Raw genomic sequence first — 286,160 nt, 5'->3', positions numbered from 1 at the left:
GCCAGCTGCAGGTCCCTAACTGTCCCAGAATGGGCTGCCCTCAGGCGCCTCCAGATCCCAGGAGTGGGCTCCTTCCTGTCCCACCAGGCAAGGGCTGGCCAGCCAGTCCCAGGCCTGCTGCTGCAGTAACCCAGCTTTGGGTGGGCTCCTTCCTTTAGAAGCTGACCGCCTCCTGGACCCGTCTGTGGAGGGGAACAACCCCAAACCTCTGCAGGTTTTAAGGCTGAGCCTCAAGGGGAAGAGAACTTCCCCGAGTTGGAGGCCTCGGGTGCTGGGCCTCCCGCGCCTCCTGGCGGAAGGAACAGAGCTGTGCACGGGCCTGTACTGCCGCATAAATCCAACCTTCCCTCTCCTCTGCTGCCCTCTGTCCTCTCTCCTCCTGCCTCTAACTCATTCACTGACTGCACGGCCACTGGGTACCAAGCACGTGCCATGAGATGGGGACACAGAATGTGTCCTGTGACTATGACACTGTCCCTGCCCTAAGGTGCTCCCCACCCCACTCATTCATACAACTCACTCAACAAAATATTTAGGGAGCTCCTACTCTCTGCCAGGCTTTCTTCTAGGCTCCGGGGACACCATCCCTGCCCTTGGGAAGTTTGCAGTCTATCAGGACATCCACCCTGGTTCAGAAGGCAGTTACCATATAGCGGGGAGAGTCCAGGGGCTAGAGACGAGTTCAGTGGGCTGGAGACGAGTCCAGCGGACTGGTGGGACGGCACCACACTGATGCTGAGGGGCATGTGTACAGGGATGGGGATGGCAGGAGATCAGTGTGCAGGAAGACTGCTGAGTGGCATCTGGGCGAGGCTTGAATGGCTGTGTAGGATCTCTCTGGGTGTAAGAAATGGGGCGTGGAGTGGGGTGGGGCAGGGAGAAAAGAATGTCCTACACAGAGAGGACAGAATGAGCAAGCACATACCCAGCCAGCGTGTTTAGGGAGTTGCAAATAGTCTTCTGTGGTTGGAGTGTGTGGTGAGCGGGAAGAAAGCAGCAGGAGAGTGGAAAGGGCCTTGCAAGCTTTGGAAGGGGTTTGGGTCTTTTCCTGAAGCCTGTGAGGAGCCTCTGAAGATTTTAAGAAGCAGAGTGACAGGATTTCCGTTTGCATTTTATTAAAGGACCATAAGACTAGACCACTCTCTCAACGGAGCATGGAGGAAGAGCCGGAAGGGCAGGTGGCCAGAGATGGAATGGTGTTCGTATTCCAGCTGTGGGACACTGGGCAGGATGCTTCACCTCTCTGAGCCACGGAGGCCCCGTCCATTAAATGGGGGTGTTGATACCTAGTCTGCAGAGTTGTTGAGAGAACTGAACGTGAAGCTAGTGCCTTCTACAGTGCCTGACACGTAACAGATACTCAGGGAACTATTACTTTTTTTAAGCCGGGAAACCTACTAAGAAGTCTGTTGTATTGCCTTTGCAAAAGATGGGACAAGTCCTTACTGTAGATGGAGAGGAGAAGACACCAAGTGCTCTTTCGGACAGTTGACTTTCGGGATGGGGTCGAGTGTGGATTTTGTTTTTCTCAAATCCTCTTGAAGCTCACCTCTACTGTCCATCCTCAGGCTCTGCCCTGTGGCTCCCTCACTCCTCACTCACAGTTTCACTGCCTGCTTTGCAGGGCGTCCCCTCATTCACAGCTTGTCCCTCTTCCATGCGTGCGGTGGGTCTCAGACAGAGGCTACTGGGAGCGGAGGCACAATGCCCAGCACAGCTGCGCACGCAGATAAGAGCTTAACTGCAGTTTCTGACAACAGCCAGGTGTGGATCTGGTTGGCCACGAGGTTTGTCCCTGAGGCTGGCACAGGCGGGGAGAGAGGCAGTGCTGGCGGAGGTTGATGAGGAAGACTGGCTGACTCCTGCTCAGGTTCCACCCAATACTCACTGAGGAGTTCAAATCCAGCACGCCCACCCTTGGCTTCCCCAGTTCCCCAGCCTAGGCAACTTCCTCCCACACCTGGCCTGCGGGTGTCAGCTCCCCACACAGTTCCCATTCAGGAGGTCCAGAACTTCCAGGCGGGGGTGCCCAGGGGTGACAAGTCCTGCAGGGGTGGAAGCCGCACGGGGTATATCACGTGTGTATAGCGGACACACAGGTTTGACTCACCGTGCGTTTTCCTCGGAGGTTGTCAGCGGCGGAGGGGCTCTTGGCATTTACTAAGGCCCAAGGCCCCCACAGCCATCACGAGGGCCCTGGGAACAGTTGTTACCAGTGTTCAGGGACCAGGAATTTGTCTCCTCAGCCTGTAAGTCCCCCTACAAGAGAATCTGGTTCTGGTGTTTGTTTTAAGACATTAGCTTGTGTTTTGGTTTTCCCTGTATGACAGTCCTGCCTTCCAAAGAGATAATGGTCCTTTGGGTTTCTTTGATGTCTGTGGGGTAGAAATTGTTCTTAAAGGATTGTTTTAAGCAAATGCCCTCTACTGTCTTTATTCAAGGGCTCAGCTAACTGGAGAGATGACACCAGGTGTTCTTGAAGTGCCACTGAGGAGAGGGGGAACCATGGGGACAGCAGGGAGAGATGCGGGAAAGGGAGCCTGCTGGAGGGTCTGTGAGGATTTGAGACCCGGGCCCTGGCATCGCCATAGGGAACGGCTGCACTATGCCTCAGTCCTGCTGGTCCCTGGGCACCAGCTCTACCAGCTCAGGCAAAGACACCTGGGCCCCAGGGAAGCAGTCACATCCCCCAAACCAGAGGCCTGTGGTACACTGTACGAGGATGAGAGAGCGTGACATGGTGGTGGCCTGCTTCCTGGGCTCAAAGAAGCAAGTGCCGACTCTTTCACATACCTTAACTTCAAGCAAGCTCACTTGTGTGTGGAATAAAGGGAGCAGAATGAAGACCCACCAAAAGGGAGAAGAATGAAGCACTCCCAGCTCTATACCCTCAGCCTCTGTGTCAGTGCAGAGGGAGGCTGCCAGAGTCCCAAACGCTCCCCTGTACGGTCCTGGCCCAGGGTCGGGGAGGGGTTCGGAGCGGAGCAGAGCGGGTCCCCTGCCTCACCCTCTCTCTTGGGGCCTCTCCTGCTCTCGGCATGGGCAACCAGGGCTACCTAGAGCACATGGAGACATGGAAGAGGCTGGGCATGCGGGGATCCCCAGCTGGCCCTGCTCTGCCCTGGCCCACCCGGAGCGCCCCAGTGAGCTCATGTCTGCTCATGTAACCTCACGGCTCATAACCAGGATGGTGAGACAAAGCTGGAAGGCAGGCAAAGGTGAGAAGTGATGGGTGTCTCCTCAGGAATGTGCTGCCCAATTAAAACCGCCTCCCGGATGGCACGGGCGGATGCTGGGATTACTCCCTCAGGCTGTGCCAGTCAGCCTTCAGGCTGAGCCATTCTGCAAACATTTACTGACGGCCTACTATGCAGGTGTTGAGCTGGGTGCTGGGGAGACAAGGAGATACGAGAGCCACAATGGAGAGCATAGTCTATCTGTACCAGACCCACTTTGGAAACTGACTGTGAGAAAGTCTCAGGGGTTCTGCTGATTAAGTCCCCAGGGTCCCTTCACAGCCCCTACCCACCCAAAGTCCTTTCTACCCTCACCACAGGCCCAAGTGCTTGGCCCATTCCCTTCTCCTTTTGAAGCATCCCACAGCCCTCCATCTTCCTCTGGTCTCCTCCTCTTAAGCTGGTGTAAATCAGGCTGCTGCCTCTTCAGTGTCCCTGCTCCTGGGACAGCCGGGACCTTCTGTAATGTCCATCTGTAGTGTGGACATCAGTCCTTGGCAGGGTTCCAACAGAGGCCTCAAGGTGAGGCAACACCAGGTGACAAGAGGGTGGGCTCATTCCCCAGATTCCCCAGGTAAATTCCCTAACAGAAGTGGGTCCTCAGACAAGAAAGCTGAACTTGGAAGAAAGGCCTCACACAGGAAAGAGGCCTCCCTCCTACTAAGGGCAGGTGTTAGAAGAGGATAGAAACTTAAGCATGGCCTCTGTAGTGTGTGATTAAAGCCATCACAGGCTTTACCCTTAGCTAGGTCTGTATCTTTATCTTTTTTAAATTTTTTTTCAAGACTTTATTTATTTATTTGACAGAGAGAGATCACAAGTAGGCAAAGAGGCAGACAGAGAGGAGGAAGCAGGATCCCCGCCGGGCAGAAAGCCTGACATGGGGCTCGATCCCAGGACCCTGGGATCATGACCTAAGCCAAAGGCAGAGGCTTTAACCCACTGAGCCACCCAGGCGCCCCTGTGTCTGTATCTTTTAAGATTAAATCCTACAGTGAGAGACATACCACAAAACACAATTTTGGTGGGGAGTGGTTATCTTTCTCATGTAATAAGAAGTCATAAGATAGGTAGTCCAGGGCCTGAATATGGCTCCAAATGCCACAGGGACCGAGGCTCCTTGTATGCTCCTACTCAGCCTCCTGTAACATGCATTTCTTGCCTGTGGTCATAAGACGGCTGCCCTCTCTCCAATATTAAGTCCAAATTACAGACAGGAAGAGGACGGTTGAAGGACCAGTTGAGTCTCTGCCCCTTTTAAGGAGCTTTCCAGGGAGCGCCACACAACCTCTGCTTATATCTCATTGGCTCAAACTGAATCACATGGCAAGAAAGGCAGAGAGATGTATTTTTAACTGAGCATATTGTTGTCCCAAACAAAACAAGATTTGTATAAATAAAGAATACAAGTTAGTATAGAGCTTGCAAAGAGAGAGGTGAAGACCAGATTTCAGGAAAGAGAAGGTACAGACTGGGAGGTAGAAAAAGAGGAACAATGGCTCCTTGTTGCTTCTGATAAACATTCTTTGCTTGACCAAACTTTAGTCAGGTTCCTAAAACTTCTCATAGGCCCATCTATGTGCTTATTGCAGAATCCAGTTTTAGCAAGAACTCCCAACTCTGGATACCTGATCATTCCACCATCCCCCAGGTGATGTCTGATCACTCTGGCCTGTCTTCAGCAAGAATCCTCTCAGGTCAGTTTAGCCAGAATTCTTCTTCTTTTTTTTTTTTTTTTTTTAAAGATTTTATTTATTTATTTCACAGAGAGAGATCACAAGTAGGCAGAGAGGCAGGCAGAGAGAGAGAGAGAGAGAGAGAGAGGAGGAAGCAGGCTCTCCGCTGAGCAGAGAGCCCGATGTGGGACTCGATCCCAGGACCCTGAGATCATGACCTGAGCCGAAGGCAGTGGCTTAACCCACTGAGCCACCCAGGCGCCCTAGCCAGAATTCTTCTTACCCTTGAAGTTTCCCCTTAGTAATTTTCCATTTCCCCACTCTGCTCCTTGGCTCTGAATTCCTACTTGCCCATGTTGTAGTCAGAGCTGTGCCCAATCCCTTCCCCCCACAGCAAGTCCGAATTGCGTCTGTCCTTATACCCATTGCCATGGCCCCCTTTAGAAAAGTCGGCCTTATGGTCTTTCACAAGTGTCATTCCCTATGTCTTTTTCAGCTCTTCTTACTCTAAAGGCTCAGTGGACCGACTGTGACCAGCAGTTGGGCAGGGGGCTAGACAACAGGAGCACACAGCCTTCCCCACATAATGAGGAAAGAGATACAGAGGTGGCAGACCTCGGAGGTGGCCAGCTTCACTCCCCATTGCCTCTCAGTTCAGAATCTCTCCTCTCTCCAGCATCATCTTAAGCAATGTCACCTGCTTAATGTCTACCCTCTGCTGCAGGCTAAGCTTAACCTGGTAGTCCGTACAAAGAAACCCACCCTTTTATTTTTAAAAAGATTTTATTTATTTGACAAAGAGAGAGAGAAAGAGAGCACAAGCAGGGGGGAAACCCACCCTTTTAAAAGTGTTCTTTAACCCCTTCCGTGCACGCCTTCGTGTGTGTGGACGACTAGCAAAGGCGACGCCTAAAAGCAGAAGCAGGGCAGTTTCCATGTCTTCTAAGCATCTTTACACCCTCAGCATCCACACTGCCCCTGTGCTCAAACGGCAGTTGAGAATAGCTTTGGCAGCTGCAGGCTCCTTCCTTGTCCCCAGGCAGAGGCAACGCGCCTCCGGACACTTGACTCAGGCACCTCCCAGCCTTTCTGAGGAAGCGGAGCGTCGGCCTCTCTCCCAGTCCCCCGTCTCTCCCCCAGTCTGCTCCGGGAGCCGCTCTCCACCGCCCTCTGCCAGCTGGGTTCCGAAGAGCGCATGCGCGAGCGTAAGCCGGCGCTCCCCCCCCCCACCCCCCCTCTTCCCGGCGCGGCTGGTCTTCCGGCGCGTGCGCAGCGAGTGAGGGCTGCTGCGAGGACTGAAGAGGCAAGTAAACCTGCTGGAGCGGGCAGGTAGCTGCGGGTCCGGCCCGGAGAGGAGCTGCCAGGAGTCGGCGCCCTGCAGGTCTGGGGACGTCGGCGTTCGCTCACGCCTAGGCGACTCTGGTGGGCCCGGAGCGTCACTCTCTCAGGGGGTGTGACCTGAGCCCGCCTCCCGGGGCTGGGAGTGGAGGGGGATGGGGAGCTCCAAGGCCTGTTGTTGATTTGAGGCTTGTTGTTTGTCCGGGAAGGTTTTCTTGAGGAGAGAGCACAGAGTTTGCAAATAGTGGACGGGAAGGGGCGAGGCTGCGACCTGGTGGGAGCTGGGGTGCGCCGAGTCCCGGGCTGTGGGGAGCTGGGCAGGTTGGCGGAGGGGCTGCTGTTCCTCAGGCTTTATGTAGCAGGTGGGAGGGAGGTGGGGAGCATTGCTACAAAATGATAATCCTGGTAGAAAACGCGCAGGTGTTTAAAATCACGGACGGCAGTTTGGTCATTTTTGTGTTTTCACTTTTCTCAGACAAAGCAGTTTGCTCCCTCCTGGCTCGATGGGGCCACTAACCTGCATTCGCTTGCCTCTCTGTGTCCTAGGACATGACACAAGTGGCACATCCCGGCCATGGGGTCCCAGCATTCCACCTCTGCTCGCCCCTCTTACTGCAAGCGAAAGAAAGAGAACAGGGAGGATCTGCTGGCCAACAGGGAGCAGGAAGAAGCCATTGCTCAGTTCCCATATGTGGAGTTCACCGGTCGAGATAGCATCACCTGTCTCACGTGCCAGGGGACCGGCTACATTCCCACAGGTGAGAGGCTTTGGTAATCATGGAAAGGATTCCCAAGGTACGCACAGGGCTTCTTCCATCTCCCAGGCAGAGCTTTGCTTCTAGGCAGTACTGTCATAGTCAGAGACAGTACCCTGGACAGGAGCCAACTGAGCTGACTTGATAAATTTGGGTAGGTTCCACAACTTCTGTTGGCCTCCTTATATCTGAAAGCCCTTCTTCACTTCCACTCTTTTGTTCTTTGTTTCCTTGCTTTGGAACATTCAGTTTGCTTTACGCTGTGGGATCTGTTGACAGTCCCATCTCTTTATTGCTCTCACTCATAAGGCCTGGCACAGCTTTGTAGGGGAACCATCTTGGAAGCTTCTTTTCAAGGAAGCAGGTAGTAAATCATTAACAGCCTAAGGTCTGGAAATATTTCAAGCGGGGAGAGAAAAACAGATGCTCAGGAGTGGCGCCTCCACTAAGGACAAGATCATCTGTCACTAAGTTGCCCCTCAGAAAGCCTTAACACTTTAGATGGAGAGTCACAGGTGTTTGCAGCTGGTAAGAACCCTAGAAACTATCCACTTCATAGGACATGCCTTCCTGTGACACGTGAGGAGACAGTGGCCTAGGGAGGGTACGACTACTTCCCCAAGGCCATTCGGCAGCTCCGGGCCATGGGGTAATACTAGAATAGGAACCTGGATTGCTCAACCTCCATGTCACTGTCCTGGTAGGATTAATGTTTTGCAATTTATGGCACACTCTCTAGATTTGTTTCTTGTTCCTTAGGCCCAAAATGTGAAACCTGTATCACAGAAATGTCTAATTCCAGGCAAGCATGTGTGGCGGCAGGTTGATGTGCGACATAAAGGAGAACGGAGTCAGCGCGTGGGATTTATTTTTATACCAAAATAATTGTTCGGTTCTTTCCTAGAACAAGTAAATGAGTTGGTGGCTTTGATCCCACACAGTGATCAGAGACTGCGCCCTCAGAGAACGTGAGTTTCATGCCTCTCACCTTTCAATACTTACTTCTGTCCTTCTTTCCCTAGTCCCGTATATTTATGAGCACCAGCTAACTTTTTGAAAACTTTTATTATCTATTCTTGTAAATTCTCCATTTCCTTTAATACTATGTGCTCAAGCAAGAGATCTCTGCCCCATCACAGTCTGGGGTTATGGAAACTACTAGAAACATTCCAAGAGCCAAGTGAAAGAGTTGACCGTGGAAGGTTTTGGAGAACAGGGGTATCATGGGAGGTGAGGAAATGTTTCTGTCCCCAGAGCTCCTCTCTTCAGCTTCTCTCCCCAGATGACAGACAGCATTCAAATGGGTTTTCAAAGGCTTCTCCCCACTCCACTCATTCCTCCCTGGTTTGTGGTTCCTGGCTCTTTGTACTTTCCCCTTCCCCTCATTCCTGGTTTTGCATTTTATCTTAACTAACTGGACCTTGATATCTGACTGCCCATCTGGTTATGTGCTGTGTCATTCCAGCAAGCAGTACGTCCTCCTGTCTGTCCTGCTCTGTCTCCTGGCATCTGGTTTGGTGGTTTTCTTCCTGTTTCCACATTCGGTCCTTGTGGATGATGACGGCATCAAAGTGGTGAAAGTCACATTTAATAAGCAGGACTCCCTTGTCATCCTTGCTATCACGGTAAGATGGAGGGCCTTGCTTCCCAGATCATGCACCTGCAAGTTTCGGACCCGGAACACTCATCCTTGTTTTCTCACTTGCCCTGATGCAGGCCACCCTGAAAATCAGGAACTCCAACTTCTACTCAGTGGCAGTGACCAGCCTGTCCAGCCAGGTTCAGTACATGAACACAGTGGTTGGCACATATGTGACCACTAACGTCTCCTTCATTCCACCTCGGAGCGAGCAACTGGTATGCTGTTCTCTTAGGGTCCTTGCTCCATGGGCTTCAGGGAGGAGGAGTAGGGGACTCTGGGATGCTGTAGCCTCATGACTTTGCTTTCCATTTCATTTGCATTGGTAGGAACTGTTTGGTGAGGAAGATCTGACATGCCCTGTAATTATGAGAAAGTAGGAGAAAAATCAGCATTTAAGTGTTAGGGGAACAAAAGAATTTTTGAGCAGACAATTCACTACAAATCAAGAAGAGGAGGTATAATCTGAGGTCTGTTGGCCCCTCAGAAGGGAAGGGGTTGCAGACATTGTTAGAGGGACACAGTCTGTGTCAGGGACCATCTTGGGGAAGTATTTTATATGTGATAGAAGAATGCTCCCAGGTCTGTGGATTGCTGATAATAGTACTGTTCTGGGTCAGGCAGGCCTGCCTGGCCACAGACTGATGCTGGTGTCTTATTTTCAGGTGAATTTTACTGCGAAAGCTGAGATGGGTGGACCATTTTCTTATGTATAGTAAGGACAGTGTTTGTTCTCTATATGTGTGCTCTCTGCTGGATGAAGGGGATTCAGAGTGTACTCGTTTATTGGGGCCAGTCCTCCCTTAAGTCCCAGGCTTTGGCCTGTGGGTTCCGTAAGCTTTGGCCATCTTGAGGTTTATTTGGAAGATGTGTTGTTGGATAAACAACTGAGGTGCTGGAATTTCTAAGAGAATGGTAAGCCACCAGAAGCATCTATCTCCAAGCTCCAGCATTTCTGTGGTGGGTCTGAAAAAAAAAACAACAAAGTATTATGACGTGGAAGGGTGCATGGACACTGTGGGGACTCCGAGCTAGTGAGCCTTGGTAGCACTTAGGTCAGAAGGGAAGGGGAGGGCAGGGGCCCCAGGTAGGGCTGACCATTAACTCAGCACTCTCCTGATGATTCTTTTTTTCCTCTTTTCCTTTTTTTTTTTTTTTTTTTTAAACCAAACTGTCTCCCTGTTTGCTGTTCGGTAGCTTCTTCTGCACATTGCCCGATATCCTGGTACACAATATAGTGATCTTCCTGCGGTACGTGGCTCTTCTCCCTGTCCCCTTGGCCTTTGTGTTTGCGTCCGGACCATCAGGCTGTGTGACCTCACCACCTCTGCTCGGGAGGTGCTGTGTGAACCACAAGGCAGATTTCACCTAACCAAAGAGGGGGCACCCAGTGCCTTACAGGCACAGATAGAGTAGACCCTTGGGTATCCCCTTGATGCAGGGTGCAAATCACAGGTCTCCAGATTTGGAATTGGCAGCTAGAGAGTTTTCTCCATGAAGTTGGATCTAGTTTTGTGATCCCTTTAGAATCCTAATGAGACTAGTAAAGAATTGAAAAGCTTCTCAAGGTGTAAGGACTGAGCGTTTGGCCAGCTTGCTTTCTGGCCACACAAATTACCCTGTGTCATGGGTCTGCAGGGTCTGGCTTAGAATCTTGACCTCGGAATCTACAGATGAGAAGCACCTGCTGTGGGTGTGTGAAGTGTGAGGGTCTAGAGCAGGGTTTCTCAGCCTCAGCAAAGGATTTACAGCCCTTTGTTGTCAGGAACTGTCCTTTGCACAGCAAGACATTTTACAGCATCCCGGGCCTCTGCTTGCTAAGTGCCAGGAACAGTCACTGCTTCCCCTCGCCCTCAGTTGTAACACCCCAGAATGGCTCCAGACAATGCCAGAAGTTTCCTGTGGGGCAAAATTGTCCTGAGTGTAGAATCGCTTCTTGAGGAAGTCACCTCGTGACATAGTCTTTCTGTGAATGTACGAAATTCTGGTCTCCTGGTTACATAACCATGAAGATAACGCATCTGGGGCCCATGGATTTTGTTGCCTGAGTTTGCAAGAAGTTATTTAGGCAATTTTTCTTACTTTGTCTCAAAAATCGAATTTATTCTTCTTGGTTTGTTTGTTTGTTTTTTTTTTTTTTTTTTTTTTTTTTTTTTTCCACCCCCTAGAACTTCAGTGAAGATTTCATACATTGGCCACATGACCCAGAGCTCCTTGGAGACACATCACTATGTGGATTGTGGAGCAAATTCCACGGCTGTTTAGAAACTGCTATTGGTTTTTCCATGGCAGCACCTGCCAGAAGAGACAACATCTGTTCCCAGGGCCTGAGTTTCATACCTACCCCAGGTGGTAGAAGTAGAGGAGAAGTTGTTTCTCTCAATCCCCAGCAGACATCCTCCTGCCACTTGCAGGGAGAACTCTCTGTGGCGCCACCTGTGTTTCTCAGAACCAGCAGAATCACTGCCCAGTGCCTAGCCTGTGCCCAGCAAATAGTAGGCACTCAGAGCAAGTTTGAAGAATTGAATTCCAGTCTTTTCAGCTGTTCTGGGGCATTACGCACTGAAACCCTGCGGTGGTTTTAGGTTAGCAGACCATGGAGTGACGTGAAGTTTGGACTGTTTGGGCAGCCGCAGAATGGTCTCACTCGTCTGCACAGAAGAGGCAGCAGGGTGAGAACGTTTGAATACCTAAGAAAGCACAGACCGTTTAATAGGGGAAATTTTTGCACCTGTTCACAAATGCCTAGGAACTTCAAAACAAAACCCACAACGTTTTCCTGTAGAAAGTTACAATTGTTTTTACCAAGAGTCTATGTGAGGCTTGATTACCCTTCATCCATTGGCTGGAACATGGATTAAGGATTTGGTAGAAAAATAAACCCGGCTTTTGATTCATCTGCGTCTCCTCTGATTACCTGGGTGTCTTAGGAGCCACCTTGGGGGGACTAGAATAGTTGCCTGCTAAGTGGGTCAGCACAGGATGGGAGGGAGGAAGAGGAGCCTGACTGCCCTGTCCCCGTGAGCTCCCCTCGGCCACAGCAGCCTTGCTTCTCTCTCCACCTGGCCCCCATGGTGACAGGCTGCCCCCCTGCTCTCCCAGGACAGAACGCTTCACTCTGTAGGTGGGGCAGCCGCCTGCCCAGTGAAGCTTGCTTTCCTGCGGAGGAATAACTTCCCCCACCAATGGGCTGTAGTGCTAAGAGGACATGGTCTGAGGCTGAAAGCTCCTTAATGGGTGGCCACCCTCTTGGCACCCAGAGAGTGGGCGGCAGCCCCATGACGGCAGCGAATCCGGTTGAGTAGCTTGAGCAGTTAGGTTTCAGAACTCGGCTGAGCTGGGCTCCTTAACAAGCAACAGATGAAGGAAGGGAGTCTGTATTAGTTTTTGTTCCCATTCCTGTTACTCAATATTTGCCTCATGATTTTTGCACTCTGAATCTTCTGACGATTGTTAAAGTTTATGACTGTTTGGCTGATGTTGACCGTAACTGAGTAACCCAAAAACTGAGGGTTGAAAGCGGAGCTTCAGCACTCTCGCAGATCCTTCAGCGGTGTGTTTGGACCGGATAGTGACGTCTGTCGGGTGCAGCGGAGCAGGAGTGCGTCGCCGGTCCTGAGAGCACTGTCCCAGACAGAGCGTGCCCTGAACGCACAAAGATGTTCACAGATGTCTTCTCTTTCGTTTTCCCATTTCCCAGATGGCCGCTAGCCCATTTTTCGTGTAATTTTGAAAAGTTTACTCTGTTCTGAGTCACATTTTATGGCCGTGTGCCTCAGTAACATTTCTACTACATAGTGCCTTGGAATTCAGCTACAATATTCAAATGAGAGCACTTAGAATTTTTAAACACATCTGACTGCATAATGCTGTATGAATTCTCGTGCCTATTTATATCCCTGGCATCCCAAATGACACTTTGGGATGTTCTGCCCAATTTTATTATGCTATCTGTCAATTACTGAGTAAATGCATATAATTTGCTGTCAGCAGCCCCAAAATGGAAGGGCAAGTGGTTGGCTTGGGCGTCATTGCTGTCTCTGTTGTTTTTCTAGTGCACTGAGATTTGGAGAGAGTATGTTTCTTAGAGGTAAGACTTTACTAGCGATCTCTGTAGTTTCTGGCTTGGCCTGTATTCTAATCTTTCTTGTTCTAAACTACTTCTGTGTCACCTGGTGGAAATCTCCATTTGTTCATTTACTCAAGCCAGAAAACTGTTTACTGAGCACCTGCTGTATGCCAAGGATGGCGTTTTGTCTGATGCATTTCATCAAGAATCATAGCTGGAAGTTTAACTATCACAAGCTTTTGATATTTACCAGGCCCCATATAGGCCACAGTTTACCTCACCAGTCTATCCTGCAACCCCAGTTTTCCCAGAGCAGAATCCCCGAGATCCCTGGATCAGCTCTTCTAGGAACTCTAGCCTCGGGTGTGAACCAAATTATTTTAAAAGCTCTGTCCGTTCGGTGGGACCCTGGCTGGCTCAGTCGGTAGAGCATGTGACTCTTGATCTCAGAGTCATGAGTTCAAGTCCCACATGGGGTGTAGAGCCTACTTTAAGAAAATAAATAATAATGAAAATAAAAGACTGAGCCTGTTTACAAAAGCTCTACATGAATCTAAAGGGTCCCGAATACTTCCTCTCGGCAAAGTAGTTCTTACTCTTTGCCTTTGTCAGTAAGATTCTGTGTTTTAATTTCAGCATAGTGAACATAGAGTGTTCTATTCGTTGTAGGTGTATATTAGTAGTGACTTAACCCTTCTGTACCTCGCTGAGTGCTTACACTGAGTGTACTCCTCACTTGCTTCACCTGTTTCCCCCGTCCCCACACCCATCTCCCCTCTGGCAACCAACAGTTTGTTCTCTACAGGTCTCTGTTTCTTGCTTTCTCTCTTTTCCTTTGCTTATTTGTTTTATGTCCTCAAATCCACAGAAGAGGTATTTATCTTTCTCTTTATCTCTTTATCTTTTCACATGGTATTTATCTTTCTCTGACTTATTTCACTTTGCATTATTTTAGCTCCATCCACGTTATTGCAGACGGTAAGATTTCATTCTTTTCTGTGGCTGAATAATATTCCATTGTGTATATAGACCGCATGTTCTTTATCCATTCATCAGTCAGTGGACACTTGGGCTGCCTCCATAATTTGACTTTTGTAAATAATGCTGCAATCAATGTAGGGGTGCAAGTATCCCTTTAAATTAGTATTTTTGTACTTTGGGGTAAGTACCCACTCATGTGATTACTGGATCATATGTAGTTCCATTTTTAATTTTTGAGGAACCCTCATACTGTCTTTCACCATGGCTGCCACAGTTTGCATTCCCACCAACAGTGCAAGAGGGTTCCTTTTTCTCCACATCCTTGCCAACACATGTTGTTTCTTAGGTTTTTGATATTAGCCGTGCTGACAGGTGTGAAGTAATACCTCACTGTAGTTTGGATTTGCATTACCCTGATGATGTGTGATGTTGAGCATCTCATGTGTCTGTTGGCCATTGGGACGTATCCTTTGGGGAAATGTCTACTCATGTCTTCTGCCCATTTTTTTTTTTTTTTTTAAAGATTTTATTTATTTATCTGACAGAGAGAGATCACAAGCAGGCAGAGAGGCAGACAGAGAGAGAGGAGGAAGCAGGCTCCCTGCTGAGCAGAGAGCCCGATGCGGGGCTCGATCCCAGGATCCTGAGATCATGACCTGAGCCGAAGGCAGCGGCTTAACCCACTGAGCCACCCAGGCGCCCCGATCTGCCCATTTTTTAATTGGATTATTTGTTTTCTGGATGTTGAGTTGTATCAGTTCTTATATATTTTGGATATTACCCCTTTATCAGAGACGTTATTTACAAATATCTTCTCCCATTCTGTAGGTCGCCTTTTAGTTTTGTTGATTATTTTCTTCACTGTGCAGAAGCTTTTTATTTTAATATAGTACCTATAGTTTTCTTTTGCTTCTGTTTGTCTTGCCTCAGGAGACCTATCTAGAGAAATGTTGCTGTGGGTGGTGTCAGAGAAATTACTGCTTATGCTCTCTTCCAGGATGATTATGGTTTCAGGTCTCACATTTAGGTCTTTAATCCATTTTGAGTTTATTTTTGTGTATGGTGTAAGAAAATGGCCCAGTTTCATTCTTTTGCATGTAGCTGACCAGCTTTACCAACACTGTTTGTTGAAGAGACTTTTTCCCATTAGATATTCCTTCCCCTTTTGTCAAAGATTAATTGACCATATGTTTGTGGGCTTATTTCTGGGTTTTCTATTCTGTTCCATTGATCTTTTTGTCTGATATTGTGCCCATACTATACTGATTTGATTACTACAAGTTTTATGAGTTGAAGTCTGGAATTGTGATACCTCCAGCTTGGCTTGGCTTTGTCAGAATTACTTTGTCTATTTAGGATCTTTTGTGGTTCCATATAAATTTTAGGATTGTTTGTTCTTTGAAAAATGCTGTTGGTATTTTAATGGAGATTGCATTAAATCTGTAGATTGCTTTGGGTAGTACAGACATTGTAACAATATCTGTGCTTCCAATCTATGCATGGCATATCTTTCCATTTCTTTGTGTTCTCTTCAATTTCTTTTGTCAGTGCTTTATAGTTTTCAGAGTATAGCTCTTTTACCTCTTTGGTTAAGTTTATTGCTAGATATTTTATTTTTTCGGTGTGATTGTAAATGGGATTGTTTTCTTAATTTCACTTTCTGTTGCTTCATTATTAGTGTATAGAAATGCAATGGCAGGGTGCCTGGGTGGCTCAGTCGGTTTAGCATCTGCCTTCAGCTCAGGTCATGATCCCAAGGTCCTGGGATCAAGTCCCACATCAGGCTCCCTGCTCAGCAGGGAGTCTGCACCTCCCTGTCCCTCTGCCTCCCTCCCAGTTTATACTCTCTCTCTCACTCGCTCACTCTCTCCCTCAGATAAATAAATAAAATCTTTAAAAAAAAAAAAAAGAAATGTAATGGATGTCTGTACATTGATTTTGTATCCGGTGATTTACCTGAATTCATTTATCAGTTCTAGTAATTTTTTGGTGGGGTGTTTAGTTTTCTGTATATAGTATCATGTCATCTGCAAATAGTGACAGTCGAATTTCTTCCTTACCAATATGGATGCCTCATTTCTTTTAAAATTATTTTTCCAACATAGAATGTATTATTTGCCCTAGGGGTACAGGTCTGTGAATCATCAGGCTTACACATTTCACAGCACTCACCATAGCACATACCCTCCCCAATGTCCATAACCCAACCACCCTATCCCTACCCCACCAACCCCCAGCAACCCTCAATTTGTTTTGTGAGATTAAGAGTCTCTTATGGTTTGTCACCCTCCCAATCCCATTTTGTTTCATTTTTCCTTCCCTACCCTGCATACCCCCCACTTTGCCTCTCAACTTCCTTATATCAGGGAGATCATATGATAATTGTCTTCCTCTGAGTGACTTATTTCGCTCAGCATAATACCCTCTAGTTCCATCCATGACATTGCAAATGGCAAGATTTCATTTCTTTTGATGGCTGCATAGTATTCCATTGCATATATATACCACTTCTTTATCCATTCCTCTGTTGATGCGTCTAGGTTCTTTCCATAGTTTGGCTATTGTGGACATTGCTGCTATAAACATTTCGGTGCACGTGCCCCTTTGGATCACTATATTTGTATCTTTGGAGTAAATACCCAGTAGTGCAATTGCTGGGTCATAGGGTAGTTCTATTTTCAACTTTTCGAGGAAACTCTGTACTGTTTTCCAGAGTGGCTGCACCAGCTTGCATTCCCACCAACAGTGTAGGACGGTTCTCCTTTCTCCGCATCCTCGCCAGCATCTGTCATTTCCTGACTTGTTAATTTTAGCTATTCTGACTGGTGTGAGGTGGTGTCTTTCTGTGGTTTTGATTTGTATTTCCCTGATGGTGAGTGATGTGGAGCACTTTTTCATGTGTCTGTTGGCCATCTGGGATGTCTTCTTTGCAGAAATACCTGATCATGTCCTCGGCCCATTTCTTGATCAGATTATTTGTTCTTTGGGTGTTGAGTTTGATAAGTTCTTTATAGATTTTGGATACTAGCCCTTTATCTGATAAGACATTTGCAAATATCTTCTCCCATTCTGTCAGTTGTCTTTTGGTTTTATTAACTGTTTCCTTTGCTGTGCAAAAGCTTTTGATCTTGATGAAGTCCCAATAGTTCATTTTTGCCCTTGCTTCCCTTGCCTTTGGCAATGTTTCTAGGAAGAAGTTGCTGCAGCTGAGGTGGAAGAGGTTGCTGCCTGTGTTCTCCTCAAGGATTTGGATGGATTCCTTTCTCACATTGTGGTCCTTCATCCATTTGGAGTCTATTTTTGTGTGCGGTGTAAGGAAATGGTCCAGTTCCATTTTTCTGCATGTGGCTGTCCAATTTTTCCAGCACCATTTGTTGAAGAGACTGTCTTTTTTCCATTGGACATTCTTTTCTGCTTTGTCACAGATTAGTTGACCATAGAGTTGAGGGTCTATTTCTGGGCTCTCTATTCTGTACCATTGATCTGTGTGTCTGTTTTTGTGCCAGTACCATACTGTCTTGATGATGACAGTTTTGTAATAGAGCTTGAAGTTTGGAATTGTGATGCCACCAACTTTGGGTTTCTTTTCCAACATTTCTCTGGCTATTCGGGGTCTTTCCTAGTTCCATATAAGTTTTAGGATTATTTGTTCCATTTCTTTGGAAAAAAAAAAAAAGGATGGTATTTTGATAGGGATTGCATTAAATGTGTAGATTGCTTTAGGTAGCATAGAGATTTTCACAACAAATTGTTCTTACAATCCATGAGCTTGGAACATTTTTCCATTTCTTTGTGTCTTCCTCCATTTCTTTCATGAGTACTTTATAGTTTTCTGAGTACAGATTCTTTGCTTCTTTGGTTAGGTTTATTCCTAGGTGTCTTATGGTTTTGGGTGCAATTGTAAATGAGATCAACTCCTTAATTTCTCTTTCTTCTGTCTTGCTGTTGGTGTATAGAAATGCAACTGATTTCTGTGTATTGATATCCTGACACTTTACTGAATTCCTGTATGAGTTCTAGCAGTTTTGGAGTTGAGTCTTTTGAGTTTCCCACATAAAGTATATCATCTGAAAAGAGTGAGAGTATGGTTTCTTCTTTGCTGATTCGGATACCTTTAATTTCTTTTTGTTGTCTGATTTCCAAGGCTAGGACTTCTAGGACTATGTTGAATAGCAGTGGTGATAGTGGACATCCCTGGTGTGCTCCTGACACCTTAGGGGAAAAGCTCTCAGTTTTTCCCCATTGAGAATGATATTTGCTGTGGGTTCTTCATAGATGGCTTTGATGATATTGAGGTACGACCCTCTATCACTACACGTTGAAGTGTTTTGATCAAGAAAGGATGCTGTACTTTGTCAAATGCTTTTTCAGCATCTATGGAGAGTATCATATGGTTCTTATTCTTTCTTTTATTAATGTATTCTATCACATTGATTGATTTGTGGATGTTGAAACAACCTGGCAGCCCAGGAATAAATCCTACTTGGTCATGCCGAATAATCCTTTTAACGTACTGTTGGATCCTATTGGCTAGTATTTTGGTGAGAATTTTTGCATCCATGTTCAAGGATATTGGTCTGTAATTTTCCTTTTTGATGGAGTCTTTGTCTGGTTTTAGGATCAAGGTCATGCTGGCCTAATAAAATTAGTTTGGAAGTTTTCCTTCCATTTCAATTTTTTGGAACAGTTTCAGGAGAATAGGTATTCTTTCTTCTTTAAATGTTTGGTAGAATTCCCCTGGGCAGGCTTCTGGCCCTGGGCTCTTGTTTATTGGGTGATTTTTGATGGCTGCTTCAATCTCCTTACTGGTTATGGGTCTGTTCATGTTTTCTATTTCTTCCTGGTTTAGTTTTGGTAGTTTATATGAATGCATCTATTTCATCCAGATTGTCAGATTTGCTGGCATATAGTTACTCATAATATGTTCTTATAATTGTTTCTATTTCTTTGGTGTTGCTTGTGATCTCTCCTCTTTCATTCATGATTTTATTTATTTGGGTCCTTTCTATTTTCTTTTTGATAAGCCTGGCCAGGGGTTTATCAATCTTATTAATTCTTTCAAAGAACCAGCCCCTAGTTTCGTTGATTTGTTCTGTTTTGTTTTTTTTTTTTTTGTTTGTTTGTTTGTTTCTATTTCATTGATTTCTGCTCTGATCTTTATTATTTCTCTTCTCCCACTGGGTTTAAGCTTTCTTTGCTGTTCTTTCTCCAGCTGCTTTAGGTGTAGGGTTAGGTTGTGTATTTGAGACCTTTCTTGTTTTTTGAGAAAGGCTTGTATCACTATATATTTTCCTCTTAGAACTGCCTTTGCTGTGTCCTACATATTTTGGAAGGCAGCTATGCTCACCACTATACCACCAATGCCTACATATTTTGAACAATTGTGTTTTCATTATCATTTGTTTCCATGAATTTTTTCCCTTCTTCTTTAATTTCCTGGTTGACCCATTCATTCTTTAGTAGGATGCTCTTTAGCCTCCATGTATTTGACTTCTTTCCAATTTTCCTTTTGTGATTGAGTTCTAGCTTCAGAGCATTGTGGTCTGAAAATATGCAGGGAATGATCCCACTCTTTTGGTACCAGTTGAGACCTGATTTGTGACCCAGGCTATGATCTATTCTGGAGAATGTTCTATGTGCACTAGAGAAGAGTGTGTATTCTGTTGCTTTGGGATGGAATGTTCTGAATATATCTGTGATGTCCATCTGGTCCAGTGTGTCATTTAAAGCCCTTATTTCCTTGTTGATCTTTTGCTTAGATGATCTGTCCATTTCAGTGAGGGGGGCGTTAAAGTCCTTTACTATTATTGTATTAATGTCAATGTGCTTCTTTGATTTTGTTATTAATTGGTTTATATAATTGGCTGCTCCCGTGTTAGGGGCATGGATATTTAAAATTGTTAGATCTTGGGGCACCTGGGTGGCTCAGTGTGTTAAAGCCTCTGCCTTCGGCTCAGGTAATGATCCCAGGGTCTTGGGATCGAGCCCTGCATCAGGCTCTCTGCTCAGTGGGGAGCCTGCTTCCTCCTCTCTCTCTCTGCCTGCCTCTCTGCCTACTTGTGATCTATGTCTGTCAAATAAATAAATAAAATCTTTTTAAAAAATAAAATAAAATGAGTTTCTTGCAGACAGCATATCGATGGGTCTTGTTTTTTTATCCATTCTGATACCCTGGGTCTTTTGATTGGCACATTTAGCCCATTTACATTCAGAGTAACTATTGAAAGATATGAGTTTAGTGCCATTGTATTGCCTGTAAGGTGACTGTTACTGTATATTGTCTCTGTTCCTTTCTGATCTATTACTTTTAGGCTCTCTGTTTGCTTAGAGGACCCTTTTCAATATTTCCTATAGGGCTGGTTTGGTGTTTGCAAATTCTTTTAATTTTTGTTTGTCCTGGAAGCTTTTTATCTGTCCTGTTTTCAGTGACAGCCTAGCTGGATTTAGTATTCTTGCCTGCATATTTTTCTCATTTAGTGCTCTGAATATATCATGCCAGTCCTTTCTAGCCTGCCAGGTCTCTGTGGATAAGTCTGCTGCCAATCTAATATTTCTATGTTACAGACTTCTTGTCCTGAGCTGCTTTCAGGATTTTCTCTTTGTCACTAAGACTTGTAAGTTTTACTATTAGATGATGGGATGTGGACCTATTTTTATTGATTTTTGAAGGGGCTGCTCTGTGCCTCCTGGATTTTGATGCTTGTTCCCTTTGCTATATTAGGGAAATTCTGTACTATAATTTGCTCCAATATACCTTCTGCCCCTTTCTTTCTTCTTCTTCTGGGATCCCAGTTATTCTAATATTGTTTCATCTTATGGTATCACTTATCTCATGAATTCTCCTCTCATGATCCAGTAGTTGTTTGTCTCTCTTTTGCTCAGCTTCTTTATTCTCTATCATTTGGTCTTCTATATCTCTACTTCTCTCTTCTGCCTCTTTTATCCTAGCAGTAAGAACCTCCATTCTTTTTTTTTTTTAAGATTTTATTTATTTATTTGACAGAGATCACAGGTAGGTAGAGAGGCAGCCAGAGAGAGAGGAAGGGAAGCAGGCTCCCTGCTGAGCAGAGAGCCCTATGCGGGGCTCGATCCCAGGACCCTGGGATCATGACCTGAGCCGAAGGCAGAGGCTTTAACCCACTGAGCCACCCAGGCACCCCAAGAACCTCCATTCTTGATTACACCTCATTAATAGCTTTTTTTATTTCAACTTGGTTAGATTTTAATTCTTTTATTTCTCCAAAAAGGGATTTTATTTCTCCAGAAAGGGATTCTCTAATAACTTCCATGCCTTTTTTGAGCCCAGCTAGCACCTTGATAATCATCATTCTGAACTCTAGTTCTGACATATTACTGATGTCCATGTTGATTAAGTCTCTAGCTGTCAGTACTGCCTCTTGTTCTTTTTTTTTTTTTGTGGTGAGTTTTTCCGCCTTGTCATTTTATCCAGATAAGAATATTTGAAAGAGAGAATAAAATACTAAAAGGGTGGCAAAGACCCCAGAAAAATATATGCTAACCAAATCAGAAGAGACACAAAACTGGGGGGAGAATAAAGGGGGAAACATTAAAAAATTTTAAAAAAGTATATATATTAGACTGGTGAATAGAACAGAGCCACCCACTTGATTTTGGGTATATTCTGGTCTCTTAGGAGAAACTACCTCCCCAAATTTTAAAGACAGAAAAACATATATATATATATATATATATATATATATATATATATATATATATATATATATATATATACAAAAATAAGGGTAAACACGATGAAGGTACGGAATATGACTGTAAAGATGAAAATTTTAAAAAGATTCTAAAAAAGGGATTGATAAGTTGGTTGGAAAAAGAAAAAAAGAATGTGATCAGTCTGGAGACTAGAACAAAGCCATGTACCAGATTTAGGGTATATTTTGATCTATTAGAAAAAAACTGTATCCCAAAATTTTAAAGAAAAAAAACCTATATGTATACAGAAAGTAAGGTTGGGGCACCTGGGTGCCTTAGTTGTTAAGCCTCTGCCTTCAGCTCAGGTCATAATCCCAGGGTCCTGGGATCAAGCCCCGCATCTGGCTCCCTGCTCCTCGGGAAGCCTGCTTCTCCTTCTCCCACTCCCCCTGCTCGTATTCCCTCTCTCACTGTCTCTCTCTCAGTCAAATAAAAAATTAAGAACAACAACAAAAAATATTAAAAAAAATAAGTTAAATACAGTAAAGGGATAAAATATGACTATAACGGGACGCCTGGGTGGCTCAGTTGGTTGAGCAGCTCCCTTCGGCTCGGGTCATGATCCCGGCGTCCTGGGATCGAGTCCCACATCGGGCTCCTTGCTCAGCAGGGAGCCTGCTTCTCCCTCTGCCTCTGCCTGCCACTCTGTCTGCCTGAGCTCGCTCTCTCTCCCTCTCTCTCTCTGACAAATAAATAAAGTCTTTAAAAAAAATGACTATAACCATAAAATTTAAAAAGACTTTTTTATAAAGGTATTGATAAGATAAAATAGTTATAAAAAACGTTAAAAGAGGAAAGAGGAAAAGTTAGAAAAAATAAAATAAAAATAATTTAACTTTGTAAGATTAAAGGATCATGGGCGAAAGCCATGAATTCTGTGTGTTGCTTTCCCCTGGCTCTGGAGTTCTGCTATTGTCCTTGATCAGTGAGCTTGGTCTTGGCTGGATGTTCTTGCTGATATTCTGGGGGAGGGGCCCTGTTGCAGTGATTCTCAAATGTCTTTGCCGGAGGTGGAATTGCACCAGTGGAATTGCACTGCTCTTGCCAGGGGCCAGGCTAAGTAATCTGCTTGTGTTTGCTCTCAGCTTTTGTTCCCTGAATGTTTTCCATAGAGCTCTGGAGGACGGGAATGGAAATGGTGGCCTCCCAATCTCTGACCCAGAGGAGCCAAGAGCTCAGGGCCCCACCCCTCAATGTGCCCTCAGAGAAAAGCAGTCAATCCCTCCCATCTCCCTGGTTTCCAGCTGCACTCCGTGCTCACCCAGCCTATGACTGAGTGTTTCTTTTTCTGGTACACAGCCCCATTTGGAGTCTTTAAACCCAGCAGATTCCTGCCACATGCTCCTGCGCCGCTCCTCCCAGAGGAGAATGGGGGGGTGTCTCCCTGGATCTGCCACTTGTGGGGTCCCTGCCTAAAGAGGAGTGGTTCGACTGTGCCTTGGATCATGGTTTAAGCTAACCCTGAGCTGAAAGCCCACTGGTGAGCTCCATCTCTGTAGCCCACTTTCCTGCTCAGATACCTGGGAGCTCTGCCATGCTCAGATACCCCTGGTCTTTCTGTGACCCCATGGGTCCTGAGACCACACTGTCCCCATGAGGGCTCCACCCCCACTTAGCCTCTGGAGCAACGTCCCTCAGTGGAGCAGACTTCTAAAAGTTCTGATTTTGTGCTCTGCTGCTCCACTGCTTGCTGGGAGCCGGCCCCTCCCCCCACGGTCTATCTTCCCATCCCTTTGGATTCACTTCTCCTCATGTCCTACCTTTCAGAAAGTGGTCGATTTTCTGTTCCTAGAATTGCTGCTCTTCTTTTCTTTTATCTCCTGTTGAGTTTGTAGGTGTTCGGAATGGTTTGATAACTATCTAGCTGAACTCCTGGGACCTAATGATATTTCAGTCTCCTACTCCTCTGCCATCTTGCTTCCTCCTTCTTTTCTTTTTCTTGTCTGATTGCTGTGGCTAGGACTTTCAGTACTATCTTTTTTTTTTTTAAAGATATTTATTTATTTGACAGAAAGAAAGCACAAGTAGGCAGAGAAGCAGGCAGAGAGAGGGAGAAGCAGGCTCCCTGCTGAGCAGAGAGCCCAATGCGGGGCTCAATCCCAGGACCCTGAGATCATGACCTGAGCCAAAGGCAGAGGCTTTAACCCACTGAGCCACAGGCACCCCCTTTCAGTACTATCTTGAGTAAAAGTGGTGAGAGTGGATATCCTTGTCTTGTTCCTGACCTTAGGGGAAAAGTTCTCAGTTTTTCCCCATTATGATATTGACTATGATATATGACTATGATTTTTCATATATGGCCTTTATTATGCTGAGATATGTTCCCTGTAGCCCTACTTTGTGGAGGATTTTTATTGTGAATCATTGTTATACTTTGTCATATGCTTTTTCTGCATCTATTGAAATGATCATATGGTTTTTATCCTTTCTCTTATTGATGTGATGTATCATCTTGATTGATTTGAATATTGAAATACACTCACACCCTGGGAATAAATCCCACTTGATCGTGGTATATGGTTTTTTTAATGTATTGTTGGATCTGGTTTGTTAATATTTTGTTGAGGACTTTTGCATCTAAATTCATGAGAGATAATGGCCTGTATTTCTCATTTTTTCTGGTGTCTGTATTTGGGTTTAGTATTGGGGTAATACTAGCCTCATAGAATGAATTTAGAAGATTTCTGGAATAGTTTGAAAATAGGTATTAACTCGTCTTTAAATGTTTGATAGACTTCACCCATGAAGTTGTCTGGTCCTGGATTTTTGTTTGTTGGGAGTTTTTGGATTACTGATTCAATTCACTGCTAGTAATTGCCTATTCAAATTTTCTACTTGCTGCTTCAGTTTTGGGACATTATTGCATATAGGAACTTATCCATTTCTTAATGTTGTCCAATTTTTGGCATACAAGTTTTCATAATATTGTTAATATTGTTTGTGTTTCTGTGTTGTTGGTCATTATTTCTCCTCTTTCATTAGTGATTTTATTTAGGTTGCCTGCCTCTCTCTGTCTCTCTTCCCCCCTTGTTCCTTCTCTCCCTCCTTTCTCCCTTTTTCCCTCCCTCCCTTCTTCCCTCCCTCTTTTTTTGATGAGTCTAAGTAAAGGTTTATCAATTTTGTTGATCTTTTCAAAGAATCAGCTTCTGAATTCACTGATATGTTCTGGGTTTTTTGTTTGTTTTCGTTTTTATTTTAGTTTCTATATCATTTATTTCTGTTCTAATCTTTATTATTTCCTCCCTTTTGCTGGCTTGTTTTTTTTTTTTTGTTGTTGTTGTTGTTGTTTTTGTTTTTCTTTTTCTAGCTCCTTTAGGTGCAAAGTTAGGTTGTTTATTTGAGATTTTTCTTGCTTCTTGAGGTAGGCCTGTATTGCTATAAACTTCCCACTTAAAACAGCTTTTGCTGGGATGCCTGGGTGGCTCAGTTGCTTAAGTGTCGCCTTTGGCTCAGGTCATGATCCCAGGGTCCTGGGATCGAGTCCCACATTAGGTTCCTTATTCACCAGGAGCCTGCTTCTCCCTCTGCCTGCTCTTCCTGCCACTCCTCCTGCTTATTCTCTGTCTCTCTCTCTGACAATAAAATCTTAAAAATAAATAAATAAAAGAACAGATTTTGCTGCATCCCAAAGATTTTGGACCATTGTGTTTTATTTCCTTTTTGAATTCTTGGTTGACCCTTCACTGTTTAGTAGCATGTTATTTAAGCTCCACATATTTGTGTTCTTTCCAGATATTTTTCTTGTAGTTGATTTCTAGTTTCATAGCATTGTATTCAGAAAAGATGTATGGCATGACTTTGATCTTGAATATGATCTTGAATATGGGTTTATGGCCTAATGTGTGATCTGTTCTGGAGAATGTTCCATGTGTACTTGAAAAGAATATGTATTCTGCTGTTTCAGGATGGTGTGTTAGACCCATCTGATCCAATATGTCATTTAGAGCTGTTTCTTTATTGATATCCTATTTGAATGTCCATTCATGTAAGTGAGTTGTTAAAGTCCTCTACTATTATTGTATTACTCTTTATTATTTCCTTTATATTTATTAGTAGCTACTTTATATATTTGGGTGCTCTAATGTTGGGTGCATAAATAATTACAGTTGTTATATCTTCTTGTTGAATTATTCCTTTATGATTATGTAGTGCCTTCTTTGTATCTTGTTACAGTCCCTTCATAAGTCTATTTTGTCTGATATAAGTATTGTTACTCTGACTTTCTTTTCACTTCCATTTGGCTGATAAATGCTTTTCTAACCCTCTACTTTCAATCTGTATGTGTTGTTATGTCCAAACTTCTTCTCCTATAGGCAGCAAATAAATGGGTCTTCTCTTTTATCTATTCCATCACTCCGTATCTTTTGATTGGAGCATTTAATTCATTTACAATCAAAGTAATTATTGATAAGCAAATACTTTTTGCCATTTTGTTACTTGTTTTATATATTTTTTGTAGTTCTTCTCTGTTCCTTTCCTCTCTTGCTCTTTTTCACAGTTTGCTTTCATTCTTTAATAATATACTTGCATTCCTTTCTCTTTATTCCTTGCTTATCTATCAGTGTTTTTTTTAAATTTGTGGTTACCATTAGGTTTGTCTGTAATGTATTAGGCATATAGGAGTCTATATTAAGTTGATGGTTGCTTAAGTTTGAACCCATTCTTTACTCCTCTCCCTTGACCCCCATGTTTTAGGTCTATGATGTCATATTTTATATCCTTTCATTTTGTGAATCACTTTACTGATTTTCACAGATATACCACTTTTTACTGCTTTTGTGCTTCCTACTTTTCTTATTCCTACTTATTGTCTTTCTTTTCCACTCAAAGGGTTCCCTTTAATATTTCTTATAGGGCTCTTAATGGTCATGAACTCGTTTAACTTTTGGATATTTGGTTGTTGTTTTTTTGTTTGGTTTTGTTTTAAGATTTATTTATTTGGGTTTTTTTTTTTTTGTTTTTTTTTGTTTTTTTTGTTTTTTTTTTTTTTTGAGAAAGAGAGTGGCGTAAGAGGGAGAGGGAGAGAGAGAATCATAAGCAGACTCACCGCTGAGCACAGAGCCCAGGATGGGCCTCAGTCTCACAACCCTGAGATCATGACCTGAGCCAAAACCAAGAGTTGGACACTCAACTGACCAAGCTACCCAGGTGCCCCTAACTTTTGTTTTCTTGAGAAAGTCTTTATCTCTCTTTCTATTCTGAATGATAGCCTTGCTGGGTAGAATATTGCAGGGATTTTTCTTCCAACACTTTGAGTATATCATGCTGCTCCCTTCTGGCATACAAAGGTTCTGCCGAAATGTCCCCTGATAGCCTTATGTGGCTTCTCTTGTATATAACTTTTCTTCTGCTGCTTTAAAAATTATTACTACTTTTTGCCAGTTTAATTACTATTTCCCTTGCTGTGGACCTTCTTGGGTTGATTTTGTTGGGAGCTCTCTTTGCTGGATCTAGATTTCTGTTTCCTTCCCTCAGATTCAGAATGTTTTCAGCTAGTATTTCTTCAAATTTTCTGCACTCTTTCCTCTGTCTTCTGAGATGCCTATAATGTGAATGTTATTGTGCTTGATGGAGTCACTGAGTTCCCTAAGTCTGTCTCACATTCCCCTCTAGGCTGAGTGGGGACAAGGGAGCAGTGGTAGGGAGCCCAGCACTGGCAACCAAAGATGTACATTTCGCTGTGACCACAGAGGAAGCCAAGGGAGGCTTTCAGTGTGAGTTCATGGAGGGTAGTTCCAGGGTAGAGCACAGCTCCCCAGTTCAGCTCTACCTTTGTCGATGGAGTCCTCAAAGCGGCCATATGCCCCACTGCTCTCCTCTGGCCCACATTAGCTCTCTTGGCAGATGGAAGGGTTACTTTTAAATTATGCAATAGCTTTTCCAGTTAGGTATTTTTACTTATGTTTTCATCTTACTCTTTTAGTTTGTCATGAATTAGCCCTGCTAAGCTACTTTACTGAACAAATTTTACACTGTACGTTGAATAGTAACACAAACAAGTCCAACAAAAATGTCTTAGGTATTTTTACTTTTGTTGTTTCTTCAATAGGAAAGCCATCTACCTTCATCTGGAGGAAGTGGGAGGCAGGGACGGAAGACAGGGGCAGAGAAAGGGATGGTCCTCAGGTTTAATCAGCAGTGCTAGGTATCTTTTGAAATGTATCTTATAAATTACTACTGTTGTTGATTTTGATTGGTTTTCCTGTCTCCCACCCACTGCACACATCACCACCACCATGCCCTCTAGTGGGAAAGGTGGCCGTTTCCTCATTGGGCCACACAGGAGTTGTTGGAAAGCAAGGGACTCCTGATGGTAGGGAGAATTGGGAGGTTATCCATTCATAGGGCTGGTGTTGGGAGGAAGTCCATGGAAGCTTTAAGTGCAGGCCCAGGAAGCAGAGATAGGAGGACCAGAGGAGGGGGCAAGAAAATGGAATAAAGGGTAGGGACAATCATGTAACACTTCCACCTCTCCTTGACCTAGAGTCTTAGAAGAAGACACAGACAAATAGATCACCAAGACTGGCTGATTGTGTGCACTGGTTCCTGTGGACTTGCTCCCTGCCCCTCTTTCCCAACTTCTCCACCCTCCCTTGGGAGCATCTCTGATCTCCCTTATCCAGCACACTTTCCCATCCACATGCCCTAGAGGTGTGTTTTGTGTTTACTCAAGAACAAGTCATGCCTATATTTTCTGCCCCCCCCCCCCCCCCCCAAATCTTGGCCTCTGGTCTCAGTTCCTTCCTGGGTTCCACGTAGTGTGAAGGTTACAAAAGGAGGCAAGTTATGTGTTTGTGTGAGGTTACTAAACCAGGCAGTGTGACTCTAGTGACCTCCCTCCTGGCTGAAATGTCTACAGAAGAAGGCCTTAGGATGGCCATTTGGTCACATCTACAGAATCAAAGACTAACGGAAAATAAAGAACAAAGCACAGGTCAAAATGTACTTTCCAATAATTTTTTGTTTTTAATATCAATTGATGTTTTAAAAAATACAGAGGTGTTTGACACAGAATAGCACCATTGTGTAGGACACACTCAGTTCCTGCGCCCGGCACCTGAAGGGGGCTCTTCTTGCCTGGGCTGGGGACAGTCACTCAGGGGGGCGTTAGACTCACACCAGTTAGTTTCCTGCCTCTGCCTCGACCCAAAGGTCTTACAGGAAGACAATAAATAAATAGAACACCGAGATTTTATTTTGCAGTCTGCCCAGTTCAGGTCTCTTAGAAAGAGAGGGGAGAAAAGTCCACACTGTGAGTGGGTGGGGTGAATGGACATCAGGTCAGGTCAGCCATTCAGTGCAGAGCCCTAGAGTGACTGCAACTGGAAAGTACTTGGGTCCTTTGGGTTGGCAATGGATTGTGGTGTTTGTGGGTTCGAGTTTTTACAAGAAGCAGACAGGCCCTATGTCCACACCAAATTCCTGCTCGGGCCCTCCTATGTCCATGGGCGCAATGTCAATGATGGGGAGACGTGAGGTCTTCTGTGACCGGTACTCGATCAGAGTCTTGCCCCACTTACCGGTGTGTTTCTAGGGGAGAAAGAAAGGAGACACTGTCCAGTGCCAGCTGTCCAGGACCCCAAATCTGAGCCTCATAGAGCACAAAGCACAAAACATGCTCTGGGGCTCCCCTGACCTCCCCTTGGCTTGCCAGAGCCCTCTCCACCTCAACTCCTGTTCCTGCCAGCAAGACCCCCTCCATGCTCCCCTTCTGTCCTGGCTTCCTCCCTACAGTGACCCTCTCTTCGCTCCATCCTGTGGGCTGACCCACAGACCCACAGTCCTACAGGGGTAACTGGACGTGCTGGGTTGGGCTTCTTTTCCCTGAGCCAAGAGAGGGAAGAAGATAGAACAGCACCCCTCCTTTACCTGTGCCTCTGCCCGTCTTCTCTGCCTAACCACTCAAGCTCACACCTCTGAGGAACCCATCATTTTAGGCCTACACCAGCTGTGGGCCCGCCCTCGGCCTCAGGTGGCCCATCTCCCTGGAGGCTCCAGCCAGCCTGACTCACCGTGCAGCCATCCTTCAGGACAGTGTATGTGAAGCGGCTGTTGCCCTCAGCCCGGATCTCCACGTCATTGGAGCCCTGGATGAGCAGGGCCTTCTTGAGGTTGCCGGCTGCCTCATCCAGGTAGGCGATGCTGTTCTTGCAGTGGTAGGTGATGTTCTGGGAGCCCTCGGTGGACAGCAGGCGTAGGAACGTCATCTGGACGTTGGCAGTGTTGGGAGGCAGGTTGTCGTCACCATAGCTGAACTGTTCGGGCAGAGAAGAGTGGTGTGAGGCCCAGGGACCAGCATCCCATGGGATCATGGTTAAAGCTACTGTCCCTCCCTTCCTCCTAAGCCCCAGAGAAAATGGGTGAGAGTGGGTGCCAACAACTCGGATGCAGGAAGAACACAGTCTGGAGGCACCATCTCTGGCCCAGAGCAGTCAGGTACTCACATGGAAGCCGCCATTGATGGTTTCTCCAAACCAGATGTGTTTCTTGTCCTTGCCCTTGCTGCTCCACCAGTTCTTCTTGGGAACGTTCGCTGGGTTGGGGTAGACGCAGGTCTCGCCAGTCTCCATATTGCAGAAAACCTTCATGGCGTCCAAGGTGCAGCCCTGGTTGGGGTCAATCCAGTAGTCTCCTGCGAGGGGGGAGGGGACATCCTTTCAGGGCTTAGACAGGCAGACCCTCCCAAGAGAGCCAGGCCTGCCTGGGAGAGACAGAAAGGCTTCTGGGGACACAAGGGACAGAGGCGCTGGTGGTGAGGGCCACGAGTGGGCTAAGGGAGGGCAGATGCAGGGATCCAGGAGCAAGGAGACCTAGGTGGGAAAGTCTGGTGTTAAACAGGGGTGCAAGCCAAAGGGCAGGAGCAGGGCCTGCCTGGTGGACAGAGCTCCCACCGATGTCCCATCTGCCACATGGCCATGGCAGGACAGGGCCCGGGCTGCATCTTCTCTGCTGTGGGATGGAGGCTCAGCCATCTGCCAGAACCTTCCAGGCCCGGCTCTGCCATGTGCCCAGGGATGCCTCTTCCCTTGTTCTGCAGGGACCCCGCCAGGCAGGCTGACTTCCTCCTCTCTGGGGCCAGGGCTTCTGCCTCACAGGCTCACCGCTCTTCCATTCAGGGTGACAGAGTTTCAGGTCCCGGCAGGTGCGAGCAGGGTTCTTGCGTGAGCCCTCGGGGCTGCGCAGGCTCTCGATCTGGTTGTTGAGGGACTTGAGCGTGGCGTCCACCTCAGCGTCGTGCTGTCTCAGGTCACCAGCTGGCTGGTCGGCCCGCATGTACTGCAGGGGGTCGGGGCCCTTCTCTCTCTGGCCGAGGCCAGCAAAGGCAGACATGTCGATGCCGGGGCCGGGGGGACCTGGAGGACCAGGGGGCCCAGGGGTTCCAGGAGGACCCTGCAGCAGGAAACAACGGTCAGCTGGGGATCGTTGGGACAGGCCCCTCCTGGGTACATCTCCCCCTGCTAGAATATACTAGAGGGTCTTCTTCCAGTCCCATGGGTGCGGGAGGGCTATGGAAGGCCAGGACCAAGAAAATCCTAGCACCTTCCTCACTTCTGCATCAGCCCCTCTCTTCTGTGGCCCAGTACCAAGCATGGATCCTTTGAATGTCCCAGGATGACCCAGCATAAAGGATGCTATCATCATTAGCTGCAGGCTGATGCCCTCAAAGAGACTCTTGGCCCCAGAGCACACAAGCTCCCTGGACACCAGGGACAGCCCAGACTACGAGGAAGGGGTCGGGACACTTACAGCGGGGCCAGTTTCGCCTGACCGTCCACGGGGGCCAGGGGGCCCGATGGGGCCGGGGATTCCATTAGCACCATCTTTGCCAGAGGGACCAACAGGGCCAGGAGGACCCTGCACACCAGGAGAGAAGAGCAATCAACGAAGGGACAGTGGGAGGGTGGGGCGCCACTCGGGGGGCCATCCTTCTTCACGCTTCTCCGTCACAGAGCCCAGCCAGGTCTCCACTCGTCCAAGAAAGAGCAGGGTGGCCTCGCGGCTCTCCTACCAGCCTAAGCTCCTCTTTGTCAGATCCCATTCCCAGGGGGCCCATCTGACAGCTGGAGTTGTTGTCACATTCACCCAGCCTGTGGACTCAGGGGCTTTTCTGGCTCCGGTCACCCCAAGCCAGTCCTACCTCCACTGGAGTGAGGCCCTCTGAGCCCGAGGCCTCCCTTTTGCCCACATGCCTGGCCAGTGCCTGCCCCCCAGCCTCCCAAGGAAGGGCTCACTCCATCTCACTTACTCTAGGACCAGAAGGACCAGCAGGACCAGAAGCACCTTGGTCTCCAGAAGGACCCTATGCAGAAGGAAGAGGCAAAGGTCAGAGGTCAACACAGACAGGGCCCCATCTTCCAGGGTGGGAGGCTGTCTTGAACATACTTAGGACATGTTCTACTCCCATTCCCTTTCTACTTTCTTGGGGTTAGAGGGAGGAGCGAGTCCTGGAAATTTCCTGGGGCGATCCCAAGTTGACTGAGCAGCCTGGGACCCTCGAGTGGGCTCTGATCTGTGGGAGGCACTGGGGAGCCATGCATAGGCAACAACACTCACGGGGGGGCCAGGCAGACCCTGCAGACCGGTGAAGCCACGGTGTCCCTTCAGTCCCCTCTCGCCAGCCTCTCCAGCTTCTCCTTTGTCACCTCGGGGACCTTGAGGACCCTGGGAACAAGACAGACACAGGTTGGGTCAGGTCAGCCAGGCAGAAGCATACTGCTGGCCTCACCTGAGCCAAGGAGTCCTGGGATCCCCAGGGTCCCCACTGCCCTCCAAACCTGGCCTCGTCAGGAACCCAAGAGAGGACACGCAGATACTCACTGGGATTCCTCGGGCTCCAGCTGGTCCTGCGGGACCCATGGGGCCTTGTGCACCCTGTGAGGGAGAGTGTGGAAACAGTGTCAGAGCAAGGGTGGAACAGGGAGGGCCCTCCCTGGCATCTTCCCATGGCTGGGCACCGAGGTTGCAGCTCCTGTGGCCCAGAGACCTCCCGGACCCAGGGCCTAGGGATCAGGCACATGGGGGGTGAGCTTCCAGCTCACTTGGCCACCCCCCTCCACTTCCAGCTTTTACTGAAGTAGGGATACTTACAGCTTCTCCCCGGTCTCCCTGCTTTCCAGTTGGGCCAGCAGGGCCAGGAGAGCCAGGGGGCCCGGGAGCTCCAGGGGCACCCACTGCACCGGCCTCACCACGATCACCCTGTCAGGAGAGAGGTCTCAGGCTTAGAGAAGAATATTCCAGAACAGACATGGAGAAAATGTCCTTCCAAACAAAGAGAAGACTAACCCTACCCTGCCACCCCAGGCAGAGCTGTTAGACCTCCCTGTCCCACTGCACAGAGACACCCAGACACTCACCTTGACTCCAGCTGCGCCATCTCTGCCAGGGGGGCCGTCAGCACCAGGGCTTCCCTGGGCAAGGGAGACAAGATGCCATTAGAGCTGCCCCTGCCCTGCCCCCATCTGCTTGCCCACCCTAAGGGAGCCCCAGGCTTGTGCCCTTCCATCCAGCTGCAGCTTCGGAAGCTCCCCAAGCTTCCTTCTGCCTTCGTCCCTGGGCACCAGTTCTGAGTCCCTGTGCCCTCTCTCCCCCATCACAACCTTCCCATCACAGCCATGCACTTGGGCCTATCAGCGCGTCCTGCTGTGCCCTCCTCCAGGGCACCAAGACTGGGCTGGCCCCCTCTCCCTGTGAACAGCCACCCACCACGCATCCCAAGGCTCACCTCTCGTCCAGGTTCACCGGCAGGACCGGTCAAGCCAGGAGGACCCACGGGGCCAGGGGGACCTCGGTCACCAGATGCACCAGGAGCTCCCTGCTTGCCAGGCTCACCCTGGAGGGACAGCGACAGGGACAATGAGTGTGTACTCGAAAGAATCCCGGTGCAGGACCTGCTGAGCCTTCCCAAAGAACGGGCTGACAGAGGGAGAGCTTGGAGGGTGCAGAGTGAGCGGGAGCCTCAGAGGATGGTGGTGTTTCTGCAGCGCAGTGTGCGAAGCCGGACCGGGCCCCAACTCCCCAGAGGAAGGGGCATCCCTCACTCACCGATGGCCCAGGCAAGCCTGGGAATCCTCTCTCACCACGCTGCCCAGGTAGACCAACGATACCCCTCTGACCAGCCAGACCTTGGGGACCTGGAGGACCATCAGGACCCTAAGAGAGAGGAGATGGGAGTGAGAACGTGAGCTGAGACCTCGAGTGACCCAGCCATCCACAGGCACCGGCCCTCTTCCCACCCCAGCAGCGGCCCCTCCCCGGCAGCCCCTTCCACTGTGGGCTCTGTGATCTCCAGAGACTCCCCAGCCCCGGCCTGTGAGGGACTTACAGAGGGACCGTCATCTCCGGGCTCTCCCTTCTCGCCAGGGGGTCCAGCAGGACCTTGGAGACCAGGGTCACCGGCACGGCCAGGGGGGCCACTGTCTCCTCGAGCACCTTTGGGACCATCTTTTCCAGAAGGACCAGGGGGACCAGGGGGCCCAGGGTTTCCCTAGAAGAGCCATGCAAGAAAGGAGAACTCCTCGCACCCTGCTCCATCCAGGCTGCCAAAGCCCAGGGGTGGCCATCTCCCCCCCGAGGCTCCCTCCTCATGAAGGACAGCCTGACCCCCACCCAGTGCATCTCTTCCATCCTCTCTCCCCCATGAGTGCTGTGAGCAGCCAGCCCAGGCTTCTTCAGCCCTTGCAGTTGCCTTTTCTGCTCTACTTGGACTTCCTTCTGCCTGCTGCCTCTTGGCCTCAATTGCACTGCTCCTCCCGGAACAGCTGGAGCCTGGCCCCTCCTAAGCCTAGGTATGCACTCCCCCTTCGAGGGGTGGTGGTGAGCTTGGGGACGTCCCTGCCTCACCTCCCTGGCAAGTTCCGGAGGGGCAAGACGCAGAGTTTGTAGAGGCTGGGAGTGCAGAGCCTGCTCTAGAAATGTGCCAAGGCGACTGTGCCTGCCTGTCCTGCCCCCCGAGCCAGAAGTCTGAGGGTCCAGCCCAAGTCAGCAGGGAGGGTTGTCCTCGGCCAGCAAGAGGGTCACAGCCCCTGCTCCCAGCCCGTTATGAAGAGAACAGGTCCCCACGATCAGTTAACTAACTACTTGTCCCTGGAGTGGGAACAGGTACGAAGTGAGGGAAGCCAGCCTAGGCTCTTTGGGTCCCTGCTGCGGGGCTGTACTGGCCTCTTCAAGCCCCTTCTGAGTCTCTCATGCCAGGAGGAAGGCAGAAACCAGCCAGGAGCGTCACTTACATTGGAGCCTGGGGGTCCGACGCGGCCAGCAGCTCCGGGGAATCCGGTGGCTCCCTGTATGAGGGGAAGAGAGGCCGTGAATCCCGCAGGCCCTCTGGAAGCCCAAGACTCAGGTGGCGGTGGGTCTCAGAGGCTGTTGTGCCAAGGGGCAAGGAGAGCCAGCGAGGGGAAAAGGGCCCGTGGGGTCTGGCCCTGGGTCAGGAAGCTGCAGCTTCCCTGCCTCCAGCTCCTACAGGGGGCTGCCTAGGACCAGAGACCTCTGAGGACCACCGCACACCAGCGGCGAGGGGCCCTCTCCCCCAGCTGTGGGATGGGCTCAGGCTGGGGGCAAAAGCAATACGGAGAAAGGAGAAGGTGGGTCAGTCCCAGAACAGCAGCGCGGCCACCTCCGCCTAGGCCTTCTGCGTGAGATGGGCCAGAGTGGAGATGGGCCAGCCTTTGCACAGCCACCCCCGAGAGAGGACCCCCAATGTAGCCTCCAGGAAGCCCTGTCCTAAAGACAAGGTACGCAAGTCAGAAAGCCTGTCCCCACCTGGTGGGAAGGGGGACATGACTCACCGGGGGACCTTGAGCACCTCGGGCTCCTTTAGGACCAGTCACACCAGTAGGACCCTGGGAAGGAAGGAGGGAGGAACAGAGTGAGGACCGGTCGCCCAGAGGAGGGCTATGAGCTTCTGGGCATACGGCCTGATGCCCCCAACAATGGACACCTGAGAGCTAGGTTTTCAAAGGTGTAGCCTTTTTGGCTGGAGAAGCCATCATGGAGGGGCCTGCTACCCCTGCCAAGACAGACTCACGTACTAGAAGACCTCAGGGAAGAAGGGCCCATCTGGCACCTGCAGAGGTGGGCCAATGCCTGTGCCATCCCTCCCCATAGCCTGGCTGCTGTGTCCCAAGCTCTCTGTCCTCAGCCTGTCCCCCAGACAATGAAAGTCAATTTAGCTACTTTTAAACCTTTATCCCTGAGCAGAGATTCTTCCCACAATCTCTCCCTGCTGTGGCTGGGGCAGCGTCTACCAGGCCGAGAGGCTGAGACTCGGCGGGGGTGGGGGGCGGTTACACCTAGGCCTCCTGGCTATTCTCTGCCTGTCTGCACCCCTCCCCCGTACCCGGACACCCCTGCCCCGTGGGAACACTTCCTGGGGGAGCTCACTGCTACTCACCTGAGGCCCAGGAGCTCCAGAGGGGCCCTGAGGACCCGGGGCACCAGCATCACCTTTCTGGCCGGCCTCTCCTTGCTCGCCCTTGGCCCCTGGCTGGCCATCAGCACCCTGTCCCAAGGAGAAGGAAGTGGGGAAATGAGAGGCAAGCCAGATACTAGAGGTTCTTCCGAAAGGGCCAGAGGCGCTGGGTGAGTGGGTGGGTGGGTAGGAGGGTTGGTGAGCGGGTGAATGAGTGAAGATGTGTCCGCCCTGGCCTGAAGGCTGCTCTAAGGTGGGATTATGAGGTCAGTGTAGAGGTGCAAGGAGAGAGGGAAGAGGCCACTTCCATCTCCTTTAAATTCTGTTCCTCCTGCCCCCACAGGAAGGTGCCTTCAGGTTTCGAGCTGGCCTGAGCAGAGGGCTTGGAAGGAGGGAAGACACTCACAGGAGGACCTGCGAATCCAGCGGGCCCGGGGGGTCCAGTCTCTCCACGTTCACCCTGTGAGAGAAGGGGCCCATTAGTGGTAAGGCCCCAGCCCGCCTGCTTCGGTCCCCTCCTGTAAGCCAGAGCCCTCCGGCCCCACCCAGCCTTTGCACAGCCACCCCCGAGAGAGGACCCCCAATGTAGCCTCCAGGAAGCCCTGTCCTAAAGACAAGGTACGCAAGTCAGAAAGCCTCTCTTGGTCAGAGGATCTGGCAACCTGAGGCCCTCCACGCTGACCACACCATGGAGAGGTCTTTCACATCTCTCCTCCCACCCTGAGACCCAAAGGGCCATGCTGCAAGGCAGAGCCGCTTCTCTGCTCCCGGCCCTGGGGACAGGACCGGCTTCCAGGGCAGATACTCACCGGGGCACCGCGAGCACCAGCGGTTCCTGCTGGACCGGGAGGGCCAACTTCTCCCTAAGGTGGGGAGGGGGGGACAAGAGCCATGCATAAGGGATGGGGGCCTAGGGGACGCCTTCAAAAGCAAAGTGCATCCAAGTGGCCTCACGAGGGATGGTCTGTTTTCTCCTTGTTGCTTCCAGCCCACCTTCCTGGGGCCTCTGCTGGATGCAGGCCTGCCTCCGACCCCACTCCCCGCAGTGCCTCCGCGGAACAGGGCACACAGCCAGAGATTCTGCTCTTAAGAAAGACTCCCACCCCTCGCTGCTTGTAGCCCCCACTAGGCAGGAGGGGGCTAGCTGTGAGTGTGGAGGAGAGACAGCCATCTTCGGCAGGAGGTGGAGAGGTGTGACGAGGAGGCGAGCCAGGGGGAAGAACTCACCTTCTCACCATTGGCACCAGCGGGGCCAGGGGGGCCAATGGGACCAGTCAGGCCCTGGGGAGAAAGGAGACAAATGTGAGGGAGACAGAAGAGTTGACCAGGGATGTGGAGCCCAGTAGGGAGTCTAGGACCTCACACCTGCTGGGCCTTGGTGAACCTTCCCACGCCCCTACAACTCCCAGTATTGTTGGGAGAGTCCCCAGAGCTGCCCAGTCTGCACGACTGAGAGAAGCAGGGGCTGCACGCACATGCCACCCTCCTGTCCCCGGAGTGCAGGGCTGGAGACCCATGGGGTCCCCAGGGCGCCCACAACCAGCATTCACTTACTCGTCCACCGTCCTTCCCGGGGGCTCCCTCAGGGCCTTTCTCACCAACGTCACCCTGTGGGATAGAGAAGAAGGGCCACCTCAGGGGGGTACTCCAGCCCAGTCTCTCCCTCACTGAGGCTCTGGGCAGAGCTCAGCCCCCAGCCCAACAGGATTTGCTGTGGGTTCAGGGTGAGAGGAGGGAGACAGGGGCGTGGGGAGGGTGTCACTAAGAGGCAAACAGAAGCCCGGAGGGGTTTCCAAGATCCTCAAGATGTTTAACTAGGGATCTCCCCACCCAGGTGCTGTGGGGAGAGGGGGAGGGGTGAGTGTGGGGCAGCGAAGCGCGGCTTTGGGGGAGACACGGTCACCCTGGTACTCACCCTGTCTCCCTTGGGCCCAGCGATGCCAGCTGCTCCCCTCTCACCGGGCATCCCTTGCAGACCTGGAGGGCCCTGAGCCCCAGGGGGGCCAGCCGGGCCAGATGCACCCTGTGGGGTGGGGGGAGGGAGTCCGTGTTGGGCAGCACCTGTGCAGGATCCCAGCACCCAAGCCTCCTTTCCTTCTCTTCCTCCTCTGCCAACCCCCTTTCTGTCTTGTCTTCCATCTGCCCTCCTCCTATATTCTTTTCTCCTGAGTACTTCCCACTCTTCCTTCTCCCCCAGCAGGGCCTCCCGGGCTGGCCCACACAACCCCAATAGCCCCACTTACTTTGGGACCATCTGTGCCAGGAGTGCCGGGGAGGCCACGGGGGCCCTGGAGGCCCTGGGCCCCGGGAGAGCCACGTTCGCCTGGGAAACCTCTTTCGCCCTGTGGTAGAGACACCATGGAGCAATCACATAAGAGAGGGGGCAGAGGCCCAGGGAAAAGCTGGAGTGGCAGGCCGAGCACTACAGGTGCACTGACAGAACGGCACAGGGAGAAGACAGGCCAGAGGGGACTACCAGAAATGGCCAACACTCACCCTGGGACCCACGAGGCCTGGGGCTCCAGCTTCACCGGGAACACCCTGGGGAACAAAGGAGGATGTGAGAGAGAGCAAAAGATTTTCTGTCCGCCATCCAGGGCAGAGCAGCCCTCGCACCAGAGGCTGAGCTCGGACTGTCCTCTGTGGAGGCTTCACGGGGCCCCTGGAATCCTCCTGCCCTTGCCTCCTGGGCATCTAAGTGGTTTGCAGGTTCAAAGAGCCCCATACTCACCTGGTCACCTGGTTTTCCACCTTCACCTGGGGGACCAGGAGGGCCAGGAAGTCCCTAGAAGGCAAAGTGACATGCATTAGCAAAGGAGTGAGTTTACTGCCCCAGCCCTCCAGGGAGCCCCAGCACCAGACAGAAGCCAGGATGGTAGGAAATCCTCATCCCCCCATCCCCCTGAGGAGGGATGCCTGCTGCTACCCACAGAGTCCCGGACACAGGAAGAACAGAAGAGAGGGCCCAGTCCAGCCACCTACCTGGAACCCAGATGGCCCAGGAGCACCCTGCTCGCCTCGTTCACCAGCAGGTCCCTACAGAGGGAAACAAAGGTGGCCTGAGCCAGGACTGCAGAATTGGACAGCCTTGGCCAGAGGGGACTGCAGGGGCAGTAGGAGGGCTGCCCACAGAAGCTGTGCATGTGTGCGACCCTCATTCTTCTCCCACTGATGACTTGCACCCCTGAAACGGTGGTGGGATGCACACTGCCTCGGCTGAGGGCGGGTCTGGTGCCTCGGGGGAGTCCAGATCCTCATCACACCAGGTGGGCCTGAGTTCCCTGGCCTCCGTGCCACCACCCCCATGCCAACTAGGCCTCCCACAGAGGCGAGGCAGGGACTTACGGCGGGTCCGGGGGGTCCTGCAGCACCTGTCTCGCCATCTTTGCCGGGAAGACCCTAGAGAGAAGAGAAAGGGGTAATGGCATGACCCACGTCCTTCAGTTCTGCAGACCCCAGTGCTGAGCAGGTACGCTTGGTAGCCCAGAGACTCCAGACCTCCATGATCCCCCAACCCAAATTCCATTTCTACCCTTTTCTTTCCCTGGGCCCCTCCATTTCCCAGACTTTCTCAGTGTGGGTGTCTTCCTCCTGTCCCTGGGCTTCTGACCAAGAGCAGCCAGAAGTCTCTTTGTGTGGACTCCCAAAGGGCCCAGAGCTGTAGGGGCGCTGCCACGGGAATCCCCCTGCTGATGAAGACCTGGGAGCAGGCCAGGGGCTGCAGCTCCCTCTGCGCATGTCCAGCTGGCACCAGCACGGGGATGGGGAGGCAGGCTACTTACTCTCAGACCAGGAGCGCCGGGCAGTCCCTTCTCACCAGCCTTGCCAGGCTCACCCTGGAGGAGAAAGGGCAGGACCATGGAGGGAGGGTTGTGGTGGGAGAGGTGGGTAGAGCGGGCTGGGGAGCCTGGGGCTTGGGGCCATATCCTGCAGGACAGCAAAGGCTCAAGCCAAGGGTCCGCACCCCCTCTTCTGCTTGGGAGTGTGACAGCACTGCCCTGTGGACCTAGGTCACAGCTGAGGGGCTCTGAAGCTCTCAGGAGCCCCGGGTTCCCCAGATCGCACGCACTCCTGCAGGACACAGAGGCCCAGGCTGCCCAGGGCACCGGGGCTGCCACTCATAACCGTCCATGGGTAACTATTCAGGAGCCGCTCCTTTCTCCAGGGGGCGAGGAGGGAGGTCACACCGTGCGGAAGGAAACGGAAGGGCAGGTTGTGACTTACGTTGGCACCTTTGGGGCCAGGGAAACCCATGACACCAGGCTGCCCACGAGCGCCCTGAGGACCTGGAGGACCAGGGCGACCATCTTCACCAGGGGCTCCCTGAAAGAGAGGACAGCATGGTCAGAACGTGGACACTCTGACCACCTATGTCCCTCCGGCATCTACCAAGTGCCCACCACGTTGGCAGCATGGGGCTCGCGGCGCTGACCACAGTTTTGGCCAGCAGCCCACACCACACGCAGACACTGCCAGCAACAAGGCAGGCTTCAGTGAGGAGCAGCGCCCCTAGAAGAGCACACCAGGCTTTGTCTTCCTCCAAGGAAAGGCCCAAATGCACAAGAAGGTAGCTTTTTCAGAGCTCCACACCTGGCCTGATGCCTGCCATCAGCCCCTCTCCCCCATTCTCATAATTCACAAGCTGCCCCCACCCAAAATCCTGTCTCTCATACTACCTGTCTCCCCACAAATATCCCTCCTCCAACTCCTCCCAACAGTCCCAGATGGGGAGACTTACAGAAGGACCAACTTTGCCTTGAGGACCAGCATCACCAGGGCGACCAGTGAGACCTTTGTTCAGGAGAGAGAGAGAGAGGATGGGTGTCAGGGAAGATCCCAGGCCCTCCCAATCCCAGCCGCACAGGGTTGGAGAGAGCAGGTGGGGAAGGGCACGGGGATTTGGCTCAGAGCTGGAAGTCAAGAGCAAAAGCAGCTCGGCTACTCACCCGGGCTCCAGGAAGGCCGGGCTCTCCAGGACGGCCAGGGTCACCATTGGCTCCTTTGGGACCAGCAAGGCCACTGGGCCCTCGCTCTCCAGGGGCTCCCTACACAAAGGGAGTCAGGGAGTCAGCAGGAGGCCGTCTCACCAGCACTGCAGGAACCCCAGCCCCTTGTCCCCCACTCACCTTTGGACCTGCCAGACCATCCTGACCTGGGAAACCACGGTTACCAGGAGCACCCTAGAAGGAAGTGGGAGGACAGGTAGTGAATTAGAATGGCCCTTGATCCAATCGCACCAAGCGACTCACCTGGCTTCAGGAGAGCAATCCCACCAACCCACAAACCACCATTTCTACGGCGGGCAAGATTCTGAGAGATTAACTTCTCAGGCCTGTCCTGGGGAACAGCTCAAACTGCTTCATGCCATCCTGGTGGGGCGGGGGGTGGCGCAAATAAGCACCTGTCTCCATGGCAGTGAGCCAAGAAGAGGGGAATCTGATACTCAGGCCACAGGACTTGGCCAGAACACAGAGCCACAAAGACAACTTCCCCATCCAGAACACAGCCCACGGAAAATGGGGACTCCCAGCCCACTTACTCTCTCTCCAGGGGGACCGACGGGCCCAGCACCACCAGGCTCTCCACGGGCTCCTCGTTTGCCTTCTTCACCAGCAGGACCAGGGGCTCCTTGGGGGCCAGCAGGGCCCTGAGAATCACACAAAAGAGAAACGGGGTGAGTTTTCATGGGGTGCCGGGTGGTCACTGGCCTGGCAGGTGGGGGGGAGCAGCCTTGGCTATTGTTTCAAGGCTGGGGGGACGGGGAAGGGGGCCGTAAAGGATCGGCTCAGGGAGAGCAGAAGTGGTTCAATGGGAGAGTGAGGGTGGAAAGTTGAAACTGTTCCAATTGGTCAAACCAAAGAAGAGAGCTTAAGCTGCATCAGCTTCTCAACCTGTACCTCCCCTCCTCCCAACACAACCTGAGAGGTCCCAGATTAGGGGATGGGGCTACAGAGGAGCAGGGCTGGGGGCTGGCTGTGGGCCGAGACCAGTGGGCAGATACTCACAGGTTCTCCCTTGGGGCCTTGTTCACCCTTGAAGCCGGCAATACCAGGCTCGCCCTTGGGGAAAAAGAGAGGCAGGTTATCGCAAGGGGTTCCCTCCACGGACCCACCCCCACCTCCCAAGGATGCCGGCATGAGCGCAGGAAGGAGGGATGGCGGGGTTTGACTCCAGGGGTATTGGTGGGACTTGAGGTTCATGCTGGGCCTTACCGTCTGACCTTTCGGGCCCAGAGGACCAGTCGCACCTTGAGGACCAGGTGGCCCACGGGGCCCAGGGAAGCCAGGGGCACCAGCAATGCCAGGAGCACCCTGTTGGTGTGAGTAGTAGAGAGGGGCGTCAGGAGAGGGGCAAGGAGGCACTGACCCTACCTGCAGGAGACAAGTCCCAGGGCCACACTCACAGCAGATCCTTTGGCTCCAGGAATTCCATCCGTTCCAGGGTTACCCTGAGAAAGGAGGCGGTGTTGTTACAAAGTAAGCAGCAGAGAGTACGCCCCGGCCACCTCCCTGCCCTCCCAGGCTGCAGATCCAAAGACTGTCCAGTGAAGACAGGGTCCTGCTGTGTGTCTCAAGGGGAGGACAGGGTGGAGGGAGACATGTCCCTAGAGTTCAGGATGCAAATGCTGGGCCAAAATGAAGGTTTGGTGGGTGGGGCTCTAATGGGGCCCCAGTTCTCTCAGAGGTAAACAGAGTCAAGGCCTCTGGGCCACAGACCCCAGGTACTTCAGGCCAGAGGAAAGCTGCACTTACGGAGGCACCAGCCGGCCCGGGGGACCCAGGAGTACCAGGTTCACCTCGGGACCTTGAGCACCTTCAGGACCGCGAGCACCTGTGGGGCCAGCTTCACCCTGGGCAGAGACAGAGGGCAGGAATGAGGAGAGGGCAGGGGGCACAGACCTCTCATGGGCCAGCCACAGGCACATACCGGCAAGCCAAGTCCATGCACTGTGCGCACTGTGCATGTGTGCAGGCGTGTTCCCACATGTTCCTACCTGTTCCCACAGGGCCCCCTGCCCCGAGAGAGCTTGCCAACCTGACGACCTCGCCCCCTCTGCCTCCTGCCCTCTCCGTGTCCCCTCCATACCATGACCCCCTGCGGCAGGTGCATGAGTCCGTGCTGCCCAGCGGGCACTGTGCGGCCCAGTCAGCGCCCTTCAGCAAGGCCCTGCCGGGGTCCCGCCCACCCGGGCAGTGCCGTGGGCTCATGGATGGGCAAACCGTGGTGGGCAGCCTTTCCTCCACCACCCCCCTCCATGCCCCCATGCTTGTCCGGAGGAAAGGGAAGCCCTTGGACAGCTCGGCTCAGGGACCCTCCACTCGGATCAGGGTGTGGCCGGGCCAGCTTGCAGCAAGCCAGGCAGCCTGGGCAAGAGCCAGCTGGGCCGAGCACCCTGCTCCCCCAGTCCGAGGCAGCCCCCCAAATGATCTCTACTTCTACTTTCCCTTTCTTTCCTAAAAGGCACGAGTGGCCAGCCTCCAGGCTGTGTGGCCTGCAGGGGGCCTTGCGGAGGGCTGTTGACCTGGAGGCAAGGCACACCCCCCTCAGGTTTCTCCTCGGGACGCTCTTGCTTCACTTTTGTAATTATTATTTCTAAAGGTCAGGCCCCCTCACCTTCCGCTGTCCCTCTTCACAAATGGGTCTCCTTCACCCAGCTCCAGGGCCTCAGACACTGTCTGGTTGCCATGGAAACCCGGGGAGGGGAAAGGCAACCTGATGCCAGTGACCGCGGGGAGGCTCCTTATTCATCTCCAGAGAGAATTCCCAGGGAATGCGCACACCGTGTGCGCCAGGGTCCCGCTAGGGCCATAGGGGCCTTTCCCTGAACCCGCCCAGCCTCTCACCACCCCCATCAATCTCGGAAGCACTCTGCTAGCCCTGCTGGGCTGGCCGAGCCCCCAGCCTAAGCAGGAGCCCTCTCCTGAACCCCGCCACCCCTCCGGCCCCATCCTCCAGCTCCCTCTGGGGTGTAGGGTTTGCTGAGCCTTGCTTTCTTCCCTTCGGGTCCTGGTCTTCTGTCCCTCCCAGATCTCCAGCGTCTCGCCATCGTTTCCTCCTGCCTTCCCCAGTCTTGGGCTGGACCTATCCGTCCAGCTCTGTATCCTGCCTGCTTACTATCCCTTCCAGCTGGGGGCTGGGAGATGCAAGGTCCTTCCTTGCCTCCAGGAGAGCAGCAGTGGGTGGGGTGGGAGACATCCCTGAGAAGGGAAGGAGGGACTGTCCAGGGGGCGGTCCACAAGAACATGGGAAAGCGGGGTAGGGCACATACCTTGGCCCCGGGAGCACCAGGGAAGCCAGGACCACCAGCAGGACCCACGGGACCCTGGAGGAAGGAAGGAGGAGGAAGGTGAATGCCATTTCTGGGTAGTATTTCTCCAGCTTCCAAAGTGAGCCACCCCCACACCTCACATTCCTTTGCTCTGCACCCCTTGTGGCTCAAAGTCCCTGGATGAAAAGTATCCCCATGGCCAGTGTCCCTGAGCCTGGCTTCCCAAGGCAAAGCATCTAACTATACACTCAGGGAGACACAGATGATTCTCTGACCTCCCGATCTAGCCCTCCGCAAAACAATGCCAAAAGCGTGGCTAAGACAAATGAACCATGGCTTCAAAGCTTGTTATCCGCACATGAGGTAATAGGGGAGAAAGCGCTCCAGCTCCTCCATCTTAGAAGGCCCACCCGCCTGCTCCGACCTGGCTGAAAGGCACTTACCGGTGGCCTGCAGGGCCTGGTTGGCCTCGTTGCCTCGGGCACCCTGTGAGCAGGGAGAAGGAAGCAGGCACGGTAAGAAGCCCCATAGGGCTGAGCCTTCCTCTCCACAGCCCACCCCACCAGAAACCTCCGGCAGCGCTGGGGCCTGGGGCCCCAGGGAGGAGGGGGAGGCTGGCCGGGCCCAAGTGTGGGAGCAGCTAGGAACCCCTCTGTCGTGGCTGCAAGAACATGGGCTGTGGAGCAGCAGTGGGCAAAGCCTGGGTGATTTCCTCGCTAGTCCATCATTTCTGAAACTTTCATTTAGAGCCCAAATATCCCCAATGTCAAGGCCAAGTCATCATTTAAAGACTCAGTGAATTGAGCCAAAGAAAAATGAAAGAGCCAAGCAGCAAACCTAACTCAATTCTTCCCACCTGCTTGTAGTGGGAGACACTTTCGGGGGGCTTGGTTAACCTCCTTAGTTAAGGCTTGGTTAAGGCCTCCCTGGGTTAACACCAGGATACCTCTGGGCTCTACCCACTTGCCACCTCCACCAAACCACCTGTTCCTAAGGAAACACAGATGTCCGCAGGACATCTGGCTCTGGTGGGAAACAGCCCTGTTGAGGGGGCAGGGCACTGGGCCCAGCCTGAGGACCACATCAGAGTTCATGCCTGAGAGTCCATGACCCTGTTAAGACAAGGCTGCCAGTTCTTTCTCTCGTGGACAAGTTTTTTGTGTCTTTTTGGTAAAGATTTATTTATTTATTTATTTGAGAGAGACCCCACATGCTAGTGGGGGGGGGTCTTCAAGCAGACTCAGCGCTCACCAATGAGCTTGGCATGGGGCTCAATCTCATGACCCATGAGATCATGACCTGAGCCAAAACCAAGAGTCAGATGCTTAGCCGAACCACCCAGGTACCCATAGGACCAGTTTTGAGGGTTTCTTTTCCACAGGTTTAGGGTGAGCACTCCCCAGTTTCTCTCTCAAAGCTGCTCAGGACCTCAGGAACCTTTACCCATTAGGCTGGACAGGAACCATTAGGCCAGACAGAGCTATGTCTGGGCCCTGGTCCTTGGCAGGGGACCAGAGCAGGCCGGAAGGCTACCTTTCCCAAGGCAAGGCCCACCTGCCTGCCCCTGCCTCTGCCAGTGTGCTAAAGGAAAAGAATGCTTTAGGGGGAGCTCCTGTTTTAGAAAAGGCTCAAATCTTCTTCCTGGCTATGGTCCATTTGTCCTGACGGAGAATCTCCAAATTGGCATTAAATAGGAAAACAAGAGGAGACTGGACAGAAAAAAATGTCAGAGGGCACATGAAGCCTCAGCATTGGCCAGAGCCCCTTCTGGGCCAGGCTGGCTGCTTCGGGAAACTCTAGAGCACCCTCCCCTCCAGGGTTTGGCCAGAGGAGAGGCCTGGGGCCCAGCATGAGCAAGGGGAAGCTGAGCGCTGCTCCAGGAGGCCTGCGTGGGGCCAGCCTCCATGGCTCTGCCTACAGCATGGCTGGGAGAAGGCACCGTCTGGCCCAAGGGGGGCACGTGACCACAGCAGAGGCCAACCCAGCCCAGTCCCGGGCCCAGCCTTGACACCAGGCCTGCACTTGGAACTATGTGACGTTGTCAACTTTTTATGCCAAATCCTGTGCCCGGCCTGCCAGACAGACTACTGTGGGGCCGGGAGGCAGCAAGGCGGAGCAAGGAGGAGGAAGGACAGACATGCAGCTTATCTTTGCCCCTCATGGGGTGCAACCACGGTGGCAGCAGGCCTGGCCAAAGAACCACAAGCCAGGTCCCCATAATCTGCAGAAATCGCAGTGTTTCTTGGCAGCCCCAGCACTCTCTGATCCGTTCATGCAAAGTGACTCCTGGATAAGGCACCTGGGCAGGCTGACAAATGGGGGTCCAGGCTGCCTATTATTTCCCTGATCTGCTTTTGAGGGACATTTCTGCCAAACACATGCATTACATGGAAAGCAGCCAAGGGAGTAAAGCTGGTTTACTTGGGCCAGCCTGGCAAGGGCCTGTGAGGCAGGGCCTCGGAGCTTGGGTGGCTGGTGTATGAGCTCAACAGAAAGCACGGTGTTTCTTGAACATGGCTTTCATCACATTCCTCACCTGACCAAGCACCCAGAAGGGCTCTCTACTGCTGAGGGAGCAGAGCTAAACTCCCACAGCTCCTTTCTCCTCAGGCTGAAAATCTCCTGCAGATGCCCTTCCCCTTCCACATCAACAAGAAGCCACCAGAGTCTGAGGCTGCCAAGCACTGCCTGAAGCGATTTAACCTTTCTGGGCCTCAGTTTCTTCTTCTCTCAAACGGGGAGACTAGGGGCGCCTGGGTGGCTCAGTCAGTTAAGCGTCTGCCTTCAGCTCAGGTCATGGTCTCAGGGTCCTGGGATCCAGGCCCTGCCTGCAGTGGGGTTGGGAGTCCCCGCTCAGCAGGGAGGCTGCCCCTCCCTCTCTCACTCCGTGCCTCCCCCTCCCCAAGCCCCTGCTCGCTCTCTCAAATAAGGATATAAAAATCTAAAAAATAAATAAATAAAATGGGGAGAATGGTAGAATCTACCACACAGGATTTGAGGGAAGATTAGCTGAGACGGAGCACATGAGGTATTGATCCCAGGAAGCGCCTGAGCCACCAGGGCCAAAGTGTCGCAGCCCCATGAGTTGACATGGGATGGTCAACACTTTTCTAGAGCATCATCTCTCAACAACCGGAAAGAACAAAAAGTAGCTCAGCACCGTAGCCAGTTGAAGTCTATCCATAACTTCAAACTGGACGGACAGGGAGCATGTCGGGGTTGAGAAGGGGACGACCCGAATAATCCCGACTGCTCAGGGGGAGTCCTGCCCCCACCAACCAACCCTTCCACAGCCCAGCCCTGTCCTTTGTCCTTCAGCTGTGCAGACTGAGGCCTGGGAACTCGTGCCAGGCACACTCAGAATCCATCCCGGCGGGATGGCCACACTCTCTACACCTCATGGGGCTGTTGGGAGGGTCAAGGACAGCCCTAGAGGAAAGTGCCCTGTAAACTCCAAAGTGGGGACCACGTGGTGGCTTTGGCCTTGTCATTACTCACTGCAGCACCAGCGGGGCCAGTCCGTCCTCGCTCACCAGGCAGGCCTCGGGGACCCTGGAACACACCAGAACAGTATAAGCATGAGCTGGCTCACGGACACTCCACCTGCTCTCCGCAGACACCACAGAGGGCAGCAAGGGCTGTGGTGGGGAGGGAGGTGCAGTGGCCCCTGATGATGCCTTCCCAGCTTGCCTAGGACCCCCCACATCTCATCCAAGGCATTTCTGCCCAGACAGAACCATCGACACTCCTGCTGGCACCACTGGGAGCCTTGTCACTGACACATCTTGTTTCAAGCCACAGATGAACTCCCCAAAATGTGGAGAAGAAAAGCAACTTTTTAAAACTGAAGCCCATCTTAGCACATGGCTATGGCAAGGAAATGTTGGTGAACCTTGAACAAATCGTCTCTTCGATAAATGTCCCTTTTTTGATCTGATCACAGTGAGATCAGATCTACGAAGCTGAGTATCTTCTTTGCACAAAGGGAACAGTTTACACAGAAGAACCATCAGCTGGCTTTTAGAAGCTGGTGGGAGGGGGTCTGGAGGCCGTCCCGAGGGGCGATGGTCATACTCACCATTGGGCCTGGAGAGCCATTCTCTCCCGGTGAACCACTCTCTCCCTGGGAAAAAGATGCATAGGGTCAGTGAGGGGGTCCCCACTGGCAGCCCCCAGAAAACTCCCGAGGAGAAAGCCAAAAGCTCTGGTCAACTCAGCACCAAGACCCCCAAACCTCAGTTTTGCGATGGACAATTCCCTGAGCGCTCCCGGCCTGCCCTTCTTCCAGCAGGATGCGGGCCTGGCTGTCCCCAGGCAAAGCTGTTCTATGCTAACCCACTGGCTCAATAACATCTCCCTGACTGGAGAGAAAGGAGGCTCATGGTCTCCCTCTGTCCCCACCCCCATGTGCTCCTCCGTCCTTACCTTCACACCTGGAGCCCCAGCTTCTCCCTTAGCACCATCTAGACCTGGGTAGCCCTAGAGGACAAGAGAAAACATTCCATCACATTTCTGGGAAAACCTTTAAAGAAGATTCATGCCCCCCGAATACTTTTCTCTCCCCTGGGCAATACCTCCCTTCCAGCACCCTCGTCCACAGTACTTACTCTGTGACCCTTGACACCAGGAAGGCCTGGGGTTCCCGGGAAGCCGCGAGCACCCTGCGGTCCAAAGAGGAGATGTTCAAGGCAGAGCAGAGGGCAAAGTCCAAGCTGCCCTGCACTGCTCCAGAACCTTCGAAGCCAGCTCCCTCAGGCCAGCAGGGCAGCCAGAAGCCCAGCACTCAGGCAGGCCTTGCAGTAGGTCGCAGAGCCCCCATACCACACCTCACCCCAGCTTAGGCAAAATGGGTTTAAACCAGACCTGCCCGGCATCCCCCCACCCTGTGGCCCTGTGTGGGGATCCTACGCGTCTGCACAGAGGGGTGATATAAGTAGGGGCTGTTGGAATTCCGTGTTAGAAGGGAGCTAGCTGAACTGGACGCGCTGGGTGGGAGGCCACTGCCTTAGCTACAGAGGAGGGAGACTCGGAACAAGGTTTGCAGCTGGGAAAGGGGGACACTTTACCTGAGGGCCAGGGGGACCTCTTTCGCCAGATTTTCCAGGCTTTCCAGCTTCGCCCTAAAGGGAGAGAGATGTACTTCAGCTTCCCCACAAGACAAGTAAGCATGGTTGGCGCACTCCGGATCTCATCTCTCCCCCCCACCCGGCTTCCATGCCTTCTGCCCACCTGCTTACTCATCTCCCCCACCTCCCCGGGAGTCCAGGCTTCAAACGCCTTTCTGGGTCATGATGTATTCTTTTGGAGAGCTGCTCACTGTGTGGGCAAGCATCTGCATCTGGACCAGCCTGCAGCTTCCCCAGGGGACTTTCCTCTCTCCCCTCCTAAGCCCTGCAGACCCGGCTAGCGCTGCCTTACCCGGCTAGAGCTGCCTTAGCTCGAGAGACTTTTACCATCTAATGGGATTCATAAGAATAGCTCGAGAGCCAACTCTTGTCTCTTCACTTCGTCTGCATCCTTTGCAGACATCCTGACTCGGGCTGTGCTTTTCCTAGCTCATTTACAATTAAGATAATGTTGGGCTGTTGAGTGTCTTCCTTCTGTTTTCCCTTCATGACATCTTTTCCCTCTCCTTTCTCCCATTTCTCAATTTCCCTTCCTGGAGCTAATGATGTTTTCATTATTTCCCTTCCCAATGGGTCCAAAGCAGTCCCCAGGCACTCGTAAGCTAAGCTGCAAGGGGGAATGTAGACAGTAGACAGGGTCTGAGGCCCTGATGGACCAGCCCTGCCCCTAAGGACACTTCCACCCTGGGCCAGGCTGAGGGCGCTTACACACCCCTGCCCCCATAGACACCCCCTTCTCCATGCCCTTCCAAAGGAGGCAGCCACTCATCAGACCACTTGGGGGTACTCACATCATCACCAGGTTTTCCAGGGGGGCCAGGAGGACCACGGGGACCCATGGGACCCTGCAAACGAAGTGAGAGAGTTTATGAGATAGTTGGAGGGGGAACGATGCCTAATTAGTAGACAAAATTTGGGAACTGCAGCCTTTGGAATCTAAGTTCTCCCATAAGGAAGAAAGATGGAGGCAGGGATTTGGGAAGCCTACTCAGTGCTGAGAGAAAGCAAGAGGGCAGAGCTGATCATACTGGAAGGCAGCAGGCAGCACAGACCCAGAAAGGGGACTATTGTGACAGAGTTCCTGGCGGTCCTTGCTACCTGGGCTTCTCTGGGTGAGATCCCTGTGGAGCTAAGAAGTGGCATTTCGGGGTCCTCCCCTGGGAAAACTCAGGGAAGTCTTGGGGTCTGCATGGTACATTGCTGGAGGCCCCCCCCAGGGGGAGGGCAGGGTCTGGGCGGGTACTCACGGAGACTCCGGGTTCCCCAGGTTCACCAGGGTTGCCTTGAAATCCTTGAGGTCCCTAAAAAGTAACACAAGGACACCAAGTTAAGCCCACAAACTGACACATGAGAGCTTGAAAAAGTGTCTGCACTACCACAGAGCAGAAAGACCTAGTACTTACAGGAGCACCAGCAGGGCCTGGAGGTCCCCGAGGTCCCATGGGGCCCTGCAGTGAGAGGAGGAAGAGGGTTACTGGAAGTGATGCGCCAGCGGCCACCAGTGTGCCCCCACCCACAGCCAGCAGCCCAGACAAAGGACAAAAAGTTACTCTGTGGGCAGGGGGCCTGCAGTGGCTGCTCCCTCTCATTTCCCACTCCCTGCGCAACAATCTATTTATTTATAGGCACCATTTGGATAGAGAAGCTGGCCTTGCTTTCTCCTGGCCTGCAGCCATGTTTACTAAAGTCTGAGTTTCATTTAGCTCGTGCCAAGTCGGAGCTGCAGGGCTGAGATTTCCTGCTGGAAGTCTGTGGGTGCTGGAGGACAGTGGCTGCTGTCTGCATTCTTCAGTTCTCATTCCAAGAGCAACAGCGACTGGCCTTCCAGCCTCAACCTCCATGCATCTCTCCATCCTCATTCTTCTTGGTCACTCCAGCGCGTCATTGGAACTGGCACCCATCACCATTAAAAACCAAATGCTTTGGGCTGACCCCAAGGGAGGTTACATAAGTGAGGGAGAAGAGCTGCTCTAAGCAATCATCTGTAACGTAAAGTTGTCAGATTCTCTGGCTCTGCTAAGGGCCACCTCCTGCCATTTTGGCTGCAGAAACCCCTTGTCTTTTCTTACCATCGGCCCCTGCATCACTCCCATCTGGGCGCCACCAGCCTTCTCGTCGAATCCTCCAGCCATCTGGGCAGCGAAGTTCTGCAAATAAACTCAATGACATTAGAAGCCCGAGAGGCCCCGGGTTGTTCCTTCTTGGCTAGGTAAACTATAAACCAGGATAGGGAGAAAAACAAAACAAAACAAAAAAACCCCTCTATTTTATTTTATTTATTTATTTTAAAGATTTTATTTATTTATTTGACAGACAGAGATCACAAGTAGGCAGAGAGGCAGGCAGAGAGAGAGGAGGAAGCAGACTCCCTGCTGAGCAGAGAGCCCGATGCGGGGCTCGATCCCAGGACCCTGGGATCATGACCTGAGCCAAAGGCAGACGCTTTAACCCACTGAGCTACCCAGGCGCCCCAAGCCAAAACTATTTTAGATAAACTCTAATTATTGCAGACTAACTACATTGGACAGAATTGCCAATGATGCCTGAAAAATCATTCTAGAAATGCGTTAGGAGATGCCAGTGGCATAATCCTTTCCCTGGGAGATACAGAGCTATTTGGAAGCGTCTCAGTTACCTGCATTTCATTGTATGGAATTATTTTTTAAATTCTAATACAGTAAATATATTGTCTGACCTACATTGAGAAATACAATTAAAATATTCCTCTTAAAGTTTGGGTTTTTTAAAAATTCCCAGGCATTTAATGCCCAGCAAAAGATTAAAATCAACAGCCTTAAAATATTTCAGGCAAGGGAAGGCATAGGCATCTGCAAGCCACCAAAGTTTAAAAATTGAAAACCTAGCAAGCATCAAAACAGCAAATGTGCCAAAACTGGACAATAATATAATCCGTCGATGTTTAATTCCAAAAATGTCTTTTGCCGCACACCTTCACTCAGTGGGGCTCTTTCATGAGAACGAATTGGTGGCTTGGAATGTACCCGGCAAGGACCAGGAGTAAATGTCTTCCAAGGACAGTGGCCACTCTTCTTCCAAGGAACTACCAGCGCCCAGTCATCCTCTCCCTCCACCCCCACTCCTGCGCCCAGGAATCAGCCACACAGGACAGATGCCTGGGAACCTGGTAACTGAAGACTTGCCCTGCAGAAACCCCGGCGAGTGCAGAAAGTCCTTCCTTAGCACCACAGTGTCAGGCCCAATATGTGATTCCACTAAATTATAGGCCCAGGGAGAAGCCCAAGGACAGGCTATGTACACACTGCTCGCAGCCCTGGGAGCCAGCCAGCCAAGTGTGAGTAGCAATTTGGAAGTCCCATTTCCGGAGGGACAGCCTGCAGAGAGGGGACGTAAGGATACTTACTCCACCAAGGCCGGGGGGACCCGGGGGGCCAGGGGGACCTGGGGGCCCAGGATTTCCAGGGGTCCCAGGCTCTCCATCTCTGCCACGAGGTCCAGGGGCACCCTTGGCAAAAAGAGAAAAGGGCACCCAGGTGAAGCAGGGCTTATGCAAGGACCGCCTGGCCACAGGCTGCCCCTGAGTAGGTGGTCATGCACACAGGGGGAGGGGTGGGAGAGGCTCAGAGGACCTGGGGAGTCCATGGGGGGGGTCGGGGAACATCTCTCAACTCACTTTTTCACCTTTGTCGCCACGATCACCTCTGGGTCCTTGTTCACCTGCAGGTCCCTAAAGGGGAAGAAAATGTTGAGATGACGGCAAGACGGGGGACCTGCAGATCAGTTACTTGAGGAAGGGATGGAGGAAGGGATTTCTCCCATTCTTACCTGAGGCCCAGGAGGTCCTTTGGGTCCTACAATCTGTGAGAGAGAGAGAGAGACCCACGGGATGGCATATTAGAGGGAGCCCAAGGAGGTGACCCAGTTAGAGTAGGAGATGTAACCGGGATGAGAGGAATCTGTACTTACATCCTTGATGTCTCCAGGCTCTCCTTTCTGTCCCTGAAACAGGACACAGTCTAAGGAGGGAGCCATGCAAGCCCACCAGTCCCCAAGTACAAAACCCTGGGCCAAGCATTGAGATGCCTCCTAAGACAGCTTTCTGCTGCTACCTACAAACACCCCAGGCTGGGTGCTCACAACACCACTTAGCAAAGCAAGAGGAGAAGGAGAAGATAAAGCCCTTACCTTTGGTCCTGGTTGCCCTGCAGATGGAAAAAGAGAAGAATGAAAAATTGTGAGATGGTGAAGTACGAGTTCTTATCACTCAAACACTCCTTAATGGATTAAACAAAGACAAGGACATAACCCCAGAAGGAGGCAGCTTCCTGTCCCTCCACTGGGATGTTAGGGTCATTGGGGTCCTGGGGTGGCTGAGGTCCCTTGAGGAAGGGAGCTGACCCAGACTTTGTTACTGAAAAAGCAGTCAGCATGCAAAAGAATGGAGCAGGGCATAGGAAGAGAAAATGAGACACTCAAGGTCTAATTAGCACCAAGAAAGGAAGCACCAGAAGCTCGAAGAAGGTCCAAGTGTCTTCTCTCCCCACAGGGTAGGAAGCCCTTCCCGCAGCCCGAGCCCTCCCAGAAGTGGAGTTAGGTGGTCAGAAGGGTCTTACGTTCAAGCTGGGTCTCCTCGAAGCAAGCACATGAACACAGCAGGGCATGGGAGTTAGAGAGGACATTGCAGTGAGGGCCTTCCCAAATCAGAGACCCCTTCCCCCTCTGTGGCAGCAAAGTAGTGAGGCAATCAACACTTCCCTCACGTGGGCCTCAGAAATGATCCGGAAATCTGGACCATAAAAGCAGGTCACCAGTGTTGGCGAAGTGTTAAGGAAGGGCAACTCCTTGCTTCCCTTTCCACTTTCTTCTCCGTTTGAGTTGGAGGGGGACAGCGAGGGCCACCCAAGGGGCCTAGGCATGTGCCCCCCCCCTCCACAGGGAGATGGGGCCTGTGTCCAAGTGCTGTAGAGGGGTCACGGACACACATGCACCACCCCCAGCACCGGTTTGGGCTGGGAGTAAATAAACCCACCAGAGTGCAGGCCCAGCCCCACCCCCCAGGAGCCAGCTCCGCCTTCTCTTATTAACCTGCTTCTTAATTGGCAGTTAACTCCAAGAGAGGTACCACCGAGGTTCCATATTTCAAAGAGGGAGCCTGCCCTCTGTCTCCCCACTAGCCGGCAGAGGTCTCTCCCCACTGAAGACCAGCTATTTAGCAGTCTTCTACAGAGAAGACGAGCTGTGGGTCATAGAGGAATTTATCTGCGGTCTGGCCCACAGAGCACGTGATCGCCATCGTGGCTGTAGTGATTTGCAGAGATGATTCTAGAGTGGATATTTCTGTGGAATCCCATCCGCCCTTCCCTATGCTGGAAGTGTATTTTGGGGTAGGTTTTGGGTGAGGAAGGACCCCTCTAAGTGTCTCAGGCTCATTCCGTTTCAACCTGCAAGCAAGAAGTGGCCTTTCCTTTCAGCCTCGGCTGCCGGGGTCCCATGGATAACCAGTCCCTGCGCTTCGCAGAGAGGACCGGCATCCATGGGAAGGCATTTGCTGCACCTGCAAGTAATTTATTTATGTGGAACAGGAAATAAATAAATTACGACCACCGGCAGTGGTGAGGTCAGTTGAGCAGATGGGGCAGCACTCTCCGAAGGGGGTCTCAGGGCTGAGGCAGTCTTTCATGTCTTCACAGATTATGTCGTCGCAGAGGACAGTCCCAGTGTCACAGACACAGATCCGGCAGGGCTCGGGCTTCCACACATCCTTATCATTATACCTCTGCCCGTCCTGCACACAGCTGCCAGCCTTCTCTGCACCAAGGGCCGGGCAGGGGAAGCAGAGAGAGCCAAGGGAAGGAGGGGGTGGGGAGCCAGAAGAGAAAAAGAGAAAGAGGTTGCAGTCAACTTGACATCACTCAAATGCTGAAGAATGCGGGCTCCTGAACATAGATCACTTGAAAATGATTTTTCTTAAGCCATCCTGCAATCGTCCACGTATTCAAGGTCACTTTATTGTGCACCTGGCATTATGCTCTCTATTTGCCACTGAAACCCGGGGCACCCAGCAGTGAAGGGAAGGGGGAGGTGGGGCTATTGTAGCATATTTGCTTCTGGCATCTAGCCTGGGGCAGAGGTGAAGGGGCAGGGGCAAGCTGGAGTGGGAGCAGGGGGTGAGACCCTGAATGGGAACTCAGGGACTGCAAAGACAGGGGAGAGGAAAAAACAGACACCCCACTCCCCCAGCACAGCGACAGTGACAGAGGCCTTTTTTCTGCCTTCCTCTAGGAATTATGGGATTTGTTAAATACAACTGATAGCTAAAATGCAGGAGGCATGTAGAAAATTCTACCTACAAAAATTAGAATCTAGGAACAGCCAGACTCCAAAAGTGGATATATGGGGCCGGGGTAGTGGTGGTGAAAGGAGGAGCTGTTAGAATTAGGATAATGTCCCATAATTTAAATCCTATTAGAATCAGGACCAGTTGGTGGTGGCAGGGGTTGGATAGGCCGATTCAGACAACACACTGGGGATCCCAGCAGGCTAACAGAATGGGAGGCAGGAAGGGCCAAGAGACACTTCCCTCCCCCGGCCCCTCCTCACCCCCCTCCGCAGCTGACCTCCAGCCCTTCCCCTCCGTGTAAGAGACCCTAACCTCATCAGAAGCCAACACATCAATGTGGGGGGTGGGGAGGGCTCAGGGGGCTTTGAACGCCTGGCCTGGGCTAAGATTAGCCCAGTCCAGGCCTGGTCTCATCCAAGAATGCAGACCAAGAACGGCACGGACCAGTCCTCTCTCTACCAGCGCCCGGCCATCTGGAATTCACCCTGCAAACGAAGCCTGTGCTGACAAGAGCTCTCCCGAGAGCGCCAAGGGCTGAAGAGCCCGCACCACGTGCTAGGGAGCGCCCAGCGCTGTTTTTCTCATCAAAATCCCCAAAGCAATGGCAGCTGCAGGGGATGAATAATAGGAGAGAGCCACAAACCAGGTGGGCGGAGAAAGAAATGGGCCTGCCTGCTGCTCTTGAAGGAGACTCTGAAAATCTAAAGATAAACCTTTTTTTTTTTTTCTTTGCCACCTGTAGGAGCCCGCTCAGCTTTAAGGCAAAATAATCCCGGCGAGGGTACGGGGATCCCAGGGGGTACATGGGGTCCCAGTGCGGTGACACGCCCACCGCTAAAATAGCTGGAACAGCAAAAAGCGGATGGTGGGGCAGGGGAAGGGGATAAGAGGTCTCCCGTCCGGTATAAGGAAAAGCCCGCCCTCACTCAAGAGGGCTCGGGGTGAAAAAAGAAAATGCTGGGAGGAGGGGTGCACCGGCACGCGGCTCGGATTTCCCGCGGAAGGGCGGCGCCGGGATGCGGGGGCGGGGCCGAGCGGCGCGGGCGGTGCGAGCCGCGGGGTGACTCTCGCGGCTGCAGCGCTGGACGCGGCTCGCCCACAGACACTGGGAGGGTGAAAAGTAGGATTAAATGACTGCCCCAGAAAGGAGCCAGCTCCGTAACCGGATCCCCTAGGTGTGGACGGAGGAGCCCAGTACCACCATAATTGCTGTCCAAACGGCTCCCGATAGCGTCCCGGCGCGCCCGATCCGTTTCCCCTCGTTACCGCAGCGCCGCATAAAGCGCTCCTTTGTAGCAGGCCAATTAAAAAGTTACCTCTTTCGGGGAACTGTTTTTGCTTCGCCGCCGCTTTGCGCAGGGCTGAAGCCCGGGAGGTGGCGGCGGGCGGGCGGGCACAGGGGGGCATTGTGGAGGGGGGGGTCGGGGAGTCCGGGGGAATCCACCGGACCTCGCCTCTCATGAATGGGGCTTTTCTCGAGCGCACACAGAGCCCGATTCACAGGTCTCCGCAAGGAACCAGTTTAAATAAATACGGGCAGCATTTCAGCCCATCTGGAAGCCATCGCTGCCAATCTCCCAACGCAAACAAGCCTCACAAAGGAGAATTGAGGTCTCTCCCCTCAGTCGAGGGGCACTTTCGGAGGCGAAGGCTGTGAAATGCAGATGTGGGTCAAATACGCCGCCTCGAATGAGTTTCTCAAACTCGTGGGCAGATGGGGAGGAGGGGTGTGCCCCAGCTTAAGGGTTCTGACATCCCTGACGTCCACGCAGATCGTGCCTTTCTCCACGTCACGTCTCTGGGTCCACCGCCCACGGGGGAGGGGGTGACCCGGCTGGGACGCTCCAGGGAGCAGAGTCAACTGCCCCGATGCACTCCCCCCCGCCGGGGGAGAAGGGGTTGCGACTAGAAGATCTGGGCCCAGGAAACTGTGCAATTCACTTACTCCCGGCAAAGCTGCGGCTGGAGAGCGCTCCGCCACTGACCTGAATGCCTCTAATACCAGATGGAGAATTCTCAAATTCTCCCATATTATTTTGGAGTGACTTAGCTAATTTCACTGTGCACTAAGCAGAGGTGGGAGTCCGTGCGAACTGAAGACAAAAATATAGTCAGTCCGAGCTGGGATCACTTAGAGACACACCGTATTCCAACAAGTGCCCGGGAGCGCGCGGCCAGTTCAGCGCAACACCGGACGACACTGCCAGAATCTCCTGCCCGAGCTCCCTGCGGCTGCGCCGCAGGCCCCACTCCTGCCCCCGCCTCACAGCCGAGCTAACGAACGGAAAGTCCTCCTGGGCCCAGAGCCTTCCAGACCGTCTCTGGAGACAACCTGGTGGCAGGAAAGACCAAATAGAGCCTGGTCGGCAGAGGGATTTTGATTCCCACCCACCTCCTCCTCCGCCCCTCAAAAAAGTTTCCTCTGCGATTGATTTACAGTCTGTAACATACAAAGAGAGGGCTGGAATCCCAGCCATCGGAAACGTGCCCAAACACGTGGAGAAAAAGAAAAAAAAAGTCCTCTCTACCTAATACTCTTTCCAGGCTTCGTTTGTCCTGAATATAATCCCAGACAGTGGACTTTACCAAAGGAGATGGAAAGGTGCGATCCGAACCGCCTCTGAACTAGATTGTGAAACCGCCATCTCTAACTATATTCGGTTGAAATTGTTATAGCAGTCGACCAACAGTACCCCCTCCCCTGCTACACACACGGAGACACAGACCCACAGCTCGCAGCTTGGCTCCATGAGCTCCAGGAACTTAGAAGAGTAACTCATTGTAGAACCTCCGGGGTTTGGAGGGGAGGACGGCGGGGAGGGGGCGCTATTTTCTGGGGGCGTTTCAAAAGCACAATCTGGTTGGAATGTTATCGCCTTTCAGATGGCCTCTCCTACGGGAAGTTTCTGCACCCGTTAGAGGCAGGGAGAAAGCCGAGATGAGAATGAGGGCTACACCTTGCTCCTGCGCCAGCCAGGAGGGGGAGGAAACTGCAAGAGGCGCTGAAGTCTCAGAGCGGCTCTCCGAAGCCTCTTTGTGGCCTCGGATTTCAGCCCACCAGTTTCAGAGCATCTCCTTTGTCTAACTCCCCTTTGAACCCCTCCAGCCACCAACCGCTGGAGAAGACTGCGAGGTCAACACTTTGGTGCTTTCTCACTCCTTCGCTAGTGCCCGTTTCAACTTCTAAGATTGATGGGCCAAGACCTGTTTTTTGCTGAACTCCGAGTGCTTCGGGGAGGTGAGTTGTGCGCGTGTGCCCCTGCCTAATTACCAAAGCCGGTGGAAGAGAGCGCGCTTAAATCTGCGCTCAAACATCTCGACCCGACACTTTGCACGTTTCAAATTCCTGCGCAACGGAGAGACCTGCAATTGCCTCCAACTGCGACCCGCACCAGAGGACGCTCAGACAGAGCCCGAACTTGCAGAACTCCGCTAGGTGAGCTCCTGCGCGTCTTGCACCCAAGTCTCGGCACGCGGTGACCCCGGGAGCCACTCTGACCCGGACCCGCCGGCTCCAGAGCGGGAGAGGGCGCGGGAGGAAGGGTGCGAAGGGACGACACAGAAGGGTGGCAGGCAGGGACATTGGGCGACTTACGGACATCCTGGCCCTGACATCGAAGGACAGCGGCGACGAGCAGCGTCAGCAGCACCAGCGTCTGGGGAGCCCCGAAGCGGATCATGGCTCACCGCGGGGCCTGGCGGAGCCGGCCCAAGCGGAGCGCAGCGAGGCGGCAGGAGCACGGCGTGGGTCCGGGTCTCTACCGCGCCCTCATGCAGGAGGCCTTTGGAGCAGGAAGAGGAGGCAGGAGACCCGGCAACCCAGCAGCGCTCTGCGTCTTCTCCCCTCCGCGGAGCCCGTTATATGCGCCCGGCCCCTCTCGAGGCTGGCGAACTCGCCCAAACCGCGGGCCGCCCCCGGCCCCCCGCGGGGTTGTAACCTGAGACCCCGCCCCCGGAGCCGGCCTGGGCCCAGCCAGAGCCCGCACCTGCCTGGGCTGGACCCCCCTCTCCCCTTGCCCTGCTTCCCGCCCCCCACCCCTAGTGTGCTGAGTGGCCTGATCGGGCGGGGCGCAGAGACGGCTGCTGTCCTCCCCCCAACCCAGGACTGCGGCGCTGCCCCCTCCGACCACAGGCGGGAAGGGGGGCCTCCGGCCCCTCCCCTCGGAGTTCTGCCCGGATTGGAGGGGCGGGGGGTGTTTGCAGAGGCGCAGGCCGCGAGCCCTAGACCGTGGACGGAAAAGACTTGGGAGGGAGCCGGCAAAATGGTAGAAAGGAGTAGCGGGGAGGGTTAAGGGGGCTCCGCTTTGGGACCTTGGGCGGAAGGCAGGAAGGAGGGCACAGGGGGAGTTCGCGATGGTATCTGGAACCCTAAACCTCCGAGACCGTCAGGAAGGGCCAGGTCTGGGGAATTGCCTCTACCTATCTTCTGGCCACTTCCCGGAGTACCTGGCCCGGGGCTCCCACCTGAAGATTCAGAGCCACATCCCCAACCCCTCCTCCATCCAGCTTTGCGAAGAAAGAGCCTCCTCTGGAGCCTTGGCAGACGTTGGCCGGAGCCAATCGCCAGGAAAGGGGCCGGTGTGTTATAGCACAGAGGAAGAGCTGTGTGAAGGTGTGGGGACGGGGGCAGGCCCCGGGGAGGGGGCTCAAGCAGCCACAGAGGACGGAGGGAGCCGAGACTAAACCTGCCTGCTGCCCAGGTGGGGGACGGTCTAGGTCCAGGCTCAGACGTGGTGTCTGCTCTTCCTGGCCCCGGGTCGGGAGTCCCCGGGGGGAGTGGGCACTGCCGCCAGGTTGAGCAGTCCTGGCCAGGGATGATTGGTCACTGCCGAAGTCCTGTCCAGGGAGCTGGGAGGCTGGTCCAGCTGGACCGAGTTCTGTGAGCCAGGGGAGAAGCCAGAATTTCCTAGTTGGTCCCCTGGCCCTCTGCTGCTTCCCACCTCACCTCACCTTCCTGATGAGGGCCCTGAGGCACCTTAGCCTGCCACAGCCTGCTCCCCAGGGCTCAGCCATGCTCTTCTCTAAAGGCTCCTGGTGTCTCCATTGATACTGAAGAGGAAAGGACCCAGAATAGACCTTCTTCCTATTGAGGAGATGGTCTTCTCTTCCTGAGGACTGTCAGGTCTCTCAAAGAATTTTAAGAAAAACACAAACTTTCATGAAACTTTCTTTGGGGTCTGACTTGACCAGATCTGCCCTCCCGAGCAGTGGAGTTTCTGCCCCCACTTTCCTCTGGAAAGTTGAGGGCATAGGAAGAAGCTACTTCTACCCCCTGGGCTTCAGGCTGCCCTACAGGGAGTTTGGGGCTTCCCCTCCCTCTCTCCAATCCCTCATGCTTTGAAGCTTCTCAGAGTAGAGCCTGGAATTCCAAGTGTGCAGAACTTCTGTGCACGTGTGCTGGCCAGAAAGAGAAAGACGTCTCATTGTTTAAAGAGATGCCTCCATGTTTTGGGCAGCCTGGATGGAAGAGGGGGAAGGATTGAACCATGGCTTCCGACTGCTCTGCTGGCCATGGGCCTGCCTTCGCTCTTTTCCCAAGCTCCTGTTCAAGGCGGGGCATGAAGCTTTGAGTCTTTCCTCAGCCTCAGCCTCTGCCAGGAGAAAGCAGGGCTCAGGCCTGCAGTGTCCCAGGCCCTCCTTGAGGCCATGGGTCCTGTCTTCCACCTGGAAGGGAGGATGACTGACCAAACCCCACACATTTCTCAAGACCCCCCAGGGCAAGCCCCGCCCCTCCCCCTGCCCTGAAGACTTCTCCAGTATCTCCAGAACACAACTTTCTCCCTGCCTTCCTGAATCCCTTTGGCACCTGTAACCTGTGTCCACTTAATAGTCTATGCTACTTACTTTTTTCATGTGGCTTTTTTTTTTTTTTAACCTTTCTATTCATTGGTGTTAGCAATGAGCCCAGGAGCCCCTCTGGGGACAAGAACAGTGCCTAGCAGGATGTCAGCACACCGGAGGACTTAGGGAAACCCCATGGACTTGTGCATGTCTATGCAAAATATGATTTCTTTTATGATAGGCAGCTATCATAAAAGATGTAGGCACCTACAAAGCTAGGCAGTCATTGGGTTGACCTCAAATACAAGTGGCCATAAAAATTCAACCAAATAAAAAAGGTTTGGTGAAAACACTAAAATATATGAAAAAAGCCAAAGCCTGTTTCAAGGTGATCTGGTTTGGTGGGCAGCGAAGTTGCACATCCTCCAGAGCAAGGCTGCTCTAGATTTCATCCTCTAAGACTGTGATTCCTCTTGGCCAGTGAACTCTTTCTACACATAGGAGTTCTGGATTCTGCCCAGTAATCATGGTTCATCTGGGAATACAGTTATTTCTTTGCTCCCTATGAGGGAAAACAAAAGTTTTTTTCATCGGAGATGAAAACTGATCAAAGCAAAATAAATTTAACATTTTTCAAAAACTTTTGTTTATTTTTTAAATTTCTTTTCAGTGTTCCAGAATTCATTGTTTATGCACCACACTCAGTGCTCCATGCAATACATGCCCTCCATAATACCCACCATCGGGCTCACCCAACCTCCTACCCCCCACCCCTCCCAACCCCTCAGATTGTTTTTCAGAGGCCACAGTCTCTCATGGTTCGTCTCCCCCTCCAATTTCCCTCAACTCCCTTCTCCTCTCCATTTCTCCATGTCCTCCATGTTATTTCTTATGCTCCACAAATAAACAAATTTAAATAGACAAGGGTGCTTGGGTGGCTCAGTGGGTTAAGCCTCTGCCTTCGGCTCAGGTCATGATCCCAGGGTCCTGCATCAGGCCCTCTGCTCAGCAGGGAGCCTGCTTCCCTGCCTCTCTCTGCCTGCCTCTCTGCCTACTTGTGGTCTCTGTCAAATAAATAAAATCTTTAAAAAAATAAAAGCCTCTGATTTGTGACTCAGACTAGAATTGAACCTATATGTAGCCAAAGGGGTAGAGGGGAACCACAGACTTGGAGATTACTTACCGAGCAATCTCACTATCTAAAACATAGCCAAGAAGCTGAAAAGAAGAGGAAATAAACCGGTGACCACTCAGAATTCTGAGCGGCCAGGATTTAGGGCATGTACTCGAGCATATGCATTTTATACATCCTAGAGTCCCTCTTGCTCAGTGTCTGTTGATTCATAGTTTAGATATTCTTTTAACAGGTAAAATGTCATCTGACGTCACCCATTAGATGCAAAAACATAGAGGTAAGAGAGCGGTTGTGGAATGAAAACAATAACAAGAGCAAGAAGGGACAAGAAGAGAGGAGACAGAAAAGCAATATGAAGTTGACACAGTGAGTAAAAAACCTGGTAACCTTGGGCCAGCAGGGTGGAGGTCAAATGCTCTGGGGTCCTCAGTGGCTCCAGGGAATACCCTGATTTATAGCATCTGCTGCAATCCTGTGGTTTGTAACAATGAATTTAAGTGTCCAAGAAAATGCTCTTTGCAGTTTAATACGGTCTCTTTGAAGAGGCAGGGAAATGTGCATTACAATTTAGAAGGGTCTCCGTTAAACTTAATGAAAATAAGTGTTTGTTCACGTCGTGTGAAAAGACTTCTAGCCCAGCACCTCTAAACCGACTAGGAGGCACGGAGACGTGCGGAACTGGACTTGGTGAAGGAAGGGCATCGGAGACTGAGGACGAAGCTCCCACGTGGCCTCACCATCCACTCACACCCTTGAGGAGAGCCCCGACCTTGCTGCCGGGAGAACACTGAGCGATCAGACAGAATCCGTGCATCTACCCCAGATCCAACCGACTCAGTGAGACAGACGGGTTCAACCGGTCATTTTGTGTCATGAAAGAACTCTTCTGCTGTTTTCCTTATACTGGGGATATTAAATTTAGGCTTCTGTAGACACAGACTCACTGGGCAAGATATTTGTAGGTAGGCAGGAAAGAAAGGAGCTTTCTCTCCCTCTGCACAAATTCCGTTTAAAAATAGTGATAAAGTGAGGAAGGATTCACATTCCTGAGAGGAAAAGCCAGCCCCAAATATGGCAGGCGGTGAAAGCACACGCTTCACCCCACCTCTGGCCGCACTTCCCCCAGTCGGCCATGGTGGAGGGAGAGCGGGTCCAGGCGCTCGGTGGCGTTCAGCATCTCTGTTGGTTGGGCTCAGTTCAGACATCCTTTCAAGATGTGTTTATGTTTTCCTTTGACATTTTTGGGGCAGAGTAACAGAATCAGGACTGTCCAGGGTAGGGTTTCCAGATTTATGGTGGACATTCCTTCGCACTGGAGCATAAATGTGTCACTATGTAGTCTCAAACGCAAACGGCATCAAGAATCGCACTCAGTCTCCTCAGCCCTGTCTCAGCACCGCACAAATCCAGCTCAGCACTCACACTGAACACCTCACTGCCGTAGGAAATGGGGAGACAGAGGGGATTAAGGGACTGCCTCTGAGTTCGTAAGGGAAACAAAAACGGACTGAAAAATGCTGAAAGAAGATACCCTCCTAAAAAAAGAAAGAAAAGAACCCACAAACACAAAGAGAGAGAGAGAGAGAGAGAACAAGAAGAGCATTCTGGAGGCCACAGAGCAAGCTGGGGAAGGCACCCTGAGCCAAGGGAGCATCCGGGATGGGTGGGGTTTTGAAATGCACAGCGATGGCGAGAGCACAGGATGGCTCCCACGACAAGGCCAGCAGAACCATGACCCAGAAGACAAGGCAAGGGGCCCAGAACAATGGGGGGTCAGCCATGGGGGCTACTGGAAATAAGACGTGGCTCTACAGACAAGATCAAGGCCAGACACAGAGGCCCATCATGAATGCCATTGGTTGTCACTGAGTCTGGCTCAGAGCTGCCTCTCTTCTCCTTTTTCCCTCCTTGACTTCTCTCCTACTAGATAGGCCTTTGGGAGAAAAAGAGAAAGATGTCTGGGTTTTTTAAAGACTTACTTTTTGGAGAAATACAAAAATGATCATCCCATGTAACTTTTTTTTAAATTACAGAAACTTTCATACAAAATTTTGCATTTTCTTAAAGTGTACGGCATTTGGCTTTAAGGAACATGTGTCTCTCTCATCAGCTCTTGATGGTGCCGGGGTGATGGGACAAGTGTCAAAGCCTCGGTGCTGAGAAGTCGCAGCACTCCCAGCAGAGGCTACATGGGAAGCAGTCAGTTCCACGTCAGAAGATTGTCCGGCCACAGCCCATCTCCAAGGGTGACAGAGCATTTGCTCTGTGCACGCGTCAAGCAATGGCCCAGTGCAGTGGCTCCAGGGACACCCCTTGAGGGGCCCAAACCCTGCCACACATGTGGAAATGGATGGCTTCTGTCTTCCGTCTCTCTCCCTCCCGTGAGCTCTACACTTACAGACACCCAGTACCATGGAGCTGTGCCCTTAGTCATTCGTTCATCCATCCATTTGTCTGACCTACATGAATCCCCTCCCAGGCCTCCTTGAGAGCAGGGCCTGTAACTCAGACACTTTGAGTCTCTGTAGCATGCTGCTGTCACAGAGTCTGTGTTCTAAATTCTTGCTGCTGGAAGTGGGGCCCATGGACAAGCCGTGCCCACCTACCTGGGAACTTGCTAGAAAAGCAGAATCCACTAAGCCAGAATTGGCATTTTACCAAGATCTCCAGACCACCCATGCCCATCAAGGCTGGTAAAGTGCAGGCCTGCCTATGGCAGGCTGGCTGGCTATTTGTGGCCCTGGCTAATGGGCTGGTGGTGTCTGCAGGGAGACATGGCAGTGACACATGACAGTGACATGTGACTGCATATGCAGATATGGCAGGCATGGGGAGCTAAGGGGCAGCAGAAAGGAGAAATGAGTTGAGGGAAAGGGATGGACAGAAGGTTGGAGAGGAGGCATGACCCCGCAAAGACTGCTGATGGGGGTGTGAGTGTGTGAACTCTCAAAGGATGTCTCCTGAAGTAGATGGGAGGCCACTTTTCCTATGTTCCATTTCCCTGATAGGAAATGGGGTCAGCACGAGGCAGGGACTGGGTTCTTTGGGGACGGTGTCAGGGCAGAGCGGAGAGCTGAGTGGATGCTCCGGGGCTGCTCACGCATGAACTCTTAGGGGGTGGGAAGTATCATGGGAATCAAGGAGCCATACGGGGATGCCTCTGGGCCTGTCAGGGCACGTCTACCTTCAGAGAAAGCCAGGTCCCTGGAAACCAAGTTTATTCTGCCCCAGTGGGTGGGGTGGGCCTGCCCTCCAGGAAGTCCCTGAAAAGCTCAAGGGAACGTGTGGTAAGCTTCTCGTGGCCTCCCCTGCCAAAAACAACCTCTGGAGGGAGCAGGACAGCGTGTACTGCCCTTCTCCACACCGCAAACCCAATGAGAGCACCTTGTGTGACCTGCCCGAGGCACCTGTCCAGGGGAGCCAGAGCCCCACTCTATTCTGCATGCCCACACCCCGCTCTGGCCTGCGGGCCAGCTTCTCAGCTGACAGCCACCCACTGCCCTTCACACCCCTCCCTGGCAGACACCAGCCCAGCCCTTAGAGCCCTGGAGTCCTTCTGGACACCCCCGTCCCCTGTCCTCCTTCCTGTCCCCTCCCCCTCCGGTGTCTCACCAGCATTCCTTCAGCTCTGCTGGGCTAAGCACAGACAATGCACTTGGAGCTGCTAAGTGGTATGGGGGACACAGAGATCTACCCAGTATGGATCTTTTCCTCAAGGACATTACCCCCTTGGAGGAGATGCTCCTGGAAACAGCCAGACTAAGAGGTAAATAAGTTCTAATGTACGTGAAGAGGTATGATGCAGCCCAAAGCAGTGCCCCGCATGGAAGCACTCTGTCCTGGCCCTTAACTGAGACTAGCTCTTCCAGACACAGCCTTGGGCAGGGAGGACAGCTTGGCCACACAATGTGCCTCAGTGTTACTAATCTCGTTAGGATCTCCAGAAATCTGCCATCTTCCACACCTACCTGCACCGCTGAGCATAAGTTTCTTCCTCTGGCGGCTTAGTTACGTGACAGGCGAGGCCCCCATAATGGCGTTTGCTCCTTGTCACGTGGGAGCCCTGCCCTCAAGTCCTCAGCTGGTGGCACAAGCGTGTCCTTCTCATGTGAACGAGAGTAAAGAAGCCCACCTGTGCTACCACCGGTGCCAACCCGTCAGGAAGTCAGTCTAGCGTCATCCTTGCAGTATCTAGGAACACACATATCCTTACTATTGTCTCAGGGAAACATAAAAAGAAACGAGGGTTGCCCTTCAACTTGCTTCCTTGGCAGGAGGGCTTCCTAGCTTTCTCCCCTTGGGTGAGTTATTCGGCTTCCCTGAACCTCATCTACAAAATGAGGATAACAGCAATTTGCTCACAGGTTCATGGTCAGGATAAATGAAGTAACGGATGTGGAATGTCCACATGGTACATTAGAGAGGAGGCTTGGAGTCGCGTTTCTTATCCTCGCCACTGCTTTTCCTTGGTCACCACCCTAGTTACTGACCCTTGTCCCACCTGCCTGCCACACCATTAAAAAAGCCCAACAATCTCACTTCTCCATTTTTTTATTGAGTCTCATTAACATGTTTATCTTACCCGTTATGTTTCCACAACTTTGGATGACAACTGATGGAATCTAGGCTGATTGATGAATATCCTGGAATTTGAGGTTTTCAGCTGAAGACATTATAATTATTTTAAAATCAGGAACGCAAACTCTGGGTGCACAAACTTTCAATACTACCCGAAGAGCATCTTTGGCACTGGGAATACAGGGACCACATCCTTGGGCACAGTTCTTCCCTAAGAAGGAGAACACGAACTTGTCACGTTGCTATGAAGACAGGGAAGACGAAAATAGCAACTGACCTTCTCAACAGTTATCAGGCTAAACGAAAACACAAGTTTAATTGAACTGTGGAAAGATAAACATTTGGGGGAAACCACCTACCTACAAGGCTCTTCGATCCAGTTTGATGAGCAGTTTGAGAGGCTCTAACTCAAAAGACATGACAGGGAGAAGCTTATTCTTCCCAGGTCAGGATAGCACCAGTCTCCCAGACTGGCACCACGATTCAAAATAAAGGAAAAAGATGCCTCATTATATCCAGGTGTTTCTATGCCTTCAAATCGTGTTTGAAATTGTGTAGTTTTATTTCAAAATCACTTATTCTGATTCTCTGTGATCTTTATACTTAACTTCATTAACAAAGGGTTCTATTTTGCCAGGGAAGATAGACTTAAAAACAAAACAAAACAAAAAACAAAACCCTGCATGGGCCAGATTATTCCAACCATCCACAGATAAAACCAAGTGTCCACCTGGTGGCAGAGGGTTGTAATTGCAGGCAAAGCACCCAGAAACCCCCAGGCCACTGGGCAAGTGCACCTAACAGCCGATGTCACATCATTCTACTCTTTTGTAAGGGTTGTAAATGCCCAGCATTCTCCTTGTGAATTCAGTTACTGTCTTTATCCTACCGAATGTTTTCTAAATGACAGCACTTTGCAGACGTTAGAGTCCCCTAATATTAATGCCCATGAGTGTCCAGTCTCGTGTGCTTGTTCTTGGCATTAAACTAAAGGGCAGGGATTACTTCCGTCTAGCAGAGATGCTCCATGGAGATGACACTGAATGGTGATAACTCTAGGGTAGTTGTCTAGCTGGAGAACTGGTAAGTAACATGATCCAGGCCAGGGTAGGGAGAAAGAAAGGAGATTTTAAGAAACGCTGGTGGATATAATAAGTTCATGTGTTTATTAAGAGCAGAGCTTTTACCGCTTTGGTGCCTTGGGCTGCACGGCTTGCAAAGATGCAGGGTGGTGTATCTGTAGGCTCACAAAGACCTCTACCTTCTCTGCCTTGCCAGCTTGGAAACAATACCTGTGGTTGTGGTGCTCATCGTGTTTCCTTTCCCTGTGCGTGGTGAGTTACTCATTAAAGACGTTGCTCTAGCACTGCGATATGTGAGGTGGGGGAGGGAGGCCAGTCATTCCAGAAGCAATGTGTGCAATGTGAATCCAGCAGTAGGATGTGGTGAGTGGTTGTGAGAAGGCAGGAAAAAAGCAATTTCATTACCATCTTTTCCAGCAGACATTTCAAGAACCCCTATATTACCTATTGTACTATAGGCACAGATTTATGTAATATACTATTTCTTCTCTTGAATGGCTTATACATTCTTGCAAATCTCTTGGGCCTGCAGCAGTGAAAAGAATTTTGGCCTTGGAGTCAGGAGCTCTTAATTTTACACTGATCTATGCATCTAGCTTGCTGTGTGATCTCGATCCAATTGCTTTACTCTGTGGGCTTCAGATGGTTCATCTGGAAAGTAGGGTGGCTGAGTGTAGTTTTGTGATGAGCGGTGCTAGCTCTGGCTTGTTTGCCTCTCCCCTCCCTCTTCCTGCAGAATTTAGTTTTACTATCAATGACCCATCAGCTGAATCTGAAAATCAACCACCGTGCAGCTAAAATAAGAGAGCAACTGCCTGAAAGTTTTCCCACCCAGTGTGGCTAAATCGGAGGGAAACGGCTGCCTCTGGGACCCAGCACCCCGCTCCCAGCCCTACTTGTCTCCTGGGTTCGTGTCTGTTGCCCAAGGAGAGGCAGAGGGGTGACCTAGAAATAGGAAGCAGGCTGTCTCCAGGTACTCTCCTTTCCCCATGGCCCAAGAAAAAAGGCCCTGGGAGAGAGGACATGTCCAGACATGTCCATCCTCTGAACTGGGCTCAGAAGATGGAAGTGTCCCATCGGCTGCACCTGTGCATCTCAGCCCATCTTCTGGGTTAGAATGACTAATGATGACAGACGCTCTGACAGAGATCACCTGAAGCCTTGCATTTTCTTGCCTGATTCATGGGCCAGTTTGGGGGTAGGGAAACATTCGCTGTGCAACCTGGGCATTAGCTTCTGCCATGCCCATTGAGCTGTCCTGGATACAAGTCTCCGAGAATGCTAGCTGAGGGGCGCCTGGGTGGCTCAGTCGGTTAAGCATCTGTTTTCAGCTCAGGTGATGATCCCAGAGTCTTGGGATCCTGACCCGTGTCAGGTTCCCTGCTCAAAGGGGAGTCTGCTTTTCCCTCTCCTCTCCACTTCTGCTCTCTCTCGCACTCTCTCTCTCAAATAAATAGTCTTTAAAAAAAAAAAAAGAATGGGGGCGCCTGGGTGGCTCAGAGGGTTAAAGCCTCTGCCTTCGGCTCAGGTCATGATCCCAGGGTCCTGGGATCAAGCCCCATATCGGGCTCTCTGCTCAGCAGGGAGCCTGCTTCCTCCTTTCTCTCTCTCTGCCTGCCTCTCTGCCTACTTGTGATCTCTGTCTGTCAAATAAATAAATAAAATCTTTAAAAAAAAAAAGAATGCATTAGTTAATCAGCTGGTGTTTATATAGGGGTAGTCTGTGGACAAAAGCATGTGTCTGCTAACCTGAGCGAGCATTCAGTGAGCACCTACTATAGGCCCAGTGCATGGGCATTCTGTGAGGAGAACACAAGAAATGTGGTCTAGTCCCTGCCATCAAGAAAGCTTCGATCGCATTTCAGGAGGTGGCCCCTCGAATGTGCTATCAGGGATAAGGAGATGCTCTTAACAGAGCTACCTGCTAGAACTTGCTGTGATGATGGAAATAGTCTACACCAGCGCTATTCAACATGGTAGCCACTAGCCACATGTGGTGACTGGTCCCTTGAAGTGTGGCTAATGCAATTGAGGGACTGGATTTATTTTTTTTTTATTTTTTTATTTTATTTTTTTTTAAAGATTTTATTTATTTATTTTGACAGAGAGAGATCACAAGTAGAGAGAGAGGCAGGCAGAGAGAGAGGAGGGAGCAGGCTCCCTGCTGAGCAGAGAGCCCGATGCGGGACTCGATCCCAGGACCCTGAGATCATGACCTGAGCCGAAGGCAGCGGCTTAACCCACTGAGCCACCCAGGCGCCCCAGGGACTGGATTTCTGAATTTATTTATTTAATTTTAATCAAATGGCCGGAGTTACCATACTAGACCACGCATCATGTCCTTGCAACTCAAAGAGCACCACACATCACATCACACCACTGGGAAGCATGTCAGAAATACAGAATTTCAGACCCTACTCCTACTGAATCAGAACCTTCCTTTTTCTTTCTTTCTTTCTTTTTCTTTTTTTTTTTAAGATTTATTTATTTTGAGAGAGAGCAAGGGGAGAGGCAGAGAGAGAGAATATCCAAGCAGACCCCTGCTGAACATGGAGCCCAACGCGGGACTCAGTCTCACCACTCTGAAATCATGACCTGAACCGAAACCAAGAGTCAGATACTTAACCGAGTGAGCCAACCAGGCCGCCCCAGATTAAACCAGTATTTCTGGGGGATGAACCCAGGCACCAGTGTTTTTTAAGTCCCCCCAGGTGATTCCAATGCACACTAATGTTGAGACCGGCTGCCCTGGGGCCATGCAGTCAGCCTAGGTCACGCTCTGATGGCTGAATCCCCGTGAGGGCCAGCGACTCAGCCTTAGCTTCTCAGTTCACTTGTTGGGCCCTGCTGGCTGGAAAGCCAAAAGGAGTTATTCATTCTCAGCAAGTGTAAGAACTGGCTGGGACTTGTGTTTGTTTCCAGCGCCTAAGTGAGATGTTCATTAGTTTTTGACAAAACATGTCCAAATGCCACAGCACCAAAGGGTGTTGAGCCAGCCGGATGACTGAAGACTGGGAAGGGCTGATTCACTTCCTCACTCTGGGGCCTGGATCCCCTGGTCTCCCAGGGCAGCCCCATGAAGGGAGCTATTCTTCCCATTCAGGGTGGAGGCAGCTGGTTTTTCCAATGCAACTTGCCTTCAGTTGCCCCTTCCTGCAGCTCCAGCAAGTGCCCAAGGGTCACTGGGGCCAAAGAGAAAAGGTGGGTTTTCCTGAAGAGCCAGACTCTCATCCTGTTGATCTGGAGAGGCCCCAGTCACTTTCTAGTGATGAGTGACATTTGCAGAGATGAGTCTTCATCTCCCAGCGGGCAAAGGTTTAGGAAAAGCACATCTGAAATCAGGCTCTGAGGACATTGTGCCCCACTCAGGCTGTCTTAAGGGACGAAGCTGCAGCCCCCGCACGGGGCATTGATTTCCAGAGTCTCACTGAGGAATATCAACCTTGAATTGGGTCATATGGAGACACAAATGATTCGCTTTGGAAATGAGATCCTCAACTATATGACTGTTAGCTCATTTTTCTTAACATGTCCATAGAATTTCTTAAGCTTTGTATCCGTAGCTCTTCTTATGCATTCCATGCTGACCTTGGGAGACTCAGTCAATACAAGGGTGCCCTCAGGCGGCTATGAGGCAGCCGGCCATGATTTTTGCCATGTGGGGGCAAGGGAGGAGAAAGGGCCAGCACTGGGTGGGTCCCAGGACAGCCAGAGCAGGTGGCTCTCTGCTCTCCCCTCTGCCTCCATGTCTGCCTCTACGTATACCTCCATGTTAGCAAGCATCTTGCAGATATCCAGATATCCTGAGAAAGCTTTCTTAGCCAGCAGGCCCCTAGACCACAAGTGACATCTGAATGAGGCTCTCTCTCTGCTCTGACAGGGAACAAGCCCATTTCCTGGGGGAGCTCAGAAAGGAAGCAGGAGGAGGATTTTCTCCCCTCCGTGGCTGCATAGGTGAGGTTATGTCTAATGGAAAGAGAGACTGGCCAAAGGTTACCACCTCCAGCTTTCTCAACTCTGTAGCTGTCTTGTTGTCTCTCTGAAGTCTCCATGTCATCCACCTCCAGTGTTGTCTGGGTTGTGCAATTAGCACTTTGCTAAATGCCCCCTAATTCTTCAGTGGGCCTTCATTAGCATGCCATAAAGCTTCAGGGCCTAGCAGGCTACTTGGAGGCCAAATAGTCCAACCCTCTTGACTTAGAGATTGGGGAAATGGGGCCCAAAGAGCAGTGCTGTGAGCCATATTGGAGCCTAACGCTAAAGGAGAAATCATTTCAGATCTATTGAAGAGTTTGATATTTTATTCATCGTAGATGACTTAAAAATCTCTTTATTGTAATCACTGACGTTTTTGGTTTTTGGGCGCCCCTTAAAGCTTACACAGAGGTGAGTGCCTCACTCTAGGCCAGGCCCTGCCAGGAAGGGTGGAGAGTTGCTCAAGGCAACGCTAGTTTTGACCAGAGGCCAAAGGAGAACTTGGGTCTTCCAAATCTACAAACTTCATTTTTCTCTGTTGGTTTCAAGTGCAAAGTCCTATCTCTCCAAATAAGTCCAGAGTTCTGGTGGGCAGGGAACTAAATTGGTAGAATAATAACCCCTTGCCCAGCCAGGGAAGTAATATATGAAAATTCAAGAAGCTGCAAGATCATTCCCTAAATACAGGATTGCTGCCGATGGTGGTGTCCACATATTATTACTGCAGTGAAATAATAAGAGCTATAGGGACACATGCCAAGAAGCAGACCAGCTCCCCAGCCCCACCCTCTCTTACCTGTACTTCTTTCCAAGTGAGGAAGCCCGCTCCATTTTTTCCAAACCCAGGCTGATGACGTTCTTCAAGAGTTCTGTTACTCACCCCATGCTCCCAGCAGAGAGCACAGCCATAGATAGACGAAGAATGAACAGTGGTCAGCAGCTGAGCCCCGAAGATCACCTCTTCTTTCTGCATAATGGCCGCATGATGTGGCACGTTCCTCTGTATGGGGACACCATGACATAGCATCCACTCATTGATGGACACTCAGTTGCTTCTTTTTGTTCTCTCCTTCCCTCACCTGCTGTCCTCTTTCCCTCTCCATCTCTCTTTTTCTCTTCCCCTAATGTTGTGGCTGGGAGAAGCCCGTTTTTTCCCTCCAGGGTTCTGCACTGCAGAGGAATGTAATGTACATAGTTTTCTCAGATAGAGTACATGTTCCCTGCCCAGAATCAGTACTGCTTGTGGTCTATGTCCTCTACCTAGAGGGTCAATGGTGCCCCCCTTGAAGGGAAAGCCCGTAAACCCAAATGTATGGAAATCACGGTTTGGTGCTGAGACTTTACAGAGAACTCATTCCCCAAGTCTCTATGAGCATGGCTGCTGGAAGAACCCATAAAGGAGAAAGGAGAGCTATCTTACCATGAACCAAGTTGGGTCAGCTTTGCTTTGGCTACAGCCAAAAGAAAGTACACGTGGTTTTTCTTCTCTCCCTTTATCGTGTCATTCCCACTACCCCTTTTTGAAGAAAGAAATCATAATTTTAGTATCATTCCTAATAGGCAATTCATTCCCATGACTCAAAATTTCAAAAGTACAGGGCGCCTGGGTGGCTCAGTGGGTTAAGCCGCTGCCTTCAGCTCAGGTCATGATCTCAGGGTCCTGGGATCGAGTCCCGCATCGGGTTCTCTGCTCGGCAGAGATCCTGCTATCCCTCTCTCTCTCTCTGCCTGCCTCTCCATCTACTTGTGATCTCTCTCTGTCAAATAAATAAATAAAATCTTTAAAAAAAAATTTCAAAAGTACAGAAAGTCGTCTCCTCCCAGTCACTTACTTCCCCTCCCATAGGGAACCAACTTCACCCGTTCTCTGGCATCCTCGAGAGGGATTCCAAGTATACCCAAACAACGGTCTATAAGTGCTCCCACTCCCGTTACAAATGGTAGAAATCATCCCTCCCCTCTCTTAGCATAAATGGGAACATACTCCATACACGGGTCTTTACACAGGACTTCATTTTTTGTATCTTGGAGATGATTCCCCCATCAACCCACTGAAAGCATTCTCATAGTTTTAATGTGGTTTACTACTCCATTGTATGACTTACCACAATTTCTTTAACCAGTTCCCTCTTGATGGACATTTGGGCTCTTTCTAGTCTTTTGCTGAAGTGATGCTGCAGTGATGTTTGTATATATGTCATTTTGTACATGCACACATTTATCTGTAGGATTATTTCCTAGAAGCAGAATTGCCGGGTCAAAATTGATATGCATTCAGAAGTTTGACAGGTAGTGCCAAGTGCCCTTGCACAGAGCTCAGGCCAGTCCCTCCCGTAGCCCGGGAGTGCCCCTGTGCGCACACGTTCCCCAGCTGCTCCCGCCATGGTTTATAAAGGAGGACTCTCACAATAGCCACCTGTATGGTCACTAACTTTTCTTCTCCAATCCAAAAAGTAAAAAAATGGCATCTCAGTGTGGTTTTGCTTTGCGCTTCTCTTATTAAGACTGGGTTTGGTTTGGTTTGGTTTTCTAGGACTTCTTTGATTGTACGCTTCACCCACTTTCCTATTGTATATTTGTATTTGGGAAGCACCTGATTTGAGCGTGTCCTACCCACAGAAGGTCAGACCTTGTCTGCGGTAAGAGTGGTTTTGTCTTTTGACTTTGCCTGTGGTGGTTTTGTTTGTTTGCCTTGCCAAACTTTTTATTTTTATCATCAACTTTATCTTAATTTTATGATTTCTGCTTTCACTCACAGATTTCAAAATCCATTCAGAGGTATTTTAGAGTTTGATTTGTGACATTTAATCTTTTAATCTACATGCAATTCATCTCCTCTTAAAGTGTGAAGGATGAATCTGACTTATTTTCTCCCCCAGTTGTCTACACAGGATATTTATTGAGAAGTCTCTTGTACCCATTGGTTGAATTGCCATCTCCATAGGTCGTAAATTCCAGAGTTTCTTGGGCCTGTCTGGGCTTCTCCTCTGGTGTCTCACTGACCTAAGCACTTGTGTGCCAGCACTGGGCCCTCTCTTTTTCTTTTGGTGTCACTTGGACTTGACTATGGTCCCTGGGTTTGCAGACGTTGGACTGGGATGGGGTGCAGTGGAGGAATAGCAAAAGTGTTGGATAACATCAGAAAACTTCTAGGCTTTCTCCAAAGCCTCCCCACATCTAAAATGGTTTTTTCTCTCACACTTCCTCTCTAAAGAAAAACAAAGAGAACAAAGACGTTATTTTCCTCATTTAAAAATTTGACTATTTGTCCACCTGGAGGGTATCCCTTTTTTTCTGTGCACTCTGCTGTACTCAGGGGAGGGGGGGGCTTCCATTCCAAGTCTAGGAGCTTGGGGAGGCCTGAAAGCAGGCCTTTGACCACCATGTGGCTTCTCCCACAGACCTCTGGAGCTTCAAACCCAGCACTTGCCGGTGGAGTGTAAATTGAGCTGGTCTTTATCTTAGAGACATAACTAGACAAACACATTAACAGCTAATAAGACTAAACTAATACTGGCCAATAAACAAATCCCCAGGAGAGGTTATGCAGAAGAATCCTCCCTCCCTCTGCGTGCCCCTGGGGCTCCTGCTCCCTCAGCCCTCGGCTCCTCCCCATCGTGCTCCCCCACCAGACGAGTCCATACAGCCTCACCAGCAGCTACCCTGCCGTTGGTCCCTTTTCTAGCCCAACACGGTCCCCATGCACTCAGTAAGTAATGACTGCAAATAACATTAAGCGAACAAATCTCCTTAGAAGGAACAGCTAGTAGTTCCAAACTATCAAAAGGAAAGCTTCTCCTTTGGAGGTAGAAATTATCCCATATACCAGAGGTTTTTCAACTTAAAGGTCTTCAGGTGTGCTTCAGAGGTTCTCTGAACCCCTGCAGTGACTTGCAAAATTCATAGGTAAGTCTGGTGGGGAGTGCTTTTTCTATGTAGTGAGAGAGGAGGGTCCTCAATGTTCATAAGAGTCTAATACTTTAAAAAAATGTCTAGGTACCTACGGATAAAATTACATCTGGAATTTGCTTCAAAACATTCCAGTCAGAGTGCAGGGAGTGGGTGGGGTAGGTGTAGTTACAGATGAAACAAGGTTGACCATGAGCTGATTGTTGTCAAACCTATTGATGGGGGCTTGGGAGTTTATTTTATTGTTGACTCATGAAAGAGGGAGGGAAGGAGGGAAGGGGGGAGAGAAGGAAGGAAGGAAGGAAAGAAGGAAGGAAGGAAAGAAGGAAGGAAGGAAGAGAGGGAGGGAGGAGAGAGGGGAGGGAGGGAGGAAGGAAACCCTTGTTACAGACAGGTGGAAAGAACCAGATGGCCCACAGTGTACAGCTACCCTCTCCCAATTCCAGCTTTACAGGAACCACTCCTGCCTTGATAAGTGTTTGGGAGCCTAGAAACTGTGTGGATGCAGAAGCATGTCCCCTTCACTCTCACCTCCACCAGGTATGCTCAGCATGGCCCAGGGAGCAGCTCAGGCCCCCTTCCCATGCCCATCGCAGGCCTCGAGGGCCAGGGAGCCGGTCATCCAAGGCCCTGGCTCCTTACCCCAGCCCAGGTAGACAGAGCCCTGGTTGCCCGAGCGAGGTGGTGGCAGAAAATGGGCTGTGGCCGCCCCACTTGGATGTGCTTGGAGTAGAAAATTCACAAATTCCAAGCTCCTCTCCCAAAGCAAACCTCCCCTGGCCCAGGTGGCTGTGCCTGTCCTCCCTCCAACAGAGACGGCTCCACAGGCCGCCAAGCGGGAGGCTTTGAAAACCGGCTTGTGTTTGGGTTGTGAAAGCACCAATGTGTGCCCTGTTTGCGCAGAGAAGGAGCATATTTTCTCCCTTCCAAATGCAAACTCAAAAGATGCTCCATGGTTTTTCTTCAGACTTTCCACAGGAAACATAAATAAGGAAGAAAGATGACCATAGGTGCAGAGCCCCGACGTGGGACGCCAGCCCCGAAGGCGAAGGCACTGCTAGAACAGGCGCCCTCTGTCCCTTGGTGACAGCCTCCAGAGCCCTGGGTGCACCTCTCCTCCAAGCAGCCTTCGAGGCTGAGGCCGAGGGAGCCGCAGGACCAATTCTCAGGCCCAACTCCCCACCAGTCCTCCCCCAGCCCATGGGTGGCAGGTGCCCAGGCTGGGCGGCTGTGGCGATCCCTTAGCTACCTAGCTTTCCATCTCCTGTCTTTGCTTGTGTTCAAGTTGAACAAACCGTGCTGCTCCCAGCCCAGGGGCCTAGCAGCACAGTGAGTCCGATGCTGAATCGGAGAGTGAAGTGTGGATACAGCTTCCCAGGAGCCCGAGGCCCCCAGTTGACTGGTCCTACCTGTGTTGGGCTCCGTCTTGCAAGGACATCCCATCCCTGGTCTGCAGTCTCTGACCTCAGGGAGCTTATAATCTGCACGCAAATACAAAGTAAGAGCGGCCATAAGGCAGTGTTTGAGAGCACACTGTTAAAAATAAAACAGAGAGACCAATCTTGAAAATTCCCTAAGCAAATTCACACAAGCAAAGCTGAATGCAGTGTATTTTGCAGAACGAACTCGACATGAATTATTTCTTGCTTGTGCCTCTGGAACCTCTGGAAAGCCTAGGCAGAGAACTGTTGCCCAAGTTGACAGGAGGTTAAGCACTGACCAATTCCCTATCTTAAGAAAATTCTAATATCGTAAGAAAAAAAGAAGAAAAAATTCTAATATTGAAACCAATCACCATGAAGAATAACAGTCACTGCTTTCTTACCCTATACACTGCTTTATAATAATATACCCCCAGAGCCTCATTCCTGTTTGGTTCTATAATTTCCGACTCACTAATTGTCTTTTTGGTGAGTGCACTGTCAATATTTACTAATTACTACTTTGGTGATTTCTTGGTTTTACTTCTGCTATTTCTGAACTTTTGACAATGCACATATGCATTGACTGACCCAGTGTTTGTATAATCTTAATGGACTTTTTTTTGCACACAGAGGATCAGAGTAACTCCTTCTCATGGGTTATAAATACCGGCTAACTGCTTCCGTGTTGGGAATTTGTAAAAACTATTTCCAGATCAGCTGGGCCCGACAAGGAATAGAGGATGGAAGTCAGTTTGGCCACTGATGCCGGAGCTAAAGCAAATGCTGATAGGTTCATTATAAGTTTCGGAGGCTCGAGTGTCTGCTAGGGCCATAGCTGCAAGGCTTCAGGGCCGCCATTTCTGTCTCTTGACATAAGAGAAACTTTCTTTGCGAAATATTTTCCTTTCCTTTAATTTCTCTTTTTGGATAGACCCAACAAGCCCATTGTGCATCTGCAAAAAAAAAAAAAAAAAAAAAAAAAAAAAAAGACGTAATATCAGTTTCTAGAGCCCTGTGATAAGTCAACTCACAAAGCAAGGACACCACTGGGAGATGCTTCTGAGATAACGCTTCCAACCAGAGTTAGAACTGGCTTTGATGCACCACATTCAGAGAAAGACCACAGGAACCATTTCCTTTTCAGCTGAGGTTTATTTATTCTGTTCATCTGAAGCTAGAGCCAATAAGCTAAATAATTTTCAATGGCTAAGAAGGTTTCTCAGATTAGGATAATCAATCCTGTCTCAGAAAAGCCAACCAAGCTGCAGCCCAGCGTGCTGTATCCACGAGAGGAGCCAGTTCTGAGAGGGGTTTCCCTAGTGATGTTTCCAAGAGCAGAGGCCCGGGCTGAGACTGGCTCGGAGAAGAGATGCAGAGCAGGAAAGGGAAGGCGGTGTGCTGACGGGGGTGAGGAAGAGTGATGGAGGAAAGTTTGTCAGGGCCCAGGTGGCTCAGAGCATGTGCTCTGGGGTCACAGGGGTCTGGGTCCGAAGGGCTCCCTGGGCTCTGCCACCTAACAGCTGTGCAGTGTGATGTTGATATGCAGTGTGATGTGCAGCTGATATGTTTCCTGACCTATGAAAGTGGCACAATACTAGCACCTGCCTTATAAAGTGATGGTGAGATGAAAGAAAACAAAATGTGGAAAGAACTCATGGGCAGCTCTCAGCCAATGGAAGCTATTCCAATCATGCAAACAGAAAGAGTGAGGGGACATGTCGGGGTTGGGAAGAGGGAACATGGTGGGAGGGGTACCAAGGCCTCACACTACAGACTGCACCACCCCCCACCCCCAGCCCCGTCTCTAGCCACCTGGGACAGCACATCTACCAGTCCAGACAGACGGCACATGTGTTTATTGAGAAACCATCCACGACAGTTATTGGAAACTTTACATTTGCAGGGTCTCCGCACACTGCCTAGCTGCCACGGCTGGCAACAAGGACTTATTCACTTCCCCATGCAGCTCTCTTAGCTGCCCCAGCCCCTCTGTCGCAAACCCGCTGGGCCTGGTGTGCAGAGGGCCCCCTGGTGCCCGGCCGCCTCCCCTCCCCTGGCTCTACGTGATTTCTGACTTGCTTTTTCCAAATATGAAATCTTTGAATGAGGTCATTTCAACTGAGGGGTGGGGTGTGTGAGGGGAGGGTCACCAAGGCAACATTTCCTAAGTGCAGAGGTCCCTGGGGTGACTTTAGGCGGAACCTGGATAAACGTTTTTCATTTTAATATATACATATTTATTGTTAAATGTATTTATTTTGAAAAGGTAGAATATCGATCCCATGATAGAGTTTTTAGTTCAGGTAAACTTGAGTAAAGCAAAAGAGAATGAGAGAGTTGATTTAAGGAAACTATTAAATGAGTAATAGTCCAGGTGGTCCTTGGACCTGACAGGTAATTCTGGGAACACTGCACACTTGCTCTTAGCCCTCACCTACAGTTTCCTGGACACGCTGGTCTGATGGACTTGGTTTTGATCACAACAGGATGGTCCTGCCTTGGGCTGACCAGAGAGAGGGGCTACTCCATGCCCAAAGAGCTCCAATGACATGTCACAGCTCCCTCGACTGTGTTTCTATCTGCCCCCTACACGGACACCTGGCCTGCCTTGCTGTCCTCAAACACGACTCTTGTACTTCAAACTTCTCAAGAGCCCTCCATAATTCCCCATTTCCTAAAGAACAGAGACTGACTCCTCAGCCTGGCACTCAAAGCCCTTCTCCATCCATCTCTCCATTTCTGCCACAGGCCCATATACTCACTGCCTGGACATCTGGTGTCTTCCCTTTGGTGTCCCCTCTGCCCCAGCTGCTCTGTGGATGGGAGCTGTCCACTCATCTCCAACCTGTCCTGTGATTCCTCATCCTCCTCCCAGGCCCCTGCATCCCCTCCTCCTACAGACTGATGGTCTAGCAGAACGCTCAAGGCCAGCCTGAGGGTTCTGATTCTGGCACTACTGCTTACCGGCTGTGTGTCTTTGAGCCAGTTACTTGTCCTCTCTGGTACCCCATTGCCTCATCTGTAATGAGGGCCGCTGACAACAACATCTACCTCCTCCCAGAGCTGTTGGGAAAGCTGACTGAGATGCTGCTCCTGGCACAGCACCAGATACACAGTAGCAACAAGTACACGTCGGCGGCCACACCTTCCTTGAACTTGGAGTTTAGTTCTAGCACAGAACAGCGTTTTGGCACTCCTTTCCCAGGGAGGAGGTGTTTGATAGATACTTGTCGACTGATTATGGATGTTCTGGGCTGCGTTTTCTACATTTTTCTCTTGATCAGAGGTTCTAGGGGGCCTGACAGCAGTGTTCCCTTTCCTGGGTCTAAGGGTCCCTGCAGCCCTGAAAAAAAAAAAATCGATTCCTAGGTTATATCGCCACCTTCTCTTCTCTGGATGAGTCTTCTTCGGTCTCGAGGGCTCTTTGTGAGGCTGTCTCTTCTTCCTTCAAGTCTAGAACATCTAGAACCGTCCCCGGAGTTGCCAAGGCCAGCAGAGGAGGCACGTGAAGCTTCCACAGAGCAGACTGGAGGAGATAGAGGCCAGGGGCTGGACACACAAAAAGGCCATCTTCTCGACTGGAGAGAGGCCACCAGCACACACTGACCCAGGGCCCCACTGTGCCAGGCACTGAGCGAGGGGCAACCTTCAAGACCCAAGCTCTGCCCCTGGTCCCGGCCCACTTCTGTTCTTGCTCTGGTTGACTACAGAGATGGTTGCAGAACCTGGGGGTAAGCATCAGTTTTCCAGTGACCAGCTGGTGGCCACAGGCCTAGACTAGCAGCGGGCCTTCCCTCCCCCAACCAGTCCTCAGCCTTCTCTGAAAGAAATGTGTGTTCCCTCAGCCCTCCCCCTCACCACATCCCCTTCCTCCCACAGAGCCCGGGTCCCCAGGCTGCAGTCCAGCAGTCCCTCTGAGCAGACTCCGGGCGAGGCTCGGCTTTGTTAGAAAACCTCATTAGCAGAGACAGCGAGGCCGGGGTGGCGTGGGGTAGCATTCCAGGTGTCAGTTGAGAGGGGCCTCAGGAGGAAAGGCCATTAAACCGCGCTGAGGTCAGCCCCTCGCAGAATGAAAACAAAAAACTGCAACCCAGGAGAGGGCTGGAAAGTACACTGGCAACTGAAAAGGGGATGCCCCATGCTCGGCTGGGAACAGAGGGCCCTGCCTGGTCCTGGGAGTCCCAGGGGTGAAGTCTGACCACCCTCCACTATGTGAAGCCCCAGAGGATGGAGGCAGAGCCTCAGGAGACTCTGAGCCCCCAGTGCCCAGCGTATGCAGGCACTCAACAAACATGGGATGAATGAATGAGTATTTAGCCCATTCCCAGGGAGGAGGGTCAGCAATATCTCCAACTTCTTGAGCTCTCATTAGGTATGAGGCTCAGTGCTAAACTGTGTATAAGCTCTTCATATGGCAACAACCCAAGTATTATTAGCTCGATTTTAAAGACAAAGAAGGATAGCTACCAGAATGTGTTGTCAGAGGCTCCTCTGGCCCTTCAAGAACTCTCTAGAACTCTCCCTACCCATACCTGGAACTTCTGAGCCAGCGACACATTTCCTTCATTCCACAACTAGTTATAAAAAGGCTGAGGGAGCACTGGGGCTGAGGAAGCACAGGAAAGCTCACTCTTCCTCCTGAAGGGCGATTAGAGTGAATGGCTGGTATCTGGAATTCCCTGTCCAGAGAGGGAGAGGGGCTGCCTGGAGTCTGGGCACAGAGTCTGTTGAGGGAGGTGACAGCGGCTGCCTGTGTGGATGCCTGCTTTGCTTCAGTGAGTTCTGTTTGCCCCTGCTGGGCAGGGACGTGCAGGGGTGGGTATTTTTGTCACCTAACGGGGAATGCTCATGATTTATGAAGTCCTTTTAACCTCAGGCTCCCTCATAAAGGAGCTTTGAGGGGACTCCAGGGAACCTAGTTATGAAAGACCTTCCTTTCTGGGGCTCTGTTAGAGGAGGCCTCACTGCCTGCCTGCCTGCCTTCAAGGATTAGATACCTTATGTGCCCTAGTCTGGGTCTGGGATGATGGGGGCCGGGGACCCCAGGAAGACTGGCTATGGATCTGTGCCTTGTTCCCTTAACCCTGCTCAGGCTTCTTGTCCTTTACAGCCTCTTAGCTGAAACTTGCCTCAAGAGATCTCTGATCCCTGACCCCTCAAGCCCTTGACTTTTGAGGCCCAAGCTTCCACTGGATGAGTCATTCACCTCACTGAGCCTCAGTTTTCTTACCTGCAAAATGAGTATAACACTACCTACCTTTCTGAGGACAGCCCCCATGCATCTCATTTGTTCTTGTCTCTCTAGCGCCTCAGGTGGGACACAGAGCAGTGGATACAAAATGGCAATTTGTCCAAGGGAATTCTACTGGATTCCACCAGGAGGAATCAGTGGAATGTGTTTGAAACCTACAAGCAAGGTGCCTGGTGGGCATTTAGAAAAATCTGGCTTAAATCTGAATTTTGAATTTGATTCTTCCCTGCAGATGTGGAATGGAGACCCTGGACCAGATTGCGAGATGGGGTCCCCTGGGGGCCCAGCTCTCTCCTCCCAGACCCCTTTGGGCCAGCCACAGAGGATCTTTGCCTCTCTCCCTTCCAGGCACCCCTCCCCCAACTGGACCTCCCGGCCTCTTCCCAGCCCTGCAGCAGCCCCTGTGGCCCCTCTGGGGCAGTGGGCGTCCCTGTGTCGGAGCAGCCAGTCCAGGCCCCTCTCCAGGGAAGGGGCCGAGGGGTGTGAAGGACTGGTGTGTGTGACTTTGTTTATTTTCTCTGAAGGATCCTGCCTGAGTCCTGCTATAAAAATAACCTGCCTGGAAACCTCATCTCCGAGGGGGGAGAAAGAGGCTTTTGTATCCAGAAAAGTGGCTCTAACGGCCTCCCTGTGCCTTCGTCTCAGCCCCACACAGCAAGGAGGAGCTGGCTGAGGCGATGAGGAGCCTTGGCCCAAGGGAAGTGTGCAGGGCGGTAGCCAGGGGACGGCCCTGGTGGGGGAGGGGTGGGGAGGGGGAGGGGGCTCAGTGGGGGGCCCCCCCACAGCACTGCTGAAGCTTACACACCCCCACTCCCGTCTGCGTGACCCCGGAAGTTCAGGAGGAGGAACTGAGGGAAAGAAAGAAAGGAGACATTGACAAGAGATACAAAGCAACCAAGATGCACTGGATATCAGGAGAGAGACAAACAGGCCAGGAGAGAGAGGAAAATCAAGTCCTACAGAGAGGAGAGACACCGGAAGGAGACTGAAGCCAAAGGAGAAAGAAAACAGAGATGTTCACCCAGCAAGATGTGGCTGGAGCTCAAGGAATCAGAAAGAGTCTGCGGCCAGGTTTATAGAGGGAACTAAGGCTTTGGTCCAATTCCTGGGATCCCCAGTGTGTCCCCCTGCTGGGGGAGGAGGCCAGGCAGGGTCAGAGCTGGGCTCTAGGGCCCTTCCCTGCTCCTTTGCCCTGGCCAGCTCCTGCTCTGGAGCAGGCTGGGGTGGTAATGAAGACACAGGCCTGACTCGGGTCTCTCAAGGTATGCCTTCCCAAGAGCCAGGTCCAAAGGCAAGAAGGGATTCTGCGGCAGTGAAAGAATGCTAGCATTGCATTTGGAGGCCTGCCTTCAAGTCCCAGTTCTTCCACTTGTTAGCCTGGTGACTATGTGAAGTCTTCCAGTCTGGCTTTCTTACCTGTAAACTATAAAGAATAGGCCCCCCACCACCTCACAGCACCGTTGGGCAGATCCACGGAAGGGTACCCAAATGGTGCCAGTGAGACGAGAAGGGATGAGCCATTCGAACACATTTCTCCAGGGGCTAGGGTTGACCGTAGAAGTTGCCAGTCTCAGTAACCAGCGCCACTCATGGTGTAGCAAGAATGTCAAAGAGAAGCTCACAGCTTCAGCCATCTGGGGAAGAGTAGGTTCCAATATTAACCATGACAGTAAAGTTTTTCTCCTATAAGAAATCTCCTATATTTTTTCATCACCAAGACTTGGGATTGACTCACGTAGAATCAGGTTGGTAGAACACATACCTCTGAAGACACTCTTACACTTAAATCCAGCGGGGAGGCTGAACTCTCCTGGGATAATATATGGAGCCAGCAGAAGATAATGTATTATTTCTCCTAGGGCTTGGAGCTGGTGTTTTGGTCGTAGTGGTGGCTTTTCTTTTCTTTCTTTCTTTCTTTCTTTCTTTCTTTCTTTCTTTCTTTCTTTCTTTTTTTTTTTTTTTTTTTGTGACACAGATCAAAGGAAGAACAGAGCTGGGGTCTAGGATGCTTTAAAGCAACTCTTGGAGGGGCACCTGGGTGGCTCAGTGGTTGAGCATCTGACTCTTGATTTCGGCTGAGGTCGTGATCTTGGGATCATGAGATTGAGCCTTATGTCAGGCTCCACATTCAGCGCAGAGTCTGCTTGTCCCTCTCCTTCCCTTTTGCTTGCTCTTGTTCTCCCTCTCTCTTAAATAAATAAAGAAAGAAAACCTTTTACAAAAATAAAGCAACTCCTGGAGGTATAAATTAACATGTGGAGAAACTACAAAGGAAACTCTACTTTGGGGACAAAGAGCTGGGCAGCACAGCTGTTCACTGAAGCTGGGAGAGGGCTGGGGGGCTACAAAAGCCATGATCAAAAGCGGGCTGTGGGCACAGCAGAGCCTAAAGCATCCCCAGTGGCTTGAGGCTGAGCAGGGACCCAAGAGAGGAAGAAATGGGGGTAGGACTGCAGCAACGCAGCTACTGGGAAAAAGAAAGGAGGCGGTCTGGTGACGCATCTGGAACTGTCCCACAAACTGGCCCTCAACAGCAACAAATTTGAAAAGTAACTGAAGGAATGTGCTCAGGACACTAATAACGCTAATTGTTAATATAAATGGTTAGCATTTACTGTGTGCCAGGCCCTGCTCTAAATGCTTTGCATGCATTATTGCATTTAGTCCTTATAAAGGTCCTTCCCCAGCATCCACCACACCCCCACAGTATAGCAGACTCTCATGCTGGACAGGGCGGACCCCAGTCCTAGTTCCATGGGTAGGCCTTGGTAGATCTGAGCCAATCAGGGTAATCCTGTAACCCATGCCAGAGGAACACCTTCAGGTTGATCCAAGTAAATTGTAGACTAGGACTTGACTTAAAAATGAGGGAAGAAAAGGTGTGAGGACTGGAACTGCTGGCAGCCATCTTAGGATCATAGGTGAGCCATACTGAGGATGAACCAATATATCAGGAAGGCAAAGCCAAAAGAATCACAGAGAACAAGCAGAAGCCCTGATCGAACTATTCCTGAAACCTTCATGACTTTAGGATTTTCATGTGAATTAATGAAGTCCATGATTAAGATAGTTGAGTTAGATTCTTTCCTTCCTTCCTTCCTCTCTTCCTCCCTCCCTCCCTCTTCCTCTCTTCCCTCCCTCCCTCCCCTCCTTCTTTTCCTTCTTTTTATAACTTACAGCTGAAAGTATCCAAACTGATGCAGAATATGTCACCCAGGGAGGTTAAGTAACTTGTCAGAAGTCGAGTAAGCTACCTGATAAGTGAAGGAGCTGGGATTCAAATGAAGGCAGGGTGAATTTAGAACCTGTGCTCTCCCAACAGCATCAAGGAACCCTGCAGCAGCCGCACTCTGACCACACACCAGCTCCGTGCCAAATCCTCATCCAGGGCGCCTCATTGCGTCCTCATGGCAGCCTTTGGAGATGGCAGCCACTGTTATCCCTGCTTGTACAGATGAGGGAACTGAGGCTTGAACAGGTTAACTAACATGCTCATCATCACACAGCTCTGAAACAACAGAGCAGAACTGAATCCAGGTACTGCGATCAGGGTGCTGGGCCTTCTCTCCTGTCCTGTGGGCAGAGGCTGCCCAATAGTGCTTCCAGAGAGTCTCTTCCATTCCCTTTGAGGGTGAACTGACTTCTAGTTGTTTTATCCATGTTGGTCATAACTCCATGGTGATTGCACAGATAGGTGAGCGTTAAAGGGAGGTAGGAGGCCAATTTTAGCCCAGAACGTTCCTATTGTTCCAGCAATGGGGTGGGCTCCCTGGGAGAGTCTGAGCTCTCTGTGGCGGGCAGGCCAGCAGGCCAGGGCTGGTGGAGAGTCCTGTTGGCTGCATGAGCAAGGCTGGAAAGAAAGGCTGACGTTCCGTACTTCCAAAGCCTCAGTTTCCCCATCTGTACAGTGGTTAGGGCAGGACTGGGTGAGGGCTGACATCTCTTCCACCTCTAACATTCTCGAATTCTGGAATTCCCGGAGGCAGGACTCCAGGCCCCAGGGTCTAGCCAGGAAAACAGAGACGAGGCTGTTTGGCCAACTGGGTAGAACAGTGGAGCTTATTGAACCCACGGTTCCCTGAAACAGAAACAGCCAAATGGCGCAAGCAAAGATAAATTCATTTGTGGGGCTGGTGAGAGCAACTGAAAAAAATGCAGGGCTTGAGGGCTGTCCGAGGAGAGCCAATTTTCAACTGGTGGGCTGTGACGGTGTGCCCACAGGATAGAAACTGTACACCGGGCCACAGTCTGCCCCAGCCAGAAGGAAGACAGTGAACCTGGACATGACTGTCCCCATCAACAGCACAGGGACCTAGAAGCCCTACATGGTCAGGGCTCCCTCACATGGGTTCACTTCCCCCAGAGACCAGGGAGAGCTGTGCTTGTCATTAGCAAAGGGAGGCCTTTCGGAAATGTGCCTTGGTTAAATTAAAAACGTTGTTTAACTGAAAGGCACTTATTCAGCAACACAGAGACCACTCTTGCAAAGCTGGGAGGCTTAGAGAGAGGAGGCCTGGGTCTCCTTCCCTGCACAGCTTTGGGTGGGCCTTGAGACCCAGGGGTAGACAAGATGCCACCATAAAGCTCTGGGGAGTCTCTCTGGGATGTTCCCTCCACTCTTCGCTCCCATGATGATTAATGTTGATGTTGTGACTATTTTCAATGTGCTTTGCCATCTTCAATCCCATGTGAAAATGGAGCTTCAGAGAGGGTAAGTGGAAAGTCACTCAGGTAGCAAATGATGGTCTGGGGTTGAACCTAAGGCCCTGGTCCTGAATCCTATGCCCTTTTCCTGTGGCACCTGCTACCCTTTTTGGGGGCCACAGAGGGCTGACTTTTCTAGGATGCCTTTTTCTCTTGCTTAGGGACAATGCAGAGCCTTTGGAACTGGATTAAAACCATTACAAGTGACAGCTTTGAAAAGATTGAAAAGATTGAAAAGAGTTGAAATAGAAGCAATTCTAATGGTAAAGTAAATGAAAAGAAGTCCAAGGGACGTCTTTATGACTTTCTTCATGATGATTACTTCTAGGCTTTAAAATAAGTCAAATATTGGAAATTAAATGATTTTTTTTTAATTGGTGTCACCACCCTACTGCTGTCCTAAGTAATTTCTAGCCTGCCTTTGGCCTATCTCAGGTCCCTGGGCCCCAGGGCCACACTGCTCTGTGCTGAGAGGAAATCTCTGGAATTGTCTGTGAAATTGGGCCAGGCTATCTGGCTGGGAAGATGCCTGTGCTAGATCAGGAAGTGACTCAAGCAGAGAATGTTGCACCTGAAGGAGGTGTTCCGTGAGTGGGGAGGAACGAAGGCTGTCTGGGAATAGCTCATGTTGGCCCTTGCAAGAGGAGGCAAGGAAATAAGGCTACAGAAATGGAGGCTCTGGCAGAGCTGTAAGTCATCTTCTTCCCTGGGCTCTGGAAATGCAACAATGACCGCCATCTTCACCCTCAGAGAGGAGGCAGAGTCCAATTCCAGAAGGGGCAAGGCAAAAAGAGTAAGAGAATGGCAGAGGGGAGTGTTAGGAATATCCAGCAGGGGAACAGGGGAAGAAGTTGGAGATTCCCCAAGTCCCCTTCCCTAGGGGCTCAACCTCATCCTCCAGAGCTCCTTGGGACCAGGGCTCCTTCCTGTGTTCTCTAGTTCCTTCCAGACTCCAGTCTGGGGACAAGGGGGCTGGAGTTAAGTGCAAGGGTATCCATTAAGAAACCAACTGGAATATTTTCCCACTTTCCCTACTCTTTTTTCCATAAGTTCTATGTCCAACATGGGGCTTGAACTCATGACCTTGAGATAAACAGTGGCATACCCCACTGCCACTGACTGAGCCAGCCAGGGCGCCCCTTTCTGTGCTCTCTGATACTGCAGAGGCTGAGGGGACAATGGGAAAGATTGTGGGAAGAAGAGTCTGGGGGAATTCTGAGCTTTTTAACAGCAATTGGTAAGAATGTGCAAAACTCTTTTAAGTAACATAAAAATAAATAGCTAGTAACTCTTTGATTCTCTGCCTCAAAAGAAGTAAAATGTGTTTGGGGAACAGCCGGCAAGCAGCTGGCAAGCAGCTCCTTGACTCTCATTCTCCTTGATCCAGTCCCTCCCAACCACCCCCTCTCCCTAGCAGTCCTGCCCTGGTCCCTGAGTCACCCACCCTTTTAGAGACCCCATGGCATCATGGGGACTAGCTATTTTCTGGCTGACGGTGGGAGGGGCTGGAGACCCTTGTATGCTTGTGGAGTAGGCCAAGGTCCCTGAGGACCCTGGGATGGAGAGTTCTTTGTAGGAGTCAGAGCAGTGAACAAAGAGGCCTTTGAGTCCTGGCGAAAGCCCTAAAGAGCCAGTGCCTTGCGCCCAGCCTCATACCCCCAAGGACTGGCTCAGGCAGACTGCTGGCTCTGGCCCCTTCTCCCCAAAGGGGATTTCTGATGCAGCTTTTGTGCCCCAAATGCTGCAGTGAGGTACTCAATTCACCTGAAATATCACCAGGGTTGGGGACATTCCCTTGAAGCCCTCTCATTCCTTCTCTTTTAAAAGACTTTGGATTCAAACAGACTTGGTTCCAGTGTTAGTTTCTACCACTTACTGGTCATGTGATCCTGAATAATTGACAATTTCAATTGAACTTAAAATGGGAATATTATTATTATTATTACATTATATTGTATTATAATATAATTATGTTATAATGTTATTCACTTCATTGGTTGATTACACAATGCCTAGCACATGGTAAGCACTCAGTAGATACCACTATCAGGATTATTATTCCTAATATCTATCCCCATTCTCTCTTTCCTCTTGACCCCTGCCAGGCTTGACCCTCAAGTCTAACCCCAGTCTGACCCCATCCCAGCAAATGGGTCCATCAGGTGAGAAAGGCTCAGTTGGGCCTGAGCTGGGCTCTTCAAGGGTGTGATAAGTTTCCCCAAGCCGGGGGTATGGGGGCGGGAGTCATGTGAGAAAACTTCAGGCACTAGATACAGGGTGAGGTTGACACTGACCTTAGATGATTGAGCGGACTTTCAATGGCCACGTTTGTGTCACTTACAGGCACTCAACTCATATGGACTCCTGGAATGTTCAAGAAGTTCAATGGTTCCTCTGGCACTATTGGTGGGAATGCAAACTGGTGCAGCCACTGTGGAAAACAGTATGGAGGTTCCTCAAGAAGTTAAAAATAGAACTACCCTGCAACTGATTCAGTAATCCCACTACTAGACATTTACCCTCAAATACAAAAACACTAATTCAAAGCACCGCTATGCTTATAACAGCATTATTTACAATAGTCAAACTATGGAAGCAGCCCAAGTGTCCATCCATAGATGAATGGATAAGGAAGAGGTGGTGTATGTATAAAATGGAATACTATTCCACTGTAAAAAAAAAAAAAAAGAATGAAATCTTGTCATTTGCAACAACATGAATGGAGCTGGAAAGTATAATGCTAAGTGAAATGAGTCCAAGAAAGACAAATACCATATGATCTTACTCATATGCAGAATTTAAGGGAAAAAACCAAAACAAGTAAAGAAAAAAGAGAACAGGGACACAAACCAAGAAACAGACTCTCACCTATAGAGAACAAACTTGATGGTTACTGGAGGGAGGTGGGTGGGGGGTAGGTGAAATAGGGGATGATCAAAGAGTATACTTCTCATGATGAAAAAATAATAAAATGATAAAAAATAAATAAGTTCACCGATTTTTAAGTTTTGAGAGGATCTATGAGATGGCTAAACTTCTGCAACCTCTTTCCAGCAAAATATAGAATTCTACATGTTTTGCATATAATTTTAGTAGGTTTATCTGTGGACCTCAAGTTTACCTTTACTCATCTCACTGTTCAGAGGGATTAAATAATTTGTCTGAGGACCCACAGCTTGCAGGTGGCATAGCTGTGACTTGAACCCAGATTGTAATAGTCCTTGCTCTTCAAAGAAATGCCTCCATTTTGTTCTTTAATTGGGGTTTTGTTCACTCCCCCTCTTGGGTGCTGGGAGGCTTTGCAAGCCCAAGGTGGTCTCCCTGAGGTCCCAAGGAGGTTGTTCAAGGGTTGACTCCGGTGGGTCCTAAGCTGGGTAGAAAGGATTGAGCAAGGCCAAGCCAGAGTTCCTACCAAGAGCCTACAGGCCCTGCCTGTGAAGGGTTAACAGAGCTTGAGTGTGGCTTTGTATGTGTGTGCTCGAGAGCAAGGTTGCATGTGCAAAGGCGCACGTCTCTCACTTGTGCGTGTTGGTGCCACAGCAGCGGGACCGCAGGCCAGCCTGGGAGAGAGGTGCCGCAGTGTCCTGGTATGAATGGGCCTCTGTCTTTACGGCTGTGTGAGCCTCTGTGTGTACAGGTCCCATTAACTCGCCCTCAGCCACATGTGGAAAGGGGAGGAGAGGCCCAGAGAAGCCCAAACCACTCGGCGTCCTTCTGATTTTAGAATGAAGTGGAAGACATAGGAGAAAGAAATTATAAAGACCCAAACTCACATATGACTAGAGTACACATACACACCCTCTCTGGGGCTGTCACAGCCTCTATTCTCAACCTTGTTGCCAACTTCCTGTTACTTCTCTGGGTGATTAGGGGTGAAGAATCTTCAGCTAATGCCCTAAACCAGATTTTAGATTGCTGACCCTATTTACCTCTGTGGCTGTCTCAGTGATATACTCTGTGTAACTTGTCTTTGTCTTGATTCTGCGTTTGGCTTCTCTTTCTGGTCTTACCTGCAGCTCCCGTGATACACACTCATACCTCCAACCCAGCCAAGCAGGCCTCCCTTGCACCAGTATGTCTGGGATGGATAGGCTTGGCTCAAGTCTTGTCCTGAGCCCCATGTTCCCACTCCCCCTTCTGGTCCTCTCTGGGCCCCTGTTGCCCTTGGCTGTGGTTTGTTTAATGGAGCGACTCCTGTCTGGGAGCAACCCAGAGCTCAGGACACAGGGAACACTTGTCCAAACTGGCTATTTTTCACCAAAAGAGCCAAACCACAGTGATGGGCTCAGTGGCCTGGCCGGGTGCCTTCCTCAACCCTCCAACCACTAGCCTGGCCCTCATTTCCCTGACGAGGCCTGACTACCAGTGGCCTCCAGTTTAGGACTCCTCATTACCTATTAGGAGACCTTCTTAGCTGGAGTCTGGCACCCCATGTGAGGGGAGAAGGGAGATCTGGCTTCTGAAGCAGCAGCTGAGACACAGAGAGATACCCTGGGGACCAAAGAACAGGCCCACAGAGACCCAACAACCATACCGTATTTATCCCTCTCTTCCCAGTTCCTGGCACAGAGTAGGTCCTAAAGAATAAATTGAGTGAAGAGTTAAATAGATAGATGGATAGATAAGCAAATGGGTAGATGGGTGGATGGATAGATAAATAAATGAAGACTCTTAGACCCAAGTAGATATTCTGATAGAAACCTAATTTGGAGGGTGCCTGACTGGCTCAGTCAGTAAATCATGTGACTTAGGGTTGTGAGTTCAAGTCCCATATTGGGCATAAAACCTACTTAAGACAGAAATTAAAAAAAAAAAACCCAACTCAAACCTAATTTGATTCTTTGGTTTAGTCATGGGAGGGAAGGAAGGAGAGACTTAGGTCTAGAATATTCAGCCATCTTACCCCAGAGTCTAAAGGAAATCGCTGAGCTCAGACCCCTTATAGCTCATCTTTGAGACTCCCCTGGAGGTCTGAGGTTGAGTGAAACTAGCCTCTTCTCCATGCTGGTGTCTATTCCTCAGGCCCCTTCTTGCAGAGGCTTCTGTGCTCACTAAAAATGTGTTCTGCTGCTGAGCAAAGTAGCAATGAGTCAGGGAGGAATGGAGGGTGGGGAGAAATGAGTCTCAGGCTGATGGTGGTGGTGCCAGGAACAGGGCCTGGGGACAAAATGTTTCAGGCTGGGCCTAGAGCAAAGTGTTATGAGCTTGGACTGGGAGACTGAGGATATTTCCAGCACCTAACATAGGGACCTGGCATATAGTAGGCACTTAGTATCTTTGAATTAATTAAACATTTCTACATCCTGTTCTGACTAACATCCCCAAATCCTTTTCCAAGGGGCATATAGGATTCTCAAGAGCCCTGGACCATTAAACACCTTCTTCTGGGGGTAGAATGAATCAGGGTCAGCAGCCCTACTGAGGGAACAAGGGGCCGTATGTGTATGTCCACCCCCACCATCTAGTCCTCCTCCCTCATCCTCATCCTCCCTCCAACCACCATTTACCTTGGTGTTGATCCAGAAGCTGGCGGCACCAGAAGGGAGCAACACAAAGCCTCCATGCTCCGTGCATTCGTGCATGTGTGTATATGTGTGATAGTCTCATCTCAAGCTTAGGCAAAAGGCCTCCTCACCCCACTGCCATAGGATGCTGTATGGGGCTGGGGCTCCAGGGGGTAGGGGGTGGGGGCGGGTCCTCTGGTGGAGAAAGGGCTTGGATGATAAGATGGGAAACTCCACACCAGGAAGGCCATAGCTGCAGGGCTCAGAGACCCCATTCAGGAGTCCCGTCCCCCAGACCAGGCCCAACAGATCGTCTCTGCTGCTGAGGTCTTCATGGAAGGAAATGCTTAGAGCTTATCTAGGGCCCTTGCTCCTGAAGTTTGATCACTATTTCTTGCAGCAATTTGCCTTGAGAGAGGCCAAGCAGCAGTCTTTCCTTACAGCGCATCCATGGTCAAAGCTGCCCTCTGAATTAGATCTAGAAAGGCTGTGTTTTGAGGCCCAAAGAGGCTTGCCTCTAGTCTGAGTGGAGCCCATTTTCTGAACAGACACAGAACTGTTGGCTCAGGGCAGGCAAGGAAAGGCCTTGTGAGCCAAGAGAAAACAATTAGGAGTAATTACCATCAAGAGAGGCCCCCAGTGAGGGGTGAGGGTGGGAAAGGCCAGTCTGTTTAAGAGGAAGCTCAAAGTGGCAGACTGATTTTGGGGAAAGAAATCGGAGAGAGGGTGGGAGGAAGGGTTGAGACTGTGTGTTGTCTTTCTTTTCCAGTAAAAGAGCAGGACCCTCCCGCCTTGGCCTCTAGCTTGAACTAAGTTCCACCTCTACAGGGGCTTTGTGTACGGAGCTGGGGGTGGGGGAGCAGGAGGGCACAGGGCTGTGCATTCCTGAGATTCTCAAACCAGTCGGAATGGCAGAGGAAACTCCATACTGAGGGGACAGAGCAGGAGACACAGAAAGAAGTGAAAAGAAAATAATGGAACACCGTGGAGCAGGGCAAAGTCTCCAAATGTCCCTACATACACACCCTTGATTCCTGAGCTCCTGTGGGGATGAGCTCTATCTGCTTGGTATCAGCATCTCCCTCCTCACCACCCTCCCATCCTTAGCCCCCCCTTTCTAGGTTAGAACTAGAGGCCTCAAAGGAAGTTTTGCTAATGTGGGGAGCCCAGTGTTGGTGACAAGAATGGGAGGCAAAAGACGGAGAAAGGGTTGTTGTGGGAGGGGTGAAGGGAATTCCTTGGTACCCCTTTCTGGAGAAGCCAAGAGGAAATGGATCCTAAGGGAGAGGGATCCCACCATTCCCCTTGACCCTCCAATCTAAGGTGAAGAGACAAGGATCTCAATCCTGCTCATGAAACAAAAGAGGGAGGGTTAGCTTTTGCAGACCTCAGGAAGGTTCTCTTCTTTGTTTTCACACTGATAGAACCCCCCCCCCCCGCCATGATATCTGGGTCACATGATCGCCCTGTCTTGAGATGAAACCATGCTGGCTGTATGGCAGCAGTAGCTCATGGGGCTTTTAGGGGCTTTGGGGACATATGTTCTTGGCTTGGAGTCCCTGTTCCTATCACTGACAGTCTGAGACTTTGGGCTTATTCAATCCCTAAACTCATTTCCTCATCTGAGAAATGGGGATAAGGAATAGTACTACATCACACACTTAGGGAGGACTAAATGAGGTAATGTTTATAAATGTTTGGCACGAAAGGCTGGGACCAGGGCCTCTATAAATGCTTCTTCTTGTTGTTAATATTAGGAGAAGAAGATAGCTCTAACTGCTAAGTGGATGACACATCTGAAGCCGGGGATCCTGGGTGGGACATAGTCTGAAACAGACACAAGGTGAGGACCTGAATCAGCAGGGGAAGCTGGCAAAAAGGGAAGCACAGGCACCTGGGACACACAATGAACAGAATTTTAGTGAGAGACAGACAAAACACGAGTCAATTGATACAGAGATGTTGGGGTTCAGAGGTGATGGCCAAGAAAGCTTCAGATGTTTTCGATGCAAAAAGGTGGTTTTATTAGCACAGGGACAGGACCCATGGGCATAAGGAGCTGTACTGGGGGGTTGTGACAGGTGCCTGATATATAGACTTTCAAGTTGGGAGGGGGTTAGGGACAGCACAAGCCTTCACGGTATTTTGGAAACAAGGTTTCCAGGATCCTGAGGGGGCCAGCTACTGTAAAGACAATGTCATTTATTACTATTTAGTAAAAACTCAGTCACGAGAACTTTCAGATGTATATCAATGGGCCATATGCTTGGAGAATGACTGCTAACACATATCTTGGCGGGGGGGAGGGGGCGGGTTGAAATAAAGGAAGTTTCCAAAGGAGTTTTTATATGTTAAAAATATAAAAAGGATCACAGGATCCTGAGGAGTCGGGCTGATTTCTTTTTGCCCTTAGCAAAGTGTCAACATCAAGGCAACTGAGCTCCCAGAGGAAGGTCACTCTGCCTGTTTCAAGGACTTGTCAATGATGAGCTTTAAGTAGTAAGGCAATCATTGTTTATTTCCCACATCATAAATAATACAGTCAGATATGAAATGCTACAAAGAAATGAAGGTAACGGAGCTAGGGAGTGTGAGAATTGAGGTGTAGGGGTGACACTGCCCCAAGAGCATGGAGGTGGTGAGGGAGTGGGTCAGGAGATCATCCATGGAAAAGCCCTCCAGACATAGGAAACAGGAGGTAGAACCCCCAAGAGATGGAAGCAAGTTTGGTTAGATAAACAGCAAGGACACCTGTGTGGCCAAGACTGGTGAGCCCGGGCTGAGTGGGAAGGCACCCTATTGGAGGTGCAGGGACCCGTAGGCCATTGTAGGCGGAGATCACTGGCTGGTGGTGGGCTGATGGGGAATGGAGCACAGGTACACAAGGAAGCAAAACTGTTTCCCTGGAGTTCAGAATAGTGTCTGGAACATGAATTCCTTGAGGAACAGGACAAGCCTCCCCACCTTCCCCACCTTCCCCCCTACCCTTGGGCCCTTTGTAACTTTCTGCAGTGCAGGATCACACCAGGCCCCCCAGGAGCAGTTGGAGACAGAGGCTGACTCTAACTCACAATCCAGTCCAGGTCCCACTTGGAAGGAGTCTCCTCCCTGTTCAATGATGGACATGCAGATCCAGGCAATTGTCAGCTACCTTTAGCCACATTCAGGAATCAGAAAATAAGAATGGCCTGAAGGCTTCCCTCCCTCCTCGCGTCAACCATTTTCAAACGGCTGAAAAATCTTAACCATGTCTAGAAAAATATTAGAACTCAAGAATGTCCCGGGGACAAAAAGGGACTCTTCTAACTCATATAGACAAAACCACTTCACCAACATACTGGAAGATTTTTCAAAAGCTGGTGCTTTCTTATGTTTTATTCTCTGGAGTGTGAGCTTTACAGGTAGGTTAGATTGTGAGAGGAAGGGGTGCAGGAGAGGGGCAAGGAGACAAGGAACGCTGTTAGCAGAGTGGGCTGGAAGTCCTGACTGGTGTGTTTGGCTCAGGAGGGCCCTCTGGCCAGCTCCACAGACAGGTCTGGTTTTGAAAAGTGCCAGGGAGCCATGGATTTGCATGTTATTTGCGTTCCAGGCTTCAATTCCAGGTATGTGGAATGAAATGAATGAATGCACAGTATTCAGACTCTCGGTTAAGGGGTGGACTCAGGAATCCAGACCACACTGAGGATCCAATCACTGGTCCCACTTGGATCAGGAGACATAAGACACAGAGACAGAATAAACAGTCAAAGAGACAGAAAGACAGTCTTAGAGAGACAAACACCACCAAGTCCTTTTTTACCAGGGAGTTTCCAGTCAAAGCAAGAAAGCAAAATCCACAGAATTTATTTTAAATAAATCAACTTTTAAGAACTAGGGAGAGAGTTACACACAGGTAGATAAATGTAACATCATCCCTGACTTATCTCTACCTCTATCCCTCCATCATCCACACCCAGCTTCCAACTGGAGTGTGTGCCTATGACTTGGCCTTCTTGAGAAGATCCGTTGCTTGGTGTCTGCCTAGCCTCCAAATTAGTTAAACTCTAAGGTCCATAAGGACAGGTGGCCTTTATTTCCTTGGTCAAACCATCTTTTCACTCCACCCTCCAGGACCCCCAAGTCCAGTGCTTAAACACTTGCTTATTAAACACCCAGTGTAAGGGGTTCCCCAGAATATCAGAAGAGGCAAATGCCCTCCAGGAACTTAGCTCTGGCTAACAGACAAGATACAGGCAGCAGGTAAAATGGTCCATTTAAAGCACAAGACAGAACGGGACTCAGTCTATGGGAGATGTACAACAGCACTGGAAATAGAAAAGACAGAGAAGACTAGAAAGATGTGTGGTTAGAAAAAAAAAAAATGCTATGATTAGCTCCTTGGGACAGAGACTGAGGCCCCGGAAGGGCATGCTGAACTGCCAAGGAAGATGTTTAAGGGTAGAGTGGGGCATCAGGTTTGGGACCATGAAGGAGGTGCAGCCCCACGGCAGGCTGCCATAAGCAGTCCTCCCTCCCCAACCCTCGAAATACTGTCTCCTCAATCAGTGTTTAATGCAGTTACCCTACTCCTCACTGGCCAGCCAGAGAAGCAGCTTGCACTCCTGGCTTGAAGAAAAAGCACCAGATCATTCACCTGCCCTCTGTGGCGACAGGTCTCAGTCTATTCCTGATTTAAAAGTCCGATTACAAATATGGAGTTATAAGATTTTCTGATTATAAGGGCTACAGCTGAGGTGCCTCGGTGGGTTAAGTGTCTGCCTGCAGCTCTGGTCAGGATCCCAGGGTCCTGGGATCAAGCCCCACATTGCATCAGACTCCCTGCTCCTGGGGAAGTCTGCTTCTCTCTCTCCCTCTGCTGCCACTCCCCCTGCTTGTGCTCTCTCCCTCTCTGTGTCAAATAAATGAATAGAATCTAAAAAAACAAAAAACAAAAATAAGGGCTAGAGTTGTCCAGGTAAGAGATTTTAAGATAATGTGATTAGGGAAGGCTTCATGGAGATGGGATTTAGGTGTGTGCGCTCTGGAGGTATTTGTGAAAGAAACACAGGAGTAAACTGAATGAGGTGTGCCCCACTGACTGGACTCTGGGCTCGTTGTACATCTCTTTCTCACACTTTCCCTTCCGGACACTGACGCTCTGCAGAGTGGAAGGGCAATCTCCAGAAGTCAGGCAGTTGATGGCTACTTCTCAGCTGAGAATGCCAAGGTCAATAGCTATCACCTGTCCCATTACGGTAAGACTCAGACCTGGGCCTTAACTCCAAGACCAAGCTATATAAACACTGGCCTTAAACTTGAACTTTGAATCCCTACCTTGACTGAATTCTATTCCAAGCAGGATCACGGCCCTCCACATTTCAGAATCTTAGACTCCGACAAGACCCTAGATATCTGGTCCAACCACTCACAATGAGAATTATTCTTGCCCTATCCCTGACAGCCCAGAGAGGCAGCCTGTACTAATATTATTTCAAGGTTTATCTTCTGGCTTCGAGTTTCTTTTTTGTATCCTCCAGGGGATTCATGTGTAAGTTCTCCCGTATCTTAGTGGATGACCAGCATGACCCCACATACCCTTATGTCACTCCTTACCTCCAAAGCTGGGAATGATGGTCATGAACTCTTACTAGAGGTCAGGGTTCAGCACAGGTGAAATAAGGTTTCCATCTCTAAGGAAACATGCTGGGCTGAACCTTACATTTTAGGATGATTTTGAAGCTATGGGTAGGTTCCTTTTGGGCAGCGAAATATGGTAACTTTTCCAGGAGCTCAGCATGTGGCCTGTCAGAGTCAACTACAGGCCATGAAGGTCTATATTCCACCTCGCCCTGGCTCATCCAGGTGGAGCAAGAGAGAAGGCAAAGTCCAAATGTCTAGTAGTCTATCTCTCTTACTCTGGAAAGACGTATTTGAGAGCTGGAGGGATGGCATCGAAAGACCAGAGGCTGAAACATTAAAAACACTGGGGTTCATAAGTGAATCCTCTCCCTCTCTTTAGGCCTTTTATAAGCCTATGCCTTTTATAAGACTGTGGTTCCTGTTGTGTTGAAGGCTCTGTATCTAGACTGAATTCATCATCCCTCAAGTGTTACTTTTTAAGGGGAGGTAGGTGATTACGAGCACTGAACACACGGAAGAAGGAAAAACCGGAGAAAAGGCAAGAGCCTTTAGTTTAAAGCAGTTTAGCTAAGATATTGGTAGCATGCCCTTGGCCATGGAATGCAGAAACCTCTTCTTGCCTCCCTGGTCATCTAAGCCCACCCTTACATGAAGGAGAAACTAAGTTCCCAGATACTAGTCCTGAGTCTGTTGGCTAGTTCTCTGGAAAAATGGCCCACTACAGGAGTCTATATTTGGTTTCCAATGAGCCACCTTGGGCTACAACCTATGCCTCAGCTTGGTCCACCCTTGTAGGGTGGTCTCAGGATCACTAACTTCGCCTTGTGTGAAAATGCACTGGTCAGAAAGGGGTCCACGTTCAGACAGGCTCAACAATTCCTTATATATTTTTCAAAGTGCTTTTGTCGCATGTTTCATTTTCTGTTCTACATGGCAATAAATATTTGCTGCTTTGGTCTGTACAAAAGATCTATGAGGAAGGTAAGACAGATGTTGTTATCTAAATGGACAAACAATAAATACAGACAACTCTCTTGTTCTGAGTCCCCCCCCGCCCAGATAATAGCAAAAGCGCCTGGAAAACTCAGGTCTTTTGACTCCTAGTCCAAATCTATACCACATTGCCATCTTTCAAGTTGTCACTGACATACATTAAGTACCAAGAACCCATGCGCAGGAGTCCTACAATGAGCCTGCACATTGCTGCTTTCTAAAAGAGAATGTGAAAGGTCTCAGCAACTCATAAATAGAAAGCTATTTATTTCCTATAGAAAAACATGAAAGAAAGAAAGAGAGAAAGGAAGAAAGAAAGAAAGGAAAAAAGAAAAGAAAAGAAAAAAGAACAAACGAACAGTGGTCTTCCCCAAAAAGTCAGGCAGTTATGAAAAAGGTAGGACATCTGGTTGTTGGAGTGGAAACAGTAACATTCAGTTAACAATGGAATATTTAAAAAAAATAGTTTTCTTTTCAAATTGTAACCTGTGGTAAAACATAGAAAAATGTACTAAACAAGCTTGGTATAAAACAGAGTAAAATTTTCAAATAAGCCCAGAGAGAAAGCACAATGTTGGAAAGGATGGGGTACAAGGGAAGAAGAGAAAATATTTCATACAAAACTACCTATTACAATACAGAAAAAAGTATAAAACGTTCCTATTTTGGAACTTAAGTACAAAATGACACTGGCATTGGATCGTTTCACTATCTAGCCTGAGGAACGCTCAGAGGGTGGGGAGATGCTAGAAAGAACAAAAGGAATAGCAGTTTTTTAGTCTCAAGTTGATCAGTCCAAATTCCACCCGTTTTCCAGTTGAAAATCTTGCCTCCCTCCATAACCTCTACCCCTAAGCCAAAGTTCATCCAGGCCTCAAAATATTGTTAGGAAGTCCACAAACACCCTACACATAGGGGCTGGGATCTGTGCGTGCTAGAGCTAAATCTGGAAAATGGAAATAAACCTAGAGGCTAAAGTGGTGAACACATTCAGCCTTTTAAAAAAAACACATATCCCTGTGAAATATATATATATGTGTGTATATATATATATGTATATATATATATATATATATATATTAAATTCTCTGTGGTTAGAAACATATTTAAACTAACTAGCCACAGACCACACTAGACCTGCATTCATCCAATGCTGGAATTTTATGCTAAAGACTGAGGTCCTTCTTCTTGGTCAGAAGTAGGTGGCAGTAGAAGTGGTGCCTTGGTTGCCCCACTGAACTGCTCCCTGGGTGGGTCTTCTCCGTATCATGTGTTCTGAGCACATGCAAACCCCTGCTTTAAGGAAAAGGACTGTCTGGGACTTTGGGGTCCCCCCAGGGCTCATGTGTTGTGCCTCACAATGGGAGGAAGCTACGGATGATAAAACAGCCTTGTATAGAAGCAGACGGATCTCACAAGGAGGCATATAAATAGGGAAGTCCTGGAGGAGGGACTTTTGCATGTGACCCAAAGTCCAGATTACAGTCACTTTCCTGACAACACATCTTGAAAATCCTGCATGTATGTATGTGTGCGTGTATATGCTGGTGGTTTTCATCCCTACCTTTTTGCCCAAGCCCTTTCCTACCTCTTAGTAAGGCCTAACAACAAGAGTTTATATGAAACCAAGAATCTGTCCAAGCTTCTCTCAGCCCCCAAATTAGGGACTGAGTGAGGCTGGAGCCCTTTGAAAACAAGATGGCAGAACTGAAGAAGTGAAAAGCAGTCTCTCTCTTCAGCTTAGGGATGTCCCTCACCCCTTTCACAGCACCAAAGTTTCTTTGCAAAAATAGTATCTGAGATACAAAAGGAAAGGCAGATGTGCTTGTGAATGCATCTCGCCAGGGCCTGGTCCAGGATCAAGGGCTTTACAAGAACAGAGGGGTGGGAGCAGCTGTTTCCAAGGTCTCTGGCTGTAGACAACAAAGAGCTGGTCCCCCACAAGGTCAATGTCGGCTAACTGAGACCGTCTTCACAAAAGCTTTCGGTGGAGAATCTCCCAGACCATCCGCTTCCGGAAGTATGGCATGTGTTGCTGTAGGGACACAGAGATACCCTTAATTTTTTTGTTGCTTTTATCCAGACCCAATACTCCTTTCCTTCTCAGGGTTTCAATTAAAATAGCTTCAGTTGCATTTCTGGTCTTTCAAATTGCTCAATTCTTGATTACATGTAATTTTTTCCCATTGTTTTCTACTGCTATCTCTACTGCTATTTTCTCTTATTGTGGCCTTACAAATTTTATTGGGTATCACCAGGAGCCCCGAGGCTACACCCAAATGTCTCCCAGAAATTTTGAGGATGGTGTCTATCAAGTCCTATATGTTGAACTTTTCAGATGACAGGAGATCTAAGGCTTGAAAATCAAAAACTTACTTTTTAGGGGAAGAGTTATGGAACTGCAAGCGTTAGTTCCACACAAGGGCTATGGTGGAAAAGTCTGGTAAACCCATTAATTTAAAGTGGAGGGCACAAACCATAATCTCCAGTTTCAATCCACTTTGGTCTCTGAAGGACAACATGGACAGAAATAAACAATCACGAACTAAGAGAAGACAGATCAGCTGCATCAAGTGAGGGGCAGGGGAGGGGGCAGCAGGGCAAATTGTGCTAGGAGTACACAAGGTGTGGCCTGTTCCAGAACCTGACTGCCAACCAGATGAAGAGAAAATGAAGAAAACTTGCTCTGGTCCCAGTTCTCTATTTCTTACAGGATTTGAGGTAGGTGAGGGAAAGGGGCAGAGAAGAAGGCTCTGCTAATGACCAGCATTCCTTGACTACAGCATGTGATATAAGGGAACGCAGCATGTAGTCTACCACTATCCTTCTTTTTCTTGTGATGTGGTCTGTGCAGTAACCACCACTGTGATGAACCATAGGCAGAGTCCGCTAGGCAGAGCAGATGGAGGGGAAAAACATCTCTTGGGCAGCTAGAGACAGGGTAGTCACAGGGATCCTTGCTGAAGGCTCAGCTCACCTGTGTGAAGTTGATCGGTCTGTCTTTGGTAATGCAGTCAGCGTATTTGCAAGCAAACATGCCACAGTCGCTTCCATTCATCTGCTGTGGAATTTCCTGAAAGATCAAAAACAACAAAAAGCTGACATCTTTCCAAGCTTCTTTCTTTCATATTAGATTATAAATAAGAACCAAAGGATATAAAATGTTACAGGTTTCCCTGAATTCTGAAGAGGTGACCCTAAGTCCCTCACCCAGAATGACACAAGCTTGGAGAAAAAAAAGAATACAGCATCTCAGTCAGGTCTTCATATTAATATTCATCTTCATATCAACCACACAGGAGACTATCTTAAGCTTTCATGACACCTAAGGATGTAAAGAAAAGTCCCTCCCATAAGGGCCAATCAGCAACCATTTCCCACAGCAGTGAAAAGCTCAGTAAAACAGCTGGGCATTCAAAAAACCTAGTTCTACATAAGAAACACATGACCAGTTTTCCCACAGACAGCTTACTCTATCTTCCCTGAGGAACCAAACAACCAAGCTGAAGTCCAGCTAGACACTAAGATAGAAGGTCCCTGAGAATCAAGCAATAAAATCCTATCCTTCCCAAGTACCCTAATCTCAGGATTTCCACCTGATGAGATGAAATGTACCTGGCTTTTCTTGCTGAAGAGCTGCCAGCCATTGGTGTCAAACTCTTTCCTTTTCTTGTCAATGCTTTCTTGCTTCAGGTATTGCCTAAAGGTATTGGGAGAGAAGATGAGCTGTGGGGCACTGGTGATAGCTGCCACCCTAAGAATGAGGTTCACAATCCTTAGGAAGGGTTTTCAACTGCACTTCTGAGGAAAACAGTATATAATGCTGGGCAGGGAATCTTTGGATGGCTAAGCTTCCCCTGCAGCTCCCAAAATTCATACCCACTCTGTCAACCCAAGGGAACAGGACCTCTGCCTCTTACACCCAGGTTCCTTCTACCTATTGTTCCTCCTGAGGAATGAGTTTTGATTCTTTTCCTTGGTTTATATGGTCCTTTAGAATTCGACCTCATGGGAGAAGGTTTCTTTAGCAATAACAAGGCAGTTATTCACTATTTATACTCTTGACTCTCCTGTGTGAAAATTCAATCCAAATCATAATTTGATGAGTGCATACCTCATACAGAGCACTCTTCTTAAGTGCAGACTGTTCACCATTCTGGAACCTATCTCCTCCTGGCCACCAGAGTGGTACAGTGGTATAGTGAGGAATAGGCACTTTGGAAAAGACAAACAGATGGGGTATAAAGAGATCTGCATTCTGGTTCCCAGCTGAGCCACTAACTACTAGGACCTGAGCATATCAAAGTCACCTCTGTGGGTCTTGGTTTCTTCATCTGAAAAATTAGCAGGTTGGATTAGATGACTTCTAAGTAGTTTCTATGTTGACTCTTCGTTATTTTAGTGCACTAGGCCAACAGTTGTCCCCATGAGGGCATCTTTCTGGTATTATTATATTATTATTAAACTTTACTTACTCAGACATAAAATATCCATTCTTACTCAATGTGACGACTTCCTTTATTAATCATAATCGCTCCACTAAAGGTATCAAAGAACTGATTTCAACAGTAGAAAAAACTCAACATATGCCCAACACCAAACTCTTTTGTTCTCAACTCTCTACTTACAGGAGGATCCTGCAGGCTTCATTGTTTATCCCACCCATAGAGTCATAATAAGTAATATTCTTCTTCCGAAAGTCCACAACCTGGGGATAAAAAAAATTCTGTGTGTTCATAAAATAAGAAAAATAGTCTCTCAGCTTTCACTTCCCTGGAACTTGGAACCTTTTGCCAGATTTCCTGTGAAATCATGACAAGTTTGACTGACATTTTGCATTATACCATGCTTAAATTGCAGAGGGAAGAATAGGGGACTATTTACGTAGTACTATTGTGGCCTCATTAATGGCCCTGAAATCTTTTTCTAGTACTTAGATTCTCCATCTGCCATGTGGGCAACAGTGAAGACACACATACTCTTCAGAGACTGTAAGATGAATGAGATCATTTCCAGATGGTTTCAGAAAGATGGTAAAATAGTTGTTTGCTTCTTTATGTGGAGAATTTCTCTTTAGCTTTAATTTTTCAAATGTAATTCAAAATAGATTGTGAGATAACTTTTGTATTTTTATTAATATATTAAATGAATGTATCCATGTTCTCAGAGTCATAAAAAATATCAAACTATCAAGTATGCAAGGCAAGTCATAATTGGGCAGAAAGTACGTCACAGAATCTGAGTTGGCAGTATCATTAAGAAGTCACTTTTTCACCCCCTGCCTTGTCTTGAGAATGTTTAGCCTTACAACTCCCTTTTATATATTTCCAGAAAAGGAAATTCCACAACTTTCTTCAAAATCTAAGTATCTCCCACTCTTGACAGGAAGTTCACTAAGCTATTCAATTTTTAGGCAACAAAAAAATGTAGAATTAATACTCACTACTCTGTATGTTCTATAATTCTATAGATTTCTTTTAAATTTGATTAAAAGTAAGAGAGGTACTCACAGCAAGACACCAGTGCACTCCTAGGTGAATGGGTACCAAAAGAATATCAACAGAAAATACATCCACTTTCTTTGTCCAACGTTTCACTGCCTGATAACCAGCCGTTTTTAACTTAGTGAAAAAAAAGGTATTAAATGCATGCACACTTGGCAATCCCTTCTCTTTACTTCGCTCCATCAACATATTCATGTAGAAATTAATTATCTGTGGGAAGAAATTAAATATATTAAAATAGATACTCAGTCCTTTCAAAAGAGTTGTGTTGTATGAAGGAAAAGCAGTTGCTGGGTTGCACAGCATGGTTACTGTTTCCTTATCAATTAAGACTTCAATACCCCAAAGCCTCATGCCCCTACATCAAATTCCGGAGGCATGAGCTATAGCTATACAGATCTACAGATATCTTATGGGGTTGAGGATCCATATGGGCACATGCTAGTCTGATCTGTAGAAGACTGAGGATTAGGTCCAAAAGTGAGATGGAGGAGGAAGGGGTGCTAGAAGGTGAGACTCAGAGAAAAGGAAAGGAAGGAACCAAGTAGTTTGATAAGACACAGTAGAGATATTTTAGTCTACTGGGACTGGGTGAGCAACTTAAATGAATTCTGAGCTCACAGCCTAGTGTAATAAAGCGAAGACCAACAGTTCAATCCTTAGATGTGGGTCACCTGGATTTGCACAGACCAAAAACTGTTCCACAACTGAAGACTGCCTTTTCAGCCTAGTAAGTCGGCTTTCAGAGATGACTGGCTCTGGTCTCAAGCAGAAGTGAGTAACAGAATAAACCATCAACTGTACTAGAAAAACCACCTCTCAACTGCCTCGTTGCTCAGCACTGTCACCTCTGCAGAGGTAGACATGGATATCATATAAAAGCCTACATTACACGAGACCTAAAAGTCCAGACACAAACAAGAAGAGTCAAGTTTTCCTCCAGAATCTGTATGGTTAGCTTTCTCATTTTTGTTGATTCCATATACGCCTCCAATATCAAGCATGAGTTCAAGAAATTTAAATGCTTGATATGGAAGATAGAGGATTCTTTCTGTTAACAAAACAATGTATTCTCTATTAGTGACTGTTGACTATGGTCCCTTTAGGTCCAGAACTCCTTGGTACTAAAGCCTGAAAGTTACTGTGCCGGAAGTTACTGCATACTTACTTTATGTGGCCAGCTAAGGCCAGGCCAGTGTCTGTCAACTGCAAGGAATGAATGGGCTAACTGATGCACATCTTGGAAATATGACTAAGAAAACAGGCACATTTTTCAGAATGCTTTTTGGGGAATGGGAAAACGCCCCTGTCCTTTGACAAATATTTACACACTAGGATGCCAGAGCAGTGAGCTACTGCCCAACAGTAGGCAACTACATACTGGGTAGGCAGCAGGGAACACTGCCAGGAACACACCGAAACATGGTCTAGACTAGAGAAAGGGCCTATAGATGAGGATGCCTCAGCAACTGCAGGGAAACCACACTCGCCATGAAGCAAAGCTCTGAGGGTGGGGGGTGGAGGGGAAGACTAGGACTGAAGAAAGACACTGTTTTGCCTGCATCTCTGAAGACCAAGCAACAGGCCCAGCTGCGGCTGATCCTCTGCCTAGTGTGATGCTCGGCAAATACCTGGAGCTCAGTTATTTTAAATAATAATAATGAATCAAAACATAATTAAGGTCGCAGATTTCTCAAACTGAGTTTTTTAATCTAACTCTGACCCCAAGGATAATGCTGCCCAAGGACGATTTCAGGCTTGTGAAAGGCAGCCAGGAATGCAGGAAGACCTGCCCAACAAGCAGAGATTTCTAGACTATAAAACTACATCCTCTGGAGAGAGAAAATCAGCAAGAAGGGATTGATTCTTCCGGTATTCTGCTCATCCCACAATATTAGCCATGCTATGAGGCTAAAACCGTTAATCCAAGGGGTGAAGTGAATAGGCAGATGACCTATCAGTCACTGTAAGCCAAACCTTCCATGGGCAGACAAAAGTCACGTACTAGAAAAGCAATACAGACTCAAGCAGAAAGTAGAGAGTAGGCAGAGAGATAAAGACAGCCAAGCACATGAAAGCCATGGAGATGAATCTCCTTTAGGTGCCCTTCAGAGGGGCATCATTTTGAGGTCATTACCCTGAAGTATAAAAGGATGACATAAATGAGTATCACGCTACCCATGATTTTCCTATGTTTTAGGAGGAAAGAGTTCCAGAAGCCAATGAAGTTAGACTTACACAGCCTCGGTTGTTTGGTTTCTTATTTTTGTGTTTTTATTTTGAGAGTGTGGACTATAAAGCTAAAGACCAACCCAGCTTAAGAAGAACAGAGATCTAATGATTCAGGATACACATTATCCATTTCCTTTGAGAACCCCTCTTCCATTGCTTTCGTTCTGCCTCCAACCACGGTTTCTCCACTGCCAGGGAAATGGCCTCCTCCAAAGTCAGCTTATTAATTAGTTCTAAGGAGTTGTCTGGGCTCTTTTTCATTTCCCCTATATCCCAGTAGGAGCAAGCTTGGTGGCCTCAGTGTCCTCCCCATTAGCTGAGGATGTATAATCTGACATCTGAGGTAGAACTGAAATCCCAGTTTCCTCAGTTTTGCAGCTATTACTCTGTCCAAATGAGGAAAATTGCCATAGTTCGGCCAAGACACAGTTCTACCAAAAAAACAAGCTAGGAGTTAGAGAACAAAAAGAATCCTACATGTCATCTCACAGAGGATGGCTGAAGATGAAGGAAAAAGAAATGAGAGAAGGGATCACAATTCTTAAGATGAAAGAGAAGCAGTGATAGGAATTTGCTTATATTTTGTGAAGACAAGGGTCCCTCTCTTCCCAAGGGGAGAGCCCTTCTGCACACAAGACTCTATTAGCTCCAAAAAATCTTGAATACCCCTTCAAACAGGGGGCTAAAAGTAGTCAGTCAGCACTGTGCTACTGTCTGTCTTGCCAATACACCAGCATCTGGGGACAATTGCCAGTGTTGGTCCACCTGTCCCTCTTTCTGGGGCCCACACTTGTCTGTCTGCTTGCTGAAGCTCCAGTGCCTCAGGAGCTACCCTTCCCTCTGCCTTCACAGCCTTGGCCATGAGCGCCTGCTTGTCTATGCAGGGCTTTTTGGGGGGCGGGGTGGGACTGTTGTTTATAGTGTCTTGTTCCTTTGTGATTTTATCTGAAGAGCTGCCAGGCTGAAGCTGGAAAACTTTCTCTTTAAAGGAAAAGCCTACAATGTTTTTAAACTAAGGACTCAATCCTTTTCCTGTATGTTACCGCAATGACATAAATGACCGCTGCTATCTATATCTTCCTTCTCACCCAGTAAACCAGCCAAACTATTGTTTTCTCATTCTTTTAGAAGTAAAATACCCCACTAACAGTAAAATTTTAACTTTTAACCCTTCCCAATTTTACACTCTGAACCTTTTTTTTTTTAAGATTTATTTTTATTTGAGAGAGATAGAGAGAGAGAGAAAGAGAAGACTGTGCACACAAATAGGGGGAAGGGCAGAGAGAGATAATCTTCAACAGACTCCTTGCTGAGCGTGCAGTCTGATGCTGCTCCTTGATCTCAGAGCCCTGAGATCACAGACCTGAGCTGTAACCAAGAATCACAGGCTTAACCAACTGAGCCACCCAGGCGCCCTGAACCTTTCTAACTGGCTCTAGGGAAAAAATGTTCTGAAAGTTGTGGGTATAACAGTGCTCCTACATAGAAACCAAGACAAGCTTCGATGGGGAAAAAGCCATTTTTCCTCTTTTACTTCTCTATGTTCTCACCTTGACCTCCCTGTTCTGATTTTTAAATTAAATCTACCCCTTTTGACCACAAAGCCCAAAAGACCAGCCAAGAAGCAGCATTTAAATAGCATGAGTCAGAAGATCATTCACTCGTAAGATCTAGACTATACTTTCAGGGATCATTTCTATAGTTTGTTAACCTAATTAATATAGACTGTAGACTTCAGGTAAGCTCTGTGTATTACATTTCTCACTGTGAACACGTACCCAGGATTCTTCTCCCATGGAAATTCAAGTAATGAATATTTAGAATCACTGCTAAAGTTTTAGAAAAAGACAGGCAGGCAACACCTATTTTTATGGAGTTGTGACAACTGTAATTATAATTCTCCATGACCCTGCATAAATCCCTGGTTTATCCAAAGGGCTAGTTCTATTAAAGAAACACTTTAAGAAGTAACTATAATGATGTGGAATCTACCAGTGAGTCACGTTAGAAACACTCAGATTTCCATTCTGATCATTTTATTCTACATGTAAGAGTACATTGCATATGATAGACACATCACATTCACTTAACTAATTTATCTCATTTTGCCTAGGGTCTCCCCGCCCCCCCCTTATGGAATCAGTTTTTACTTTCTAAGGCAAACTTATTTCCTGTGCTAGGCTTGTCTAGTTGGGCTTAACGTTCTGCAAGCTGTTTCCTCTCTTCACTGAGCAATACTTAAATTTAACGGCTCCTTGGAAATAACCAGAAAGCTATGACAACTACCAATTCCCCATTTCCACTTTTGTTATGAAAGAATGCTAAACGGAGTTATGTGCTCTGATTTCAGATGCTGATTCCACAATAAAAATCAGATGACCCCAGTATACCCCTTATTAAGTCTTACTTCTAACTTTCCCACTATCAATCAAGTAAGAATACTTTCTCTATACACAAGGCTACTGTGATGTAAAATAGCTGAAAGACACCTCTTTCTCTTCAGAGATGAGACTTACAAAATGGGTAGTTGGTCTGCCTTGTTAGCTTGGTCACCAGTGTAGTCAGTCTGCTATATAGAATCCATCTTATTTCCTCCTGCATTCCCTCACTCCCCACATAGTATTAGTCTTTTCCTTATGGTGTTCCCTCTAGCTAGGAAAAAGTCAGAAATACAGTGTTCCAACAGTCTAATGATTTTACATTTTGGAAGCAACTACAATAATTAACAGGGTTTGCAAAATAAAACCAGAAAAAAAAAGACATGTCTGCTTGTTATTTTCCCCATTCATCCAAGTAAATTACTAGTAAGGGATGACAGGAAGGACAGAGTCCTGGAGGGAAAATGAAGAGACTGGAAATGCAGTATCATCCTGGTTCTCCACATGGGATAGGGCACATTTAGTGCTGTCTAGAAGAGGACGTGTTCCCTGCCCACAAGCATTCAGGTACATGGGATCCATCTACCTAATCTGGCTTTCTACATCCTTAATGACTTTCTATTTCTCCCACTGATTATTGAGAAAGGTGTTGAAACCTCCAGTGATAATTACAGCTTTGTCTATTTCTCCTTTCAGTTTCATAAGTTTTGCTTCATATATTTTGAATTTCTCTTACTAGGTGTGTTCATCTCTAGGTTAAGTCCTCTTGAAGAACTTATCCCTTTCAAAATGTTTGTCACTGGTAATATTCTTTGCTCTGAAATATACTTGGTATATTAATATAGTTACTTCATCTTTCTCTTGATTAGTTTTTGCATAGTGTATTTTTTCTATCCATTTACTTTTAACCTATCTGTGTCTTCACATTTAAAATGGGTTTCTTGGGGAGCCAGCTGGCTCAGTCGGAAGAACATACAACTCTTGATCTCAGGGTCATGAGTTTGAGCCCCATGTTGGGTGTAGAGATTATAAACAAAACAAAAAAAAACAAAAAAACCCAGGAAATTTCTAATAAACAAATAAATAAAATGGTTTTCTTATAAACAGATCTTTTCTTACCCAATCTGACAAGCTCTGCCTTTTAACCGGATGTTTATACTTTCCAGTATGGTAGCCACAAGTTGAAAGTGACTACTGAGCACTTGAAAAATGACTAATCCAAACTGTGCTATAAACATAAATATGCTGTAAGTAGAAAATGTGCACTACACTTTAAAGGAAAGATACCTCTTTAATAAAATTTCAGTATTTATTACATGTCAAAATGACATATTTTATATATATGGTGTTCAGTAAAATATATTATTAGAATTAATTTTACTGGGGTGCCTGGGTGGCTCAGTCAGTTAAGTGTCTGCCTTTGGCTCAGGTCGTGATGCCGGAGTCATAGAATTGAGTCCCATGTCAGGCTCCCTACTCAGTGGGGAATCTGCTTCTGCTTCTCCCTCTGTTACTCCCCCACCCCTGGCTCATGCCTTCTCTCTCAAAAAGAAAAATTTCTTAAAAAAAATTAATTTGGGTGCCTGGGTGGCTCAGCGGGTTAAGCCTCTGCCTTCAGCTCAGGTCATGATCCCAGAGTCCTGGGATCGAGTCCCACATCGGGCTCTCTGCTCAGCAGGGAGCCTGCTTCCCCCTCCCCTCTCTGTCTCTCTGCCTACTTGTGATCTCTCTGTCAAATAAATAAAATCTTTATAAAAAATTAATTTTACCTGTTTCTTTTTACTTTTCTCAATGTGACTACTAGAAAATTTAAAATTACCTATGTGGGGGTGCCTGGGTGGCTCAGTGGGTTAAAGCCTCTGCCTTCGGCTCAGGTCATGATCCCAGGGTCCCACACTGGGCTCTCTGCTCAACGGGGAGCCTGCTTCCTCCTCTCTCTCTCTCTCTGCCTGCCTCTCTGCCTGCTTGTGATCTCTGTCAAATAAATAAATAAAATCTTAAAAAAAATTACCTATGTGGTTTACATTATATTTCTATTGGGCATGCTGGGTTGGATCGTTTACATTTAATGTGATTACTGATATCGATGAGTTTAAATCTACCATCATGCTCTTTTTTTCTATTTGTCCTATCTGTTCTCCCTTTTTTCTTTTCTCCCTCCCTTCCTTTGGGTTTTTTTCCTTATTTTTCCTTATTATTTTATCTTATTTGTTTATTAACTCTTTTTATTTTTATTTTCAGTGGTTGCTCCAGGATTTATAATATAGGTCTTTACCTGATGACAGTCTATCTTCATATAACATTATATCACTTCATGTACTGTGTAAAAATCTTATAGTATGTACTTCCTCTTCCCCACTTTTGTGTTATGACAAAACACAAAATGTAATATAAAAATCCCATAATACATTTCTGCTTTAACTAGCCAATTGTCTTATAGAGATATTAAAAAAAATCAGAGCATTTCCACTGCTTTTCATTCCTTTATATAGACTGAAATTTCCACCTCATAGTTTCCTTCTGCCTGAAGAATATCCTTTAGTATTCTTTTTTTTTTTTTTTTTTTAAGTATTTCTTATAATACAGGTCTGCTGGTGGTGCATTCTCTCAGCATTTGTCTGAAAAAAAGTATTTTTTTGAAAGATATATTTGTTGCATATAGAATATAAATTGATAAGTTTTTTTGTTTTTTTTTCCTTTCAGTACCTTAAAAATGTAGCTACACTGTCTTCATGCCTACATGTACTTCTTTCTTGTATTCCTCTAGTACATCACATGTCTGTTTTCCTCTGGTTGCTTTTATCACTGATTTTCAGCAACTTATTATACTTTTTAGTATGGAGTCTCTTCTACTTAGGGTATGCTGAATTTCTTGGATCTGCCAGTCTAAGTTTCCAAATTTGGAAAATCCACCATTATTTTCTTCAAACTTTTTTTCTGATACCACTTACACTTAACTTTTCCTTCGGAGACTCTAAATAGAGCTCAGAATGCTTGATATTGTCCCACAGCTCACATATACTCATCTTTCTTCAGCCTTTTTTTCTGTTTCATTTGGATGGTTCCTACTGCTTTATCTTCTAGTTCACTAGTTTTCTCCTCTGTAGTGTCCAATATACTGTTAATCCTACCTCATATATTTTTTATTTCAGAAACTGTGTTTTTCATCCCTTAGAAGTTCAATTTGGGCCTTCTTTTACATTTTCCATTTTTCTCATCAAAATGTCAATTTTCCTCTAAATTCCTGAACATATAGAATGTGTTCGTAATATCCTGCCAATGTATGCTAGTTCTGTCATTTTTGTCATTTCTGAGTATTTCTGGTTTTTTCCCTGGTAATAAGTTGCATTTTCCTTCCACCTTGCATGCCTGGTAACATTTGAATGGAAGCTGGACACTGTGGTTTCAAGTTTTTTGGGTTTGGTTGTTACTAGAATATGTTTGTATCGTTGGCCTTTTGTTCTGTGATACAGTTAAGTCACTTGAATCAGTTTCAAGCTTTCAAGATTTGTATTTAACTTTGCTACCACAGGTCCAGAGTGGCCTTTATTTTAGGCCAGTTTGGCCCCACTCCTGTCCTTTTGAGGCCTTTATTCATTGCCACATGATTTTTCCATTCTTAACTGGCTGGAATATGAACTATTCTAAGCACTTATGTTAGCTCTGAGCTTTGTTCTGATTTCTTCTTCCTGGTGGTTCTTTCCCCAGCCTCTGGTAGTTTCTTCCAATCTATGTACAGACTGGTACTCAAAAGATTTGGGGTGGGGGGGCTCTGCCATCTCTGAAGCTTTCTCTTTGTGCAGCAACCTCCCCTTCAGTATTTTAACCTCACAAATCTTAGCCCCTTTCACCTCCCTGAACTCTGAACCATGTCTCCTCCACTAAGCAAGACTGTCAGGCACTGCTAGGTTCTACCAGCTCTCTACCCTCAACATACCACCCTAGTGAGGTGGGGAAATCATCAGCTCATCCCTTTCATTTTCCTCCTCTCAGGGATCTCTGTTATCCACTGTCTGAAAATTTTTGTTTCATGTTTTGATTAGTTTTCTGGTTAAGCTGAAAGGGTAAACCTGATCCATCTTATTCTATTATGACCAGAAATAGAAGTCCTATCCATTCACTTGTATGCCTAAGTAATTTCCATATATCTTTAAATTTATCTGATGCCTTATAAAACAATACTTAGGCCCTCTAAGAAGGAGAACTGTCACACCATAAAGCAGAATCATCAAGCCACTGGATCACAGAAGTCATCTAATGTAATCACCCAGAATTAATAAATAATTTTTAGTGCTGACAGCCATTTAAAAATACTTTTTTGCTCCTTGATTATGATTTTCAATCTACTTTTGCAACTAATTCCTCCTCTCTTTAACCCTGACCTCCTTCCCTTAATTAGCTATTTCTATTAACTCTTAATCACCAGACCTAGTACAGAAATTGCCATCTATAACGTCCCTGGTCTTCTCAGCCTTCCAGCCACCTTTTGTATTCTTTACAAAGACAGCCAATTTCCACATTCCATTTCTGAGAAGTTTCATTTTCTTTTATTATTATTATTTTTTTATGGATTTATTTTTTTTAAATTTTTTAAAGATTTTATTTATTTATTTGACAGACAGAGATCACAAGTAGGCAGAGAAGCAGGCAGAGAGAGAGAGAGGAGGAAGCAGGCTCCCTGCTGAGCAGAGAGCCCGATGCGGGGCTCAATCCCAGAACCCTGGGATCATGACCTGAGCCAAAGGCAGAGGCTTTAACCCACTGAGCCACCCAGGCGCCCCAGAAGTTTCATTTTCTTACAGTGAGTTAAAAATGTCAGTCCTATCAACCAATTATTGGTCCTTTAAAGCTACACAGAATTTATTCATCTGTACATAAATCCATTCACGAAAACCTATGTTTGAAAGCCTATTTTATAAACAAGCAATGTAGCCTACTCTTTTAGGAAAGTGACCAAAGAAAGGGTAGTCTAATGGCTTTCTGCACATATTCTAAATATAGGACTTCTGAATTTTATTTTCCTTATAAACTAAATCTGATCCTTTTCATTTCCAAGGATCTTATATTTCTTTCTTTTTTTTTTTAGATTTTATTTACTTATTGTCAGAGAGAGAGAGTGCGTGCACACAAGCAGGCAGAATGGCAGGCAGAGGCAGAGAGAGAAGCAGGCTCCCCGCTGAGCAAGGAACTGGATGCGGGACTCAATCCCAGGACCCTGGGATCATAACCCAAGCCGAAGGCAGCAGCTTAACCGACTGAGCCACCCAGGCATCCCAAGGATCTTGTATTTCTTGTCCATAAAATGGTAAGAATAATATGCCAGTCACCTTATTTTGGAGAAAGATTTAAAAGCAGCCTATAAAACTGATAGGATATACAGAAAGAAAAGAAATGGCTATTAATGAAAATATCTATTTGAGGGAAGGACAGGATTGAAGAGAGCACAAATTACTTGCAAAAGATGACTCAGAATTCACAACTGAGAAAAAGAATTATGTATTTTTAAATGAATATGAATACTTGAGGATATCTACTAATTCCTCATCAGAATGTTAGCTTCTCACAGACAGTAACTTTGAAAGCCTGAGAAGTACTGTACTTTGAAAATAGTGCTTTCCAAAATAGTTACCATCATCACAGACATGTGAATTGGTACCCACTTTCAAAGTTAACATTCTGAACTCAGAATACAAGCACTCTCTACAAAAGTTATGGGTAGGTGTCATAGAGATAAAGTAGAAAAGGAATCTTTCCTTCTCCTCTACTTTTCTAAATAATGTAACTTCCATGAACTTCGCTTGCTAAAAATCCAATCTTTGATGGGCCGGGAGAATGGAAAACATGTCCTGATGAATGCCGCCTCTGTAAGGGATCTCACCGAGGATCTCACCAAGGTAACTGCCACCGTAAATAGCAGGGACTCGGCTCATATCCTACTCATTGCTGCCCTCTAGGAGGCTTTGCATAATTTACAACAAATGAGCTACAATCCCTATACAATAACTGATCCCTTTCCATTTGGCAGTGGCAGGCAGAAACTGGCAAGAAACCATACATTAATGTCTTCAAATAAAAAACATTTAATTGGTGGATACTTTTGACAGTCCTTGATTTCCATTTTGCCCTTTTATCTGGTGAACTCTTTTTTTTTCCTGTTATGTGACCCAATATTCTAATATCATTATTTTGAGCCAAAAGAAGCAAGACGCTTTCCCCTAAAGCAAGACAGTATCAAACCATACCTTCCTTACCATTCTTGGTCAAAGATATTATTCAGGGAATATTTAACTTCTGAAATCTTTATTTTATTTTTAAAAGATTTTATTTATTTATTTATTTATTTATTTGACAGAGAGTGAGAGAGCACAAGCAGGGGGAGCGGCAGAGGGAGAGGAAGAAGCTGGATCCCCGCTGAGCAGGGACCCTGATGCAGGGCTCGATCACAGAACCATGAGATCATGACCTGAGCCGAAGATAGCCATTTAACTGGCTGAGGTACCCAGGAGCCCCTGAAATCTGTATTTTAGAAACTGATCAGGGGCAAAGAGAATGGGGCTAGTCTAGCTGCCCCCAGAGAAAATCAACATGCTGGGCATGGCATATGGCTCTCAAATTCTACACATCTAACCCTAAGACAGGATCCAATTTAGGATTCTGAGGCAGTACAATATAACAGATAAGATCCAACGCTTGGGTCTAAATCCTGGCTCTGCTACTTACTGGCCATGTAACCTTGAAAGTTTCTTAATCTTTCCATGCTTTGTTTCTTCATCTATAAAATAGAAATGGTTAAACTACAGAATATACCTCCAAGGTCTGTAGTGACTATTATAACGAATAGAACATATAAAACATAATAGTGCCCAACATGATGTAAATGCTCAATAGATGTTAGCAAATATTATTATTTGGAAGATCCTAAGCATACAAGACCAGATTATAGATATCTAGAATATCTAGTGCTTATTATACTGAGTATCTAAAAATCTAAAGTTTTGAATAACCCAAAATATGAGGCAGGGATGTTTCTACTGGGCCTAAGAAAAGAAGCAAGTACTTAGAGAAAAAAACCGCAACCCCATCTCTTCCTTTGCTGTGAAAAATACCCTTCTGAAATAAAACAGTTTCCTCCAGGTTTAAGATTGAGGACAGAATAAAGACTGTAATTAATCTACTTAAAATTATTAACAGGAGCTGAGGGCCATACCTTTCTTTCAACCCAGTACATCAAATATTTAATAATATAACTTTTTCAATGTCAGTATATTTAATAACATACCTTTTTCAATATCATATATAAATGCAGGCTATTTTAGAAAGCTTAAATCTCATAACCTAGGTGACCCGGAACAAGTACAGAAAGATGAAAAAGGAAGTAGAAATGGACTCCATGATGGAAATGATGGCAACACAGTCAGAGCTGTTAAAAATCTACTCAGATTATGTGAACTGCAGGGTAGGTGCCTTAAAAAGAATGAGAGCCAAATGTCCTCTCCCTTAGTGTCTAGATCTTCCACACACAACAAGGTAAATCAGCAGTTCTCAGACTCACAGGTATATTAAAAAAAATCAGCTGAGGTACTTGTTTAAAATGCATTTCTCCACCACAGTGTCTCATACTCACTCAGGAGAACAGACAAACATAGGAGAGCCAATTCTATGTAGGTCATCTGAGGACCACACTTGGAGAAAAGATAATGCCTTGATTTAGTTTCTACTTAACGCTCACTATTTGAATATAAAAATAGGTGCGAGATTACCTCATCATTGAGCCAGTTCAGATGGTTTAGAGTTTGAATATCTTTGCGTGTAATGGTTAAGCGGAATGCTTCACTCAGAACTTCATCCTGGTTCCCATTACGAAATACATTCTTTATTTCCTTCTCCATTTCCTAGGGAACCAAGAGGTACCAGAGATGATGCCTACATGGCTACAGACTAGATTTCTCACCAAAGCTCATATAATCCCCAGGCTATATTTATCGGTAATCAACTGTTCACTTCTAACATTTTGGTTTGGTTTCTATTCCTTCCAGTAATTTCCTGGATTACTTCCTTTCATCCCATCTTGTCCTCCCTTCTCATTTGCAGCACAAAATTTCAGACCCTTCTTTCTTTTATTCCTAAGTCTGAAATAACCTTCTGCTATCAGATTTTCTAAGTCCACAAGAAGACCTAATTATATTTCATATCTTTGGTCCATACAATTTCCTAGTAAATAGAATCTTTCCCAAAGGGTAGTAAGGGGATAAAGGTAGTATCTTCAGACACATTTTCCTAGAAAAAAATTAGACTTCTTAAATGTAAATTATGGAATTCAGGACAACTATAATAAATGTGTTATACTTATCAGCTATAGGATAGTTTTTCCAACAGAAGAATGGATTAAGGAACAGATTATCTTAAATGTACAAAGACTTTTATGTATTTTCCAAATTTTTATACTGATTTTTTACCACTTAAAAAAAAAAACGTAAGCCTCAGCTTACTACTATTTGATGTCAAACTATTGTACACATACAAGTGATAATGTACATAAAATAAAACACAACTCTATTCAATGTTTTTTCACTGAAGTCATGAAAATCCACCCACAATTCTTTCCTCAATTTTCAATAATCCTTTAAAAAGAAAGTCAAGATTGGTATTGTAATACAAATAAATGAAAGCAGGGGTATGCAACACAATTTAAATGCCAGGTGTTCTATTACTTTTACGTTTGAAATTCATTCAAAGTATTTCTTCTAAATACACTTGCTAGCACAAGAATCTGTAGTATGTAATTTACCTCTGTGATTTCAGGAAATTCATCTTCACTCTCAATTAATTTATGACCTTTCTTTTCTGTTTCTTGGGTGATCGTGACAGGGATCTCCTTTTCAAGCGGTACACGAAGATGCAGTTCTACCGAATCATGTACTGAATGTTCCTGTTCCTGCAATCTCTGCAAAAAAGAACTTTAGAGTAAGTAGGATAAGGAAAACTACTACTTTTCTACATACACTGAGCAGGACCAGCTGGAGAGACCAAGGACTAATCATATATAATGTTATGCTACCATAACATCTTGCAATTACAATAGCTTTGATCCCAAGCCAGCTACTCTTCCAAATTAGTTTCAACTTGGATATGCTATTTATTTACAACCTTATCTCTAATTGTTCGTTTACCTGGTTTTGAAGCTGTAATGCTAGTGCTTTCTGCTCTTCAATCTGGCGCAATCTCTCCCGTGCTCGAGAATCATAAACACTAGTTCTAGGAAATGAAAAGGAATGGGACAAAAGTGCAGACCACTGTCTTAGCATCAGGCACATTGTTAATGAATGATGAACATTAAATATAAAACCCTCATACAGAAAGTCTAAAATCCGTACACTAATCTTATCGTCACACTACACTTATATTTTAAGACAGGTGAAACCAGGTAGTGTTATTAAAATTATCCTATTTTTATTGAAATGATGAATTTTTTTTTGCTAAATGGGAACAGGTGACTTTTGTGGATATTTGCAAATGTGTAGTCTCTTTTTTCCTTTAAGCATACTTCTAAGATTATGGAGAAAATGAAGCTTCATTCTAGAAACTTAAAAATGAGACTGAATCCCAAAGGAGCAAATAATATAAGATATAACTGAGGTTTCAATTCAAATATTTATGATCCAAAAGAAAAAATATGAGTTTTTTTCCCCTAAAAAAATTAGTAAGGCCAGGGATTTGGATAACTCAAAGTTACTGAAAATGGAGACTAAAAACTCAATGATTTTGCAAATTCCAGAAATGTGAATTATTCAATAAATTAGTTTTATCAATGTGAAAATAAGGGCATTTATTTTCCTTTCTATGTAACACCTAACTGAAAGTTCTCCAATCCAATTGAATTTCAGTAATTGTTACATATTTAACAAACCTAAGCAAAGACATGTCCCAACCCCAATTCGTTCTAAAACCCCAACAACTTAAAAGTTGTTTTATAAATAAATATTAAATAGGGAATCTTTACTGATTAAATATAGGTAGGGTGATTGGCTAATTGACTACTTCTAACTGGAAAGGAAGTGATGGAGAAGGAAATTAACCAAGCAAAATTAACAACTTACAATTCTTTGATCCACAGCTCTGCCTGAAAAAAAGTAGGACTATGGGTGGGGAAAAAAAATATGACAAATGAGCAGGAGGCTTATAAGAAAATTCAAATATCATCACCAAGAAAACCAATCGTTTAAATAATTTACGAGAATGCTTTATATGTATGCAATAAGTAAAAAGTCCTAAATTACATAAAATAATCGCAACTAGGAACTAAAGGAATACAAGTACGAGTCATTTGCACACATACTAGTTAAAAAGATGACCCAAAGTTCGGCAGAGAAGTTAACTGTAGCATAGCTCTTGTGTGAGAGACCAAAACGATGTGAAAGAGCACATCACTTGTCAAGGTAATACATTAAGCTAGATCATTCCTCCTCCCAAATGCTTCAGATTAACAGATTTATTAATGATTTAGTCAAATCTTAGACTTCTTGTCAGTCTACTTGAATCAAAATATTTTCAACTAAATCATACCACACACTAAAAATCCCCACCCACACAAGAATTTGTATCAAATGGCTAGTGAGTCAATGAATCAAAGTGGAAAATCAGCAATACAACTCTACTCCAAAGATGAGCGACAAGTTCTAGTCCATGCAGCTCTTGTGACAATCCAAATGAATAATGCTTCGCAGAAGAGTCACAGGCATGTTCTCTCTCCTAGAGCCTCTTGCTCTTCTCAAATGTCGTCATCTCCTTGCCAATCCCTAACTGAAGGATTTCTCAAAGAAACAAACAGAGGAGTGAACACTTTTCCAAAGAAAACTTTAAGATACATAGAACAAGTAAACAGAGGAAAGCATCAAATTGGGAGTTAAGAGACCTGGATCTCCTGGAGCAATCCCTGATTCACTTTGTGACTTTGACAAAGTCACTTCATTTCCATGGGTCTTAGTTTCAGATTTGTAAAATATGGAAATCAGAGTCCCTGTCAGTTCTTCAATTGCTATGGTCTGTCTTAGTGAAGGCAAGAACAAGGATTCAAGAGCGTATCCCTTGCTCCTTAGCCTACCTTTTGAGAATCAGTATTCCCAATCATCCGTAGGCTAGGGTTTGGCAATGACAATACTGTTCTATTGCCTCCCCACTGTAACTGAGGTTAATGAATGGAAAACATACACGTAGTGGCCTATACCCTTGGCACAGTGAATACTGATGTAACAACCAAGATAGAAAGTCAGAGAGATCAGTGGTAGCACTGTGAGAGGCCTAGTGTGTGACATTAAAAACAAATGAACATGAAAACACATTTACTGCACAATATAAGGAAGTGACAAGAACTGCCCAGAATTTCATGGTATTATATCACGCTATTAAAGCTTGTCTGCTTCCTTATTAGACCATAAACTTAATGAGGATAGGAATTTTTGTGTTTTGTATTTACTACCATATCCTCTACACTAAGAATGTGCTTGGCACACAGCAGGTACTCAGTACTTACTGAATAAATGAATAATGTAAGGGAAAAGTACTGCTCTTCAATGGATCAAGGTATTTGGTGGCTTAAGAAAGTAAAATAAGATTATACATTATTTTTCATATGATTGAAGCACACAGTAATAACTAAAACAACTTATGAGCACCTACTTCGTGCTCTGTGTGAAATTCTGCTTTAGATGTTTTATAGTAGTTAAGCCTCATGATAATTCTCATACTAGTTAAACCTCAATATAATATGTAATAAGGAATTATTCCTCATTGTGTACAGAAAAGGAAACTGAGGTTCAGAGGATAATCTGTTTTGGAAGTCAGGATTAGAAACGATGTCTGTCCAATTCTGAAGGCTGTGATTTCTTCTCTTGCAATGTGCCTTTCAGTAAACCAAAGCCTTAAACCAACAGGGAGATGATGAATACTTGAGCTACTCAAGAGAGCATTTAAGGCTTTCTAGGAAATGCATGTTTAACAAAGATTTATTTACTAAGTACCTATCATATGCCAGGCATTATCAACATTAGGTTATTAGTGCAAAGGTATTAGTAATGAACAGACATAGGGATAGAAGTACTAGAAGAAAAGGCTTATGCTGCCCGGAGAAGTCAGAGAAATGTCTTGAGAAAAAAATAACACCTGAGTCAGATTCTGCAAAGCAAAACAACAAGTGGACAAGGAGAGAAAGGAAATTACAGGGATTAGGATCAGCATGTACAATGGCACAAAAATAGGAAATGGAATGGCATATTCTGGGAAATAAGGGCAGATCCTCACTGCTAGGCCTTTTTTTTTTTTTTTTTAAAGATTTTATTTATTTATTTGACAGAGAGATCACAAGCTGGCAGAGAGGCAGGCAGAGAGAGAGGAGGAAGCAGGCTCCCTGCTGAGCAGAGAGCCCGATGCGGGGCTCGATCCCAGGACTCTGAGATCATGACCTGAGCCGAAGGCAGCGGCTTAACCCACTGAGCCACCCAGGCGCCCCGTCACTGCTAGACCTTAACCAAGAGGCAGTGGTGGGAGATTAAGAATAAAGAGCCAATCAACCAAGTCTCGAGAGAGCAGACTCCAACTGCAATAAACAGCATTAGTCAATCTGATCCCAACAGACCATTTCTCCCACCATCTCATTCTTCAGGCATCACCAAGAGAAATCTTCCATAAAGGAAAGGTATACCCAGTAAAGAACCATTAAAGAATTAAAAGCACTCTTTACATGAGATCGACCTTTTCCCAGGAAAAAATACCTACTTTGTGTACTATGTGTGAAAACACTTTTATAAGTGCTTTTTGAGTATATTAACCTTCACAGCAATTCAAAAAATAGTAAGGTATTAATACTGGCATTTTCACTGATAAGGAAACTAAGGTTCAGAAGAGTAACTTGTCCAAAGTTACATGATGCCTGGACAAAATCAGAACCCAGGTCTGGGACTCAAGAAAAAAAAATGTATAAAGAATAAGAACTCCAAACTCTAAAGTCTCCTTGAGAAACTATAACAGAGAATTTTTCTTTAAATATCTAAAATTCAGGACATTTGGAGAAATGCAAAGAAGTATAGAAACTGAGATGAGAAAAAATGTTTCACAATTGCTAACTTCCTCAATGAAAAACTGACACTATTATCATTCCAGCAACTGAATTGCTAATGCCACAGAAACAGCAATGGCAAAGAAATTGCGATCTTAAGTAGTAACCCACTGAATTACAAAGCAAAATGTTTCATATAGAAGTCAAGTATCATAGAAGACCATATTTGAATTGAGATTTAAAAGACAATAAAGAGATTCCTGCTTCTTTAGATAGACAAGTTGAGGTAGGGGCTACATACTAGGCAGAAGGAACACTGACTATGAAGGTTAAGTAAGTACATATCATATATAGTCCAGCACGTAACAAACACAAGAAAGAGTCCCATCTTCCCATATGTCTCCTCCTCTCACCTCCATCATATCTCCCCTCAAATGTCCCTTATCAGACTTGCCATGACCACCCAGATAAACAGTGCCCCAGCCTATAAGTTACCCTGCTTTATTTTTCTTCACATTTATCACTACCAGATATAAATGTTTATCTACTCATTATTTGTCCCCCATCTCTTTCCTTATACTTTTTTTTTTTTAAAGATTTTATTTATTTATTTATTTGACAGAGAGAGAGAGAGAGATCACAAGTAGGCAGAGAGGCAGGCAGAGAGAGGAGGAAGCAGGCTCACTGCTGAGCAGAGAGCCTGATGCGGGGCTCGATCCCAGGACCCTGAGATCATGACCTGAGCCGAAGGCAGAGGCTTAACCCACTGAGCCACCCAGGCGCCCCTTTCCTTATACTTCTTATAACCAGAATATAAGTTCCTTGAGTGCAGGGCTTTCATTTTGTTCACTACTGTTAGCCCTAATGCCTGTATTAGGACTTGGCACATAGTAAATGATCAATAAATACTTTTTAAAGGAAAGAACATGTGACAGGAAGTGAGGTGTGCAGAGGAAATGCTTTGTATAGCATATCACGGAGTTTGGGCTTGACTCTAGTCTGAGAGCCAGCCACTCCTATTGGAATTTAATGAATAATCAGATATGCATTTTAAATAGACCACTCGGGTTGCAGAATGGAAGATGGAAAAGAACAGGCAAAGAATGGATTTGAGACCATGATGGAAGATGGAATGAAGCTCAACAATGAGGCCGGAGGAAGATGACCAATCAGAAAGTCACTGAAATAATTCAAATAACACAGGCAAGAGGTCTGAATTGAGGCAGTTTGACCTTATATTCTGTAACTCTTAGAGAAGAAATTGTGAGTAAGGGGAAGAAAAAGAAAATATGTCAAGAACGTCCTTTTTCTAAAGCTTACCTGGGAGCTGGAGTCTGGGAATCTTTCACTTTGAGTAAGATCACAGAGTCTGATCCTAAAAAGAAACACAAGAGCATGTCATTATTAATAAAATCCTACGTAGTTATATACTCTAGATGCCTGTAGTTTAAGTTCCCATACTTTGTTATATTCTATTTTCATAAAAATAATGCAACACAAGGACAAAGACAGGATGGAAGAGACAGAGAGAGAGGCAGGCCCATTTTCACTGAGCCAGAAAGAGGGCTTAGAGAAGAGCTTGCCTCACAAAGAAAGCAGTCGTTCTAAAATACAAGCACATAGGCCCTTCATCTCCTACTCCCAGGCTCTGCTTGATTCCTGCGCTGCTTCTTTCTGTTCCTGGGGAACAAGAACAAGCCAATATTTCTCAAAAGCTTTTACTTTTAGTTCATGAACTACCACGAGACTGAATAAGGTGAAAGAAGGGAAGGAGGAACAGAAGGTAGAAAGACAGAAACAGCTATAGAAGTAGCAGAGTCTAAAACATACAAATTCTATCATTTCATCATTTATTTTCAGTGTTGATAAAGGCAGGAATTGTGTCCTTCTAGAGGATCGTGTCCTAACTGAAATGATTAGAACCTCATTTAGAATATTTATTAAATGGTACAATAAAAGTAAGGAACACTTCAATGTATTATAGTATATTTGTTTCAGTTTAGTTGCATCTAACCCTTTGTCATACAACTTATGTGTCTTAGGTTAAAGGCTTTTTTAATGGTAGTTCCCAGTAAATCATCTCACAAAATTTTATAAAGGTTTTCATGAATACATGTAGCTATATAATGATGCCACCAACAATTTTAATCCCCAAGTGAAATTTTAAGAAAGTGAAGAATATCTTAAAAAAATAAATAAATAAATCTGAGGAAGGAGGTAAGAGCCTTAGAGAATGATCTATCAAAAGATCATAATGTCTAACCATTTAACCTAAAACTTGTTTTAAGTTATATACCTAAATACATACTATCATAAACATACACAATACATACCTACAGAAGAGGAAAACTAAGCAAATGAAATTATCACAGAAAACCTTCATTATCTGGAGTGCAGAGTCTAGATATTTCAGGTAACCAAAACTTAGGTTGAAAACTCATTTTGTTTCTGAAATTTGCTGATGACCATTCTAAAATGCATAAACTTACTACACAACTTTTTATAAAACATTACCTGGTTAAGAACTTTTACTTCAATACTTAATTGATGTTCTAAAACTCTTAGAACTTCAGAGTACTTAATGGTCATTGTAAAGTACTAGAGACAGAGAAAGTACTGAAGTAATTGGGCTGACTGTGCTGACCCTAGACTCTGCTCAGGAAGTTAATCTTTTAAGTAAAATATATGAAATCATCTGCATCTCCATGTAAGAAAAAAGTAAGTCACTTGCAGGTTTAGCTTATTTGTGGTAAGGCTAACTGAATTAAATGTATTTGAAGTTTCTTACATGTTAGTTATGTTACATTCAGATTACAACCTTGCCTATGATTCACATGGATCCCATCAACAGTTAACTGGCTATTAGGACTGAAAATATAGTTATAGAGACCAATTTCACCTTCTGATTGTGTATTTGAAGCTGGTAAGTGATCTGGCTGATGTAGAAGAGAGTGGTGATGTTGGGGTTGATGGAGAGGATCGGAATCTTTGGATCCGAATGCCACAACATCTGGGGCATAAGATGATAAGGAATACACACTGTGGGACAGTTGTTCCTGGGCAGTTAAAATGCTGGCAGATCCAGATGATGAAGTATCAGAGCCAATGATCTGAGCTGCACAAGAGTTTCCATTTTTAAACAGTGAGTCTTTCAAAGTATTCTTACTGGAACTAAGACATCGAGACCTAGTAAGAGAAGAATATAGTTTCAATATCAAATGACAAAATGAGAATTAAATTCATTTGAAATATGTTTCTGTGACTCACAGGTGTAAAGGAAAGTGTGTGGTGGGTTTTGCTACAGAAAACTGTTTCCCTGTGACCATCTGTAGCAGCTGTCTGTAAATCTCTCTTTCTTCTTCTTGGACTGTCTATATTAAAAAAAAAAAAAAAAAGAAAGAAAGAAAGAAATCTTAGACACAACCAGTGAAGAAGATTTTTTTTCAAAACAGCATCTAGATTCCCAGAAGTTCTGCCAAAGTTCAGATAGAATCCCTCAAGATAATTAAGAATTATCCTTAGATATATTCTAGAAAATTATAAGAAGAGTTAAATGAAATAAATACCAGATAGTATATTTTGGAAAATTATGGGACACATATGTAAGTAACAATGCAGACAGGCTCTAGGATATGAAACCAGAAGGCCAGTAGGCAATCAGTTTTGAGTCAACTGATAGAGTGCCAGAAACAAAATATTTGAGGATCTCTCAATTAGGATTCTAATAAACCCTACAATTCCTGACATCTACTAGAAAAACTATAAGGAAGTAACCAGAAGAGTCAAAATCAGAGTGGGATACCTTGCTGTTTTCTACTTTATCTAATTTTTAAGAGTATAAGTATTTTCCAGAGATGGTTTCCATCTCCAATATTTACTCTTCTTCCTAGGCCTCAGTACTGAATTCATTTATTGACTTTGAATACCTACTAAGCACCACTCACTAGAGATACTGCACTGAATAAAATAAAATAAAATTCCTGTCCTTGTGGAATTTACATTATAGTTAAAAGGAACAGTAAACAAGATTAGTCAGATAGTATGAAAAATTAAAGGGAATAGAAAATGATGGAGAGGAAAGAGCAAGAACAGGTAAGACCCCTTTAAAAAGGTGGTATTTCAACAGAAACCTGTATCAAGGTAAGAGGTATGTCATAGAAATTTATAAAAGACTATTCCAGGTTGAAGGATAGCAAACGCAAAGGCCCTGAGACAGGTATGTGCTTAATGTGTCCAAGGAAAAGTGAGGTAATGGGGCGCCTGGGAGGTTCAGTCGTTAACCGTCTGCCTTCACCTCGGGTTGTGATCCCAGGCTCCTGGGATCTGGTCCTGCATTGGGCTCCCTGCTCAGCGGGAAGCCTGCTTTTCCCTCTCCCACTCCCCCTGCTTGTGTTCTGTCTCTCACTATCTCTGTCAAACAAATAAATCTTTAAAAAAAAAAAAAAAAAAAAGGAAAAGTGACATCAGTGTAAATCAGCAGAGCAGTAAGAGAGGTTAGTTGGCAGAGAACCAGATTACACATGGACTTGTAACCATAGGAAAACGTTTATTCTATACTGATCCCCAGAAGCATTGGGCTGCATTCACTAAATAGTATGCCCTGGTACTTTTTTAAAAAATCTTATATACAGTTTAACAACCACCAATCTTCATGAAATAATTTTAATATTTTGTGCCAGGGCTAGCTACATCCTGCACTATGACATTTCAATGTGCGTAAGCATTTTATTCAGTTATAAATGTTAAAAGCAGAATGAAATTAAGCAAACTATCTATGCAAAGGCAAACAGACATTAAGTTTTTTCTTCTTGGTCACTGTTTGCTACATAGTAACTGTCAATCACATTGTCACTATAATGTTACTGATCTAACAAGATTCACCTTGAACTGTGAAGCATGACAACTCCTTATGAAAAAGAGCTATCCTTAAATTTGAATAGATGAGTAATAAGGTAGAATTAGTTAAGCACTTGGGGGGAAAAACAGACCCAAGAGAAAAAACAAATTGCAATTTTCTATATGAAGAAAATAAACTCCTTTATTTTATCCCTTATACAATTAATACTGTATTTAAGATGACAGCAGTCCTTTTTCCTAGTGTTTGTGAAGAGACGGTCTACAGTATTGGACAGGCACTTCAGTAAGAGCACAAAAGTGATAATGGTTAGCAGGTATACATTATTATCAATCACCAAATCTGTAGGTTTTGGCTGTTGTAATGGGGAGGCCATGAGTATCTGGGAGATAAATTTAAAAGCTGTAATTAAGGGGCATCTGGATGGCTCAGATGGTTAAACCTCTGCCTTCGGCTCAGGTCATGATCTCCAGGTCTTGGGATCGAGCCCCATGTCGGGCTCTCTGCTCAATGGGGAGTCTGCTTCTCCCTCTCCCTCTGCCTCTCCCCCTTCGTGCATGCGTGCGCTCTCTCTCTGTCTCTGTATCTGTCTCAAATGAATAAAAAAAAAAAAAAAAACTAAAAAAATTTTTTAAAGCTGTAATTAAAATAAATGCCTTTTTATTAAAACCTAAATTTGCTGTTATAAAGGTTCTTTAAGTAGACAGTCTGAAGAATGAAGCATCATTACCGATTATTAGATTGTAAGAGACTGCCAACCAACTCCATAGTGAAAAAGCTGTGTTACCTGGCACTTTAATGACTGAAATTTTTGAACAACCACCAAAGTTGATCCCACATTCCCACTACACCAAATAACCTAATTCATAATCCACAATACAATGGGGTTAACAGTATGTTGTTTTCAGGAGTGAGAAAATGGAGGGAGTGAAGGAAAATCAGAAGAGTAATACCACCTGGGTCATGGAAATTAACTCTTAATTAACCAATCATTGTAGTTCATTTCCATTGTCCTACCAAACTAAATTTTACAAAGGTTTGACTACATTATCACATCATAGGGAGGAAAATAAAGCAGAGAAATTGGGGTAAGAGGTTACTTTGACTACCAAGGGAATGTAAAGAAATACCCCCAACACATGAAGACTTCACAAACACACTGAGAACAGTGACATAGAAAGGATCTTTGCCTGTGGTACCCTACAGACTTCAACTGTAAAAAGTTAAAAAACACTTCTCTCCTCCCTCATATCACATAGCAAAATAGTTTCTTAGAATAAATTTTTAGGGGCGCCTGGGTGGTTCAGTGGGTTAAAGCCTCTGCCTTCAGCTCAGGTCATGATCCCAGGGTCCTGGGATCAAGCCCCGCATCGGGCTCTCTGCTCAGTGGGGAGCCTGCTTCCCCTTCCCTCTCTGCCTGCCTCTCTGCCTACTTGTGATCTCTGTCTGTTGAATAAATAAATAAAAAGTCTTTAAAAATAAATAAAGAATAAATTTTTATACTTCTAAATAAAACATGAATAACCAACGTGCTATTGACTCAGCTAAAATAAATTATGACAAATCTAGATTAATTCAAGGTAATGAACTGATTTTTTAAAATCAATTAAACATACATAAGTCACCCACAGATCATTTTCTCCATCTTTTCAAAGAAAAACCTCTGTCTAAACCGGAACAGCCTCATAGTCATTAGACACCATAAAATAAACAGGAAGAGATGTTCTGTATTCCAAATAATTATCTGAGGTCTCTTGAAGCCTCATACTTTCACTTTCAACTATAGTCTAAAAAATAAATTATAGAAAAAAGGTTAAGAATTTTTTACTGTTCTACATGACAATTTAAAGGTCACAAGAACTTATCTGCTATTTCAGGCAAAGAAAAGATAGTCCTGCAACTCTCTCAAGAACATATATAACATTTGGCTTTACCAAAAGAACATGCAAAAAGGTGAGTCTCTTCAAACTTGAAACACAATTCTTTTTTGGAGCATCTGGTACTATAAAGTAAAAGAAAACATCTTTTTCTATACATTACTTATTAAGCTATTTCTACTGAATAAGCAAATTAGGAAATTAAGAGGAAAGGAAGTAATAATTGGATAATATGTTAAAGTAAAAGAAATCAGCTAATGTTATGTTTTAAACATAATAAAGGACAAAGGAAAGTTTAAAACAATACAAAGGTAAATAAGGTGCTGAATTCTATTTTTTAAAAAATGTGGCAGATTCTTGTACTTAGATGCTTGTTAAGAGTCTCCATAAAACTGTCTGTAAAATTATAAAAATCTAACAGAGAACAGTAAAACCTTTCAATATAAATTACTCAAATAACTTCATAAATCTCCTAACTTTGATTCTGTTTTAAGTAATAGCTTTATACAATAAACATAAATTTCAATTATCAAAAGTGCATAGTTCAACAACTTTCTGTTTTCAAGCCCCAAATTCTTGGTTATAACAAAACTGTAAAGTTTGTTTTGTTTTGTTTTGTTTTTAAAGACTAAAACCACCAGTGTCATCTATTAAGGAAGTCCAACATCTTAAAATGTTGCTCAATATGTTGCAGAGAAGCATGCCTGGAAACAACATATATATGAAAAGAAACTTCGAGTTTTTACTGTTTTACATTTTAAAAATCCCTAGTATTTTCTCTTTCCCAAACAGAAATCCATATCCTCTAAACAGTGTTAGTTATATTGGAGATATTCTATATCGTACTGTCCAATACGGTAGCCACTAGCAATATGTGTACTTGAAATGTGGCTAGTGTGACTGAAAAACTAAATCTTTATCTTATTTTAACTGAACTAATATAAGTAGTGCATAGGACTAGTGGTTATCCTATTTGATAGTACAGTTCTTTAATGATGTCCTTCAATCAGCCATTAGCCAAGTGGTGGTCCAGTCACCACTTACATATTTCCAAATTCTTCTTTATATATTCTCTTTAAACTCCTGTTGTAAGACTGAACAGTGCAGTGGTAACAACATCATGTTATTTTTATAGATTTAGATTCCTGAAAGTGATAAATCCAGCAGTAAAATCAATACTTAACTTTCCTTCTTTAACATAAGCAACTGCTTCTCCCTTGGAGATCTCAATATTTCCATGGAAAGTAACTTTTCTTCCACTTCGTGAGCTCCCCACCAGTAAATTCTTTATTCCCAGGGGGGAAAAAGTATTATGTTTTAATCTAGATTATCCATACTATCTGAGACTAAATATCTAAATAATCTGTTGATACTCTGATTTAATAAAGTTTGGTCCTATATTTTGTCTTACTAGTCTTATATGGGTGATGTGGTAGTTCTGTACTAAAAGCAAGTCGCTTTTCATAGCAGAATATAGACCTACAAACAGCTGGTTGACTCCAAATTTTCTGCATCTCTTGTTGTGTGGGATAGATTCAGTCCCTGCCATTTTCTTAGCACTGTAGAAGGAAGGGGAACTCCAGTTTCACGTCCTTTAGTGGGCCAGCCTGCGGCTGGGAGGGCTGAATATAATCCAGCTGGCCCAAGTCCTCAGGTGGAGGTAGAAGTGAAAAGAGAAGGGGCTGAGTGGTTCAAAGGACTGCTTGGCTAGTGGGTGAATGACAGATAATCTTAAGGATGCCGTGATCTCAGCGGCAGCCATGGGAGGTAGGGGAGGCTTGGGGGGACAATATCCAGCCACCACACTGCTGCCGTCTTCTTCCCCACAAGTGTCTCTGTAGCCTGCAGGCTGCCTAGGTTCCAGCAGAAGCACAACCCCAGTAATCTAAAACTATTTATGTAATAACTAACACATACATGGTACTAAATTTAGTAGTACAAAAGTGAAAAATAAATCTCACTTTTGTAACTGTTGCTCAGCTCTCACCAAAGGCAACTGCTGCCAGTCTCTTCTCTCCCTTCTCTACTAAATGTGACTTACTAGTTCTGTCACCCTCTGCTTCATTTTTCAGATTCAATACAAACATAACACCAAACAGAATGTATAGGATTTTCACTAACCATGTCACAAATAATCATGTTTTGCCACTTAAAAGATCTTCATTACGAAATTAATTATTTAGCATGAAATGCTGTATTCTTGACTCTCCAATCTGTAAGCTCCGATGGGCTGGAAATACACCGCTGTGTTGTATAACAGGAAGCATACCAGACTAGACTCCCAAAGACCTGGGCTGTAGGATGGCCAGGTCTTTTACTAGCTGTGTGACCTCTGACCTTTACCCTCCTAATGTGTTTAAAATGTGGGTATTACCTCATCTCTACCTATTTCACAAGATTAAAATGATTCAACATAATAATACATGTGAAAAGCATACTGGAAACTCTATAGGCTACATAACTGTAAGGTCTTGTTATTTATTTGTATCCTCATAGCAAGCAGTCCAAAGCTGACTAGATGCATAATAAATATTTAACAGATATGAGCACATTCTCTGCCACATAAATTATATGCCATATTGTATTTACAGAATTGATCTTTTTTTTCCTTTAGGTTTTTTTTCCTTTAGGTTTATGCATATAACAACCAAAATGTCAACAAAATATCTTTCTTTGAGAGAATATCTATGATCTCAAAGATCTTCTTACCCATAATGAAGGGACATAAATTATTTAGCTGGCTTCTTGATTTTCCTTTTATAGTGAGGGAAAATTGTCCTAATAAGAAATAAGGGCCAGTATTTTATCAAATCCAGCAAGGTTAACAGTTTTGTCATAAGAAACACAAGTTGAGGAAGGGTCCAAAAGAACAGAGATAGTTTGATGTATGAGAAGTAAGTTAGAAAATACTGACAATTAAGTCTGCTCTTTAACAAGAATTGAAAGCAGTAAGAGAAATGATGAAGTCCTGCTAAAATCTCTAATTTCTTTAGCACAGATGACAGCACTCAAAAAATTAAGAAAGAAAAAGCACAGAAAGGATTAAGTAAATGAATGGTTAATAAACATCTAAATCAGAGGGAATGAATGGCTAGGTACAGGGAAAGATTCTAACCTTTAGCAGCCTTTGTTGCAGGTTTTCCTTACCTCTTCTGCTGTACTAACATGTCGCCTCTGCATTTTCTTGGGGCTCAAAAGGTTTCGACGACATGAACCACTCCAAGATGGACTTGGAACAGGCTTAATAGGAAAAGATTTTTCATATGCAGACACATGGCAGTGATGGTTTGACTTTCCCGTAAAAGTGTTTGATAATCCACTAAAAAAAAAACACACACGCACACACACACACAAAAACCAGAGTTTGTAAGAAAAGAACAACAAGAAAATCAAACCTAGTGATTTTTACTTCCAAGAAATAACAAAAACAACCAAAGTGTCAACAAAACCAACACCAATAGAATGAGGGATGTACCATTTGAGGGAAATATATAAGAAATGATCCATGGGTTGCTCCATCAGATTCTGCCATACTGTAATTATCAAACACCTAAAACTGTATTTCTTGGCTTTACAGTTCCTTTGGTCAGGAACCAAAGACCTGTGCAGTACGACAACAAGTATATCACGTTAGACTTTTTTTTTTTTTTAATAGATTTTATTTATTTGTCAGAGAGGGAGAGAGAGCGAGCGAGCACAGGCAGACAGAATGGCAGGCAGAGGCAGAGGGAGAAGCAGGCTCCCCGCCGAGCAAGGAGCCCGATGTGGGACTCGACTCAGGTCATGATCCCAGGACGCTAGGATCATGACCTGAGCCGAAGGCAGCTGCTCAACCAACTGAGCCACCCAGGCGTCCCCACGTTAGACTTCTTTAGAAAATCTGGGTCTGAAGGATCTAACATACACTTTCTATTTACTTGCTGCAGCCTCCTCCCCCAAGTCCTTTGGAGGGACTTATTTTAAGATTAAATATGCAAAGATGGATAAAGCTGAAGCCTTTCAATGAAGCTTTTAAACTGAATTTTAAAATTTCCTTTAAAAACCAACAGATGGCTCCCTTCCTTCATTAAAAACAACCAGAAGGCTTTCTCCTAGGCTACATCACTCTCTCAATTCTTCTGGCCCATTTACCTCCTCTGAAGGAGAATTTTGTTTTTGCTTCTTTAAACTGTTTGTGCCCCCCAAAGAATGGGGAAAAAACTGGCAGGAAAAATACTTTTGTGAACTTAAAACCCAGTCTTATCTCTAAGACTAGATTAATAAATTTAAAGTTCTTTCTATGTGGTCTTTTTCATTTGTTATTGTCCTGCAAGGATGAGCTACTTGCTCTCAGCATACTGATTTTTCTCTTTTTCTTTTCTTTCTGGTTGAGGATGCAAAACAGAGATACACAGCCAACTAAGCCGAATTCAATGGAAGCAACTCTTTAAGTCAGTACTTTTGGTCTGGATCCAAATGAAATCAGACTAGGTGTAAAGAAAATTGAAAAGTACATACATGCTCTCTCAAAGGGGAAAAAAAAAGAGACAAATCAAGAAACAGACTCTTAATTCTACAGAACAAACTAATGGCTACCAGAGAGGAGGTGGAGATAGGAGAGACAGGTGAAACAGGTGATGGGGATTAAGGAGTGTACCGTTTTAATGAGCATGGGGGTAGATGTGTGGAAGTGCTGAATCACTATATTGTACACCTGAAACTAATATAACACTGTATGTTAACTGGAATTAAAATAAAAACTTAAAATCACTTACATGCTCTGTATGTCTACAAATTACAATGGTTTCTATGTATGTTAGAGTGGGGAAGGAAACAAGGAGTCAGAATTCCAGGAACAGGCTTACTTCCTTAGGATGGGTGGATGCTGCTACAAAAAGAAGGCAAGGGCACTATAATTTGTCTGGTGAAGATATAATGAATTTCCCACGATGCCTTTTGCATTGCTGCTTTCTAGAGTGCGTGTGTGTTTAATGCAAAAGTCTTTCTTCTAAACAAAAACCAGTGGGAGGGCATCTTGCAATGCCAGAAAGCAAGTATGCTACCTACAATTAAAGAGATTGGGCCAGACACAGCAGTGAGCTTGAAGGAGCTCCTGGTGGCCAAAGTTGTGAGAATGTGAACATTAAAAGAGTAATGATTCTAGTGGACAGGAACACACTGAATCTGGAATGACACTAAAGAAGAACAGAAAACCTCATCTGAAGCACATGAAATGGCCATTTAAAAGAAAAAAAGACCAAAAAAGACACCTACTTTGAAAAACTGGTTATGAAAAAGAAAGATCTAATCCTATCGCTTGCCTTCCCAGTAGATGGGAAGGGTGTCCCATCAGGGTAACCAAACAACCCTACCTAATATGGAAAAAAACCCTCCCCTTCAAAGCAGAATGAAAATAAATACAGAAGAAATGGTACACTGGAAAAGTACTATTTCAGTAACTCTAATAAAACTATTATCAGGTCAAAGAAGGTTAAAAGGCACCAACTTCAAAATATAAAATAAGTAAGTCCTGGAAATGTAATGTATAAAATGATGACTACAATTAATAATACTGGGGTGCCTGGGTGGCTCAGTGAGTTAAGTCTCTGCCTTCAGCTCAGGTCATGATCTCAGTCAGGGTCCTGGGATCAAGCCCCGCATCGGGCTCTCTGCTCAGCAGGGAATCTGCTCCCCCCACCCCCGCCTGCCTCTCTGCCTACTTATGATCTCTCTCTGTCAAATAAATAAATAAAATCTTTAAAAAAATAGTAACAATACTGTATTGCTTATTTATAAGTTGTTAAGAGAGTAGGTCTTAAAAGTTCTCATTAGAAGAAAAAACTATTTTATAACTACATATGACAACAGATGTTAACTAGACTTACTGAGGTCATTTTGCAATATATACAAATATTGAATCATTATGTTATATACCTAAAGCTAATATAATATATGTCAATCTCACCTCAATTTTAAAAAATTATCAGGTAAGGATTATCAATTGATATGAATAACTATAAGGCTGATGTGAAATTGGTCATGGATAAAATTGCCCAAGTAACATGATTTAGATTACATTCTAGTCATCACAAGGGGGAAAAAAAAACTAACTGTACAAGAGGACCACATTGTTATCTCCCTAATCCAGAGGTCAATCCAGTATCACTGATGAGAAGAAACAGATTTGTAGATTTTCTAATGTGATATAACACAGCACCAGCTTTTATTCAAGACAAAGATCTAGTTTACAAAAAAAAAAAAAAAAAAATACAGAGGAGAGATGACAAAATAATACTATGAGGAAGAAACCTATCAAATCCAAAAGGTGAAACACGCAGAAAAAGTCATGTCCTAAGAAAGAGGGGCTGTTCTAGATTTAAGAGACTTAAGAGCAATAACCACCACATTGAAAAAAATGCATGTAAATGCAGAGAAAAATATCTGAAAAGATACATACTAGGATATTACAGAGGTGATCTCTCACCGGTGGAAACATGATGTTTTCACATTTTATTTTTACCTATCTGTATTTTCTGATTTTTTACAAAGCACATGCATTTGTTTCTATAATACTGTTATTATATAACAGTATGGCCTTACCTAGTTTAAAAAAAAAAAAAAAAGCAACTTGCCAAATGATACATATAGGAAATCTTTAATGAAAACAAAATAGCACTATACATTTCATAGTATACATGGCCTACTATATAGGAGAAAAAAAGAAAAAAGAAAAAAAAAACCCATAGGGAAAGGTTTGGAAGGAAACACACCAAGGGGAGGGGAATAAGATTATGAGGAATGGTCAAGCATTTTTAGTTTTAATGGCAACGTTTTAACTTTTACAATATGAATGCATTAATGAATCTTGTGTAATTTAAAAATATATTAAGAAGTGGGGAAGACCAGCCCTGGGAGTACTGACACGTTCCCAAAGTCCATGTGCTAATAATCACAAAATAAAAGTCATCTCATTGGTTTCTATCAACACCAGAAAGCTTAGCCTTGCCTAAGCAGGAAATTAAATGACCCCACATTCCTAAAATCCACCATCATAGTAAAATTTAAGAAGTCATAAATAATATTTTAAAAAAGAAATATTTTACTAATAAAGTTCCTGAGGGAGAAGTTTCTAAGCCAAACTTCATCTGTCTTTAATGATCAGTATAAGCTTGGTGAGGGAATAGACAGCCCTTAAGAAATTGGGCTCAAAAGGAAGAAGCTCTTTGTAACTCTGTTTTCTAAGAAAAGAAGTTTAGGTCTAGTTGACTAAGGCCATGAGGTACAGAACTTCTTTGGTTTAAGCCAGGTCTCTGCTCATGGGAGAGCCTATAAAATGTACTGATTTCTTTGCTACTGAAGTTGTAAAAATCGAACTATTTCCACTTTAAGATTCAAAATAGCCATACTGATCCCAAAATACTCATATGCACCAAGATTTCCCTCAAAACTCTCCTCTAATGAGAAACTTTGGCTGTCTCCAAAATTCAGCACCAAGTAATTAAAAGTTGAAGGTTTAAAATGGATTTGTCCATATTTTCACAGTTTAAAATTCAGAAACAGTGTTACTCCTTTAAAATGCCAACATTGGGGCCCTTAGGTGGCTCCGCTGGTTAAGCATCTGCCTTCAGGTCAGGTCATGATCCCAGGGTCCTGGGATCGAGCCCCATGTTGGGCTCCCTGCTCAGTGGAGAGCCTGCTTGTCTCTCTGCCTGCTGCTCTGCCTACTTGTGTTTTCTACCTCTCTGTCAAATAAATAAATAAAATCTTAAAAAAACAAACAAACAATAAAATGCCAATGTTGAGTTGCTCCTCACAATCCTGGGGCAGCAGTTCTTTCTGCCCACAGGTTCTGTCCCTGTGCTTTAATAAAACCACCATATTGCATAAAATAAAATAAAAAATACCAATGTAAACAACGATGTTATGGCCATTTTCTCCCATATTAGAGGAAAGTCTTGTTAACTAGGAGGCCAGAATACCTACCTTGAGGTCTTTCGGGTTTCGAGGTAAAGACTTCGGCTGTTTCTTGATTTTTGTAAAGTTGAACCTGATGCTGGAGTGGAATTTCTCCATTGGCCATTTGCACTCTGGCCAAAGGTTCTTAAGTCTCCTGAGCCAAGAAAACTGTCTGAGGAAGGGTTGTCTAAAAGAATAAAAGTTTGAATAATTAGACAAATATCTACAGTAGTAGTTTTCCATATGACTGCAACCATGTCCAACATTGTATTCCAAAGTAATGTGGTAAAGCACCATGTCTCTCATGGAAGAAAGATCCCAGTCTCAACTGCCAGTAAAGTCTGCAGTAAGGGAACTTCTACAAACTATAATTGATTCAGCCATACTAACCTGAAAATTGATGAAGGAGCTGAATCCTGCCACAGCCATGTGCCTTATCTGCATCAATGTGACTCCGTGGTGTCCACCAAAAGTCAACATTTTACCCCAACTATATCTTGCAAGCACTCCCAGGCCTGGGCCTGAAAGAAGGTAGGCCAGACCAGTAAGAAAGCAGGTGGAGGGCCAAGGAGAATTGTAATTCAAATGAACAACAGTTATCGCTTAAAAAGCAGCTCCTGTAACTTTCTTGCTTTTAATTACCATGTTCAGGACTCGGGGGGCTCTCTCTAAGAACAGAGATAACCTCACTGCTGCTTATTCTGGCTGGCTTATGGCAGGAATGACCCATCATATGCATCTGGTATGGTAACCTTCAGGTCACTTAATGTCATAATCATCAAAAATATCAATCCTCCCTCCGATGCTTATTACTGCAATCAGGCTAAGTGAGGATTATTTATTATTTGAATCTTCTGACTTGTGGCTTACCGACTGGGGTAAGAAAAAGTCTCTTGAAATTTCAGCTAGGAATAGAATAATTTCTTTTTTTCTTTCTTTTTAAGTAGGCTCCACGCCCAGCAAGGAGCCCAATGTGGGCTCAAACTCATGAGCCTGAGATCAAGACCTGAACTGAGATCAAGAGTTGGATGCTCAACCAACTGAGCCACCCAGGTGCCCCAGGAATAGAATACTTTCTAAATCCACCTCTCCCTATCAGCAGAATCAGACAATTTAAAACAGCACCTTCAAAATAACTTCGGATGTCAGGTTATGGAACTCTGGGGAGCACCAGTAAAAAAATGAGAATGATAATTCTCTACTTCCTGAATTTTTGCCTAATGCTAACATTTTCAAACCATATGACTACAGAACTCTTCGCAATATTACTTAAAATATTTAATGTAGCTTTTGATTTGGTATCCAAAAAAATGGTAGCTAACAAAAAGAAGCTTAGTACTTGGGTTTGTTTTGTTTGTTTTTTGTGGGTTTTTTGAATCAGGATTATCGGGATTTAGGATAAATAAGACAGGAAAAAAAACAGCATTCAGGGGTGGTATTAGTACCAGTTGATTCACCACTGGATGAATCTAATCTAACAATTAAATATACTTTTAAAATGAATTATAACCTTGTACATTTGCAATCAGTATCTATGCTTAGCATCTATTACTATTACTTTAAGGAGAGAAACATAAGGCCAATAAAAAAAAAATGAGTATCATTAAAGGACCAGAACATTTTAATCTTTAAATGCAAAGTAATAATAGTAGAAATATGTCTCTTATACTTTCTTCTAAAATAGGATTAGGGAATGATCTAACTAGAAATGTCTACTTGAGGAATGTCACCAAAAAGGCAAAATTACCCAGATAAGTGTTAAATTTGAGACCAAGGATAAGTCAGAGTAGCTACCTCAATGGCATTTCACAAAGGCTTCAGCTTTTAAATGTAAGGGAAAAGCACAGGATCAGGCAGTCTGTTTAACCAGAACAAGGTGGTTCCACCCCCACTCAATGAAAGCAGTCAATGGTCTTCTATTGCTGATGTAATCAAGCAGAGCTGGAGAGGGACCCAAATGGGGCTGCAGACACTATTTTTTAAGTGATGATTTAACCTCCTATTCTGTTAACATTAAGAAATCAGATTACAAACGCCACAAATAAGATTTCTTATTACGTGCACATACGCACACACAAAACTATAAGGAAATACACCAAAAGTTTAATTTTGGCTGTGCTCCAAAAATAGAATGATGGGTATTTTTCTACCTTTCTCTACAAATCTTCTATAAGGACAGGCAATAGTTTTATGGACATAATGAAATAAGCTTTAAATTTAAAAAAAAAAGTATGTCAGGCAATTACTTATAATGAAAGTAAGCATCATCAGTTGCTCCTGTTAACTTTCAGGTTTAGTTATTATAAATAGCAGGATGCTTTAAATCATCTACTAAATGCCTGTCTGGCAACCTAATTTAACATATTTTCCAAAGATAAGATGATGATAATGATTCCAAGCATAAGCAAAATCGTTTTTCATCTTAATCTACTTTTCTTTGTTTGGTGTTTAAAATGTTTCAATTTTTAATTGTTAATAAATTGAAAATAAAATCAAGAAGTCTTAAAGGCTAACCAGCAGTAAATTATTAAAGTAAAAGAGCTGTATTTTCTCTAAAAATATTTTTTAAATTAGTCTAATTTTAAGTGGATTAAGAAGCAGATTTTTGAAAAACTTGATACAGAGAGGCAGCAGATGCAGTAAAACAGGAAATGGTAAGTAAGCTCCAGACCCTAGATTCTAAAGTTTGGGGCTTTCCCATGATTGTTTTCACCTTGGAGGAAAAGAGAATAGCAAGAAAGGAGACAAATACCAAGACAGAATGAGATGACTAAGGTAGGTGTTTTGGAGACCCCATCTTGCCCAATCAAGCAGTGAAGCTCAAGGTGACTGACCACAGAAATCAATGTGGGGATTATTGGAAAAGAAGACATACAAAGGAGACACAATTCTGCAGGATTTACAATCAATTAGAATGGATATGGCAAAGGTATGAAGTTAAGAAAAATATACACTAAAAAGTAGATTTAAATTAAAGACTTTAAGAAAAAAGTATTTAAACCATTGGCCTTCAGAGATTTAAAATCTGATTGTCAGAGAGCAATCCTGGAACTCTGTGACACACCCGTACATTTGTTTGGTCAGGGATGAGATGAAATTTGGTGGAGGCACAAATCTAAATCCTCTGCTTCAAGCTGTAACTTAGAGAATGACTCTAATAGCTCAGCATCCCCATCTCAATATGGCTTTGTTATTCACTGTTGCTATTCGCTATTCATCATCACGTATACAGTAACTGTTATGAAGTAATTTTTTTCCTTTTCCTAAAAAATGGCTTTCAAATGAGTGGCAAAACTTCAGTGTAAGATTTTGGTACAGGGATCAACTTACAGGATGAGGACAAACATAGGAAAAATGTAACTCTCAAGAGTCATGTAATTCAGTAGAAAGCCAAGAATCTGGTCAAATATACCACAGTCAAGAACATGAAGTTCTGAGATGATCTCGGATATATCCTTTATGAATATCAAGGGTGTAATGAAATTTTTTTTTTGTAATGAAATTTAAAGAAAAAAGGCTATACATACAAACGTTCTTAAGTCATATTACTTACAATAGCTAAAAATAGTGAGCGTGAAGAGGACCTAAACTACAGAGAAAATAATGAAGCAAATAAAGGCATGGGACCATTATCCTAAATCATAGTCCCCTAGATCCCACTGCACTTCTGAATTTAAAATTTTTGGAATTTTAGAAAAATAACCTGGTATATACTATGTAACACTTCAAGGTATAATTTGAAGCTGCACCCTGTAATCAAACACATTGATACATCTGCAGTGAAATATATAAATACTCATATTTACAGAAACAAATAGAAGACAAAAATATAAATAGCTTCATGTCAGTTCATGTGGGTTTTGCCAAGGAATGAATGAATTCAGGTCAGGTCAGTTTGGATGCCAAATGAATTATGAAAAGAATTTCTGGTTTTCAGAGCTTTTTAGATTTTCAAATTGCACATAAAGCACTGTAAATGTGCATATCAATTCCATGGATTATTAGAAATCAACAGAAAAAGGTAGACACGAAGAATAACATGTAAATGGAAAACTAAAAATTAAAATATTGGACAAAAAAGATATGTATTGAATCATACAATATGTATCATGTATGTACACATGGAGAAGGCCACAGAATTGAGTGGTTATGGTCAGCAGATTCTGAGTATAATTTTCTCTACATAATTGTTTATTATTCAGCAATTATTTTAAACTAAAAGCAAATATTCTATCCAATGGTAAATCAACATATGAAATTATAAACAAACAGCCTGAGTTCAAGTGGAAATATTAATCTCGTTTCATTATCCACTCAAATGTCCTTTCCCTAAGATTAATAATGAACTATCTAACCAGATGTCAGACTCTCTGCTCATCAGAAAGGCCTTTCCAATAGTTAATGATGGCAGAGTTATTTTCAGAGCCAGTTAACTGATTTTCCTATACAAACTATGCACATACTTTGCAGAGACCATTTCCCATGCCAAGAGAGGAAATTCAGAGCCCAGGGTAAAGTACCACCCACCTAAATGACATTTAAATATAATATAAATCTAAAAGATCATCATACTAACGTCTTTTTAGGGGAGGAGATCTCATCTTGCTGACAAAGAATCCTGAGGAAGCCAAATAACAATAATTATTATTTGCATTTCATATTTATCACCTCAGTTTATCCTTATAAAAATCCCATTAGGGCAGGTTCAACAGTATTACTAATATTTCCATATATGTGGGAAGGTGAGGAGACTGAAGCACGAGGAGTGCTAAGACATAGGAAGGCACTATAATCTTCCTGGATCGTACTGCCAGGAAGCTAACCAATAAAAACCTCTTAGTTTCCCCAAGACAGAGCCAGAAGATCACTGGAGGTCCTAACCTTAGGAAAGGGGCAGACGGAAAGTGGGGCAGGCCAGGGACTAGGAATAGCCTAGAGAATGCTGACTTCTGCCATGGATCACAAGCTGAACAGGCAAGCCCCTGAATATGCAAGCATGGCTGTGGCAGGTGCTAGATAGAAACATGTAATTAACATTTCCTGCCCTGATGGAGGGACAAGCTTGGGTAGAAATAATTTGTCAGGATTCACGGTTTCAAGCAGAATAGAAAAGGCTAACTGTGCTTTATATCAATGTAAAACACATATCCTTTACATCATAGACACATATCTTAAAAACAAAACAAAACAAAAGCCAAACCAAAGCTGTACTGCTTTTCACAATGACATAATGAACAAGTAAAAAAAAAATGGACCCCCCCCAAAAAAACTTTTCCATTAAATAAAAGTGGTTGAGACTAGGTCAGTAAAGTACTATAGTAACCTCCTCCCCCCCCAACACACACAATGATGTTTTAGTGGAGAAAATACCATTTTGCTTTTGACAATGTTTTCACTCTAGAGATGTAAACACACACAATTTGCTAGGAAGAAATCTGAATGGTACAAATGCTGTGACTCCAAGTAATATGTCATACCTGAATAATAATTTGGATTATAAGCCGTACTTCTTGTAGAACATGTATAAGATCGGTCCAAATTTCCTTCCCTGGAAGGTAAAATCTAAACAAAGCAAAAGATTTTTCTTAAATCACATTTTTTTCACAATAAAATAACATAAAAACTTATGCTTGGAAAATATCATTAAATAAGATTATGATGTATTTCAGAATTCTACATAATTATATTTTTATATATTATTAAAAAAACTACATACTAATAAGAAAGGAAAACACATAGACAATCTAATGAAATGACTGAGGCTTCAAGGGGAAAAACAGACAAAGTATCTGTTATACAACTTAATCCAAAGAATGCTCATTAAAAGATAAACATGCACATGGTATATCCTGTTCTGAAAGCCAGCTATATCATTTATCAAAGAGGGTAACAAATGAACCTGGTTTTTAACCTTTTGATAACTTCATACAGAAGTTCTTAATCAGGGGTGGGGCTGCACCCCAAGTACCAATCTGGAAATGTGTGACTATATATTCAGTTACCAAAAATGATTATTGGAGGCAGATGTTACAGGTAATTTAGTGCCCAAGGGCCAACAATGCTAAACATTCTGCTTTGCTTGGGAGAGATTCACACAGTAAAGAACTGTCTCATCTATATTAGTCATGGCTTTCTTACTGAGAAAGATGCTTTATTAATGCTCCTCAAACTTTAATGTGCAAATAAACTAGCTGGAGACTTTTTTTCTTTTTTTAAAAAAATGTTTTCATTTCAGCATAGCTGACATACAATGTTACGGTTTCAGGTGTACAACATAGTGATCCAACTTTTCTATATGTTATGCAATCCTCACCACAAATGTAGCTACCGTCTGTCACACCAGATTCCCTATGCTGTGCCTTTTATTTCTGTGACTTATTCATTCCATAACTGGAAGCCTGTACCTCCCACTCACCTTTCCTACTTTTCTCCACCCTCTCCCCACAACCATCAGTTTTGTTCTCTGTATTTACAGATCAAATTCTGTTATTTATTTGTTTTGTTCTTTAGATTCCACGTATTGGTGAAATCATATGATATCTGTCTTTCGTAGTCTTATTTCACTTAGCACAATACTCTCTAGGTCTATGCATACTGTCACAAATGGCAAGATCTCATCCCTTCTATGGCTGCATGATATGTGTATATGTGTACCACATCTTCCTTACCCATTCATCTGTCAGTGGATGTTTGGGTTGCTTCCATGTTTTGGCTATTGTAAATAATGCTGCAATAAACTAGGGGTGCGTATATCTTTTTGATTTAGTGCTTTCATTTTCTTTGGGTAAGTACCCAGTAGAAAAATTATTGGATCATGTGGTATTTCTATTCATCAGCTGGAAATTTTTAAAACCGTACATTCTAATTCAGTAGGTCTGGGGTGAAGCCTGGGATTCTGCATTTCTAACAAGCTCCCAAGGGATGCTGTTGATGCTGGGCCTTTGAGAAATTACATTTTATAACATAGGGAAATCTCAGAGCTTCTGTATATTGAAATATTTCCCCCCACTTAATGCTCAACAATTTTAAGACTCTAGTTTAAAAGGACACTGACCTGTGCTTTGGTAATTCTAATATGCACAGAAATAATAAAAAGTTTTCTAAAAGATACTATTCTCAAATAACTCATACATAGCCTAGTTCTTGTCTTAAATTTAATATATCAAAAAGAATTCAAAACACCAGAAATATTGATTCTAAAAAGTTTATACATGTTTGTCCTTTTGAGTGTGCCATTTAAAGTACATCAGATGAAAACTTAAGCCAAAGTGATTCATCAACTAAAGGAAGAAAATTATTTCTAACCTGATGGTCAGAAAATGAAAGCTGGTCCTCTGGAAAACCTGTTTGGGCCAGGAGATGGGTTTTGAATATGGAGTTGTGGTTCACTAAAGTTACTTCTCCAGCATCCATCCTCATCCTATCAGCAATATCATCTGGGGGAAAGAATCCAAATTAATTCAAGTCACATAATTCTTCAATAACTACTTTTCTATGAATAAATCATTTCACCTAATAAAAATGACTCACAAAGATCACCTCTATAATCAAATAAAACCCCTCTTTCAGAACTATTGGCCAGAAATCTCAAAAAGAGGCCCATGTGCAGAAATTGGCTCATTTGGAATTAACGGAGATCATCTATCTACCAAATAGTTCAAAACTTGTGCAAGTATTAAAAAAAAAAACTTTAACTCAAAGTTTTTTTAAAAAATGAAATTTTCCCTAAAAAAACTTTGACTGTTTTAACTGTAGAAAAAAATTTAACTATTAAAAAAAAGGGAAAAAAATTTCACCATTCAGAAACAAACACTGTTAACAGTTTATTTCCTTTATCTAACTCAAAAAGGTGCTTTAAAAATGAATCCACCTGAACTTTTTTCTGTAAAAAGTATCATTTATTCATATGGCTCTAAACAGATATCAGCTCCATTACTGTAATGCTATGGCAGAACCTTATTTTATAACCACTTTTGAGACCTTTGTTAATATAAAAGAGCTAGAATAGCAACAGATAAGAGTGACAGAACTCAGGTGACTTACAATGACATTAACAATTAGAGAAAAGTGAAACAAATGACCGGGGGAGAGAGAAGGTAGACTACACAAAAGCAAAATACAGAAGAGAGAAGACTAACGTGATTTTAAAAGGAGCACATGGAATGTTATAAGATCTAACTGTATAAATTGTTCAACCTATTCCATATTGGCTACTAGTTTTGACCCTGTATTGATCCCCTTTACAGACATAATGAACTATAAACAGTGGAAAATATTGTAATCACAATTAATTTTCAATGCTACTAGCTAAATGAAATTTAAAATCTACCTTAATCAAGTTATTTATCATACAGAAATCGGTATAACATAGTGTGAAAGAATAAGGACTCTGGAACCAGGCTGCCTGAGTTTAAATTCTGGATCTACCAGTTCTGGTTGTTTCTTAACCTCTGTGCCCCCATTTCCTTGTTAATATTAGGCACTGTGTAAGGCAGTTGTAAAAAATTAAATGAATTAATATATTCTAAATACTCAGAACAGGGACTGGCACATAGTAAATGTTTGTTAGTGTGTATCTGGCTTTTTCAATACATGAACGAGAAAATGCTTCCAAAAGATGCTATAAACAATGTCTCAACCAAAAGAAAAATGCCTGGTGTTATATCCATTACATAATTAGGTTGAGACCTCCTTTAAGATTATTAAGCACAAAGATGCAAATACCAAAAATGTAAAAAAAAAAAAAAAAACCAAAAAGCAAAAAAAAACCCTGTCTTTCGATTCAGCTTAACTAATCAGGGTAGCTAAAAGGACTGAATTATTATTTCATAGTCAGACTTACCCATGTCAGATCTTTTCACATCACTGACTTTAGCAAGATACAAAGTCCTATAAAAGACAGAAAACAGAAACATTACATACTGAAACACCTCCTTCATATAATTATAGAACAGGAAGCCACTCACAGTGTGGCTCCGCCACTAACATTTTTGTTCTCAGTAGAGAAAAATATAAGGTGGTGAGGAGAGATGACTTGATGGGAAGAGAATGGGAACTAAAACGAGCCAAGGCAATTCCAAACATTTCTGAACCTTGAGCTATATTAAAAAGCAATTATGGACTACCCACAGAATCACAGACTATTACAGCAAGAAGTTGGGAGCACCAACCCTTTGGAGATTAATTTGCATATGATCATAAAGTTAGTCAGTGACTGCACTGAAATTACAACCAAGAAATTCTTTGCAATCCATGGCTCTAATACCCCATGCTAAACCGTTTTATAAACAAAATAGATCTTACGGTGGTCCTATTAGACTTTTCTTCCATATGTTTTAGTCAGCAGCCAAATAAGCTCCTGATATTCTCATAACAATCAAGATATACTTCCCAGTTGTACTAAAGTACTTTCTCTCCCATCATCAATCAAACTGTTACAAACCAAAGTCCCTTTGCCTACATTAAATTATTTTCTCCTCTGATGTATCTAATTTTCCCAGAAAAAGGAATTTAAAAGCCTAACTGCTTGGAACTAGGTTAATAAACATACCCTTGGCACACATGCTTCTTGGAAGAGGAGATCAGGAATGGTAAGAGCCACACTTACTATATTCATAATATTATTACCATATGCTATTTAAAGATTTTATTTCACAGAGAGAGAGATCACAAGTAGGCAGAGAGGCAGGCAGGGTGTGGCGGGGTGGGGGAGAGCAGGCTCCCCCGTGAGCAGAGCCCGATGCAGAGCTCCATCCGAGGACCCTGAGACCATGACCTGAGCCAAAGGCAGAAGCTTAACCCACTGAGCCATCCAGGCACCCTTACCATATTTTTAAAAAGATTGAGTCCTCATCAACTTTAGTTTGTTACCAACTTTATCAATCCACTTTAGCAATATCGAGGCTTCAATCTACTAAGGAGACTGGATGATGCTATTAGGTACTCCATATGGTCGCAAGGAAGTGCACACACAAAGGAAGCCTGCTGGAGCTTTTCCTGGCACAGCTACAGACTAAGCAGAGTAATCATCTGATACCCAGTCTTGCTGGGGAGGATTCCCAAATAACTTAAACCTTATATTTAGGCTTCAAGTATGTTTCCAAATGCTCAACCTAACAAAAGGCTTCTATTTGGAAACTCTCCAGGTTATTCTATCCCCTTCCTCCTTTTTTTTTTTTTAAGATTTTATTTATTTATTTGACAGAGAGAGATTACAAGTAGACAGAGAGGCAGGCAGAGAGAGAGAGAGAGAGGGAAGCAGGCTCCCCGCTGAGCAGAGATCCCGATGCGGGACTCAATTCCAGGACCCTGAGATCATGACCTGAGCCGAAGGCAGCGGCCTAACCCACTGAGCCACCCAGGCGCCCCCCCCTTCCTCCTTTTTAAATAATTAATTCCCTGGGTTCCCTGTTAAGGGAAAAAATCCTATCAACCAATAAACTAGGAGTGGCTTTTTCACATTTCACTCTTTTGGCTATTTCATAAGTGTCATCACTAGTCTTTTTTGTTGATTTAAGGAAAATGCCAATTTAAAAGCTTGGTACCCAGTTCAACAATCCCATTCTACTTCTTTTAAATTGCTAAGATAGATGTAAAGAGGGAAGCAAGCAAGAAATTAAAGAATTTTGGAGACTATGTCCAGAGGGGTTAAATGACTTGCCTGAAATCACACAGATGGGGAAAAGGGAAGATAAAAATCCAGGATATCCTAACTCCCAAGAAAATGTGCTTTTAACAAACACCACAAAACGTGGTATCCTTTAACATATCTTCATTCAAGGATTCATACACTTTGTCAAGATAAAATTCACCTCTTGGGGATGGTCCTGGGGGGGATCGACACTGTTTCATAATTTTAATATTTAAAGCCCCACATTTACATTTTAATACAAATACATCCACCTTCTTCAATGTGCTTATGTTACTTTCTTTTTGCCTTTTGCATTTACATTAGAAGTAGAGATATTTTACTCCAAGATTCACCATGAAACGCTGGATCTGGAAACTTTGATGCCACCAAATTCTCACAAGCCTAGGAACTTTTCCCTTTCAAGAAAAGTATTCTAATAACATTTCCTAGTTCACACTGGTCATCAATTTACTAAAAGAAAACAAGCTGTTACAGGCATTCAGGTGAAATCAACTTAACAGCTGAACACAAAAGTAACAGGAGATCTGAAAGAAAAAAAAGATGGCAAAGTCTTGATGGTAACAGAATGTAACAAGTAGAACAAAACATGTATAAGCTTACATACAAAGAGGTGGTTATAAAAGAGAATGTTTACAGTTACCATGAAGTTACTAGAAAGCATGTCCTGAGGAGCGCAATTAGCTTTATCCAGGACCAAATGTGGTTAGAATAATTTATGATATGAGAAGGGTGTGGAAGTGATCTTGTGAATCATCCTGCTCTGAACTGTGGATATATATAAGTTTGCAGTATATTATCATGTACTTGTTTTTGTTTCTCATACTTTTACATGTAACCTCTCCCAATCAGACTCTGAACACCTTAACACTTGAACACCTTAAAACACTAACCATTCAACTGCTTTAGTACACAAACATTTACTGTGCACCAGTTACGTACGTGGTACTAGGGATACAAAGATGAGTAACAACTGGTCCCTGCTGCTGAAACACTGTCTACTGGGAGAAACCAGATCCATCAACAGATACTTATAGCAAGAAAATAAAGCTGGTGCATTGGCAAGAGGCGTGGGAGTCAGGTAAAGAAAAAGAAAGACTTTCAAAGCGGTAGTCAAGAGTTACATCACCTTAGCCTGAAGTGGCAGAACCTGTTTTTTAATCCATGTGCTCCCTCCAGATTTAACTCATCAGATGGGTGACATGAAGACCATGTCTGCAGCCGGGATAATTAATTGCAATCGGGCAAAAATGAAGGAGACCTCTCAAAATAAACACGAAATGAGTCTTCCAAAATTGGGACTAAAGGGAAAACAGGGGATCTCTAAATTGGAAGAAGGTTGTGGGATCGTGCTTAAGAGATGCTTAAGGCTTCATTGCCACTGTAATTTCAAATTCAGTGCAATCTATCTTTCAACACGAGGGCTTAACACAAATTATCTCTACAAAGGATAAAGATTTAGGAGATAATGTGATCTACTCCATTCAGAAAATCCAATTAGAACAAAGACCCTAAATAAAAAAGGTGGTAGCCTACATAAGGCTTTACATAAACCTCACAAGCATCACCACCACCCCAAACAAGTGTACCAAATGTGAAGTGAAATGACCTTAATAAGGCTGACTCGAAAGTGATAAAGGAGTAAGTTATTGCCAACAAGATAGTGAAAATACTGCAGAGGCACCGATAAACAGAAATCACCAAGCTCAAGAGAAGCCGGGCATATATCCAGAGAGACCACGTTAGGGTACAACCAAGAAAGAGACGGTTCAAGGGAATGACCAGGAGGCGATGAGCCAGGTAAGCAAACCGTGGCGGTGAAGGGGATTCTCATAACCTGGGCAGGAGTGTCCAGCCGTGTCTCTCTGGTGGTGGCACTAGCGATATCACACCTCAGGGAGATACCACGGAGTAAAAGAGTTGGAGAAATGTTTACGTGAGACGCAGAAGTAGTCGAGAAACACCATTCAGGTCTCAAGAAAGGCGGGAGAAGCAGGTGTTAACAGAAAGCTGAGCTTCCCGGTGAAATCAGCTTTCCCTTGACAGGAGAGACCCTGCCCGGGCGGGAAAGCCCCGAAATCCCCACCGGCCTCTTCCCCACAAGCAGCGCTGGGCGCTGAGACCCGGCCCGCGGTGCCGGCAGGGAGACGGCCCCTCCTCGACCCAGGAGAAAGGGGACTGAAGGAACGGCCTCAGGAAGCCTAACTAACGGCCGCCGGCCAGAGCGCGGCCGGTGGAGAGCAGGGGGGAGGGGAGGTGGTCCCAGGGGGCGGGGCAGAGGAAAAAGCGCCGTCCCCACCGCCCTCCCCGCTTCCGCCCAGCCCAGCCCAGGCTGCTGGGCCCGGACCGGCACTGCCTCCCGGCCCAGGCTCCCTCCATCCTCACCCCTCCCCCAGCTTCCCGCCGCCACTCACCGAACCGGAACCGGCTGCTATGCGAAGGGGTTTCCGGCCGGGCGCGGAACGCAAAACCCGGGAACCGCCGCGAACCGGAACAGCCTCCACAACACCGGAAGAGCCTCCCGGTGGCTGTGGAGGGGCGAGGGGGTGGGGCGGAAGGTCAAAGAGCAGAGTTGAGGAACCGGAGGACGCCTGCGCAGTGTGGCCAGGCCTGAGAAGCTCAAGGCCCATTTAAGGCTGAAGTCATAATTTCCCTGTTCCCCTTTCAGCGTGGAGTTTTTCTCCTTCCCGTTCTCGGATTACTGTTAGTGTACCTGTCGTCCTTCGCTTTTTTCTGTTCCCTCGATCCCTTTGCGCGCCGTCTTCTGGTTCCGCTCGGCGATTTTTGCTTTCGCTCTGGTTTCCATGGCAGCTTTACGCTGTGGCCCTCCCTCCACCGGCGGGAACTTATGGCCGGCTTGACAGATGCAGTCCTGAGAGCTGAATCGAGCTCTGTATCGTGTTTTATTGAGAATCACGGAACACTGATGCATGTAGTAGTTGTGGGAAATATTTTACACTAAGTGTCAGGGACGTGAAGTCCTTTCCCAGAGTTATAAAGTGCTTGGCAGATCTGGGACTAGGGAAAAAATTTCTTAACTTGTGGCCCTGTGTTCTTTACAACACATCATGCTTGATTGCCATTGGGGGCGGGAGTGGAAGCCTTTTAGGATTAGCTTAGGTTAGACTCCGGAAACATGTAGAACCTTGCAGAACTATGGAGGCGTTTGAGACACGGGCAGAGGTGTGAGGAAAGCTATTGGGGGTCCACCAGAGATCTACTTTTCCCAGTAAAAATAGAAAAGGACCCAGGTGTCGGCCCTCTGAAGAACTAAATGGCCGTGGTGGTGTTCCTGTGACTGAATGGATTAACATGTAATCGATTCCCTACTTTCAAAAAGAAAATAATGGGAAGAAATAGGTTTTTTCACTCAGGCTTTTTGCCAAGTCCTTCAACGTGACCTCTGGACCCAGGCCCTGTCCAGAAGTCTTGGAGAAATGCTTCTGAGTAGGCCCTCCAGCTCTCAGAAGTCTGAGCTCAGACTTAAATAAGGGGAGCCTCTGGATGCCCTAGCCTTTTACCTGCTCCGGGAGAAAGGAGATGCTTGTTGAATTAAGGAGATCTTGCCCTGTCAAATATATAAAAGGAGATTCTTTGTATCTCTTCATATACTGATATTTTATTTTGTCATGTCCTAAGGCCTTCAGTAGTGGGCATACCTGATCCATGTCTGTTTTGTCCAACTTAACCATTCCACGGTTCTGTTCATATGGCTTAACTCCATCTCTATTTCTAGGAGACAGCCATGCGTAAAGAGGAATTTCATCTGAAATTTTTCATGTGTGTGATTCAGTCTCGCGGGTTAGTCAGGCCTCCTCAGCGCACAGGTACCATTGTCTCCCGATCATACTCCAGTGATGGATGGCTTCTCTTGCAGGGAGTTTGAATACAGGATGTGAAACGTACTAGTCTAAATGTAGGTGTTAGGGGCCAACTGACTTTATTCCATCCCTAATATAGTAAAATATCTGTCTCTGAGCTCTTCCTTGTACAATATATCAGGTGAGATTTGGGGCTCATATGTGGGAATAGGCCCAGCAGATAAGAAACACAGACCTGGGAGTTGAGGAAGAACAAGATTTATAGCACATGAGCTGGTATTTGATTTCTCTGTGCTTTGCGAATCCCTTTCTGGGCTCATCTCTCAAAGTCCTTATTACGACTGTGATTGACAATAAAATCTATAAGATAGAGTCCCGAAGAGAAATGGTTTTCTATTCTACCATAGTCTCAAGGTAGCTAATTACATGTTCTGCTTTTCTCTCTTTTATGTCAAAAGAACAGAACCTTTTTAACATTCTGTTGTTGAGAAAGGTCATGACTTCTCTAATTTTTCACTGGATTATGGGGGGAATGGCCCTGGACAGCTAAGAGTTACAGAGGAAATCAATGAGAATAAGTAGCATTCCCTTCCCTGAGTCCCACCTTGAGGGTAACCTAGTGATATTGCTTCTCAGCTGGGGAAGCTTCAACTTCCAGCATGCTCATACAAAAGCCACCACCTGAGACAGACAACTTGAAGTCTCTACATGCTATGGACGATCCAGGCACCGTGGAAGGCATACCTGTTTTGAAAAATGGTGAGGCATCTGGTTAAACAAGGGGGTGGGGAGAGGTGGAAAGGAGTATTGGGAAATGAAGTTTATGCATCCATTATAAATTAGAATACAACTACCAAATTTGAATTAAGACACAGGGAGAAAATTTGTGTGTTTGTGTAGTGGGGGAGACATTGAGAGAGAGAGAGAGAGAGAGAGGAGGCGATCATCTGGAAAACTAGAAACTCTAGAAGAAGAGAGTAGAGCTCTATGAAAAACATCTTGATTTAATCACTAGTGATTCAGTTGGCTTCCTCATGCCTGTCCGGACTAAGCTAGGGTATCCTATAATCAGCAACCTGAATGTGTAAAAATATGAAACTCAAAAAATGGATTACATAAAGAAGTTATTATATTACAAAGTGATTCTAAATATTGTAAAAAATATTCATCTTAGGAATCCATTTAGTAACAAATTTCTCTTGTATATTTTGAGTAGTGTTTAACTCATAGACAATTTATACAAAATATCAGAAACATCTACAGTTTCCTCTCAAGTGAAATACATCTGTATTGGAGTCAGTTTACAGCAAACATCTTGAGTTCCCACTATGTGCCTAATACACTAGAAATAATAGAGACAATGTAAAAATTATATATAAAGACATAACCTTGTCACTTTTCTAATAGTTTACAGTTTGAAAATGACTTATTGAAGTCCGACTCCCTATATTTGAGGAAGAACTTCAAGTCTAAAATGGTCTTCCTCAAGACATTAACAAGTTCATTGGAGTAATCAGTCTCAGCACCTGTGAAATATACAGCAGTATTTATTCTACTTTTTAGAAAAGATTTTATTTTTATTTATTGGAGAGAGAGAGAGAGTTGTCTGTGTACAAGCAAGGGGGAAGGACAGAGAGGGAAGTAGACAACTCCCTGAGCAGGGAGCCCCAAGTGGGTCCTGGGATGGTGACCGGAGCCGAAGGCAGACTCTTTTTTTTTTTAAGATTTTATTTATTTATTTGTCAGAGAGAGAGAGAGAGGGAGAGAGAGCAAGCACAGGCAGACAGAATGGCAGGCAGAGGCAGAGGGAGAAGCAGGCTCCCTGATGAGCAAGGAGCCCGATGTGGGACTCGATCCCAGGACGCTGGGATCATGACCTGAGCCGAAGGCAGCTGCTTAACCAACTGAGCCACCCAGGCGTCCCAACCGAAGGCAGACTCTTAACAGACTGAGCCACCCAGGCACCCCTCAATAATTTTTTCAAACAGTTTCTATTCAAAGTCATTGTACTAGGCTCAATAAATGAGAAAATGAGCTAGTCACTTTCCCTTTCCCCAAGGAGCCTATGATCAAGAAAGGAGAGAGAATGAGAGAGCATGTAAGCGAAGAGCTTTATAGCTTTGGTCCAAAATGCTGAATTTCCAAAGAGAATGTCATTGAGAAGTCGGGAAGGGAGGGAGAAGTGGACCTCTTAGGCAGAGTTTTACTTTGGCAGGGTATCACATGGCAAAGTCCTAAGCTTTGAAGTGCATAAACTATAGCTTAATTCGGTCTCATTTTAGTGAACCTAGAGTTAACCATACTTACAAGAAAATTATTTATACACAAGAATATTAACTTATTAAGATGTTGGAGCAATAGATGTCTGTATATGACAATTTTGTATGGTCTGTTTCTCTTTAATCAGACTTGCTTTGCCCATCCATAAATAGCTGCTAGGTATAAGAAGTAAACCCACTTGGCCCTGTCCTATACTTCCTTGAATTTGTATAGATTATTTCTTATTTGCCCTTGTCTTCCCTGCTTTTCCCATTTTCGTTTTACTCTATACCTAAAACTCACCTCAGACCCCTTAGCTCTGATGATCCATTTGGAGTCGGTTCTGTGGTTTGAACTCAGCATTATTCCACAAACAAAATTCTGATGTTAACTTCTGCCTTTAAACACTGAGGCTTGGGACACCTGGGTGGCTCAGTCGGTTAAGCTGCAGTCTTCAGCTCAGGTCATGACCCCAGGGTCCTGGGATCCAGTCCTGCTTCAGGCTTCTTGCTCGGCAGGGAGCCTGCTTCTCTTTCTGCCTCTGCCTGCCACTCTGCCTGCTTGTGTGTGCGCGCTCTCTCTCTCTCACTCTGATAAATAAATAAATAAATAAATAAATAAATTTTTAAAAAACAAAACAAAACACTGAGGCTTCTGGTGAGAGCCACAGTGAACCCTTCCAGCTTTCCCCCTAGAGATGGAGAATCAAATGTCTTCCCAATTAGCCCCATTGGGACCTCTGCCTCTCTCCCTGCCTGCTTCCTTTCTTCTTTCCTTCTTCCTTTTTATTCCTTCCAAGAAAATTGAGCATATACTATGTCAGGCACTGTAGTTGGCACTGGGAATAGATAGTAGTAAACAAAACAGGTACATTGCCTACTCTCTTCAAGTTGATAGTCCTGTAGGAGTAAGACAGCAATCACATCATCACACACAGATCATTAGAATGATGCTACTACGGTGAAAATAACACCACATAATCAGAGGGTAAAAACAGGGTACCTAATCTGGCCTGAGAATTGGAAAAACCCTTTCTAAGGAATACCTGAAAGATGCATATGCATTATTCAGGAAAAGGGGAAAGAAGAGCTTTTTGGAAAAAGGGACAGTAGGATCTGAATTGAGAAGGAGTTTGGCTCATTGGAGGAACAGAGAAGGCCAGCACAACTTGGGTTAGAGAAGAGTAATTGGAGATTGAACTATAAAGATAAGAGCCAAATCACGCTGTGCCTTCTAGGTCTTACCACTCCCCCGCTACAGGAACTCACTGAAGAGTGACAGGATGTGGCTCCTGGGTTGAGAATGACTTGGAGGGGTCAGGAGTGGTTATGTGCTCTGGCAGGATGGGAAATGCCATCTCCTGGCTCCTCTCCACCTAGGGCATAAGCGAGGAATTGCGGTCAAATCTGGTTGGCAGAGATGAGCCCAGAACTACTGATGCCACAGCACCCCAAAACCCTTGCCTGAGGTCCCCCTGCTGCTGTCAGCCTGAAGATTCCATAGGGACTCCCCACGAGGCTGTGTGTGGACAAGGTGAGCTCTAATCCTGATGGAAAATGGAACACATTTTGTTTCTTTTATTTATTTATTTATTTATAATTTTTTAAAGATTTTATTTATTTATTTGTCAGAGAGAGAGAGAGAGAACACAAGCAGGCAGAGCAGCAGACAGAGGCAGAGAGAGAAGCAGGCTCCCCACTGAGCAGGGAGCCCAATGCGGGACTTGATCCCAGGACACTGGGATCATGACCTGAGCCAAAGGCAGCGGCTTAACCAACTGAGCCACCCAGGCGTCCCCACATTTTGTTTCTAATATCACACTTGGCAGGGAAGCAGTTGCCGTTACTATCTTCTCTGACTCCTTGCAGCTTAGAATAGACCAGCTCTGCCTGTACTGTGATGAGGCCGACTCTGTGTGTGTGTATGTTTCTCAGCAATGGAGGATCAGTTCCCAACAGAAGGAAGCCATTTGGTCCTGCCTGCACTGGGACACAGCAAGGGGATGAGTCACCTAGGCCCTCAACCTTTGCAAAGAAAGGTGGTTAGAATTCCTAGAGAGCTGAAAGCATGAGACAAGGACCTCCAAAACAAAGGCTCAGGGGGTAACCATAGCTTTGTGTGCCAGGTTCTGATCCAGCAGATCCAACTACCCACTAGACCCAGAGCCTTTCATCTGCATATACCCCTCCTGGCCACTGATGGACAACAAGCCTTGGCAATCTGGGACTCCTGAGATGACTTCTTATTGGGCTGCAAATGAGCAAGTGTACTAGGACAGTAGTGTTACCGCTTCCACCCCCTGTGTTACCACTTATCCCTAGAAGCTAAGACCTTACTACCATATTCCTTCCTTCATTTAGACGATCTGTCACCAGCATTGCCCAGTTCCCAGCACTCTTCGGTTCCTTTGACAGTAAGACTGTCAAAACTACCCACGTCCCGGTTTATGCAGACCAGGATGCAAAGTTTCTTCAACACTGTGAATGCAACTGATACATGGAGGTGATTGCTACTCACAGCCCAAGTTTCTTCCAAGCGGGTGTACTTGTTTCCTGCATTAGAGACAAGGTTTTCCATATATAGATGCTATGTTATAAGTAACCTGAGAGCCTGTACTCTTGTTAAAAGAAAATCAGTGAGAGTTCTGCCTCTGTAAAGATTGTCTTAATCTCAGCCTACTTGCCATTCAGCATTGATCTCCTGGTCCCAAGCTCCTAGGACCAGCTCCAGAGAACTCAAGTTTTCATGAAACTGAAATGCTCAGGGCTCTTCAACTGTCAACTGAATTGGGAAGATCATTGAGTAAGAAAATAACCATAAGGTTATTTGTCTTCTCTGTTCTGATAGCCCACAAAGCTTACTTCTTTAAGGAAAGAAAATGTTTATCTGGTCCAAGTTTGAGACTACATACCTCAGCTGAAGGATTTATTTTCCTCTGCCCCACTCAAGACTTGAAGGTGGCACCTTCAACCTATAATGGGGGTTATCTTGTTACCTGTCACCTCTTTCTTGAGCCAGTTTTCCCAGGAACTTGATCCTAATGGGTGAAAATAGGAGTCATCCATGCTTTCTGGCCATGCAAATTTACTTTTCAAGTGATGGTTGTTTTGGACCTCTACAACTTGCAACAATCATTCTCAAACTTTATTGTGCATTAGAACTACCTGGAGGGCTTGTTAAACCACATAGTTGAGCCCTTGCCCCCAGAGTTTCTGATTTAGGAGGTTCCAGGTAGGACCCAAGAATTTGCATTTCTGACAAGCATCCAGGTGATGCTGAATCTGCTAGACTGGAACTGAGAACCATTGTCTTAAGCCAGGGCCCTATGTCAGAAACATTAATATTAGAGGATAGCAGAGGGTGCTCTGTTTCCAGGGGTCATCTTGTCCCAGACAGAGCTAGAGATGACTCTCCAGGGCAGACAGTGGTTTTGTGCCCATGTCTAGGGCCTGCCCATATGGAGCTTCCATTCTGGTGGAGGAAAACAGATTATAGTCAGAGGATGACTAGATGAGATCCAGGAATTGTGTAGAAGTGAGAGGACCAGATAGATATTTGTTTCAACTCAGAAGTTCACACCTAGTTGCTGTATGTGTTTCATTTCAACCCACCAAGTCACTGTTGCCCATTTACAACTCTGATTCTAGTCCAAAGGAAATCTTGGTCCTCCTTTGTGACACTCCTACCTTGTTCCTGCCTCAGGACCTTTGCATTTGCTATTCTCCCTATCTGAAAGCTCTTCCTCTAAAGGGTAGCATGGTTTTCTTTCCCATTCATTCAAACCTCCTCCTAGAATGTCATCTCAGCAAGGTTTTTCCAGTCCACCCTATTTAAGATAGCACATTTGTCACTCTGCTTCTTTGCCCTGCTTTATTTTTTCTTCAAAGCACTTAACACTAATTTATTTTCTTAGAGATCTTATTTATTTGAGAGAGAGCGCAAGAGAGAGCATGAGCAGGGGAAGGGCAGAAGCAGGCTCCCTGCTGAGCAGGGAGCTGTATGTGGGACTCAATCCCAGGATGCTGGGATCAGGATCTGAGCCCAAGGCAGACACATAACTGATTGAGCCACCCAGGCCTCCCTTGACTCGTTTGTTTATTATCTGCTTTCCTCACTAGAATGTAAGCTCCATGAGGACTGACAAGTTTTTTTTTTTTTTTCCCAATCCTGGATCCCCTTGAGTCTAGGACAGTGCGTAACATATAATAGGTGCTCTGTATTTGTTGGCTGAATATTGGAAATCTATAGTATGCTGTTTCCTATTCTCTTGGGTGAGAGTCACAGCTGGATGACTACCATGCCTATCTCTCATTCCTAAATGTCCTGGTACACCATTACTAGCATCATTAACATGATCTTTATCCTCTTCATCATCTCATCACAGTGGTCTAAATGTAGATCTGTACCCACTCCATAGTCATGACACCAACTTTGTAGTAGTGAATGGGCTCATGGGTATGGCATACACCATCCTCTTAATTTTCCCCCATCTGTGCCAACCTTAGGTAATCATTGTTAAAGAAATCATCTGTCTTCATGAACTACTCAGCTTCCTGGCTATAGTATCTAGCTTTATCCTGGTTTGGAAGGTACTGTTCAAAACTTTCTGACTTCATTTAACTATCCACTACTTAAGAGGACTAATGGCCACAGCATCATGAACCAGGTACTTTAGAATACCTCAACTGGGTTACCGAAGTGCTCTTCCTATCTAGCTGCTACAGAATTATCTTTAAACATCTTCTGACACTTCTCTCCTCCAGAATACCTTCTTTTATAATAACTATAACTTTTGCACTTAATCTTCGCTTGGACTTCATGTCAACATCCTCATAGCTAACTGATATATGGAGAGTTCTGGGAAGTGCAGGAGAACTTTCTAAATACCTTCCTATACTCTGAGATTAATATAAAGAATATGCCTTTCATCATTTGGTACCAGGGCATGACATATAAGGTGAGATATCATATGGGTTTCCTGACATGCTGAAAACAGGAAGACCACTGCCAGATCATACAAGATAGAAGCAATAGTGGATTTGACCACATGAACTTCTTGGTCCAGATGAACTTCTTCTTTTAGGTTCAGTGATTTTTTTTCCCCCCTTACTCTCTGCCTATCCCCTAAATCCTGAATTTTAGCTACCGACCTCAAGAATTGAATAAAGCTGGGTATGGTTTAGGATAAAGTTCTAGATTTCCATCAGTACCCTAGCTAATTCCCATACTTGAATATGGCATTAGAATAGGCATAAGTCCCCTTGAGGAGCCCATCAGAGTACTCCAACTTTTTTTATAATACAAACTCAGGACATTTCAGCTTTCTTCTTTTTATAGACCCGTTAATGCTTACCAGCAATGAGAATAATCTTGGAATCAAATACAGCTGCTGGCTTAAGTTTGGTTACCTGGAGAATGTGTTGGCATCATTTCTTGTTTGTTTGTTGTCTAACTTGCTGTTTTGCTTCTGTGATTATTGGTCCTTATTTCTGCTAAGCTGTGCAATTTACTCCTGATGCTTCCCTTAGGCACCCTACTTTGTACGGCAATATTTAGATTCCTTCCGCAATCCCTCTTCTGTAGTCACCATACTGTGTTTACATGTAGGCTTCATGCACCAACAGCCTGCCCCAAGGAATGCTTCTCATCCTCCCTGATTAGAGGGAGGAGGGTTGGACATATGTCATATTTCCTAGAACTACCCATATCTCAAATATTCTCTCCCATCATCAATTTACCAATAAATCATGTATCCAAATTTTGAAATGTAAAATGTCAACCATAGCTAGCTAAGATGACCTTTCTAAGTTGTTCAGTTTCCTTAAAAACTGTATTTGAAATTTAAAAGTTGGTTAATAAACAGAAAATTGGAAAAAGTAAAATGTATGGTCTTGGAGTTTACGATTAAAATTAAAGAAAACTAATTTTTAAAGAGCTAATCACTGTTTCATTGCATCATCCATCTCTCTAATACTGAAATATTTGTATCCATTTGTGTCTTACTCTGGAATGGTCCAAATAAACACCACCAAATTCTTACTATCCAGGTTCCATTTTTTTTACTTCATTTACCCTCAAGTAATATATTCATGTCATAAGAAATTGGTGCATTGTTAATTGGTTCCTTCAATTATATTCCAGGTCCAGTGAAATGTAAACTCCCTGTGAACCTTTGTTAGTCCCTCTAGCTTTTAAACTCCATGAGAGTTTATTATAATTCAGCACTAGGTATGGTGGCTGGCACATAATGAGTCCTCAATAAATATTGATTGAATGTATGAATTAATAATGAATAGGGATTTCTCAAGAATTCTTATTAGGAAGATGTTTACAGCTCTTAATACAATGTGTTTCTTCCATCAGCTATCTCTATTTTGTGTTGGTTTTTACTAGTTTAATTCTCAGAAAATAATATCTTCAAGTTTGGAGATTGCATTAAGATGACCACAAGCAAGGCCTAAGTACTTCTGAGAAAATTCTTTTCTATGGCTTCCACTCCCAACTGACCTGAAGGTGCCTTTTGAGATGATAGTTCCTTGATTTGTGCTTATATAATTTTCCAGGAACTCCTGGGGATGATTGATGCCTGGACAGAAAAAGGAATCTAAAGGATCAAGTGTCTCTGGATAAGGCTAGGAATAACAGTGACATTTCCTTGCTTTCACCCAATTAATGCAATAATTCATTAAGAACACTTTCAATGAAGACTTAAAAGTTGGTTTGGGGTAGGGGTCCCTGGCTGGCTCAGTTGGTAGAGCATACGACTCTTGATCTTGAGGTTGTAAATTTGAGCCCCACATTGGGTATAGAGGTTACTTAAAAATAAAATCTAAAAAAAAAAAATTTGGTATTGGGTAGAAAGGGTAGGGAATTGATCATCTCTCAGATTTTAACCTTTATGTTGGAGTTAGAATGTTGTAGGAAGCTTTTCTAACTTTTCCTTTTCCAAAACTTTTTAACATCTTTATTGAGATATAATTCACAGATCATAAATTCAACCATTTAAAGTGTATAATTTGAACATTGGCATTCCAAACCGATTCCTCATAAGTAGCTTACAAGTTACCACTCCAATCCTAGCAATAAGTAAAAGTAAAAAGACTGAAAAATTAACAATTCTTCTTGGATCCATAAGAAACAGGGAGGACACAGGGCAGACTGCTAGCCCCAAATCTGGAGAGACAGACAGGCAAGTACAATTCATCACGGCTTACTAGAGCAGAGACCGATGAGTGGAAACCTTCTTGGAATTAGTGATGGGGTAGGAAGCCTGAATGGTAATTAACTAATTTCTGGAGACAATTCTGAGAGTTAAAAACTGCAGGGGGACCCAGTCAAAGGGAGTCCCCACAATATTGTGAGATTTACTTTCAGGAGCTCAACCAGATTCTCATAGTAAATATCAGAGAAAGCCCCCTGAGGCTTCCAACAAGGTGAGGAGAAAAGGAACCATCTGAAATATACCAGAGCATTCTTTCCTGGTTAACAAGCCCTGCCTTCAAAGGAAACTAACTAGGGCTTAACTTACTAGGGTATTATCAGAGTCTAACCTACTAGAGGGAGAGAAATACCCAACTCCAGCCCACTCTAGCCATTCTGGCCCTGGGTAAAAAATCCTGAGAAATGTCTGTGAAGTTCATAGTCTGGGGGCAGAAGCTGGAATCTAATCATAGGACTGTAGATGCTTTCTCTCCCCACCACATCTTAACACCACATTACTAGAGGCCCATTGACGGCACTTCCTTTTGCCCATTACATCATGTCTGGCTATCAAGAAAAATTACAAGACATATAAAAAGGCAAAAAACACAAATTGAAGAGGCAGAACAAACATCAGAATCCAACATAGCAGGGCATTGGCAGTCTAGCGATTTTAGATTTATTTATTTATTTATTTATTTGTCAGAGAGAGAGAGGGAGAGAGAGCGAGCACAGGCAGACAGAATGGCAGGCAGAGGCAGAGGGAGAAGCAGGCTCCCTGACGAGCAAGGAGCCTGATGTGGAACTCGATCCCAGGACGCTGGGATCATGACCTGAGCCGAAGGCAGCTGCTTAACCAACTGAGCCACCCAGGCGTCCCCAGTCTAGCGATTTTAAACACCTATGAATAATGTGCTTAGGATTCTAGTGAAGAAAATAGACAGCATGCAAAACAGAAGAGCAATGTAAGCAGACAGATGGAAATCCTAAGAAAGAGCCAAAAACAAATGCCAGAGATTAAAAAAACACAATAATAGAAATGAAGACTGCCTTTGGTGTTAGTACACTGGACATGGCTGAGAAGAGACTAAGAACTAAAGATTATATTAATACAATTCTCAAAAACCAAAAAGAAAAGAAAAGAATATTGAAGAAAACAGAACAGAGTAGGACTGTGGGACAGAGAGGACTGTGGGACAAATACAACAGATGTAACATACACAAAATGGGAATACCAAAGGGAGGAAAGAAAGGTAAAGGAACAGAGGAAATATTTGAAACAATAATGACTGAGAACCTCTCCAAATTAACGTCAGACATCAAACCATAGATCCAGGAAGCTCAGAGATATATGCCAAAAATAAAGACAAAAACCCTTATACCTAGGCATCTCATTTTCAAACTACAGAAAATCAAAGATAAAGTACCAAAAGAAGCCAGAAGAAAAAACACCTTACCTATAGGAGAACAAAGATAAGAAATGCATCTGACCTCTCAGAAACCATGCAACCAAGAAGAGCATGGAATGAAACATTTGAAATGTTGAGAGAAAAAAATCAACCTAAAATTCTGTACCCTGAAAAATTATCTTTTAAAAGTGAAGATGTAGACTTTCTCAGACAAATTGAGGGAATCTGTTGCCAGTAGACCTGCCTTGTAAGAAATGTTAAAGAAGTTCTTTAGAGAGAAGAAACATAACATGGGTCTGAAACTTGGATCTACATAAAGAAAGGAAGAGCATCAAAAAATGAATACACGGGGTGCCTGGGTGGCTCAGTCGGTTGAGCATCTGCCTTCAGCTCAAGTCATGATCCTGGGGTCCTGGGGTCAAGCCCCACATCCTGCTCCCTGCTCAGTGGGAAGCCTGCTTCTCCCTCTCCCACTACCCGTGCTTGTGTTCCCTCTCTCGCTGTGTCTCTCTATGTCAAATAAATAGGATCTTAAAAAAATTTTTTTTAAATGATACATGAAGATAAAGCAAAAAGAATTATTTTTCTTATTCCTAGTTGATCTCACAGATAATAACTTGTTCAAAATAATAATAGCAACAATGTAGTCAATTACGTAAACTCACATATATCTATGCAGTTTACTCTTGAACAATTTGGGGGTGAAGGGCACAGGTGAAAATCTATGTATAACCTTTGATTTCCCCCAAAACTTAACTACGAATAGCCTACTGTTGACTGGAAGCCTTATCAATAACAATTGACATATTTTATATGTTTTATGTATTATATACTGTATTCTCACATTAAAGTAGGCTACAGAAAAGATAATGTTATTAAGAAAGCCATTAGTAACAGAAAATACATTTACAGGACAGTAAAAAAAATTGCACCTAAGTGGATCAGCATAATTCAAGCCAGTGTTGTTCAAGGGTGGGTTGTATACACCTATGTTATGTTTATATATAAGTAAAATGTACAAGGAATAGGAAGAAGGAATTTGGATTATTTTCTTATTATAGGTATTCATACCACATGTGAAGTGGTATAGTGCTATTTGAAAGTGGACTTGGATTAGTTGTAAGTGAAATATTGCAAACTCTAGGGCAACCACTAAAAAGGTAAGAGTATTACTGATATGCTGGGAAAGGAGAATGCAATCATATAAAATATTCAAGTAAAACCACAAAAGGCATGGGCGCCTAGGTGGCTCAGTGGGTTAAAGCTTCTGCCTTCGCCTCGGGTCATGATCCCAGGGTCCTGGGATCGAGCCCAGCATCTGGCTCTCTGCTCAGCAGGGAGCCTGCTTCCCCTTCTCTCTCTGCCTGCCTCTCTGCCTACTTGTGATCTTTGTCTGTCAAATAAATAAATAAAATCTTAAAAAAAAGAAACCACAAAAGGCAGAAAAAAGAGTGGAAGACAAAAATAGGAACAAAGAACAAGGGCAAAAATAGAAAACAGTTAATGAATATGGTAGATATTAATCCAACTGTATCAATAATCACTTTGGAATGTCAATGGTCTAAATGCATCAATTAATAAATAGATTGTCAGAGTGAATCAAAAACATGACCCAACTATATGTTTATCCATAAGAAACCCACTATAAAGGTAAAGATACATATAGATTAAAAGTAGAGGGAGAAAAATATATCATGCTAAAGCTAATTTTTAGAAAGCAGTAGTAGCTCTATTAATTTCAGACAGAACAGACTTCGAAGTAAGGAAAGTTATCAAAGATAAAGAAAGGCATTGCATAATGATAAAGGGGTCATCTCTAAAAAGATATAACTGTCCTTAATGGGTACGTGTCTAACAATACAGCATCAAACTACCTGAGGCAAAAGGCAGTGAAAGGGGAAAGAGAGAAAGAGATCCACCATCAGAACTGGAGATTTCAACACTCTTCTTTCTGAAAGCGACAGATTCAGGAGGTAGAGAATAGGCAAAGGCATAGTTGAACTCAACAACATCATCAATCAAATTAAATAAATGACGTCAACAGTTCATCCAACAACAGCAGAACACACATTTTTCTCAAGCTCACGTGGAACATTCACAGGATAGCCCACATTCTGGGCCATAAAATACACCTTAACTAAAAGAACAGAAATCCATGGGGCACCTGGGTGACTCAGTTGTTAAGCGTCTGCCTTCAGATCAGGTAATGATCCCAGGGTCCTGGAATCAAGCCCCACATGGGGCTCCTCACTCAGCAGGAAGCCTGCTTCTCCCTCTGCCACTCCTCCTGCTTGTGTTCCCTCTCTCGCTGTGTCTCTCTCTGTCAAATAAATAAATAAAATCTTAAAAAATAAATAACTAAATAAACAGAAATCCTACAATGTCTGCTCTCGGACCACGATGGAATTAAACTAGAAATCAGTAATAGAAAGATAACTGTGAGGATATATGAGATTTAAACAACACATAAATCACACATAGGTCAAAGAAATTTAAATTTTCAAAAGAAATTTAAGAATATTTTGAATTAAATGAAAATGAAAACACAACTTAGCAAAATTTATTGGATGCGGTGGGAGCAGTGCTTAAAGGAAAATTTGTAATATTGAATGCATATAAGAGAAAGGAAGAAGGTCTAAAATCAATAGTTGAAGTTTCCAACTTGGGAAACCATTAGAGAAGAGCACATCAAACCCAAAGCAAAAAAAAAAAAAAAAAAAAAAAGAGAGAGAGAGAGAAAATAAGAATTAGACCAGAAATTGGTGTGATTTCAGCCTACGATGATCTCAAGGTCACGAGGTTCAGCCCTGTGTCCCCCTCTTTGCTGGGTGTGGAACCTGCATAAGATTCTCTCTCTCTATGTCTTCCTCTGACCTTTCCTCCCCCAATGGAAAGGAAAAAAAAGAAAAGAGAGCAGAAATCAACAAAACTTTTGAAAAGAAAAAAAAAATCAATGAAACCACAAGCTGATTCTTCAAAAAGATCAATAAAACCTATAAGCCTTTAACGAGGCTAAGTAAGGAAAAGAGAGGACACAAATTATTACTATCAGAAATAAAAGAGGGGATGTCACTGCAGATTCCAGGGAAATTAAAAGGATTATAAAAGAATACTCTAGCAAATCTGTGCCCACAAATTTAATAACCTAAATGAAGTGGACCAATTCCTTGAAAGACACAATGTTTCAAAACTCATACAAGAAGAAATAGGTGACTTGAATAGGCCTAAATCTATTAAATTAATTGAACTAATAATAACTTTTCAAAAAAAATTAATAATTTGTCAAAAAGAAAGCACCAGGCCCAGATATATTCCTGGTGAATTCTGTCAAGCATTTAAGGAAGAGATTTTGCCAGTTTTCTACAATCTCTTTCAGAAGACAGAAGCAGAGAAAAAACTTCTAAAGCATTCTGTGAGCCAGCATTACCATAATACCAAAACCAGAAAAAGACATTAAAAGAAAAGACTACTACAGATCAATATCTCTTATGACGTAAGTGGAAATTTCTTTTCTATCTCTTAAATATAAAATGCAAAATATACAATTCCTGGAAGATAATATAGGACAAAACCTAGGTGACCTTGGGGTATGGTGATGCTTTTTTAGATGCAATTCTGAAGATATTATTCATGGAAGAAATACAGTGGACCCTTGAACAACACAGATTTGTACTATGGAGGTCCACATATACACAGATTTTCTATGATACTGTAAACATATTTTCTCTTCCTTATGGCTTTCTTAATAACATTTTCTTTTCTCTAGCTCACTTTATTATAAGAATATAGTATATAATACATGCAACATACAACATACATGTCAATCAACTGTTTATGTTGTTGGTAAAGCTGCCAGTCAACAGTATGCTGTTAGTGCAGTTGGCCCTTGGACAACACAGGGCTTCAGGGCACCAACCCCTTGTGCAGTTGAAAATCAGCCTATTAACTTCTGACTCTCCACAAATTTAACTACTATTAGTGGTAACTATTAACTATGCACAAGGAAACCCATGCAGTTCAAACCCATGTCGTTTGAGTGTGAACTATAACTAAGTTTTTGGGAAGCCAAAATTTATACATAGCTTTTTAGGCTGCATGGGGGTCGATGCCCCAACCCTCTCATTATTCAAGCACCAACTACAATTGATAAACTCAACTTCATTACAATGAAACCTGTCATTCAGTGGAATATAGTATGTTCATAGGGCTTTGCAGTCATTTTAAGATTAGGGCATTTCCATCACCCACAGAAGAAATCCTGTCCTCATTAGCATTCACCCCTCATTTCCCCATAGCCCTAGGCAACTGCTAATCTACTCTCTGTCTTTATAGATCTGCCTGTTCTGGACATCTCATATAAATGGTATCATACGGCAGCAGTCTTTTGTGAATAGCTTCTTTCACCTAGCATAATGTTTTTAAGGTTTATCCATGTTATAGCATGTATCAGTACTTCATTTTCTTTTCTTGTAATAGTCTATTGTATGGACATGCCACATCTTCATCAGTTGGTAGACATTTGGCCTGTTTGCACTTTTTGCCTATGATATAACTGCTATGACCATTGGTGTACACATTTGTGTGTGTGTGTGTGTGTACATATGTTTTCATTTTCCTTGGCTGTATACCTAGGAGTGGAATTGCTAAGCCATATGGTAACTCTGTTTAACACAAGGAATTGCCAAACCATTTTCCATAGTGATTATATAATTTTACATTTATACCAGCAATACACAGGGTTCCAGTTTCTCCAGGTCCTTTCCAATACTTGTTTATTTCCCCCTTTTTGTTTGTTTTTGTTTTTTTTAATAGTCCTTCTAATAGGTGTGAAGTTAAATCTCATTGTGGTTTCAATTTGCATTTTCCTAGTGATTGGTAATGTTGAGCATCATTTTATGTGCTTATTGGTTATTTGCATATTTTACTTAGAAAAATGTCTCTGTAAACCCTTGCCTATTTTTTGTTTTTTAATATTACAATTTTATTAGATATTTCATTGAACAGAGTATGCTTTTTAAATGAGTAGACTTTGTTAGAGAAGTTCTAGGCTTACAGAAAATTGAGCAGATTGTACAGTTTCTTCTCCCATGGTCAGTTTCCATTTATTACTACTTGAATTGGTGTGGTCCATTTGTTACAAAGATAAGCCAATATTGATACATTATTATTGGCTAAAGTCCATAGTTGAAATTAAATTTCACTCTTTGTGTTGTAAGTTCTATGTCTTGACAAATACATAATGTCATGTATCCAGCATTATAGCATCATGGAGAGTAGTTTTACTGCCCTAACAATGCCTTGTGCTTCACTTATCCTCATTCTCTACTCCCAGCCCTTGACAACCATTGATCTTTTTGCCATCTCTATAGTTTTACCTTTTCCAGAATGTCATTTCGTTGGAATCATACAGTATGTAGCATTTCCAGATTGGCTTCTTTGACTAAGCAATATATATTTTAAGTTTCCTCTCTGCCTTTTCTTGGCTTGATAGGTCATTTCTTTTTATTGCTAAATAATATTCCATTGAATTGATATACCACAATTTATCCATTCACCTTTTGAGGGACATTTTGGTTGCTTCCAGTTTTGGGCAATTATGAATAAGCTGTTATGAACATATGTGTGAAGGTTTCTTTGTGAATCTAGTTTTTGGTCCATTTGGGTAAATACTTAGAGGAGTACGATTGCTGGAATATAATAAGGTTATATTCAGTTTTGTAAGAAACTGCCAAACTGCCTTTTAAAATGACTGTACCATTTTGCATTTCCAACAAAAGATTAGGGTTCCTGTTTCTCTACATTCTTGTCAGAACTTGGTATTGTCAAGCTTTTTTGTTTGTTTTTTGCTTTTTAGATGCCAGCCATTCTGATATGTAGTGTATCTCGCTGTTTTAATTTGTGGCTCTCGAATGAGAATGATGCGGAGCATCATTTTGTATGATTATTTGCCATCTGTATATCTTCACTGGTGAGGTATCTGTTCAGACTTTTTGCCCATTTTTGAACTGGGTTATTGTCTTTTTATTATCAAATGGGAAGAGTTATTTACATATTCTGGAAACCAGTCCCTTTTATCACATATATGATTTGCAAATTTTCTATCCTATTCTATAGATTGTCTTTTTTTTTTTAAGAGTTTATTTATTTATTGACAGAGAGACAGAGAGAGATCACAAGTAGGTGGAGAGGCAGGCAGAGAGAGAGAGAGAGGAGGAAGCAGGCTTCCCACTGAGCAGAGAGCCCGATACGGGACTCGATCCCAGGACCCTGGAATCGTGACCTGAGCTGAAGGCAGAGGCTTTAGCCCACTGAGCCACCCAGGTGCCCCGATAGATTGTCTTTTGATGGTAACATTTGCACCACAAAAGTTTTGTGTATTCCAGTGGCTTCATCTTAACTCTTACTAATTGCAGCCAGAATATACAGGGGCAGAAACAAAAATATGTAAGAGGAAGAGCAGTAGGAAGAGCCAGGAGAGGAGAGACGCCTTTGGAGAGGCATTGCCACAAAGCCCTGGGTGGAGAGAGGAAGGAATAAAGAGGATGGAGGAAAAGAGGCACCTTTAGCTCTGGCCCAAGTTCTGGCTGTGGATGCCATTTGCTTTGTAGACCTGGATTTTCTCTCTGAGAAAGGTATATACATATAAAAGGAATTTTTGAGGTCCTTCTAAAGAAAATACTGGTGTTCAACGTTCCTCCAGGGCAGGGACTCTATTTCCTTTACCTTTTCATCCCTAAGCACCTAACACAAACCCCGGCAGAAAGACTTTCCGTAAATGTTTAGAGAGGGGGAAAGGTGAGAGAAAATGCATCAGGCCGGAGGGGGAAGTTTACTAGTTGTGGAGGGTGTTTGAAGGCAGGGCGTCTCAGTCAGTCCCCGCTAGGAAAAAGTTGTCTCCGAGAACAACCTGGGAGGCAACTAAATAATTTCTGATTCCCACTGTGTACAGGAGCTGAGGGTTCCCAAGACAGAGATGGGGACCCGAGAACCTTCTGTGGAGTGAAGAGACTAAGCTGATACCATATCTGAGCCGTCCTCGGGAGAAGGAGGGAGGGGAGGAGAGGGAGGAGGTGGAGCCTCGGGACCAGCATCAGCCAGTGGAGGTTGGGAAGCCTCGCTTTCCCCCTCCCTCGTTGCCTCCACCTGGCTCCTCCCCGCGTTCGCCAAGCTCCCCTCCCCCTTCCCCAAGGACAGTCTGCAAGGAAGCCGTGGCGGAGGAGAGCTGAGACTAAAAGGCAAGAGGGGCCCTTGGGTAAAGACCCAGGGGTAAAGCCGAGAGCGAGGTGGGGATCACCTTGCTGGGAGGAGGCGGTGGGGAGAACTGGAAGGAGCGGACGGGAAAAGGAGAGGTGGTATGGAATGTGAAGCTGGAGGGAAGAGGGGGGATGGGTATGGCCGTCGTGAAGAATCCTAGCTCTTGGGCTCAGCTCCCTCTGCTTGCACGCACAGCCCCCATCCCTGGAAACCAGGGATGGGTGAGTAGTGCTGGATCTCGTTGCCCTTGGCTGCCTGACTCCTATCCTGGCACTTGTCCAATTCAAATCAGTGCACCTGTGATGTTGTCTCCCTGTATTTCTCCCTCCCGCGCACTTATCTACACACGTGTGATTTCATATTTAGATTTTATGCCTGTGTTTCTACGTGTGTGTCACTGTGAATCTGTAAGGATGCTTATAGACGAATCTGCGTACATTTGGTATTCCGTGCCTTTAGAACTGGTTTAGAGATGCAGAAGAATCCGAGCTGTGTTTGCAGGTCAGCACTCCTAACCTTCTCCCTTGTTATGGTGAATTTTCTCCCTCAGGGAAGCCCCCAGGGGTGAAAGATCAGAGTGTGGGTTTGTAAGTGAGGAGCTCCCAGAGTGAATGAGAGGAATAAACTCAAGGGAAAGGGATCAGCATACTCACGTTTGTTCTTCTGTTCCCAAATTTTTGCCTTCCTATTTGCACTAGCTAGTTAGTCTTTCTATTTTTGAGAACGGCAGAAAATTGAACATGAACACTCTAGTTATTAGGAGAGTGTCTCCATCCATGTTTGTTTATTGTATTTCTTTCACTGTTTGTCATTATATGCTTTTTAAAGTCCTATTTGTATCTGTATGTGTTAGAGTATGGAGCTATGTATCTAAGCATATTAAATAAAAGTTTTCATATGCCTGTGTGCATTTTGTATTGTTTGTCAGTTCCCTAATGCTTTCAGCAACGATTTATTGAACTGTGATGTGCACAGACTTCACCAGGCTTTGGAAAGCTGTGGGAGAGTTTTTAAAAAATGAACATGATCCCTCCCTGGAGGATTGTTCAGTCTAGTTAGGGAAAATGGCTTATAGCAATCATCTATCCCGGGGTCTGCAAACACTTTCTGTAAAAGGCCAGATAGTAAATATTTTAGTCTTTGCAGGCTATCTGGTCTCTGTCACCATAATCTACTCGGTTGTGGTAGTCAGAAGCAGCCATAAGATGATGTGTGAAAGAATGAGAGTGGTATGGATAATGAAATTTTAATTTCGTGCAATTTTAACATGTCATGAAATTGTTTTTTCAACCATTTAAAAACGTGAAAACGTTTCTTAGTTTGCTGCCATATGAAACCATAAAAGGGGTTAGATTTGTTCCATGTGCTATATAGCTTGCTGACTCCTGATCTAGTCCGACCTTCTTTTCAATATATGAGAAGCAATTTAAATACCACATAGGGGCGCCTGGGTGGCTCACCTGGTTAAGCAGCTGACTCTTAATTTCTGCTCCAGTCATGATCTCTGGGTCCTGGGATCTAGCCCCAAGATGGGCCCTGCCCTCAGCAGGGAGTCTGCTTGGGATTCTCTCTTTCCCTCTGTCCCTCCCCATTGTGTTCTTTCTCTCTCTCTCTCAAATAAATAATAAATTTTTTAAAATCACATAAAGTAGTGATTAAATGCTAAATGAATGATCCAGTACCAGACAATATGTGATGAGAAGAAGTCCCAAAAGAAACTCCTTGACCTATGAGGTCATCAGTGAAGGCTTAATAGAGTTAGTATTAATAAGGTTGTGACTAGGACTGTTCTTAAATGATGGACTGGGCTATCGATCTGGGGAAAAGGGCCCGGGTGGACTTCTGGATGTGGGATCATTGTGCCCAAGTACACACATGGGGAGGAGCAAAGTAATGTTCAGGTGATGATAGAGCAGGAAATTCATGGGAGCAAAGGTTGAAGCGGTAGGCAAGGGCCAGACCATGGAAGCTTGGACCGCCAACCCAAGAAGTGAGCACGGATTACGTGTAGTTTGTGAGGCTCTGTGTCCCTTAATAATGCTATGTGTGTTTGTGTAGGTGTGTCTTCATGAGTGTCCCATTGCACGTATTTTATGGACACGTGTGTGGATTTGTGTGTTTATGTGACCTGTGTCTTTATCAGCAGCTCCCCTCCCCTGATTTCCCCAGATTCACAGCAGAAATAGGAGCTGTGCTTAAAGGTCATCAGGCCCCGTTCAGGTGAATGCATCCTCTCTCCACCGAGGCCCCAGGGTCTGCCGACCTTCTGTGGAGGTTTGTTTTGTGTCTTTGACAGAGTGGAGAAGGGAAACAAATAGAGGGAGAGCAGCTATTGTAGGCAATTCCGGTGGAGAGAGGCAGCAAGGATCGCAAAGAAGAGAAGGGTAAGGGCAGATAGAAGGGAGAAGAATAGGATTTGGTAACCATTTTGACTCTGAGAGTAAGGAGGAGATAAATTTAAAAATTGAGGTTTTAGCCTGGGTAACTGGGAGAGTGATGATTCTGTTGACATTTTAAGGATATGAAAGCGTGTCTTGTGTGTTCCTGTGAGAGAGATAAATAAGACTTGCAGACAAAAATAGGAAGGTGGTCACATGTCAGGTGTCCCTATCCCTGCAAATGTGGCGATGATTCTGTTACTCTTCCCGCCAGATAACACGTGTGAGGTGCAAGGCCTGAAGGGGAGTCAGGCGACGCCCAGGAGGCAGGGAGCCTGAGAGCATGGGGGAAGCCCTGGAATGTCTTTAACTGTCCCTGAGCCTGAACCATTGATTTGTGCAAGCTCAAATGTGCATGTAAAACCTCAAACTCTAGTTCTAGCTTAGCTTGATTCCATACAACTGAACCCTGATCTTCACCGTAACCCAGCCTACCCTTGCTTTCCTGCTTCCATTTTGCTTGTTCTCAGTCAATGCCCCAAACCTCATCGGAGTCCGCTGTCTGCAACAGCCTTTCCCTTCATGAAAGCCCCTCTCTTCCCTTGAGGCGAACTTGACTTTCCTCCCTGCTTTCTCATGGTCTGTTCGGTCAACTGCCTTTCCCCTTGACCTTAGCTTGTTCTCCAAATAGGCTCCAGTTGAGGTGGGAGGGATTAGCTAGGACCTTTGCGGTGCTGGGTTTGATTACTGTGACATTTCAGCCTGTCACTCTGCGGGGGTGTGGCCTTCCTCTGGAAGAAGTCCAAAGCACCCAGGCTGTAAAGCCCAGACTTAGTATAGTGAGAGAGTCTGACTGAGGCGGCTCTCACCAGTCAAACAGCCATTTCCCCGAGCACCTTGATCTACTTGTGTCTTGACAGGTCATTCCCTTGAATTTCAGAGTGGATCATGACCCATGAAGAGCACCATGCAGCCAAAACCCTGGGGATCGGCAAAGCCATCGCCGTGTTAACCTCTGGTGGAGATGCCCAAGGTAAGGAGGAAGACGCTGCTTGGGAAGGGTCAAAAAACATGGCTGGTGGGCCCCCTTGAATTTCTTGACTCCCTTCACCTGTAGAACAAGAACTGTCCTCCTTAATGTCCTCCTGCTGTAGATTCACTCTGGAATCCTGGTTCTTCCCAAAATTCTCTGTCAGGTCTAAGTCCCCAAATGCTTCTGGATATTGTTTGCTCTAATTTACTCAAATCTTCATATAACTTCTTTCCAGGTTTCTCTGAAGATTTGGGACCATTTGGGTCTTTTGGTACCTAAAAGACAGGTGTTTCCTCAAGCTGCATTAGAAAGAGACTAAAGAGATAAAATTGTTGAGAAAGCAGTAGGTGGATTCATTTCTAGGACACCGAAGTAGTGGGGAAAGGGAGGGACCAGAATTGGGATTTGGTGGGCCCTAGCTAGAGCCTCAGTTATTGCCTCTGATGTCTGTGGGGCTGCTGCACTGACCAGGGTCCAGCATCTCATTCCGATAGCACATTCCCTTCTAGTAGGCACAGTTCCGCTCCGTTTTCTGTTTTCTCTGGCCTTTTCCTTCTCTTCCATTCCTCCAGCCCTCCAACAAACAGAAACAGCAGTAGCTAATTGGTACAGACCCATAGGGTGGGGTCTGGGGGTGGGGTGGACAGACAGCAAAGCCAGAGAGAACCACTTTCTGGGTTGAGTCCCAGAAACCTGGAAGTCAGGAAAATCAGGTATATGGCAAAATGAAGTGGGAGGTAGAGAATATGTGATTTTTTTTTTTCTCGTTTGATGGTCTCATATATTCTAGTTTATAATGCCTTGAAGAGAGGCAGACTGTCTTTGAGAGGGACACCAGGACATGGACACTGTGCTAGAAAAAGAGAGAAGGAAAGAGATTTTAGCTGGTCTCCCCTTCACTCCACTCCTCTGTCTCTCTAGGCTTCCTAGACTTTGTGTTAAGCACCCATTTTGTTTGGGGCCTTGTCCTGTGTGTTTTGAAAAAGTTGATTTCTTGGGGAACTTACAGTTCTAGGAGGAGAGGTAACATACATTTCTAGAGTGTTTCTACATTTCTTCTGTGAGACTCATAAATAACAATAATCAAGTGTGCCTTAAGCAAGTAGAACCCACTTATATCACGAAATGTTAGGCTTTAGTAGGATTAACCAGGGAAAAGTTCCCAGGCAAGGTAGATTTCAAGAAACTGAACTCTTCATTGAATGGATTCTTGCTTCAGCAGTGCCTGGTACATAGTAAGTGCTAAATAAACATATTCCTAATTAAGTGCAAAGGGAATCATTGAGCACCTGTGTAGCAAGCAGGATGGTGGGCACTAAGGATACATTGATGAAAAGGTCACAGGTTGTCTTCGCTCTTACAGTCCTTCTGATGAGTGTCATTAGTAAATCTAGACTTTAAATATGTTTTAAACTAATGTTTATTGAGTTACACCTGTGATATATATTATGAACACGAGAATGCTAGAACGAAGACACTTAGGGAAGAGGGCCAGAAGTCTGAGTTCGGGAATGGTGACTGGATTGGGAATGCAGAGCCCTGCTTGAGGCTGGCCTGGCTTCTCTTGCTTCTCTGTTCTCTCCTGGAAAGACTCCCATGCTACGTAAACTCTTGGGTGTTGACCCTAAAACCTTGGTAGGGTGGGTTGTGAAATTGGATGAAGTGAAGCAGGAGCCTGCTGAAAATCCAAGGGAGGTATATGAAGTTAGGAAATTATGAAAAAGAAGGGCTCTCTGGAGGGGGGGAAATGGTTAAAAAAAAAAAAGGAGAGAGAGAGAGAGAGAGAGACACTTAGGATTTAACTTGGGTCTAAGAGCAGCAGAGCTCTTCCAGCTTCAGATCCTGAGCAGAGAAACCCTCATTTTAGAGAGACTGTCACCTGCTTCACAGGAAGATCATCCTTCCTGGAGGCAGGGGCTAGCATAAGCTGATTTGCGGAGGGCCAGCTGGACCCAGGCCTGTGGGGTCTTGTGACAGGCACGGTGTCCCCAAGGAAACATCCCATTGGGAGGCCACATAACATCACAGGTGCATGGGAGCAGTTGGGACAGGATGAAACTGAGAGAGGCAGGAAGCAAAGCAGAAAACTCAAAGCAGAGCTGAGAGATCCCAGCTGAAGGAGCAGCTCAAATACAGCAATGCCCGCCCAGAGATCAGTTTCATGATCTTTAGTTTTCCTAGGAAGAGCGGAGCATAGAAATGATTTTTCCCCAGAGGCTGCGGGCCACACGGGAGAGTGAGATCGGGCTCTGTAAAATCCAGACAGGCCACAGCTCTGTCATTCCCTGAGTTCAGCAAAGCTCGTAACTTTTTAAAGTAGAAGAAAGCAGCCTGAGTTCAGAAGCTGGTCTGAGTAGATATAAATCCTAATTCCCGCTTCAGCCCAGGAATGGCCCCAGCTCTGCTCAGTCATACCACATTGGGCATTCTGACATTGGCTTATTCTGCTGGAAAGGATCTCAGTCGTCTGCTCTGGCCCTATGTCCTTAGAGGGGCAGTCCATTCCGAATGCCTGTCTATCCTGTTTGCAAAGGTTTTAGAGGTTTACAGGAACAGGGATTCGATGACCTCTCTGGATTGCTGTTCTAGGATTCATAATTTGAATTACACATTCAGAAGTGTAATTCAGGTCTAATATTTATTTCTCATGTTGGAATTTAAAGGATCTTTTTTTTTTCCTATTCAGAGTTCAGTTAAGGTAGAAACTTTTTAACATTTGCTTTCAAAAAGGTAGTGACCAAGTCATTTATTAGTTTGTTTCTGTCTCATGTGATAGGGACCCATCACCCATAGAACCATAGTTCTCCCTAACACCTCTTCCCTACAGGCTGTAATTAGAAACTCCAGACTACGTGCCTCTGATGTTCTCCAGAGCCCCTCTTCACTGTACCCATAATACCCCCTGGGTGGTGCCTGTAATCTTATCCTTCGTCTTGCTTCTAATAAGTGAGACAGCTGCGAACACAGGGTTATTTAGGGCAACGTGGAACAGCCAAGGAGAGCCTGGCCAGGACTGGTCTGGGGCCAGAATAGGCCAGTAATGTGAAGTAGGAGAGCCCAAAGAATTACTGGGACTCCCTAGTAAAAGTTAGTATACATCCCAGTCTGTGATTTCTAGGGAACTGGGGGTTTGAGATGCAGGTATAGGGGACGAAGGAAGTCTTAAAACTTGGTTTCTAGGAAAATAGCTGTCCAACTTAGAGGCAGGAAGGATGACCTCTGGAGGTTGATATGATGGGGTGAGAAGGTAAAGCGAGGAGAAAAGAGAAAGAATTTTCTTCTTCCCAATGGATTTGGATGACAGCCATTGTTTACACTTAAAACCTTTTAAGTCATTTGTTTTTCTTTTTTTTTTTTAAAGATTTTATTTATTTATTTGACAGAGATCACAAGTAGGCAGAGAAGCAGGCAGAGAGAGATAGGAGGAAGCAGACTCTCTGCTGAGCAGAGAGCCCGATGCAGGGCTCGATCCCAGGACCCTGGGATCATGACCTGAGCCGAAGGCAGAGGCTTTAACCCACTGAGCCACCCAGGCTCCCCAAGTCATTTGTTTTTCTTAAGTCTTTTTTCCCCTACCCTTACTCAGTTAGGGAGTGGGAAACAGCATTCTAACTTACAAATTTCAGAAGAATGTTTTTTCCTTATTTTTTAAAATTACAGCTCATGCTCTGGAACTCTAGGTATCCCAAAGAGAATCCCAAAGGCCTTGTCAAAGTCTAGAAAATGAATAAACAATAGTCATTTGTATTCTGATCTTATAGACTTTATTCCACCTTCCTAAAGCACAGATGGTTGTGCATTGACTCTGACTTTGCTCTTTTCATAAACATAGGCTTTTCCTAAAACTTCTGAGAAGCCTGCTCCCATCACAGATTTTTCCATTTTGATCCCTTCAAGTTGAGAATGTGAACCTAGATTTCTAGACTCTGACAGTGCTGCTCACCAGGGACCTCTCGTAGGCAAGCCAAATCTTTCAGTTCTTACCTGAGATCAGTTTTGGGAGCCTTCAGCATTGTTCCAGCTTCTTGAAACTGTCCCCTTTGGCTTCCAAGACATTGCTAAGCTGATTTTCCATCTGTCTTTATTGCGGCTCCTCCTCAGTCTCCCTCCTAGATCCCATTTTCCCTTGCCCTTTCTTTCAGTATTGGTTTTCCTCTGGGTTCCATTCCTTGCCTTTTCCCATTCTACGTATTCTCTTGAGACAGCCTCTTCCAAGTCCACGTGGATGTCCCACAAGAACTTCAATATGAATGTGTCATCTGCACCCCCACCTGTCTGACTCAAAACCCGCCTCCGCTCGGTTAATCGCACCACCATTGTACCCTGCGCCTGAATCATTCTTGGGGCGTTTCCATCCCCCTCTCCAACACCTTGAAATCTAACCGCATAGCTGTGCTGCTTCTGAGGTGTCTCCCGTCCAGTGTGTCCTTTTTGTCCCCACTGCCACTCTCCCAGTCCAGGCTGTCCATCATTTTTGTGTGGGATGCCCGAGAGCCATCTTATCCCTGCATCCTCCGTGTTGCTGCCACGGTGATCTTTCTGATATGCACAGAGCATCATGCCTCTCTGCTCTCGAAAGTCTGCAAAGATTCCCCATCATTTGCAACTTTTTTTTTCTAGGTCACATACCCCTTTAAGTATCATATGAAAGCTGTGGACCTTCTCCCAAATGAAATTCCTGTGCCCAGAACACTTTTCGTAGTTTCATGGGGTTCACGAAGTCCCCGAAACCACCACCCATGGATCTCCAGTCGAACCCTGGCCTACAGAATAAGAGTCACAGTTCCTCATGTGGCATTTGGGTGCCTGCCCAGCTGTGTGTGGCTTCCTCTCATGCAGAGAGAGAGAGAGCACAAGTCAGGGGAGGGGCAGAGGGAGAGGGAGGAGCAGACTCCCCACCAAACAGGGAGCCCAATGTGGGGCTCGATCCCAGGACCCTGGGATCATGACCTGAGCTGAAGGCAGACACTTAACTGGCTGAGCCACCCAGGTATCCACCTAAGGTTGTTTCTTGACTCTTGCCTTCATTTGTGCTAATCTCCTGCCTAGAACACTCATCCAAAGTGTCCATCTGACAAAAAAGATTTATAAGAATATTGTCCTTTGGGTCTTAGGTCAAATGCTGTCATTTCTGTATAATGTGTCCTGACTTCCTCCTGGCAGTTGAGATGCTCCTTTTCCTTGTTCCTACTGTGCTTTGTACATATCCCCTTTGTAGGGATCCATGTTGTAACCATATTATATTCTTTGCAAGTCTTGAGGACCATTACCTTAATTTTGTATCCCTAGACTATATCATTCACTACTATTTCCCTAGTGCCTATATAGTGCCTGGAGCATGTATTCAATAAATATTTGCTCAATGAGTGAATGGCCCTTCGATCCGATTTGGCACTTATAGCCATCTAATACCAAATCTTGTCAGCCTGCAAACTGCCCCGCCCCTCAAAAAACCCCAGACATTTTGGTCTTTTTTATTCTGTTCCATTCCAGGTAGTTTGGGATTTTGTAGTAGTTCTTGATGGATTTTAGTTTGCTGCTGTGGATTCTTCTAACTACTGGTTTCCCTAGTGCTCACTGGAATCTGGTGTTTCTCTAGCCAGGATTAAGGACCCTAGGAATAGACTTTAGATTGAAACAAAAAAACGAACTGGGGTATCTGAGGGAAGGTGGTTCAGATGGTTCACAAGAAATTGATCTATCTTGGCTTTGAGATTCCTTGAGCATCACGGTGAGCCCCTCCTCCCATTACAAGGTAGGAGGGGCTTACTGGGATCAAGACACGGGAGTGTCTTCCATCTCTCACCAGGGAAGCCCTGCTTACTTCGTACAGTTATCAGTAGCACTGGTTCTTCTTTTTTTTTTTTTAAAGATTTTATTTATTTATTCAACAGAGAGAGATCACAAGTAGGCAGAGAAGCAGGTGGAGAGAGAGGGGAGGAAGCAGGCTCCCCACCAAGGAGAGATCCCGATGCGGGGCTCGATCCCAGGACCCTGGGATCATGACCTGAGCCGAAGGCAGAGGCTTTAACCCCCCGAGCCACCCAGGCGCCCCAGTAGCACTGGTTCTAATATGGCGGCCTTTATAGCTTTCACCATGTGTCGTGTGTTGTGGGGGGTGGTTCCTCCACACGGTATCCATGGCAGAGACTGTTCTTGCTACTGAGTAGCTACTGGAAAAGAATGATGCTTAAGTGGGAGAAAGGGGAAAGGCTCTCCTCTCTGTTTTAGTCCTAATTAGTGTTAGTCCTAATTGTTTCTCCCAGTGGAGATAGTGACTGTGACTGTGACTTCTTTGGACCTTAGTTTCCAAATCTGTAAAATGGAGGGAGCTTCAGAGTTGTGGATAGGAGTCAATGAGATGAGGTTTGATAAGCATTTAGCAATGTCTAACAACACTACAGTAAGCATTCAAGATGATGATTCCCTCAATTGCCCTGGCGAGGAAAGGTCTTAGGAAAGATGGGATTTGGCGGAAAGGGAGAGATATTTGGAGCTACATAAACACTAAACATGGTAATTCAGTGTTAGTGGGGAGGCTAGAAGACTTGGAGGAGAGAAGTATTCTAGATTCAGAGAAAAGCCTAAGAAAAGGACTGGGTCATATCTTGTAGTCCAAGCTGCTTTTCTGAGGACTAACTTCTCCCTATTGTCTTTCCTCCCTCCTTGCAGGTATGAATGCTGCTGTCAGGGCTGTGGTTCGAGTTGGTATCTTCACTGGTGCCCGTGTCTTCTTTGTCCATGAGGTTGGTTCTCTACTTTGTTCTTCATCATTCTTTCTCTGTTTTCTGCTCCTCCCTCCCTACTTTCTCTTTCCTCTCCTCCCAGTTACATGCTATGTCTCACCTGTCTTGGCTCCCCATCTGCATGAGTATCCCCTGCCACTCCAGTCTCCGATAGTGATGGTGGGATCTAGGGGTCTGTAGACTGGGTCCTCATGGTGCCTGTCCAATTTAGGAAATAAGTACCTCATTTCAGAGTATTTCACAGAAAATTTAGTATATCCAGAGATAGAGCCTTTGGAAGGAAGAGTCTCATCAGGTTTCTGTAGTTTCCTGAACCTTCTTAGGGTCTAACTCCTCTACCATTCTCTCCCTTCCCTCTCGTTCTTTGTCCGCTCTTCACTCTATGAGATTTATTTGCTTTCTTCCCAATTTCCTCTTTTCAAATCCCACTTCTCTCCCTCCTTCCCTCCAACACCCTTCTCTTTTCCCTCTGCTATTATCAAAGCCATCTGTTATCTAGTTCCCTGGGAAGCAGATTGGAGGACATGGGATGAGCCAGAAGAAAGGGGAATTAGGGTGAAATATCAGAAAGGACATCCTGCCCTTTTTAGATTATAAGAAACTAGAAGAGGGTATTGAAAGTTGATGTCTTCTTCCTTGGACTGTGTTAAATATGACAGTGTCATGGGCATCCAGGAACAGTAATGGGAGGAGGTGATTTGATTCTGAGAACTTCTTCCCAGGATCCTGTCTTAATCGTGGGGGTTTAGGAGAACTGGCCTAGCAGAGGCTGAATGGGTGTAATGTGCCCCACAGGGTTACCAAGGCCTGGTGGATGGCGGAGATCACATCAGGGAGGCCACGTGGGAGAGTGTTTCGATGATGCTGCAGCTGGTATGTTCCCAAAGACTTCTGTCCCATGTTTGTCCTGTCCTTGTTGCACCCCCTCTGGTTTGGCCTCATGGTTGCTCAAGTCCCCCCCCCCCCCCCATGTGGCTCGATGTGAAGGGGTCTATGACAAGAGAGGTGCTACGACTGTCCTTTACTCTTTGAGTCTGAAAATATGTCCCTGTTTTCCTAGGGTGGCATGGGGACGGGAATGCAGTCACAGGACAGTTTGCTCTTTATAGAAAGGTCATAGGCAAGACTTGAGGAGCCATATGTAAGCAGGACCTGCTTTGGGATCACGGGGAAGGCCTGGCTATGAAAATAACTTTACCGGAGGACTGGAGCCAGAGCCAGAAGTAGAGCTGAAATCTGCCAGTCCTCATGTGATGGAGATAATGTCACCTGAAACCAAAATGTTTAAGGGAGGAAGGAACCAATATAGCATTTCAGAGTTTCCAGAAAATACCCTAAGATTATGCTGACTATATCCAGAACCCTTTGTGCCACTTTCTCTAAGTCATATACCTATTTTCTGATTTACTGAAAAATCTGCAAATTACATTTGTATCCCCATTCTTTACTTCAACCCTCTAAGAATCCATAGGAAGAATTTTAATGTGCATTACTTCGTGAAGGTTCTCTATAAGCAATAATGCCTGCAGTAAAGTGGTCTGAGAATGAGCCAGAATTCTCCATCAATACTCCCAAAGGCATGGAGCCAATTACTTAGCTCTCTCGGGGTATCTATAAACCCCTGGGAATACTCAGAGCTATTTCTCCTGTGAATACCTAGGTATTGTGTCTCCTCTCACTAGCACCATAGTCTGAGGAGCAGAGAGGAAATTGGCAGTGCCTGGTTGCAATTAGAAATCAGTGAGTTCAAGAGGGAAAAGGTACTACCAAGCACATTGGGATGAACTCCTAAGAATAGTTTGGATGCAGTGTGATGAAGTCAGGTCACTAGGGAGAATTTCCAGGACTGAAGCCAGTGTTATTTCTTGTGAAAGATGGAGATTATTCCAAAAGCCAACTGAGATGTATGTATTCCTTTGTCTCCTTGAGGATAATCGCTTTGATGACAAAGTCTTCAATGAAATGGGTTGATCTTAGTCTTCAAAGAGGTATAGCAGAATATAAGGAGTAACCCTATGATAGCTTAGCCAGTATCATTTCTCTCTCTTCTAGAAAGGACAGATGGCCCTTCAGGATGTCAGGGGTCTTTCTAGAAAGGCACGTGGTTAGGACAGCCCATCACAGTGTTGGAATGGAGGAAATCTTAGCATGTTGAGCCCAAATTTGGCCGTGTCCTCTGGGGAGCTGACTTCTACCTCTTCCCCACAGGGAGGCACAGTCATTGGAAGTGCCCGGTGCAAGGACTTCAGGGAACGAGAGGGGCGACTGCGAGCTGCCCACAACCTGGTGAAGCGTGGGATTACCAATCTGTGTGTCATTGGGGGTGATGGCAGCCTCACTGGGGCTGACACCTTCCGTTCTGAGTGGAGTGACTTACTGAGTGACCTCCAGAAAGCGGGTGAGACGTTGTTGTCCTAAGTATGGTTTGTGCTCCTGCACACACCCCCGTCCTCCCACTGGAGGAAGTCATTACCTAGATGCCAACGGACAGTCTCTGGCCTCCTTGTTCTGCCATTGCTTATGGTTCCCATTGGCTGCAGATCCTTCCCTCCCCAGTCACCTGCTCTTTCGGCACGCCAGGCACCTCACCCAGTGGCTTCCGCTTCGCTTGTCTTTGTCAGGTAAGATCACAGCAGAGGAGGCTACAAAGTCCAGCTACCTGAACATCGTGGGCTTGGTGGGCTCGATTGACAATGACTTCTGCGGCACTGATATGACCATCGGTACCGATTCTGCCCTGCATCGTATCATAGAGATCGTGGACGCCATCACCACTACTGCTCAGAGGTAAGGGGCAGTGGAGGAGGGTGGCAACTGGGACTGGCTGAAGGGCTGGGGTCTAGGGAAGATGAATGCTTTGGAGCTGTAGACTCTAACAACCAGTTTTCTGGGGCCAGAATGCTGTTTTTAACGAAGAGTTATCCCTGGAGCCCCGAAATGGTGCTGCCATCTAAATGCTGTGGGTTTGCCTCTTGTCGCTGTCTGGTGCACTGTCCACACTGTAGCTCTGAGGGCTTTAATACCCAAGGGGTCCCCAGATGATTAGGGGCCAATATGAGATGAATCCAGGGAGCCCCAAACCTCAGCCACCCTTTCAGCCAAGTCATAGTGACTGTGGTGGCCACCACCACCGCTCAGAGACTGTGAGAAGGAAGGACAGAAGGTCACAGTTTCCCAGGGTAATCCTTGGAGATTCCAGGCCAGTCGAGACCTCACTTCTTCCCATCCCTTCCCGGGCCCCCTTGCTCCCTGGAACAGAGCCACAGGACTGACACAATGTACTGCTGTATTTCAGCTACCCTGTGGCTGACGTGTTTCCCCGGGTCTCCCTGGTCTCTCAGGAAGCTTGTTGGAAGCCTGTTGGAAGCATAAATGCATCTCCCAGGGAGCTTTCATGGCTTGGATGTGGGTGGCAGCTTGATCCTGGCCACAGGGACATGAGGACTGTGTAAGCCCTTTGTCTCTCTCTTGCAGCCACCAGAGGACGTTTGTGTTAGAAGTGATGGGCCGGCACTGTGGGTAAGATCCCCATCTGGAGTCACTGATTCTGCAATGGCTTTCTCTTCCCCGGAGAGTCCAAAGAGGTCTCCCAGGGATAGCAGATTTGGAGGAAGCTCCTCTGCTTCCCTGCTTCCAGCCCCAACCCCCCACCTACCCACATGTGCGGGGTTGTGCCTGTGTGTATGGGCCCAGGCACACTTCAGTGTGAAGGGACACACAGTGCTCTGAGATTAGAAGCTGCTCTGGTAGGTGAGCATGACTAGAAGGTGCTCCTCAGGGACAGAGGCCCACTGAGAAGCTGTCTCAAGAAGACACCTCACCCCAAGAAGGAAACCACAGACCTTCAGACCTTCCACTGACTATGGGGACAGGCAGACCTGCTGGGTATGGGTGAGGCTGTTCGTGGATTGTGGTTCCTAGCGTGATGCTTCTGCCTCTCATCTCAGATACCTGGCCCTTGTCACCTCCCTCTCCTGCGGGGCTGACTGGGTTTTCATTCCTGAGTGTCCGCCAGATGATGACTGGGAGGAACATCTTTGTCGCCGGCTCAGTGAGGTACTGGCGCTCTATTTTGCCCTTAAAAAAACCCTCGCCTGTTCCACTGATGCTGCCTTCACATCAGTTTCCCTCCACTGAGCTCTCTTCTCTTTGTTCTTGACCAGACAAGGACCCGTGGTTCTCGTCTCAACATCATCATTGTGGCTGAGGGTGCGATCGACAAGAATGGGAAACCAATCACCTCTGAGGACATCAAGAACGTAAGTAGGAAGAACCCAGAAAGGGCTTGGACACGATCCCCTGCACCCTTCCCTAGTGATCTGAGTCTCCCCTCAGACCTTCTGTATATCTCTCCCCATGTTTCCTGCTCCCTGGTGTCCAATGAACACCTTAAGAGGCTAAGCCATTTGGGTTTATCTTAGTCTCTACTTGTTTTCAGCCTTTGACTCCTTATCCCTGTCTCTGTCTCTCTTTTGGTCTCTTTAGCTGGTGGTAAAGCGTCTGGGATACGACACTCGGGTCACTGTCTTGGGGCATGTGCAGCGGGGTGGGACCCCATCAGCCTTTGACCGAATCCTGGTAAGTCATGGGGTTATGAGGCCCTCACATGTTAGAACTCATAGCCTACAGAACTGCACTTCACCGTGACAGGGGTGCACCCCACTGACCATGCCGTCCGCCCCCAGCCTCTGATGGCACCGGCCCATTCCTGTACATGTACCAGTTCTCTTCTGTTGCAAAAACTGGTGGGAAACTCTATGCTCCCCAAACGATGAGCTCCCAGATCTCCTCTGAGTATTAATGCTTTGAACATTAATACCATTATTAAGATCTAATTTCCGACTCTCAGATTGAACCCTCTTATCCTACTTTCATTGGAAGAGAGACACCATACTCTTCTTTATTTTATCAACAAGAAGGGAATATTATTAAGCTTCAGTAACCTCCTTGATTACTACAGTGGACACATTTCTCTGGAATCAGATAGAATTCTAATGGCAAGAGGATGAGGAATCATTAAGCTTAGATGAAATCTGAGTAGGGAGGGAAAGCCCAGTAAGTTCTTGACTGTAGTCCTCAGATACGCGGCTTGGTCCTGTGATCTGGACGGGCCTCAGGTGCCCTGGCTGTCCAGGCTGAGTCCAGATTAGGAGGCCTGAACCAGACTGCCTTTGCTCCCTGGGCTCCTGCAGGGCAGCAGGATGGGTGTGGAAGCCGTGATGGCACTTCTGGAGGGGACCCCGGATACCCCAGCCTGTGTGGTGAGCCTCTCTGGTAACCAGGCTGTGCGCCTGCCCCTCATGGAGTGTGTCCAGGTGGTAAGTACTAACGTCAACCCCATTTCCTAACAGCCCCGAGCCTGTCTTTGAGCTGAGAGGGAAAGAGACCCACTTCCAAGGCCAGTGGAGCAAGGAACAGATGGAAAGACAGCAGAGGAGTCAGATGGGGAAAGAACACGATAGGCTCTGTATGGGAGCGGTCTCCTCTCTGAGTCTCAGGGTCCCCTTCTGTAAGTGTTCCTAAAGAATGTGACAGATGCTGCATCCCACTAAGTAATGAGACCCAACATTGCATAATATCCAACCTCAATTGCTTTCACCACATCTTTGTGGGAAGAGGAATGCAGTAGCTCTCCAAACACTATGAAAAGCAGGGATAATAGTAAGGTCTGGCTGGCTGGCTTATATGTTTCTATAGTATCCACCTTGACCATGTTCCTCTGAACCAAAACCAGGTTTCTGACGCTCACCCTGAAGGCTAGTAGAGGGAGTGGTGGGACGCTTTGTAAAGGGTCTGTTGCAGTACCTGGAAAATGCTCAGTGCTCAGGGAGAGGTGGCTCTTACATGAAGGACTTGCTCCTCTGCTACCACAGAGCAGACATCGCGGCTGGGAGCTCAGGGGTCCGGCCCATCCTTGGGGCTGGTCTGCATGCACAGGGCTGAGGGGCTCCCGTCTCCTGCCCCACTTCTCTCGGAGACTCAGAGTCCTAGCCACCTGCTGCACAGATACACTCCAACCTTGCTTGGAACTGTGTCTCTGGAAGCCCAAGAGTGAAAGCTCTGGCTCATGGAGGAGAAATCAGTAGCTGGGAAACACATGGCAGGGACTGGCCTTTCTCCCCGACTGCGGTCTCTGGGCGATTGTCTTCCTTTACTCAGTTTAGAGGCTGATTTGAGGTTGTGGCATGGGTGTGGCATAGAAGGAGATGTTATTCTGTGAGCACTCCTCCACTCTGCCCGTGTTCTAGTAAGTAGAGCATTGAATTGGCTCCTTCCTCTGGTTACTCAAATTGAGGACAAACAGATACTTCTTTCTGTGCAAGGTCGGGGGGCATGGAGCAGGTGGGGTGCCTGGTGGTCAGGAACCAGTCATAACCGTGGAGACGGGCCGGGTGTTCCCATGGGATATAAATCCAGCCATGGAGAGCCCTGCCCTGTAGTTGTGACTCTAGCTGTGCTCCTTCCTCAGACCAAGGATGTGACCAAGGCCATGAACGACAGGAAATTTGACGAAGCCATGAAGCTGAGAGGCCGGTGAGGGAATGACCAGAAGCTCCCTAGCTACAGAAATCAGATACTGGAATGAAGCAAAAATAAATAAATAAATAAATAAAAGACATAGCTTCAGACCCAAAATAGGGGCTTTTTATTGCCTCTGCAACAGTTTCTTCTCCAGGAGAATGGGTGGGGAGGTGACCGGGAGGCACAGTACATCCCGGGGGTCTCTCCCTGGGATGTACCTTCTGTAAATCTGGTGTCTCTGTGTGTTGATTCCAGTTAGGTTTTCTGTTTCTCTAGGGAAAGTGCAGCATCTCATGCTGCGTGCGGGGCTGGGAGGAGAGCACTCATGGAGGGTTGGATTAATCAGTGGCCCCTTTTAAGCCTCAACCTAGTCCCTGCTGTGTCCCAGTTATATCCTTCAAGGTTTGCCCTGTGGAACTTCACACCGCGAGCAAAAGTTCAGACCCCCTTGGCTGCTGGCATGGGGAGTGGCCTGGAGACACTCCGCTCTTTCTCTCTCTCTCTCTCTCTACTTTTTACAGGAGCTTCATGAACAACTGGGAGGTATACAAACTTCTGGCTCATGTCAGACCCCCAGTCACGAAGGCACCGGTGAGTTCTCCGCCCTTGACTCTCTCCTTCTCCCAGTCTCCCTCTACGAAGTGCTACTTTCACTCCACACAGCCTACAGCCTGGCCAGCTTCCTTGCCCCCTGTCATCTTTGGTACCGAGCCCCTGACCCTATTAAGAAATCGCTCAGCCACCCCAGATTCCAGCCCCCTGTTTTTAGTGTGCCCCAGGCGTCTTGAACCCAAGACCCACACCCAGATTAGGACTGACAAGGTAGCTTGCAAGGAACGGGAAAGAAGTTTATGTATTTTTTTTTTCCCCTGGGCAAATCTGGGAATAACCACGTCTGAGTGTACTTTAGCCACTTCCATTGCGGTAGTGGTTCTCGGTATTTGGGGTATATCAGAATTATGTGGGCTGCTTATTAAACATGCAGATTGCTGGGTCCTACCCTCAGAGAGGATTTAGATCTGGGGCAGAGGCCCAGGTTTAATGGCATAAAGATCATGTGGCCTGAGGATCATGCTTTGGAAGCTTTCATTCGTTACATAACGAGTGATGTGTGGGCTTAGGGACAGAGCTTTGCTTATTGATCGGTGATAGAGTTTTGCTTCCCTAGCATGAGGGAACAGGCTATGCCAGCATTCCTAGGGTAAGGGGGGTGTTATCCAGAGGCACGTGTCCTGATTGTGGGACCACCAGGGACTCGGGGTCGAGCTCCCCTTACCGACCTGCCCCCTTCTCTCTGCTGGGGTTTTGGTCCCTGTCTCTGCCCCACTCCCTCTCCGCTTCCTTCTCCCCAGGGTAGCACACACACAGTGGCCGTGATGAACGTGGGGGCCCCGGCCGCAGGCATGAACGCTGCCGTGCGCTCCACTGTGAGAATTGGCCTCATCCAAGGCAACCGGGTGCTGGTTGTGCACGATGGCTTCGAGGGCCTGGCCAAGGGTCAGGTATGGGGACTAAAAGTACAGAGGGCACATGCTCTGGGGCCAAGGAGCCATCATGAGGATGATAAGTGTAGCAGGGGGGACCTGTCCATTCTCCTTTCTCTTGCCCCCCACCCCCCAAACTCCCCTTCCGTTCTCTACCTTGCTTTCCTCTAAGGTTTTGAACAGAAGTAAATACTTAATTTTAGGGCAGTACAAACAGGCAGGAGCCACTGAAATGAACCATTTGCAGATCACATACCTTATTTCTCTATCCCAAAGCTTAGTGCGGTGTCTGGCATAAGTAGGCGCTTAATATTTGTGGATGAGCAGTAATGGTGGAGGAAGTTCATCGAGGTGGGGAAAGGCCGATGCCTGGCGTTCCTTCTCCCACCAGGGGTTGTTGGGGTGGGCTCAGAACACGGGAAGTGGTGTCAGTTCACAGTGCACACCTGTGTGACCTTTCTTGCAGATCGAGGAAGCTGGCTGGAGCTATGTAGGGGGCTGGACTGGCCAAGGCGGTTCCAAACTTGGGACAAAAAGGTAAGGGGCATCATAGGAGCACTCCTCCTAGTTACCCCTAAAGATGTCCCTCAGTTCATTAGGTCAGCATCTACACTGCTATCGTCTGGGACTTTGGTCCCCAAGCTCACAGTGGCCTCAGTGGGGGCAGGCATGCTCGTGCAGACCTCTTTTAGCAGCTTTGGGCACGTAAAGCCCCAAGGTGGACCCGTGGACAGTGGTGAGAGGTGGTATAGGGAAGGGGGCACAAGTCAAGAAATTATACATAAAGCACTCTTCTAATTCTGGCTTTTCTCTCCCTGGATTTTGCTGTCCCTTCTCCAAATCCCATCACCTCATTGCCCACCCCTGCCCCACCCTATTCAACTAGGACTCTCCCCAAGAAGAGCTTCGAGCAGATCAGTGCCAACATCACGAAATTTAACATTCAGGGCCTTGTCATCATTGGGGGCTTTGAGGTGAGTGCCCTCCCGTTTCCTCCCGTTCACCCCCCACCTCTCCCTCTCCTCTCATCGCTGCCCTCGCCACTCTTCTCAGGCTTACACCGGGGGTCTGGAACTGATGGAGGGCAGGAAGCAGTTTGACGAGCTGTGCATCCCGTTTGTGGTCATCCCCGCTACGGTCTCCAACAATGTCCCCGGCTCTGACTTCAGCGTGGGGGCTGACACAGCCCTGAACACTATCTGCACGGTGAGACCCTGCTGCTACCTCCCAGGCCTCTGGCCGGGACTGCAGCCCCTGGACTGCATGTGCTCCTAGAAAGTGAGCCACTTTTTTGGTACCAACCAAGTGAGTGCTTGAAGAGTGCTTCTGGAAGCACAGGCCTTTATGCAGGCCTTATTCGACCACAGGTGTGGGGCTCATTCTCCCCTGGGCGTCTCCGACCTAGAAAGGCACCAGTACTCTGCATGCCATAGCTTCTCCCTCCTGAGGGTCTAGGGCCCAATTTCCCTACCCTGAGCAACAGGAAGGAGGAGTACAGCTTCCTTCTGAGGAGAAGGGTTCCACAGCTCGGTGGGCCCGTGTGCCTGCCGCCCCTGAAGGCAAGCACGTGATGAGGCCTAGCGGCCCGGCCTGCCTGGAGAGGAGAGCACTCCAGAGCGGGGTCACGGCAAGGGCCGGGGAAGCGACAGGCAGCAGAGGCCAGGCCCCTTGTCTCTAACTGACCCGCTGTCTCGCCAGACCTGTGACCGCATCAAGCAGTCAGCAGCAGGCACCAAGCGGCGCGTGTTCATCATCGAGACGATGGGCGGCTACTGCGGCTACCTGGCCACCATGGCCGGCCTGGCAGCTGGGGCTGATGCCGCCTATATTTTTGAGGAGCCCTTCACCATTCGGGACCTGCAGGTAGACGGCTACCCTGAGCCTGTACCGTAGCCCTCCCTTGCCCCCGTCTGTCGCACCCGAACTGTGCGAGCTCAAGACGAGGACAGCTGCCTGGTGCGTGGGGCCCTGCCAGGAGGCGGGAGAGGGCAGCACACAGGCATTGTCTGGTGTACGCTCACATGTGCCCTCGGCTCCTGTTGTCGGGTGTGTCGGTTTTGAAGGATGGCATGTTGCTAAGCCCTTCCCATGTGTTTTTGTGTCTTATCTTCAAAACAGACATGCAAGGAGACATTATCTCCATGATACAGATGAGAAAGATTTAGACAGGTTAACAGCCCTTTCTAAACTTAAACGAGTGAGTAGAGGATTTAACCAACAGAGAAAGTCAGCCTTTCTACTGCATCCTGCCACCCCTTTGGACTTTCCTTGCTTCCAGACTCTTCCATTCCCTGTCACTTCCAGGGCTGGAGGGGTGGGGAACTTGGACTCCTGTTCACAGAGGAACTGTAGGATCCTAATTTTCCAAGATCTCAGTCCACTAGAGGAAAGAAAGGCCACAAAGTGGAGGGGCAGCAGGCTGAGGGAACTCCCTAAAAGAACCCAGCCAACCCCTGCCAGGAATGGAGGTGAGAGTCTTCCTCCTTTACCCCCAGCTCAAAGCCCCGATGAAGGAACTGGTTCCTCCCAGGTGAATCACTGCCACACACACAACCATTTAAGGACCAATGCTGAGAGCAAGAGTCAGCCCTCTGAGGGACGGGAACCAGAAACCCCTGGAAAGGGACATTGGGAGCAGGGGAAGGGCGGACTGGCAGTTGCCACAGCTGTCTCTGATGTGCCCTCTTCCAGTTCTGCATGTCTCCTTTGCCATCTTTGTTTAAATTTCAGTCTAAAAAAAAAAATTTCAGTCTACACTGAACTTCTTATAGGAATTAGACACAGGATTGTAAACAACTGTCTTCCATGTCCCTCTCCCCTTCTGGGAGGTCTGGTGGGGAACAAGAGAGCTGTGCACCTGCCCAGCTGTCTCCGCTCTCAGCCAAGCTTAGGATTTACTCTCTTGTTTTCAGGCAAATGTTGAACATCTGGTGCAAAAGATGAAAACCACTGTGAAGAGGGGCTTGGTGTTAAGGTATCTCAACCATGGCTTGTTTCTGAGTGAAGAGAAGAGTTAGTTAGGCTCTGGCTCTAGCCCACAGATTGAATCTGTTTGGGACACCCTGAGGAATTTGGACACAAATGGAAAAAACCTGTGCCATGGGAGGAGATAGAAAAGGGAAGAAAAAAGCTTACAAAAGCAGAAAAGGGTCTGGAGGGAAGGGAGATAACCAAAGTCACAGGCTTTTGGTTTCTACTTGGCAGGAATGAGAAGTGCAATGAGAACTATACCACTGACTTCATTTTCAACCTGTACTCTGAGGAGGGAAAGGGCATCTTTGACAGCAGGAAGAATGTGCTTGGCCACATGCAGCAGGTAGGGAAGACACCCTGTCACACCCTTCACCAGATGGCCTTACCCCCAGTAGCCACTGGGCCTCCTGCTGGCCTCCAATCTGCTAGGGGCCATCAGTGCCACCACAGAGCATGAACCTGCAGTCTTGTATAGGCATAGAATCTAAACATCTTTACTCTGGAAATGGCCTTAGAGATTATAAATCCATCCTCTTCATGAAGGCGGGTTTCTCAGCCTAGGCTGAGGGCTGGATAAGTCTTTGTTGTGGGGAGCCGTTGTGTGCGTGGTGAGGTGCTTTAGCAATATCCCTGGACTCTACCCACTATAGGCCAGTAGCACCTCCCTCCTGAGTTGTAACAACTAAAAAGATGTCTTTAGACATTGCCAAACGTCCCCAGGGAGGCAAAATCATCTCTAGTTGAGGACCACCAGTTCAGATGAGGAAAGCGAGGCCCAGAGAGGAGAAACAATTTTTTCAGGGCCACTCATCAAGCCTGGGTGAGAGCCAGTGCTCTTCCCACCACACCATGCCGCCCTCTGTAAGGAACCTGGGAAATGAGTCTGGGTACCTTGCTGGTATTGGGCTCCATCCCCAAGAACTGGGGCTTCCAGGGGAAATGAATTCCTTTCTACCATCCACATTCAGTCCCCACCTCTGGTGGGCCTTGCTCACAGATGATACTAGTGGTCTTGGGCCTCCCCATCCTCAGTGTCTCCAGCTGATCCTGCTTACGTATGGACATTTCACCTTTGTCTACCCACGTAAGAATTCCCAGTATCTCAAGTCTGAATGAGCTTGCTATTAGCCCCTGCAGGAATGGGTAGTGGATATCCAAGTGGATAAAGTATGACAATCTGTTCCCCACTTCCCACCTACTTTCCCTTAGCTCGGAGAAAATGTACATGATGTTTTACATTATTCTGAGGTGCTACCAAGGCCATCCATATTGGTTCACAAGGAACACTTCTATGTCCCTGACGATGGCAACTGACAAAAGCTGCTAGGCTGAAGAGGGGCAGAGAAGTGACTGAGTGGCCAGTTAGACTAGAAGTAAACAATGGGATCTGGCAGCTGTGGAGCGAGAAGAGGCAGTTGTGAGATCATTTACTCCTTTATCTAATTAGTTAGCTCTTATACTTGATAAACGGCCAAATCGGCCACGCCAGCTCACCCTGGTTCTCAGCACTGTCCCAGGATTTCCTTTCAGAGTTAGACTTCTGGATTCCCGTTTCTGGCTGTAAACCTGCGTACTTTTCTTTCCTTTTTCTCTCTATGTTTGGGTGTCTCTGCCACTTCATTAGAGTCTTTCCCTCTCTAACTTTAAGACTCCTTTTTCAGGGTGGGAGCCCAACTCCGTTTGACAGGAATTTTGCCACGAAGATGGGCGCCAAGGCTATGAACTGGATGTCTGGGAAAATCAAAGAGAGTTACCGTAATGGTAGGTGGGGTAAGAGGGTAAGCCCCCTCCACAGAGGTTGGCTCCCTATTAATGAAGCTTATTGACCATCCTTTATTGCAGGGAGGATCTTTGCCAACACGCCAGACTCGGGCTGTGTTCTGGGGATGCGTAAGAGGGCTCTGGTCTTTCAACCAGTGACTGAGCTGAAGGACCAGACGGATTTTGAGTGAGTACATCTATTTCCTTAGTAGTTTCAGGATCTCCTCTTCCCAACCTGTTTGCGGTCTTCCATCCTTTTATCTTAAGACTAACCCAGGTAGTCATACCTCTTTCAGATCTTAGCCCTTGCCCTAAAGTCCAGCCTCTTCTATTCAACTTCTTCCCATCAGCGTTTGATAGAGTCATTTGGGGTGCTAAAAGGTGAAATCATCATCTATCTCATTTCTCTGTAGGCACCGCATCCCCAAGGAACAGTGGTGGCTGAAGCTGAGGCCCATCCTCAAAATCCTAGCCAAGTATGAGATTGACTTGGACACCTCAGAGCACGCCCACCTGGAGCACATCAGTCGGAAGCGATCTGGAGAAACTTCTATCTAACCCTCTTTGGAGTGAGGGTCATGGATTGTCTGATCATGGTCAGCTCACCCTGATAGATCCAAGTCCGTGTATTCCCAAGTGTTTTAGCGCATTTTTCTTTAGGTTTCCTTTTATTCTGCAACTGTAGCCATGACCAGCTCTGGCCAGGTAGCTGGGGTGGTAGACAGTGAGTAGAAACTCTTTTTAGGTAGAATTTATCATGACTTCTACCCCAGCTTCACCTGTCACACAAGACTGGGCTCCTCTCGTGCTACTGCTAGATTTCAGCCACTCGGTTAGAATTTTCCTAAAAATAAGCTTTATTTATTTCTTTGTGATAACAAAGGCTTAGTTCCTCTACTACTTTTACTGCAGTGACAGACAATAGCTACACTAATAAATGCCAACTGGTCACTGTCCTTTTGGTTCTCCTGTTGTCACTTGTACAAGTAGATGTCATACTGCCAACCCTAAGGAAAAGACTCTGCTCAGACACCTGGGAAAATGCAGCCCATGCGATCACCCCACATATTTCTCTCCACCTCCTGGTGTATTTCCCGCAGCATCTCTTGGCTCTGTACAAAAGATCCTAGAACATCCTATGCTGGTCCTTACCCTTGTTTCACACTAGTCCCTCCTGCATCCTTTGCAGCCATAGGGTGTACCAATCTCTCCTAAGCACGACGTTGTGTTTCACCTTTTGATCCTATACCTATTACCCAGGGGTGCTTTTTTTCCAGCCATCCCACAATCTTTACTCCTCTTCTGACAACTCAGTGTTCTTGCTTCTCAACCCTTCCCCTGTACTCCTTCCTAGATGAATCTAGGTAGAATCCATCTGTGGGGACACATGCACATTTTGAAAGCCTGGGAAAGAGACACCTGGACCGGGGCCTGGTTTGGTGGGCTGGCTGAAATACGGCTTTACAAAGTTGTCAGTTCTTATTTGGCTCAATTTATGTTCTGTGTCATAACAACAGCTTCTTCCTCCTCATCAGCCAAGTGACCGTGTCATGCAGTTGGGTCTTCAGGAGCCTCCAAATTGACAGGATGGCGTCCTGTTGTTGCTCTTGGCACAAGCCTACATATTCCTCCCAACCCAGTTTTTCACTTGCTTGATGAAGCAGGAAGAGGTTCCAGGTTTTACCAGGTGTGGAGGACGGATTAGCTCTACTACATGGCTTTTGCTGGCTGTCCAAAGTATTACCTCTATACCCTGAAAACAGTTCTAAACAGTAACTGAGAAGTCTTGTTGGGAGTTCAGAATTAAGGAAGCCAAATGCTCATGGCGCAGTTCTTTAAGGAGAAGAGAAATTAACAATAAATATCGAGCACTATTACCACTGTATCCTCAAACCAGCTTATGAGGAGGGTAGTGACAGCCCCGCTTCAGAGTTCCAGCCAATAGGACTCCCAGTGATTAAATAATTTGGAGAAAAGTAGGAATAGTAGAAATTGCCAAACTTGCTTTTAGAAGTGTTTATTTCTTTCTGTCTTTCTTTTTTTTTTTTTTCAAGTGAGCAAAAAAACCCCACCAACAGCAAAAGGGCAAAAGCAGACATTGTTTTTCAAATTAGCTACGTCAGCAGATTCCAGTCATCTTTATTTGTGGTTCCCAATCAGTGAAAAGAAAAAAAAAAAAGTTTTTCAAATTTGCATCTGGGTCATCCAAGATCAATAACAACTTGCTCTAGTTTAAGAACATGAAAAGAAAGAGTATTGTTGACCCAGTATGGTTCACTAAAGCAGTTCTTTTTTGAGTAGGTGGGCCATCTCAAAAGAAGCTCTTATACTGCTCTTCCCCCGCACCCTCGGCTCCCCCGATGTCTTGTACAGATCAGTAAAAAGCAAAGTTTCCAAAACAGCTGAAAGGAAAATAACTCCCAACTCTTAGCAGAGTGAGCTATCTATAGGGAAATGAAGACCGGTGGGAAAAGCCCAGCCCTTCTCGTCCCCTGCTGGAGAAAACACCTTCAGCCAAGGTGTACAAACACCTGCTAAGCCCGCTGGAGCAAACTGGCTTTCACAAAGAGAAAGAATTGCATTAGGAGAAAAGTCCTTAGGACACTGAGTTCTTAGGACTGCTCAGAACCTGCTATCTCCTCTACCATGTGGAAAGCAGCAAGACAGTGTTATTTCTGAAATAACACTGCTGCACTACTATAACCCGCAGGTACACCCATGGAAAAGAAGCAAAGACTGCTGTTTCCTTTGCTGTTGGGAGAGGGGGCTAGTCCCTTCCACACACTCCATGATGTGGCACTCTCGGGTATCATCCGTATCATCCAGCCCAACTGTGTTTCTGCACACCATCTGAGGTCATCGTTTCTTCATCTTCGGGCCACATCTGTTAGCGGGGGTTTTCTTAAACTTCTTCACTGACCAGTTACAATGCTTCTAGAGGGATTCTTCTGAAATTTTAATCGTGTTCCCAAAGGAAAACTAAACACATTCTTTAAATACTCTTCATCTCCTAGAGAATTTGGTTGTGCTATTGACTTTTTCCCTAAAGGGGAGGGTACGGGGAGAGCTCTTCTTTTGCAGGGTGCAATATAAAAAGCCATGTAAGCAATAAACAGAAAACAAAAGTGAGGGATCTTTTTTTGTTTGGTTGCTCGGTTTGGGGAGGGAGATGTGTGGAGGTTACCGTTGTGACACGTTGCCTCTAATTACAAACCACACAACAGGAACGACTGCTTTTCCTGTTCTCCAAGACAAAGCACTGCAGGGAAAAGCCTCCCCCAGAGTTGCCTGTGTGACATTCCTTACTCCAGCCTATTCCACAAGTAACAGGTATTCCTTCAGAGAAGCTGGCAGTGGAAGGCCCTTCACTGCATCTGGCAGATACTGGAGTCCCAAACTCCTGCGCACAGCATAGCGAGAGAGTGTTTTTAGAGTTCCTGGGGCTGAGCACAGGACAGTCAGTTTTTCACACAGCTGCTGGTCTCTGGCCACTTCTCGTGGCATGGTGCCATTCTTCCTTAACTCAAAGTGTCCCACGGCTCTGTGCAGGAGCTCAAAGCAAGAGTCTTCTTTCTCTGTTCCAAGTCCCCTGACTAGCAGAGCCACCAGGCGGGAGATGGGCGTCTGGCCTTTCAGGTTGATGACTCTGACCTCTGCACCATAATCAAGAAGGATGCTGACGCTCTCAAGATTTCCCTTCATGGCGGCCCAGCTGAGTGGGGTATCATTGTTATAATCCAGGGCATTGACAGAGGCCCCACTCTCTAGGAGGGCCCGCACACACTCGGCATTGTTCTTAAAGGCTGCCCAGTGAAGTGGGGTGTCTCGGTTGCCATCCAGTGCATTGGGGTTTGCGCCATATTCCAAAAGGACCTCCACACAAGCCTCATCTTTCTCAGCTGCATAGTGGAGGGCTGTTCGGTTGTAACCATCCAGGGCATTTACCTGTAAAGAGGGAGGAACTACATTACAGCAGCTAGACCACCAAGAGGAAGATGGGCGGGCAAAAGCAGCTTGCAATGTTTATCCATAACCTTTGCTATGTCATGTTCTGAATATGAGAGTCAACAAGCAATTCCCAGCGAGTCCTGGTGATCAAGAGGAGATATGACAGGATCTTAGGAGCAAATAGGAAGAGAACGGTCTCAGAACAACCAGCACTCTATTCCGTGCACTGATTAGCTGGCTGGCTTCATTTAGGTTTTTGCTATGTTCTTGTTTATTATTCACTAGGATCTCTACCATGGGGGGAGGGGAAAAAAAAGAGATGATGAAGTCTAAATCCTTGTAACTACTCTGGAAGATATTTATTGGAAAGGAGCTTGAATATATAAGCCAGAGCAAAGGTTCTGGATTATTTTGCTTATCCCAGCTCACTCTATTCTATGGCTAATGGCAACTAGACTGAGATATGAGGCCAAACTCTGCCCATGTAGTTTTGCTGTGTTCTTTAGCCATACAGAGAAGCTCAAATTGTGAATCCAATCAGCCCCCTTGCAAATATACACTGTGCAGTCACAAGAGAACCTGGATAAAAGCATGTACAAGGAAGAGCACAGAACTTTCAATACTGGAATAGCAGCTGACTTGCTAAAAATCAATATTACCAATAATTTCTGAAGGCTACAAAGACTTCAATATTATCTTCCCCTCAAAATACAATAAAAATATGCTGGAATATTTAACTGAGTTTAACTTTCTATTTAGCTAAAAACTTTTCCCCCCAGGGTATTTTCACCATTGACATTGATCACTGGCCTTCATTTTAGGGTAACTCACAAGAGTGACTAGATAATGATAAGTAGAGAACAGCATGGCTGTATGAAGATGATGGTGCTCCGGGCTGGTCCCTTAGGCTTACTGACCAATGTGTTTGGGGCCTGCATAAGCTTCCTGGCACGTCTGATTCCAAACAGCGCCTCAGCCTATGCGACTTCCTAACTGCTTACAAACAGTCAAAACTGCTTATTTATTTATTTAACAAGCACTTACTTAGCAATTACTACATGACAGCGTACTAAACACTCAACAACCTTATGAAGAAGACACCACTATCACCTCCATTTTATAGATAGGGAAACCAAGGCAAAGAAAAATTAAGTAACTTGTTCAAAGTCACAGAGCTGGAAGTAACAGAGTTGGGATTCAAATCCATGAAGTCTGGCTCCAGAGTCCATTCTTTTAACCATTCACTACACTATGCCACTTCCTGCTAATGTCAATATAAATTAATCTATGTTTCTTACCGTAAGACACATTAAAAAGAAGATATGAACAAGACATAACAAAAGTAAAATAATGAGTGGGCAGAAATAGCACCAGTGACCCAGTCCTGAGCAAAGGACTACCTAAGGAGATCTATCTCCCAGTACGTGTCTGGCAGTGGGTGTCAATGGTTTCCACTCATCACTGGAGGGTCCTCTGTACTTAGAGCTCCTGGACAGTCAACAGGCAAGGAGAGGACTGAATGGAAAGGTAAATGACCCCAGAAGGAAGGCTGGAACAAAGGGGAAATAAAACTCCCTCTTCCTGGAGCCACAGACAAGAAAGAAAGGCAAAGGAATGAAATCCTTTGGGTCATTGTATATAGTTACCATTACATTTTGCTTTACTATTTGCTATGCCGATGTTACCATGGGCTAGAAGGTGGGAAGAGATGGGAGAAGAGACAGAAATGTTAAGGAAATGTGAAGCTCAAGCTTTAGTGGATCATTAATGTGACAGTGTTAAAAACTTTACCTCTGCTCCTTTTTCCAGGAGTAACTCCACACAGTCAGCATCTGACACCATGCAGGCACAGTGCAGGGGTTTCAGTGTGCCATGGGTACAGTTCACATCTGCTCCCTATGGGCAGAAGGAAACTCCGGTCAGTGTGCTCGGCTTTGGCTCACTGAGCAGGATGAGACTCAGAACTGAGTCCAGGGCAGAACAGGCATCTAGCTCTGACCGCATTATAAACATCATTGGTCCCAGTTTCCAGTCCTATTTATTAAATAATATCCACACCAAGAGAATACACTGAAGATGAAGGAAAGGAACTATTGATTCCTTAGATCAAATTATTATGGTTTTCCACAAGGTAACTTGCCAGACGGTCATCTAGACCTCATTGAGGACATAACCTCATGTGCAAAAGCAGTGGAAAACTGGGGATCAATCAAACAAGAGAGCTGGAAAAGCAATCCACTTTCTATGGCCATCATGCTCTGAAAAAGTCAGGAAACTGAGTCTGTCAGACTGAAACCAAGAGAATGGCATGCTCTTTCTGCCATTCAACAGATGACCATCATTAATAATAAGGTCATGTTTATGTTCTCTTTCTGTTTATAAACATCTTCAAAGTAGTCTCTTAGCATCGGCATTCTCTGCTGCCTAGTCCCTGCTGGTACTTCTGTTTCACATCTGATGAAAGGGGATGGGGATCCTAAAGACAGACCAAAGACGCTGAATGACTCAGCAGCAGAGCTAGAATTAGAATGTGACAAACTTCCTACTGCTGAATCCTCTGGTACCGCTTCTGCTGAAAACAAGTTTGTATGACTTTCTTCTCAAAGCTGCACCACCCAACTTCGAAGCAGCTAGAGAGCTCCAGGCAGTAAATAAGGATTCCACTGTTGTTGAAAAGAACTTACAAAAGTAAGCATCTGGATGCATTTACTAGTGATCAAAAAATGACCCTATAACTTCTCTTCAACAGGAATAATATTCAGAAAAAGATATCAAAGACCAAAGACCATCTAGGACACTAGTCATATAACAATTGCTGGATAGCAGTGGTTAGACATGTTAAGATGTTTTCTTAAGTCAAAAATTACCATGCACTTTAGGGATTGACATTCCTTACACAACTACAAGTGGTAGCTGTTGTCAAGATAGATGGCAAGTGATATCTCTCTGTGTAATTATTATAAACCACAAGGATTTGAAAACCGCTTCTGCTTTGCTCCTCTCCTTCCTCCCTTAGTAAACCATGTATAGAAGACTTTGAGCTTACTGGATCCCACATGTACCATATCCAGAGATTTCACAAAGAATGTGAGACTAGGGTTACCTAGAACATACTTCCTGAAGAAAATGTCAGATGCACAAAGTGAGAGGGAGAAGAAAAGAGAAGCAAAACACAAGGAAAATGTATTTTCATGGTCAAGTTAATACATCTAAGAGGACTGTAAAAACTCCTTGGGACGCCTGGGTGGCTTAGTTGGTTAAGCCGCTGCCTTAGGCTCAGGTCATGATCCCAGGGTCCTGGGATCCAGTCCCACATCTAGCTCCTTGCTCAGCGGGGAGCCTGCTTCTCTCTCTGCCTCTGCCTGCCGCTCTGCCTGCTTGTGTTTTCCTTCTCCCTCTCTCTGACAAATAAATAAATAAAATCTTAAAAAAAAAAAAACAAACCTCCTTGTGATATTGTGCTGAGTCAATGCTTCCAATCTGTAATCTATTACAATTCCCCAGGAACTTTCCCCCTTCACCTCCCATAGGCCTCTCCGTCAGTCCAGCACACTCACCCCTCTGATGAGGTCCTCTACATTATCATGTGGGAAGGAACGAATGGCCGCGATTGTTCGGATTAAGCGCTCTGAGAGAGAGTATTTGCTCTGAATGCTCTGCATAATATACCACATACTGGAACTCATCAAGGCTCAGAGTATGTTCACATGCTCCAAACTGCCTGAAACAAAGAAGTTTTAGGCATACACAACATCACTGAGCATACCTGTCCCTAGGATTAGGAATTCTCTGAGGCCTTCCCAACAGTACAAGTAGATTTCAAAGCGATCAATGACTAAGTAATAATTTTTTGGAATCATAAAGAAATAGAATGTAATAGTTGCTTAGGGAGCTGGGTAAACCTGGATGAAAATTCTCTGACCTTCAGTACTTCAATTCTACTCTCTGAACTAGTCTGGAACAAGATTTCCCCATGCGGCCCCAAGACCCTCATGGAGCTCTGTGGAGTTTACAAACAAGACTAGGCAAGCAAGGGGATTTTTTTTAAAGGCTGAAGATGCCCAAAACTAACTTTCCCTCCTCTGGATTCTGTGGTCTTTACTATCACCATCACCTTTAGCTTACTTGTTATATTTGGTCCCCCAAGTATAGTTATGTGCATATTGTTTCTCCTCTAAATTGTAATCAATTAGAAGGCAAGGTCCCTGTCTTCTATTTTTTGTTCATGTAAGACCAGCCACAGAATCTCACAAAAAGTAGGTATTTAATAAATACTGGTTGACTAAAGGCTATAGAAGTGATCAATACCTGTGAGAAGAGAAGGAAAAGGCTATGGAAGAAATACATCTATGTTAACAATGACGAGACATCTGTGAAACAGGTTAAAATGTCTTCACCAAAGAAAACATGGGAAATATTTGGGTGACATTCTAAAATAAAAATCTCAAAAGGACAATTAGTCATGTATAAAAAATCAGAAAAAAACTGAAGTTCATACCAATGACATATGCTGGTGGTTGTAGGAAAACAAGCAGACTTACGAGGCAAAACGAATTAAAAATTTTAATAATTGGCCATTTATGACAACTAAGAAAAAGATTTGGGATAATATATGTTCAAACCACAATATGACAAAGAGTTCTAGCATGGAAGAAAAAAATGCAATATACTTAAATTTAACTAATAAGAGTTCGGGCTGTATAAGACCCATATACTGTTGGGGAACATTCAAAATTATAGCAAACAAGGTGGAGCATTTCTATGAAAAAGTATATATCAAAAAAAACTATAGAGAATATATAGTATGCAGTATCAGCTCTCTAGAAATATGTGTTCTTATTAAACTCTAAGTTCTTTGAGGGTAAAGACAGTGTTATTTTCAAAAGTTCCTGGCAAATGGCAGGTTCTCAATAAATATTTGTTGAATTAATGTAAAGATTATTACTTTAAATCCTAAAAAATTCACACCTTGCATAATTAAATGTTATGCAAATGATCGCTACTAGGGTAAAAAACCTAAAATTATTTTCGTCATTTCACACTACATAATTTTTGCTTTTCATAATGGAGTATCCCCTTATGCAGTATGTAATATATTATAAATTTGAATAGTTTTTATTTTGCTAATCAGTAGCCATTTATCTGTTTAAACTATATACAGTATTAATTAATAGAATGCAGGTTAACAATGTTCAATTCATAGGTATCAATGATTCATATTGGGCATTCTTCTCCCCTACATTATTATGAATGAATAAGCTTACACACTTGTTTATATGTCTCTCCGAAACTTCTAGATAGAACAGAGTTGGCATATGTTTTAACCTAACAGCCACTACATGCAGAGACAATGGTCTGTATCTTATACTTTTTTGTTGCAAGGGAAAGGGAGAAAAAACCAGAGGTGCATTTGAACCAGAGATTCCAAGAATGGGGGGCAGAACACAGAACATCTAAAGTGAAAAGCTTAGACTGAACTGATTCTGTTATCCGTTTCTGGGCCATGATAATCTGAAGAAAGTAAACCCTGCAATCATTTTCGGGGCACTCCTGGGACTCCAGGCTAAGAACTCCTAACTCAGGACATGACCAGTAGTTCTCTGCTGTTGCATGGAAGCTCCTGATGAAGAGTGAAACTTCGGGGCACATTAACAACATGCACTGTGGGGAAGGGTCAAGGAAATGTAAGCTTGACCTAATTCCAGACAGCAGCTCCTTTCCTCTGCTGGAACTGAAAAGCCTCTCTCCCCCGGTTTTCTTTCACTGCGGATCCAGAGAAAACACCAAGGGGTTTTCTATTGCGATGGTAGAAGCAAAGGGGGAGAGAGGCGACATTCAACACCTTTGGTGCTAGGGAGGCCTCGGCTTCCGCCCAGGCCGGGAGACCCACAGCCCAGCCAGAGGCGCCCCGAACCCCACCACACCTGCTGGGGTGAAGTGGAGGGGGTGGGGGGCGGCTCGCGGCAGCTGCGTCTTGCCGAGGCAGAGCCGAAGGGCAAGGGCACGAAATGCGAGGACTTGTGGTGTCATTTTCCTCATGGGATCCGCAAAGATCGCAGCAATGCCGGCAGGTGTCCCCGCAGCTGGGGGGGGGGGGAGGGGGGACGATGGAAGAAGATCGAGGAATCTACGCCTGTGGAGCTCCGGAGGCTAACCAACCCCCGCCCTGATTCCCCCAAGGCCAGGAACCATGTCTCTGTCTCCAGGGCTAACGAAACCCGAGCTGGGAATGGAGAAAGAGCTACCGCGCGTAGTGCCACGGGTTAAGGAACCTGACTGCAGGCATTCCCGCAGCAAGGTACGCACTCACCAAACCGCGGGGCTGAGCTGGGTGGTGAAAGCCGCTGTCAAGGCGTGACCCGGAAGCAGAAGTTGTCGTCTCCAGCCGGCCCCCTCTGTTTACAGGATGTGAAGGGTGACTGGGATGGGTGCCTGCGCACCGGCCAATGGCTGGAGGCGGCGTGCGCCTGCGCATACGGAGGCAGCCGCCGTCCGACCCAGGTATAGATAACAGATTACGTTCTTTGCCCGCCGGAGGCTTTGCGCGCAGGCGCAGTGTAGCGCTCTCGGCCGCAGTCCGGGAACTCGGGACTCCGCCAGTAGGCAAAAAGCTCTCCCGCCCCGGCTCTTTCCGACGCTTTGCGGCAGTGCCTGCGTGGACCAGGCCTGCAGTGGGTCCTTCTGTGCCCTTCGCTGCCTCCCTCTGTCTCCAACTGAGGTGGCCTGAGCACCTCATTTCGAAATTTCTAAACTCGCTGCACTGGTTTAGTTGCTTAGGAGACTAAACTGTTAGTAAGAAGCGTTTTGGAAGCGATTTCCATCATTCATAATATCGGAACGCATGTATGCTCTTCTGAACCCTCCTGGATACTGTCCACGCTCCCTCAAAGGGAACCATACCGAAGATGACCACCCAAGAGGTGTAGTAGCTCAAATGTTGAAGACTGAAAAAGACGTACATGCTGACAAAACCCTTCCCACCTTGAGAGATGCTGACATCTCTCAGTGATGTACTTTCCGTGCAAAGCGCAAACATTTGAAGCCAGCAGCACGCAGTGGTGCAGGTAAAGAGTGAAGCAGCGTACACAGGACGACTGTCAGTGTTGACTGAGATCTACCCGGCAGCCTGTTTACCCAAAAATGCCCCGACCCCTACCTCCCAAAGCGCGTTCTAAGCAACATAATCGAATGAGTTTTAGAGTAAAGCGCGGCCCAGAGAGTTCATGAACATCACCGAGAGGATGATGAACTGGAAAAGCTCATGTCTTGTCTGAAGAGTGAGCCTCTTCTCAGTTCCAAACTGAAAAGATTTTTGCCATGCAGATGTGTGTCCCCCACCTCCTGCCACTCTGCTATGGTGAGGTTGTCCAATTTTCCAAAGAAGCTAAAATCTAGATTTTTATAAAAGTGAATCCTCTCCAATTGCAAATATTGGCAACATTTTTAAAAAAGAACCATTTTGCAAGCAGGCAACAGTCAGCTTGTAAGCCACCAATTCCATGTTCTGGGTTAAAGGCTGCTCTAGTCATTGGCAGCTCTATGAAAGAAGGGCTTAGGGACAGCCTGCTGATTGGGATGGAGTCTGGGGAGTTGACTTGAAGCTGTAGCTACATATTAATTACATTGCTTTTAATTCATAGATTTACTTAGGAAAGGCTGAAGGAATTTGGATGATATGTGGAGGCCAGAACCCTATCCCCATGCCCCAACTACCATAAGGCATTTGATCAAAACAGTGAATGGAAGCAGTTTGATTCTGTGCCCCTTGCTTCTAAACCAGAAATCTATATTATTCTCTAGGGCCCTAGAGAATGTTAAACCTTCAGATACAAGGGCAAGAGATACCTGTGTTTGTGCTGATCCAAAATAGGAAGTTCATCCTGTGAACCTTAGTCCTTCCTGGCTGTCAAAAGGGAAGATCATAGATAAATCAAACCACTACATGTCTTGTCAGACCTAACCTTGTTTTGGTCGGTACCTCCCAAACTCCCACCTCTGTGCCTATAACTGTCTAGAATCAATACCCCAGTATATATTCTCCCTAGAATCCCCTTGAATTCTAGTTGGCTGGGGAATTAATGAGGCAAGAGGCAGATGTGTAAAAAGTCCACTGCATGATGCAGTGGGCCAAGGTGTGCTAGGTCTCCCTCTCTCTGGACCCGGTAAGATGATGCTATACTTGACACCACCCATAGCTTTCTCTAAGTGGAGCACAAGCTTCAAACAACTGATGTATGGAAGGGTTGATGACTGCCTTTCTGGGCTTCATTTTATTAAGTATAGTTCTAGTGAGTCTACCACTGTGTCTTGGAAAATCTTGGAAAATCCACTGCACAAAAGAAGGAGGTCCTCCACATGTACACACCAGAAATGATGGAGTCAAAGGATGCAGCAAATGAAAATAGAACACCTGAGTTTCCTCGCCTTAACAGTTTTAGTTCAATGTCATATGCCACCTAGGTGGAAAGAGAAACCAGAGTACAGAAGTACAGACCTAGCTTTTGTCCTGGCTCTGAGATTGATAGTTACTCCATCCCAAATTTGGGGGCATCAGTTTTCTCCTTTGTAAAGTGAGAGAATTGGCGGAAATAATCTCTGAACATCCTTCTATTTCTACAATTCTGAATCTATTTAATTTTAAGCAAAAATTCTGCTTCCAAAATTTTGACTCCTCATCAGATAAGAATAGCTTTATGGCTATAAAAATACTACTACATTAGTAGTAGTATTTATGGCTTAATTATAAGATGCCAAAGTCTACATAGCTTCCCTTCCATTTTTGCTTCTTCTGGTGCCTCCTTTCTAAAGCAGCATAAAGAGAGTGCCAATTCCAAGCTTCAGTTTTTAAATGTTATTTGTGTTACATAAATGTTCAAACATACTGAAAAAAACTAGAGAGAATAGTACCATGAACTCCTTCTATCCGTCATCCATATTTAACATATTAACATTTTGATAAATGTCTTATATCTATTTTTTTATTTGTTGTTTTGTACAGCTTTAGGCTTTCCGAATGGACTATTCAGACAACATCCACGGTTTGGGTGGAATTTTTTTTCTGAGAAGTTTTGATTTAACACCCTACATGGTCATATAAAAACTTGAGCTATCTCATGTTTATCCATTTCTTTCTTGAAAAACTGTGACTTTTCCCCTGGGTTGTCTACTTTCTCAAAAGTTCTTGATTGGTAAATGTTATGGTGTATAAATTCTGGGAGACTCCCAACATCTTATAAATATAGAATGATGACTTTCCCAGTGAGACTCCCATAGGCTAACTATACAGATTATTTCATAGTGTCTGAAAAATATACTGCACAACCAAATGAAGTTTCAGATCCATTCATTCATGCATTTATCAAACATTTACTGGCACCTACTTTGTTTCAGGCTCTATGCTCACAGTGCAGGGAAGACAGTGATGGTGAAACACATTCTCTTATTATCAAGGTTAGAGATGGATTTGCAAACAGTCAATTGCCATTCAGGATAATTATTTCAACAAAGCTTTGATGTACAAAGTCAATGTTGAAGAACAGTTCTACTTCATAGTGAGAGAACACAGAATATAGAGAGAAAGGGTCTGTGTGGAGGTTTCTTGAGGAGCAATTTGCTTATGCTTTTCAGTTCCCACTCCCTTCCCACCCAGAGGGAGAGTTAGTGCTCATGCTATATCCTTATCCTTGAGCCCAGAGCCCTCTTCTATGGGACCAGAGCAGTTGGCAGTTGTTTCCCATAGTTGTAAAACACGGAGAACTGCACCAGCACTTGCCTATAATTTAAAGGCAGGAGCCACAAAGCAGAGGTGGATGCTTTGGGATCTGCCAGCACTCTCAGATTTGATAGGGATGATAAATGGAAAAATGTTTCTTAGGACCAGATGTGGGCCATATAGAAGACAGTCAGCATAGTGTTGCCTTTGGTTTATTCAAAAGGGCTGTCTAGAGGTGTGGAGGAACCCAGTGACCAGAAGCTAGAGATACATGGACAAACATAGGAATCTTAGCATACACAGAGGTTGTCATAGGCAACCACCTGTATCTGTTTAGGCCAAAAGGACTGAAGTGAGAGGTCTCTGATGATAGGATCTCTAAAGAACATTTAAAAGCACCCTACAAGAAAAAGTCAACTTAAATCATCTGTCAGACCTAGGTAGTACACATATATCATATCTCCTAGGTGCTCTGCTTCCCGCTTTCATACAGCAGGTCAAACAGCAGTTAGCTAGTGGGGGGAGGAGGTAAGTTAAGGGGAAAGTTGAAGGCAGGCAGCCACCAGCCACAAGAGGCCTTACATGGGGAATGGGGAGGAGAATCTTAAACTGGTGCCTTAGAATGAAGACTGGAGTATTTGATTACCATTTTGGACTGGAAACATTCTGATTACCAAATCAAGATTCTCTTTCTTGGCTTAAAGTGATGTACTTAAAGGATTGTCAGTTATCAAAGAATGAACCAAAGTCAGGGAATCTGCCCAATTTTCCACTCAGGGAAAATTGCAGGGGAAGATCATCCTTTCTCTCTCTCTCTCTCTCTCTCTCTCTCTCTCTATATATATATATATATATACACACACACACATCTTTATCTATGTATATATACATATATAAATATAAATGTGTGTATGTTTGCATATATGTGTATGTATATGTGTGTATGTGTGTGTGTGTGTGTGTGTGTGTGTGTGTGTGTGTGTATTTTTTTTAAAGTAGGCGCCATACCCAACATGGAGCCTAATGTAGGGCTTAATTCATGACCCTGAGCAGGGGACCTGAGCTGGAATCAAGAGTAGGACACTTAACCAACGGCCACCAGCTTCCCCCTCTCCCAAAAATTTTAAAAGATGATAAAAGCCAAAAAACAAAATGGTTTTTGATCACATCCCATGAATTTTGCATTTAACATTCCAGTTCCATGTCTATATGTTTTAGTTTGTTATTTGTGATCTTCATGCTTTGATATAAGTGAGTTGTTTTTTGCTTGTTTTAGATACGTTGCGTCTCTCATAAAACTTTTAGGTCATTATTTTTTTTTCTCTCCTCTGCTAATCCCAGTTCTGCTCTTAAGAAGTGTTCATTAGATGGTGCTAACAGTACAACTAGTGTTTCTATTTTCAGACCTTGGCACAGACCTGAACTAGAAATTTGATAACGCTGTTTTGCTTGTAATGATTGCTGCCATCACCGTTCAACATGTATTAGTGTCCAGGATCCGGGCAGATGCCATTAAGCTGTCCCAGGTTATAGACCTGGGTGTCTTGCTTTTTGAGCTTTGTGGCTACCTCACAGCGGCAGGCTTTTGTGTAACTCCTTTTTTGGAGTGAAAAACTCCTTTCTTCACCAGCTGGCTCCAAACCCTTTCCTGATTTTGCATGCAACCCTCTAGAGTGACCATGTACTAGAGGAGAGGAATTCTGTCTTACAACCTCTGTAAGTGGTAACATGAAGCCTTTCCCAACAGTTTCCTGGCTTCTGGCCAGAACTTATCAATTATTCTTCTGCCTAAAAAAGGACTCATCTTTCTTTGGGGGCCATTTAGGTAATGTTGGTGCAACGTTTTCCTGACACCTGTCCTAGAGAAAGGTGACTTAAGACGTGTTTCCTTCCAAATGAGCTATTCTCTTGTCCCCAAAGAGCGGGGGAAAGAATGAAAAGGAAATTTGTGATACTCTAAGAGTGAAGGAGAGAGAGGGGATCAGTCAAAATTAGCAAAGTAGGGTGAAAAAAACAAGATCTAAGTGTCAGACTAGTTGGGAAAATTAGCTTTGGTTCATTAATACAATGCTCTATTTTCTCTCTACTTTGAATTTCTTCAGTTTTTAGGGTTACTGTTTATTGCTTATCCCTTATTTGAGAAACAAAATAATATGTAAATACCACAGGAACCAAGTTTCCAGTTCTGATATTAGTTCTAGTTACTTTGCCCGTCTAAGCAAGTTATATTATCTAAGTATCAATTTACTGATCTGTACAACCTGATGTGCAGATGGTGGTTCTTATATATTTTGTATTTGTCTGGTCCTCCCAGTTACACTGTAAGCACCTCTAAGGCAGAGATTCGGATTTCCTGCACTCACTCCTCCTTCCCCCATAGCACAGTCCCAGACACACAGTAGGTATTGGATACATGCATTGAACTAAAGTGAACTAACTGACCTCCCAAAGACAGGAATAGTGGAATGCCTCTATGTACTGGTCCTTGACCCTGAGAAAGAAGTCAGAAGTTACATTTAAAAGGAAATTTGAAAAGGAGCTTTGGAAATAGAAACAAAGGAAAAGAAAAAAAAGTACAGAGAAAGATAAGCCTTGTGAAACTTTTTCTACACTTAAACTTTGTCCTAGAGAAAGTAGTTCAGCAGAGAAAAGAACAGTATTAGTGTGCAGCAGGCGTAGTCTCCCAAGACATGTCATCAGGATTAAACAAGGATTTCTTTCAGAAACTGCTCAGAGGCAGACATGCTTCCAATATTCAAACTCTATTCTTTTTCTTTTTCCTTTTAACCTTCCCCAAGGCTCAAGAAAATCTATGAATCGCTACTTTTTGAAAATTAGCTTTTCATCAATATTTTATTATTTTTTTGGCCTCATAGGTTACCAATATTTTCCACAATTAGAATAATTTTAAACCATTTTGAGACTTTGTACAGAAAGAATGCCTAAAGGTTTTGGGGGGGTGCAATAAAAATACAAATAACAATGTTAATGATAATATTTAAATTACATATACATAAATATTATTTTTCCAAGAATGTGGGCCATTATAGCTAAATCACCTAGCAAACCAAGACTGGAATAGAGAAACACAAGCAGGAGGGATTTCAGATTGTTCAAGGAAGGGAAATTAACACTTGTCTGGTACCATTGGGTGGTCTAGACTGACCTGGAGAGTTCTACTAGCAAGGAATGATTGGATTCTCTGAATCCATTTCAGGGACTTAAGAAGCTTTAGAAACTGTTAATTTGAGAATTTTGAGCTCTCTTGAGCCCCATGCTATTTCTAGTAGGAGTAGGTCTCCCCCTAGAGGGGGAAATAGAGAATTTATTTCTCAGACTTCTCAGAATTCAGTTAACTAGTTTTGTTCATTCACTCATCATTCACCCATTCATTCAATAAATCTTATTAAATTCTATTACTGTGCTATTCCTTATGACAGATGCTGAAGATATGGCTGAAAATAAGATCAACATGGTCCCTGCCTCCAGGAAAATTATAGTTAGTGTCAGAAATAAACATTAGGCAAAGAAACACAAAAATGGGGGCACCTGGGTGCCTCAGTGGGTTAAAGCCTCTGCCTTCAGCTCAGGTCATGATCCCAGGGTCCCTGCTCAGCAGGGAGCCTGCGTTCCCCCCCCCACCACCCCAGCCTGCCTCTCTGCCTACTTGTGATCTCTGTCGGTCAAATAAATAAATAAAATCTTTAAAAAAAAAAAAAGAAACACAAAAATAATCACAGTAGTGGCAAGTTCCATAAGGGAAAAGTATGAAAGATAATATGACCATTCAGTAGAGTCTCAGTAAATCTGGGAGGTAAAAGAAAACTGCTTTGAGCATGGATTTGGAAAATAAATGGATATAACTAGATCAAAGCTGCAGGGAGTGGGCCCTCTAGCAAATGGCCAAGATTCTGAGTGGGAAAAAGCTTAGGAAGTTGGATGAAGAGTATGAGGCCAGAATGATAAGGAAGCAAAGGGCACAAGTTAAAGCTGGAAAGGATAGATGCTCCAGATTAGCCAGGGTCTTTGTGGACATACTAAAGATTCTAAACTTTATCCCAAAAGAAGAAGAAACTATTGATAGGTTTTATACAAGTGACATAATCACATGTCTTTTTTAAAGGATTACTTTGACTTTCTGATGAATGGATTATAGAAGGAACAGTGATTAAAATAGGAAGAATAGCAATTAAGTGATCTAGGCAAGAAGTGGTAGGGACTTGGACTAAGGTGGTGGCCATATAAAGGGAGAGAAGTGAGTGAATTTGAAATATTTTAGGTCAGAATAGATAGAGCTTGGTGATTAACTACAAATTGAAGATGAGGGGGTATAATCTGCCAACAATGAGTTTTAGATTTTTACTGTATTCTCCTAGATGAATTGAGTAGCCATTCACAAAGGTAAGAATTTGAGAGGAAACAGGTAGTGTGTGTCTATGTGTGTGTGTTGGGAGGATCTGATCAAAGATTAGTTCATTAAATATTTATTAAGGCTCCTACTCAATGTCAGGTACTGTGTTTGGCATTAGATACTGGAAATTAAAAAGTAGAGGCAATACAGGATTCCCGTCCATAAAAAACTTTGGGTTAATGGAAGATAATGATAACATAATGAATTATTTCAATATTATACAGTTATGCAAGAATAAATGCCATCCAGTAGAAGCCCAGAAAAGAGACAAGAGGCAACTTAGCACAACCAGGGGGCTCAGAGAAAACTTTTTAAAGAAGATTATAACTGAATAAAGTCTTGAAGGATTAGAAGAAGTAATTAAGGTACAGAAAGGTGGAAGTTTTTTTCTTCATGAGAAGCAAGGAACAGATTACTTAGACCAGCTATCTGCTGAAAACAAAATACTGGATAGAATTTTTTAAAATTAAATTAAAATTTTTGTGTGTGTTCCAAAATTCATTGTTTATGCACCTCACCCAGTGCTTCATGCAATATGTGCCCTTCTTAATACCCACCACCAGGCTTACCCCACTCCACTCTAAAACCCTCAGTTTGTTTCTCAGAGTCCTCAGTCTCTCATGGTTTGTCTCCTCCTCCATTTTCCCCAACTCACTTCTCTCCATCTCCCAATGTCCTCTGTGTTCTTCCTTATGCTCCACAAGTAAGTGAAACTATATGTTAATTGACTCTCTGCTTGACTTACTTCACTCAGCATAATCTCCTCCAGTCCTGTCCGTGTTGATACAAAAGTTGGGTATTCATCCTTTCTGATGGAGGCATAATACTCCACTGTATATATGGACCATATCTTCTTTATCCATTCATCTGTTGAAGGGCATCTTAGTTCTTTCCACAGTTTGGTGACTGTGGCCATTGCTGCTAGGAACATTGGGGTACAGATGCCCCTTCTTTTCGCTATATCTGTATCTTTGGGGTAAATACCCAGTAGTGCAATTGCAGGGTCTAGGGAAGCTCTATTTTTAATTTCTTAAGGAATCTCCACACTGTTTTCCAAAGTGGCTGCACCAACTTGCATTCCCCCAACAGCGTAAGAGGGTTCCCCTTTCTCCACATTCTCCAACACCTTTTTACTGTCTTATTGATTTTGGCCATTCTAACTGGTGCAAGGTGGCATCTCAATGTGGTTTTGATTTGATCTCCCTGATGGCTAATGATGATGAACATTTTTTCATGTGTCTGTTAACCATTTGTATGTCTTCTTTGGAGAAGTGTCTGTTCATGTCTTCTGCCCATTTTTTGACGTGATTCTCTGTTTTGTGTGTGTTGAGTTTGAGGAATTCTTTATAGATCTTGGATATCAGCCCTTTGTCTGTAGTGTCATTTGTGAATATCTTCTCCCATTATGTGGATTGCCTCTTTGTTTTATTGACTGTTTCCTTTGCTGTGCAGAAACTTTTAATCTTGATGAAGTGCCAAAAGTTCATTTTTGCTTTTGTTTCCTTTGCCTTTGGGGACATGTCTTGAAAGAAATTGCTGTAGCTGATGTTGAAGAGGTTACTGCCTATGTTCTTCTTTGGGATTTTGATAGATTCCTGCCTCACACTGAGGCCTTTTAACCATATTGAGTTTTTCTTTGTGTATGGTATAAGAGAATGGTCAAGTTTCATTTTTCTATATATAGCTGTCCAATTTGCCCAGCACCATTTATTGAAGAGACTGTCTTTTTTCCACTCTCTATATTTTTAATTACCCTTAAAGTTATCCAAGATGTTTCAAAAGAAACCTTTAAAGACTGATAATCTCAACTCCACTCTAAAGAACAGAAAAAGGACAACTTCAAAAAGTCTTTAATGAAATAAATATAACATTGAGACAAAAATCTGATAGATTGTACAAAGAGAAAGGTACAGATGAATCTCATTCATGAGTATCAATGCAAAAATCCCAAATAAAATATTAGCAAATAGAATCAAACAACATGATATGTCATGACCAAGTGGATATTGCTTTAGGAAGGCAAAGATGGTTCAATGTTAGAAAATACATTAGTATATTTATTAATATTATATATCAGAAGAAAAGACTTGTGATTATCTCCATAGATTATGGAAAAATATCTAAGAAGATTCAAGATGTATTCCCAATAAAAATAATTGTTAAAAGAGGAATAGAAGAGTATTTTCCTAACATCATAAAGCATCTTGCTTATCAGTAGCTTACTCTTTTTATGGGAAAACACTGGAGGCATCCTTACTAATGTCTGAAGCACAACAAGGATCTCTACACTATTACTATAACATCTAACATGGTGTTTGAGGTATTTGCCACAGCACTGATATAGAGAAAGCAATTAGATATATGAGAATTGTAGAAAATATAGTCATGTGTCTAGAAAATGAAAGCAAAGCAATAGGAAAACTGCTGAAAATAAAAAGATAACTCAGCAAAGTGCAGGATATAAAAGCAATTTACAGAAGTCAGTAGGATTCATACATACAGGGAAACTTTATGATACTCCCCAAAACACAAAAGTAAAAAACTTGAATGAATAAAAGACATACCTTCAGTTAATTTGTAAATTTAATATAATTTCAGTAAAAAGTCTAACAAGATTTTGTTTTTTAGTTAGATAAATTGATTCTTTTTTTTTTAAGATTTTATTGTTTTATTTGAGAGAGTGTGCACCAGCTGCGGGGAGTGGCAGAGGCAGACTCCCCACTGAGCAAGGAGCCCAAAGCAGACTCCACTGGGCTCAACCCGAGGACCTAGGACCCAGGACCTGGGGATGACGACCTGAGCCAAACGCATATGGTTAACTGACTGAACCACCCAGGCACCCCTAGATAAATCGATTCTTAAGTTCATATGGAAAAAACTAAATAAGACTTTCTAGGAAAAATGCTGAAAAGAAGAGCAATGGGGAGGGGTCAGTCTTACCAGACATTTAAAATACTAGAAAGCCTTCACAGTTTAAAGTGTAGAACTGGCACATGAACAGACAGTTACACTAATGAAACATAATATAAATCCAGTATATAAAGTAATTTCATATATGATAAAGAAATTGCAAAATAAGGAAGAAATGGACTTTGTAATAAATGTTGCTGAGACAACTGGCTACAATTTGGACACAGGTAAAATTGAATTCTTTGTTTAGACTGTACACCAAGATAAACTCTGCATGGATTGGTTAACTAAACATAACCAAAATGGAAACCCTAAAAACAACAGAAGAAAACATGGGTCAGTTTCTGTGTAATCATCACCCATAGGAGTAGTGAGGAACACATCTCTATGACTTGAAATCTAGAATCAATAGAAGACAAATTCTATTACATAAATATGTTTAAAAATGGCATGACCCAGATACCACAAGTAAGACCAAAGACAAATGATTCACTGGACAAAATATCTGCAACTTAAACCACAGGAAAAAGCTAATCTCCTTAATATAAAAAGAGAGCCTAGAAATAAAAAGATAAATCCAGTGGAAAAATGGCACAAGACATAAACATAGTTAAAAATTCATGCAAGTGGCCCTTAAAGTAGTAAAATATACTCATTAAAAACAACAACAATAAAAAAGAAGCAAATTATATTACATTGAGATAGGATTTATTTTTTTTTAATTTTATTTTTTATAAACATATAATATATTTTTATCCCCAGGGGTACAGGTCTGTGAATCGCCAGGTTTACACACTTCACAGCACTCACCATAGCACATACCCTCCCCAATGTCCATAACCCCACCCCCCTTCCAACCCCCCTCCCCCCATCAACCCTCAGTTTGTTTTGTGAGATTGAGAGTCACTTTATGGTTTGTCTCCCTCCCAATCCCATCTTGTTTCATTTACTCTTCTTCTACCCCCTTAACCCCCCATGTTGCATCTCCTCTCCCTCATATCAGGGAGGTCATATGATAGTTGTCTTTCTCCGATTGACCTATTTCGCTAAGCATGATACCCTCTAGTTCCATCCACGTCGTCGCAAATGGCAAGATTTCACTTCTTTTGATGGCTGCATAGTATTCCATTGTGTATATATACCACATCTTCTTTATCCATTCGTCTGTTGATGGACATCTAGGTTCTTTCCATAGTTTGGCTATTGTAGACATTGCTGCTATAAACATTCGGGTGCATGTGCCCCTTCGGATCACTACGTTTGTATCTTTAGGGTAAATACCCAGCAGTGCAATTGCTGGGTCATAGGGTAGTTCTATTTTCAACATTTTGAGGAACCTCCATGCTGTTTTCCAGAGTGGTTGCACCAGCTTGCATTCCCACCAACAGTGTAGGAGGGTTCCCCTTTTGAGATAGGATTTCTTATTGTGCTGGCAAAACCCCAAAAGTTTGAGAGCACACTCTTACCAAAGTTCTGGTGAAAGAGACATACTGATATGGACCAGTGGAAGTGTAGAATGATACAGCCCTCAAGGAGGGGAATTTGGTACTATCTAGCAAAATTACAAATAGAGGCAGTCACCCATTAACCCAGCAAGCACATTTTCTAGGAAACTATCTTAAAAGTACATCTGCACAAATTCAGGATGATATATGCACAGGGTTATTCCTGTGGCATTATTTTTAATGGCAAAAGACTATAAATATCCTGAATGCCATTAAGAGAGAGGACCCAAATAGTTAAATAAATTATAGTACATAGTGGACATGTCATACAGACATAGGAGTATTTCTTTGCATTGCTATAGAATGATTGTCATAATATTATGTGAGGTAAGGTGCAGAGCAGTATATGGGTACCTAGTTCTTGTACAAAATTAGACATTAAAGAATAATTTAGAAACTAATTAAAATGGCTATTTATAGGAGGTGGGGATGGGGAATGAGGATTAACGGGTAGGATTGGAAGAGACTCCTCTGAATATACCTTTTCTTTTGTAGTTTTGACTTTAGAATAATGTAATTATTTTACATAGTCAAAAAGTAAATTAAATCAAAAAGAAAAAAAAGAGCAATCCTTAAAATTAAAAACAAAGTAAATAAGCCTAAGCATGTGAGTGATAACACAAACCCCCCCTCAACAAAAAAGATTTATTTCACATGACTTTTGAATGCAGGACTTTGTCCTTTCTTTGTGGGACATGCCCTAGTAACAAAACAAACTGCAAAGAATCTTAAACTTCATTCTGTAGTTTTACTGTTAATATCAATACTGGTATCATGAAACATTTTATGTTTATTATAGGATAAAGCAAGTCAGTTCAATGTAAGAAGTGATAAAAATGTAAAATCAAGTAAGTTAAAAATCAAGTGTGTAAATTCGATCTGCAAGCTATAGGTATTCTGAAGAAGGCACTAATCTCACTGAAGAATGTGAGCAAGCTGAATGATGCGGAGCTGTGCATGAATCTTTGAATGAGGAATCACAGAAGACTGTTCTTCAGTGCTTGAGGCTGATGATCCCCAGAAAACATCTGTGAAGCTGATGATATATAATACCCTGATACTAAATATGTAAATTGTTTTTACACAGTTACAAGGGACCAGATGCTTGGAAGATAGGGGATATCATCATCTATGAAAACAACTTTTTAAAGTCACAACTAAAAACCTTTCAATATTTTAGCTTCTGTTCAAGGGAAATGTGAAGAGAGCATTTTTCACAGATGGTCTCCATGTACAAAAAAGGGGAGGGGGGCATGTAACAAACTACCTCTGGACTGCCTGCAGGCATTATGTGCCTCCGAGAGCAAGAACGCCTTCACAATATACCTGTTGGGAAAAGAAATGAGGACGTTCGTTACAGAATTTCACTAGTGTGTTTGATGGGATTTTCAAGAACTTGCATTTTCTCAGGGCACCTGGGTGTCTCAGTGGGTTAAAGCCTCTGCCTTAGTCTCAGGTCATGATCCCGGGATCCTGGGATAGAGTCCCGCATGACATTGGGCTCTCTGCTCAGCAGGGAGCCTGCTTCCCCCTCTTTCTCTGCCTGCCTCTCTGCCTACCTGTGATCTCTGTCTGTCAAATAAATCAATAAAATATTTTAAAAAAAGAACTTGTGTTTTCTCTACTTAAAAGAATGAAGCCCTTTATCTAAATTGCTATCATTCTTTGAGCACCCAAACTTTCAAGTGTTTCATGGAAATGAAGTTTAAGATTCAAAGGACAAAGTTACTCTTGGAAATACTTCATAAAGTTAAATAATTTCTCTTGCATTTTTATAAGAATTATTATTACTTTTTGCTTGGTATAGAAAAAGGAGCAAGCTAACTAAAGGCAGACTTTAGACTGCATTATAGAAATGTTTCAAAAATTATGGGTTGTATTTGTTGGTTTAAATGTCAACTGTGGGAAAATACTGGTTTTCCCACAATAAAGGGTTTGGGCACTGCTTTGAAGGCCTTTTTTTTTTTTTTCCCCCAGAGACATTGCTAGCAAACATAACAGAAAGCAGGCCCACTTATGAATTCCATCTAACCAGACAAGAAATAGTATCATTGTTTATTGCAACTGGAAGAGTTTCTACAAGTGTGAAAGAAATGGAAAACTTCAGGAGCTTGATGCAAAATATTCATTAAGGAAAAAAGTTGAGGGGAGCTTGGGTGGCTCAGTCCCTTAAGCATCTGCCCTCAGCTCAGGTCATGATCTCCAGGACCTGGGATCCAGCCTGAGCCTGCATCAGGCTTCCTGCTCAGTGGGGATTCTGCTTTTCTCTCTCCCTCGCCCCTCCCCACCCCTTGTACTCTGTCCTTTTCTTTCTCTCTCTCTCTCTCAAATAAATAAACAAAATCTTAAAAAAAAAAAGACATAAGTTGAAATGTGCCTGTCTCTGGACAATAGAGGCTAAAGAAAGGAATAGTAAGGCAGTTTGAAGTCAAACCTCTTATATAAAGTCACTGCTATTAAAGGAGAATTATACTGTTTAAGTGAATAGTTTTATTCTGTGACTTACTGAATTTAAATATGTAAAATACTATTGTGAGTCAAGTAATATCTTGAAAATGTGGCACAAATTTTAAAGTTTAATATTAAACAAAATCATGATTATCAAATTTAAAACATTTTTAATTTTTACAGGAGGAAATATAACAAATTATAGACATAGGAGAAAAGAGTAGAGACCTTGAAGATCTGGAAATAGGAACTATTTAAAATGAAGTACAGAGAGAAAAAAGACTGAAAAAGAAAGGTTCGGGACAAAAGAGATCTGTGAAATATATCAAGCAGCTTAACACATATGCAACCGAAGTTTCAGGAGTTGGGGACCAAAAATATATTCAAATAAGAAGCAATGGCTAGGGACGCCTGGGTGGCTCAGTTGGTTAAGCCGATGCCTTCTGCTCAGGTCATGATCCCAGGGTCTTGGGATTGAGTCCCACATCAAGCCCCTTGCTCGGCAGGGAGCCTGCTTCCCTCTCTGCCTTTGCCTGCTTGAGCGCACTCTCTCTCTCTCTGATGAATAAATAAATAAATAAATGAAGTCTTAAAAACAAAACAAAAAAAAGAAGTAATTGCTAAAAAATTTCCAAATTTGAAACTCATGAAATCTAGGCAGAATAAACTTAGAGGAAACATGGCAAGGTATGTTCTAATCAAACTGCTAAAAACCAAGGGTAAAGCAAAAATTTCTAAAAGTAGTCAGATAAAAAAGATGTATTACACATAGAACAAGGATTGGCAAACTATGGCCCATGGGACAAATCTGGCCCACCACTTGTCTCTGTAAAAAAGTTTAGTTGGAACACAGCCCCACACACTCATTTATGTATTTGCTAGGGCTGCTTTGTGCTCCATTGGCAGAGTTGAGTAGTTGTAACAGCCTAAAAGCCTTTTATGGTTTGCAAAGGCTAGAAGATTTATTATCTGGCCCTTTCCAGAAAACTTCGCCATTCTGATCTAGATAAACAAAGAAATGAGGAACAAATAATGCCAGCAGATTTCTTATAAAAGCTGTGAGGCAGAAGACAAGGTCAACCCAGAAGTTTTTGCTTAGCAAAAATGTCTTTCAAAAACAAAAGGGAAAATAAAGACTATTTTAAACAAACAAAAAATGAAATATTAAAAGGAAGCTCTTCAGGCAGAAGAAAAAAAATGTGAAAATTTGGATCAACACAAAGGAATAGAGAGTGTGAGAAGTGATAAAATGTAGGTAAAATATAAAAAATATAAAAATATTTTACCTACATATTTATCTCTTGAAAAGATAAATGACTAAAGTAAAAATAATAAAAATGCACTTGAGATTTTAGTGTATGTAGAAGCATATATGTAACATAGCATATATATGACAATAAAAACACAAAGGATGTAAGGGAGGAAATGAAAAATGTTACACTATTTAAAGATGGGCTGTGATAAACTGAAGCATATATTAAAAACTCTCTAGCTCCACTGTCCAATATAGTAGATACTTGCTACCCATAGCTGTTTAAATTAAAATTAAAATTTGAGAAAATTAAAAATTTAGTTCCTTAATCATACTAGTCACACTAAAAGTAGTCAATATCTATATGTGGATAGTGGTTACCATACTGAGCAGTACACATTAGAACAATTCCATCATCACAGAAAATTCTTTTGATAGAACTGTTCTAAAGTAATAATAACAACAACAGGGCAAAAGAAAGAAAAGAGGAAGAGCTAATAAGTCAATACTGGAGGCAAAAAGGAATCATTTAAAAATTCAATTAATGTAAACACTGGAATGGAAACAAGGAAAAGGAAACAGAACAGATGGGACAAACAGAAAACAAATAGCAAGATGATAGATTGAAAACCAATCTTATCAATAATTATAATAAATATAAGTGGTCTAAATATCACATTTAAACAGTAGAGATGGTCGGGTTAGATGAAAAAAAAAAAAAAAAAGACCCAAGCATATTCTAAATATAAAGGCATAAATACAACAAAATGAAAAAAAAGGAAAAGATATGCCAGGCCAATACTAATAAAAAAAAAAGCTGAAATGCCTTCTTTAACATCAGACTAGATAAATATTAGAGCAATGGATAATACCAGGAATAAAGAAAAGACATTTCATAATGATAAAGTGGTCAATTCAGCAAAAGGATATAATAATCCTAAATTGTCAAACACCTAATAAAGAGTTTCAAAATATAGGAAGCAAAATATAATAGAATGAGAAATAGAAAAATCTACAAAATAGTTTAAATCCAAATATTAATTTTATCAATATTAAACATAATTAGACTAAATGCTCCAGATAAGAGATAAAGGCTGCCAAAATGGATAAAAAAAACAAAACAAAAATCTGCCTATATGCTGTCTACCAGAAATATATTAAAACTTAAGGAAACAGGCTGAAAGTAGATGAATGGAAAGGGAAACATCATGCACCCCATTCAAAAGAAAGCAGGTGCAGCTATATATTAATGTCAGTCAAAATTTAAGACAAAAGCATAATTAGTAAAGAAGAAAACCACTTAATAATGAAGATGAATCAACTCACTAGAAGTTATGACTATTAAAAAATTTAGACTACACTTCTAGCACCAGAATATATAAAGAAAAAAATTATCAGAAGGATAAATTCACAAATATAGTTGATTATAATAACCCCTTGTTGTAATTTGTAATATAAATAGAAAAATCACTGATATAAAAAAGTTTTATAAAGAGCTTATAAATTTGTTTTAAAATTTGTACTAATGGATATATCTAAAACTTGCATCCAACAAGTGCAAAACACATATTCTTTCATTATATACATATATATATATATATAAACTTGTCTATTAGGCAAATTTCAACAAAGTTTGAAAAGCTGATATTGAACAGAAGGTATTTTTCAACTACAATGAACTTAAGCTATTAATAACAAAAAGACAATCAGAAAATTCTCATGTTTGGAAATTAAGAAATATGAATTTATTCAACAATACTTAATGCATGCTTACTTTGAGCCAGGCACTGTTCTAGACAGTTTGTATTATATTAGAGAGAAGGTAATAATTAGAAGTCTGACATACCAAGTGTTGGTGAGAATATGGAATGATGAGAACTTTTGCCTTGCTGGTAGAGTATAAATTATTACACCCACTTTTGAAAGCAATTTGATATTTTCTAGTAGAGCTGAAGATAAGCCTACCCTATGATGAACAAATCCATCCATATGTATAAACTTCAGAAAAATTCTACTTTAGAAAAATTTGTTATGCGTACCATGAGACATGTACTAGAATATTCATAGCAGTATTACTAGTAAGAGCCCCAAATTTGAAAACAACTGAACTGTCCATCAGCAGTAGAATGCAACTGTAAATGCAGACATTTATGCATTGCAGTATGTTCATATAATGGAACACAGTAGAACCATGAAAATGAATGAAGCACAGCTACCCCCAAAACATTGATATTTACAAATTTAATGTTGTGAAAAAGAAGCAGCACATGAAACACTAAAGATAAATTGTGTGATTCCATTCATATGAAGTGTGATTCCATTCACATAAAGTTCAAGAGAATAAGGTCCTTGTGATTCCATCCATATAATGTTCAAAAGTAGGCAAAATCACACTATATTGTTTAGGAATGTGTAAATATGTGATAAACTATATAGAAAAGTGAAAAATTATTATCATGACAATCAATATAATAGGTACACACAGGAAAGAGAGAGTTTGACCCCAGCACAGCAGTGGGGGTCTTTGGGGAGGGGTGGGAAGATGACTGCTGTCTCTCTTACCTAGACAGTGATCTATTGCCTTTGTTCATTAAATTGTAATGTATGTCTATTTACGTGTATGTATTTGTGTTATATTTCCACAACTGATAAAGGTCTAAACATAAAGGGAAACAAAAGCAAGAAAGGCATTAAACATAGAAGACAGTGTGAATAAAGGCAGGGTGGCATGGAAGTGTGCTGGGTGCATGAGAGCTACAAGCAGATTTGTGCATCTGGAAGGTAAGCAGTGGAGCAGAAAGTGGTGGGGAAAAAATGAGGTTGGAAGCTATGGAAGCCTTTGGAACATTTCAGCTGGGCTGTGAAAAGGCTCAAATCTGAATTTCAGGTAGACTCATCTACCTGCAGGAAACTGAACTGCTGCAGGGGAGAATGATGCACAGGGAGGAGAGAGAAGGGAAGGGGCAGAGGAAAGGCTGAGAGAAAGGAGCTATTACAATTCTCTGGGCACGAGATAGCAAGAGCCTAAGGTATGGTGTTGTTTATAGAAATGGGGAGGAGGAAATGAATTAGAGAAGTGTCTGTGTGCATTTCAGTAATCTTCCTATTTTGAAAAACACAGTCACTTCAGGGCTCTTTCAACTTTGGGTTTGTGATTAAAACATGGATAGTATGGTGCCAAAATATCACAGAGCTAGTCTCAAGCATATATAAATCTATTTCTTTCCAAGCTAAGCTCAGACAAGCAAGACTCTGCTAGTTTTCAAGTCCTCCAAGCAATCAAGGCTCCTTGATCTCAGATATCCATCTCTTTCAAGAAGCCCTTTAATATTTATTCTTCCAATCCATGAGCACGGAATGTTTTTCTGTTTCTTTGTGTCATCTTCAATTCCTTTCATCAGTGTTTCATAGTTTTCAGAGTACAGCTCTTTGACCTATTTTGTTGGGTTTATTCCCAGTTATCTTATGGTTTCTGGTGCAATTGTAAATGGGATTGATTCCTTAATTTCTCTTTCTGCTGCTTCATTCTTGGTGTATAGAAATGTAACTGATTTCTGTACATTGATTTTTGTATCCTGTAACTTTACTGAATTTGTGTGTCAGTTCTAGCAATTTTTTGGTGGAGTCTTTTGGGTTTTCTACACAGATTATCATGTTGTCTATAAATAGTGGAAGTTTGACTTCTGCCTTGCCAATTTGGATGCCTTTTATTTCTTTTTGTTGTCTGATTGCTGAAGCTAGGACTTCCAGTAGTATGTTAAATAATAATCATGACAGTGGACATTCCTGTTTTGTTCCTGACCATGGAGGAAAAGCTCCCAGTTTTTCTCCAATGAAGATGATATTAGCTGTGGGTCTTTCATACATGGCCTTTGTGATGTTGAGTTATGTTCCCTCTATCCCTACTTTGTTGAGGGTTTTTATAAAAAATGGATGCTGTAGGGGCGCCTGGGTGGCTCAGTGGGTTAAAGCTTCTGCTTTCGGCTCAGGTCGTGATCCCAGGGTCCTGGGATCGAGCCCCGCACTGGGCTCTCTGCTCAGCAGGGAGCCTGCTTCCCTTCCTCTCTCTCTGCCTGCCTGTCTGCCTACTTGTGATCTCTGTCTGTCAAATAAATAAATAAAATCTTAAAAAAAATGGATGCTGTACTTTGTCAAAGACTTTTTCTTGCATCTATTGAGAGGATCATATGGTTCTTATCCTTTTATTAATGCACTGTATTATGTTAATTGATTTGCAAATATTGAACCACCCTTGTAGCCCAGGAATAAATCACACTTGTTCACGGTGAATAGTTCTTTTAATGTACTACTGTTGGTTTCAATTTACTAGAATCTTGTTGAGAATTTTTGCATCCATGTTCACCAGTGATATTAGCCTGTAATTCCCCTTTTAGTAGGATCTTTTTCTGGTTTTGGAATCAAGGTAATGCTAGCCTCATAGAATCTACACATTTAATAAAATCCTTATTAAAATATCGCCAGCATTTTTCACAGAGCTAGAACAAACAACCCTAAAATTTGTATGGAACCACAAAAGACCCTGAATAGCTAAAGCAATCTTGAAAAAGAAAAGGAAAGCTGAAGACATCACAATTCTGGACTTCAAGGTATATGACAAAGTTGTAGTCATTAAGACAGTATGGTACTGGCACTAAAACAGACACATAGATAATGGAACAGAATAGAAAACCCAGAAATGGGCCCACAGCTATATGATCAACTAATCTTCAACAAAGCAGGAAAGAATATCTGGGGGGAAAGACAGTCTCTTCAACAAATGGTGTTGAGAAAACTGGGCAGCAACATGCAGAAGAATGAAACTGGGCCACATTTTTACACCATACACAAAAATTAATTAAAAATGGAGAAAGACCTAAATGTGAGACAGGACACCATCAAAATCCTAGAGGAAAACACAGGTAGCAAACTCTTTGATCTTGGCTGTAACAACTTCCCACTAGACAGGAGACAAAGGAAACAAAAGCAGAAATGAACTATTGGGGCTCCTCTTCAAGATAAAAACCTTCTGCACATCAAAGAAAATAATCTACAAAACTAAAAGGCAACCTACAGGATAGGAGAAGATATCTGCAAATGACATATCTGATAGTGTTAGTATCCAAAATCTATAAAGAACTTTTCCAATTCAAGACCCCCAAGATAAGAAGTTAAGAAATGGGCAAAAGACACAAAAAGACATTTTTCCAAAGAAGACATATAGATAACTACCAGACACATGAAAAATCCTCAACATCACTCATCAAAACCACAATGAGATACTACCTCACACCTATCAAAATGGCTGAAATTAACAACACAGGAAACAACAGATGTTGGTGAGGATGCGGAGAAAGGGGAACCCTTCTACACTATTGCTGGGAATGCAAGCTGGTGCAAGTACTCCGGAAAACAGTATGGAGGTTCCTCAGAAAGTTAAAAATAGAACTAGCCTAGGGCTCAGCAATTGCAGTACTAGGTATTTACTCAAAGGATACAAAATACTGATTTGAAGGGGCATATGCACCCTGATATTTATAGCAGCACTATCAACAATAGCCAACTTGTGGAAAAACCCAAACGTTCATCGACCAATGAAAGGATAAAGATGATATGGTCTATATACACAATGGAATGTTAGCCATCAAAAAGACGTAATCTTGCCATTTTCAACAAAAGGAATGGAGCTAGAGTGTATTATGTTAAGAAAAATAAGTCAGAGAAAGACAAATACCATATGATTTCACTCCTTTGTGGAATTTAAGAAACAAAACAAGATGAATATAGGGGAAGGAAAAAAAAAAAAGAGAGGGAGGCAAGCCATAAGAGACTCTTAACTATAGAGAACAAACTGAGGGTTGCTGGAGGGGTGGTAGGGAGTGGGCTAAATAAGTGATGGAGATTAAGGAGGACACTTGTGATGAGCACTGGGTGTTACATTAAGTGATGAATCACTAAATTGTACTCCTAAAACCAATAATACCCTGTATTTTTACTAACTAGAATTTAAGTAAAAACTTGAAATATGAGGGGTGCCTGGGTGGCTCAGTGGGTTAAAGCCTCTGCCTTCGACTCAGGTCATGATCCCAGGGTCCTGGGATCGAGCCCCGCACTGGGCTCTCTGCTCAGCAGGAAGCCTGCTTCCTCCTCTCTCTCTGTCTGCCTCTCTGCCTACTTGTGATCTCTGTCAAATAAATAAAATCTTTAAAAAACTTGAAATATGAAAAAAAAGAAGCCCTTTAAAAATCTGACATAAATGCATCATCCTGCCTTTTGCCCTTACAGTAGATCAGGGAATGATACTGTTGTCTATGCTCTGTGCTATCCTTCTCTCTAGCCTTTCTTTCTCTCTCACATCTCTGTAGATTATTTCCTTTCTTCCATTAGACCTTAGATTATAATGATACCCCAGCATCACCTCCATGCTCCATCCCTAAAGAACCTTTCTCCATAATCACTGTTTCCAGTAAAGAGAATTTCCCCCCAAACACTAATAAAAATCCACAAGTGTGAAGCAGAGGGGACTTAGGTCTCACAGATCTCATTACAATTAAACACCAGGAATTTCAATATTCTAATCATGTGAAATTGCAAGCAGTTTATTATCTACCACACCTGGAGGTGTCTTGGATGGTACTCATTGTTCTACAGAGCTGCAAAATCCACTAATGCTATTGGTAAGAACCGATTTTCAATATATAAGCAGCAACTGAGAGCAGGTATATGATATAGTGATGGATGAGTTGGGATGAATAGGAGAAGGGAGATGTGACTCAGGATCACACTTTGAGGGAAACCAAGTCCCAGTTTAGTGCATTCATTCTGGCAATCACCCCCGAAGTCACAGAAAACTGCCCTCTGCTTTTAGAGACCCAGACCATACTGCTGAGAATGGTAAGGTCTCACTGAAATTGTTTTACTAACATTGTTTAGAGACTAACCTTGATTTCAGGAATATTGTTTTTCTGATCCATGTTTGAGGTTTTTTTTTTTTAGATTTTATTTACCCATTTTGATATAAAGAGAGAGCATGAGTTGGGGAGGAACAGAGGGAGAGGGAGAAGCAGGCTCCCTGTCAAGGAGGGAACCCGATGCTGGGCTTGACTCAGGACTCCAGGATCATGACCTGAGCTGAAGGCAGATGCTTAACTGGTTGAGTCACCCAGGTATGCCTGATGTCTGGTTTTAATTTGGTTTTACTACCCTGGGAAGACTTACCCTTTATTATGTATTTGATCAATGTGGAGAATTTTTGTTTTTGTTTGGTTTGGTTTTAGAAAGTAGAGAAGACACAAGCAAGGGACAGAAAGCAAGCATTAATTTTATTACAGTAAAAAGTACCCTGAGCTAACATTACCCTAAATTACTAGTCTACAGCTCAGGAGCTCAAAGGGAAGAGAAACACTAGCTTTTAAAGCTCAGTAGCCTTTCTATTCACAATACCCTTCTCAGCTACCAATCTTATAATCAGTAGCAGGGTACTTTTATCAAGCTTGCCTCTAGTAGATTCAGAGTATAAATCAGGAATTCTCCCTGACATACAGGATGGAGATACAGACTTGGCATAATCACATTCTCAAACAACATTGAGGGGACGGGAAAGCATGCAGTTCTTTGACTTTGACTTCTGACTAAAACATGACTCCACTATCTTTGAGACTTTGATGGGTAGAGTGGTAAAATATACCACTGGGGGTTCGACTACATGGGCAGGTGATAACTCTCATTTCAAAGCCATAAGCACTTTTCTCTTTTGCAAGAGGTAGATACCTCTGTGTGTCTTATAGTAAGTATTCCTTTTTTTAAAGGCCACTCAAAGGGTTATGTGTATGAACATAAGCTAGAAATCACTAAAGTAGATGGGTGAAACCAAAGAAGCTATGCTTCTCTTTAGGATAAAGAGGAGTTGGAGCTCGCAGGCTACATATCCTTAAGGGTGATGTTTCTTTTCCTAGTTATGGATTCAGGCTTCATTCATTCATCTGTTAAACAATTATTTATTGAGCACCTCCCATGTGCCAGGCATTAATCTAGGTGCTGGAAATGTCACAGTGGACAAAACCAAACCTCTGCCCTAATGGATCTTATACCCTATTTGAAAGTGAAAGACAACAAACAAATAAAATATAGAATAACAGATGTTAACTGCTGTGGAGTAGAGTAAAGCAAAGTGAAGGGACTGGAGAGTTCTGGAGTGAAGGGGATCCTTGTGCCTTAAAAACAAAGCAGGTATTGTGCCTGTAAATTATGGACTTATGGTTGACTATAGAAGATGGGACTGTTTTCATTTAAGACTTCTTAAAACAGGGGCTTCAGGGTCTGTGTGGAAAAGTTGGGGCAAAAGTCCTTCTCCTCACTTCTGCATAAGATCCAGCACTGCTTCAGTACTTTGAAATGTGGATCAACTTTTGGGGACCAAGTGTGTCCCCAAAAGTTGATCCACATTTCATAGTATTCACCATCATGAATACTAGTGTAGTTCCTGTCTATGTGTGTTGACTAGAAGCACAATGCGCCCTCACAGTTGCTGCTCAACTGTAGATGGCAGTGCCTTGCTTATCCTTGGGATACCACCTCATGGCAAAAGAGAAGTAAAAACTACCTTTGATAGTATTTTTAGGATGTCTAAGAGGTATAGAGAGAGCATAACTAGATGTATCAGTAAGACCTACACAATTTTGTGTGAATTGTCTATGATAGAATACCTCAGACTTCCTCAAGACATGACAGGTGAGAAGAGGCCTGGAAGTTTGCATAAGTCAGCATAAAGGAACACTGAATTTCTAAAAATTCCTCTAAATGGAAGAGCAGACATACCAGAGTGCATACCCTGTCCAGATGCTGGGACATAATTTCCTCTGAGTTTGTCAAGCAAAATTGTCCCATGGCACCAAAAATTGAGAGTGTTCTCCGGTAGTAAAGCATGTCAGTGCCTGATGAAGATTGTGACTTGGGGCCAAACCAGTCCCTGGGCTGTTGGCAACTTTCTGGGGGCAGAAAATATATAGTAAGGATGGAAGGTACATGAGACCCTGTACCAGACATCACGGTTGGCTCCAGAACTCCGAACGGCAGTTTGTGGCCAACTACCCTGCAACACTTGGACTGGAACTAGACCTGTCAGAGGGCACAGGATAAATGACTATCCAATGAGGGGGGAAAGGCCTCTGCAAGTGTTGACACAAAAGCAGCTGTTGCAGCGGGTAATGCAGAAAGGGGAGATAGGGCAAACACCAGCACAACAGGTTTAATTGGAATGACAGGTGATTTTCAGTGGAATTTCAGACTCCCCAAGAAGGAATTCTTGCTTTGAATAAAGTTATTATGGAAGAGAAAGAAATGTGTGGGCAGGAGATGGCCTTTTAAAGATTCCTAAAAATAGTTTGAGGACACAGAACAAGCAACTGAAAGTCTTGCTCTGGTTTTCATCCTCTGGTGAGGATGTGTGTGTGTGGCTCACCTCATGGCCATGTCTATGACAACAGAGCTCTTTAGACTGTGGACATTTGGACCCCCTTTCCAGCCAGGGGCTCAAAACAGTTTGGGGTCCTTGCAAACTCCCGTGTCCATTTCTCTGTATAAGAGTAGAGGAAATGAGGGGAGGCCTGGGTGGCTCAGTTGGTTAAGTGTCTGCCTTCAGGTCAGATCGTGATCCCAGGTCCTGGGGTCCTAGGATCTAGGCCCCCATGGGGCTCCCTCTGCTCAGCAGAGGAACCTGCGTCTCCCTCTCCCTCTGACCCTGCACTTTCTCTCACTCATTCACTCTCTCTCAAATATATAAAACCTTAAAAAAAAGAGTAGAGGAAATGAGCAAAACAGATTGTAATATCAGACAAACCACCCTCCCATGATGAGAATATTTAGTCTATGCGACAGACCAAACCTACAAGAATGAGTATTTTCAGTCTTTCTTGCCCTCTAGGAAGAGACTCTGTCATTGACAGCTGGTGCTCCGAGTACCTGCTCAGAATGGAGGGCAAAATCAAAGGAGATGAAACAAGGACAAGGAATTCCTTCTCACGGAAGAGAAAAAGAATATATCCAAGAGGAGAAGTAAGCAGGTGAGTGAGAAAGCAAGGGACAGACTTGAGAGAAAGTTTGGGGGTGTCTGCAGAGAAAGGAGAGGGAATAGGAGCTACAGCTATGTCAGGATGTGTGAGATGAGTAGAGAAGGAGGGACGAAAAGTTTAAGGTGTTTTGCTTTGTGCCGAGAATGCAAATTCCTTTAGAGTTTTCCCAGGGACTATAATAAAAATAAAGTGCTTTTTAGTTTTTTGGTTGTTGGATGTGTTTCTTTTGAATGTGATATCATGCTGAGATGGGCCCTAAGGCAACTCAATGCAATAAAAGTTACATCTGGAGAGCACCGTCTGGGATCGGGGACCTTAAGAATAGCAGTCAGCTCTGCCTTGATTTTGATCATCACTCTTGATCTGGGTCAAGACAGCATCTTCTTCACAGCTGTTGAATTTATAGTTCAAAAAGTACACCAGCTATATAAAAGATAGACTGGAGATAAACTGGATGCCAGATAGAAGAAAATGGCGGAAACTACTAAGAATCACAATTCTAGTGAGAATGTGATGTTTGGAACTAAGTGTACCTGACAGAGACCTGTATCTATGTACCATGGAATCTCTTCCCCCCATTGGCTCATGAAACTGGGATGAAGGAATAGAACAGCTAGGGTGGTTCCCTGAAGATAAAAGAAAGGCAAGAAGCAGAAGGGGTTATTTTTTTTTTTCTTGCTATAGGGCATACATGCTATGTGTGAATACTTTAATGACATGGTCAGAGTACCCATTGAGCCTCCTTCTGCTTGGGATTGGATCCATTCAACAAACCCTGGGGTACTGGCATCCAGAGGTCCCAGCCCTGAAACCCCACCAGGAAACTGAGGCTTCTTTGCTCTCTCTATCTGTCCCCCTTATTTTTCAGTGGCTAGACACTTTTATTTTTCCTAGTTCCATTTCACACAGAATTCCTAAAATGATCTGGTTCTGAATCTGATGCACCAATTGTCTCCTCCTCACATTTTCAAGTCCTGTTACTAGTCGACTCCCCCAGTTCCCACCTACCCTTGGCTCTCAAATGTCTGACCTGGAACTTGACTGGATCAGCCACACCCCTTGATCTCTGCACCTGTTTCCTATGTTCTTTCGTGCTTCTCCAATAATTTCCCTTCCCTCTAGGCTCAGACCCCCTATACTTTCAGCAGACTTCTTGCCAGCATCTCTGGGCAGCATGATATAATCTTATGCTGAAAGACTTGACATACATGGTATCCTCAACAATAGTGGCAAAAAGCCCTTTATGATGACATAAGTCAGCTCCTACTGTATGGGGACTATGTTTAATGTAAGAGTAATACTAAGATGTGAGTTCCTATACAAGGGGCAGGGTCATCTTTACAGGTAGAAGGCAGGGACCCACCTGAAGGCTGAGAACATTGGCAAGCTGAAATCGTTCATGTGAAGTGCTGGTCAAGAATGTGAAGTAACAGACCCAGGCAAAAAACCCGGAAGTCCTATCTTTTCTGGCTATGGCAGAGCTCTCCAGAGAAGGATGAACAGCATGGTTGAATCCACATGCCCTGAGAACATGCTTGCTATAATATGAGATCAGAAACTTATGCTGTATAAGCTCAGCCTTGTGTGTGTGTGTGTGTGTGTGTGTGTGTGTGTATGTGTCTGTGTGTGTGTGTGTCTCTGTTTCTAGTTTTCTTATATTTTTCTGGTAAAGTCTTTTTGTAAATACCAGCCCACTTCAGCTGTGCTTAGGAAAACCAAGGAAAAGCATTTCTGTCTTCTCCTAAGCTTTGGGAATAACCCTTGAACAGGGTGGAGGTAGGAATGACAACCAACGTGAGAGCGCCACAAGCTGGTGGAGTAAAGAAGAAGGAATAAGCAAGCAAATAGGACCAAATCATTTGTTTTTAGAAAATATCATACTGTAGGGTTTTTAGTTTGTTCACGTATTTATTTTGGGAAATCAAATTTCTAATGGCTGCGTAATATTATCAGCAGTGCCTTAGGTTAAACTTCCTGCTGTTTAGGTTATTTCCCCCATTTAGTTCTATTTTAATAATAGTAAAATAGACATAAACCAAACAGTTCTTTAGTGCTACAAAGGTTTCTCTGGGCTAGCCCCACTCTTCCTTATAAGAGCAGGCCACCAGGGAAATCTCAAGGTAACATACTCAGGATGTACAAAACAGTCACCCATACCTAGCTTTCCCCCAGCTTGAAGTGATACAGTTTGTTTCTCCACAAGAGTCATTTCTTCGTATGAAATTCATTTTTAGTTTCTGACCACTTGGCTTCTCCCAATTTACTAGGGTCATTACTAATTAGTATGCTGCTGCCCAGGTGCTTTTGCTTCTCAGTCTCAAGTCATCTGTAAATATATTAAAGTTTTCCTCCTCTTCTCCTTTCCCACTCCACTTCTCCAGTAGGGAAAGGAGTTGTCACAAAGGCTGAGGCACTCAAGTGTGTCTGTACATGAACACTGGGCCTGTGGAGGGGAAACTGCAGTACCGCACACTGTCCCCACCCATCCCTTCCACACATGGCCAACAGTTTACCCTTTCACCTGTGAGCTAATGCAGAGTGTTATTCAGTTAGAAATAATATTATAGATTACCCAGCCCAATCCCCTAACGGATCAGGAAAATTATTTATCCAAGTTCTCTGAATTAAAAGGCAGAAACAAAATTGAATTCAGGTCCCCAAGCATCAGCTGTGTGTGGGCTGGAGAGTTCTGGATGAGGGAATGGGAGCATAGTGGTTCCTGTTAAAGTATTCATTCAATAAATACATAGAGCTTTTATTTACTACGTGCCAGGCACTATTTTAGGTGCTGGAAATTCCGTGATTGAGGGCGTGGAGACAAACCTCTGCCCTTAAGGAGCTTTCGTTCTCAAAACTTAAGTACTTTGCTTCATCATCCTGGAAAAATTCCCCGTGCCCAGGGTAGGAACGGTTGGGTCTCATCTCATATGTAAGGGAATCCTATCTTTCCTTAGCTTCTGTGCGATCTGCAGGGAGAGGGGTGATTTACTGCAGTAGCCGAAGAGAAAGGCGGGCGCCTCCTCAGTGCCCTCCCCGCCCTCTGTACCGCGGAGGCCGGGCGGGGCCTACTCCGCCCCAGCGCGCAACCGCGCCCAGCTCAGGTCTGGGATTATTAGCGCTGGCCTCTCTACCCTCTCTGCTTTCCTGCGGACGGCTGGAGGACAGAGTAACAAGACCCGGCTCTAGCGCCATCCTCCGAGAAAGGACTGCGGGTGGGTGAAAAATCCTTGCAAGGCGGTTGCGCTCAGGGTCTAGTACCCAGACTGGGGGAGGGACGAGTTCTCCCTGACCTGGAGGTTTATGCAGCAAACTGCTCTCTCATGCTTCCCTATTAAGCATCGCAGCTGCACGCTCTTTCCACTCAGCTGAGGCCACTGCAGCGTCTCCTCCCCTCCTGCCCCACCCGCTAGTTCAGACTCTAGAGCCCCACTGCAGCTTCGCAACCATCCTTCCTTTTCTTCTCCACTTCCTGGTTGCCATGGAGATACACGTCATTTACGTGCCGTGCGTCGCCTTGGAAACAGAGGAGCATCCGCGGCGCCGCTGGGAGACCCGCCCCTGCCACTCCAACCACACTCGCGGGCGCTGCCCGTTAATGGCCGGCGGTAGTCCGGAGCGGTACCCACTGCTGGTACCCACTGCTGGCCCCCACCCGGACCCCTCCGCGAGAGCTTCTGTGACCCAGAGAACCCGCGGGCACTTGCAGCTCGTGGCGCCCGGAGGGAGGCGCTGACACGGGCTCAATTCAGGAGGCTAGGCGGGTCTGGGCGCTTTCGCCCCGGGGCAAGCCGGAGAGTCGCCGACTTGGGACTCTTCGCCGGGTCCTCGTCCCGCCGGCTCTTCCCGGCCTCCCCCGATCCTGCCCGCGCCCTCCGCCCGGGACTCATCTTCTCACGTCGGCTCCCCGCCCCTCTCGGGAGCCTCCTTTTCCCTCGGCTCCTCCCCGCCCCTCCGGGGACCTGTCCCCCATCCCTGTCCCTCCCCCCACCCCGGAGGCCGGGCTGGACCGGACCCAGAGCCGCCACCGCCCGCTTCTGCCATTCAATGGAGGACGGTCCGCTGGAGATCATGACCAAGGACGGCGGCGACATGCCGGCACCTTTGGAGGTGTCCACCGTGCCGGCCGTGGGGGACGTGATCTCCGGAGAGTACAACGGCGGCATGAAGGAACTGATGGAGCACCTGAAGGCCCAGCTGCAGGCCCTGTTTGAGGACGTGAGGGCCATGCGGGGGGCCCTGGACGAGCAGGCCTCGCACATCCAGGTGCTCTCGGACGACGTGTGCGCCAACCAGCGGGCCATCGTCTCCATGTGCCAGATTATGACCACGGCGCCCCGCCAGGGCGGTCTGGGCGTGGTCGGCGGCAAGGGGAGCTTCCGGGGTGCCCCCCAAGAGCCGGAGACCCCTTCGCCTGGGATCGGGGACAGCGGTTTGCTGGGTCGCGATCCTGAGGACGAGGACGACGATGAAGAGAAGGAGATGCCCAGCTCCGCCACACCCACTAGTCACTGTGAGCGCCCCGAGAGCCCCTGTGCTGGTCTCCTTGGGGGGGACGGGCCACTTGTGGAGCCCCTCGATCTGCCCGACATTACCCTGCTGCAGCTGGAGGGCGAGGCCTCTCTGTGAGGGGACTCCGAGGGGCACTACTTTCCTGGGCTGGCTTTGGGTTTCCGAGTGCATGACGCGAGGGGACTGAACGGTGCGGTGCAGCATGCTTCACTCCGACTGCTGCTCTTGTGGGTCAGGCAGAGTGACTCCCTCGAGGAAGGATTTATAGGGTGAAGGACTTTGGGAGCATCAAGAATTCTTTCTGCCTATCTAAGGGAGACAAAAGCAAGCTGCGGAAAGGTGAGGTTCCGGGAGAGGAAGCGCCCATCTCTGGACTCCCATCCATCCCCTACCCTGCCCATTCCCCCTCCCCAGCCAACAGGAGAACCCCTGAATTGTGTAAATAAAATTCTGCTTTTTCTATTCTGAAAAAGGACTTATCTAGGACTATGGCAAATAATCTCTAACGGTTTACCTAGAAATTAAGGAATTGGGGGTATTCTGTTCTGGCAACAGAAAATTTACCCTTCTGCTGAAATCCAAGATATTCAGCGCTCTGCAGAAGCCTCTCCCCCTCACAGATCTCTGCGGCTGCTGATTGGTAAAGGAAGCTTGAGGAGGGAACTGCAGCCCTAGGAATCTGGGTGAATGGGGTTCCAAGGGCCCCTGGGCTGGGAGGAGCTGGCTATGAATGTGCATGAAGACATAATAGCTCAACCTCTAGGATTCTTGCATGCAGAGCGGATCCTGCCTTGTCACTGACTTCATCGGGGATTGCTTTATCCACCCACTGGGGCTTAGAGAACAAAGAGCCCAGTACACAGGCAGAGACTTGGGGGGTGCTCAGCAGCAGCCCAGATTTAGGGGACGTTTGAGGGACTCTTGGGGGCCGCAGCCAAAAACTGTCTCTCTCCTGGCTATACCCGCTTAACTTCAGTTCCTTTTCCTGTCAATTTGTCCCTGCCCGCTGCCTCTCGGTGTTGCCTCCATAATGTCCTGTGTGTGTTATGTGTGTTGACTTGTGTAGTAGTGTGTGAGCCCTGAGGGGCAGGGCTTGTGGCTCTGGTGTTAGGTTCAGGGGGCTTCAAACCCTTCTGTGAGTCCCAGGCTATCATGGCGCTTTCCCCTCTCCTTTCCTCTTTCCCCCCACAACCAGGGCATGGAGCATGTGGCTGTCCTGAGGTTCTTAACTGATGTGCCTCCCTCCCACCTCCTTAAGTAGTAACTTTGTGTGCCCTTTCTCCTCCGCTGTGTATTCCTTCTCAATGCTTTCCTTGGTGTTAACCTTAATAAAGAGGCGTCATCTCCCCTTCTTGCTGACTGGTACTAGGGGGATGTCAGGGTGGGGCTTCTGGGCTCACTATATGGACCAGGGCTTAGGGGGGAATTGCAGGGACCATGCCTTCCCTCCTCTCTCCTTGCCTCCGGTTCCAAGGAGTTGACTGACCCTGCCCTGGTCCGGACGTGCATTGCCAGCTCCATCTACTTTCCCTTGCATCCCGGACCATGAACTCAAGTTGGATGGGGGGAAGGAGAGCGTCTGTGTTGAGTCTTCCGGTTTTTAGTAGCAGAACTCCAGATGTGCAAGTGACTTCAGTGAAGCGCCTGCTCCCTGAGAGATGACTTCCAAATCTGAGCTGTGGAAGGGCAGGCATGACACCTGTTCCATGGGAGGGTTAGGGATTGGGTATTGTGGGTATTGTTCTGGAGGGATTGCCTTGGATCTCTGGAATAGAGTGACACATCACAAAAGAAACCACAGTAACTGCCTTGGGCCTCTAGTGGAGAATGCCGGTAAGGTATTCCCTGTGGAGCTTAGACTGACATCAGCTCTCGTCTGCTCCCTTGGGCTATGGAATTTCCCAGGACTGCCCTTGGGAAGACGAATGAGCTGGAGGGCTGTGTGTGTGTGTGTGTGTGTGTGTGTGTGTGTGTGCTGTGCATATGAGTATATGTGTATGTATGTGTACCTGCGTTCTTGCTGCTGGTTGCTGCGGAGAGGTTGAAAGAGCACTGGAACCACAGATCTGGGTTTGAATCTCAGTTCCAACACTGAATGACTGTTTGAAACTTGGTTTGCTGCTTGATACTTAATTTCTGCCTGTGTAAAATGGGGACAAGAAGTTGCTGGGGATAAAAATATCTAAGACCTGTAGGAACTCTTGTGCAAATGTTAGTTTTTTTTAATAGTTCTCTTGGGATGGGGGTGGTGATGGTAGTGACTGGGTCCTCTGGGCAAACAAAACAACCTAGAGAAGGTCCTAGAAGCTCTCTTTTTATATTAATCCCTCCCCATCTAAATAACTCTTAACTTTTAGGATAGTCAAATAAAGAGGGATGATGAAATTCCCAAGGTGACATGGGGCTTTTCATCATAAATGCCATGCAGTTATGGGCCAAAAAGGTCTTGGGGGCCACCCTGTATAGAATGACCAAAGGAAGCTTTGGTTGCTGTTGTTGGGGAATGGGTGGTGGGGCCCTAGAGAGGGCAATTAAAGTATATTTGTGTTGAAGTATCCCCAAAGGCTGGGAGATAGTTTCCTATTATATTTACAGCATTCAGCACCAATAACAATGATAGCTATTATTTACTGAGCACGTACCATGTGCTGGACACTGCCCAATTTCATCTCCAGTGAGAAGTAAACACTATTTCTATTTTCACTTAACAGTGCCAGAAACAGACGCCAAGACTTTCTCAAGGTCACACAGCTAGTACTTGGCAGAACCAGGACTTAAACCCAGGTTTTCTGACTTAAAGAACCCTAAATTGGAACTATTGTGCTAATTGCTCTATTATTTAGATATTCAGGTCCCTTATTTCCTCAGTCAATCTAAGAGTCCTGAAAAGTAAATAACATTAGTTTTAGTCCCTTTTCATCTTCTTGATGAGAATAAGAAATTGCAGTTCAAGTCTTAGTTTGTGGCCCTCATCAGAGTCTAGTGGATGATAATATAATAATGGCACTGAGAAGACGGCCTTTTGGACCTGCTCCTTGAAAGGAAGAAGCCAGTGCTCCTGGATATTCTCTGACACTGCTCCATTCTTGTGCCTCTTTCCTGTTCCCTAAAGCTCAGTTTCTGCAGAGTCTGACAGGAATCCCAAGGCAGCTAAGCCCTTTAGCCTCTATAGAAAGGTCTGGGTTGAGCTCTTTACCCTTTGACTCCATTTCAGTTCCCCTTCCTATGCCCACTGTCCTAAATGTGTCATAAGTCCCTTAGCCCAAGACCTCCCAGAAGTTCTCTAGCTACTCCTCCCAAGCCCAGATAAAAATCTCTGCAGAAAAAAACAATTCTTCAGCTCTTTAAAGTTACCTGTCCCGGGATCTCCTAGGGGTCCAGCACAGGTTGGCCTCCCACCACCTTATTTCTCCCTTCTCCCCATCCTTCCCTTGCATTTCCCCTTTGGGATGCTCCTGATGAGTGAGTCTCAGGTGAGACATCTAACCTGGGACTCATGGACAGGGTCATTATTGAACTTCCAGAGGCCACAGTCTCTTGAAATCGAATGCAAGAGTGTGTAAATATGAACATTCTCTAGAGACTTCTGTTGTTTCAACTTAATTCTTAAAGATAAGAATTAAGTAATAAAGGTCGCAGAGCTGAAGAGGAATGAAACTTTTTAGCTTGAAGAATACCAAGCCAGAGATGACCCTGCTGAGCCAGTACTGTATGGCACCCCTGCCTCCTGGGGCTTCCAGAACATTTGCCACAGTGAATTGAAATCTTCATATAAATCTGACTATTCACCACCTATTCAACAAATTCAAATTATATCAACACCTGTGCTAAGAATCCTGTCTCCCATTATTTCCAAGTCTTTTTGTACTTGGGAATTTGCCCGAGCACTGCTGATGAATATGGGTGAAGAGGTGCACCTCACCCCCCAAAAGTTCTGCACTGCACTTTATGTCTGCGCCTAACACCACGCTGTGTGTAACTCGTCATAACTCTTTCCATTTCTGGCACTTCTATCTCTCACCAGTCTAAGGGAAATCTCTCAGGGTTAACTCTTAATCTCAAAATGAAAAGACATACAGCTTCATAGAGATAAGCTACAACTGTCGCCTGGTACAAGTAAAATCTGTTCTAGAGAAATAATTATTTTTAGAAGAGATGCAAAATGGCCTCTAACATAAATATGCACTTTTGTGTGGCCTCAGGGTCAACTTATGATCTCTGCTTGATTATGTGCAATGAAATGGCTCCCCTAGAAGTTTTCCCAGAACTAAGGAACAGTACAATACATGTAATTCTATACTTCTGGCAAGATGGACAATGGCTCGCATCTTTGAAAAGGCAGGTTTTCTAGGCATCTTTCCACATGTACATGACTAGGGATAGAAATTCAGCCAAGATACTTTCGACAGTAAGAAATGAAATAGAAGTATAAAAGGAGAAATAGAAGTATAAAAGGAATAATAACCAGTCTGTTTTCCCAACTACCAGTTCCCCCAACTTCCACATTGTCCCCAGAAGGTGGATTCCCTCACAGAAACACAGCCTTTCTCCTTGGAAGCACCGTGCTTATAAAAGGCAGTCTGCTCTGTAAATGGTGCTGTCTTGGCGCCACCTAGTGAGGAATAGGGACATTACAAGGGGACCCTCCGTGAATTTATGGCTTTCCATTCAGCAAGCGCTACCAACTGCTTACTAAAGGCCTGGCCCTTTGCCAAATAGTGGGTGGCGGAGGAAACAGAATAAATAGAATGTATTTGAACAATATAAAAACCAACTGCAGTAAACTCCTGACTGGTCTCCCCTGGCTTCTCACACACCTGTAATCCTGAAGATTAGTCTTCCTAAACCACAGCTCTGAGCACTCCTTCTCCTCAGAAATCTGCATCATGTCCCCACTACTTCCCGAATTAAGCATAAAATCCAGTGGTTGTAGGAAGTCAGGGTTCCCTTGGATAAGACCCTGACATACTTTTTTTAAACCCATACATTTATTTCCTAGGTACATTTTCTAACCAACCTTTCCATCTTTGGAAGCCTGTATCATCCAGTCAGCTAGAAATGATTCCCAAGGGTATCCCAGTTCTTTTAAATCTCTGGACCAGTAGACAGGATGAGTCCCTCCTGGTCCTTGATTCTTTGTTCATTCTTTTCCCACTCTATTCTGTTTCTGCCTGTTGGAATCCTACCAATTCTTTGTGGCCCTTCTCAAATGCTACTACTTTCATGTAGCCTTTCCCAATATCTCTTCCTCCTTTAAATATCCAAATCTTGGGGCACCTGAGTGGTTAAGCCTCTGCCTTTGGCTCAGGTCATCATCTCAGGGTCTTGAGATCAAGCCCTGCATCTGGCTCTCTGCTCAGCGGGGAGATTGCTTCCCCCTGCCTGCCTCTCTGCCTACTTATGATCTCTCTGTTAAATAAATAAATAAAATCTTTAAAAAAAAATCTGCCTGCCTCTCTGCCTACTTATGATCTCTCTTTCTCTGTTAAATAAATAAATAAAATCTTTTAAAAAATATCCAGATCTTACTTCTTTTGGGGACAATTATTATATTTTTCCTTACTTATGTTATTTAATGTGCTTGTTATTCTCTCTTCTAGGTTATGACTATCTTGAGGGCTGGAACTTCTTTCTCATTTTTATAGTCTCTTAAGTATTTACCTTATTTTATTGACTTTAAAGCACCATCAATTGTGTAACACATCATTTTAGGTACTATTATAAAAAAATATTGTCAACTAAACTTTATCACTTTTATTTTAAATTTTCAGTCTGTTTAAAGAGCTCATTTAGACTTATTTAGAAATAGAACTTTTTTGTATCACTATGATGCACACAAATTCAAAGTCATTATGGAATTCTTATAATTTCTTCATATTGAGTCTAACACTTATGAATCACTTTTGACTCAGGGTTGCTGATGTCTCTATTTTTCCAAACGTTTATATTCTCTGGGTCATTTTGAGTATTATTGAAGCAGCATTTCTTAAAAAAAAAAAAAAAGAGCTTCACTGTTGTCTCTGGCAATTTCTTCCAGGCCACAAACCTATTCGGCAAGTTTTAAAGCTGGGACTTTTTTTTATCTTGTCAGAAAGTGTTCAAGGAATATGTTCAGACAACAACCAGGACTAACATTCCTTTGAATGGTCCTTGAATGGTTAATTAACAGAAACATCAAGGGATTGTGGATTTGCAGTCATACTACCTAGAATAACAACTAGGCTCAGGCATGTGTAGGCAGTGGCAACTATGTCATAACTGCTGTTTGGCCAACAGTAATTGTAAGATGACATTGATTACTGATTATAAGACACATCCCATTTCAGAAATGCTAAAATGGGGAGGCGGGAGAGGGAGAATGTTTGCAAATGATGAAATCAATAGAGTGGAAACTTTCTCATAATAGGCAGGAAATGAATATTTGAACCTTAAATACATAAATTAAAAATTATAGGATTTTTAGAGCTGGGAATAAAAAAATGTGTTCCCATCTCTTAGAATCTTCAAAAATGTTACTGCTGAAAGAAATCTTAGTGATGATCATATAGGCTTTTTATATATAACTCAGATGTCTGAAGATATAGCTTTGTCTCTTAAAGTATCTGATTAAATTTGGCTCAAATTCCAATGCTAAATTCTGAGAATTCCACAGCATTCCATACAATTTCTATTATATCTTATGGTTTATTATGCTTCTGCTTTTTTCTGCATCCACACACCTGAGTCCATGCAAGCCACCTTAGTTTGACTTCTTATCAGCTCTGGGACACATAAAACAGCCCAGCCTGTTCACTGGTTTCAATAACAAATATAACATTACTAGGCATTTAAAAACTTTTACTATAGATTTGAATTAAAAAAAAATAGAGGGAGGAGTGATCACAAGGAAAAGTCCCACTGAGGAATTTCTGCTTTTAAAGGCTCCTTCACCCTATCCCACCTTTACTCTCATCCTCCTCTGCCCTGATCCCGAGTAACAAGCAAATTCTTCCTTTTATTCTGAGAATAGTTTCTCTCCATTTAGTCCCCTCAGTGGGGAGAAATTTACCTCATATCTAGCCTAAGTACCTTATTAAAAGGTATAGTCTCCTATAGTGAATATATGTGATCTCATTGCATATAATTAAGAAATAGATGAGATGACATGCCCAAAGTTGCACAGTTAATGATAGTATTAGGAGCAGAATCCCATTTGTCTAAATTATATAAATCAGTGTTGTTTTTTTCCTCCCTTTAAATGGTACTGCGCCTTACTTTGTTGTAAGTGGTTATAATATACTAAGGGAAGCTTATGGTGGCTCAGCTTCAAGAATAAAAAGGGCAAGTCAACATTCCTTTTATAGCAGGCGAATAATTCTTATAAGCATGATGGAAAAAAGACATCCAAGAAGGGAACCACGGCTGAGTCAATCTGCCAGCAAGTATTTCCCATATGCCTACTGTGTATCATGGAAGGTGGTAGGCACTGGGGCAGACTTGAAGAAGTCATGGCCTCTGCCCTTAAGTTGCTCACAGTTTAATGATAAGGGGATGATGTGTTCTTGAATTGGGACAGAGTGCTTCTCAGAAGATTGAAAGGAAAATCTGTTTTCTGTAAGCATCGTCAACTGAATGAAGAGTAGTTTAATTTTAAAATGGGAATGGGGTGTGTGTATGTCTCTGTGTGTGTGTGTGTGTGTGTGTGTGTGTGTGTGTTGGGGCCAACTGGTGGGAAAGACAAGGTAAAAGAAAAGAAATGCTAAGAAAACCCACAAAATTTTATACTACAGAGGACATCAAGTATGACATTGGAGGAAAAGCAGTAGCCGAGCTGGCATCTCATAATTCTCTGGAAAAAGTAAGTTGAAAGGGGTTGGGAAAAATAAATATTTATGGCCTCTACACCAATGCAAAAAGTACGGGTAATATACAAATAGAACACGAGATTTTATACAATGAGGAAAATAATTTCTCACAGATATAAAGAAACTTGTTAGGATGGGACTCATGACTAGAACATGGCAGTGAGAAAAGGTGAGGAACATTGTTCCAAATAAAAAGAACTGGGTTCTGATGAGCACCTGGAAAGGAAATGGCAGTCATATGATACAAACTGCATGTCTATGGGGACAGAAATGGCTTCTTTGCTGTGATCTACGGAAAGTCAGTATTTATAAGCCCCTACTCTCAGCATTTCTAAAATTCAGAAAGGAAAGGAGGAAGAAAAAGTGTAAAGACCAAACGAAAGAAGGAAGGAGACAAAAGACAGTAAGCAGGAAGAATACAATAAAAACAAAAGAAAATGATAAAAGGAAAGTCAGAGTAGCACTTTACGTCATGAAGATACTCTTAGATGGGATTTTATATCTTTGAGAATGGACACAGGAAAGGAATTATTTAGGTGAAGATAAAAGGAGAGGAAAAGAAGTGACATCATAGTAAAAATGTGCTAGTCTGCCCAACAGATAAACTGGATTACAGGCCCCAGGAATAAATCATGAAATTGGCACAATGAAGTTCCAGAAGTTGATTTAATGTAACATAATCCTTCAGAAGGAAGAATACGGCAGAGCTAAGATGATGATTCTAGATCTAATTCTGATCCACAAGGATGGAATTGATTAGCGAAATGAGGGTGAAGAAGATCTTGAAAGAAAGTTAACTATGCCATTTTGGTTCTTCCTGATAGTCAAGGAGGTCAGGTGAGATGCAGTCCAGAGCTACTGAAGTCTGACTTCACATAACTAAAAGATATGATTTTCATAGCCTGCAGCTCTAAAGGGGGAAAAGGCTCAAGGAAGATGGTGCTCACCTAAGAATGAAATTTAGTCAGTGTAATTACTCTAGAGTCCAGTGATGAGGACCGGATGGAATGACCACAGGGACCTTGTCATTAAACTCAGATTTAGAGATGCAAGGCAGAGAATAGGCATAACTAAGAGAGTAGTCCACATATTTTAGTACCTTCAAAAGTACAAACATAAGGCAAAAACTGGGGGATTTAATAACAAAACAAAGATTTATGTTCTACAAAGGGCACCATGGACAAAGCTAAGAGGTAGATGGCAGAATGAAGAAAATAATTTGCTTTGTCTAAAACTGACAAGGATGTAATATCCTAGGACTATATTTGGAACTCCTGCAAAAACAGGAGAAAGACAGCAACCCAATTAAAAAAAAAAGGTGCAAAAAATATCAACAGGCAATTTAAAGAATAGATAAAAGCTAATATGCATATGGAAATTTGATCAAAACTATTAGTAATCAAATATGAATTGAACCAACAATAAGATATTAGTTTATACCTATCAAACCAACAAAAACTAGAAATCTAGATTACAGATGTCAGCAATGTGGAAATCTGCTGCAAGACATCTTTCTGCCACTTCTAAAAGCAAGCTGGCATTACTTGACACATTAAATAGACTCATACCCTACAGCCCAGCAGTCCTTTTCTTAAGTAACATAAAACAAATTCTTTACAAGTTCAGAAAGGGACTAAAATGAGGATGTTCATTGCAGGGTTATTTGTAGTGGCATGGGCAATGAGTGTGCTCATCACTGGAGGAGTGGATGAGTACAATGTGGCGAATGCACACCATGAAATACTAGGCATCAGGGTGAAGTAACATTAAATGTCAGCATCTGGCAAGATGGATAGAGATAAAAAAACATTGCTTAGCAAAAAACATAAAACACAGAAATAGACATATAACTCAGTAGTTTTGTAGTACATTTGAAAATACATGCCTACCGAATAATAACTATTTTCTATGAACACATTTAAACACATTAGAAAATTGCCTATTGTTGGGGTTGTGGATGGGAGTGGAGATAGAGTGTAATGACGGAATAAAGAAATAAAGATTTAAATAAGAGGGTGTTTCCTTGCAGCAACCATGATGGTGTATCATGAACTGAAGAGTATGATTAATTCAATCCTTCAAGGGACAAAAACTTCAAAATAAAACATAGAAAAACACAAATTTATCAGCACCTAGACCATGAACAGAACAACACTTAGAAAAGTTGAAATGAATAAAAACTTGTAAAAATACTGACAGCAAAATGGGCTCATTATTTGAAAAAAGAAATAACAAAGAACAGATATCTCTGATGCTCTGAACACATGGGATACAATTTACATTTAAAGAAAGTAACATTTTTGGAGACACTGACTTACACATTTGAAATATTTCTTTTAATCCCCATAACCACATTGAGGTAGGTGTTACCTTAGCAATATCTTTTTCTTTGTAATAACTTTTTTGGTTGCAAGAAATATAAATCTATCTGTAGTAATTTTGAGGAAGAAAACTTTATTGTAAGGATGCAAGGTTATCTCACAAAACCCAAGAGCAAGAATGCAGCTGGTCCTCCAAAGCTGACTGAAACCAGGGTAGCAATGATCTCAGGCTCTTTTTCTGAAAATATGGTCATCTGTCTTTGCTTCTCTCTGTCCTCTGACTTCAACCTATTCTCCCCGCCTGCCAACTTTCTTTGCTTCTTCACATACATGGAAGAAGACAACTGCTCCATAGCTCACGTGTTTGCCTGTTCCAGCCCAGAAATGACTGAACCCACAGCATACCAATTCCAAATTCCCAGGAAAGAGGACTTAATCTAGCTTTACTGCACTGCTTGTGGTGACATTGGGGGGCGGGGGGTGTTCCATGATACTAACTTGGTTGCCAGGGCTCACCACAGTGGGAGAAAAAGAGGGTTCTTGGAGAATGGGCTGTGTGCTATAGCGTACTCTAAAATATCTACCACAACTAATAGGACTGCAGAAGAGGTGCCAAGTGAATATGAATAATAAGTGACATGAAACTCTGTTTTCTCTAACTTCAAAGCCCATGTTTTCTCTACTACAACATATAGCCTTCCAAATGTTTGAAATAACTGTTTTCATTGCCTCAGTAAGAGAACAGTCTTGTATTAGGTATCCCCAGGAAACAATGGCATTCTCAAATCAAGACAGTTTGAAAGTTTCATAAAGAATTATTTACAACAATGTGAACAGGGTGCAGAGAAATTGCTAAGGGGCCACAGTACCCCAAATCTGGTATTAGAAGGGCTAAGCCTGAGGAGGTAATGGAGGTAGCAGTTTCAAAACTTAGAAACAGAGAACTAGGTAGAAAAGGCTACATGACAGGGGCTGAAATCTTAGAAAGGGACTCAGGTGAGCTTGTCACAACTCCACAGGGAGCTAGAGGATTAATTAGCCTAACCTCACATTCCTACTTCCCTCTCTAATCTTTGGCCGAGACACTCATCCGCCAATCCCAATAGATAGCTAGTGGTAAGGGGATCTGTTGACATGTTTCCATGCAGGTCAGCTTCCCAGGCCCAGAGCTGCGTGGATAAAGAGGGCCAGGAACTGATCTGAGGAGGCAAAGAAATATCTTGGTCTGTAGACTGGAAAATAAAAACAAATGTGCAATCAGATTGGAAGTCCAAAAAAATGAGATTTTAAGAGTGCTCCTAGAGGATCTGGACTTGTTTAATTTTCACACCCTGGGTAAACCATGTTTCTATGTATTAAAGTGGATATTTAGCTTAGGTCACTAAAAATGAGTGCTTCAAGAGTTTTGGGGCGCCTGGGTGGCTCAGTGGGTTAAGCCGCTGCCTTCGGCTCAGGTCATGATCCCAGGTCCTAGGTTCAAGCCCCACATCGGGCTTTCCGCTCGGCGGGGAGCCTGCTTCCTCCTCTCTCTCTGCTTGCCTCTCTGCCTACTTGTGATTTCTCTCTGTCAAATAAATAAATAAAATCTTAAAAAAAAAAAGAGTTTTGGGGGGGGGTTCAAGGCTCTGGACACTCATTCTCTACACCTACTAGAAGAGTTTCGTCATTTGGTTAATACATCAGCATTCTGCTTAAGATTTCATTGAGAAAATAGCGCTACAACACCTCCAGATACTGTGCTAAAATAAAACCTCACAAGTGAATCACAAACTAGTGGCGACGACAGAAAAGTAAATGAGAGTACAGGATTAGGAAAATGCACAGGTTATGCAGGAACTCATAAATAAAAGTCCAGTGAACCCAGAAAGGGGAAGCGGTCAAGGAAGACTTCCTGGAGTAACTGCAAAGGGTAGGTAAGGATGTTCCGAAGACAATGGCGCTGTCCCGGAAGGAAGAGAAGCCCAACAAGTGTTCAGTTCGCTAAAAGAGGAGTTACCACCAGGAAAGAACTAGGCTACGGACCCGTGCACAAGTCTAGGAGGTACGAGGACTCGCTGTGATTGGCAAAGGTCTCCGCTCAGCCCTGCCTCCAGCCTTGTTCCGCTGTCATCCCAGCCCATCCTCAACAAAAGGGACTCTACCTATCAACAATTCCACTCAGCTGCGAGGGAATCCTAGGCCTAAAACCCGCGTCTCCAGCAGGACAGGGTGCCGCCCAGTCCCCCAAATAGCTCGTGTTTCCCCAAGGTGTTGGCGTTAGCGCTGTCCCTCCCCCGAGCGGCCAAGGAGAAGGCGCTCATTGGTGGCTGTAACGGTGATCCGAGAGGCAGGGGAAGACTGATTGGCAGGGTTTTTTTTTTTTTTTTTTTTTTTTTTTTTTAGCGCGGGCCACGCCCATCTCCTCCGCTCCGGCAAGGGACTGAGGGCCCAAGGCCTCATGGGTAGTTTGGGCGTGTAGCTCGGAACTGTTTCGCGAGCCCGGGCGTCGGCTTTAGCTGGGAGGGAGCGCCAGGTGAGGTTACCCTGAGGGCGGGTTGAGGTGGGACCACAGCTAGAATTCCTGGGTTGCTTGTCCACATTTTCAGACCGAGGGCGTGCGCCCTCCCACAAGTGGATTTGCATCTGGATATACTAGAGGGCTGGGACGGGACGCGCATTTCAGGGAGATCGTTACATTCTGGTTGTTGCATTCACATACGTTTTCGCGGTCCCTGGGGGCTTTTTATGTGCCTGCGGGATCCAGGGTCCATGGCTGAGGCTGCCGCAGGGGAGATCCGCAGGGCAGCGGCTTCTCGCGCGAGAGCGCAGCGGGCGGCGAATAACTCCGCCCGCGCGCCCACCCCTGTCCGGATTCCCGTTCCCGACCCCGCTCATCCAGGGCGGGTTCGTGCCAGATGCCGGGTCCTCCCGGCCCCAGGGCCTTGGATGAGAAAGTGCTTGCCCTTGAGAAAACAGTTTTAGATCGTCAGCTTGATTACAACATTCCTGGCCACGCTCACCATCCGCCATAAATGTTGAAAGCATTTCAACGATGAATCAGGTAGCTCCTAGGTAGCATTCCTATTTCCTAGTCTATTGAAGGGTAGGGGCCCCAAATCAAAGGGCATCTTGCTCCAATTGCAAAATTACAACCTGTAAGCTTACTTTTCCTTTGAGTAAGACCAGTCACCACACAAAGGTGGCCCTACTGCAGCTCTTAGTAACTCCAGCCACTTGTTTCAGTAGAGTTGAGTTCAACTTCCTATTGCAATAATCTCTCTCTCTTTTTTAAGATTTTATTTATTTAACAGAGAGAGAGAGAGAGAGAGCGCGCACAAGTAGAGGTAGCAGCCCGCAGAGGGAGGGGGAAAAGCAGGCTCTCCACTGAGCAGGGAGCCTGATGCAGGACCTTGCGATCATGACCTGAGCCCAAGGCAGACGCCTAAGCAACTGAGCCACTCAGGCGTCCTGCAATAGTCTTAAATAAAGTCTTTCTTTCATGTTTAACTTTGTCTATTTAATTTGCCCAGTGTAACTTCTCCTTGATAATGAAAATTTTATGTTCTATGTTTATTGTTTCTTCTCAATTACACAGGTGTTTCATTTCTTCCTCCCTGCTGACTGAGAAGGCCTTCTCACATGTCCTTGGATATCTAGAGATTAACCAATTTGGATTCAAAAGATTAGAACCTTGTGGAGTGAAGCTACCACTTTAAAGTCATTGCAGAAAGTAGTGTGATAAGTATGATGTGGAAAGGGTAGTATATCTATTTGAGGGAATCCTAACTGAGGTGCATTTATCTTATGGAAGTGGTACCAGGAAATAAAGAACAGACTTGTCCCCTTGTCTTTCTTTCTTTTTTTCTCTCTAAGATTTAAAAAAGTTTATTTATTTGAGAAAGAGAGACAGAGACAGTGACAGAGATAGTGAGAAAGCATGAGTGGGCAGGAGAGGGAGAAGCAGGCTCCCTTAGGAGGGAGCCTGACACTGACTTGATCCCAGGACTCTGATCATGACCTGAGCCAAAGGCAGACACTTAACCAACTGAGCTACCCAGTGCCACTGACCTGTCCCCTTTTCTATTATTATGAAAGAGGCATGAGAAAAAAATGCAATTTTCAAAGAAAGAGAATGGCTAAAAATACAATCACCTCTCAAGAGATGCTAAATGTGGTTAAGGAGAGAAGCTAGAGGAAGTGAGAGAGGTCAGGGTTGGTAACGGAAAGGCTTCTGCAGTGGTAGAGGTAATGTGGAGAGGTGTTCCTTAAAGTACGGGAAATGAAATGTATCCATTTGAGATGGGAAGTTAAGGTGCAGTAGGATAGTTGGAATGAAATGAAAGAAGGTTGGGGAAAAAGGCAGATAGTAGGGAGAAGGGAGTTAACTGGGAGTCTATACCAGGGAAGGAGACTGACTAGTAGTCTGAGAAGCTTGCAGAGGCTTTGACTACTTGGATCAGAAGAGAAATATCAAGCAATCATGTTACCTAGGAAACTAGGAAAGGTAGGAGAAGGGGTTTGACACACTAGCCTCTCTCACCTTCCTTTCCTCTACACACAAGGATAAACTTAAGTTGAATGCATTATTATGGTGGCAATTTAATGCCACTCTAAGTTCTCCCTCACGGGCTAGTGGAGCCTAAGATATGGAGTTGAGGCTGATAATCTTTTTCATTTTCTGTTTTTCTCTGATTTTTCTTAATGTCAATACTGCTCCCTAATCTCCTTTTCCTTAATTTTTCCCTCTACTTTTTCTTATGTAGAGATGGGTGGCTGAAGGTAGATTCAGGACATGAGAGTGGAACATGAGAAAGAAAAGACTAAAATGACAATTTAAAGAGAGGAAAACTTTACTTCCAGATGTAAATGTGAAACTCAGGCTGGGAATAGCATGTGAAAGTACTGTACAAATACAATGAAATGGAGTTAAGTACATTTATGTCCTTATAAGATCTGGTTGTAACGATGTAGAAGAAAAACATAGGAAAATCTCAAATTATACTGAGAAAGGACCAAGAGAAAACAACACTGGAAGTAAATCAGATAGATGAGCATTAGACATCAACATAATCTTCCAGGTCTGATGCCAGTGGGAAGAAAACTATGAATGCTCTTTCCTAGAGCTTTTCAGCATGGGAGAGTTGCCCAGTTGTCAGGGATCAGGGAGGGAGCTTCTCTTCCAGGAGGCTTCCCACTAGACAGACTCTGCTTAGGCCAGGCTGGTCCTCCTAAGGGCCCTCATCATGGCTCCCTTCATTTCCTTGTTTCGAAAACTATAGATGATGGGGTTGCACATCGGGGTGATGATGGTGTAGAGGAGGGAGAAAGGCTTGTCTTTGTCGGGGCCATGTGTGCTGCGAGGGTTCATATAAGAGAACATGGCTGAGGTGTAGAAAAAGATGACCACAGTCAGGTGGGAGGCACAAGTAGAGAAGGTCTTTCCACGACCTGAGGAGGAGGCTCTGCCAAGGATGGAGGCCAGGATGCGTGCATAGGAGATGATAATGAGCACCATGGGGCTGAGCAGCACCACGATGGCATTGGCAAAGATCATCTTCAGACTATACTGAGGGTCTCCACAAGAGAGAGTGATCACTATGGGGGCCTCACAGAAGAAGTTTTCTATGTGGTTGTCTCTACAGAAGGGATTCCGGAATGACAGATACTCAAGAAAGGTGCCATTGATCAGCCCGAAGAACCAGGCAGTACTCACCAGCTTCACACAAACCTGCCGGCTCATGATCTGGGTATAGCTGAGTGGGTGGCAGATGGCAACATAACGGTCATAGGCCATAAAAGCCAAGAGGATGCACTCAGCCACACCTGCACAGAAGACCAAGTACATCTGGGTCGAGCAAGAGACAAAGGAGACAATGTGGTTCTTGACCACCAGGTGGATCAGCATCTGTGGGATGGTGGTGGTGATGAAGCAGACATCCAGGAAGGACAGGTGGCCAAGGAAGAAGTACATGGGGCTGTTGAGCCTGGGGTCTGTCCAGGTGATGAAGATGATGAGGCCATTCATGGCCATGGCAAGGCTGTAGAGGGCTAGGAAGAGGGCAAAGAGCAATGCCCGAGTGGAAGAGGAGCTCTGTTCAAAGCCCACGAGGATAAACTCTGTCACTGTGCTGCTGTTCCTTAGGTCCACTGTCTTGGACCTGCTTGAGGAGGTAGAACAGGAAAAGCAAAGGTGAGACAGTTGTAGGGGAATGTAAGGTACTCATCTGGGCCAAGAGATGCAGCTATAGAAGGAAAATGAGTGGTGACAGACATGTTGGAGCTTTAGTAAACTATGTAATTGGCAATGTTGTGAACCAGTGAAAATGCCAGTGTCACCATAGGCTGCATACATAGAATTATAATATCAAAAATTGAGGAAGCAAAGGATATACTTTATTCTGGTTTGGTCAGGCCTCAGATGAAGTACTGCATCTGCTCCAGGGCCATAAATATTGAAGGGTTGGCCAGTAACCAAAATGTGTTCAAAGATGCAAAACTAGGGTGGTTGGGCCGGAAACCCATGCCAAACGAGGACAGGTTTAAGAAATGAGGAATTTAAGGAATGAAGTATTTGAGGGGAGGGCATGATAGTTGTTAGCTGATAGAAGATCATATTTAGGAAGTACTTGGGAGATGTTTAAAGATATATTTTTCTAGAAGAAAAAAATGCTCAGTCTAGCGTATATATTTAAAATGATGAATGGTTTGAAGTTTCAGAGGAAACAGTAACATTCTAGCCTTCAGCATTGCCCCTTAAGGGAGAATGATTTGCATAACTCTGGGAACAGCCATGCTTACTAGTCATCCACCCTCTTTCCAGACTCCCTCTCCCAGTAGTTTGTGCTGCTGCATCCACCACCCATGCAGTGCGTGCTGGAGATGGGGCCTGGCTCTAAGCTCTCACATACTTTCCCAATAGGATACAATTTTCCTACAGGGGTTGGAACTTAGGGATAAGCACTTTTGGGTGGAAAGGATGCATCCATTGCTGTGAGACAAGGGAAGCTATGAGCAGGACATAAATTTAGCCTTTCTGGAATGAAAACTTTGATCTGTCCCTTTGCTTCCAGAATTAGTCTTGTTTTCATTTCCCATCATCTGAGAATGAACATTCAGAATTCTTATGTTCTTTTCTCATTATTGTAACTTTTAGGAAGTCATTATGTTCATGTTAAATCTCCCTTGTACTCTTCATCTTGTCTTGGAGTTAGGATGTCCGATAGATCCCTTCTACTTTCAGATGCTTATAGATAGTTAGCATATTCCTTCTTTTTTTTTTTTAAGATTTTATTTATTTATTTGACAGAGAGAGATCACAAGTAGACAGAGAGGCAGGCAGAGAGAGAGAGAGAGAGAGAGAGAGAGAGAGAGAAGCAGGCTCCCTGCTGAGCAGAGAGCCCGATGCGGGACTCGATCCCAGGACCCTGAGATCATGACCTGAGCCGAAGGCAGCGGCTTAACCCACTGAGCCACCCAGGCACCCAGCATATTCCTTCTTAACCTTCAGTTCTACCAACCACTCTTCTTCATTTCCTTTCCTCTCGCTCCTTTTTATACACATTCTTACTCTACCCCCTCTGATAGTCTTTCCCCCTCCATTCTCCACTTCCACTTCTCACTCTTTTCTTCTCCCTCTCCCTTTCTCATATTTGGTGTGGCTGTCTGCCATTCAGCTACCTCTGGTTGGACTGCCCCCTCTTCTCCATGATTTAAACATCTCATGTTGCCTATCTTTTTTTTTTTAATTTTTATTTATTTATTTATTTTTTTAAGATTTTATTTAGTTATTTGACAGACAGAGATCACAAGTAGGCAGAGAGGCAGGCAGATAGAGAGAGGAAGGGAAGCAGGCTCTCCGCCGAGCAGAGAGCCCTATGCGGGGCTCGATCCCAGGACCCTGAGACCATGACCTGAGCCACCCAGGCGCCCTTCATGTTGCCTATCTTAATTTTAGAAGAGACCTACCCCATTAACTGCTACTATTTTCCATATTGGATTCCTAATAGATGATTTCCTGATAGGTCAAGGCAGTAGGCCATTCCCATCGTCTGTACTTTGGAACATTCCCCTAGAACTGTACCTAAAACTTCTCCTCTTTGGGGCCCAGAAAGGGCAGGGAGGGTCAGAGAGCAATGTTTAACCCAAGAAGCGGCCTGGAATCATGGGCCCAATGGACATGTTGGGTTTGAGGTCAGAACCTGGGCAAGGGAAGGCAGTGAGCTATGCTCCAGATAAACCTGGGACTTGTCCAAGAAAAAACTAAAGTTCAACCAAAGAAAACACTAGGATCTATAGCAGTATATAAATGCTTATTGTGGCTCACTGTCCAAGAAAGAATACTCCATGATACCCGGCATCTAGCGCCCTGTTAACTACCAGGGTTAACCAGTCAAGCATTTGTATAAATAAATAGGGTAATGACTTGAAAATCACATTCTACCTCATTCTGTTGCTTGGCTAGTGATGATGTTTATCACTGAATCACTGCAGCAAATAATAGAGAAAATCCCATGGTGTTTGAAGAAGAACTGGTCCAGGGAGGATGGTCTGACCAGGTGGGCCACTCTGGAAGAGAATTGTGGTGATGACCTCATTAGTTCTTCAACATCCATACCATAGATGATGAATGTTTACTTAAATAATTATACTAAGTTACATATGTACTGCACTTTAACTGTCACATATTCCACTTGTTAATAAGCTTACTTGCTCTTACTTTTTCATAGTATATGTTTTGACCTTCTCAGGACTTTTAATTTTGTCCCAGTACTAACTGAATTTTAGCACCTTGACTTGAAAATCACATGCTCTCTCAATTGTTATTTGAAGAAACACAAGCAAGAAAATAATAAAGCATTCATTCTCCTTTAGCTGTAGACAATCTCATATTACTCTGTAACATAAAACATGTCCTTGTGGTTGTTTCTGACAAGGAATTTTCTGAGACTGGACATCAGAAATTGTTGCTATGTGCTCTAAAACTAATTGGGAACCTCTAAAATATCATTTTTATTGGTGGCCCTAATGAAGGCCATTGTAATATTTAAATTGATCTTTCTCTGTTTTCAGAAAAGGTGTAGATTATGAGATTTCTCTGTTAAACCAGAAGAGGATCATAGGATTTTCTCATGCCAAGGGTATAGATAGAAAATAAATAACCACCCATGACCCCTTGGACTTCTTGTTTAAAGAGTCAAGGGTCTGTAATCTTATTTAAATTAACAATAGTTTATAAAGTAGTTCACACATGCCATGACTTTTTATTGTAAATTTAAGGATATAATTTAATCTCATTGAAGAACCTTTGTTAAGTTATGTTGGACAATGTAGTTGAACACAGTTTGGCAGGGAGAGAGGAATAGGGTATAGGTTTTCAGCTGTGGGTCTAGACTGGCTTCAGAGCTGACTAATTAACTTACTGTTCTGATTCCTTTTAGAACCACTTATAAGCAAAATAGAACTGTTCCAAAGTTCCAAGAGCCTCACAACAGAGCAGTGATTTGTCACTGGACCAGCCAACACGAAAGTGGAAGTACGACTATTTTAATATCTTATACCCTATGGTTAACTGTAGACTTAATGGGATTAGAGAACAGAACGCTAGATACTATTAGGGGTAGGGTAGGTAGGGAATAAGTTCTTCCATATTCCTGATGTTTCCTTTCACATGGATGAAATTGTGATAGCATAATACTCTTGACCTTTCTCTTCCTTATTCACACAGATCGGTGGGAATGGAGTGGCTTACCAGATTGGTGATTTTAGAAGGGAAACCAAGCACGTGTTTTCTATCCCTTTCCTCTCACCTTCCTCTTGGGAGTGAGTGGCCTTCTTCAGGGAAGGCTTTACCCCTGTTTGAGGAGGTTTTGTGGCTGTATGTTCCTGCTAGGGAATAGGTTTTTCTGTCCAATTCTCTGCTTCTGAATTAGGAAGTCCAATGGCTTCAATGTCTGCTTTGTTATTAGTAAAGGTAATGTTTTTTTTTTTTTTTAGTAAAGGTAATGTTTTAACCTCCATCTGCAGGCTCTGTCTTATTTCTCAGATGATTCAGAACCAGGTGGGAAGAGCTGTGCAATTTTAAAAAAAAATTTTATATTTCTTTTCAGTGTTCCAGAATTCATTGTTTATGCACCACACCCAGTGCTTCACGCAATACCTACCCTCCATAATACCCACCACTAGGCTCAACTAACCCCCCATCCCCATCCCCTCCAAAACCCTCAGTTCATTTCTCAGAGTCCACAGTCTCTCATGGTTCATCTCTCCCTCCAATTTCCCCCAATACACTTCTCCTCTCCATCTCCCCATGTCCTCCATGTTATTCCTTATGCTCCACAAATAAACAAAACCATATGATAATTGACTCTCTCTGCTTGACTTATTTCACTCAGCATAATCTCCTCCAGTCCTGTCCATGTTGATACAAAAGTTGGGTATTCATCCTTTCTGATGGAGGCATAATACTCCATTGTATATATGGACCATATCTTCTTTATCCATCTGTTGAAGGGCATCTTGGTTCTTTCCACAGTTTGGCGACTGTGGCCATTGCTGCTAGGAACATTGGGGTACAGATGGCCCTTCTTTTCACTACATCTTTATCTTTAGGGTAAATACCCAATAAATAAATACCCAGGGTATTTAGGGTAAATACCCTGCAATTGCAGGGTATTTATGGGAAGCTCTATTTTTAATTTCTTAAGGAATCTCCACACTGTTCCAAAGTGGCTGCACCAACTTGCATTCCCACCAACAGCGTAAGAGGGTTCCCCTTTCTCCACATCCTCTCCAACACATGTTGTTTACTGTCTTGTTAATTTTGGCCATTCTAACTGATGTAAGGTGGTAGCTCAATGTGGTTTTGATTTGAATCTCTCTGATGGCTAGTGATGATGAATACTTTTTCATGTGTCTGTTAGCCATTTGTATGTCTTCTTTGGAGAAGTGTCTGTCCATGTCTTCTGTCCATTTTTTGATGTGATTAACTGTTTTGTATGTATTGAGTTTGAGGAGTTCTTTATAGATCTTGGATATCAGCCCTTTGTCTGTACCATCATTTGCAAATACCTTCTCCCATTCTGTGGGTTGTCTCTTTGTTTTGTTGACTGTTTCCTTTGCTGTGCAGAAGCTTTTGATCTTGTTGAAGTCCCAAAAGTTCATTTTCGCTTTTGTTTCCTTTGCTTTTGGAGACATGTCTTGAAAGAAGTTGCTGTGGCCGATGTTGATGCTCGGCCGATGGCCGAGGTTATTGCCTATGTTCTGCTGTAGGATTCTGATGGATTCCTGCCTCATGTTGAGGTCTTTTATCCATTTCGAGTTTATCTTTGTGTATGGTGTAAGAGAATGGTCGAGTTTCATTCTTCTACACCTAGCTTTCCAATTTTCCCTTCAACATAGTATTAGAAGTCCTAGCAACAGCAACCAGACAACAAAGAGAATAAAAGGTATCCAAATTGGCAATGAAGAAGTCAAACTCTCTCTCTTCACAGACGACATGATACTTTATATGGAAAACCCAAAAGATTCCACCCCCAAACTACTAGAACTCATACATCAGTTCAGTAATGTGGCAGGATACAAAATCAATGCACAGAAATAAGTTGCTTTCTTATACACTAACAATGAAAATACAGAAAGGGAAATTAGAGAATTGATTCCATTTACTATAGCACCAAGAACCATAAGATACCTGGTAAGAAACCTAATCAAAGAGGTAAAGGATACCAAGTATGGGAACAGGTAAAGTTCCTGCATTTGAGGAACTACAGAACACTCATGAAAGAAATTGAAGAAGACACAAAAAGATGGAAGACCATTTCATGTTCATGGATTGGAAGAATAAACATTGTTAAAATGTCTATACTGCCTAGAGCAATCTATACTTTCAATGCCATTCCAATCAAAATGCCACTGGCATTTTTCAAAGAGCTGGAACAAACAATCCTAAAACTTGTATGGAACCTGAAGAGACCCCAAATTGCTAAGGAAATGTCGAAAAAGGAAAACAAAACTGGAGGCATCACATTGCCTGATTTCAAGCTTTACTACCAAGCTGTGATCACCAAGACAGCGTGGTACTGGCACAAAACCAGACACATAGACCAGTGGAACAGAGTATAGAGTCCAGATATGGACCCTCAACTTTATGGTCAAATAATCTTTGACAAGGCAGGAAAAAATACACAATGGAATAAAGAACAGTGTTATTTACTGGACCCCTTAAAATCCCTAACAATTATTAGTGATATAATCACATATATGGAAATAAAATTTAAACAACAATGTGTTAGAGCTTTGATTACAACAACAAGAAACCATGAGTTACAGAGATGTCTGGGAAGATCCTGAGAGGGAGGAGTTCCCTGATACATGTATGCTGAATGCTCAAGGTATAGTGCTGGTGAGTTCAGGGAGAGAAGTCTACATTCCTTGAACCCAGAAGGACAATGAACAAAGTGTGCTATTGTAGCCTACATGGGTGGGAAAATGTCTCATTGTAATGTTAAGGTTCTGATTCCTGTCCTACTCACCAAAGAGAAGCAGGATACTGTTGAATACATTCAACAGTTAGCCACAATGTTTCTGTAGATTTCCTAGCATGCTATGACCACAGGAAAGAAAATATCACACAGCACTGTATCATTCATTTATTCTGGAGAGTATGTTTGTTTTAGGAATGAAAATGGTTCACTTAAGTTGTAAATGAACTTATCAGCCTTGTTTAAAATCATGTGTGTTCTTAGAAAGCTTCAGCTTCTGTAAGGGTTGGCCATCTTCTTGCAGGTCTGGTGTAAATAAAATGTGCCTCTAGTAATTTCACATCTAACACAGCTTGAAATCTGGTTTCTCTTCTGCATGCTCTAATCCCTTCCCTTTTTTTTTGGATTAAACACATAATTTCATGACCTGAAAGCCAAAAGCACTATTTTCCTGAGCAGAAAAACTTTAAGGTGGCTATATTTATCCTGGGGTTCATGGAGCTCTAGGGAGTCAGAAGATTCAGTGTGTCCATGCTTCTCTGAAATGTTGTATGAAAACGTGTGTGTGAGAGCACTTTTCTTGAGAGTAAAATGAAGAAAAACATATTTGTGGGTATGGTAGTTGTGAAGATTAAGAAGAAATTTATTCATTCAATAAAAAATGTGTGTGTGTGGGAATTACACAGAAACATATTTGTAGTAGGGAAAGTGCTCAACAAATCTAAAGTTTCCTTTTCTAGGTCACTGGATAAATAAAAAATATTACTTAAGACATTTGCATTTTTAAATGTCAGTAATCTTCAAAATGCCTGAAGCCTTTTGAAAACTGAATCTGCAAATTAAAAATGTATTTCCAAGCATTGTTACATTCTGGGGGGGCATGCAGTACAGCTGGGGGTAGGGATATGTTATGATATGTTATTTAACTGCACGGTGATACGGTTAAGAGCTCCTGCAGGGCTTCAGTAAAATGCTACAGTATTGCAGAGTAATAAAATAATGACATACTCAAGGAAAAAGTGTGTAAGAAGAAAAAACATCAACTCCAGAAAAAATAGCTGCTAATGACTGACAGATTCAGAGGTTGTTCTCAGAAAAGTGCATTTTTGGGCACGTGGGTGGCTCAGTTGGTTAAGCAACTGCCTTCTGCTCAGGTCATGATCTTGGATTCCCAGGATGGAGTCGGGCATTGGGCTGCCTGCTCGGCAGGGAGTCTGCTTCTCCCTCTGACCTGCCCCCCTCTCATGCTCTCTCACTCTGTCTCAAATAAAAAATGTCTTAAAGAAAAAAGAAAAGTGTATTTTTATAAAAGAAAAAATGGCCAATCTAAGCGGAAACAAGGATTAAGCCCAGAAAATCTGAAACTGAAAGTTGAAATTATGCGCAAACTTTGAGGAAGACTTAAGAGGTAGAAAGTGGCCCTAAAAATGTGTTCTTTTAGTAAATTGAATTATTAGTAGATATGTGATTATTGTGATATAAAAGAGAGATTCAGTGATGAAAATCAGTTTCTCCTTGATATTTAGTAATGAAGATAGAAATTCCTGTCCCCAACTGGACAATGCACAGATCGATTGGAGGCCCTAAGTTCCAAAATGGCTGATACTCAATAATTTTGAAATCAAATGTATAAAAAATGGGGCTTCTTTGAGAACTGAGTGAAATTTTCACTGCTTCTCAAGACTGAGAACTAAAAGCTGGCTGAAAACTCTAACTCAATAATATTAGATCAACAGGCAGTCTTCAGGAAGAAGGCAAAGGCATCCACCTCCTGATTCCAGTTCAGACAAGCTACAGTTCATCCTAAGGTGAATAATCAATTTCTCTTCGTTAACTAACAATGAGGATTTAGAAACCAGATTTGAAAAAGCAAAAAGGGCCATTAATAATTCAAAAACATAGACCTAAGGTTGTGGAAAGGGAGGTGGGTGGGGGATGGGGTAACTCTGTGTTGGGCAATAAGGAGGGCAGTGATGTGATGTTATGTAGGTGTTATACACAGCAAAGGATTCCTTGAACATTATACCAAAAAGTAATGATGTACCATACATTGGCTAATTGAATTTAAATTAAAAAAAAAAGGAAAGAAATATAGACCTGATGAAAACCTCTAGAAAGGAATGAGGGTGAGACCCACAATTAGCCTTGCTAAAAGAGAAGGACTACCTGGATCTACAGAGTTTCTTATTAGTGAGATGGGGGGGCAGGCACCCACAACCAGAGATCAAGAAGAATACACAAGTTGCAGAGCTGTTTGGAAGATTTTGCCATCTATCTGTGGAGGAAGAGAACTAGGTAGTTGTATCTAGCTGCGTGATGTCTCACATCAGAAATATTAGAAAGACAGTAACTTACACTGAGACACTTCACCAGGAGCAAAAAAGTGAAATTAGAAAGATCTTGTAAGACCAAGCCGTTGTCTGCCAGGCCCTACTCTGCAGCCTACTGATTAGCTCCATGATGAAAAAGATAGCCCAGGTCCTTACCAAACAAATCCTTACATGGCCAGAAAAAAAAAAAAAAATTGTTTTTCCTTCTGATTTTGTACATTATTCAGAATGCCCTGTAATTGTGGCATTTCTAAAGATTTTTTAAAAAACATTTTGTTTATTTATTTGAGACAGTGCGAGAGCAAGAGCACAAGTGGGTGTGTGTGTGGGGGGGAGGGACAGAGGGAGAGGGAGAAGCAGGCTCCCTGTCAGCGGGGAGCCCAACTTGGGGCTTGATACCAGGACCTTGGGATCCTGGCCAAAGGCAGATGCTTAAGCAACTGAGCCACCCAGATGCCCCTAAAGATTTCAAATTTGAGAAGTAACTTTGGAATCCCATGATTTTCACTAACAGAGCTGTATGAAATTTGAGGAATTTAGGAATAAAATTGGAAGGCAATGGAAAATAAATTTTGCCATGTAGAATCTAACAAAGTTGTATAGACAAAAGCATATGGATCCATGGCTGAGAAGATATTTGGAAGACACATGTAAATGACTTTTAAGGAAGGACAGCTAATCATCAGTGTGAACCCCTGGAGAGTTCTGCTGGCAACTCTGTTACAACTTAGCAACACTTCTCAAGTCTTAGGAACTCACTTCAGCTGTGTTTCTCTATTTCCTTTGCTGTGCAGAAGCTTTTGATCTTGAAGTCCCAAAAGTTCATTTTTGCTTTTGTTTCCTTTGCCTTTGGAGACATATCTTGAAAGAAGTTGCTGTGGCTGATGTTGAAGATTCTCTATCTTCTCTATATTCTCCTCTAGGATTCTCCTAGGATTGCCTATATTCTCCTCTAGGATTTTGTTAGATTCCTGCCTCATGTTGAGCTCTTTTATCCATTTCGAGTTTATCTTTGTGTATGGTGTAAGGGAATGGTCGAGTTTCATTTTTCTATACATAGCTGTCCAATTTTCCTAGCACAATTTATTGAAGAGACTGTCTTTTTTCCACTGGATATTTTTTTGGGCTTTGTCGAAGATTATTTGACCATAGAGTTGTGGATCCATATCTGGACTCTCTACTCTGTTCCACTGGTCTATGTGTCTGGTTTTGTGCCAGTACCATGCTGTCTTGGTGATCACAGCTTTGTAGTAAAGCTTGAAACCAGGCAATGTGATGCCTCCAGTTTTGTTTTCCTTTTTCAACATTTCCTTAGCAGTTTGGGTTCTCTTCTGGTTCCATACAAGTTTTAGGATTGTTTGTTCCAGCTCTTTGAAAAATGCCAGTGGAATTTTGATTGGAATAGAAAGTATAGATTGCTCTAGGCAGTACAGACATTTTAACAGTATTTATTCTTCTGATCCATGAGCTTGGAATGCTTTTCCATCTTTTTGTGTCTTCTTCAATTTCTTTCATAAGTGTTCTGCAGTTACCCCAGTACAGATCCTTTACCTCTTTGGTTAGGTTTATTCCCAGGTATCTTATGGCTCTTGGTGCTATAGTAAATGGAATCAATTCTCTAATTTCCCTTTCTGTATTTTCATTGTTAGTGTATAAGAAAGCAACTTATTTCTGTGCATTGATTTTCGTAATCCTGCCACACTACTGAATTGCTGTATGAGTTCTAGTAGTTTGGAGGTGGAGTCTTTTGGGTTTTCCATATAAAGTATCATTTCATCTGCTAAGAGAGAGAGTTTGACTTCTTTGCCAATTTGAATACATTTTATTTCTTTTTGTTTTCTGATTGCTGTTGCTAGGACTTCTAATACTATTTTGAAGAAGAGTGGTGAATGTGGGCATCCTTGTTGTGTTCCTGATCTCAAAGGGAAGGCTGTCAGCTTTTCCCCATTGAGAATGATATTTATTGTGGGTTTTTCATATATTTTATGAAATTGAGGAATGTTCCCTCTATCCCTATACTTTGAAAACTTTTAATCAGGAAGATATCCTGTATTTTGTCGAATGCTTTTTCTGCATCAATTGAGAGGACCATGTGGTTCTGCACAGCAAAGGAAACAGTCAACAAAACAAAGAGGCAACCCACAGAATGGGAGAAGATATTTGTAAATGACAGTACAGACAAAGGGCTGATATCCAAGATCTATAAAGAACTCAATCTCAACACACACAAAACAGATGATCACGTTAAAAAATGGAAAGAAGACATGGACAGACACTTCTCCAAAGAAGACATACAAATGGCTAACAGACACATGAAAAAATGTTCATCATCACTAGCCATCAGGGAGATTCAAATCAAAACCACATTGAGCTACCAATGATTTTTAAGGCAAATCATTACATATTTAGAGACTCAAAAACCATCTGGAACCTGATCTATTACCTTATAGGGAAGCAATAAGGCTAACAGGGTAAAGTACAGGGACTTTGGAGGCAAGCATACCTGAAGTTCAACCTTGGCATTGTCACTTACTATAATGTGGAGTTGGCTAGCTGAGACACAAGTTTTTTCATATAAAACATGAATGAACTAAAATAACATGTAATTAGAGGTTGCCACAGATTAGACAATAAATAAACATTAGTTTTGGTCTCTGTTTCCTCTCCATCTCCCTGTGGTTTCACTTCACAAGTGGAAGGAACACTGTAAAGATCTGGCCAGCTTCCCACATGCAGAAACCCAGAGAAAGAGGAGGATCACCTCCATCCTAATGGTTCCTGCCTCTCTCTATCAGGAGGGTCTTTCCATCTAACTCAGTACCCGCACCCCCCCCCCAATGTGAGTCCCATTTTCTCTTAATTTGACTTCCAGAAACATTGCAAAAAAAATAGCAGCCTCAAGATCTGTAGCAGAATCTCTAAGAGAGGATCATCCTTGAATCACTTCTCAGTCTCTCTTTCTCCAGGGAACAAGAAAGAAAAATGCCAGATAAATAGAAAATACTGCCATGCACAAACATAAAGAGGAGGAAGGGTTGAAAAGAAAAAGAAATGAGATAAAGTAATCCTAGAGATATTGGAGAGATCCCAACCACACAAAACAAAAAAGAAGGAAAAATGTTAAAGCCAAAGAGAGAATTAGAGAGACTGAAACAAAGAGAAGGAAATAGGAAAAGAGGGTGCATTACGTGACAAGATGGGGTATATGTAGAAAAGTGATGACCAGGTGGATCTTTGCGGCAGGAAACAGAGAGAAGCACATCAAGAGACAGAAAAGTAAGGACCCAAATTTTGGCACAGAAAAAAATGAGAAGAAAAGCCAAATGTGGAAAAAGACTGCTGGCCAGGCAGGCTTGGCATGGCTCCCTGGTCATGAGGAATCAGAACTAAGTAGCCAGGTACTACGGTTCTGCTCCCTCAAGTTCTAGAAATGAAAGATCGACCTTCTGGATTGTCTCCCTCTTTGCAGCAATTAGAGACAGGTCTTTGTAAATCAGACAGGCCCCACCAGACGCATGCAAGCCAGATGCCCCCCAGCCAGAGCCATGAGGACTGGTGGGCAGACTCTGAGAACCTGATGGAACCTCAGAGGGGTGATCGAGAGAATGGAGTAGCTGGGAGAGAACTGGGAAAGTAGAGACAGAGCTAGGCATCTAGAGAGGGAGAAGTGGACAAGGTGGGGGTTAATGGAGTCTCCTTCATGACCTCTGTGTGCAGAGCTTGATGTGATCTGAACACAGGTGGTCATTGAGAGAGCCAGAAGCTATTCATCTCTGATGGATGCAACTGATTCAGGGTCAGCTTTCATGCAGAAGTGAGCACATTCACTAACCTTCTCCACGGGCTTTGGTACATGAAGGTGATGACATTGGCTGTGCTGATCTCAGGCCCAGAGGAGGGATCCACAGGTATAGAGTGAGGGTGTAGTGAATTCTGCTGCAAACCAGCAGCTTGTTTATAGGGCAAGGAGGACATGCACACAGGCAGGTGTGAGCTTCTAACTGGTTTCTGTTGGGACCCAACTGTAATAAGGCCAACAATCTCTTGTGAAGTGTTACCATTCTAACTGGATCCCTGGGGAGAATCCTATACCAGTTCATTCCAAGGCTCCCTTGTGAGGCTCTGTCCATGGCAGGCATCCTGGAAGGTCTAGAATAGTCTCAGGTTTTCCCAGGAAAGTTCTACTCCATTTACCAGATAACCTGATAGACAAGGTGGCCTGGCAAGTATCATTATCCCTGTGTCCTCAGCTTCAAAACTGGGAGCCCTTTAACTATGATCTACTAATTTTATTTTGAATTGATTTTATAGTTACGGGTTCTATGTCATAGGCAACATTCCTTGTGTCCCCAGTTAAATACAATTTCATACCATTATGGTACATTCAGCACAATAATTAACATTGGCTGAGTACCACTCTACTCCAGTCACCTTATTAAATGCTGTCAATAGGGTGATAAACACAGTGTCACAAGCTCCCCTTGGTAACATGCTCCCCTCCTAAACACCATCCTCTACCTTTTCCTCTTCACACTTCATTTCTTGAAATCTGGAAGAACCTTCCTTCTCTGATGCACCCACTGTTTTTCCAAAATCCTCCCTGCCTCATACTGAATTTGATTCTGCATAACCCAAAGAACCACAATTGTCCTCATATATCCTCTAAAGCTCTTCTTTCTACTCCTGGAGAGCCTGGACTCCTATAAAATTGAAATTTATGATGCTTGTGTCCTGACTCATTCTATATGTGCGGGATGGCTTTTTCTCTTCATGCTACCATACACTGGGTCTTACAAAATCTAATTTAATTGGGGCATTTAAAAATATATATTTTATTTATTTATTTGACACAGAGAGAGAGAGAGAGAGAGATCACAAGCAGGCAGAGAGGCAAGTAGAGAGAAGGGGAAGCAGGCTCTCCACCGTGCAGAGAGCCCGATGCGGGGCTCGATCCCAGGACCCTGAGATCACGACCTGAGCCGAAGGCAGAGGCCCAACCCACTGAGCAACCCAGGTGTCCCTAATTGGGGCATTTTTTTACCATAACTCAGTTTGGAGGAAGACACAATTTTAAAACCCAAGGCACAAAAACTAAGCTTCAGGATACTGACCTTTGCAGTACAAGGTGTCTGACATTCCTTCAGAGATCCATCCAAAACCTCCTGAAAAAAAAAAAGGACCAACTTGTCCAGTTCTTTAAAAACAGCTATTTCTATACCTTCAATTGATATGCTAAGAAGGAATGTTCTTGGTCTCCTCACTTCCCTATAACCTCTCGTCCACATTTTATGACTGAATTCCAACCCAAATATGGGGTTTTTCATCCAAGCCCCAAATTTGGGTGAAAAGTAATTATAGTTGACCCTGGGACAAATGAGGGGTTAGAGTCCACCCCCATGTACAGTCAGGACTCTGCATAAAACTTTATCTCCCCCAAAACTAATAACCTTCTGTTGACTGGAAGCCTTACTGATCACATAAACAATCAATTAATACATATTTTGTATTTTATATGTATTATATATTGTATTTGCACAATAAAGCAAGCTAGAGGAAAGAAGATGTTATTAAGAAAATCATTAGGGGGGTGCCTGGGTGGCCCAGTGGGTTAAAGCCTCTGCCTTCAGCTCGGGTCATGATCCCAGGATCCTGGATCGAGCCCCGCATTGGGCTCTCTGCTCAGCAGGGAGCCTGCTTCCTCCTCTCTCTCTGCCTGCCTCTCTGCCTACTTGTGATCACTATCTGTCAAATAAATAAATAAAATTAAAAAAAAGAAAATCATTAGGAAGAGGAAATACCTTTAGAGTACTGTACTATAAAAAGTCCACATGTAAGTGGCGTTGCACAGTTCAGACCTGCATTGTTCAAGGGTCACTTCTAAATCAAAATAAGTGATGTCCAAAGTCATATAATTTCTAGAGCCATTAGGGCAGAGTTGTTCGCTCTCTTGATGCTACATGAGGTAAGTCTCTATATATTTCCTTTTATTTATTTTCTCTAGTGACATTCCATAAATTTATATGCATCTTTCCATGATGTTTTTAGTAGGGTTATTCCTATGTACTTTATATCTTGGATACTATTTAAAGTGGTATCTTAAAATTTCAATTTTCTAATATGTTTGCAGGTATATAGGTTGCAATTCACTTTTGCATATCGATTTTGTCCAGTAACCTTGTTAAAACCTATGAATTTTAATAAATTATCTGTACATTCTTTCAGTTTTTCTATGAAGACCACCACATGTCATCTGTAAATGAAGACAGTTTTGCTTTTTCATTTCCAGTTCTTATAACAATTACCTACTTCCCTCGGTTTATTGTATTTTCTAGGATCTTCAGTACAATCTTAAGTATGTATACACAATGGAATATTACTCAGCCATCAAAAAATGAAATCTTGCCATCAGCAATGATGTGGTATCATGCTATGTGAAATAAGTCAGAGAAAGACAATATCATGTGATCTCACTCATATGTGGAATTTAGGAAAGAAAACAGATGAACATATGGAAAGGGGGAAAGAAAAAAGGAGAGAGTGTAACAAACCATAAGGGACTCTTAATGATAGAGAACAAGCTAAGTGTTGATGGAGGGAGGAGGGGGGTGGGGATGGGCTAGATGGGTGATGGGTATTAAGGGGGGCACTTGTGATGAGCACTGGGGGTTGTATGTGATTGACAAATCACTGAATTCTGCTCCAGAAACCAGTAACCAATATTGCACTGTATGTTAACCAACTAAAATTTAAATGAAATAAAATACTACCTTGAATAAAAGTAGGCATAATGGTTACTTAGGCTTAATTATGATCTGAAGGCAATTTTAATGTTTCAGTTTTGGAGGGTATTTGCTATTGAGTTTTGGAGTATAATCACTTTAATAGCTTAAGGAAGTTCACTTTTATTCCTGGTCTGCTGAGAAGTGTTGCTTTTTAAAAAATTATAAACAGGTATAAATGTTGAATAAAACAGATGCCTTTCCTGATCTACTGAGATGATCATGTGGTTTTTCTTCATTTGTCTGTTAAGGTAGTCATTTACATAATTCATTTTTTAAAAAAGATTTTATTTATTTATTTCACACAGAGAAAGAGAGAGATCTCAAGTAGGCAGAGAGGCAGGCAGAAGGGAGGGGAAGCAGGCTCCCTGCTGAGCAAAGAGCCCAAAGCGGGGCTCGATCCCAGGACCCTGAAATCATGACCTGAGCCAAAGGCAGAAGCTTAACCTGCTGAGCCACCAAGGCGCCCCTCATTTTCTGATGTGCAATCAACTCTGAATTACTGGAATAAACTCAATTTTGTTCAGGACATAAGATATTACATTTTTAATACATTGTGGGCACAGTTTTCTCTAAGAATTTTGCAACTATGTTTGAGAGTGAGTGAGATTAGTTGATTTTGTCTTTATCAAGTTTTGATATTGAAGTTATCACTTAAAAAGTTGAGGTGTCCTATGTCTGGTTCTTTATAGAAATATTATAGAAAATTTTTTTCAAGTTTTTATTTCAATTCTAGTTAGTTAACATAAATGGTAAATTTGGTTTCAGGTGTGGAATTTAGTAATTCCTCACTTACATATAACACCCAGTGCTCATCACAAGTGCCCTCCTTCATATTCATCACCCTTTTAGCCCATGCCCCACCCATCTCCCTCCATCAACCCTCTGTTCTCGCTAGCTAAGTGTCACTTATGGTCTACTTCCCTCTCTCTTTTTTCCCCCTTTCCCTATGTTCATCTGCTTTCTTTCTTAAATTCCACATATAATTGAAATCATATAATATTTGTCTTTATCTGACTGTTTCACATAGCATAATACTCTCTAGCTCCATCCATGTCATTGCAAATGGCAAGATTTCATTCTTTTTGATGGCTGAGTACTATTCCATCATAGATGTATACATACATGTATATATATATATCACATCTTCTTTATCCATTCATCATTCAGTGGACCTTTGGACTCTTTTCATAGTTCAGCTACTGTTGATAATGCTGCTTTAAACATAGAGGTGCATGTGCTCCTTCAAATCAGTATTTTTGTATCTTTGGGTAAATACCTTCAAATCAGTATTTTTGTATCTTTAGGTAGTGAAATTGGTGGGTCTTAGGTTAGTTCTATTTTTACCTTTTTGAGGAACCTCCATACTATCACAGCAAAAATCAACTATTGGGACTTCATCAAGATACAAAGCTCAGCACAGTGAAGGAAACAATCAACAAAGCTAAAAGACAACTTATGGAATGGGAGAAGATATTTGCAAATGATGTATCTGATAAAGGATTAGTATCCAAAATCTAGAAAATTTTTTTAAAATTTAAATTCAACTTTTGTATCAACATGGACGGGACTGGAGGAGATTATGCTGAGTGAAATAAGTCAAGCAGAGAGAGTCAATTATCATTTGGTTTCACTTACTTGTGGAGCATAAGGAATAACAGGGAGGACATTAGGAAAAGGAAAGGGAAAGTGAATTGGGGAAATCGAAGGGGGAGATGAACCATGAGAGACTGTGGACTCTGAGACACAGAGTTTTGGAGAGGAGAGGGGTAGGGGGATGGGTGAGCCTGGTGGTGGGTATTAAGGAGGGCACGTATTGAATGGAGCAGTGGGTGTGGTGCATAAACAATAAATCTTGGAACACTGGAAAAATAAAATAAAATTTAAAAAAATTAAAATTTCAGTATAGCTAATGTACAGTTTTATTTTAGTTTCAGGTGTACCATATAGTGAGTCAGGTGTCCCATAGAGTGATGGTACCATTTAGTACCACATGGTGACACATCACACAGTGCTCATCATGACAAGTGCACTCCTTAATCCCCATCACCTATTTTATCCATCACTCCATCCACCTCCTCTCTGGTAAGCATCAGTTTGTTCTCTATAGTTAAGAGTCTGCTTCTTGGTTTGGCTGGCTCCTTTTTTATTTTATGTTTTTTATCTTTGCTCTTTTTTTGTTTCTTATATTCCACCCTTAGTGAAAGCATGACATTTGTCTTCCTCTGACTGATGTATTTCACTTAGCATTATACTCTCTAGCTCCAATCATGTTGTTGCAAGTGGGAAGATTTCATTCTTTTCTATGGCAGAATAATATTCCATTGTATATATACATATATACTACAACTTCTTTATCCATTCATCTCTCCATAGACACTTGGGATGCTTCCATAATTTGGCTATGGTAAATAATGCTGATAGAAACATGTATTATCCCTGCTTATATCTTCCCTATAATGCATTATGTGTATGAATTAGTGTTTTTGTATTTCTGGGGTAAATACCCAGTGGTGGTATTACTGGATTGTAGGGTAGTTCTACTTTTAACTTTTTGAGGAACCTCTATACTGTTTTCCACAGATGCTGCACCAGTTTGTGCCCTCCTTAATACCCACCACCAGTCTCACCCATCCCCCTACCCCTCTCCTCTCCAAAACTCTGTTTGTGTCTCAGAGTCCACAGTCTCTCATGGTTCATCTCCCCCTTCGATTTCCCCAATTCACTTTTCCTTTCCTTTTCCTAATGTCCTCCCTGTTATTCCTTATGCTCCACAAGTAAGTATTCCCACCAACAGTGCAAGAGAGTTCCTTTTTCTCCACATCCTTACCACACTTGTTGTTTGTGTTTTTGATGTTAGCCACTTTTTTTTGCATTAAAATTTTTTTAATTTATTTTTAAAAAAATTTTTTTAAAAGATTTTATTTATTTATTTGACAGAGAGAAATCACAAGTAGGCAGAGAGGCAAGCAGAGAGAGAGGAGGAAGCAGGCTCCCCGCCAAGCAGAGAGCCCGATATGGGGCTCGATCCCAGGACCCTGGGATCATGATCTGAGCCGAAGGCAGAGGCTTTAACCCACTGAGCCACCCAGGCGCCCCTAAAATTTCTTTTCAGTGTTCCAGAATTCATTGTTTATGCACCACACCCAGTGCTCCATGCAGTATGTGCCATTCTGACAGATGTGAGGTGATATCTCATTGTAGTTTTAATTTGCATTTCCCTGATGTGTGATGTTGAGCCTCTTTTCATATGTCTGTTGGCCATGTGAATGTCTTCTTTGGAGAAGTGTTTGTTCATGTCTTCTGACCATTTTCTAATTGGATTATTTATTTTATAAATAAATTGGATTTATCCATTTTCTAATTGGATTATTTATTTTGGGGGTGTTGAACTGTATCTATTCTGTATAGATTTTGGACCCTAACCTGTTATCAGATATGTCATTTGCAAATCTCATCTCTTGTTCAGTCGGTCACCTCTTATTTTGTTTTGTCAATTGTTTTGTCAGTTGTTTCCTTCACTGTGCAGAAATTTTATTTTGATGGAAAACTAATATTTTATTTTTGCTTTTATTTCCTGGCCTCAGGAGATATATCTGGAAAAAAAATGTTGCTAAGCCGATGTCACAGAAACTACTGTCTGTGCTCTTTTCATTCTATTTTGAGTTTAGTTTTGCATATGGTGTAAAAAGTGGTCCAGGATCATTCTTTTGCATGTAGTTGTCCAGTTTTCCCAACACCATCTGTTGAAGATACTGCCTTTTTCCTACTGGATATTTTTTCATGCTTTTGTCTAAGATTAGTTTCCCATATAATTATGAGAAAAACATTTCTAGTTTTTCTATTCTGTTCCATTGATCTGTGTGTCTATTTTTGTGCCGGTACCAGTGTGTTTTGATTACTAGAGCTTTGTAACATAACTTTAAGTCTGAAATTGTGATACCTTCAGCTTTGCTTTTCTTTTTCAAGATTGCTTTGGCTATTTGGGGTCTTGGTGGTTACATATAATTTTTAGGATTTTTTGTTCTAGTTCTGTGAAAAATGCTATTGGTATTTTGATAGGAATTGCACTAAATGTGTAGATTGCTTTGGGTAGTATGGACATTTTAACAGGTTTTCTTCCAACCCAGGAACATGGAACATCTTTCAATTTCTTTGTGTCATCTTCAATTTTATGGAAATATTCTTAAGCTAATGATTTATCTTTATGATTACAAGTGTGTTCATGTTTCCCTTCTTCTTTTGTCATTGTGGAAAATAATATTTTTCTAGTACTTTTTTCCTATTTATCTAAGCAGATTTTATGTCATAAATTTTCCATGGTATTATGTTAGAAATTAAAAAGCTTGTATTAGTAGTCTATTGATGTATAACAAATTACCACAAATTCAGGGACTCAAAGTAATACAAATTTACTATCTTACAATTTCCTTGGGTCAGGAGTCTGGGTATGGTTAGCTGGGTATTCTGCTCAGGGTCTCACCAGGCTGAAAGCAAGGTGTCAACCAGGCTGTGATTTTCTTCGGAGGCTCAGGGTCCTCCCCCAAGCTCACTGGTTATTGGCAAGATCTATATTCTTTGCAGTTGTACCAATGAGGTACTCATGTCCTTGGTGCCTGTCAGTCAGGCATTGCTGTCAGCTCCTGGAGGCTGCCTGTAATTGCTTGCCACATGGATGCCCAGGCAGTTTACAATATGGATGTATGCTCTCTTCCAGGCCAGCTGGAGCATTATCTTTCTTTGACTTGCAGCTCCTCTCTAGTCTGCTACAATGGAATTTTACATAAGATAAATTTTATATTTTGACTTTCATTGTTGAGAAGACAGCTGTCAATCTAATTGTGCTTCTTTTGAAGGGAATCTGTCCTTTTCTTCAGGCAGCTGTTTTTTTTCTCCGAATCCCTCATTTTCAGATGTCCTAATGGTGTGCCTATGTGTGTATTTCTTTTTACAAGTAACATATTATGGTATACTTAGGGCCTCTGTAATCGGTACGCTGATGTCTTCTTAAGTTTTGGAAAAATCTTGGCTATTTTCTCTTCAGATAGTGTATTTGCTCTATCTATTCTTCATTTCATCTTCTTTGTGACATATCTCCCACTTTACTAATCCTCTTATCAGCCCTTCCTAGATCTACTTAAATGTAGACTGATTTTTCCTGGGTCTTAGCTCCCAAATTCTTCACTGACTTTTTAATGCTTTAGTTCTTTCAAGTGGATGGTTTAAAATAGTTTGTCCAACTTTTGTTGTTCTGAGTGACATAGCTGATCCAAATTACATGGTCCATCAATATCAGAAACAGAAGGCCTCTTATAATTCATTCTGTAACATCTGTAGTTATGGGCCCCTTTCAGTCTTAGTATTGTTTAAGTCCATTTATTTTTGATCAGTCATGCCACAGACCTGTGAAATTATTAATTTCTTCTATCAATTTCATCAATCTCTGGATTTGTTTGAATCAATCTATTATATGCATTTTTATTCCTTCTATGTTCCTTGCATAATCTATTATTCTGGAATTGAGTTGGTAGCTTAGTTTATTACTTTTTAACACTTCTTTTTTTTTCCTAATAAAAGAAAGTATTGCTCCAGGTACATCCCACAAAATTGTAAGTAGTTTCATTACTAATTTGGGGCTTGCAAATTTTTGTAATTATTACCATAATCAATTTTTGTGTTGAAAGCCTGACATGAAGTATCAGATAGAAGGAACTGAGGTAAATAGGCCTTCAGCAGGGGGTTTTGTGTTAGGCTTTAGGCTGTGTTTAATGTTTTCTGTAGTTGTGGTGTCAGAGGCTAAAATTTCCTCACCTGTCCTTGCTTTTGTCTCCTTTGCTGTCTTTTTTGTTTCTCTATAAATTCCTTCTTTTTTTTTTTTTTTTCTATAAACTCCTTCTTAAATAGGGTCTGAGTGTTACAGCTCTTTCAGCTGTGATCCCTGAAATTCTACAGCCTTATTGATGTGGTGGTAAGGTAGAGGGGAGTGGAAGCATTCCACAGTTCTATGATTAGGTCTCAGTCTTAAAGTGAGCCTGTGTCCTTGGGCTGTAACAACCTTCACAGGTCCCTCTCAGCACTTCTGTTTGTTTTGTTTTTGTCTTTTGTTGTTGTTGTTCCTTCATGGATCCTTCCCCTGATTTGTTAGATTCTCATCAAAATAGTTTTCCTTGATGGTAAACAGTGTTCTCTGGGCTTATTGCAAAATGCTAGCTTGTCCCTTCCCCCTGCTAAAGCACAAAGGGATTTTTTTCCCCTCATTGTTATCATGACCAGAGTTGGGCTGCTGGAAGTAAAACTCATGAAACTATGAGGGCTCCTCTGAGGGTAAGCCCTGAGTTTTTATCTCTGAAGTTAGTCCATTCTCAGTCTCTAATAACTGGTCAATTTCCCTTTAAGTAATCTGACCAGGTTCCAGTTGCATATTCTACTCCCAGAGAGCTATGATTTTCTGTGTTCACCTGTCTCCCAGTTTTGGGGGTGGTGGTTTCCCCTGCGACTTCAATTCTCTGATAGATCAAGAAGTGTTGCTGATTTTCCCTTTGTTTACCCTTATTCATTGGTGAGGATGGGAGTGCGAGCCTATTACTTCCAAGCTCTTTACTCTTTCCATATTGGAGTAGTCTTATATTCATTCCTTGGAGGTATATTAATTACAATTATGTTTCTTAATTTCCAACCATAAGAGTTTCCTTCTAGTTATTGTTTTGATACTGCTTTCTCATTTAACCTCATTACGGTCAGAACTTGGTCTGTGTGACTTCATATCTTTGAAATGTTTTGAGATTTAGTTTATGGACTAGTATATGGTCTATTTTGAGACATTTTCAATTTGTGTTTGGTAATATATACCTGGTACCTGTTACTAGGTCAGTCAGTGTGCTGGAAGGAAATGGTTGGCACACCAAATAGGACTAATGAGGGTGCTTACCAGGATGTGGAAGGATTAAGGGAAATCAAAAAGGGATGGTGAATCATCCTGGGCTCTCAAGAGCAGGGAGCAGGTACCACCTTATGGGGACAGGGAAGGGAGCTGTAGAAGGCCACCTGACAGTAACTCTGGGATATCAGAGATGGAGCAGGAAGAATAAATATCCCTACTCCTTCTTCTCCTGCCTTCCTCTATCCTACTAAGTAACTCTTACTAGCTAAACCCGACCAGTATGTAGAGGCAACAAAACCCACTGAGGCAGCCAACAAAGGTCTGTCTACGAGGACAGAGACCAGAGGGAAAATGTGTGTATTTCATTCTAAAGGGGCAAAAGAAAGTATCTAGCACACATAGAAGGTAGAGTGGACCTTTCAAACAAATGGAACACATGGGTGGGGAAATATAAGCACTGGAGAAAGGAGGAGATAGATAAAGTCAATGAGAAAAATGTTGACATTGTAGGAAGTATTCCCATAATTATTCCCACATGGTTTTCATGGGTTGCACTAAATGGCATGTGCAGGAGTCCTACTGCAAATGAGCAAAGGTGATGAATGTTAGGATTTAGCTGGGCAGGAATGTGAGGCTGATGGGAACAAGGGAAAGATGACTGCTGGGTGAATGAAGTTTGGGTTGAAGTAAGAGAGGAAAGGGGCAGAACTTAAGTATGTATCCGTGCTTGTGGGCAGGCAGGAAGGCATGATTGGGTATAACTTGGGAAACCTGGAGTAGAAGTAGGCTTAGATAGAGACAAACACCCAGGTTTTAGAGCAGGTTTTATCACAAGTACTTACGTAGATTGTTGCCATGGCAGTGCCAGCAGAAAGCTTGCTCACAGTAAACCAGAAATGTCTTTGTAGATAGAATTCTGAATCATAGATTCTTGGTTTCCCTACTGCCTCTTCTTTTCCCATATCAATACCTCTCATCATCTGCTCTTTTAATACTTTATCTCCTGACCAGTGTTACTCAAGCTCAGCACTAATGATTCCTTCAGCTGCATTATTCTTTACTGTGGGTGCTGTTCTGTGAATTGTAGGATGTTTTCAGCACCCCTAGCCTCTACCTATTAGGTGTCAGTAGCACATACCCTCCTTCTTTTGTGACAATTAGAAAATGTCTTCAGATATTGCCAAATATCTCCTGGGGGAGAGAATCATCCCTGCTAAGAATCCCTGAGCTAAGACATTAGGTAACTGACTGGGGTAGGGGAGAAAGAAGAATGTGAACAGCGTCTCAGGAAATGTAGTGTATTATAAATAAAACAAGACATAGGGCAGAATATTCGTGAAGATAGGGAAACATTTAAATTGTAAAACATGCATCCAGGCCAGCGACAAAATCTTCCAGTGGAAGCAGACAAATGCACAAATAAGTTAAACTACTCTTTTTAATATTCTTTTTTTTTAAACATTGTTGTTTTTTTTTTAAAGATTTTATTTATTTATTTGTCAGAGAGAGAGAGGGAGAGAGAGAGCACAGGCAGACAGAATGGCAGGCAGAGGGAGAAGCAGGCTCCCTGACGAGCAAGGAGCCCGATGCGGGACTCGATCCCAGGACGCTGGGATCATGACCTGAGCCGAAGGCAGCTGCTTAACCAACTGAGCCACCCAGGCGTCCCTCTTTTTAATATTCTTATAAAATGCAGATGTCATGGGAAGCTTCCCTGACTCCAGGAGATTTTGTTCTATAGCTACCACTCCCAGTTCACAGTCTGAGGAAGTGGGTGCTCTCCTCAGACTTCCTGCTCTTGCTTCTGCTCTCACACTTCCCCATTAATAATTCACATGCATTTGGCATATACCTCTTCCTCTTGCCTCCTTTGAGGAGTAATACAGTCCTCTTTAGCCATTCTTATTTTTTTCTGGGGACTTCTTGGATAATTTTGATGCCACCATATAGGGATAATATCACACACCTCTAAGCATATTTCTCCCACCTACTGCCTTTCCCCTAACTTTTATACATCCCTTTGTTTCCCTTATAGCTTTCAGTATGATCTTTTCCTTAAGATGAAGCTCCTGCTATTTGCCTTTACTCTGGAAAGAAATGCTCCAAAGAATGGACTGGCCATCGTATTACTTCCTTCTCTTGAGGAGTCTACTACCTATCTCCCAATTTTGGAAAAAACTTTTCCATTTCATTATGCTTGTCCCTCCAATTATGAACATGTATCAGTAACAGGAATTTGGAAGGATCAATCTACACTGGGTGTAAATCAGACAGATGAACATTAGACACCATCAGGATCTTCTGGGTCAGATGCCTGTAGGAAGAAATCTATGAATGTTCTTTTTTAGAGCCTTTAAGCATGGGAAAGTTACCCAGTTGTCAGGACTCAGGGAGGGAGCTTCTCTTCCAGGAGGCTTCCCACTAGACAGACTCTGCTTAGGCCAGGCTGGTCCTCCTAAGGGCCCTCACCATGGCCCCCTTCATTTCCTTGTTTCGAAAACTATAGATGATGGGGTTGCACATCGGGGTGATGATGGTGTAGAGGAGGGAGAAAGGCTTGTCTTTGTCGGGGCCATGTGTGCTGCGAGGGTTCATATAAGAGAACATGGCTGAGGTGTAGAAAAAGATGACCACAGTCAGGTGGGAGGCACAAGTAGAGAAGGTCTTTCCACGACCTGAGGAGGAGGCTCTGCCAAGGATGGAGGCCAGGATGCGTGCATAGGATATGACAATGAGCACCATGGGGCTGAGCAGCACCATGATGGCATCAGCAAAGATCGTCTTCAGACTAAACTGAGGGTCTCCACAAGAGAGAGCGATCACTATGGGGGCCTCACAGAAGAAGTTTTCTATGTGGTTGTCTCTACAGAATGGACCACGAAATGTCATATAATCAAGCAGAATGCCATTGATCAGCCCGAAGAACCAGGCAGTACTCACCAGCTTCACACAAACCTGCCAGCTCATGATCTGGGTATAGCTGAGTGGGTGGCAGATGGCAACATAACGGTCATAGGCCATAAAAGCCAAGAGGATGCACTCAGCCACACCTACACCAAAAACCAGATACATCTGGGTCAAGCAGGAGGCAAAGGAGACAATGTGGTTCTTGACCACCAGGTGGATCAGCATCTGTGGGATGGTGGTGGTGATGAAGCAGACATCCAGGAAGGACAGGTGGCCAAGGAAGAAGTACATGGGGCTGTTGAGCCTGGGGTCTGTCCAGGTGATGAAGATGATGAGGCCATTCATGGCCATGGCAAGGCTGTAGAGGGCTAGGAAGAGGGCAAAGAGCAATGCCCGAGTGGAAGAGGAGCTCTGTTCAAAGCCCACGAGGATAAACTCTGCCACTGTGGTTCCGTTCCTTAGGTCCACCATCTGTGGTCTGCTTGAAGAGGGAGGACAGGAAAAGTACATAAGAGATCATTGTGTATAGACACAACCTAGTTGTATAAAAACAGTTTGAGGACAAATGAATGAATAAGAAAGGAATTTTAGTACATTCCATGTGAGTCTCAGAAGAGTCATGGGCACTGAAAATGCCAGTGGTGAAAGATCTGGGAACCAGGTGTCAACATTTAGAGGGAAACTTTAAAGAAGACTCGGTGATGGGTATTAAGGACAGTACGTATAAAGCACTGGGTGTTAAAAACAAACAATGAACCATGGAACACTACATCAAAAACAAATGATGTACTGTATGGTGACTAACATAATGTAATAAAAAAAGACTCAAGGAGAATCTGAGAGGTCCATTTAAATATCAAGAAAGCACTTGTGATGAGCACTACATGTTATATATAAGTGTTGAATCATTAAATTCTACTTCTGATACCAATATAACCCTTTATGTTAACTAATTAGAATTTAAATTAAAAACTTGAAACACAAATAAATAAAAAGTAAGTTTATAAATAAATCTTAATGGGTTCTGCATCTAGAAGAGTGAATTTTCTTTTTCTATGTAATCTCAATGAATAGAACTTAAACTAGAGAGCAGAAATGTCAGAGAAAAAATGACTAATATTTCTAACTGTACATTTTCCCCTCTCTTTACTATAAAAGTAATGCCTGTTCATTATAGAACATCTAGAAAATACTAAAAAACAAAAGCAAAATTAAATAAATTAAAAGAATCATCAAGACAATATGGTACTGGCACAAAAAACAGACACACAGATCAATGGAACAGAACAGAAAATCCAGAAATGGACCCTCAACTCTATAGTCAACTAATCTTCAAAAAGGCAGGAAAGAACATTCAGTGGAAAAAGGACAGCCTCTTCAATAAATGGTGTTGGGAAAATTGGATAGCTACATGCAGAAGAATAAGACTGGACCATTCCCTTACACCATACACAAAAATAGACTCAAAAATGGATGAAAGCCCTAATGTGAGACAGTAATTCTTCAAAATCCTAGAGGAAAACACAGGCATCACCCTCTTCAATATCTGCTGCAGTAACTTCTTTCTAGACACGTCTACAAAGGCAAGGGAAATAAAGGCAAAAGAATAACTTTTGGAACTTCATCAACATAAAAAGCTTTTGCATAGCAAAGGAAACAGTCGACAAAACCAAAAAGCAACTGACAGAATGGGAGAAAATATCTGCAAATGACTTATCAAATAAAGGGCTGGTATCCAAGATCTATAAAGAACTTATCAAACTCAACACCCAAAGAATAATCCAATCAAGAAATGGGCAGAAGACATGAACAGACATTTCTCCAAAGAAGACATCCAAATGTCCAAAAAACACATGAACAAATGCTCAATATCACTTAGCATCAGGGAAACACAAATCAAAACCACAATGAGATACCACCTCACACCAGTCAGAATGACTAAAATTAACCAGTCAGGAAACAACACGTGTTGGTGAGGATGCAGAGAAAGGGAAACCCTCTTACACTTGTTGGTGAGAATGCAGTCTTGCACAGCCACTCTGGAAAACAGTATGGAGATTCCTCAAAAAGTTAAAAGTAATAGTACCCTATAATCCAGCAACTGTACTTCTATGTATTTATCCAAAGGTTAGAAACACTGTGATCAAAAAGGGCACCTGCATCCCAATGTTTATAGCAACAATGACCACGTTAGCCAAACTGGAAAGAGCCCAGATGTCCATTGACAGATGAATGGATAAAGATATTGTACATATGTATACAGTGAAACATTGCTCAGCCATCAAAAAGGATGAAATCTTACCATTTGCAACAATGTGGATGGAACTGAAGGGTATTATGCTAAGTGAAATAAGTCAATCAGAGAAAGACAATTATCCTGGTTTCACTCATATGTGGAATTTAAGAAACAAAACAAAAGATCATAGGGGAATGGAGGGAAAAATAAAATAAGATGAAGTCAGAGAGGGAGACAAACCCAAGGAGACTCTTGATTATACGAAACAAACTGAGGGTTGTTGGAGGGGAGGTGGGTGGGAGAATGGAGTAATGGGTAGGTGATGAGCATTAAGGAGGGCACATGATGTAATGAGCACTGGGTATAATGTGTAAGGGATGAATAAATGAACTCTACAGTTGAAACTAATGATACATTAGATGTTAAGTAATTGAATTTTAAATAATAATACTAATAACAAAGAGTCATTCAGAGTGCAATGTCAATATTTTAGTTCATGTCTTTTCTATTATTTTGTTTTCTATGTTTATATTTTAAAAGCTTTTAAGATCAACATAAAGCCTGAATAGAACCTGCCTTCAAAACTGAAGTGCTGGGGAGAAGTGTATCTTCAGGATGAAACACAGCATTGACTCCTGATTGGAAGATCTGCTATAAGTCCAATAGGGAAAAAGTATATAAAAGATAAAAATTCAGGGGCACCTGGGTGGCTCAGTGGGTTAAGCCGCTGCCTTCGGCTCAGGTCATGATCTCAGGGTCCTGGGATTGAGTCCTACATCGGGCTCTCTGCTCAGCAGGTAGCCTGCTCCCCCCCCCCCCCCCCCGCCTGCCTCTCTGCCTACTTGTGATCTCTCTCTGTCAAAAAAAAAAAAAAAAAAAAAAAGATAAAAATTCACTTTTTGTTTGAATGGGCAACTGGGAACAATTGCATTCCATTCCATTTTATAGCCAAAAATTTTACTCATTTAATAAGTGAGTGCCTACTGTGTTCCATATATTGTGCAAGGTGCCAGGGATATAGAATCATGCATGAGACCATTCTCTCTGACTTCATGGGAATTATACTATATATAATAAAGTCATTAGATCAAGGCACTAAGTAGGAATATAGATAATCCATATAATAGATGGGTAATATTAACAAAAAAGCATACATTTATAAGCAAATATATTTCAACTCTACGCTTCCATATAGGGAATGTAATCTTTTGAAGGGTCATGGTACACTTGTAAAATACTGTTGATCTATTAGGGTATAAAGAAACCTTAAATGAATCCAAAGAGCCAGAACAGTTCAGACCATATTCACTATGCTAACACATTGGAGCTGTTAAGCCTGAGGTCTGTCCATGTGATGAAGATGATAAATCATGTTCAGAAATGAAAAATTTCTGTATAAAGGAGATTTCTAAAAATTGTGTTTATTTCTTCCCTTGAGGGAGAAAAAGAGCACAGGTGCTGGTCAGCTTATAAATAGGATTCTGGGGGGAGAAGTCAAGATGGCGAAGTAGCAGGCTGAGACTACTTCAGGTAGCGGGAGATCAGCTAAATAGCTTATCTAAAGATTGCAAACACCTACAAATCCAACGGGAGATTGAAGAGAAGAAGAACAGCAATTCTAGAAACAGAAAATCAACCACTATCTGAAAGGTAGGACTGGTGGAGAAGTGAATCCAAAGCGACGGGAAGATAGAACGCGGGGGGAGGGGCCGGCTCCCGGCGAGTGGTGGAGCAACGGAGCACAAAATCAGGACTTTTAAAAGTCTGTTCCACTGAGGGACATCACTCCAGAGGCTTAACTGGGGTGAAGCCCAGGCGGGGTCAGCACGGCCTCACGTCCCACAGGGTCACAGAAGGATCGGGGGTGTCTGAGTGTCGCAGAGCTCACAGGTATTAGAACGGGGAAGCCAGCTACAGAGACAGAGCCAAGGAGTAAGCTCTAAACTCGGGGTTACCTTGAACCGGTCGTAGGCTCGGTCAGCTCAGAGCGCGGCCGGAGGCCAGGGTGACGGGAGTAATTGGGCGCTGTTCTCTGAGGGCGCACTGAGGAGTGGGGCCCCGGGCTCTCGGCTCCTCCGGGCCGGAGACCAGGAGGCCGCCATCTTCATTCCCGTCTTCCAGAACTCTACGGAAAGAGCTCAGGGAACAAAAGCTCCCGAAAGCAAACCCAGCAAACCCGAGCGGATTACTCAGCCCCGCCCCAGGTAAGGGCGGTGCAACTCCGCCTGGGGCAAAGACGCTTGAGAATCACTACAACAGGCCCCTCCCCCCTAGAAGATCAACGAGAAACCCAGCCAGGACCAAGTTCACCTACCAAGGAGTGCAGTTTCTATACCAAGGAGAGCTGCGGAATTCCAGAGGAGAAGAAAGCAAAGCATGGAACTCATGACTTTCTCCCCATGATTCATAGCCTTGCAGTTAATTTAATTTTTTTTCTTTTTCAATTTTTTTTCTCTTCTGCTAAATTTTTTTAACTTTTACCGTTTTCTTTTTTAACGTTTTTTAAATAGTTTATCATATATATATATATATATATATATATATATATATATTCCTTTTTATATTTTTTATCGGCTTTCTTTTTTTAATAGTTTTTTTTTTTTCTCTTTCTGAACCCCTTTTTATCCCCTTTCTCCCCCCTCACGATTTGGGATCTCTTCTGATTTGGCTAAAGCATATTTTCCTGGGGTTGTTGCCACCCTTTTAGTATTTTACTTGCTCCTTCATATACTCTTATCTGGACAAAATGACAAGGCAGAAAAATTCACAACAAAAAAAAGAACAAGAAGCAGTACCAAAGGCTAGGGACCTAATCAATACAGACATTGGTAATATGTCAGATATAGAGTTCAGAATGACGATTCTCAAGGTTCTAGCCGGGCTTGAAAAAGGCATGGAAGATATTAAAGCAACCCTCTCGGGAGATATAAAAGCCCTTTCTGGAGAAATAAAAGAACTAAAATCTAACCAAGTGGAAATCAAAAAAGCTATTAATGAGGTGCAATCAAAAATGGAGGCTCTCACTGCTAGGATAAATGAGGCAGAAGAAAGAATTAGCAATATAGAAGACCAAATGACAGAGAATAAAGAAGCTGAGCAAAAGAGGAACAAACAGCTACTGGACCACGAGGGGAGAATTCGAGAGATAAGTGACACCATAAGACGAAACAACATTAGAATAATTGGGATTCCAGAAGAAGAGGAAACAGAGAGGGGAGCAGAAGGTATGTTGGAGAGAATTATTGGAGAGAATTTCCCCAATATGGCAAAGGGAACAAGCATCAAAATCCAGGAGGTTCAGAGAACCCCCCTCAAAATCAATAAGAATAGGTCCACAACCCGTCACCTAATAGTAAAATTGACAAGTCTTAGTGACAAAGAAAAGATCCTGAAAGCAGCCCGGGAAAAGAAGTCTGTAACGTACAATGGTAAAAATATTAGATTGGCAGCAGACTTATCCACAGAGACCTGGCAGGCCAGAAAGAGCTGGCATGATATATTCAGAGTACTAAATGAGAAAAACATGCAGCCAAGAATACTATATCCAGCTAGGCTATCATTGAAAATAGACGGAGAGATTAAAAGCTTCCAGGACAAACAAAAACTGAAAGAATTTGCAAATACCAAACCAGCTCTACAGGAAATATTGAAAGGGGTCCTCTAAGCAAAGAGAGACCCTAAAAGTAGTAGATCAGAAAGAAACAGAGACAATATACAATAACAGTCACCTTACAGGCAATACAATGGCACTAAATTCATATCTCTCAATAGTTACCCTGAATGTTAATGGGCTAAATGCCCCAATCAAAAGACACAGGGTATCAGAATGGATAAAAAAACAAAACCCATCTATATGTTGCCTACAAGAAACTCATCTTAAACCCGAAGACACCTCCAGGTTTAAAGTGAGGGGGTGGAAAAGAATTTACCATGCTAATGGACATCAGAAGAAAGCAGGAGTGGCAATCCTTATATCAGATCAATTAGATTTTAAGCCAAAGACTATAATAAGAGATGAGGAAGGACACTATATCATACTCCAAGAACTGTCCAACAAGAAGATGTAACAATTTAAAATATCTATGCCCTAACGTGGGAGCAGCCAAATATATAAACCAATTAATAACACAATCAAAGAAACACATCGACAATAATACAATAATAGTAGGGGATTTTAACACTCCCCTCACTGAAATGGACAGATCATCCAAGCAAAAGATCAACAAGGAAATCAAGGCCTTAAATGACACACTGGACCAGATGGACATCACAGATATATTCAGAACATTTCATCCCAAAGCAACAGAATACACATTCTTCTCTAGTGCACATGGAACATTCTCCAGAATAGATCACATTCTTGGTCCTAAATCAAGTCTCAACCGGTATCAAAAGATTGGGATCATTTCCTGCATATTTTCAGACCACAATGCTCTAAAGCTAGAACTCAGTAACAAGAGGAAATTTGGAAAGAACCCAAATACATGGAGACTAAACAGCATCCTTCTAAAGAATGAATGGGTCAATCAGGAAATTAAAGAAGAATTGAAAAAATTTATGGAAACAAATGATAATGAAAACACAACGGTTCAGAATCTGTGGGACACAACAAAGGCAGTCCCAAGAGGAAAATATATAGCGGTACAAGCCTTTCTCAAGTAACAAGAAAGGTCTCAGGTACACAACCTAACCCTACACCTAAAGGAGCTGGAGAAAGAACAAGAAAGAAACCCTAAACCCAGCAGGAGAAGAGAAATCATAAAGATCAGAGCAGAAATAAATGAAATAGAAACCAAAAAAACAATAGAACAAATCAACGAAACTAGGAGCTGGTTCTTTGAAAGAATTAATAAGATTGATAAACCCCTGGCCAGACTTATCAAAAAGAAAAGAGAAAGGACCCAAATAAATAAAATCATGAATGAAAGAGGAGAGATCACAACCAACACCAAAGAAATACAGACAATTATAAGAACATACTATGAGCAACTCTACGCCAACAAATTTGACAATCTGGAAGAAATGGAGGCATTCCTAGAGACATATAAACTACCACAACTGAACCAGGAAGAAATGGAAAGCCTGAACAGACCCATAACCAGTAAGGAGATTGAAACAGTCATCAAAAATCTCCAAACAAACAAAAGCCCAGGGCCAGATGGCTTCCCGGGGGAATTCTACCAAACATTTAAAGAAGAACTAATTCCTATTCTCCTAAAACTGTTCCAAAAAATAGAAATAGAAGGAAAACTTCCAAACTCATTTTATGAGGCCAGCATCACCTTGATCCCAAAACCAGACAAGGAACCCATCAAAAAAGAGAACTACAGACCAATATCCTTGATCAACACAGATGCAAAAATTCTCGCCAAAATACTAGCCAATAGGATTCAACAGTACATTAAAAGGATTATTCACCACGACCAAGTGGGATTTATTCCAGGGCTGCAAGGTTGGTTCAACATCTGCAAATCAATCAATGTGATACAACACATTAATAAAAGAAAGAACAAGAACCATATGATACTCTCCGTAGATGCTGAAAAAGCATTTGACAAAGTACAGCATCCCTTCCTGATCAAAACTCTTCAAAGTGTAGGGATAGACGGCACATACCTCAATATTATCAAAGCCATCTATGAAAAACCCACCGCAAATATCATTCTCAATGGAGAAAAACTGAAAGCTTTTCCGCTAAGGTCAGGAACACGGCAGGGATGTCCGTTATCACCACTGCTATTCAACATAGTACTAGAAGTCCTAGCCTCAGCAATCAGACAACAAAAGGAAATTAAAGGCATCCAAATTGGCAAAGAAGAAGTCAAACTATCACTCTTCGCAGATGATATGATACTCTATGTGGAAAACCCAAAAGACTCCACTCCAAAACTGCTAGAACTTGTACAGGAATTCAGTAAAGTGTCAGGATATAAAATCAATGCACAGAAATCAGTTGCATTTCTCTACACCAACAACAAGACAGAAGAAAGAGAAATTAAGGAGTCCATCCCATTTACAATTGCACCCAAAACTATAAGATACCTAGGAATAAACCTAACCAAAGAGACTAAGAATCTATACTCAGAAAACTATAAAGTACTCATGAAAGAAATTGAGGAAGACACAAAGAAATGGAAAAATGTTCCATGCTCCTGGATTGGAAGAATAAATATTGTGAAAATGTCTATGCTACCTAAAGCAATCTACACATTTAATGCAATTCCTATCAAAGTACCATCCATTTTTTTCAAAGAAATGGAACAAATAATCCTAAAATTTACATGGAACCAGAAAAGACCTCGAATAGCCAAAGGAATATTGAAAAAGAAAGCCAAAGTTGGTGGCATCACAATTCCGGACTTTAAGCTCTATTACAAAGCTGTCATCATCAAGACAGCATGGTACTGGCACAACAACAGACACATAGATCAATGGAACAGAATAGAGAGCCCAGAAATAGACCCTCAACTCTATGGTCAACTCATCTTCGACAAAGCAGGAAAGAATGTCCAATGGAAAAGAAGTAAATTCTTATTGAATATTTTAAATTTAGAATATGTTGTTTGTTTTTGTTTTTTTTTTTTTGATAAATAAATTGTAGATGACATTCTTCTGATTGGCAGGGTCACCAGGAGTGTTGTGTCATTTGTGTAAGGCACAAAGGCCCCTGAAGGGAAGAGTGAATGCTAAAAATCAGCTTGTGGAATCTAGCCTGTGCTCAATTTATCAAGCTGTGCACCCTGCTGAGGTATGAGTTCGAAAGAAGTGCAGTGCCTTTTTTAAAAATTCTTCCCTTAGAGAGAGTGACTCTTTATAATTAACCAAAAGAACCATAGGTGCTAGGGAAGCAGTGCTGATGTAGAAGATCCAGCCATGAGAATATTTAAATTTCAACACTTAAATTTTTTGTCTTATAAGATTGGTGAAATTTTTGAATGAATAAAATGTGTTCCTCTGAGTGGATTTTAGGAATAAAAACACAACATGCATTTCTTATAATGCAGTGGTACTCAAAGTGTGACCCCCAGGCCACCACCACCAGCAGCATTACCAGAGAACTTGATAAAAATGGAAATTGTTGGGCTTCACCCCAACTACTGAATCATAAACTTTGGGGATGGAGCTCAGAAACCAGTGTTTTAACAAGCTCTCCATGTGATTCTGATACACATTAAACATTGAAAAGTACTGGTCTAATACAGGGGTAGACAAATTATGGCCCCTGAGCCAAATACAGTCCACTGCCTATTTTTATAAAGTCTAATTGGCACACAGCCTCACCCATTTACTTATGTAATTCTGTGATTGTTTTCCCACTAGAATGGCAGAGCTTAGTAGTTGCCACAGACACCAGAGAGCCTATAAATTAGGTTGTCAGATTTAACAACTAAAAATATAGAATGCTTCATTAATTGTGTTTTTCGGATAAATAATGGATTTTAAAAATTCTAAATACATTCCATGTAATATTAGTAACTCAACACACAAAGCCTAAAATACTTACTACCTGCCCCTTTATGGAAGACATTTGCTGACTCCTGCTTAATGTACTGACTTTAGAGTGGACTTGCTTCTGATAAACAAGGGTGTGTAAGGGAAGCAATGAAAAATCCTTAATTCTGAGTACACACCTGGGATTCTGGTGCATCCAGTCTCAAGTACTTTCTTCTCAAGAAGAAGAATAAAACTAGGAAGCCAATTTGCCTGGGTGGAAGGGCAGCTGGTGCCACTTCTTTTTCTGTTTATTAAATGCACTTATATCAGGTGCTTTCCCTTTAAAAAAAAACATTTTTAAAATTTATTTTCAGCATAACAGTATTCATTGTTTTTGTACCACACCCAGTGCTCCATGCAATCCATGCCTTCTCTAATACCCACCACCTGGTTCCCCTAACCTCCCACCCGCCCCGCTTCAAACCCTTCAGATTGTTTTTCAGAGTCCATAGTCTCTCATTGTTCACCTCCCCTTCCAATTTCTCCCAACTCCCTTCTCCTAACTCCCCATGTCCTCCATGCTATTTGTTATGCTCCACAAATAAGTGAAACCATATGATAATTGACTCTCTCTGCTTGACTTATTTCACTCAGCATAATCTCTTCCAGTCCCGTCCATGTTGCTACAAAAGTTGGGTATTCATCCTTTCTGATGGAGGCATAATACTCCATAGTGTATATGGACCACATCTTGCTTTCCCCTTTTTAAGTGCCTGGTGCTACACATTTCAATTATGATAAAGCAGATGTACTTCGATAATACAATTTTTTGAAAAGATCAAGCAGCTATTTTAGAAGCATTGTCCAGGTAACTCATAAGAACTTCTGTGACAACAATAAAACTAGACATGATTATGAAAATAACCCCACTTACTTGAAAATGGGGGGAAAATAGCCCTCTGAAAACAATACTTAGATAAAACAGGCAGTCAAAATAGTAATTACAGACTATCTAAAAAACTACTGATAATAAAAGTAGCATATATCAATAAATACCATACATAGATATTTGTTAGAATAAAAGTTAATAGCCTGAAATAATTTTATCACTTAGCAAAAAGGATTAATGAAAATAAAATAAAATAAAATAAAATTGCTGAGGGGGTCAGAAGCAGATAAACAAAGTGAACCTAAGGAAGACCAGAGAGGGAAAATATGTACTGGAGGAAGAGAGAAGTTTCTAGGTAAATATAAATCACTAAATAGTGTTCTTTAAATTCATTAAAGAAATTCATTATAGGAACAAGAGAAATCAAGATAAGCTACTATTCTGAGTGAAAGGAATTAAATGGTTGTTCTAAAACTCTGCTTCACATTATAGTCATTTG

The 286,160-nt window shown here is 44.3% G+C and overlaps 8 protein-coding genes, 1 long non-coding RNA gene and 1 pseudogene across 23 annotated transcripts; 4 read left to right on the top strand and 6 right to left on the bottom strand.

The window, feature by feature from the left end:
• The first annotated feature begins 6,087 nt into the window (after window positions 1–6,087).
• TMEM106C (transmembrane protein 106C) lies at window positions 6,088–11,541 on the top strand. 5 transcript variants are annotated; one of them, XM_047742651.1, is made up of 8 exons: window positions 6,088–6,215; window positions 6,797–7,008; window positions 7,910–7,973; window positions 8,471–8,630; window positions 8,722–8,862; window positions 9,310–9,359; window positions 9,842–9,895; window positions 10,813–11,541. In XM_047742651.1, exons 2-8 carry the CDS (start codon window positions 6,825–6,827, stop codon window positions 10,907–10,909), a joined length of 750 nt encoding a protein of 249 aa, XP_047598607.1. In that variant the 5' UTR covers window positions 6,088–6,215; window positions 6,797–6,824; the 3' UTR covers window positions 10,910–11,541. The 5 variants fall into 5 exon arrangements, with proteins under 5 accessions (XP_047598607.1, XP_047598605.1, XP_047598606.1 ...); XM_047742649.1 differs by having other exon boundaries at window positions 6,141–6,293; XM_047742650.1 differs by having other exon boundaries at window positions 6,171–6,334.
• A 16,825-nt stretch (window positions 11,542–28,366) lies between these two features.
• On the bottom strand, window positions 28,367–59,438 carry COL2A1 (collagen type II alpha 1 chain). The gene is given in 54 exon segments (XM_047742986.1): window positions 28,367–28,955; window positions 29,438–29,680; window positions 29,870–30,057; window positions 30,527–30,815; window positions 31,173–31,280; window positions 31,672–31,725; window positions 31,980–32,087; window positions 32,244–32,297; window positions 32,514–32,621; window positions 32,780–32,833; window positions 33,148–33,255; window positions 33,468–33,575; window positions 33,748–33,909; window positions 34,652–34,705; window positions 35,210–35,263; window positions 35,815–35,922; window positions 36,239–36,292; window positions 36,642–36,695; window positions 37,060–37,113; window positions 37,387–37,440; window positions 37,748–37,855; window positions 38,076–38,174; window positions 38,329–38,373; window positions 38,564–38,617; window positions 38,815–38,868; window positions 39,178–39,231; window positions 39,615–39,668; window positions 40,057–40,155; window positions 40,571–40,624; window positions 40,779–40,877; window positions 40,959–41,012; window positions 41,372–41,479; window positions 41,838–41,891; window positions 42,045–42,143; window positions 42,236–42,280; window positions 42,585–42,631; window positions 42,634–42,682; window positions 44,102–44,155; window positions 46,415–46,449; window positions 47,596–47,653; window positions 48,180–48,224; window positions 48,527–48,580; window positions 48,709–48,762; window positions 49,168–49,221; window positions 50,019–50,072; window positions 50,475–50,528; window positions 50,631–50,675; window positions 51,297–51,374; window positions 52,610–52,711; window positions 52,880–52,933; window positions 53,032–53,064; window positions 53,173–53,205; window positions 53,392–53,408; window positions 59,142–59,438. Coding segments are annotated over 54 exon segments (4,248 nt in total). The 5' UTR covers window positions 59,227–59,438; the 3' UTR covers window positions 28,367–28,808.
• A 36,794-nt stretch (window positions 59,439–96,232) lies between these two features.
• On the bottom strand, window positions 96,233–150,632 carry SENP1 (SUMO specific peptidase 1). Of its 6 annotated transcripts, none has more exons than XM_047743165.1 (20): window positions 149,111–150,372; window positions 148,436–148,508; window positions 146,176–146,222; window positions 144,639–144,769; window positions 142,811–142,895; window positions 141,910–141,951; window positions 137,361–137,520; window positions 132,546–132,717; window positions 125,934–126,037; window positions 125,566–125,852; window positions 123,987–124,041; window positions 119,713–119,751; window positions 118,786–118,870; window positions 118,404–118,559; window positions 117,376–117,507; window positions 105,012–105,215; window positions 104,130–104,209; window positions 103,117–103,201; window positions 102,479–102,574; window positions 96,233–101,536 (listed from the first exon to the last, which is right to left on the bottom strand). In XM_047743165.1, exons 3-20 carry the CDS (start codon window positions 146,177–146,179, stop codon window positions 101,474–101,476), a joined length of 1,980 nt encoding a protein of 659 aa, XP_047599121.1. In that variant the 5' UTR covers window positions 146,180–146,222; window positions 148,436–148,508; window positions 149,111–150,372; the 3' UTR covers window positions 96,233–101,473. The 6 variants fall into 6 exon arrangements, with proteins under 6 accessions (XP_047599121.1, XP_047599123.1, XP_047599119.1 ...); XM_047743167.1 differs by having other exon boundaries at window positions 149,819–150,372; XM_047743163.1 differs by lacking the exons at window positions 148,436–148,508; window positions 149,111–150,372 and adding an exon at window positions 150,396–150,632.
• A 1,085-nt stretch (window positions 150,633–151,717) lies between these two features.
• On the top strand, window positions 151,718–193,777 carry PFKM (phosphofructokinase, muscle). Of its 4 annotated transcripts, XM_047743158.1 has the most exons (24): window positions 151,718–151,808; window positions 152,439–152,561; window positions 173,243–173,335; window positions 180,008–180,081; window positions 180,877–180,954; window positions 182,290–182,479; window positions 182,703–182,868; window positions 183,556–183,600; window positions 184,029–184,137; window positions 184,245–184,340; window positions 184,567–184,659; window positions 185,274–185,399; window positions 186,551–186,615; window positions 187,125–187,194; window positions 187,956–188,105; window positions 188,554–188,624; window positions 188,974–189,061; window positions 189,141–189,293; window positions 189,786–189,950; window positions 191,000–191,061; window positions 191,292–191,403; window positions 192,722–192,821; window positions 192,903–193,008; window positions 193,235–193,777. In XM_047743158.1, exons 1-24 carry the CDS (start codon window positions 151,727–151,729, stop codon window positions 193,377–193,379), a joined length of 2,562 nt encoding a protein of 853 aa, XP_047599114.1. In that variant the 5' UTR covers window positions 151,718–151,726; the 3' UTR covers window positions 193,380–193,777. The 4 variants fall into 4 exon arrangements, with proteins under 4 accessions (XP_047599114.1, XP_047599115.1, XP_047599116.1 ...); XM_047743159.1 differs by lacking the exons at window positions 151,718–151,808; window positions 152,439–152,561 and adding an exon at window positions 169,776–169,905; XM_047743160.1 differs by lacking the exons at window positions 151,718–151,808; window positions 152,439–152,561 and adding an exon at window positions 169,890–169,905 and having other exon boundaries at window positions 173,223–173,335.
• Window positions 174,099–177,749, bottom strand: LOC125107777 (uncharacterized). The gene is made up of 3 exons (XR_007129650.1): window positions 177,320–177,749; window positions 176,953–177,051; window positions 174,099–174,188 (listed from the first exon to the last, which is right to left on the bottom strand). It is a non-coding gene; the product is annotated as an uncharacterized LOC125107777 (long non-coding RNA).
• Window positions 193,778–194,931: 1,154 nt separating the features above from the next.
• On the bottom strand, window positions 194,932–203,182 carry ASB8 (ankyrin repeat and SOCS box containing 8). Of its 3 annotated transcripts, none has more exons than XM_047743169.1 (4): window positions 203,080–203,182; window positions 200,327–200,486; window positions 198,561–198,665; window positions 194,932–196,766 (listed from the first exon to the last, which is right to left on the bottom strand). In XM_047743169.1, exons 2-4 carry the CDS (start codon window positions 200,453–200,455, stop codon window positions 196,134–196,136), a joined length of 867 nt encoding a protein of 288 aa, XP_047599125.1. In that variant the 5' UTR covers window positions 200,456–200,486; window positions 203,080–203,182; the 3' UTR covers window positions 194,932–196,133. The 3 variants fall into 3 exon arrangements, with proteins under 3 accessions (XP_047599125.1, XP_047599126.1, XP_047599124.1); XM_047743170.1 differs by having other exon boundaries at window positions 200,327–200,490; window positions 203,080–203,173; XM_047743168.1 differs by lacking the exon at window positions 200,327–200,486 and having other exon boundaries at window positions 203,080–203,137.
• Window positions 203,183–203,610: 428 nt separating this feature from the next.
• LOC125106917 (ERO1-like protein alpha) lies at window positions 203,611–217,439 on the top strand (annotated as a pseudogene).
• A 14,721-nt stretch (window positions 217,440–232,160) lies between these two features.
• CCDC184 (coiled-coil domain containing 184) lies at window positions 232,161–234,056 on the top strand. The gene has a single exon (XM_047743487.1). The coding sequence runs from the start codon at window positions 233,119–233,121 to the stop codon at window positions 233,698–233,700; it is 582 nt and encodes a 193-aa protein (XP_047599443.1). The 5' UTR covers window positions 232,161–233,118; the 3' UTR covers window positions 233,701–234,056.
• Window positions 234,057–248,936: 14,880 nt separating this feature from the next.
• Window positions 248,937–262,511, bottom strand: LOC125106916 (olfactory receptor 10AD1-like). The gene is made up of 2 exons (XM_047741500.1): window positions 262,369–262,511; window positions 248,937–249,885 (listed from the first exon to the last, which is right to left on the bottom strand). Exons 1-2 carry the CDS (start codon window positions 262,509–262,511, stop codon window positions 248,937–248,939), a joined length of 1,092 nt encoding a protein of 363 aa, XP_047597456.1.
• A 12,120-nt stretch (window positions 262,512–274,631) lies between these two features.
• On the bottom strand, window positions 274,632–275,573 carry LOC125106915 (olfactory receptor 10AD1-like). Its single transcript, XM_047741499.1, has one exon. It carries the CDS (start codon window positions 275,571–275,573, stop codon window positions 274,632–274,634), a length of 942 nt encoding a protein of 313 aa, XP_047597455.1.
• Window positions 275,574–286,160: the final 10,587 nt, after the last annotated feature.

This window comes from Lutra lutra, chromosome 8 (assembly GCF_902655055.1).
Source record: "Lutra lutra chromosome 8, mLutLut1.2, whole genome shotgun sequence".
Taxonomy (NCBI): Eukaryota; Metazoa; Chordata; class Mammalia; order Carnivora; family Mustelidae; genus Lutra; species Lutra lutra.
This window is presented reverse-complemented; position numbering and strand designations above follow the sequence as displayed.

Excerpts from the sequence above, each read along its gene's own strand:
- TMEM106C (XM_047742651.1), top strand. The coding sequence starts at position 6,825 with ATGGGGTCCCAGCATTCCACCTCTGCTCGCCCCTCTTACTGCAAGCGA. Across the intron at positions 7,974-8,470 it reads AGACTGCGCCCTCAGAGAAC|CAAGCAGTACGTCCTCCTGT; the intron begins GTGAGTTTCATG and ends GTGTCATTCCAG. Across the intron at positions 9,360-9,841 it reads GGACCATTTTCTTATGTATA|CTTCTTCTGCACATTGCCCG; the intron begins GTAAGGACAGTG and ends GCTGTTCGGTAG.
- SENP1 (XM_047743162.1), bottom strand. The coding sequence starts at position 146,417 with ATGTTTGGAATTGCCTTGGCTCGTTTTAGTTCCCATTCTCTTCCCATC. Across the intron at positions 124,042-125,565 it reads TTCAAATACACAATCAGAAG|GATCAGACTCTGTGATCTTA; the intron begins GTGAAATTGGTC and ends GTTTCTTTTTAG. Across the intron at positions 118,871-119,712 it reads GAGCTGTGGATCAAAGAATT|AACTAGTGTTTATGATTCTC; the intron begins GTAAGTTGTTAA and ends TTCATTTCCTAG.
- PFKM (XM_047743158.1), top strand. The coding sequence starts at position 151,727 with ATGCGTAAAGAGGAATTTCATCTGAAATTTTTCATGTGTGTGATTCAG. Across the intron at positions 151,809-152,438 it reads CAGGCCTCCTCAGCGCACAG|CTGGGGAAGCTTCAACTTCC; the intron begins GTACCATTGTCT and ends ATTGCTTCTCAG. Across the intron at positions 184,341-184,566 it reads CCTCTGAGGACATCAAGAAC|CTGGTGGTAAAGCGTCTGGG; the intron begins GTAAGTAGGAAG and ends TGGTCTCTTTAG.
- ASB8 (XM_047743169.1), bottom strand. The coding sequence starts at position 200,455 with ATGAGTTCCAGTATGTGGTATATTATGCAGAGCATTCAGAGCAAATAC. Across the intron at positions 198,666-200,326 it reads TAGAGGACCTCATCAGAGGG|GGAGCAGATGTGAACTGTAC; the intron begins GTGAGTGTGCTG and ends TTCTGCCCATAG. Across the intron at positions 196,767-198,560 it reads TCCTGGAAAAAGGAGCAGAG|GTAAATGCCCTGGATGGTTA; the intron begins GTAAAGTTTTTA and ends CCCTCTTTACAG.
- CCDC184 (XM_047743487.1), top strand. The coding sequence starts at position 233,119 with ATGGAGGACGGTCCGCTGGAGATCATGACCAAGGACGGCGGCGACATG.
- LOC125106916 (XM_047741500.1), bottom strand. The coding sequence starts at position 262,511 with ATGTCCTCCTTGCCCTATAAACAAGCTGCTGGTTTGCAGCAGAATTCA. Across the intron at positions 249,886-262,368 it reads TACCAAAGCCCGTGGAGAAG|GTCCAAGACAGTGGACCTAA; the intron begins GTTAGTGAATGT and ends CTCCTCAAGCAG.
- LOC125106915 (XM_047741499.1), bottom strand. The coding sequence starts at position 275,573 with ATGGTGGACCTAAGGAACGGAACCACAGTGGCAGAGTTTATCCTCGTG.